The sequence below is a fragment of the Melanotaenia boesemani genome, chromosome 6, assembly GCF_017639745.1.
Source record: "Melanotaenia boesemani isolate fMelBoe1 chromosome 6, fMelBoe1.pri, whole genome shotgun sequence".
NCBI classification, from domain to species: Eukaryota; Metazoa; Chordata; class Actinopteri; order Atheriniformes; family Melanotaeniidae; genus Melanotaenia; species Melanotaenia boesemani.
The window spans coordinates 29,815,094-30,097,144 of record NC_055687.1 but is presented as its reverse complement, the minus strand read 5'-3'; the positions used below and the strand labels follow the sequence as shown (position 1 = coordinate 30,097,144).

Here is a 282,051-nt window from a genome sequence, read left to right as displayed (position 1 = left end):
GTTGAATTGGAAATAATGTGCTCAGTAAGGGCCCAGAAGGGTTGTATGTTAGCCATACCTGACACTTGTGGCTTCTATGAGCAAGGAAATGTTGTTCTGTAGTGGCACTGCCTTGTTCCAGGGGGGCAATTCACTTCAGCCAAATGTTGCATTGTGGGTAAGCAGATTTTAAGTGGGTATGAATACAGCAGGGGGTAAAGCAGGGTTTCATTGTCCAGGAATGTTTATCCTCCACTCTGCTTTCATTCTGGGCCGGATTATGTAGCAGTATGCCTCAGAAACAACCTTTGCCTCTACTTGGAGGGTCTGTGGAAGAAATATTCATTCATACATATACACATGTACAAACAGTTGTTATCCTTGTAATAAGAAGCCAGGTTCATTACTCCCTCAAGGCATGGCGAGTTGGTGGAAGTGGAGCCGCTGCAGGGGGGGTGCTGTGTCTAAGTCTCGCTTGCAGGGCTGGGCTCTCTGAAAGGGCTGGAGCCAGTGATGCTCACAGCGAGTGCAGCACAGTCATCATCCTCAGCACGGCAGTTTTTATTGGGTCGTCTGTGGGATGTAGAAATGTGTTTAATCAACTCAGCAGTAGGGGAGGTCTTGACCTCATGGCAGTGGTTCCCTACCCTGATTGTGCATGTGTGTGTGTGTGTGTGTGTGTGTGTGTGCCTGAATGGTTCCCAGCCTTTGCTGTGGAGTGTGACCTGTGGTGGAGCCTCTTGTTCACACTGCACTTTCCCTTGTTACTGACTTGAATGATTAACTGTAGAGAGTGGTGACTAATCACACATTCTTTTAGGCAGAAGCACTTGCAATTAAATAGATATTAACCCTTTGAAAACGGAGTGGCTGGAAGTTACCCATTAGCATAATCCTGTTAAAACTAAAATAAAGACTATAATAGTTAGAGATGTCTTTTTGTTCTTTTTTTTATTTTTTTTGTTGAAAACTAAGATACTACTCTTTATGCAGTACACAGCGGGCTTATCTGGCGGCCGTTTCATGTGACCATCTTGCTGCGTTGCCATTACTGAGGTGGTGAGTCCTAATTACCTAGTATCAGAGCCGTCGATATACTCAGAGTCACGACACTGTCATTGACTCCCATGTACAAAAAATGGCGACGCAATTCCGGGTTACTGTAGACAATCAATAGTTCAAAAAAGTGTGGTCACGGTCTTATATTATTTATTTCAGTGTTCTGATCAAGCGCATTGCTATTCATAGATTCATAGAATTTGATGTTCAATACAACTTAGGTTAGGGGAAACGTATTATGACTGCGTTCTCATAATGCTGGTTATGTTTAGCCCGGTGCCCAGAGATGACATTTCTGGGTCCTGTGTTGTATTTTAAGGTGAACAGTTTTTTCATGTACTGGGGATTTTAATGTGTAGTAGTAGTGAAAGCTTGGGAGTTTGTAATGCGTTTCATGAATTCTCTATTACATATACTGTAATAGAAAATCACAGAGCAGATGACCTGTTAGGTATTTATCCAGAGCCTACTGACTTTTCTCCATTAAATTTTATTTAAACTGTTTAAATATTTATTAAAACTGCCTTGTCACCCTTTTGTTTTCCATGTTCCATGCACCAATAACTGACTGATAATCACCTGAATTTGATTCCTAATTAACTTATATTCCACCAATTCCCTGTGCGTCTATTCACTCACTATCACTCTTTTATCTTCCCTCTTTACTCCTGCATTATTTTTTCACACATACTTGTTCACTTAACTGGTAACACTCATTGACATTAGCTCATGTTACAGCTGTTCTACATTTATGTTCTGTAGTTGATTTAGTTATTACTGCCATTTTTTTTTTAATATTCTTTATTCAGGAGCAGCATGCAGGAACACTGAAATCCATCAGTTTGTCATTTTTCCTTTTCCCAAAGTTTATTTTTATCATTTCATTATGCACACTGAAACTAGTTTATTTACTTTATTGGCTTGCCCTGTTGTCTTATGTCAATAAAAAGTTTGTTTTTTGAAAGGTTTCCCTTGTTTACTTGTGCCTGTCGGTGCCAGTCCCACCAGTAGGTCAAGTGAGTTTTTAATTAAACCAAGTTGTTCCTCAGTGAGACTTTTCCTTTTACATTCAAAGCAAAGCAAGTTTATTTGTACAGCACAATTTAACAACATGGTGATTCAAAGGGCTTTACAAAGACATTAAAACATAAGAATATATAAATCATAGTTTCAAATAAAAAGACAAAAAGGGAAGAACATAAACTAAGCATGATCAGTTTTTTTTTTTTTTTTAATCCAGCTTAAGAGAGACAGTGCAGATTGGGACTTTTAAATACAAACCATTGAAATACAGCTGAGAGACACAGTCCTGTCTGAAGGGGATCTTCGGTGTTGTATTCATTGTTGACTTTAAGTACTGACATTACATGCTACCACATGGCTGGCTTTAATGAAAGTAAGCCCTGACAACCTAATCATTTAACCTTACAAAGTGAATTGTAAGGGTGGTTAGCAGTAGGAAATACAGAGGCTAATGAGGACCATCATGTCTGATCTTTAATAAATGCTAGCTTGTTGGTTGATATGAATATTTCCCCCCCAAAAAATGTATGAAATTATTGTGCTGGTTACACTTATTTAATCTGTTGTCAAACATGACTTGATCATCACTTAAATTAACATTAACATAATAATACATTTAATGGCAAAAAGGTATGTGCAGAAATAATATGTTTATTTAGTTTTCACCCTCTGATGCTGCTGTCTGTTCCATAGTAGAGTCTAGCAGCGCGGGGTTTGTTTGGAACTATTGGAGGCTCCATGACCCACGTGACCGCTCTGACAGCGAAGTCAATGGATGTCGCAACTCTGAGTATATTGACTGCTCTGCCTAGTATCTGAACATGGACAGCAGCATGGATCACTGGACTGATGACGTCAAACAGTGGTTTAACATTGATTACTTACTCCAGCTGTCATAGGGTCTATTTTGATCAATGAAATCAGGGGTAACATAGCAACCACTTACTTTTGAGTCCACCTTAATCATCTTTTTATCTCACGAAACCAAATTTAATTTAGTCAAGATAACAAGATAAATTATCCCTTTATTAGAAAAGCGTCCTCGTTATCTCAAGATAACAAAAGAATTAACTGTTTATCTTTGTAATGATTAAAAAAATAATAATAACAGTGGAGCATGGCCACTTTCGACTTCCGTAGTTTTTATCTTAGTTTACTTTTCTTTTCTTTTTTTTTTTTACACATCAGAAGTCAAAGACAGAGGAAATACTCAACAGAGCAGGTGAGGGAGCTGTTGTCAACTTGCAGTACATACAGTACATGCACAAATGAAACTGCAATCTGTACATATAAAATAGCCTGCTTCAAAAACAAACCAAAACAAGGTATTTGCGCCTCCTTGTCAGGATGAGGGCAGCGCAGTTCTGGATGTTCTGAAGCTTCTGAAAGCTCCTGCCTGGGATACCGACGAGACGGGCGTTACAGTAATCCAGCCTGGAAGTGAAAAAGGCATGGACCAGCTTTTCAGCATCACTGAGGGAAAGGGAGGGGCAAAGTTTGGAAATGGTTTTGAAATGAAAAAAATATGTTTTACAGAGATATTGAAGGTGGTGGTCAAATGAAAGGTTGGAGTCAAACCTGATCCCAAGGTTTGTCACGGAGGTGGAGAGAGGGATGGGGTGGTTGGAAAATGAAATGGTTGTGATGGAAGAGGATTTGCCATTGAGGATGGCCTCGGTTTTGGTGCTGTTGAGCTGTAGAGAGTTTTCTGCCATCCACGCCTTTATCACTCCTCCAGGCAGGATAAGGTGGTGGTCAGTGAGGTGGGGTCAGTCCACAGGTAGAGCTGAGTATCATCAGCACAACAGTGGAAAGAAATTCCACGCTTGCTGATGATGTGACACAGGGAGAACATATAGATGTTAAACAGAGTTGGGCCCAGGACAGACCTCTGAAGGACCCCACAGGTGACAGCGTGAGGCTTCGACCTGGCATCCCCCAGGGCCACATACTCAGCCCTACCTGTGAGAAAAGACTGGAACCTCTCAAAGACAGTACCAGTCAGACCAATGTATCCTGCAGGTGGCGAAGGAGTACATGGTGGTCCACTGTATCAAAAGCAGCCGTTAGATTGAGGAGGACCAGAAGAGATGGGAACCCTTTGTCAGCTGCCATCAGCAGATCACTTGTGACTCTGACCAGGGCTGTCTCAGTGCTATGTGATGAAAGAAAACCAGACTGAAACTTTTCATAAAGGTCACTGTTCTTCAGGTAGTCCTCAAGTTGGGTAACCACCACCTTTTCCAGGACCTTTGAAATAAAAGGCAAGTTAGAAATGGGCCTGTAATTAGACAAGGTGTTTGGGTCTAGACCAGATTTTTTTAAGTAATGGCCTAACAAGAGCTGCTTTTAGGGTTGATGGAACCAAACCAGATTTGAGGGAAGAGTTTATTGTCACAGTTATAAGAGGGCTTATAGCCATGAGGTGTTGTCTCAACAATGCCATGGAGAGAGGGTCCAGTGGACAGGTGAAGTACCCCATCCCGCAGATCGTGCATTCCACCTGTTCCACAAAGCTGTCCATTGGCTCAGCTGTCTTGGTAGGGGGTGCAGAGATGGGGTGGGCCAGAGAGCTACAGATAGTGTGTACTTTAGTGGCAAAAAATTCACTGAATTTATTGCACTGCTTCTCTGAGGCAGAAGTGCTGGAAGGAACTTTTGACTTCAAAAAGTGATTTATGGTGGAAAATAGCTGTTTGGAGTTGCCAGGAGCACTATTTATTAGATTGGAGTAGTACAGAGAGCGGGCAGTTTTAAGTGATTTTGCTTAATGTTTTTTGTGCTCACGGTGAGCAACTTAATGGACTATTAGGCCAAATGTTTTAAAATGCCGCTCAAGAACACGACCAGCTCTTTTCAGCCTCCACAGTTCCTCTGTGTACCAAGGAGCAGACCGTGTGAACTACACAGTTCTAGTTTTCAATGGGGCATGTTTGTCCAAAATACCCCCAAGTGCACTGTTATAGTATTCAACACAGTCATTAGTGGACCTGAAAACAGTGGGGAGATTTTTTAAATCTTCAGACAATGTAACTGGGTTGATTTGAGCAATGCTTCTGAAGTGGATTTTACGTTTTGGTTTAGAAAATGGAGCAGATGTTATGTCCAGTGAAATGGCCTTATGGTATGACACACCCATGTCATAGACCTGCAGACTGTGAAAGGGAATGGAGTTTGTGATGACCAAGTCCAGTATATGGCCCTTTGTGTGTGTGGGAACCCCAATATGCTGTTGTAGATCAAGACAGTCTAACACTTGCAGGAATTCAACTCCCAAGGGAGAAGAGGGGGAGTCCATGTGTATGTTAGAGTCTCCCAGAACAATAACATTTGTAAAGGTTGAACAAAGGGACGTAAGCATATCATGCATTTCTGTGATGAAAGCAGAGTGGTTATGGCGGTCTATAAACAAGGAGTAGTGTTATTGAGTTTGGGTGCCCACATCTAAGTGCCAAGAACTCAAATGTGGACACTAATGGCAAAGTGACAGGAGTTAATTGGAGGTCAGTGTATGGCCACACCTCCTCTGCGCCCTGAGGTGTGTGTGTTCTTCACATAAGCATGTCCAACAGTACAAACTTCATTTAGAGTTATGTACTCCTCAGGCTTGTGCCAGGTCTCAATAAGACACATAAGATCAGTTCCAGCATCCAAGATGTGGTCATGGACCAGAGCTGTTTTATTTGTAAGTGACTGGGTGTTGAATAATTTCACTTTGACGCTTGTAAGGGGCATAGATTATTGGAGTGCAGGCAGAACGCTAAGATCCACTTCGGTACTGAACTGTTTTTTAAAGTGAGGAGCTGTGCTGCTGAGTACCGGAGCATCTTGCCGGGAGTTGCTACCGATGCTACAGTGTCACTCTTAATCAACTGGACAATCCCGTGAGGCTAGTATGCTAGCAGCAAGATGACAGTCCAACCAGGATCTTGAAATCGTTGTGAGAGGTGCAAAAAGGTCCAGAAGCAACACCGACAGAGAAAGATCACTGGAAACCTCACCCTGACTACTATGGCAACAGCACAGGGCCTCGGTTAAGTGCCAACAGGGTCACCACACACAATGGTTAATTGTCGTTTTTTGACAAATCCTTAGTATTGTCCCTGTTGAAATAGTGCTCTTTCCCTAGTACAGAGTCCTTTACTGCAACATAGAACAGTTTAGGGCTATTAAAACAACAAAAAGGCAGTAGAGAAGCGGTGAACACCAGATACTAGCATCCTCTCCCACACATAGGATGTGCAATACACTGCTCCCCCTGCAGAAAAAGTTTAATCTACACTTAATTTAAAATTGCCATTAGCAGTCTGAACCATTGCTATAAGCACGATGAAGTCATGCTTTTATGTTGTAATGCTAAATTCTGACCATACTGTCTTAATATCACAGCTAAAAGCAAAACTAATCAGAACAGGCAAACTTGTCCCATCTTATTAAATAAGCAGGCTGGCTGGCTGGCTGGCTGGCTGTGTGTCTTCTTTGACAGGCTCAAGGGCCCACGTTAAAAAAAAACAAACAAAAAAAAAAAAAACATTAAAAATTAACAAACAAAAAATTAAGTTTACAAAGAAAATGGTAAGATGAGTTGTGCCTATTTAATATTATTCAGAACGGTTACGGCAGAGGGAATGAAGGATTTCTTGTAGACGTTTTTCTGGGCCAGTGGGACTTTGTAACATCTTCCTGAAGGTAACAACTGAAAGGAGGTGTAAAGTGAGTGGGAGGGGTCCTCTGTGATCATGGTGGCTTTCCTGGTTACAGAGCATCTGTACAGTTCAGACAGAGGTGTTTGGGGTGAGTTGAGTAATTTACTGGCCTGATTGAGTTTTGTTTTATGTTTGATAGTGAGGTGGCTGAACCAGGAGGTAATATTGAAGGTGAGTACAGACTCAATCAGTGACTTGTACACCAAGGAAAGCCCTAAGTTTCCTGAGCAGGTGGAGATGCTGCTGGGCTTTTTTATCGACTGTATCAGCGTGTTGTTTGAAGGACAGACGTGTCAATTTCAGTTCCTAGATATTTAAAACCTATAACCTGCTCCACCTGTTGGCCATGGATGCTGATGGGTGTGAACAGAGGTGATGGAGAGTTGTCTCTGCTCCCACAGCACAGCTCCTTGGTCTTGGCAATATTGGGCACCAGATACATGTCAGAGAAGGTTTGGACCAAACAGCTGTCTGCTGGTACTCAGACAGAGCCTGGGTGTCGGTCAGGGGGGGCCACCAGGGCCATGTCATCTGCATACTTAAAAAGTTGTGTTCCTTCCCTGCTACAGGTGATGTTGTTGGTGTAGGCAGAGAAGAGGACAAGAGACAAAGCGCAGCCCTGGGGCAGTCCTATGCTTAAAACTGATGTTCCAGATTTAAAGCCATTAAAAAGAACCTGTTGAGGCCTGTCCTTTAAAAAGTTCCTAATCCATAAAATCAATGTGGGGTGGACCTGCAGGTCAGAAAAGGCTTAATTCTAGTGTATGGATGTGCAGGATCCAGCTGTTTGGTGACACAAAGTCTGAAAGTGTGAGACTTGCATCCTCTACACCAGGGCTATTCAATTCGGTCCTATGAGGGCCGCAATCCTGCAGGTTTTCCATGTATCCCTGCTTCAACACACCTGACTCAAATTAATTAGTCATTGTTCAGAACTTCATTGGCTGTTAGATCCATTTAAGGACCGAATTCAATAGCCCTGCTCTACACCAAGTTTTTCCCTGTAGGCAAACTGACCTGGATCTTATTTGTCACACGGTGACACACAGCTCTCTCCATGCATTTGCACAAGACAGATGTGAGGGCAACTGGCCGGTAATCCTTCAGGTCCTTCGGGTGGAGCTTTTTAGGCACTGGGATAATGATGGACTTCTTCCACTGGATGGGGACTGAGCCAGAATCCAGATAGTGCTGGAATAGCCTGGTGAGGACTCCACACAGCTGAGTGGAGCAGTCCTTGAGCACCCTGTCTCTCAGCCTGTCAGGGCCAGAGGCCTTGTGTGGGTTCACCTTATGTAGCATGGAGGCCACCAGCTTATCATCAACAATGATGGTATGGTAAGAGGGGCTATGGGTCCACGTGACTGGTGTGTTGTGGCAAAGAAGGCAGGATCTGGGTGGTCAGATAATGTGGGTTTGGGGGCTCTGTCCATCATGATGTTCAACCCCTGCCAAGCCTCTCTCACATTACCAGCCAGTGTGGTCTTCTGCTGCTGTAGCCCATGTGCTTCAAGGTTGGTTGTGTTGTGGGTTCAGAGATGCTATTCTGCATACCTTAGTTGGAACCAGTGCATATTTGACTTCCTCTTGCTATCTTCAACCAGTCTGCCCATTCTTCTCTGACATCAACAAGGCGTTTTCACCCGGACAACTGCTGCTCAGTGGATATTTTTCCTTTTTTCTGAACATTCTCTGTAAACCATGTCTTGTCTTGATCATGTCTACATGCCTATATCCACTGAGCTGCTGGCATGTGATTGGCTGTTTAAGTATTTGTGTTAAGAAGCAATTTAATAGGTGTGCCTGATAAAGTGGCTAGATTAGATTAGATTAGATTAGACTTTATTATCTCACAGTGGAGAAATTCACTTGTTACAGCAGCTCTTGTTATAGAATAAAGTGCAGAAAGACAGAATAAGGTGAACATGCATCACAGCAAGAAGGTGCAATATAAATAATTTACAAGAAAAAGTCTAAGAAAAGCAAAAAATATGTACCATTATAAATATAAAAGATATATATATATATATATATATACTATATATATATATAAAATATAACAACAACTTCACAGACTATATACATATTTACATGGTGATGGTGGGATATGAAGAATATGATGACATTGATAATGGGGGGTATTGCACAGTAAAATATAAATAAATACTACACAGTATTATGACTATACAGATAAGTTGTACAGTCTGACAGCAGTGGGAATGAAGGACCTGCGGTAGTGCTCCTTCCTACACTGAGGGTGTCTCAGTCTGCTGCTGAAGGAGCTACTCAGCCCCTCCACAGTCTGGTGCAGCGGGTGAGAGGTGTTGTCCATGATGGATGTGAGCTTGGCCAACATCCTCCTCTCACCCACCTCCTCCACAGAGTCCAGCGGGCAGCCCAGGACAGAGCTGGCCCTCCTGACCAGCTTGTTCAGTCTCTTCCTGTCCCGGTCAGTGCTGCTCGCTCCCCAGCAGACAACGGCGTAGAGGACAGCAGAGGCTACCACAGAGTCATAAAATGTCCTTAGCAGAGGCCTGCATACTCCAAAGGACCTCAGTCTCCTCAGGAGGTGGAGGCGACTCTGGCCCTTCTTGTACAGGGCGTCTGTGTGGTGTGACCATTCCAGTTTACTGTTGAGGTGAACACCCAGGTACTTGAAACTGTCCACCAGGTCAATGTCCTTCCCCTGGATGTTCACATCAGGTGGGAGGTCAAGGCGACGGGTCTGTAATGGTTCGGTTCCTTCGCATGTGATATCTTAGGAACCGGAACCACACAGGAGGTCTTCCACAGGACAGGGACCTTCTCCAGGCTGAGGCTCAGGTTAAAGATGTACATGAGCACCTCACAGAGCTGGTCTGCACAGGTCCTGAGCAGCCTGGGGCTGATGCCATCTGGTCCTGCAGCTTTCCTGTTCTTCAGCAGCCTCAGTTCTCTCCTCACCTGGGCCGATGTAAGGGAGAGGGGGGAGATGGAGGACAGTGGGGGGCTGGTGGTGTAGTCCATTGGTGTGGAGTGGAGATGGGGGGTAGGTGAAAGTGGAGGTAAAGATGAAGGTGGTTGTGGGAAGGGGATGGTTGACGCTGGACTGGGGATGTGTGAAGAGGAGGGAGGGGGGGCAGAGAGAGTGGGGTTAGAATCAAATCTGTTAAAAAACAGATTTAAATCATTGGCCCAGCGCTGGTCTCCATCAGTTGTCCCTCTGGCACCACTCTGTCCAAATCCAGAGATCTCCTTCAGCCCTCTCCACACGTCCCGCGTGTGATTCTGCTCCAGCCGCTCCTCCAGCTTCTTCCTGTAGCTGTCCTTGGCCCGCCTGATCTTGTACTGGAGTTCATGCTGAACTCTCCTCTGCTCCTCTCTGTCCCTTGAAATGAAAGCCCTCTTCTTCTGGTTCAGCAGGACTTTAAGCTCAGGGGTCACCCAGGGTTTGTTGTTGGAGAAACACCGCACCCTCCGGGTTGGCACAGTGTTCTCCACACAGAAGTTGATGTAGTCCGTGATGCAGTGGGTCAACCCATCAATGTCCTCTCCATGAGAGCTGCAGAGTGTCTCCCAGTCTGTGGTTTGGAAACAGTCTCTCAGTCTCTCATTGGCCTCATCGGTCCACACTTTCACAGACTTCTTCTGTGCCAGCTGTCTTCTCACCCTGGGTGTGTATTCAGGGAGCAGATGTACGAGGTTGTGATCAGAGCGTCCAAGCTCAAACATAGTGACTGTATGTTCTGTCAGCAAATGACTAAAATTACTGTAACACTTTTATTGACGGCTAGTTGGTTTAAAACTATAACAATCATATTTTGAGATTAAATACATTCTTTTTACAATGCAACCACCATTCTAATTAATGCCATTTTAGTCATTCAGTGTCAGGTGATGTAATGGTCGGGATATCTGAGTATTGTAGGTCGAATCGCCATTTTGGGTGGTTGCACAACTGAATATTGTGCATTGTCTGCCTACGGCATTACGGTGGACAAAAAGACGGAAAATCCGGAGAGATCCAAGAGGATACAAGTCTCCAAATCTGCGGCATATCCTAACTGTTTCCGGGGATATATGGAAAGATCCTGTCTATAACAGATCCTATTATAGGATACCCTCCGTATACAAATCTAAAGCAAGTCCTAGTATAGGATATGCCACAGATACACATCTATGACAAATCCTAGCATTGGATACCCTCTGCATACACAACTTTAAGAAATCCTAGTGTATGATATTCTACGTATACACATCTGTCGCAGATCCTGTGTCATATTCTCTGCATTCATATCTGTGACAGATCATATGAGATATCCTCCATACATACTTCTGAAACAAATCCCATAACCCAACTCATACACAACTTAATTTTACCCTCTCTGGTGACCCTCATCCATTTTTTAACCCTTTAAATGACAGTTTGTTAGAATGACTTATTTACTAATTAATGACTATAACCTTGGGAACACAAACTCAAACGCCAGGCTGGAGACAAACCAGATCATGTCTGTGATGCATAGCTGTGAAAGCAGCTTGCACGCTTATTGGGTTTCGTCAGCAGTGGTCAGGGTCCACAAACATTAAATCTCCGTCCTTCCATCGCGACATGCCAGTATCTTTATTAAATGTCACGATCAACGGCAATGTTGCATTTAATTTTAAATAGGTCGTCACCTGTTTTTCTGTCTTGATTACCTTACTTACTTACTTGCTTGATACAGAGTGAATGGTGGATAATATTATAAAAACAGTTTAGGATAGACTTACTTGCTTGATACACATTTGATCAGAGTGAATGGTGGATAATATTTCTTAAAAAAATGATTTAGGAAACTATTTGTGGACTTTGAAATGAAATGTCGAATCATCCTCTGGACACACACAAGCTGTAAGAGCTGCACCAGCCCTCTGAAATGATACTTTGTGTCACGTAACATAACGTTAAGCAATCATCTCCCCTTCCTCCACTGGTCAGGTCTAATACAACAGCTGCAGCTGACCGAGCTGCAGGTTCTGTGTCAGAGCCGGTTAAGAGTTGCCGCTGGAGACAGGACAGATCATGTCTGTGAAAGCAGCCTGCAGGCTTATTAAACGATTTAGGAAACTACCTGTGGACCTTGACTGTTTGAAACAATATGTCGCATCATCCTCTGGACACACAAGCTGTAAGAGCTGCACCTGCCCCCTGAAATGATTCTTTGTGTCACGTAACATAACTGTGGCCGACGGAGCTGCAGGTTCTGTGTCAGAGCCGGTTACCTTGGCAACATGTCACAACGAGAGATATTAAATCCACTCAGTTGCTTCTTGTGAAAAACTTAAGATTTTAAAGGTAAAAAACAAAATTAACGTAATAATAATTGATTTAATATTTATTTCCTTCGTACGTGACCATGGTATAAGCAGGATAATGCCCTTCGAGTTGTCCATTATCATACATTAATGGACTTCGTGAAAGCAACCGTCCGACCGAACGCCTCCATGTGGACATCTCATCCACCTTACGTATAAGTTTTAAAATACATAACAAATCCCATAACCCAACTCGTACACAACTTAATTTTGCCCTCTCTGGTGACCCTTATCTATTTTTAACCCTTTGTTTGAATTACTTATTTACTAATTATTCACTTGTTTTTCTGTAAACAAATATAACAATTGGAGTTTAGGATATGTCAAAGATTAGGAATAAATAAATAAATAAATAAAAATATTGTATTTCAATGTATTTTTACTGTAGTATCAAATGCTTCTTGTCTCACCTCTAAAGATCCTCCCACCCCCACCACATCAACACCTCTCTCTGTCCTGGAGATAGGTAAACAAAATGTCTTCAAGACCCTACTCATACTTGGTGCCATATTCCAGCACTAGGGTAGCAGTTCTATTTGTTCAGGTAAAGGTAATCTTTAAGTGATCAATACTGTTTTAGCCTAAACATAGCCTTGACCAGTGATGACAGTGGAACAACAATGCTTACAGTTTCCTCCCTAATTCTTGAAAACCTAACCTTAGTCTTGACATAGGCACAACAACCAATGATTCTTTTCAGTGGGAGGTATGTTGCACAGGAAAATGGTTCAAAACCTACTCCCCAAACAGAACATAACTGACTGTAATAATATCTATCACCGTGTTGTTTTAACCATTTAACCTCAGCCAAAGTATGCTCAGCTTTAACTGTCCCACCATCTTTTTTCAAAAATACTATGGCCTTAAACATTCTGGAAATCAACACTATGATATATGATTTTAGGTGCAAATGAAGGTGAAAGTTCATGGTACACCACTCTCTTCCATATTTGTGCTCAAAAGCATTACAGGTCTTTTTGAGACATCTGTGTGCATCATCCAGCTGACTTGTTGATACAATCCGAGAACAAAGAGTCCTTGCAGCAGAGACAAAACACTTCCAGATATTATAATCTGCTTCAGGCAGAAGACCTTTGAGGGCATACAAAGAATAAGGGCATACCCAAATCTTCCACTGGGCTGCTGTAAAACCATGAAATAGCTAAATAACTTGATAAATTGGGGTGTTTTAAAACTTTAGACAGTCCTGGATTGTGTACAGCTTTTTGCTCCAAAATGAACGGCTTTTACAGTATTGCCCTACTGTACCATCAACAGCGGTAATTATTAAAATTATTATTATTCATTATTATTATAAAATAAATAAATAATAATAATAATAATAATAATAATAATAATAATAATAATAATAATAATAATAATAATAATAATAATCATAATAATAATAATAATAATAATAATGTTGAATAACTTATTAATCCCAGCTGGAAAGTTTGTTCTCTGTATTTAACCCCATCCTAATGTTTTTTATGTTATGTATTTTTATTTATTTATTTTTTATATTTTATTGTTTTTACACAATGACCCCAAAACAAATTAATTTTACTTGTAAACTTGTTAAGTAATACAGACACATTCTTATTCTGAAACTGTTTATTTAGCTGAGATGCTGAATAAAAATAAGAAAATAACTAGAAGTACCAAGTAATCAGCTTTGTTTGTTAGGAGATAATATTCTCCTGCTTAAAGCTCTCCTCATGAGGCAGATTTATAGGTACATGTACACTAGGTACATAAAATCTAGGAATTTTTAACTTTATTTATGATGTCTGTCATGTTAATCACAACACACACTTATTTTAAGCAACTGCTAACAGCACTCCAGCACTCACTCTCCGGTAGGGTCCTACTCATCAAATGTCGCACATCATGTGACGTCATCAATTAGCGCCACTGTAGTCCTGCACTGCACTGGTCTTTATGTGAATAAATGGAACACTTGCGTGAAAGCCTTCCATGCTAAGTCACACGTCTTTAATGGTAGAAAAGTTGGCCACCTGCTATCCATAGCCTCTTTTTCTCTTAGAGAACTTCCTCAGTTGAGGAACTAAAGAGGCGTCGGATGGCCTGGGCAACGTCAGTGAGAGGGAAGGACATCACTTTGAAAACCATATCTCCCTTCATGCGTGTTTGTGCTCGGAATTTTCATAAAGGCAAGTAGGAGAGGTTTTTTTTTTTTTTTTTTTTTTTGGGGTGCCGTTGTTTTTGTTTGTTTAAGTTATGTTAATGCATATACTTTTTTGCTTTCTAAAGTTGCTATATTCACATTGGCTAACATCACTTGTAAACTACAGGTGAAGGGAAAAAGAAAAGGGTTGATCTGTTTGTGTTTGATCAGTGTTTATTTTCTTTATTCTTCTTATATCAAGACATCACAGGGTGAATGATTTTAAATGTTAGCAACCAGAATGCATATTAACACAAATATATGTCAGTGCATGAGGATGATGGAGGTGGAGGCTGATGATGGAGGTGGATGATGGAGGTGGATGCTGGCTGTGGAAGAAATACATTCTCATACAGTATACATGAAAGACAGAACAATATGAATGTAAACATTATTGAAGAGATAATGACACATCATTTCACCTGAGGCCCTGATTACATTTAATATATATTTTCAGAAAGTGAAAACAGCAGCCGATGCATTCGTCAGGTGGGCCAACAATAAGCTACTTAAAGAGAACGTCCCTTTGGTCACATTATTTTCAGTCTTTTCTAGGGGTACCATTATTTTTGTCCAAGCCTGTTTTATGAGTTTTTTTTTTAATTATGTTGAAGCATGATTGAAAAGCAATGTTCGACTTTCATTGATTAAATTTCATAGAATTTTTATTTATTATTACTTTTGTCAAATTCAAGTGATTTCTGTGACCATTGTGAGTTTTTCTTTCATTAACTGAAGGGTACCAACAATTTTGTCCACGTGTGTATTTATACCATGGTCTGGGTGAATACTTGATTCTGACTGGCTGAAGGGTGTCAATTAAAAAGTGATAATGGTCACCTACTAAATACGTTCCGGTCAAATAGACTTATTGTTGTAAATTATTGTGCTAACTAAGCGGTAGTTGGTAACCGTGGCAACAGAAACTCAGACGCCATGCTGCAGATACGCCAAATCATGTCTGTGACGGCGCATTGCTATGAGAGCAGCTTGCAGGCTTATTGGGCTCCGTCAGTCCAGGACAGACAAAAATGTTCGTCCTGCAATGTCCCAACCAGCAGTGGTCAGGGTCCACAAACATTAAATCTCCATCCTTCAAACTCCACTATGGACATGCCAGTATCTTTATGAAATGTCACGATCAATGGCAATGTTGCATTTAATTTTAAATAGTTTGTTGCCTGTCTTTCTTTCTTGATTACCTTATGTGGCGGGTAGGGCTGCAACGATTAGTCAACATTGTCGACAATAGTTGACAATGAAAATAGCTGACAACGAATTTAGCCATCGACTATTGTCGGAAAAAACAAAAGAAAACAAAAACCTACAGTGAGTGAGACATCGTCTTTTAATACTATCTCTGCTGAGAGTCGCACAATGCACATGCGCAAAGGGGGGGGGTTACTACAGAGTGACACATTTTCTTCTCTTGGCTGGGGCCCTTCCTCCTACACTGCTGGGTGTAGAGGTCCTCAATGGATGGCAGGACCGTCCCGGTGATGTGCTGAGCAGCTTACACCACCCTCTGTAGAGCCTTGCGGTGGAGGGCGGTGCAGCTGCTGTACCAGGCGGTGATGGAGCCAGTCAGGATACTCTCTACGGTGCATCTATAAAAGTTGCAGAGTATCCTTGAGTCCATTTTGAGCCTCCGTAGCCTGCGGAGGAAGAAGAGCCTGACTTTGTAATAAACTCAATGTGATGAGTCCAGGTGAGGTCCTCACTGATGTGAACCTCAAGAAACCTGAAGCTGTTGACTCTTTCCACTGTAGCCCGGTAAATGGAAGGGGGGGGGCAGTCAGTCCCTTAGTTTTGTTGATGTTAAGATGGAGATTGTTGTCCTCGCACCAAGATGTCAGGCCTCTGACCTCCTTTCTGTAGACCGTCTCGTCATTACTGGTGATCAGGCCAATGACAGTAGTATCGTCAGCAAATTTAACTATGATATTGGAACTGTGGGTGGCTACGCAATCATGCATGAACAAGGAGTACAGCAGAGGACTGAGCACACAGCCTTGGGGGGCGCCGGTGTTTAGAGTCAGGGTGGAGGATGTGGTGCTGCCCATCCGCACAGCCTGTGGTCTGCCTGTCAAGAAGTTCAGGATCCAGTCACAGAGGGCACTGTTGAGACCGAGGTCTCTGAGCTTGGTGACAAGTTTGGAGGGCACAAGGGTGTTAAATGCTGAGCTGTAGTCAACAGCATTCTCACATGTGTTCATCTGGTCCAGATGGGAAAGGGCAGTGTGGAGGGTGAAGGCAATGGCATCTTCAGTTGACCTATTGGTGGGTGTAATGAGTCCGGGATGGAGAAAGTGAGGAATGATTTGACTAACTGCTCTAAGCACTTCATGATGGTGGAAGTGAGTGCTACTGGGCGGTAGTCATTCAGGCAAAGAATTTTAGTTCTCTTGGGGACAGGGACAATGATGGTCTTCTTGAAGCATGTGGGGACTACAGACTGGAGCAGTGGCATACTGAAAATGTCTGAAAAGACATCTACCAGCTGGTCTGCACACACCTTGAGAGCTCTGCCGGGGATGTCGTCAGGTCCAGTAGCCTTATGTGTGCTTATCCTTTTTAAAGTTCTGCACACATCTGCCTTGGTTATCACAGGTGGGCAGTGGTCCTCCTGAGCCTTTTGTACCTCTGTATTTGTAGAGGTGCTCTCAAAGCGGGTGTTCAAAGTGTTCAAATCTTCAGGCAGAAATACAGACATCACCTCAGTACTGCTGAGGTTTTTAATCCGGCCCACATGCTCCTGGTGTTGGAGCCCTTGTAATCAGACTCCACTTTGTCCCTGTACTGTCTCTTTGTACTACATATAGTTCTCCAGAGCACATACCTGGACTTCCTGTATTTTTCCAAGTCACCTGAGTTATAGGCGTCTGTACATGCTTTAAGTTTAGCATGGACTTCACCATTAACCCAGGGCTTCTGATTTTGAAATGTCCACACAGTAATCCTCAGTACGATGTCATCAATGCATTTCCTGATGTAACCAATGACTGCGTCTGTGTAAGTGTTCATGTCAGTGTAATGGGGCGGCGCGGTTTCCACAGCTAGTCACACAGTCAGGGACCACGCCTCCCCCTCTCTGTTAAGTTCGTACTGAGAATACCACAGGCCAGAGACGTGTCAACTAAAACAATACAGCTTTATTAAACAATGCAATAATAACTAAAGTTCAAAACAATCCAAAGAAGCGGTAGCACTGTGGAAAAGAAAAGGAATTTACTGTCAGGGCTAACCCAGCCCGCGGCAGCTCCAACCCGCAACAAAAGAGGGGTCCGTGTTCTAAACCACCCGTGTAAACACTCACACTGCACGAAAAGGGATGTGAACCACCACCAGGGATGGGGCGGCTGCCCCGGCCGCAGCACCTGACAAGAAAAAAACAGGGGGAGGAACAATTAGAACACAAAAGCCACAGTGCTACACTTTAACAAAACAAAAACACTCAAAACACAATGAAAGCATGCACACGAATTAAAACCCAAAAAAACCATGCAACATAATTAAACAACAACATAGCATAAACATACAAAAAAATAAACAAGGCTATTAAGATGGCGCGAGCCTGGTCCACCAATGCGTCCAGGCCCCGCAACCAGACAGCATCACGCCGGGTCGCAACACCGTCCGCTCGCTCCACACCGGAGATGATCCGTGCAGACAGACAGACGGACGGAGGAAAACCCGGCAGAGCCAAAACAGCAGCAGAGCTCCCTCAGAGAGTGACGGCGGCGCACAGCCCAAGCCTGCCGCCTCTAAAGGGAGCAACAGAAGTTACCTGGAAGCTCCGAACCACCCATTGAGTTTACAACAGCTGATACGTACCGCTCGGTTGGCATACCCAGGAACCAGGAGAAGCGCCAATGCCTCCGATCCCACGGTTCGGTTATCCAATGATCTAAAACGTGTACGAGAGTCAGCTGGAGGCCGAACGAGCAGACAAGCAGAAAGATAAAAAAAACCTACCGGAGCAGAAATCCAGCCGCGCGCACCACATTCAGCGGAGCAGTCGGCTCTCCACACCCCAGCAGCCACTCACGCTGTGTGGAAGCCCGACCCTAACCAGCACGCTAAGGCTACAGCTCCGCCACGCCAGCCACAACCACCACGGGAGATTGAAGAAAAGGGCCTGTGGAGCAAACCCATCCGCTGTTAAAAAGGGCCGTGGCGCCGCCCCCTAATCACGGTGGTAACCCAGGTGGTTGTAGCCAGACTGGCAATGCCACATAGTGGCCCGGAGGAAAACAACCTCCTGCCACATCAGTATCCTTAAACACACCCCACTCCGTCGTGCTGAAGCAGTAGCGCAGAGCCGATTGATTGGACGGACCACTGCTGAATGGTCCGTGTCACTGCTCTGTGACACTTCAATTTCTGTGTATAGGAAGGCAGGTGCAGAACTGAGATTTCCCAAAAGGAGAGTGAAGGAGGGCCTTATACGTGCATGCGTAGGATATGTACACATGATCAAGTGTGTTCTTGCCACATGTAGAACAGCTGATGTGTTGGTGGTATCTCGGCAGGACTTTCCTCATGTTGGTCCTGTTAAAATCCCCGGCTACAATAAATGCAGCCTCCGGCCATGAAGTCTCTGCCCTGTAGACAACTTCAAACAGTTCTTCCATGGCCACGTTGGTATCAGTGTGAGGTGGAACATACACTGCTGTCATGACAACCGATGTGAACTCACATGGAAGATAATAAGGCCGGCATCTGATTATGAGGTGCTTCAGGTCCAGAGTACAGCCCGTAGAAATAATTCCCACATCTGAGCACCACTTATTGTTCACCATGAAACAGACACCACCTCCCTTGCTTTTTCCTGAATGTATAGTCAGGTCCAGCCGATAAACGGAGAGTCCTTCAAGAACAATAGCGTTCAAGGGGTCGAGCCAAGTTTCTCTTAAAGCAAAAACGTTACAGGTGTTAATCTCCCGTTGAAACGCCATCCTGCTCCGAAGTTCACCCAACTTGTTGTCCAATGACTGAACATTTGCCAGAAGAATACTCGATAGAGGAGGCCGATTCCCCAGTTTCCTCAGCCGGACCAGGACTCCAGCTCGTGACCGTCTTTTCTTCCGCCGCCTCCGCAGCTCAGGTACAACAACAGTTATGCCCAGTCATGGAGATTCCCCGTTGTAAGATGGTGGCGGTGGTGGTGGCAATAAAAAAGTTTTTTCCACCACCGACTTGATGCATAGTAATTTATCTCTATCATATTGTATGATAGGGCTTACTTTAGTAGGTTGCTTAACTAAGAAAAGAATGAATAAAAAGAAGAATAAATAAGGAATAAATATTGTTAGGGGAGAGAGCTTGAGACGTTTTTTTTTTTAAATATATATATTTTGTAATGGTTGGGCAGGTACATAATTCACCAGGCAGAATAGCACCTAACATTAGGTGGTAACAAGAATGTTCACCCTCTCTCGGCACACCGGCGTACCCTTATGGGCTCCCGACGAGCATTGTTACTTTGAATGCAAGGTTTCCCAGGAAAAGGTTTTTCCAGGGCCGCCATGTTGTTTCCCAACAAACTACACATATATTTACACAAACCCAAACCCAAACTACTCAAAAATCATAGTGATAGTTTTTGTGCAAGCTGATGTAGGCTCTGAGTGCGTGATGTCATACTTCAGCCTGGGAAGGATCTGAGGGAAAATTCAGATTTTTAATAAAATTTAACCTGAGATTGTGGTGAAATCATAAAACATAAAAATGCCTTTTAAGACAGTAAATGTTTGATTTTTCCTGTTTAATCTATAAATTAAGTTTCTTTGTAAAAGTATTCCTGAGTTTTAGGGCTCCAAAGTGGGCTTGGTTTTTCAATCATTTAGTCAAAACCCCATTTATTTCAATGGGACAAAAAATCTTTTTATTTTCTTTTTCAAATTTCTTTTTCTCATTTTTTTTTTTTTTTTTGCAATATTTTAATGAAAACCAAGAGATTGAAGAACACTGCTTTGGCTGCATGTGGGCCCAGGGCAAATTGCTGCTGTTGCTAGGCAACACAAATCACGTCTACAATTCTCTGATTACATCATCTGAAGGGTGGGGCCTAAGTTCCTGCCTTGAGGTTTTGTGACATCATTACGACACATCTGTTCTTATAAACCCAGCCAGTACTTTGCAGACTTCAGAGCTAGAGAAACGATCTCAGTGTTCAGTCCCCTCATTAGAGAGCAGTGATCAGTCATAACGTCCGATTAACAGACATTGGAAAATAAGAGTAGAAATACATATTTTCACAATGGCAGGAAGATATCAGACTTACAGCAAACTCACCAAGAAAGGCCAATATTCATCTTTCCAGAGTGACTTAGATGAAAAGATGGACAAAGATTACGATTATGATTCCTTCAAGGATTTTCAACCAGATTTCCAGGATTATGATGAGTATGTCTCTAGCTATTTGTTCAGTGATGAAGACTATCCTGAACAAGATGAAAATCAAAATATGGATGTGTGGGAGAAACCCAAGAAGGTGAGACAATCTTTTACAGTCACGAAGAAAAAGTCTTGTTGGGCTGTCCAGCACTTCGCCAGACTGGGAGAAAACTCAGCCATGGATTTCACTGAAGATACGGCAGAAATTTCAGCAGAAAGCGACGAAACAAACGTTGCAAATTTCTCGTTTCAGCCTGATCCTAGATGTGACATGACGACTCAAATCCCAACAGCAGAGGCTGAAATTAAGAAACTGCCTTGTTTGAAAGTGATGGAACTTTCACGTTTTGAACCTAGCTGGAAGATTAAGCGTGAATCTGTGAAGAAATCGGACCAAGAACAGGCTGGAGAGCCTGCACAAGTCCCTTCACAGCCGGCCGCTGAATTCTTAAAGTTGGAACAGGTTCCTGCAAAATCTGTGATTCCAGACAGCTCATCTGAGGGTGCTGCAGAAATTTTTGCAAAAACCAAGAAAACAGAAGCTGTATCATCTCAATCTCAGCCTGATTCTGCATGTGACATGCCAGCTGAAATTCCAGCAGTAAAGCCACAAATTCAGAGACGGCGTCGTATGAAATCTAAGAAGCTTACATGTATGGAGCCCAGCTGGAAAATTCACCATGAATCAAAAGATAAGAAAACACCAGAGAATCCAGGGACTTTAACACAAAGGGCAGAAACTGTTTTTGGGATCCTAGAGCCTTCAGAGACCTCCAACAATCCTGAAGACACATCAGATAAGGATTTATCTGAAGATACTTCAGAAAGTTCTGCAGAAAGCCAGGAAACAGAGATGAAAACAGCCCCTTTTCATCAGAATCAGAGTATGGAGGTTTGTGAGAAACCTAAGATGGTAAGACCGCCTTTTATAGTCAAAAAGAAAAAGTCTTGTTGGGCAGCCGTATCTATCCAGCCCTTAGTCAGACTGGAAGACACCCCAGCCATGGATTTACTTAAAGATATGACAGAAAGTTCTGCAGAAAGTCAGGAAACTGTGCCTGTAGATTACCTGTCTCAGCCTGATAATGAATGTGACATGCCAGCTGAAATTCAAGCAGCAGAGGCTGAAATTCAGAAATTGCCTTGTTTGAAAGTGGTGAAACTTTCCCGTTTTGAACCTAGCTGGAAGATTCAACGTAAGGTCCAAGAAAGTGCTGGAAAAACGCTTTCTGCAGACGAGAAAGCAGAGCCTTCACCAGCCTCTTCACAACCAACAGCTGAATCTGTAATGTTAGATCAGCTTCCTGTGAGACAACCACAGCCGACACAGACCTCCAACAAAATAAAATCAGAGTCCAGAGTTGATGTTGGTCTTCCTGCAGCAGTGGTTCAAACCACAGCAAAAAGGCTTGAGCCAGGATTGATCCCTTACCACCTATACAACCCCCATGAACAGTCTGCCACAGATCCACATCCAGGTCTGAAAGCTCTGCTCTGCTCTTCAACACCGATGGAACCACACAAAGACCAGATTGAGAACAGAAACCCAGAGTCTGAACTGTTTGAGAAACCAGAAGAACCTGTGAAAACCCAGACTGGAACTCCTGCAGTCACAGTGACCAACACAGTCAGAGTTCATGAACAATCAGCTGTGAAGGGTCAAGAAAGTGCTGGAAAAACGCTTCCTGCAGACCAGAAAGTAGAGCCTGCACCAGCCCCTTCACAGCCAACAGCTGAATCTGTAATGTTAGATCAGCTTCCTGTGAGACAACCACAGCCGACACAGACCTCCAACAAAATAAAATCAGAGTCCAGCGTTGATGTTGGTCTTCCTGCAGCGGTGGTTCAAACCACAGCAAAAAGGCTTGAGCCAGGATTGATCCCTTACCACCTATACGACCCACATGAACGGTCTGCTACAGATCCACATCCAGGTCTGAAAGCTCTGCTCTTCAACCCAGCTACAGAGGAGCGTGCTGACCCAGTCAGAATCAGTCCCACCCAGAGTTTACTCATGATCCCAGAGCAGCAATTCCACCAAATCTTGGATGCTAAGGACCAACAGATCTCAGCTATGGAACAACAGAAAAACGAGCTACTGAACAAAGTGAAGAAGCTGTATAGTGTGGTTAACCTGAACAGCATCAAACAATCAGTGGCTTCCATGAAGAAGAAAAACCTAAAAACAGCCATCACAGAAGAGCAGAGGAGAAGAGACGTAGCTGAGACTTCCTTAGCTCAGCTACAGGAGGAAGCAACCCAGGTCCAGACGAAGCTGACTCAAGCTCGAGTTCAGCTTCAAGACCCACAAAGAGACACTAAAAGTGTTCTAGATACAGAGGTGGAGAAGCTCAGAGAGCAGATGAGACTCCATCAATCTGCAGCTGAGAAGGAGACGGCTGTTCTGTATGCAGAATTACAGAAACAGAATCAGCAACATGCAGACGTCTCTTGTAGAATCAGCCAGCTGGAAGAAGCTCTCAGGGCTGAGAGGACCACGACAGCCATAGCTGAGACCTGCTTGGCTCAGCAAGTGAAGGAAACAGCAAGGCTGAAAGCTTCACTAGAGAGAGTCCAGCAGGACTTTAAAGACCAACAGCACCAGTGGAAACAGGAGGAATCTGATCTCCTCGCTGAGCAAAACAACGCTAAATCCATCATGAAAACAGCTGTGATGGAGAAACGAGGACATCTGGAGAACCAAAGGCAGAAGTGGGAAAAGGAGAAGTCCTCCCTTCTTGCAACTATATCCACTCTGACAGAAACAATCGCAGAGGAGGAAGCAGAGGAAGAACATTTTAAAGACGTCCTGATGGACAGGATAACAAATCTGGAGAAGTTCCTGAAGAAAAAACAACAAAACAGATCTCTTCCAAAGAAAGAATCCTCAAGGTCAGTAGAAGATCCAGAAAGACCTCTGAGAACTAAAACACCAAGTGTGAGAGTTTCTCACTGAAACCTTCACACTCTCATCCTCCTCATCTTTACCCTTCACCTCCTCCCTGACCCCCTTCTTTCATCCCACTGAGCATTACGGTTCGGTTTGGTTGGAAAACATCTTTAATAGACATTTAAATGGACCATTTAAATATATATTCTGAAATATGATTTTGGAGTTTTATATGGAAATGAAAAAGTTCTGCATATGATACTAATATAATTTTATAAAAATATATTTTTCATATATTTATTTTTAAAGATATTCAACTTTAATACCTGAAATCAAACAATCTTCAACCATAAATCAACTTTTAAAGCTCAGTTGGCCTTTTCATTTCTTCCTGTTCTCTTAACCCTTTACCCCCAATCTTACCCCCTTTCATCCTATTCCTTTCCTTTCCCTTACCCCCCTAAAAAAAACAAACTAAAAAAATAAAAATATATATATATATAAATAAAAACAATATAAATGAAAAATATCTGTTTAATGACATTATTTCAATTACAAATTTCTTATAAAAATTAAAGTGTAACTCCACCACCTATTTTTTGCATGACTCCACCCACTGCCGAATTTGAAAAAATGCCAGAAACTGCAAGGGTTGGAGTGGGAAGTGTGGGGGGGATCAGGGGGTGGAGAGTGGGTGGTTTGGGATGTACAGGCAGAGATGATGACAGACAGCAGTTCAGCAGCCACTAGCAAGATGCAAAGCCAGATTCACAAAGCACCTGCACCACAGAGCGGTATCAGAGGTGGAAGACTTTTCCCCTCCTGAATCTCCTTAGATAAACATGAACAAGATGGTCCAGTCTGAGCCGTTAGCGCTGTTACGCTGGCCTGTCAGCAGCTCCAGCAGCTCTGGAAAGCTGTGGAGACTCGCGACAGGTTGTAGCAGCTGCTTTAAGTTGCTGCTGCTACGATTGGAGCTGCTGTCTGTCACCAGATGAGGATCAGCAGGTAAAGAATAAAGTCTGGTGTTATTTTTACACCCCTCAAAACCACAAATCTGCCCCATTGCAGGAATATTTAATCATAAACTCTGAAAGAACAGAAGTGTAAAACTAGCAAACCTACACCATTCATAGGCCTTTCCCCACCTTAGGAGTCCGTTTCACTCTTAGCCACTGGCTGAGCTACTCGACGCTTAACTGAATGCTCTCCTGCTGGTTTATTGGATCCAGTACTGTGGAGTTCGCATGAAACTTATTTCATTCAAACTAACTTGAGGTGAGATCATCGTAGCTTTGTGCGTCCTTGTTTGCTAAGCTACATGTGCCAAACAAGATGGATTCAAACCTGCCCCTCAATATCTCCATTGAACTACAGAGAGCCAACAAGAAAATCCACCACCTCACCGCAGATATCCGCCGGCTATCAACTGAACTAAAAAACAAAGATGACCTTCTCACCCGCTTCAAGGATGTTGCCCACGAACAGTCACAACAGATCATGTCACTTACCTTGGCCCTCCAGGATACAGCAGTTTGGGATCCCGATACGGTTCAAACATCCTCTTCCACACCGAAGCACCAGTGGTCCGAGGTCGTAGTCCGTCGTGGTGGGAAAAAGACCCACAATGACTCCAAAGATCTTCAGCCTCCATTAAGCCTCCATAACCGCTTTGAAGCCCTGGCGCATCCATCTGATCATCCTGCAGCCGGCCCAGGTCTCTTCGAGCTAGCTGCGAGGGGAGATGTGCTGGCTTCCCCCGCGGATGGATCGGTGACCGGGCTGGCCGCGGCACCTGACGTGGAGGCGGTGAGCCGCCACTCGACTGGGCTGTCGTCTGGAGATGTACAGGGCAGGCTGACCGGAGGCTTTGGCGGTCGAGGGTCGGGGCAGGTGCCTTCGACCTCAGCGTCGCGGCGGAGACTCCTCAAAGAGGCAGTTCGCCGACGTTCAGCAAACTATACTGTTGAGGTCCACGGGTCGGCGCAGGACTCGGGGTCGTCCCGGTCTGGTGCCGTTGCTGCTGGCTTCATCCTGAATGAGCGAGAGTTTCCACCACTGGGTGTTCAGCCACCAAATACCCCGCAATCCTTCTCCTCTGCCGCGGGCGAAGGGGTGGCGTCCTCCTCCCTGGATCCCCTTCACCACCGGACGGCCCGGCGTTCATGCCCACCTCCTCTCCTTCCCCCTACGACCCTCATAATCGGGGACTCTGTGGTAAGACATGTCCGTTTCTTTAATGCGACCACAAAATGCATGCCGGGTGCCGGTAATCATGAGTGAGCTCCCCGGTCTGCTGCAGTCTCTTCCAGACTCAGTGAAGCGGGTGGTTGTGCACGTCGGGACCAACGACACCACCCACCGTCAATCGGAGTCAACTAAGAACAATTTTAGGGATCTTTTTAACATTTTAAAAAGCAGCGGCAAGTCTGTTTTTATTAGCGGCCCGCTTCCCACTCTGAATCGCGGCGCAGAGCGTTTTAGCAGACTACTCGGACTGAACACTTGGCTCCAGCATACTTGCAAAGCTTTGAACATTGATTTTATCGACAATTTTAACGTGTTCTGGAACCGCTCCACTTATTACACATCGGACGGTCTGCATCCGAATAGATTAGGTTCCCGTATTCTAGTATTCAATTTACAGTACACATTGCAATCAGATGCACACTGACTGTTTACATCTGACGTCCCCGCTCATTTCTTCCTCTGTACAACCACATCCAGTATCCGATTACCCCGTGCTCACTAGCCCCCCCCATCCGATCCTTACAGCTTGATCCACCATCCAATCAACAACCGCCATCATTAGATCCGGACAAAACAGACAATTGTTACATTCTTTCATCTATCCCAGTCATATCCACGAATAGAAACACATACAGACAGACGAAAAGAACAAACCGCACTCTTAAACCAGTCAACATCACTGTAAACAAACTCAGAAATAAAGCTTGCCCTACATCTCTGAGCATGGCTCTTTTAAACGTAAGATCTTTAGTAAATAAGTCTTTTATTATCAATGATTTAGTTTTAGACTTCAAGCTTGACTGTATGTTTCTAACTGAAACTTGGCTGGGTGCAGATGCGACTGCTGTCCTTGCTGAGGCCTCACCGCCTAATTTTAACTTTGCTTTTTCGACAAGACATGGTAAAAGGGGAGGTGGCACTGCTTCAATAACATCAAAAGCTCTTGCCACCAAACCTGTTTTATTTAATCACTATGACACTTTTGAATACCATGCTATCATTCTTAGCAGTCCTCCCATCCTGATTATAACCATTTATAGACCACCCAAGAAATGCTCAGCTTTTATTAGAGAATTTTCTGATTTTTTATCTATTATCTATAATTCTTATAGTATGATTGTTTTAACTGGTGATTTTAACTTACACATAGACAACCCCTCAGATCCTGTGGCAGCTGAGTTTTTAAGTGTTCTTAGTTACATGGGTTTTATTCAACACGTGGGGCAGCCGAGTCACAACGGCGGGCACGCCCTAGACCTCGTCATCACGTATGGCCTGTCTGCTGGTGTGTCCTCCGTTGTCGACTTGGCTGTTTCTGACCACTACTGTGTGTTTTTTAACATCACCAGTTTTATCCAGCGGGGTGCCTCGGTGAGGACGGTGAGGAAGCGTCATCTGACCCCTGAAGTGGCTGCAAACTTTCTCCAGGTGTTAGAGAAATGTCCTCCTGCTGTTTTAACTGCCTCCTGTGATTTTATTGTTGAAAATTTTAACAGTAGACTTCAGTCAGCCCTCAACATTCTTGCCCCACAAAAAACTACATCCATTTATACTAAACCTATAGCCCCATGGAGGAATGAGGAACTGAAGAAAATTAAGAGGAAATGCAGGATGGCTGAGAGGAGATGGAGAAAAAACAAAATAACAATAAATTATCAAATTTACAAAGATCAACAAAAAATATACAATAACGCCCTTAGGAATGCACGAGATAATTACTTTTCAAAAATAATCAGTAACCATAAAAACAACCCCAAAATCCTCTTTTCAACAATAGATAATATCTTAAATTCAGATTCTATTATATCCAATTTTAACCCAACACATGCTCTATGCGAGGAGTTTGCAGACCACTTCGTGGGTAAGGTAGACACTATAAGACGTGATATTTTATCCTTTCAAAATAACATTATTTTAAATACATCTGAGTGTCTGCCTTTACCGGAGGAAACACTGGACAGTTTTGCCCTGGTTAACGCTGTGACACTTGATAAGGTTTTCTCCTCAGTGAGGCCTACCACATGTCTTTTGGACCCAATCCCAACTTCGTTTTTTAAGTCATTTTATGCATCTTTTAGAGACGAGCTTTTAAACATTATGAACTGCTCTCTTCAGACGGGGGTCTTCCCTGCTGCCTTTAAAGGAGCTGTGGTGAGGCCCCTGCTGAAGAAGGGCGGTTTGGATTTTAATGACCTTAATAACTTTAGACCGGTGTCCAACTTACCATTTTTAAGTAAAATTTTAGAGAAACTAGTTTTTATTCAGCTCGCTGATTTTTTAAACACACAGAATGTCCTTGAGAAATTTCAGTCTGGGTTCAGGGTGAACCACAGCACTGAGACGGCCCTTTCTAAGATTTTAAATGATCTTAGATTAAATTATGACTTAGAGAAGACAACAGTGTTGGTTCTCCTGGATCTAAGTGCTGCTTTTGACACCGTTGACCATACTATTCTTTTATCTGTGTTACAGCCCTTGGCATCAATAAAGGAAGAAGAAAGCTTCTGACGGGTGCAGCATTTATTGGTTTACATCTGGAGCGTGCAGGAAGATTCTGGACGCCACCAGCACCATTCATAAGCACCGTGAAAACTGTAACATGAAATAAGTATATTTACTCACAGCTTCGCAATCTTAAACAGTCTTAACGTGGAGTTCAACTCCCTGCACATGTAAACAATAAAATCAGGTTAACTTATTTAAACTAACACAGAAATCAGTACTGCAACAACTTCATGTGCAACATCTAAACAATATACATAAATACATCCTTAAGTAAACTGCATGAACACTTCATATTTTCATTACTAGCTTTACATTACATTCACATTTATACAGCGTACCTCGCTTCACTTGCCAAGGGTGCAAACTGCAACTTCAAAGTTAGCGTTAGCCCACTGTCACACAAGGCAAAGCTAGCTCGTTTGGCACGTGTTGGCTGAAGTAACAGGAAGCAGCAGGTAAGAAACAGAAACAAAATGGGCCGGTTAAGTCACAAACTAATCCGACTTATGGCATTAATATACATGTAAATAACATTCAAACACAGACTTTTATAACTCACGTGAAACACAGCGATCGCTTTTTGCGCCGTCTGTCTAGACGGAAGGAAGCTTGCATCTACAGTAGTAGCGGTTTAAAAGTTCCCCTGTTTCCATGATGGGTCCTTGACTGGTTCTTGACTGGTCCTTGACTGGTCCTTGACTGATCCTTGGTCGATCCTTCACAGGTCTGTGGGGGTAATGTAATCCCCCGCAATGACGTCGTCAGCGAGGCTCTGCCCCTAAGCAGCCCAAGTAAAAAAACAGCTGCAATCCCTCTTTTGTCCACGGGGAGGAGCAGTGATTTGATCTTGCTGCTCTCTAAACAGTTTATAATGAGCTGTGTCGCTCATTTGTTGCATTTTTGCCAACATTTAAAAAATTATTTGATTTGAAAATGGCGTCAAATAAATGTATCAAAAAAGCCGACATGTGTAGCTAATGGTGTTATGAGGCAAAGCACAACCTCCTCAAGTCGGCTAAGTGGTGAATGTCACTAGCAGCGAGCTTTCTAAACATCCTGAGGAGCGCTGCCAGCGGTCATTTGACTGCAACGTAAGTTATTCACAGTGGGGGTTGATACAGCTGCTGCATAACTGAATATTGACAAAATCATAACGTAATATCGGCAGGTAAAAATAACATAATACTGATAATGTGTAAAGCAGGGATCACAAAAGTCCGGACCCAGCCCAACCTATATTCTGAATTAGGCCTCAAAGTGCTATTATCCTAAGTAGATAAGTAAATAAATGGTTTATACTGTGAAATGAAGTGTCCCTGGATTTTATTCATAGCGATCTAGTGATAAAACGTGATAAAACGTCATACAGCTGTGTCTCAGTGGTGGGACAGCCGCCTGCCCGCTGTCTGAAGCAGGCACATGCGCAAAGGCTGGTAGGAATGACAGGAACCAGCAGCCTATCATCACACAGGGTTTGTGATCTTACAGCCAATCAGAAGCAGAGTAGGGCGGCCATTTATTACAACTCCATAGCCGTGATATACGACAGTTTGGCTGAGAAAGAGTCTCCCTGAGCGGCTCTGTGGAAGTTTAGACGTGCTAAACTGCTCGTAAATATTGATGTGTTTACTTTTCCAAACAAGTAAGCAGGTAAAACTATAGACAACAACTATATGATAAAAGTCCTAAAATACCAGGTTCAGCCGTTTAGTTTTTAATACACTATAAGCATGGTAGCGTGACTGGCGGTCATCAAAAGACCGCTGGCGACGCTTCCAGTGTTTAACACTAGAAAACCCAGAGATTTCTTATCCCTCTACCATGCCCAGAGTACAACCAAAAGGCTGCCCGGTTTGAAATTAACAATTCAATGGCCAACAATTAGCACCTTTACATTTGTAAACACAGCCATTACCTGCCGTTAGCTGTTCAAGCATACTCCTTGGGGGGAGGAGTGTGCTTGAAAAGAGCTAGGGACTGTGCTGTATAGTTTCACTCACCACAAACGGTATATGTGCTTTTGACCATTTCTCACATTTTCATGTACCCTTTATTGAGCATTGGTCATGTGAGTTTTCATCGTCATCACACTATTGTACGCCCAGCTTGCTTTCAAGTGAGAGATTATCACGTTTCTGTTTCCACAAAGGCAAGAAGGAAAGCATAATCAAGTATTTCAAATGAGAGATAATTACATTCCTTTTGACCTGGGAACAGAAAAGCAAAATCAATTTAATGTTCCTCACTTCCTAATATGGTGCAACAAGGTTCACAGTCCTCAATGTTTTTAGTAAAAAAAAAAAAAAATTAAAAAACACCTTACTAACAGGGTGGAATGGAACATAACAGAGTGGAACAGAATATAACAGTGTGGAAAATATTTGTTCCCAATTCCAAATAAAAACGCTTCAATGGCCAGATGATCAGCAATGAATAAAGATATTTCTACAGTGATCCAGATTTTTTGTTTGTTGTTTTTTTTTGTTTTACATTTTAGATTTTGTAAGAGATGGGTGTGTTTTAACAACAGCAGTTTTATCCGTGACTTTAATCGATAATTATTATCATTATCCAGTGTATAAAAATGTTGGTGTAAAAACGCCAAAGATAGATAAGCATGATGCTGAACTTCGTGGTCTTAGCTCCTGGTTTGGTGTGTCTTGTTCTGTTTATTATCATTCTGAAAGGTATACCAAGTTGTGGGCTGCATATATGCAGCCCACAACTTGAACAAAGGCTAAATTCCTCAACATTTGCACTTGCTCCATAAAATTACCATCTCCAAGGCTCCTCCACCACCACTTTGACTATGGATTGATAAGTAAATGAGCCGCAGTTTTGTAATTGTTGCATTGTCAAAACAGTTCTGTTAGTGTTGTCACACAAAATTCAGTAGACTAGTTGGTTCCTATGCAGTGAATTTACATGTTATTACAAAAATACACAATAATAAAATAGGCAAGTGGCAAGATTAGAATAATGTTATAAGTTCTGCGCAAAGACTCCTTTTTCATTTTCCAAAACAAAACTGACATAAACAATCTTGAAAAAAATGTGCACGTAGGCTATGAGGAAAGAATGAATGCAATGAAGTAGGGACTGGTTGAATAAACACGGTTTAACTGGACGCCTAAGCGAGCGCGTTGCAGGATGGCTCCAGATTTTATTGTCAAATGGTTCCAGGTCAACCAAGTCCGAACTGCTTAGAGCAGAGTCCTGCACGGTTCTGTTTTGCTACGCATACCTGCTCTAACCCGTTAGAATGACTCCCGAACCCGACTCGTCACCAATGTATTTATTCCATTTAAATCCGAACCAGACTGATGTTTAACCCGCTACCCGAGCCATTAACGCATCATTGCCATGCTGCACCGCTTCTTTTCCATTATTATAGCCTATTGTTGTTTTATCATTGTGTTAATCTAAAACACATAGATAGCCTATGAATGTTTATTTTAAGCTTGCTCAACATTTTTAAAACAGCTTTATATTCCTCTGACTGAACCATTTCAGAGTGAAGACTAAACCAGACCAGTGTGTTTTATTTTGCCACTGAGAGGGTATTTATAATAGGCAACTCTGAGATTGCTGTGCTTTAACAAAATGTAATCCACCTTTCCTGGCAGCAGCTGTGTTCTCCGTTCCTGGACTACAAATCCGGCGGCAGAAAACTCTGCTGCGCAAATACCAGCGTAAAATAAACTTTCATATATTTTCTCTGTGTTGTTGTAGTATATTCAGATGATAAAACAACAATATAATAAAAAAGAAGACTTGGAAGGAGGAACAGCGGTGCAGTAGGCTATGGCACACGTTAACGTTAAAAAAAGCACACTGCTTGTTGTAAATACTTGGTTTATGCTTTAAGAGGTAAATATTTTGGTTAACATGTTGAAGAAATATCGTTGTTTCTTTTTTCATCTCTTGCTATGCTATTGAATTTGGCAACATTAACATGGAAATTCACTGCATTAGTCCCGACTAGCCTACTGAATTTCTGGTAGCATGACAACACTAACTGGACTTGTTTGACCACTCTTACCCAATGTGCAACAATCACAAAACTGGGTCACTTGTTCAGCTGCCTCATTGCGGCTCATTTACGTATCAATCCACAGTCAAAGTGGTGGTGGAGGAGCCTAAGAGATGGTAATTTTCTGGAGCAAGTGCGAATGTTGAAGAAGGCGCATGTTCAAGTTGGGGGCTGCATACAGTACCTTTTGGAATGGTAATCAGAGCGTGTCGGGGAATAGCCCACCTGGAGGGGTGACGTAATCGGGATTCCCGGCGAGCAGGAAGTCGCAGCACAGCGAGTGTTGGATGTCCCCCCGCGATTAGACACATTGAAGTGGAAGAAATTATCTCCGATCCTGCGTGGGGCTTTTATCTGTCGCCCTGTCTTCTTATGGAGGTGAAATAAATAATATGAGAATAAAATAACCCTTCCTAGCTACCTCAAACAGATTCTGTGTTGCTTGATCCAAATCTGATTTGTCTATGTTAATAATGCTAATATTAAAAGATTAATCAGTATGATAAATACATCCTATTGAGAATAGAGCTAGGGGCTGTGATCCAGTATTTGAAAGGTTTTATTAACCTACTAGCATTCATTTCTGAATAAAACAATTGGCAGCGCACAAGCATGTTACAATTTCACATTCCACTTCAAACGATAATTATGTATTAAGTTTTATGCATTTTTATGAATTGTGACTGGCCATCAGAGGTGCTTTGAGTGGCGCCTCTGCCGGTCAGTGTAAATTCAGATAAAATCTGACAGACTACGGGCGATGAGAAGTCTGTGAGAGAAGCGCCATCTTCTGGGTCTACCCTATATTACAAGGAATGGGTGGAGTTTGATTAAAACATCGACACTCCCAGGAGAAGGAGGGGGCCTCTCTGGCGGCTGGAAGTTGGAAGGCAGCTGGCTGGAACTGGAATGGAACTGGGCTGGAAGCCGGCAGGTATTTGGCTGGCTTTCAGCTTGGATGGGAACTTTTAAACCGCTACTACTGTAAACAACTTCCGGCGCGTCAAGTGACGTCAGCGTCAAATAAACAATAAGGGAGCTAGCGGTCACTTACACTCCCACCAAATCATATTATGACTAAAACTGAAAGGTCATATGGGATTTCTTAGAACATAACAGGACCGCCATAAGATAAGTTTGGCAAAACAATCATAAACATCTTATAACTGTCTACGGTGTTCATATCGGTCTGATGATAGAACTGATGGTTATTTACTCTCTATAAGGACCACTAACTTTTGGATGGGACGCTCAATAATTGAGGGCCTTGATGCGTGGTCTCTTTTCTTCGTATGCTTCCGGTCTCCCACTTGCACCTTAACCCGACGAACAAAGCCATCTTTTCCTTCTGTGGTGTCGACCACACGACCAAGCTGCCACTGGCCTCTTGGGAGCACTTCCTCTTTGATGATGACTATGTCGTTTACTTTTAGGTTGCGGCGGGGGGTGTGCCATTTCTGTCTCATTGAGAGACTCATGAGATATTCCCTTTTCCACCGGCTCCAGAACTGCTCTGCCAAATACTGGACCCTACGCCACCTTTTTGCTCCATACATATCTTCCTTCACAAACTTCCCAGGTGGTGGAAGTGCAACCTTGGATTTCATGAGGATGAGATGGTTTGGCGTCAGAGGTTCAGGCGCCTTAGGATCGTTGATTCCATCAACGGTTAAGGGGCGACTGTTAACAATGGCCATAGCTTCGTAAAACAGCGTTCTAAGGGATGCATCATCCAACCTGCTTGAGCACTGGGCGGTTGTGGCATTCAAGACATTACGAATAGTCCTAATTTGGCGCTCCCAGACCCCGCCGGCATGACTTGCAGAGGGCGCGTTGAAGGTAAGTTCACACTGCTTATTAGCAAGGAATGCTTCCAGAGCCTTGGTGTTACATTGCTTTAGAGCTTCTTTTAGTTCATTTTTAGCTCCTGTGAAATTTGTGCCCTGGTCGCAACGCAGTCGGCAAACAGCTCCCCGTAAGCTGATGAAGCACCTCAAACCATTAATGAAGGCGTCTGTGGATAAATCTTCGAGCATTTCAATATGAACTGCACGCAAATACAGGCATGTGAAGATGAGCCCATATCTCTTGTGCTCTTTGCGTCCCTGCTTGGTGACAAATGGACCAAAGCAGTCCATACCGCAGTGCAAAAACGGAGCTGAGGCTTCTACACGCTCTTCAGGGAGTTCTGACATGCGTTGTTCCTCTGTGGGACGCCTCAGCTTTCGACACAGCACACATTTATGTATCAACCTGGCCACTGCTTTACTCCCACCAAGCACCCAAAAACCATTTGCTCGGAGTTCATTTAGAGTCTGGTTGCGGCCTTGGTGACAGGTGGCTGCATGGTAGTGAGACAGGATTAACTGAATGATATGACCATCTTTTGGCAGGACGACCGGATGCTTAATTTCTTGGCTAAGAGTAGACCTTGACAGTCTTCCACCAACACGTATAAGTCCCTGAACCAGAATGGGGTCCAGGTGACTAAGGGGGCTGGAACTTGGAAGTGTGTCTCCCTTCTGAAGAAGCTTTAACTCATGAGGGAAAGCTTGATGTTGTACTAAACCAGTCACAATCTCTGCAGCTCTCTTACGTTCCTCCGCAGTAACAAGGTCACTGCTGAAATGTGTGTTTGACCCTAGTCTCTTGATTCTTGCAATCACTCTGACAAGCAAGGACCAGCTGGAGAACCGGTTCAGATGGCTCAAAACATCACCTTGGTCACTGACTTGTGTTGCATGAGTTGCCAGGGGTCTAACTTCAGGGTCACCTACAAGCAGTTCTGTTGAAGAGCTTGGGAACGATGGCACTTCAGATTCCCATAGAAAGCTGGGCCCTGATAACCAACTTGAGGAGGAGATGTCTGTCGCCTGGAGACCCCTGGAGGCATGGTCAGCTGGGTTTTGAGCTGTATCGACATAATGCCATTGCGCTGGATCTGTCGTCTCCCTTATGAGCTGAACGCGGTTAGCCACAAATACATGAAATCTCCTAGCCTCGTTGCTAATGTAGGCCAGAACTACTTGGGAGTCTGTCCAGAAGAATTCGCCGTCGATTCGCATCTCCAGTTCTGCCTTTAACATTACGCTCAACTTGGCTGCAGTAACTGCTGCTGATAGCTCCAACCTTGGAATACTCATGAGCTTTGTTGGTGCAACTCTCGCTTTGGCCATGACCAGGCAGCAGTGGACCTCACCTCTTTCATTTTTGTACTTAAGATAAGAACATGCACCATAACCTCTGTTACTAGCGTCGGAAAAGTGGTGCAGCTCCACCCTCACTATGTTACCAAAGTTTGGAGGATGATAACATCTGGGTATCTTGATTTCCTTCAATGTTGGAAGGCCGCTCTTCCAAATCTCCCACTGTGGGCTTAAGCTCTCGGGAAGTGCATCATCCCAACCGATGCCCCTTCGACAAAGTTCCTGGAGGATGCTCTTGCCACTCAGCACAAAGGGGGCCACAAAGCCTAGAGGATCATAAAGGGAAGATACAACTGACAGGATACCACGACGAGTTGGGGGCTGATCTCTTATGCGAACGCTGAAACTAAAGGTGTCGTTTTCGACTGACCACTGGATGCCAATTACTTGTCCATCTGGTGAGGAATCTGGGTGGAGTTTAAGGGGTTCCCTAGTTACTGCTCTTTCCGAAGGCGCAATGCAAGACAGAACTTCCCCTTTGTTGGAGTTGAATTTATGCAGGCGTAGGCCAGCAGTTTTGCACAGCTCCTGTGCTTCAACGACCAGATCTGTAGCATCCTTAACTGTTGATAAGCTTATTAAGCCATCGTCCACGTAGAAGTTGTTCTCAATGAAGGAGGACGCTGAGGGATATTCTTCCCTGTGTTGCCGCGCAAGATACTTGAGGCCAAAGTTGGCACATCCTGGAGAAGAGCTGGCGCCGAAGAGGTGAACTGCCATTCTATACTCCTTTGGCTCCGTGTCCAACTGCCCGTTCTCCCACCACAGAAACCTTAAGTAGTCGCGCATTACTGGTGGGATGTAGAACTGATGGAACATCTTTTCGATGTCGCATATCACGGCAACTGCTTCCTTTCTAAAGCGACAGAGGACTCCTACTAGGGAATTTATTAGGTCAGGGCCAGTCAGTAAGGTGTCATTAAGGGAGATGCCATGGAACTTAGCAGAACAATCAAAGACAACCCTCAGCTTGGTAGGTTTGTTGGGGTGGTACACCCCATGGTGTGGGATGTACCAAACAGTTTCTTGTTCTGATGATGGAGGGACCGGCTCTGCATCGCCTCTCCTGATCGTTTCCTCCATGAATGTTGTATAATGTTCGTGATACTCTTTGTTGGCTTTTAATTTTTTCTTGAGGTGTTGAAGACGAATGCTGGCCAGCTTCTTATTATTTGGTAGTGCAGGTGGATTGTTGTCTTTGAAAGGTAGTGGCATTTCGTAGTGTCCATCTGGCCTTTTCATAATGGTTTCTGAGAGAAACTGTACAAAGTGAACGTCGTCTTGGGACACATACTTGTCTTCATAATTTCTCTCATTAAAGTCCCTTTCTAAGGCCCTTAACACATCAGTGACTGGCGGCAAAGGCATTTCCTTTACTGTAACTCTGTGAACGAAGCTTTGGCTCCCTTGTCGATCAAGATATGGATTTACTGACCCTATAATGCTCCAACCAAGCACAGTTCTTTGAGCAAAGGGTTCATTTTCAGAGCCAGTGATGACCTCTAAAGGAGCCAGTGCTGATGGACAGTCATAACCGATTAACAGTCCCACTTCACAGTCTTGTAATGGCTGTAGCTTGTTTGCTAGTTGCTTCAGGTGAGGCCACTGTAGCGCGGTTTCCTTAGTGGGGATGTGAGACTTGTCCACTGGAATGAAGTCTCTTGTGTAGGCTTGACAGAGTTGTATTTGAGTCCCAGAGCTGAATCCACGTACTTGCAGACCACGAGCAACTTCACTTGCAATGACTGTGTCAACAGCTGCCATTGTGCTGAGCTTTAGTTGGAGTGGTTGAGTGTTCACATTAAGCTGAGACACTAGATCTGCTAGAATGAAAGTGGAATCACTCTGGGTGTCAAGTAGAGCGTAAGTGAGGATTTCTCCTTGGGGCTCAGCTGCAGCTGACAGCAGGACTGGGACAATACACGATGTAGCAGAAGTGTGTCTTGTCAGTGTGTGGGACATAACTCTGGGAATTTCACTATCTGCCTTATTTCCCGAAGCTTCTGAATCGGCACTTGGTGTTTTTACAGGTTCAGCGTTTCTCTGTATGTGCAAACAGGTTGGGTGACGTCTACTACATATGCTACATGTATGTCTCCCCCTGCAGTTCTTGGTGGTGTGGCCCTTTCTTAAACACCCAAAGCAAAGGTGGTTCTCATGAATGAAAGCCTTCTTTTCATCGACACTCTTTCCCGCAAAGGTTGGACATTTAACAACGCCATGTGTTTTATCTTTGCACACCAAGCAAGGTGGCCTTGGTCCCAAGGCTGGTGTCTTTGCTGTGCTTGGAGCAGATGGCTTCATTTGAGTGCTCGTGTTAAACACCTTGGCTCTCTTAGGAAACTTCTCATCAGTGGGTTTGGTGTTCAGCATCAGAGGGGAGGCGATAGGGTTGCAGGCTATTCTGGCTTCCTTTTGCAGGAAGTCTGTGAAGCAAGCAAACGATGGATATTCTTGTGACCTATCCAATTCATCCACCACGATACGACTCCATCTGCGCACAACCCATTCTGGCAGTTTCTTGAGAAGCTTATGGTTTTCCTCACAATCATTTAAAATGGCTAGACCTTTAACATGAGGAATGGCCTCGACACAACCTTGGAGGAAGTCTGCAAACTCTCTCAGCGCTATAGAGTCGTTTGTTGAGATCTTTGGCCATTTCATCAACTTTTCTCTGAAGGCTCTTTGAACAACGAATGAACCTCCATACCTTTCCTGTAGGATTTCCCAGGCACCCTGATAAGCATCCTCTGAATTTCTGTAGAAGAAACCTTCCACTGCCTTACGTGCTTCCCCTCCAAGATAACTCTTTAAGTACAACATTTTTTCACACACAGGGAGTAGTTTCTGATCAATAAGTGCCATAAAAGATATCTTCCAATCTATAAACTTTAGGGGGTCGCCTGTAAATACAGTTGGTTCAGGTGCAGGCAGACGGTTGGAGATTAGCAGGCTTGCCAGCGCTGGAGTTAGGCTAGCTGTTTCCTGGTGTCTCGACACCTCATTGGGCACATTTGGAGGTCGAAAAGGTGCAGCTTGTGGATTTAATGAGGGTTGATTATCACTATTTAGATAGAGACCTTGCACTTGGTGGTTCATTTCTAGATCATTGTTTTCAATACCATCATAGGCATTGTAGACTCTCACTCGTGCTGCTGCTACCTTTACCTCATTTTCTGCTTGTAGTTGTTGCAACTTTGTTTTCTCCTCCTCCAACTTCAGTTTCATTTCTGCTTGCATCTGTGCCTCTTTTAGTTTTAATTCACTCTCCAGTTTGCTTAGCCTTGCTTGTTGTTCACGTATCTGTTGCATTGCCTTTGCCTGCTCTACCTTGGCTGCAAGGTCAGCTTCTGCCTCTGCGCGTTTGCTGGAGGATCTAGAAGTGGCTCTTGAGCTAGAATCAGAGTCTTGTGATGACTCTGAAAGAATGGTTTCTGTTTCTGTGTTTCCAAAGATGGAGCCATGGTCTTTTTTACTTAGTCTCATCCTTACTCTTTCTTTCTCGAGTTGGTTATTAAAGGTCTTGTCGATTTCCTCTAAACGTTTATTAATGAGGTCGCATATTTCAGCTGTTAGATCAACACACGCATCCATTCTGTTAACAATAACTGGAGTAGCGGCGTGACACCGACGAAAAGGCTCATAATGTTGATGCACTGACGCTTCTTGGGCTTTAATATCCTTCAGTTTTGTTTGAAGGTCTTCAGCTGAACAAAGGGTCTTTAGTTTTGTTCTAATTTCCTTTGCTTGCCCCTTCCAGGAGTCATAAGCCTTATTAAAGGTCTTTTCATTTTTCTTTGTTGTTTGTTCATGCATTTCCTGGCCCTTTTCTGTTAAGTTTCGCTCTCTGGAACTGGATCGTGCCTGTTGCATCTCTGTGGGATTGTCTGTTTCTTCAGCAGGTGATAACATTTTGTCTATCTGGTGCGTCTTTGCCTTTCAAGTGTATTTCTGAACTCACTTTGAACAAGTGTTGGCTTAAACTTAATATCAAGCACACAAAATTAGAAATCTACACTTGTAAACTTATCAAAATTAGCTAGGAACACACGCCACGTGACGGAATGTTATAACCAAATGTACTGCTAATACTCTTAAGTCAAGATAATTTATCCCTTAAATAATCACAGCAGTTCAACAGTGGGGATTTCAGGACAATGCATCAATTTCAGCTTGACTTTTGGACCTTACAGCAGTAAGCATTTATATCACAGAGATACAATAAATTCTTCACTGGTTTACTGAAGTATCAGTTCTTGATATTGCTATTGCCCAAGGATGTGGCTTTCATACCACCAATAAATCCACCTGCTCCAGTACAGGTCCATGAGATCAGTCTATGAGATGGGATCTGGATGATACTGAGTCATTAGAGGGTCTTCTACTCACAGTCTAATGCAGATGAAGACGCAGTGGGTGGTGGCTCGTATGCAAACGTCTTTGTTTCACTGATGATCCTTCATAAGTAGCGTCGAGTTTTCACTGTTACAGCCCTTGGCATCAATAAAGGAAGAAGAAAGCTTCTGACAGGTGCAGCATTTATTGGTTTACATCTGGAGCGTGCAGGAAGATTCTGGACGCCACCAGCACCATTCATAAGCACCGTGAAAACTGTAACATGAAATAAGTATATTTACTCACAGCTTCGCAATCTTAAACAGTCTTAACGTGGAGTTCAACTCCCTGCACATGTAAACAATAAAATCAGGTTAACTTATTTAAACTAACACAGAAATCAGTACTGCAACAACTTCATGTGCAACATCTAAACAATATACATAAATACATCCTTAAGTAAACTGCATGAACACTTCATATTTTCATTACTAGCTTTACATTACATTCACATTTATACAGCGTACCTCGCTTCACTTGCCAAGGGTGCAAACTGCAACTTCAAAGTTAGCGTTAGCCCACTGTCACACAAGGCAAAGCTAGCTCGTTTGGCACGTGTTGGCTGAAGTAACAGGAAGCAGCAGGTAAGAAACAGAAACAAAATGGGCCGGTTAAGTCACAAACTAATCCGACTTATGGCATTAATATACATGTAAATAACATTCAAACACAGACTTTTATAACTCACGTGAAACACAGCGATCGCTTTTTGCGCCGTCTGTCTAGACGGAAGGAAGCTTGCATCTAAACAACTTCCGGCGCGTACAGCTCAAGTGACGTCAGCGTCAAATAAACAATAAGGGAGCTAGCGGTCACTTACAATCTGGTTTAAAGCAGCTCGGCCTCTCTGGTACAGTTCACAAGTGGTTCACCTCATACCTCACAGACAGGACATTTATGGTAAGCATGGACACCTACTCCTCTAGGGTCCGGGAGATCACATGTGGTGTGCCCCAGGGTTCGGTTTTGGGCCCAGTGCTTTTTAATCTATACATGCTCCCTCTTGGCGGGGTCATTAGGAGACATGGGGTCAACTTTCATAGCTATGCTGATGACACCTAGCTGTACATCTCCGTGTCTCCTGATGACTCAAGGCCAATGGATGCTCTTTTTAACTGTATTTTGGACATCAAATCCTGGATGGCAGAAAACTTTCTCCAGCTTAACCAGGCCAAAACTGAGTTTTTAGTCATCGGTCCTGGGGCCCAGAGAGAGAAACTTTTACCTAAACTACAATCAATGTCTTTTAATCCATCTTCACAAGTAAAAAACTTGGGCGTGATTTTTGACTCTGAGCTGACTTTTATTCCCCATATTAAGAATATTACCAAAATAGGTTTTTATCATTTAAAAAACATTGCCAGAGTGCGCCCAATTCTCTCCCGGGCTAACACAGAGATGCTTATGCATGCTTTTATCACAAGTCGTATTGACTACTGTAATGCCCTGCTTTCTGGTCTTCCCCAAAAAACCATCTCAGGTTTACAACTTCTTCAGAATTCAGCAGCACGTGTCCTGACAAAGACCAGAAGGCGGGCCCATATTACACCCATTTTACGATCACTGCATTGGCTCCCTGTGTGCTTCAGGATCGATTTTAAGGTCATTTTATTAGTTTTTAAATGTCTTAATGGTCTTGGACCTTCTTATCTCTCAGATTTGCTTTTACCCTATGAACCCTCGCGATCCCTGCGGTCCTCCAGCAGTAGACTTTTAGTCATTCCTAGGGTCAGGACACACACCCACGGGGAGGCGTCGTTCCAGTGGCGCGGCCCTCACCTGTGGAACAGTCTGCCGGAGGACCTCAGGGTTGCAGAGAACATTCAGGTTTTTAAGACTCGGTTGAAGACCCATCTATTCAGCTTAGCTTTTAGTTGATATTCAGTTATTTAAGTCTTAATTAGTTTCGTAATATTTGGTTTTATTACTTCTGACGTTTTATACACTGAGTGCTCTTTTACTGCCTTTTATTGTTTCTGGATCCTTCCAGTGTTTCCTCTACGGGGGTCCGTCTGTACTGGGGGTGGTGTCCGGCTGTGGCTGATCGATGCGGTGGGACGTACGTCTTGGCGGTGGGGGCTGGTGTTTCAGCCAGGTCTCCCCGGGCCGCCGTGCTCCTGTGTCCCTGCAGTTGCAGAAACTTGGCAGAATACTGTCCCACCCTTGGTGCAGATGGATCCCCTTCTGATGAGGTTTCCTCATTTGTCCATCTGCACCTGGCATCATGTACTTTGAATTTGAAGGAGTGTTTGTGCGTGTATGGGGGGTGGGGGGTGAGGGTGATTGGACGGGAATGTTTTTAAATGTAAGGCGCTTTGAGCCACAATCTTGTACGAAAGGCGCTTTATAAATAAAGTTTTGATTGATTGATTGATTGATATGCGTTGGTGGGCGCGGTTTTCTATGCCTGCAAGGTGAGGACTCATCTGTTTGCACCTGGAGGGAGGGGTTTTTAAATTTTCTTGTGAAGTAGATAACCTCTATATAGATGTCACGAAAAACATCACTTGGTTTTACCCTGTAGAGGGCATTATGAGCCATTTTTTACCCACAAAATCCTGTTTTTAAAATGAATAAAAAAAATACAAATTTCATTAACACTACATGTGGTTTTCATCACAATTAACAAATTCTGTGTTGTTTACAGCTCAAAAGAACACATTTCTGGGTGCACTACCCCTTTAATGAAGCAACCCATGAACGTCGCTTCCGTGGAGAATGTGGGTGTTTTAACACACTCTTTTCCCGGTGAGAGGGTTCCACACCCACACTTTTCCTGCATTCTTTTTTAAACTGCGTTTTACACCAACGTGTCTGCTTCAGCAACTCTCCGGTCATCTCCGTTTGTGCAGAGTCTGTTGCGTTTGTTTATGGTTCAGCTGAGATGGAAGAAACTAGCGTTTCATGGTTCACACTGTCACATATTTACCCCAAAGTGTTATTTTTGGCAAGACCTTCTATAACACACTCTGGTAGACCGGGTTTTTGCTTCAGCTATGCAGGGGCGGGTCTAAGTTTTGATGGGGGGCCAGACAGGATCACAGCGAGGCCGAGGAGGGAGATCCAGGAGAAACGAGCCAGAAGGAGGAGCAAAGGGCCCCCCCACCCCGTACGTAACCGAACAAACTGTAGAAATTTACTTTAACATAACTTGATATACAGACCAAAAAATAAACAGTGAAAAGTCATATTAGTGGGATTGTCTAGTTTCAGTACCTTCTGATCAAAGGTGTTTTTAGCCCATTTTTGGGGGGGCTGAAGCACCCCTAAATTGAATCTCAGCACCCCTAAAATCTGGGAGATTTTTATAATGTATGTGCTTTTTTCTTCTTCTTTTTTTATGACAAACTAGAAAAGTGTAAAAACATACTGTGCTTGGTTAAAACATAATAGTTGCACAAGAAAATATGGTTAAAAAATGGTTTGATCCCACCGGCCTTTCCCCGACTCTGGTTCTGAGCCTCTGCACGGTAGTGATGGTATACTCGATTCTGTTTACTGACTCGAGTTTGAATGGGTCACTCACCAAAGTGAATCAAGTTTTTGAGTCATTTGAGTCAGTTGCCTGGTGAATACATTGAAATCTACATGTGCACTTAAACTTCACCCCATTTCTGACTGATTCATACTGCTAAAACGACTGATTGAAAATATTCTATTAATATAATCTATATAATCAATTTGATGATGGACAAAAGTGAAAGGTCAACAGATCTCCAAGGGGAACTTTTTATTATTCTTTATCTAACTCACACATGAAATTAATATAAATGAAACTGAATAAAATTGCAATGTTTAAACAGTGCAACATTAGAAAAAATAACTATGAACAACACACTTATTGCTTTGTGTTTAGATGTCTTCTCATATTGGATGAGCTTTCTTCTCAAACAGACAAAACTATCTTGCAAAACTGGTATTTTGCATGTGTTGGACTTTTTATTTCGAAATGCATCCAAATATAACGTATTCTGCAACTATCCATGTTTCCCCTTTTACTGTGGCTAAATAAATAAATACAGACAGTTGTTTTCATTTTTAATAATTCTGATTTTTTTCTGTCCAAATATAGCAGAAATTTATTTTCCACCTCAATAACAATATAATGAAAGGCTGGAACTCAACAGAAACTTGCACTTCCACCTTTTATTGCATTAATAATTGCAGCAGTAAAAAGTAACAAATCGGACACTGAAGTCATAGTTTATCTTCAAAATAAACAGTGGAGGAACTGGCTAAATATACTTTTTCTTTAGTCTGCTTATTCCTTCATACGGTGACGCTCAGGCTGTCGGAGCAGAGCAGCAGCTTCAGCTCAGTGAGGAAGTGAGTTGCTGAAGCTGAGAGTCGGGAGGGAGGGGGTGAGTCCGTACTGAGCAACTGAGTGATTAGTTCATGCCAGCGGTGGACTCGGGTAAAAAAAAAAAAGTGGCCCTGGAATTTAGTACCTGGCTGGCCCACTAAGAAATACATTCACATACAGTATACATGGAAGACAGAAAAATATGAATGTAAACATTATTGAAGAGATAATGACACATCATGTCACCTGAGGTGTTAGAATGAATATATATTCTCAGAAAGTGAAAACAGCAGCCGACACATTCGTCAGGTGGCCAACAATGAGCTACTTAAAGAGAACAAAGAAACAGAGCTGGAGGTTGAGGTGTAGCAGTACCAGTAGTAGTAGCAGAACTCATAGACAGTAATAGACTTATTACAACTAGACAGCAGCTACAGAAAATTGAGAAACAGCTCATATTTTTCATCTGGCGAAAAATACAACTAAACATTATCAACTTTACCATCATGCCACTGGTGCTGAGCGCTGGCTGTGCAGTATTGTCCTCCTTATTGCTATGATTATCTTCACTCTAGATAAGAGAGAAGCACCTTGTTAGTTACTATTAGTGACACATTAAAGTAGAATTTAACAGCTGTACACAATTATGGTGTTAAGTATCATATACATTTTAATTTTTGTTTTGTTTATATCTTTAGATGATTTTTTCTTATATGTGAATGTATATGCCTTTACCTGGTCAGGTGTGTATAGGCTGCTCTCCTCCCCGACACTTTCCCTTTGATTGGATGGTGACTCAGCCTGGCAGGAGATATGAGTAGAGACATTTGGTTGAAGTTTGGGGGAATTCACATATAAAAAGCTGTATTAAAATATGCAACATAGCTACAGAAATTTGTAGTTTAACAGATAAGCAAACACAGGTAAAAATGTAATGTACTATGTGAGGTTGATTCCCAAGTACACAGAGGTTTCTAAACCAGGTTTAGAACAAGTTAGCTCATATCATCTTAATCACTAATAAGTTGATTTTTTTTGCATGCTGCACATGAGTGGACATATTCTGTAGTCCTATTAACTTTTAACAAAAAGTAAATGCATTTGCATGCATGTGAAAATTTACTTAAATGTATTGAACATTCTCCTACTTAATGTTGTTTGCTCTCTGTTTCAAACAATTATATTCCTTAGAATGTTTAAATTTAAGTTAAATAGAAAAATATAGAAATGTTTAATGTATTGTGACTCAGAAAAGCACAATTACATGTTCTTAATACTGAATAAGTATAGCTTAAGTTTTATAAAACTAGAAATAATGGGACTATAGACTAATATAAACTAGAGAATAATGGACAATGAAACAAACAGTTGTACACATTTCCTCTACACATAGACTGTCTTAATTTATATTATCCAACAAAACCCACACAAAAGAATAAAACTGGCATTCAGTATAATGTTGATAAATTAGCAAAGCGTGCTGCTAGTCCAGATTTCTCCTAGGTCTGACACTGGTAGCATCCTACCAAATAAGCTTATTAAAATCTTACAACTTACAACTCTGGGATTCTGACATCTCTATGTTTGGGACAGACAGTTGTACATGTTAAAACTTGAGCAGCCCTCTGCACAACTGTTCATTTATTCACTATTGTAAACATGCAACCAACATTTTTTCTTTTTCCATGAAATGTGTTAACAGCTGTGCTTGGATTAAAATCCATGTGCCTCTCAAGATGATGAACTTGGTCATCTACTTTTTGGATAAAAATGTAGATGACCACCAGTCTGGTACTGTAGTTTACACTTAAAAAAATAACCGTTTAAAGTATAAAATTACCACCTTGAGCAATTTGAATAGAATGGAGTTTCTGCATTTTCATGCAAATCTCAAACAGTAGTTGCTTCAAATATAACTTTCAGAGTAGCTTGTTTTAATATACTATGGAGTTGGACTGCTAAACGTTTTTGTTTTTGGTTTTCTGCTCAGGGTTTTTGGGGCAAGTCTAAAATCATAAACCCATGACCCAAGGGGTTGTGTATAGAAGATGAGAAAAAGCACCGTCCACCTCAAGTGTTCAAATGTTATTGTGTTAGTTATAGATGCATTTTGGAATAGCAACTAGCTAGTTAATTGTTTTTCCTTAATCTTATCCCAGAACTTGCAGAGCTTGATAGAACAAGGAAAACTGGACTGATGTTGTGAAGTAAAGCTAAAATGTGGTACTCTGTCAGACAAGTTGCCACATGCAGCTCATTTTCCTGATTTTGAGATCGAATTTTATTTTGTTGATATTTTATTGGTTGTTTGGATGTGTGGTTAACAACTTATTTGTCTGTGATGTGTCAAAATGTAGATTAATTTCTCTTTAACTCTGACTTTAAAATCAATCCACACTTAGATGATGGCATACATGGCAAACATCATAAAAATTCTTGTTTATCTGATTTTTTTTATTTATTTAAGATCTTTTTTAAGATGAAAAGCAGCAACATCCTGTAGATATGTTTGCTTACCACAGGAGAATTTTAGTTTGTTTGTTAAAACACTGACTCGAGAATTTATAGAGCTACTGTACAGCAGTGTACCAATGAACAGGCCCCTAATTGCTGCCTGCCTGCTTCATCTTCTACATGTGTATGTGGGAATGACTTAGATAAAATAAACCACATGTGTGTGCATGTGTGAGGAAGCTAACTATAACTGCATTCAGTTATTAACTCCTTGTGTGGTTTGACAGCAGCTCTGTTGTTATGGGGGATGTACAACGGGCATCTGTCTGGACGTGAGGCAGGCCTGGCATGCTGCTCAGCCCCCCTGCAAGGCTGCATGAGAGTGGGATCAGAGCAGGAGTCCACCAGGCTCCAGACTGGTAGTCTGTGCATTTCTGCATATGTATTACTGTCTGCATGGAGGTAATTGAATAAAAATCACACAAATTTAAATAGCAGTCACATGTTGGCCATTGTTCTGCCTGTTGCTGGTTATATATATATATATATATATATATATATAATTTTTCTCATGAATCTAACTCCAGACCACTTATATGACCTTTGTGGTCATTATAATTTCAAGGTGTGATCCAGGAAAGTTGAAAAGTAACACAACAGTTTCTGCATTGCCATGGCCGGGGGCCATACCTCCCTGAGCTCTACTGGATAACAAGTGAACCGCCACAGAGCTTGAGCCTAGTTTGCTCTTGGATGACAAACCAGCAGCTTTTATAGCTGGACGTGTTTGTTGGAAACTAATGAGGGATATTTCCTCTCAAACACCACCAAGTATTAGACTGCTGTGAAGTTACACAGGCTTTAATTTCTCCCTTTCTTATCATCACAGTTAATTGATTCAATACTTATGAGGCTCAGACACACTTGTTGCACATGCTGCACCCTTTTTAGAAGTTACTCTTTTAAGTCATCCACCCTTAAAGTGACGGCAGTGATAATAAAACACTGTCATATCACTGTTAAATAAACTCAGTCATATCAGATTTTTTTTATTATACAAAAAACAATAAAACATAATACATATCAATAATAGCCAAATGAGTAAATTCTCACTTGCAGCACAAACTGCAGACACCAATGTTGCAGCAGTCACAGCAGAACTGGCACCTAATGGGGGCAGCATAACTCTTTTCCCTGATGTCAAATGGCATCTGTGTGAAAGACAAAATAAGTTAAGGACTGTTCCTTCCTGATCCTCACATTCAACACATCAGGGCTTAGTTATTGGAAACATACATTCATTATCAAGTGTATTAATATGATAAATAACTTATTTATATAATAAACAAAAAAATACCATCCATGTTTCCACTGATGTCTCTTCCTGAGATGCAGAGGAGCTGTTGCTGCTCATTGCCTCAAACTCCTGCACCTGTTTGAGTTGTACACATTTAAAAATAATCATATAATTTCTAAATAAATAAACTGAAAAGTACAATAGAAAAATACCCAAACAGCTAACAAGTGGAAAAAAAGGAAAATATCAGGAACTCACTGCAGTGAGTGGTAAGGCAGAGTTCTTTTCAAAGCAAATACATGAGAGAACAAGATAAACAGCAACTTTCACCCCAAATGTTCTCATTTTCTGAGCAGTTTGATTCGTTAAAGAGCTCCTTGTAGAGTAATAGCTGAGAGTTTAAAGCGTGATTGTTTTTATACTCACTCATCTTTGGCAGCTTGCCTCCAGAAACGGCTCCACATCATCCCCTTGGTAAAATTGGGAATGCTGGCTGGGAATTCCCGTGGACTTTTCTGTATTTTCATTTCTTACATGAACAACTGACTTCCCATATTTGTATAGTTTGTGTATTCAAGTTCCATTTATACTTAAAGAGATTTTGTTTTTAATTTAGCTAGATATGAAAAAGCCATTTCATACTTAGTGAAGCATGGCTTTACTTTGTATAGTGTACAGTCGGATTTACTGCAATATGACAACAGCTGATCACCCAATAAAAAGCAGACTCTGTTTAATGTTTTATTGTTCTGTATTGTTAAATATTCCATTTCAATGTTGGAGTGACAATAAAAAGAATAAAACATTAGAGCAAATATTGAGTGGAACACAGAGTTCAGCTGCTGTTTTCTCACAAAGAAACAGCTTCATAAGAGCTTCTCTGCTTTTTAATTAAAACTTTATAAAACTGTCTTTAAAATCACTGGAAATATTGTGTTGATGCACTGAAAAAAGCAGCTTTATTTTCCTTTTCCTGTCATAGACCTGGCTGCCAATCACATACAGTAGACACAGACACACACATAAGCTGCAATGGAGGGAAAAGCAACACTTAATGAGCTAAAGTAGCTGAGCTGACTGGTCCTCAACGACCACTGACCTGCAGGTTTTAGTTTCCTTCCTGCCTTAGTAAGAAGAAAAGAAACTGCTTATAACCCAGACTAAAGTAAGGTAATCAGTCTGGTTGAACAGGACTGAACAGCACATGAGTTAAATTAAACCAGGCTTCCAGTATCATAGATGAAAGTCTGGTATTTCCAACAAACCAAAATTATGTTATGATGCATCCACTGATGCCTCAATAAAGACGCAAGCTGCTGCACGCTGCGATTTAACAGAGTAAATAGATTAAAAGTGGTCTGGTTGTAACTTTAAACATGTTTTATGTTGTCTAAGTAAAGAAGGAAACATATACTTGTTTTACAAGCTGAGACAAGCTTTGGTCAAAATAACAGAAATGCTGCCGCAGTATCTTTTTCTTCCGTTAATTTTCTCCTCCATTCATGTGGATCATTTCGGGGGTGTTGGCTGGGCCTTGACTCCACCGCGCTCATCTCTTCCTCCTGGTCTGTCTGTTCCTCATTCACATACCAGCTCTGTTCATCTGTGTTTCAGCAGTTAACATAACTGCTGCTGATTTTGACAATATTTAATTGATTTTTGTTTTCGTAACAGCTGATGCTGATGGTGCCTTCAGAATAAATGGGAAATCTGAATATTCAACCTCCCAGTGGTGCAAAAAATTAAAGATTGCCAATCAGATGTCCTAGTTGGGATATAAATCTTAAAAGAAATGCCAGAAAAACATTATTATCTTATTTATTACTTAGTTTAAGTGAAAAAGTTTATGGTAAGCATACTGCAGCTACTGTGGTTCTATAATCATAAGCTTGTGCACCTGGTGACATTTTATATGATACTGTGGATTAATATCATATATATAGTGTGTCATATGTATGCTATATAGACATCTTGAGATTGTGTGTCACTATAAAAAGAACTAAACTAATTATGTTTCATGGTAAAAAGAATCCAACTGAAACTAAATACAGAATCAATGACAGCAGTTATTTAATACAGCTGTATGCACTTAACCCCTCTACAAGACTTTAAACTTTATATATGTGTTGTGTAATAGCTAAAAACACTTGCATCATGCTGTTGTCCCTCTGATCTTTGTACGTGATTCATGTCAACAGACAGTACTACAAATATCTACATGTCCACTAGACCATAGACTGCCTGACTTATTTCATTATGTGTAATCACATTTTTCATTTCATGAAGAAAAAATATGACATTTTCCAAATTTGTTAACATCCGTATGGAAAATGTCCACATAACCACTTTTATGCTGTTTGTGTCTGGTGTGTTTTACAATCTCCTCAGTTATATCCATAAAACCTAGTGGTTCCAAATACTTCTTAAATTACATCTTATATGATCTACATGATCATATGGCATCATCTTTCAGTAGCCAGGGGTCAAACCAGGATTTTTTTCTTGTGTGGGGAGTTATGTGATTTCAGAGCTGAACTGCATTCTGCATGCCTACAAGCAGATGAAAATATCTGACGTCAGTGGCCAAACTGATCAATCAATGTGTGCGAAGCAATAATAAAATCTCTGTACGTCTTGTCTCTTATGAATCTGTGATATCTATAGCAATGATTTTACCACTAAAGGAGAAGAAAACAAAAAGAAATCTGAAAAGGTTTTTAATAGTTAATTTAACTGTAAACTAATTAACTGCAATGATGTCTCCCTGAGGACCTGGAAATTCAGACACACTCTGTGATTGAGATTTGAATACAATTTATTTAAACTGGGGAATGGAGGAGAAGAGCAGGGTGCAGTCTGGCAGGTAGTTCTTTAGGTGAAGCAGGGCACAGGATCCTGAAAAGACTCCAGACAAGTGTAGCAATAATGAAACCAAGGGTCATACACAGAGAGACAAGAAGCAGACTACTTAGCAGGGGCAGGCGGATATCTAAAACGGGTCAAAATCCAGGAGAGCACTTGGCTGGAGCAGTCCGACAGGGGATAAGGCACAAGAAGTCTGAGGTAGCTGTAGCAGGGTCGAATACCGGAGTCTGGAAACAATAGAAAACACTGGATATCAACAAGGCAAGAAAAAAACGGGAGAGAGTTTAAGGAGGGCAGAGCACAGGTGCAGGTAGTGTGATAATTGAATTTCCCTAAAAAATTGAATTTCCCTTTGGGATTAATAAAGTATTTTTCATTTCATTTCATTTCATAATCAGGGGTGCCACAGGTGGAGGCCCAGCAGAGCAGCAATCATGACAGTTAACCCCTGCAAACTGTAAATAATTATTTAGCTTCCAATAATACCAAACATAGAGGCTACAAACTGTTTATTTTAAGTTTCAGAGTACTAACTGGGTTTTATAGCATTATGAAATGTGCAACAAATTGTGGATGCAAAAATAAAACATTTGGAATAAGAAACACCTAATGAGGTACACAGAAAACAGTACACATCTCCACAAACTTGAGGTAGTTACCTGTAGAGCAGTCATTACTGCTCCTGAGGAAACTGGATCCACTTGCAGATGAAAACATGTTTAAGAACGCTGTCCATTCACAACTTGCTACCTTGCTATCTTACTGCTAGATATCAGTAACACTGTGCCTTTTTAACATTTACATCTGAGCTGCAGAAAATGGATTCATTCTGGACATATGGTAATCACTTGGGTTAACATTATAAACACATCTATATTAAAGTGGACATGGCGCAATCATCACATCACAAGATCCATTTGTGATCTTCGATAAAAAGTATCAGAACTACATATAGGAGACTATTTTGAGGAGATGTCTCCTGACTGCTTTAGCTGCTGAAAACAGGTGGGTCATGGGTGTAAATGTGCCCTCCAGGTCTGAAAGCTATTGAATATTGTGTAATATCTTTACCTTGAACATGCAAATCCCTAAAATGCAACAATATATGTTCAGATCAAAAATATGAAATGCCACTACAAAGATAACAGAAGGGATTCTGTTTAATTATGCTAGTTTCAAATTTGTCATCTGGGATTTGCAGATCTTCCTGTTACAGTAAGGGATTGTGGGATACAACTGAGCACACACCCTCATTTATCCAGAACAGTTAAATGGTATCCAGCATGCTTAATTTCTGACTGTGAAATAAGATCTCACCCACTCAGGTACTAATTTTCATGTTAATGGGGAATGGTTTCAGTCAACCTGGGCAGGACTAACGCTGATAGTAGCAGAAAATCAGCCTAAACATCTCTGGCAGGTTCTGGTAGGTAAATGCTAGTGCATGTTAATGCAACCTATGATGACCCCAGCAGCTGCTGTAGCCCAGCAGGCATCTACTTGCAGCTTTTGCTAGCTTCTCATTTCATCCTTCCTCACAGCACACAACTACCAGTATAGACCCTTCCTGAAAAAAAGGATTCTTTCCTTGCAGTGCAGAACCTTGTGCCTTTAAACTGACCATAGTGGGTAATGTGCATGCTTTAGCAGGAACACTGCCTGGAGAATTTGACCATACACAGGAAGTCTGGGAAAGGCCAGAGGATAGTGGACAGTCTTTCCAGGAGCTGTAGTCACATAGTTGAGCAAGCATTGTGTGTAAAATACTAAAAAAGCTTACACCATAATAACAGTTGAAGATTCTTTTAAATAAATTTTGAGTAAAATATTGTTTGTTGAAGCAGGAATCTTCAGGATTTGCACAGATACCTGTAGTGCAGCTGCTCCAGCAAAAGTGCCACAATTCTCTCTGTTATACAGCATCTGTGGAGCAGAAACATAAGTATTGATCTCCCGGATTGTCACTCACTATTCATCCAGCACATTTTGGAATAAAACTAGGAAAAAACAAATAGATCTTATATTTGCACTAGTTTAATTAATACAAATCAATTCATACCAAGATTGTAACCCATTTTCCATACGTCCACTGATGGCTCTTCATGTGCTTCATTAGGGTGGTCAAACTCCGGCGGCTTCTCTTTGGATTCTGGAACCTTTCAAAATCAAAATCAAAATCTAAATCAAAATCAATCAATCAATCAATCAATCAATCAATCAATCAATCAATCAGTCAGTCAATCAATCAGTCAATCAATCAATCAATCAATCAATCAATCAATCAATCAATCAATCAATCAATCAATAAATAAATAAATCAGTGGCACTGTATATTGCTATATATAGCACTATACCTCTTAATTTGTTTGTCATGTAATTATCTATTTCATTTATTGATTTAATAATTTCTTATTAATTCAGTCATAGCTTTATATCTGCATCGTCCCTGTATTCAGTTATTTGTTATATTTCCTTTGAGTTTTCTATCTATTTATTTAAATTAGTTTATTATGTTTTTATTATTTTACAGCAAATTTTAATAATTTTTGTACATTTTTAAAATTTATAGACAGATTTAGCAATGCATTATTTCCTATTTGCACTTTTTCTTACCTATAAATTTCAATAAGTGTGTGTGTTCTCTGTTGGATTAATACATTTCTGTGTGGATTTCTGCTTCATTGTTCTCTCTGTAGCACAATTCTGACTGTTCCTGCTAATTAATTACCTTTAAGTATTCAAAGAGCAGCAACCCGTGCAGCTAACAACCCAATTCACTGGTAAAAGTTTGGCAAGTTCTTACTTCAATGATTGAGGCTGCAGAGCTCTCCTGCATCCAGGTAAATGTGAGCAAGATGGTCATTGCAACCGCGACACTGACTGTCTTCATCTTATCAGGGTTTGAGAGGCTGAAGTCTTTAAATCAACGAGGTTTCTGATCTCGACGACTGTTGTTCCTCAGAGTTCTGTGTGGTGCAGCAGTGTGCACAATGAGATATTTATACTGTTCTGCCACTGTTGCCTTATCACCCAGACTGCTGACTCCACGTGCTTCCGAATGCAAACACTCTAGTCCCTCATTGCTATGTGATTCTGGGAAAGGAAAATCAAATAATTCTGGTTTCTGGGGCATACCTTTTTTTAATTTACTCTTAAATGTGTCGGTCTTATCAATAACTAAAGAATATGTTGCAAACAAAGTGTTATCAGTAACAAATGTTAATGCTTTTATTCTTATTTTTGTCCAACATGTCATAATTTTGATTTCTAAACCCGACTAAGTGCTGCAGTTGTCTAAACTCAACCAGGAAGTGTCACAGAGGTCACTTCCTTCTTTTCTTTAGAAAAACAACTCTCTTACTTAATATACTTGCTAACCATATTGTGTCAGGTGGAGACTCTGAACTGGCAGCAGCCAATCAGAGCAACAGAAGGAAATGAGATTGATCGTGTTTACCTGACTGTGGCATGCTGGACTGGTAAATTGTAGCCATCAGATCAGAAAAAAAACAAAACAACAAAAAAACAGAGAGACAGAGAGAAGGCAGCTTCAAAACACTATTTATTGAACTACATAATTTATCTGACTTACAATGAAATTGTGTTGAAACCACAAATGTCTTGACAATGATGACACTTTAAACCAGCTCCTTTTGCAGTTAATTTTTAACTTGAACTCACTAGATGACTCTGTTAAACCCTTAACTGAAAACCTTCCACAAATCTCTATTTAATAAGTATTATTCTATAAAGACTAAACATTATGGGTTTGCATTGTGACATAACACCATATTTTTTCTCCCTACCTCTTCCACGAAATGAAAATCAGGACAGTACTACGTTAAATCAACATTCTGCAGTAATTTGAAACTGAATCACCTTTGCACTCTCAGCTAACATAGAAACTTTGTTGAAATAATAGCTAAAGTTCAACAGGAAATCAATGGTATCTTAATTACAATTATACTATAATTATCATTTAAGAATAATCTATTAATCATATCATCAGTCACTCAACAATTATATAATTTCTTACTGATTGTGAAGGAGTCTTTGAACTTTGAAACTGTCCCAATAATATGCTCCACCACCTGTTAGCTTGTCGGCTTTATTTCATATGGGATTTCATAGCCTATTTACATTTCATTCCTCATTTACTTGGAGTCATTTCTGCAGCTTCTTACTAGTTTTTAAGGGTAAATGGACAAAAAAAAAAATCTTTACAAATTTTTACATTGTGCAATACATTCCACAGTCAAGCATTTTCAGGCTCTGTTTGCTTCAGGCATCAGGAGCACTTTAGACTAAAAGCTAACATTTAGACTGGTCATATAATCGTATGACCAGTCTGTGACCAGTTCACTTAGACATATTAATGTGTGCTGATGGCCTAAGGTGGTGATGGCTGGGCCCTGCCGGTGGAGGTGTCCGCATTTTCTTGTCTGCCTCACTATTGGTAAGCCTATCTACACATACTGTAAGACTTAGTGGTTCTGATTTTTCTTTCTTTCTTTATTTTTTGTTATTTCATCTCTTGCTGTTTAAGTAAGCAAACCTGAGTTCCCAGAGTGGCGTTGTCAGGCTGATTCTATTTTTCTGGTTTAAACTCCTGTCCATGGACATAACAAGACTTAATCCCACATAGAATACTACCAACCACGCCTTCCCTCACCAGACAATGATGCATGTTGACAGCTTTCCATCAGAAGTAAGGCTTGATTGAAAAAGTTTATTTGAACATAACAAAAAAAAAAAAAAAAAATCAAACACAGTGGATAAATGAGATGAAGCTCAAAAAGTACAAAATCCAAGCCCAAATTTGATCTCACACCCTTATGGTAACTTAAATCCTTCAAAAGCGTTTTGTCAGAATTGCAACTCATTCTAAGCCTTTGACTTCATCCCATGGTTTATTCTACAAACTTAATATTGTTAATATTTATGATCTCAACATTATGCAAATTTGTATCTTCATGTATAAAATGCAATTCCATCCAAGTACTATCCGCGAACATTTTATACTTTATTTTAAAACTAATGCAGAGGTTCACAGGTACAATACTTTCATGCACCTAAATATGTCACATCCAGAGCTCAGTTTTCTTTAAGATACAGAGGCTGCATATTATGGAAACAATTTTCACATCTGGCGCAAAGTAATAGATTATTAAAATCTTATAAGAAATTAAATCCCATTGATTTGTGGAACTGTAACTTATATTGTATAAATTGTAAATTAACAAAAATGTAATTCTTCTGTAAAGTAATTTTGAGGTGGAGGCTTTAAAATAAGCCCGTATGGGTTTTCTGCTTCTCCCTGCACTTGTACTGTTTTTATACAAATAATTTTTGTGTTATGGCTTTTAACATGTGCCAAATAAATAAATGAAAATGGAAAATGAATGAAAATGAAGCCACCCAAAAGGCTGCAATAATAGTGTTGTGATCACCTGTACTGCACTGAGCAAATGTTTGTGTGAGTGCGCTAAAGATGCTAAGGTAAAGAAATGCAAATAAAAATTTGGATTTCTATTTCCTGGTTGAACAAAAATGAGGAATATTAGAAAACCAGGGGATCAAAGATTAGGCTGTTTTACAAGGATGCAGCTACCAGATAATCCATTGTTAGAACCTATTGCTTCACTTATTCCAGAAAGCAGCACAGTTTATGACTCAGATGAAGTAAAATCTATTTTTATGCTTACTGGCATTACATCTGCTGTTGCAGCATTTATTATCAGCCAACATTTCAATCACAGTGACTGCAACATACCTCTTGACAGGGAGCCGGCACAAAACGATTCTCAGTAGCCTAAACAGAGCACAGAGGCCACACTAAATGTCCCTAGCCTTCAACTTCCACAGTGCAAAGTAAAATCTAATTTTCCATGTAAAAGTGTCTTGAACAAGAAATGCAAAACAAAGTGAAAAAGAAACAACATTTTGCTAAGATGGTTTTATTCAACTAATGCCATCTGCAGCTGTATTAAACCCAATCTGTCTCTGGGCCATCCACACTTAACCCTTGAAATGTTTTCCCAAAACTACCACACTGTGCCTCTGGGGTCAAAATGACCCCACCTAGTTTACCTCTCATGAACACCATATAGTATATGTTGTCATCAATTCTTTGCAACTTGTAGTCTGACATGAATAAAATGTGATGAAGGCTATAGCATTAAAGAACCAGCAGTATTTTCAGAGTATTAGATGAATGAAAATTATTAGGAAAATCCAAGATTTTATTTGGGGGTTTATTTGGGGTTAATATGACCCCTCAGTCAAAATCACTTATCATTAACCTCATTGCATAATTGCCCAAAGGCTGACTCTCATTACAGGTTTCCTTAAACCTTCACAGATTTAGAGACCACACACTTGATGATAACCAAACACAGATTGCAGAAGATTGTCATGGTTGCTGCTCTGCTGGGCCTCCAGTCCCTCATCATGCTCATCTGCTCCACCTGTGGCAATCCTGATTGCTCACTCTCTTCACCTGCTCCCCTCCCTACTTAAGCTCACTCCAGTCCTTGCTTCCCTGCCAGATGGTCAGCATTGTTTTCCCTTGTTGATGTCCAGCGTTTACTCTTGTTTTCTGATTCCTGTGTTTGACCCAGTTACGGCCCTTGGACTTCTCTTGCCTCATCCCCTGTCGGAATGCTCCTGCCTTGTGCTCTCCTGGATTTTGACCTGTTTTGGAACGACCACGGATATTCGCCTGCCCCAGCTAAGTAGTCTGCCTCCTACCCCTGTTTATGACTCTTGGCTTCTTGAATCTCTGCTCGTTTGGATTGTGGATCATCCTGACTGTTTCTGGAGCCCTTTCAGGATATTATTCCCTGCTTTACCTGAGGAAGGCGCCAACGCTTCCTACCGGACCAAACCCTGCTCATCTCCTCCATTACCCAGACTGAATAAATTACTTTCTTGGAATCTATCACTGTGTGTGTGTGGCTGAATTTCCGGGTCCTCAGGGAGACACCATTACAAAGATATCTCTCTTCTGATCTATAGCGTGTGGTGCACACTGCGAAGCACACCACACACAAACCGATTCTTCAGCAGAGTATCAGGTTCTTCACACTCAATATCTCCTCCCCTCCGCCTCGGTCCCTGTTCTCACCCACAACCATTCTAGTGGGTTACTCCATAATCCGGTACTGTAGATTTTTTAATGCCTCCATTTGCTGTTTAAGTGCTACTGTGTGCACTTAACAGGGTGATTATCCACGTAGGAACTAATGACACTGCACGTCGAAAGTCTGAAATTACAAAGTTAGAGTTTAAGGACCTCTTTGACTTTTTATCAGCTTGTGGCAAGTCTGTTATCTCTGGTCCGATTTCCATGCTGGGTCGTGGAGACAGTCGTTTTAACAGGATTTTATCGCTCCACTCATGGCACCAGCACACCTCCTCTACATACAACTTTGGTTTTATTGACAACTTTAATCTTTTCTGGACTCGTTCAGCCTTTTTCAGGACGGATGGTCTCCACTTCAATTTACTTGGGAACCGGTTTTTAACTTACAACATCATCCATGCTGTTCAGACTCAAACAAAATTGACTTGAAACCCCCTCTGCTCCCACTTCACCCCCTCCCTCCTCATTGGTACCCCCTCAATCAACCCTCCTCACTCCACCGCCCATATTGAAGATAGTCTTCTCTCTAACATCACCCCCTCAGCCAGAAACCTAGGTGTTATATTTGAATCTTAATTTTCATCTTCACATCAAAAAAGTCACCCAGTCCTGTTTCCTTCACCTCCGCACCATCAGTAAAATCAGACCTGTCCTCTCCCAGCCCGATTTAGAAAAGGTTATCAATGCTCTAATTTTCTCCAGACTCGACTACTACAACTCCGTCCTCTCTGGTCTTGACAATAAATCCCTCTCTAGCCTCCAAAACGCAGCAGCTAGGCTTCTCACTGGTTTTAGCAGAAGACAACATATGACCCTGTTTTAGCCTCGCTGCACTGGCTCCCTGTATGTTTTAGAATTGATTTTAAGGTTTTACTGATTACTTTTTTAAAGCTTGGTTAGGTCTGTCACCCAGCTACATTACAGAGTTACTGACACCCTACGAGCCTCCCCGCAGCCTCAGATCCTCAGGCAGGTCCCTTTTAGCTGTGCCAGGGTTGAAACCCAAGACCTGAGGTGACCAAGTTTTTTCGGTCCGAGCCCCTCGACTCTGGAACGACCTGCCTGAGGAGAAAAGGCTGGCACCATCACTTTCATCTTTTAAGTCATTTCTTAAAAAACACTTTTATCGACTGACCTTTTTATAACCTATTTATTTACTTATTTACTTTATTTCTGACTTATTTATTGTCATACATCTATTTGTCTGTCAAAATGTACTCATGTATGTGTCTTTTATTTGTTGACTGTATTACCTTACTTTGCTGTGTGCTGTTCAGCACTTTATAAAACTTGTTTTTAAAAGTGCTATACAAATAAAGATTTATTATTTATTATTAAGTCAAACAGGACTTCAGTGTTAACAAACATGGTTGACTATACTTTCCAAAAAACACACACATATACACACACACACAAAATATGGATAAAGTCATAGAGCTAGAGGAAATATGGGCTGTATGAATTACAGCTCGAGTTGGAGGTGAGTAAAAATTGTTGTAAGTATTACAGATAGCTTGGAGAGCAGAGCTGTGCGCTAGATGCTAGTAACAGTGCTGGCAAGTCAAAAATATTAATAACGTTACTGCAGTGATTACAAACTACCAGTAATGCAAATAACGAGGTTATAAATAACCCTTTGTTCTGTTAGTCTGCTGAGTTAGCTCATGCCTTGATTGGCTTTTGTTCTAGTACACATGGCATTACACACTGCAAACTTGGCTCCTCTCAGAGGTCACCCCAAACACTAGAGCATTTTTAGTTGCAAATATTAAACATGTCCATTTTTACGATCTCTCCTTCCAAGACCTTCTGAACGGATCAAACTGGAGAAAATCAGTGTTAACACACCCACACTACAGGAAAGTCAGACATAATGTTGTTTGCAACTTAGCTGGCTTTGATTGTAAAGGGGAGATCGGGGCAAAAATCGGCCTGATTATCCTGTTGTCTGTACCTGCCTTAAGTCATATTTTGTGGTTGTATAGGCAATGATGCACAATCAGCAATATTAGGAGAGAATAGACAGATATCACAATTTTGCCTAAATATAACTTAGGCAATTATATTTCAGTCAAATTTGTTTTGTAAGTTAAAATAATTTTGTTATGATTTTATTGATATTTACACTTAACAGAACAGAATACACAATCAGTCAACACATTTTAACTTGTTGAACAGAGAATGACAGTTGTTGATGTTTACACATTGTTTCTGAAGTGTTTTATTCTTCACACACTCTTAGGAAACTATTTTAGTTATACAGTGACATCTAACCACATTATGGCCATATCCTATGAGACCCTCCAGATGTTTATGCCATGACTGGAATTCCAGGAAGAAGCATTTCAAGTTAAGCATAGCAGCATCTAGTGCAGTGGCCATTGGTGCAGCAAAGACCACAGGTACCACGCTTTTGTCTCCCATCAACCAGCATCTGTGTGAGACATAACAGATAAAACTTTTCATCTTCTGCATTGGCATTTGTTTACCTTACTTTATAAGGCAGAATTATTTCAACAATCTGATTTATTTATTGAACTTAAATTACCTTCCCAGAGTCTACAGATGTTTCTTCATGTGCAGCGGACTGAATGTCACTGATCACTGGTTCCTCCATATATTGACCCTGTTATTGAGTTTTACGTGTTTAAAACAGAAACCATATATTAGCACTTTGAAAAAAAAGAAAGAAAAAAACATCTGGGCTGATTTAAGTTTAGGACTTACTTCATTAACTGGTGCAGCAGAGTTCTCCTGAAGACAGATAGACGTGAGCATGATGGCTACTGCAACTGCAATGCTGAATAGCTTCATTTTTGAAGGGCTTTAAAGGGTGAAGTTGATTTATTTTAGTCCTGATTTTAGTAACCCAACTTCTTTGACTTCTCCTGGCTGATAGTTTATAGTTAAAATTGAGCCGGTATTTATACTCCCTTGGGCAGTTGTTGCCTCATCGTTGACGGCACGATTTTCCAAGAATAAATTACCACATAAAGGTGGGAAATTTGTGTTTGGGAAATTCCTAAACTATCACAAATTCTAAAAACTTTTAATGTTTCTTCTCCGTGTCAATCATAAAGTTCTGCATGCTTCTATGTTTAGAAGAAAGCAGATTTGTCATTTTATCTGATTTCCCCCACCCAACCTTCAGTTTCTGCAAAAAATCCTTAAAAAACACAATTCACATCAAACAAAATATGAGATGCTCACAAAACAACAAATAAACAAACAAAAAGAAAACTAATTTTCTGCATATGCACATGAATTCTCTATTATTTTTGTACCATATAGCACAACTTCATAGTACTGTCCTTTAGTGGACTATTTCCTGTGTTTTGCCAAGAGAGTGAGACTCATCATCTGGGAATGCAGAAATAAATATATATATATTGGTGATGTACATCTTCTAAGGTAAGCCATGATGCTTTCCTATTGTTGAGAAGTTTGTAATGTGGAATAAAACAAAAGAGCAACAGGAAACATGAAACCAAACACCAAACATTTCAACAGTTTTGACCAGTTTCCCCCCAAAATGTATTTATATATAACATTTCTTCAATCAAGTAGTGTAGTAATAAAGCAGTGATAAACATAAATACCTGAAGATTATATTATCCGTTAGTATAATGACGACACAATCATTTAATAAACTATGAAATACCTGCATCGATCCACAGAAAAGTCTGTGTTTTTTTCATAAAGGCTCAAAAATGGACCTGCAGAGAACATACAATTTGCTTTGCAGTTCTCTGCAGGTCAAAAAGTTCAAAACATTTCCACACATAGTAACATAACAGGTGCCACAAAGTAGAAAAAAAAATACTCATTAGAAAGAATGTTGCAATGGTAGATGGGGATAAAACCCTAGTTTAAAGCAAAACATTTTACTCCTGTCCTTCACAAGCTTTTCCTCAGCCTCATCACTTGTCCACTCTTACATTATTTTCCTTTTATATTAATCTAATAATAGTCATGATTAGGGTGTAGAATTAGTGTGCATGGCCACATTTAGGTGTTAAGAAATACACAGTAAGGGGAAATAAAGTGAAATGTACATTGTCACATGCACTGGTTGCAGTTTCTGTCATATGATGTGTTGTTATGTGTAATAAAAAAAAACAAAAAAAGTAATAATAAAGTAATAAAATAAAATTAAATGTTATCACAAATTATTACTATTAACAAAAATATGGAGACCATTATGCTTGTAAGTTCTGTTTGTTTTAATTGCATCAGAGTAACAACAGTCCCAGCCCTTTACTTTTGCAATAACTGAAATTCTCAACTTCACTGTCATTTACTGAAAAGCCTTTTGACCCGAGATAATACAACAAAAACACTGTCATTATTGACTGTGTTTAAATTCATGTGATGAAACACAGGATTTTTCTTTTTCTTTTTGGGGAGAGCATTAACTGATCTTTGAATCTCTTTCTCACCAAAACTGCCACTTATTTTTCCAGAATTAAGACTTAAACTCCTGAAATATAAAACTTATCTAACTTATTTATATTTATATATAAGCAATAAGAAAAGACCACTGATACCTCATGCACTAACTAATTTTGTTTTAACATAGTGTTTTTTGTCTTTATTTTACCAGATTCTTTGTTTGTTAGAACATAAAATTCAGCAGCTATGACCCACTGTTTCATGACTAGATGTTTCTGATGTGAAGAGTTTTGATGTCAGAGACAGTGTTTGGAGAGTAAACGCTTTCATTTTTATTTAACATTTGGGATTCTTTTATATAAAGGAAACACTTTTATTCTGAAACTTAATTTTGGATCAGATATTTAGCATAAATCATATGAAGATAATTCAGTCCCATCACTGTTTACATATTAAATACATCGTCATCATCTTGAGTAACATCCTTAGTATTTTTCACAATGTGAGATTAATTAATCTTTAATAAAAATAAAAGTACTATATTTAAATATTTACATATTTCTACATGGAGTGATTCCACATGACTGGTGTATTTAGAATCTTAAGTTTTGAGTTATTTCTAATATGAATGGTGGAAACTGTTTTTTACGCTGAAAGTGTCTTTTGTTGTTGTTGTAGATTTGAAAACACAAATAAGGTGTATTAAGATTCCTGAAATTACTTAAAATAACAGTGGATTATCAGAAACTAAATTCGGCCAAACTGATAAAATTGATGCGTTAAATAAAGTGAAAAGGATAAAAAAAAGAAGGGAATCTGGGTTAAAAATGAACTCATATTACGATTAGGCACCTTTGTTTTGTTTTCACATTCACTTTACTCAAGCGGACCAAACCACCTCGACCATGTCATGCAGTCATGACAGCTGTTCACTAGGGGGCGATACTCCCCAAAACGCAACCACTGGCCAAGAAGAAGAAAATCTGGCTCAGTGATTGGTGAGGACTGGAAACAGTTTGTTCACAATGGAGCAAAAAAAAACATCAGCCATTTTGAACCGATGTTTCAGCAATGAAAGACAAGGGGACGTTATCTGAGGAAGAGAGGAAAAGAAAGAGAGATAAAACAAAAGGAGCAGGAGCCATATGGGAGATGGAAGAGACATTCATTTCAAAGGGAGTCAGATTTTTTAAAACATCCTTTCCCCCGATCACTGTGACAGATAAAGAAAATCACTACATTTCCCCTGAACACTTTTCCATTACTTTAGTGTGAGTGTTGTTCACCAGCTACTGCCTTGACATAGTGCAGATGAATTAGGAGGGACTTTAAATGATGTAGAACAAAATTGTGATGGTGGTTGGATGGATTTTAGTAACGATGGTTAGTAAGTTACCACTGGAAAAGAAAACGTTATTATGTTTTTAGCCTTTTCATGAGAAAACATTTGCACTTACCATCTTGATTTGTTTTCATTGAAAAAAAAAAAGGCTTTCTGTTTGGCTTGTAAATTTATGACTATACTAGCCACATTGGCTAGTATAAAATAAGTTAATTTAGAGCCCTGAATATGAGTATAACTATGGCTCCCTATATTATACATACAGTACCAGTCAAAAGTTTGGACACGCATTCTCATTCAAAGTCAATAACTGGAAAAATCATTATTATGATCCAAGACCATGATGTGACTATTTGCTATAAACAACAAAAAAAAAGCTAAAAAAAAAAAGCTTGCTGTAGTGCTTGTTATTCGGTTCCCGGGGGCGGGGCGAAGCAGGTTCCAGGAAGCCCAGGGCGAATTCTAGTCAGCTAAAAAATTATTTTGGCTCTTCAGTGAATGATAAATTCAATGGGTTATCAACAGGAGAAATGTGATTAATGTCCTTCAAACAATGAGAGATAAATGTTTTACCATAAACAAAGAAGAGAACTGCATATAATTCTAAAACACAATTTATTTACAGTATTTACAGTTTGTTATTTAAGTTGACGTTCCCTAAAGTGCAAGATTACCTATATACATGAATGCAGTAAAAAAAAAAGAGTAAATGAATGCATACATATTAAATTCCTCAAGTCTGCACAGAAATATGTATTTTCAGGTTATTTTTACAGCTTGGCTAATCAGTAGTTGAAATTACATAGTGCACTCATTAAACAATGATCTATAGAGAACAAGGAGACTAATAGCAAAAAGACAGATAACAGATAAATAAGTTCAACGTTTTACAATTTGTTATTGCTCAAGAAGAAACTTTTTACTGTAACAGAAGCAGAATTATGGTTTGTCACATAAATGCTAAACATAAAAAGGATGTTAAGGTTAAATCCAGTTAAAATGCAAAAGATATAAAATGGCCAGATTTACACCAGATGAGTTTTTGAAGCTTTTATTTATTTTTTTATTGTGTTAAAACTTTAAAGTGAAAGATGCCTAGTGCTCCCACCACAACATGGCACAAAATCAGTAGTTAGACCCTTTTCCTCAGTTGTCCCCTGGTGGTGGAATGATCCATCTTACTCAGTCCGATCCGCAGAATCCTTTTCCACTTTTAGGAGCAAGCAGAATGAGTTAGAAAGATTTGTCCAGCTCTTTGGCTCAACTAATTACCAAATAACCTGTGTGCACTTATGCACAACATGATATTGTTAGATGAAATTGTGATCTTGTATTTAAACAAAATTACTTACAAAAAACAATGTTGATGTTCAGATTTGTTCTTGGTGGTCCAATTGTTTTCTTGCCAATTTATCAGTAAGTCTGATTCGTAAAGGAAATTCTTTCAAAGACACGATGGCATAGCATCAGCAATTAGCCATCTTTGAATGCAGCTAGCTCTGCCCACACAACTGGCCAGGCTGGATGATACATATGACGAAAGCATGCAAGTATATGCCCTCCCAGAATCCGTAGACATTGCATTGTAGTGCCTACTAAAAAAAACACTTTTACATTACAGATAATGAGAGCAGTCAGGGCGATTTTTAACCTAACTAAAATTGCCTTTAAAGAGGTGGTACTCAAGTAGTACAGCTTTATGCTGATTGGTCAATGACATACAAGCTAGCTAAGGCCGAAGTATTCAGAAAGGTTACAGTAGGTAGTTTTTTGTTTTTTATTTTTCTCCTCTGGTGGCGCATCGCCCTATTGCCCTTATGGACCAACCACCCATGCTTCTTACTATTCACTAGCCACATGTTGCTGCTGTATCCACCTACCCACAGCCAGCCACCTCCCCCCTCTACTTGGACTTTCACCTGAGGCCTGCACTACAAAGCTGGATTTTCTCTTATGGAGGTAACTTTGTAGTCAGCCCGGGGTTTTCTGTACTAAGATGCTGGTTCACTCCTTAACAGAGTACCTCACCATGGCATCTTATACTGAATGGCTAACCTGCTCTGGAGCAGGTTATGTTCTGGATAAGAGATCAACTAGTATAAAAGCACGACCTCCTGACCAAACAGTTCTCTTGGGAAATGGCCTGCCCATTTTAAGAACATCCTGTCCACTTTGGTTCGCAAATCATGAGAGGAGCGTTAAGGACACAAAGAGGTTCTAGAGATAGATGCAATCCTTTTGATGAATAAATAAAGCCTTGTCACTAACTGCCTTGAAATATGGTTTTATACTCTTTCTTGACTTGTTCCCACAGTAGCATGTGGTCAGGGGAGGCAGGTGAGGCAGAACCTCTGCTGTCATGCACAAAAAAAAAAAAGAAAGAAAAAAAAAGTAACAATTATCACATGATATAATTTTAATATTTATATACTGATCTGTTATTAATGTATTTTCTATATGACACCAATCATTTTTACCATTTTCTCAAGTTAAATTCCTGAATTTGTGCATTACCTGATCAAATACAGGGCAGAAACCCGAGATGAGGTTGAGCCGAACCTCAGAATGCACGATCCCATACACACTGGGTTTTATGGTGCGCACCAGTTTCTGTTTCTCAGTATGTCGCCAATATAAGAGTTATTATACACCATGACTTTCTACAGTCCGTGCAATGTCTTTAGTGTAAGTGATGACCGCTGATTGGACAATAAACTGCCGAGCAAAGTTTTAAGGTGAGGCAGACAGAACTCTGCCAAACCGTGAGGTGGCGCTCGTGAGTTGGCAGGTGCTTGTTGCTGCTGTGCTAAAGTGTTAGCTAAAATCAGCAGGTCATGCAGTGGTTTGTTTATTTTATGCTCTACTTCATTCAACTGCCCAGATGAAGGATTATATCTAAACTAAAATGAAATGTCTGAAAACAAACATCCAGTTGAATAAGACACATTAAGAAAGACTTTCTTTGGTCATTAACTCTAGAGGCTGAGAGACTTTTAAAACTACAAGAAAATAAGGACTTTTACAACCAAGTCACAGAACTTTTTGTGGAGGTGGCGAATGGAATTCAAATGCAAATAAAAATAAAAGCACAAATGAATGTAAGTTGTCTTTTTAAAAGATAGATGAGACTTAAAAAAAAAGACAAAAAAAAATTGATCTTAATGAATAATTTTACTTTTTTTTGTTATCCTCTCGATAAACACACTGTTTTAAAATGGATTAAATCACCAGAAATTTAAGTTTTTAAAACAACTGAAAATTTAACTGCAGATCCGAACTGAATTTGTGTTTACACCTCTACATGTGAAATTGTTTAGAATGAGGATGGATTGTTTGAAACACATAAAGGAAAGGTTCTTTCTAGACCAAATATGTTCCTGTGTGTGTGTGTGTTTGTGATGCTGATGAGATATGAAACATTATCAGGTCAATATGCTGCCTGTTGAATAGATATTGAGTTTTTATCATTATGAATCTGATTGGCAAAGGTGTCTAAGCAGCTATGAACCTCATCCCATGTCATTATGTTCCCAAGTCTGTTTAGGTCCTTTAAGGCTGCATTTGAAATAATTAGGTTAATAATAATGGTCACACATGGCATACCTGCAGAACCATTAATGTAATGCACAATTTCTCATGCCATCATTGTGAGGAATTAATATCCCAACACAAAACGTGCTCACACGGGGGCCTGAAAAGAACTCAATGGAAAATACAAAAGAAAGGAAAGGAACTGAGGAAGCGCCCTGTGCCGTAATAAAATGAAATTGAGTGATCAGAGTGCTGTCCGCTTGTATTGTCTGATAAATTAACATCCTATAATCTCACAAATTTATGCTACTGTCAGCATGCCACTGCCCTATAAAAAAAAACAACAAAAAAAATGTTTACCTACATACTACTAGGATCTACCATTACCTCTAAAAAACTATGGTTGTTGGCAAAGAAGTTATCAAATAGAGAAAGAGAAATAACCCAGATTAACATTGGTGTGGTATTTCCAAAGTGGAGAGCAATGCAAATGCTAAAGAAGCTACAATTTGACCCGAAGCTTTGATTCGGAGCTAGCTCTTCTCCTGGACAGTAAGTAACAACATAAATAAGTTAATTCGACATGTTCCACAAAATGGTGATATTGTTTTGCTCAGTGTGTTTGTACTTTGCACATTTGATCGCAGAAGATGGGAGTTAGAGGAAGAGGTGGAGTAAGGTGTGACTGATGACACTGTTTGTTTTGGTCTACAGGCAGTGCAGCAAACCTCGAGATGAAATGATTTCACTTTTTGCCTCTTTACCAGAGTCTTCTATTTTTTGCCAGCATGACTTCCTGGCTGTTGCAACAGTGTTGCTTTTAGCCTGAAAGATGTGTTTGAATTTCTTGTATTTTTGAAGAATAATTGTCTGCTCCGTCATGGTAAAGTAGGCAGCTCTGCAGGATTTCTCCATGTCTGTAAACACCACCCATTTTATATGAGCGTGCACAAAACATCTTCCTCTCTTTTCCACAGATTCTCCTGTTATTTTTAGTAGCCCTTGTCTTTAGTTGACCTCTGTTCTTGCAGCATCTGCTATTGGGTCCTTTTTGTCAGACAGCTAGGTCCCTGAGTTACATGTGTGTGTTAATAAAATAAACCTCTGTTCCAGTGAACATAACACTTTATTGTTAAGTCAAGGCAAGGCAAGTTTATTTGTTTGGCACATTTCATGTACATAACATTCCAAAGTGCTTTATATAAAACAATACAAGCAATATAGTGGGGCACAGAAGAATCATTAAAACAAACTTTAAAAAGAAATATGATTTAAGTTTATTGTGACATCACACTGTCATACTTGCAGATGGTAAAAATAAGCGAACATGAGCATCCTCAGATACTTCCAACCACAACTGCTACAAATATAGACAAATGGCATGGGGAAAGCTTTTTCAACAATTAAAGGTGGTTTTATTGTTGAATGGATCCAGGCTGGTCCAGAACTCTTCAGAACCGGCAGCAGATACCACAACCGCTCATGTTGGGGCAGCAGTTACAGCAAAATCTGCATTTAGCAGCAGCGTGGCGCTTCTGTCTGACTTCATACGGTATCTGTGTGAGACATAAGGAAGGTTTTTAATCTCCAGATTGATCACTGTCCTTCTCTTTTTTAGTTACTCAGACAGCACCTGGACGCTTTGCAGTAAAAACCCATTCATTTCACAAAACAATTTTACTTATTTCATCTAGTTGACTAATACCTTCCATGATTCCATTGGCATCTCTTGACCTGCAGCGACTAAACTCTCCTGAGCTACTGGCTCTATTGGACTCCACCACTCATCTGACTGTTGAAGAATATAGCAAATTTTTAAGTAATGTTGTAAAATTAAAAACAAAATAGTAATAAAAAGAGTTCAAATGCAGTTCTTACCCCAACGCTTCGGTCAGCAGAGCTCTTCTGAACACAGATGAATGTGAGCATGACGGCCACTGCAACTGCAACGCTGAATGTCTTCATCTTAGGAGGGTTTGAGATCCTGGAGGATTTAACTGAATTATCTTGATGACTTGTCTGATGGTTGAATCTGTGAAGTGTGCTGGTATTTATACTCACTTGAGAAGCTGTTGCCTCATTATGGGAAGTATATATTGATGCAACCAGATAAATCTGGTTTGCAAGCTTGGAAACTCCTGCTAAAGGAGAGCTGTAACAGCTGTAATCAGCTGATACCAACGTTAGAACTGATTTGATCAATGTGAGTGTAATAAGGTTGATTCTTTAGTTTAATTTTCTCTCCATTCTATGCAGTATGTGCTGCTGCATTTCATCAAGGAAGCAACAGAGTGCTGCTCCCATCACATGTTGCTCCCTCTGCTCCCTTTTGTGTTTTGATGTTGTACACTCATGTGATTCAGCTGCACAGGTAAACGTGCAATCGGGTACCGGCCAGCAGGACAATACATTCATGCAGTGTACAACGGAGCAGAAAAGTGGCAGAGAGGAAGAGGAGCAGTGCAGATATATTTTTTTAGGTTGAAAAATGAAACAACAGCAAGCTATATAATCTTACAGCGATAACAGAACAAATTTATAAAAATAAATTAAATATAATTTGAAATAGAAATAGGATTTAGGGCTCTTGAGGAGCAGTTCCTTTCAAAGAGCCATTCAAACAACTGGCTCATTCTTCATAATATTATTATTATTTTAGAATTCAATCAGGGGTAACTAATATTTATCTAGGAAATAATCACTGGTAGCAATTAAATGGTAAGATTTGGATTATAATAATTCAAACTATACCACCATAATATGCTCTGTTGGTGGGAATTATTCAGAAATTTTGGTTTCAATGCTTTTACAGTGGATTAACCATTTTGGATTTTTTCTCCTTGGTCTTCCTGGACGTAGTGCAGGCCATCTGCCTCCAGGCTCTTGGGGCCCAGGGCCTTCGCTCCGGCCACCCTGGATGGCCAGTGCCTGGCAGGGTTGGTGGTGGGGTCGGGATCTTGGCTCGCTGGGGTCTGTACTCCGTGCTTTGGCTGGGGCCTTCCTCTGCCACCCTCTGGGTGGGTCCGGGGTGGTCTTTGTGGTGGGTTGACTTGGGTTTGTGCTCCAGGATTGCTGCTGATGACCCGGGTCTCTGGGCTGCCCTAGTTTCTCTCTGGCGTGATCGCATTTGCACACTCACACTCATCTCTGATCACTCATTCCTCATACTCTGCACAGTCACTGAGTTATCCAGTGGATTTATTTTGTTTAAGTTTTGTCTTTGTGTGCGTTTCTGTTTCTTTGGTTGTTGTTGTGATACATGTTGTTGCTGTCTTGGCTATTTATTTTCTTTAGGAACTCCTGATTGCCAGCTTTATTTACCTGTAAAAGCTGTAGGAAATTCTCTGTTGTGTTTCTGTACAGGTGTAAAGGTTGTCTGGTGTTAGGTTGGATTTATTCTACTGTATCTTTGTCCCCTTTTCCTTTTTTCTACTGTCCTTTTTACTTCTCTTCATTGTTCTTGTCAAGAATGGCGGACGTCGGAGGAGGTGAGGACCCAATTGCAGGCAGTCAGAGGCAGGAGGCGGAATTGGTGCGGGTGACCAGTTTATTTCCAGAACTCAAGACAGGGATAAATCCAACAAACTAAACCACACATGACCAAATGAGAGGATCTGACAAGGAGTGACTGAAAACCAGGGACATATATACACGGAAGGAGTAATGGGGAACAGGTGAAGTGGATGAGCAATCAGTCCAGGTGATCTAATGAGGCAGAACAGAAATCACAGGAACACAAGAGGGAAAACCAAACATGACAAAACTGAAACCTAAAGCATGAACATAACAAGAACTATAAACCAAGAACAAGACCGATCTAAACATGACAAAAACCAAAATCCTAAACCATGATCATAACACCCACCAAAACCCAGAAACCGTGACAGTTCTCTTTTTTTGTCCTGCCCCATCCGGTCAATGTGTTGCATTGAGGAAGGAGTGAAAGTGCTTAGCCCATCGCTCAAGTATTTATTGTTTGAGCCTGAACATTGTAGAGCCATCTGCTGATCTTACAGGGCAATGATTTGCATTTGGGGGCCATACAGAGATTTAACTTCTTCACAGAAGGCATGGATGTTATTGTCATCTGCATGCTACTGGGTATCCAGGGGCTCTCTAATCCACCATTCATTCTCCATGACCCTGAGTTTTTTTCTGGGTCTCCCCACAAATGTTTTTATAGTGAGAGGAATGATGGAGAGCATTTGAGAGCAGGGTAGCATGGGCTTTCCATTTGGTTTCCAGCCGCCCCCTTATTTTAGTGGAACTGTTGTCAAACCAATCCTGGTGATGTTTTTGGATGAAGCTGATAGTATCAGAGATAGCTTGATATATAGTTGACCTCAGTTTTGCCCATTCCCTCTCTAAGAGGGAAAGAGCATTGTTATCCTCCAGGTTGGCAAGCCCCTCGGCCAGCCTGCCACGATAGATGAATTCACAATCAGGAGATTTCAGGGCCCAGCAGTTTCAACGCGTACTAGGTGGCTGTTTCCTGGACTGGGGATGCATCCAAGAAGGTACATGTTTCTTTTTTAACTGAAAGGTGGTGTTGGTAATGACCAGTTGATACTCAGAGCACAAGGTGAGGAGTCGGTAGCCATTTGCATTTTTCTTGCCTGACCCATGTCTCCCAATTACTTTCTTCTAGAGGTTGGCATCAGTGCCTACTCGGGCATTGAAGTCACCCATGAGGAATCTTTCTCAGTACTGCGATGTTTATGTTATACCTCTTGAACTAGTGTGCAGTGAGGGCAGTCCGTCTATGAAGTCTCCCTGTCCCACCTTATGCATCAAGGAGAGTGCAGACATTCCAGCAAGCCAGATTCATTGTCATAGTTTTCATTTTATTGTGTTTACTACCGCAGACTGGGGATGCCTTGGCAGCTGTGGTAGACCACCCAAGTGTATGTGGACCAAACAATTTTTTGGTCACTTTTTCCAGACCCTTTCCCTACTAGGGGTAAGCAGTGTGCTCCCTAATAGGGCTGCTTAGTCACACAGGCCGCTGCCAAGGGAAGATTTCATTCCAGGATTCACCTGCACAACAACCATCATATCCATGCCACCTTTAAGCAGGCCTTGAGCTAAGAGCTCCCAGTTACATACTTAACCTGCCCCCATCACTCTATCCTGTTGCCAGAGGACTTCTATGACTTCACACATGCATTTGGGTTGTTATGATATTTTATCCAGCCTATAAAAGATGACCAAGACCCAAATTTGTTTAATGTTGCAAATAAAAATTTCCAATTCACTTGGTTAAATGATTTTTCTGCATTTAAAGAAATAACTGTGGATTCCAGATTATGCATGTTTCTGAGATGAATGAGGACAGATGTGGACCTGTGCACAGACCAAGCAGCCAAAGTATCGAAATATCTACCTGTCAGTTTAACACAAAACATATTATCTAATATTAAACAGTGCTGCAACAAACCACAGCAACAGTAAAATAAAGTTTTGACAGTAAGTAGTACCAGGGTCATTATTACAGCTACATAAAAAAGGTCAAGAAGAATCTCAACTAGTGATGATTTAAATCTGCAGCTTGTCACCAGCTGTCTCACCTATAGTATCACAGATTTACTACCAGTGTGTTGCTACAGACAGTGGTGACTGAAAATATCAGAACGTTCCCTCATCCTGAAGTGCCTCTATATTTTTTTTTACTAAGGCCCCTATCAGGTCTCCTATTGCTTGTGTTCATTAATTTAAACAAAGTCTCGATCTAGCTACTCACCAGTCGGCATTAGCTCGATGTTGACAACTGACAAGTCCAAATCATTTAGTCTGTGGGTGGATGCCAGTAGCAGCTAGGCCACTATGTAGACTGATGTAGACATTTTTATTTATTCTTTACAAGCAGACCAGTCAGGCCACTTAAGGCCCAGGCCACTGGGAATTGTCACAGTCCTCCCATGGGCCAGTCCAGAACTGTATATATGTCCCTATATAAATTCTACTACACAAGACACAAAAAAACAGGAAAAATATGAATAAAATACAATTAACCTTTGTGACATCACTGCAGATTTTAGTAAACATCTTGAATAATACTCAGTATTTGTTTCCAAACAATACTTTCCGCCCATAAATGGATTCAGGTGAATGAAGCATGCTGGACATCACACTCCCATGAAGACACACACGTGTCACGTGAAGGCAGCGGGGATAATTTGTATATTTAAAAAAACTAAAAAACTAACTAATGGCTCACAACTGCAACTCAGTTCGCACTGTTCATTTAAAAGAACCATGCAAAAGAACTGACTTGTTCAAGAATGTCACATCTCTAAGTTGAAAGAAAACACCCAGAAACCGAGAGGAGTGAAATCCCCAACCCCCGGTCCCCAACAGATCCAGACCCCCAACCCAAAGACAGAGAAAACTGGTAGAAACTTATGAGGCCAGATCAGTCTCAATAAGAATGAACTCACGCCAGGTGTTTCACAAATGCACACGCTCTGGTTTGCATTCGTATTTCAGAATCGGAAATGCACACAATCTGTTTCACAAATGCACACGCTCTGGTTTGCATTTGTATTTCAGAATCGGAAATGCACACAATCTGTTTCACAAATGCACACGCTGTGGTTCACAAATATAATTTTGAGGCACACTTGTAAGATTATACGAATTGCTGAACGTGCATTTACGAACTGCTTCTCATTTGTGAACATCTCTGCATTCGTGAGAGAATTCTCTGCGGTGGATTTTGAGACTCCCCTGACGCCGCAGTGTAACGAATCTCACCATTGGTCGACTAATCTGTCAATCAAATTTCCGAGTGTGATTGACAGATTCATCAGTCAATCAGTTAATTCGATAACATTACATGATCTACAACGAGGGAATGTAAGATAAATGTGTTACTTACAGGTTGTGATTGTTGCGTCTCCTCCATGTCTGCCCGCTAGTTGGACTTTAACTACCATGCTCAAATAGCAGTATTAGCTCTGCGACAGGTCTAAAAGTGTGGAGAAAATGTAAGTAGCAGTATGATTGGCTGAATGCAAACACACCCATCAGACAGGAGAACTCAAAGGAGCTGACGACAGTCATCAAGATCAGAGAAAATCTGCTTGAGTTAAATCCTCCAGGATCTCAAACCTCCTAAGATGAAGACATTCAGCATTGCAGTTGCAGTGGCCGTCATGCTCACATTCATCTGTGTTCAGAAGAGCTCTGCTGCCCCAAACTCTGAAGTAAGAACTGGATTGTAACGCTTGTTTTGCTGATTTATTTTTTCTCCAAAATGGTAAGATGCTAGTTTTAATTGTGAAAAGCTTCTTCAACAGGGACATGATATGATGGAGGAAGTAGCTGAGGACAGTTCAGTTGCTGTAAATCAAAAGTGGATACCAGTGGAATCATGGAAGGTATGTTTAGTTAATTAAATGGATGAAGTGAAATCATTTTTGTCTTCTGTGATGTAAATGAATGGGTTTTTACTGCAAAGAGTCCTGGTGCTCTGTGAGTATTTACAGAAGAGAAGGAGAGAGATCAAACTGGAGATGAAAACCTTCCTCATGTCTCACACAGATACCGTATGAAGTCAGACAGAAGCGCCACGCTGCTGCTAAATGCAGATTTTGCTGTAACTGCTGTGATGTGAGCGGTTGTGGTGTCTGCTGTACGTTCTGAGGAGTTCTGGACCAGCCTGGATCCATTCAACAATAACAAGACCTTCACTTGTTGAACAAGTTTATATCAAGCTTTTTGATCATATTTATTGTAGATTCTATCTGATGTTACTGGATTTGGTCCCTTTCATTTGACTGAATGATGAAACATTTGTGTTAATATCTACAGATACTACAGTGTTTTTCCTCAATAAACTTCAGTCTTATGAAAAAAACATGTGTTTGAATGTTATTTGGTATTTACGTTCAGTGGACCAGAGGTATATTTTAGTGAGACAGACACACACAGGTAAGTCTTTACTCTTATTCTTTGTTGTCCCAGTAATATTTTTGGTTTCTCCTGCTCTGCTCTTTTCCTCTCTGCTCTTCTATGACATTTTGGTGTCTGATCACAATCACATCAAGAAAGGGAAGAACAAGATAAACTAAGTTGTGAATGCAACTATATTTTTTGTTCTAGGGAGAAAATAGTCTAAGTTGACCTGGAAATGGAAATTTCTGGATGGACTTGCAAATGGTGATTCCACCAAATTGCTGCCCGGCCCTGGATCCAGCCCCAGCAGAAATCCCACCAGTTTAGTGGAGCTTGTAATGCTGGTAGCCTGCTGGGTCCATATCTGGCCAGTTCATTCGTCAGGGTTGCAGCATGGAGATGAGGATCCAAGTGCAGTCTGATACAAAAAAAATACACAAGGGGAAAAACTACAAAAAATGACAAGACAACTCAAGGGAAGACAAGGGAACTTAAAATGACAAGACAAAAAGAACTTCAACCCCAAATCCACAGATCATGACATTCCTATTTAATTGTGCCAAACTGAGTTTTCACATTTAGGTGTCCCTGGACTTTAACCACTTTCAGTTATTTTAATGCTCATAGAAGTCATAGAAGATGGTAATTTACAGCAAAGCAAATTAGTGAGACAATTAGGAGCTTGGTCACCTTTTAAATGTGAGAATTAGTATAACCATATCTTATTCCCATTTGTTTCCCCTCCTTCCTGGCTTGGCTGTTGGTAACTCAGTCAGGAGCAGGGAGACATTTTGACACAATACTGGGAACTACGCCAAACATATGTAACACAGGAAGAAAATCCAATGCGAGAGCAATGTAATTAGTCCTGTAAATGTTTTCACTTGGATGTATTAAAAACAAAGCCGGTCTTATTACAGCATGCACAGGTTTTATTGTGAGAGCTTGTAAGCGGATGATGTCTTCTGCACAGAGTCAAAGGCCACTGCTTTGCTGTGGCAATTAAACCATTTAACAGGAGCTCCTGCACCAACAAAACCTGTGTTCTGCTTCTGTAGACGTACAAAAGAAAAATAATTAAACCACTTCTGTTTCCTTGTATGAGGATGTAATAAACTCATCTATGAATTTTTTTTAATTCAAATTCCTTTATCCCTTTTCTTGAACCTTTATAAAACACCTAACAGAAAGCATTGCAATTGCATGCATATTTGATTTACTTTAATTATGTGGTTAAAATCGCTACATGAAGCTGTTTAAACCAAATTAGAGATCTCCTGAATCTGTTTCAAGTGTTTCATACAGTATTACAGACTGCCTTGCTTGTTACAAAGGACAGGCCCAGAAAACATTTGTAGCCTGTAATATCTAGCTTCTTAGATGCACGCACACAGTTCTGTTGGATCTACAGGCTTTAATAGGCTGAAGTTCCTAGTCCCTAGAACCTGAAAACCCCAGCAATAGATGTGGCTTTCCAGAGGGTGTTAGGAGGGGACCTGAGGGGGCAGAAAGTAGGTCAGGAGCATTCGCGAGTCAAATTACTGCCACTTGTCCACTTGTGATTAAGAAAAAAGAGGGATGAGGATGTAGCAGAAGTCATCTGGGTAGGTGGGAGCATCAAGCTATGGGGGAAAAAACAGTAAACAACTGGATGAAGTGAGGTAACAGGGTGCACAATATAGATGAGGGAAATGATATGAGGCCGTTTGCACTGTGTTTGTAGTGCGGTTGTGCCTACAAAGCGCCCAATCAAAGCGCTTCCACCAGCCTCTAATTTGCTTCAGCTGCGTCCTGTGTTTGCTAATGAAGCCACAAGATAGCCAGTCGGACTCAAAGGTTGCCCTGCTTCTTCCTGGGAGGTGATATATTTAGCTGTCTCTTGTGGGCCTTCGGGGTGGTTGTTTTGAGGTGACTGAGCTGTCTGTTGCGGCCTGCTCGGTTGCAGCCTGTCACGCCTGTAAAAATGTTTTCTAAAGTGAAAAACCCAGAAAACTGTGGTCTCGTGCCAAAAAAAGGGTCTTCAGTCACTCTCAGCATATAATGACAGAGCAGCACAGGTTGCTCTCGGCAACAGTCTTGTTACTATTGACTACAACGAAGTCACTATGTAGTAAACAGACTTCTTGGCATTCTTTATTAGGCAGATATTAAACATCAGTGAGACTGTGAACTTATTTGTGAATTACCCATCTTCCGTGCAGATCTCAATAAAATTACCAAGATTGTAATTAGCATGGAATCTTAATTTGCCTGGAAAGTTAATTAATCCATATAACTTTCAAGGGAGGCTCGTAAAGACTTCCACTCATATGGCTGTAATGCGTTATTGGAGGCATTTGCAATGGAAATGCTTAGTCTTCCAGCCACCCAGGAGTATTTAGTAAGCAAAAAGGCTTTTTCAACACCACGTCTTGTCCCTTTTTTTTCAAATTCTTAACGCCCATACTTATTCCAAGCAGGCGGTCAAAATGAGGCATACTGGAAATTGCTCCTGTTTTATCCATGTCGCTTTACACCCAGCTTTTATAACGTAACGTGGCAAGCATTACACGATGAGGGACTAATGATATATTTTCTCAGCTGGAACGTGGGAATTGCACCGCGGACCCAAAACAGTGTTGAGTCTCAGTAAATTAGTGTGTGCCATTAAGTGAAAACTGAACAGCTTGCCAGAGTTGTGCTGGCATGGACCCCATAAGGAACCCGTTATACAGTAAAGACGGAGGGAGAGTGGCAGGAGATAGTGAATGTATGGGGCAAAGGAAGCCCACTGTCAGCGAGAACTCAGCAAGAGTCTTTGCAAACCCAGACTTAACCAACTGACAGCTCGGAAATATCCTTTTTAATAAGGGGGAAAAGTGGATTTGGCCAGACATCTTAATTCCTCCCATGGAAACTGTTCTGTCCTAGTATGTTGTGACACCCTCAGCAACTTTTAACCAAAGAGTTGAGCATTGCCATCTTCTGCAGTCCATTAGGCCCCATAATAAATAAAAAAATAAATAAATATGCATATGTGTATATATATATATATATATATATATATATATATGCAATTTTGTCCTCTGGTTTCTTACAAAGTAAATTAATTTCAAGACAAACGTTGTATGAACTTTGATGATACAATATAAAGATGCTGTTAATTAAGATAACTACATTGACAACTGTGTTATAACTGACAAACTCTGAGTATTTCATCTGCTGATTTTGCAGCTATAAATGAATGTTTGCACATAATTTACCCGTTAAGAGTCTGCAGTGGTGCAGAGGGATGGGAAGCTATCTGCTCTCTGATTGGATAGTTTGGTTTGTCACCATCCAATCAGATGGAAATAAAAAGATATGGACAAAGTTTGCAACCGCAACTTTAGTCTTGCATGCAGTTTTGTGCTTTGCATCTGTGAACAGGGTTTTTGCAAAATAACTTTTGTTTTTTCAACAAATACAAATCCTTTTTACAACCAATCAAACCCCTTTCTGCAAATTTGCAAATTTGAATTTCTCAAGCAGATTGTTTGTATAGAATGACAAGCTTGATTTACAGTATGGGCGCAGATGGCACTAGGGATGGGGGGGTTGTGCCCTACTCCCAGATTCAGAGTGGCAGCAAACATCGCTGGTAAAACAGAGGATTAATGTCTTTGCAGCGCACATTGACAGCCCGGCGTTTGTGAACTTCGCTAATGGTGCGTTTCAGTTGTACAGAAATGTGGGAATTTCCAAACTCCAAGTCAAAATTTTAATCAGAATCAGTCACATCTCCAATTCAGAAAGTCAAATTAATCTCACTAACCCAACATAGAATTCATGCTTCTTACATAAAAATATTTCCATGTTTTGTTGTATGTCTGTAAGGTGTTCAAACTTGGGATTATGTTGGCCTGAGGTCCCACTTCCGACACACCATGCTCAATTGAACACACCATAAGGGAAATTCTAACTCCCCTGGGTCCTAAAGAGATTTCTATCTGCGTCTGTGTCTGTTGCAGCCATAATATGTCTACTATACATGGTGTCCTAGACACAGTAGAGGAGATAAACACATTACTGAGAGATTTATGCAACCAGGCATTCAAACATTAAAAGAACTGGAAAACTCACTCTTGACTCACATTGCTAATGATGCAGCAGTTTGCAAATATTCTGAACTGAAAAAGGAGTTGAGAGTCCGACTGGCCATGTTTAAAAACAAGTACAAGGTCAACACAAACTGTGCATGATTTAAAAGAAATTATTCCTGAAGTCTGTTTGATCAAAAATATCTTATTGGGCCAGTTGTTCAAATGTAATACGATCGGATTTCGGTTATCGGATAGAATCAAATCTTGGAATGGGTTGTTGAAAAGGGAAATCCAGATTCCAAAATTGGCTTGGATCATGTTATTCAATCCTGGTTGTTATCCGGATAAAACCCTCAGTTTGGGTTGTTCATAACTTTAGAGTAGGATCTGGATAACTTTGATCCAAAAAAAAACAGTGTTATTCTGATCCCAACAGAGGGATTTCCGGAAGAAACACTCTAACAGCTGATCAAATAATAGAACTTTTTTATTAGGTGCATATGCTTATATTTGTATTTTGCCCCTGACTTGTTTAACTGTTACCATGATAAAGTGGTTAACGGAGCAATAGGCTACCTATTTACCTTTGCAGCATAGTAAAGCAAAAAAATGTGACATTATCATGTCCCCACAAAATAACACCCACTCAAAATAAAAAAAAAAAGTCCAGTAACAAACACAAATAAAATATTCATTTTTCCTGTTATTCATCACTTCATAATCAGAAAAGAACTTGTCAAAAAATGAAAATTCTAACGACTGCAGTGCTTACTACACGTCCCGTCCATCCCTCATTCTTACAGAATGCCAGAGGTTTTGAACCTCCACCTGGGACTCAGGTATGTCATCAATATTGTCACACAGGGACAGTCCGCCTGGTCACAATGTTATGCAGGACAATACATGCACGTATTATGTTACATGCTCCCAGTGGTTCTACCTGCAAGTAGTTAAGGCATGCAGACCGTCTCATCTACCTGTTGTTCTTCACATGGCCGGCAGTGCACATTGATGTACATGTTGGAAATCCAGATTTGGAAAAACGGGATTTTGGATCAGGGTGATCCAATCCTATTTTTCTTTGAACAGCCAAGGTAAAAGTAAGCCGGGTTACGTGATCCACCATCCCAAAAAATGGGATTCCTAAATTCAGGTAGCCTTTATCTGGCTTAAATTTTTTGAACATCTGGCCCATTGGGTTTAAATCATTTGCTGACAGCTTCGTCCCCCCCAGTTAAAAAATCCCATCTGCGCCCCTGATTTTCAAATGCACACTCTGAAATTATGTGCAAACATTCATTTACAACTGCAAAATCTTAATGACTTAATATTGAGCCCATATGAATGTTTTGCTACCAGCTTTAGCAATAAACACCACAAAGCTTTGCTAGTTCTAGCAGAGCCCGTGTCTGCTTTACCACTGCTGGGTTAAGTGAAAGTTTACCAGCTGTTTCTGTCAGAGTTTTCCCTGATAGTGGAAGCAACAGTCCAGAACACAAAACTGTCAAAGAAATATTGCTTCAGGAGAAAAAAGACCAGACATAAAGACAGGGAAAATAACTGTTGTTGCTATGGGCGCGGTCTTAGCTCACCTGACAAAGAAACCGCCCAATAAGCACAGGTTCAAACTCCACGTCTCCCTGATCAATTTTTTTTTTATCTCCTTTCTGAACAATGAAGGACACTAGAGTCCACATAATGTTAAATATATAAGAAAGTAAAAACCACTCGTGTATGGAACACACACAGACACACACATACCATACCATATCATATCATGATAATGATTTCTGCCGTATTTGTGCAGCCCAGTTGCATCCAGTTTGATGACTGGATGACCACTACAAAAAAAAAAAAAAAAAAAATCAGTAAGAAAAATCTATAAAAAAAATCTAGATAATGTTTACCATTTCATTGTTTATTTGTAAAGAATTTTGTAATGTTTTAAAATATTATTTGAACTGATGCATAAGCAACAACACAGTACTTGATGACATAAATGTCCATATTTTTTTCTCTGCGGTACTTGAAGTTTTCTAAAGAAATAATTGACCGTTACCAGGTTTAACTTCTGTTCTTTATCAAATTTATAAATATCAGGAAGTAAAAATATAGTTGAAGACGTTAGGGTGTATTAAGAGATCATTTAGATATTATTAATGTCCAAAGGCTTTTTCAATGGACATTTAATATTATAATAATAGTAAAAGCTATTCATAAAAAACATTAATTATGGGGCACCACAGGGATATCACCGAAACTAACAGAGCAGACAATAAAGGTTTATAAATCTGAGCATCATCTTCCTAATCAGCAGCTATTATTATAGAGATCACTAGATGGCAGCTGTTGCTGTGGGAACAGTGAGGCCACAGAGGAGCCTCATAAGTATGGTAAGGTCACAAGGTAGCCATTGTTACCATGGAAACAAAACAGCTGCTGATGCCATGTTAACGAAAGGGTCACAAGATTGCTGTTGTTGCAATGGGTACAGTGAGATCATTGAGATCTGATACCATTGGAATATATGGACTATCTAGTGTTTATTGTAGCTAAATAGACAGTTTAGCTAATGCTACACTGATTTCCTTTTAATATTTTGGTTGTGGTCATTTTACCTAGGGGATGTTTACAGTGGCCAATTTTTTCCCCCATTTGGAAACTTTTTTTTATCATTCAGATGTGGACAAAGCTTCAATAAACACTTAATGATTGATTAGGGTGTAGGATTATTTTGGGCTTGAATTTCACATAGAAAATGTCAAATAGTTACTAAACTTACAGCATACACTTATCAACTAACATGAAACAAGATTAATTAATTTTTAAAAGGTATTTACATTTTTTTAATCAATTATTTGAGGGGGAACACTTCGAAAAAAAAAAATCGTATAATGCCAAAGTAATAAAAGAGACCACTGGATGTCAACTGATATTAATTTATTGTATCGCACATCGACAGCTTAATAACGAGCGCACAGCGGGTCATTCTGGCATCGATGCAGCTCCAGTAGAGGATCCATGCATTCAGTGCAGTGATATCCAGAACGTTATAAAACACTGCAACAGACCATCTTCTAGTTGCAGCTTGAGATAAATGCTGTCTCAGCATCTTGTCAAGGATGTCTATATTCCTAACTTGGTCCTATTGTAGTAAGAGGAGCTGATCATTTCTCCCCCACCTGAGTCTTCCTCATTCATTTGTTGGAGCAAAGCCAAAGCTTGTTCTGCATTCATTCTTCTGCATTCTGTTTATTTTCTTTATTATGTTTTTCATTTGCGTAGGTTTGTCTGTCTGTCTGTCTGTTAGCAACATAACTCAAAAGCTTATGGACAGATTTTAAATGATATTTTCAATAAATGTTAGAAATTGAATTAAGGAACAGGTAAATAAATTTTGGGGTGATCCAGATCACCATCTGGATCCAATTTTTCTTAAAGATTCTTACTCTTGGGAGGTAGAAGAAATTTTTCCATTGCAGCTCGTCATCAGATAATGCCCACAATCACTGGCATAAATAAATGACATTGTTTGACCTGGATCATGTTGACATTCTGGATCTGGTGATCCAGAATGTCTAAAATAAAGGGGGTACTGGGTGGGCTGCTGGGCCTTTTGGGGTTTACATCAGGTGGGTGACCCCATGGCTTGGTGGAGGTCTGCATTCTGGGTGCTTCTTGCTCATATTACTATAGAAATTCCTACAGAAACATATTTGTTGGTTAATGGTTGTTTAATCTGTTTCAAAGATTTGTTTGACAAAACAAAACAAAAAAAAAAAAACACAAAAAGAAAAAAAGAAAAGAAAAGAAAAGGAAAAAACCTCCAGATCTACAACTCACAGAGGTTTTAATTCTACATTGGTTAACTTACATTTAAATGTTTAAGAGAACCACATTAGCTTTTTTATGATTTTGATTATAATGAGGTCTTATTTAAAACACATGGATGCTATAATATTCAGCAGCTGCACAGCTCTGCCTCTGGGGCATTCTTTGTTCAGCTAGGAGGAAAGGGGGGGAGAGGAAAAGGAAAACTTCCACATGCTAACATTTACACAGTGATTTCTTTTAATTGCACTCCACTTTTTAATTTGCCCTGGACTAATGCTTTTAAAAGTTGGACTGGAGGTATTTTATTGAAGTCATGCCTTGTGCCGTACCAAGTTTTCTTGATTGCTGAATCCTTGCAGCCTGGCTCTTTCCTACCTGACAACCTGTGTTATTCCTTATATTTGCTATGTCAAACATGCCACAGAGCATTTAGACTTGGAAAGGAAAAGGGAACATACTGGCTGGGTCAGCTCCCTCCAGGTCCTCTCTTCAAAGGATTACGATAAATTAAGGTTTCTTGCACAAGGCGAGGTGTACAGTCTAAAAGAATCTGCTTTAAAATTGGGGTTGAACTGGAAATGCAGATGACCCAATATATAGATGTTGCTTTTTGAAGGGGAAGAAAAGAATGTAAAACTGATCCTAACCTAAACAGCCAGAGGGCAGGCCTAATATTTATTTAAACACTTCCAGTCATAATAAAACATCTGTCAAACCAGTGAGAATACACCTCGAGTTGACGAGCTGCTTATACATATGCTTTGGGCTCTGCCATGTGTTGCGTCCTCCAATGCAGCAGAGGGAGGACACGTCTCATTAAAAAGACAGATCAGCCACAACCACCTGACACTTGATCCAAACATGTCCGAGTTTAATGTCCTAACACAACACCCTATGTCTTTTCCTCCACTGGCAAAAAAACACCCTTACCCTGATGAGAAAAGCAACAGTGAATTTTCCCTTCTGAATTTTACGATTATGAGCTGTCAGTTGCTTTGGTTTTATATCTCTGCTGTCTGGCTCCCTGCACTCCAGCAGCCACAGCCAGGGTGTGTGGACAGCCTGGCAGACCAGAGTGCAGCCGTAAAACAAGCCTGTGTCTGGACTCTGTGACAGCTCCCTCATCCAGTGCAATGTGTTCCCATACAGGGGAGACTGAATGCATTAACTTTTGTAAGATTAACTGCAGCAAAATGATTGAGAAATTATTGGTTATCCATGAATTAGATTAAGATCCTTTCCTGACCTCTGGAACTTCAGATTTGCTTCTGCCAATTGTAGCTGGTGAAAATTACTCAGGCTTAAAGAAAAATAAATGTACTACATCGTATTAAAAGGTTGCAGGCATTTTTTAGGGTTCGTGTGAGGCTGAAACATGAATATCGGCAGATAGTTAAAGTTTATAGGTCATTGTGTGACTTATCTTTGTTTTGTTCATTTAAACAGCTCCAGCAGTCACATCCATCTATTTAGTAGATCCATCCATCTGAACAAATCATCTTCCCTTAATAAGGGTACAACACCTCATTTTGGTGTGTTTTTGTTCTTTGTATTTAATGCTTACGAGATGGAAATATTCTAATGTAAAACAGTTTTAAGTTGGGAAAAGTGGGGCAAGATGAGTCAGTGGATAAGTTGATCTGTTATTATTTTAATTTTGGAAGCACCCAGCATTTTTTTTTCTTTCTGTAAAAATGAAAAGAAGATGAGTGGAAAAAGCAAGAATTTTCTTTAAAAATGTAAAGTTTTAGCATACAAGATGTAAAAGCTGCTACTTCTTTGCTGATGGATTTGCCAGTGTGTCAAAGCATGCCAGGCTTTATCTTAATTTTAGCCTGAATTAATGAGCCAAATATTTTAGCCAAACAGCAGCTGTGGGATAAAGGGGGCAAATGCTCAACATGTTCAACCTGTTTGGAGGAACAACAGGGATAGAACAACAAATTAAGCTCCAATTCAACCTTTATTAATTGACTAGTCATTTGCATTGGTCTTCACTCCTTTACTTCATTTTCCAAGTTCTCAAAAGAAAATAAGATTATGCCCATAAGAATTTGGCTACAGTTTATTATATATGCACTAATTTGTTGCTTAAATCACAATTCCTTTATTGATTCCACATCTTCCTCTCACTGTCTTTCACCATTGATTTACCATACTCTCTGTTTGGTCGTTTTTTGTTAAGGTTACCACATAGTCATTTTGCAAATTGTTTTATAAATGCAAAAACATAGATAATAATTGAAATTCTAACTTAATTTGTTTAGGTTTATGTGAGTTAAGTTATCTTAAAGTAAAGAAAAATACCCTTTGCAGCAGAAAAATAATATCAAATCAATTTTTTTCTTTAAAAAAAAGTCAGTCACGTTTATTTTTCTCACCACCTTCATTCAGATTCATTTAGACGGTTGGTTTACTCCAAGATGGTGCAAATCCCCCACTGACTTAGATCCATTTAGCTTTATCTAAAAGGACCACACACAATTAATAAATTAACAGCTTTAGAAGAGTAAACTATTTGTTATCTAAGTTTGCTGCAGTGGTCAACAGAGTATTTTTGTAGCTAAGCTACCAAAAGAAGTATTTAAAATAATAATGCCATAAATTTTTTGTGTTTAAAACCCTTCCCAGATGGACAACAACAATGATACTGAGGAAACAACAGCACTTGTCAAACAACCTGGAAAGATAAGATGAAGTTTAACATTTTCAGGGGTCAAAATGTGGTAATTCCAGTAAATATATGCTAATGTTCACTCGTGTGTTTTCTCAAATCTTCCACATGAAGATGATGGGACTTGAGAACTGGTTCCATTTGAGGAACAATTTTTCCAAAACACCCGAGTCATTAGTTTCTAGCTTATCAATTCCTCTACTGATGCTGGCAAACTCATTTATAATCAACAACATTACATGCAGGGTTATCAAGGTTCAAAATGAAATAGTTAGTGTCACACCTCAGATTCATTTTCTCTCACAGTGAAAAGCAAAAATAAAATTTATGACATTGCAGTATTGCCAACTTTGGTTTGTTCTGATCTCCTCTGCTGCTCGGTGAAAGGTTGCGGTTCAATCATTGCTGTAGTTGTGCATATGTAAAGTAACAAAAGTCATTGCATTGCATTAACTTGTTTGGATGGTGATCTCTGGATGGAGTCTTGAAATGTTCTGAGTGACCTCAAGTTTGCAGATTTTTAGGTTTTTAATTTCAGATCCAGCCATGAGACAAAAGAAGAGAAAAATACCCGTTTTTGTAATTAGTTGAGTAGTTTGGGATTAAACATTGGAAGCTGTTGTCTTGATGTTAAAAAAAACGGTTTTGTATGTGTATGTAAAATTTCACTTAAAAAAGGAAAAATTTTTATCATTTAAGGCCAACAAATGTAAATAAACTAGACCTACAAGGGGGTGCACGTGACTCTAACCAACTTTAAAAAAGCCAGAGTTGTGAAATATGGGGAAGCAAGAGCATACTGAAACTTAAACAGGGGGGTTGTTAGATTTCTTAGAATGATGAAACCTGTAAGAGTACAATGCTACTGTCCACTCCTGCCTTAATAATCACAGGTCAAGATAATAGTTATGAATTAATATAACATTTGTTATCTGATTTTAAACACCCCATATTCCAGGAGAAACACCAGAATAAAGCTCAATGCTGAGCTTGAAAGTTACAGCAAATGCTGTTGTATGTGGTCATTAGCAAAAAGGTTTACTGGGTTTTTCTGCATTTGTCATTTAACAAGTACTTACCTGGAGGGACAAAATGCCTCCAGCTGCTTGTCATTATGCTCTCAACTCCTAATCATATGAGAAGAAAGCATATGCTAATTTGCATTTTCCCGTTTGTGATTGTTTAAAATTTGTGACAAGTTTGTTTAACATTTGACTGGAAACCTGGATTAATTCAGATAAAAAAAGTAAATGTTCTGTGACTTTGTGCTCGTTTATCCTACACAATGAGCACACATACATCTGTTGACATCTTTCGTCAAAATAATCCAAACAGATATGAAGGATGCTAAACACTGAGGCGGGCTCAGAGTGAATGCTGCTCCTCTGATGGATGTGATGCTCAGAATAAACAGGAACGCTTCATTAAAGGGGTAAATGGAAAAGTGAGTGTTTATGATCCCAATTACCACCTTTGCTGTAGTGCCTGCTTTAATCATAGCCATATCCTTCTTCCTCTCTCAACACTCGAAAGCCTCCACTACAACACACAAATTTACAAACAAATAAAACGGAGCTTAACAAAAGCAGCAACGTTAAAGACTTTTACAGATCTTGTGTCTGAGTTACTGCTGTTCCAAACCGTCAGATCAATTGATTCAAGTTTATTTGCTGAATGTGTGTAATCTCTGTGTGATATTCCCTCCAAAAAGTAGATGGCTTTCTTTTATAGAGGTACTCTATGTTGAGGGTTCACATAGTCAAATAACCTGTGGCACAAAACCTTTTACCATGATGATCATCATTATAGTTAATCACCATTCATTTCCAGTTTCACAAGAGCCCACAAGATCAAACATGGAGTATTTTGAGCATGTTCTTATGGCATGGCCTGGAACAACAGTTTGGAGTAATTGAAACAATATGCAGCTTAACAACACTCCCAGTTACTGAACCATCACCCCAGTCTGCAGTTATTGTGAAAATGATTTGAGCTTGTTTTCTCTCGGTTGCTGCCACAATAACTGGCGCTGCCGCTCCACAAGTTATACCATACACCAGCAACACCATCTTGTGGACGCAGCACGTAAACTCACTCAGTAGCAGTTATCAGTCTTGCAGGGGTGAGTCCTGGAACTCTGACAACTCCTATAAACAATGATATTAGCTTAAAACCGATAAAAATAAATCAGCATTTAACTACTGTCTTGGATAAAGCATTGGCTGGGATTTGATGCTGAAGTTGCATCGATCTGTCATGAAGACTTTTGAGTCAGAGAGCAGAGCTGCATCAGACTCTTAAAAACCCCTGTCTACAGTTACTCCCAGCATTTGATCTGTGGTCTTTGTCTCAGAGGTGGCACTTCCTGGATTTGATACATCTTCGGTTTTAGTGTGTTTCTTATTTCACTGCGTCTTGCTTTTCATGTTGCGCACGCCAGCAACAAACGGTAGACCTCTTGCATGGTGAGATGCGACAGTTCAAACACGCTGTGGTTCATTAAAGACATCCTGTTGGCTTCAAGGGGGAAAAAAGATCCCAAACCAGCTTACTACTGCTGCTCTGGTCTGCCCTCTAAAACCCACACTGGCCAGACCACATCAGCAGTGAATCTGGAAATCACTAGACAAGCGTGGTCAACCATACACACAATATCATTTCCATTTTGTCATTTTTTTCCTAATAATTGGCGCAGTGTAGAGTTTTGCTCCAGGATGCCGGTAAGCTGTGCAGATGGCGTTCTGTGATGTTTAATGTCACTTTGTAGTGGCACAGTTGTCACAGCAGACTCTAGTAGAGAGGAATTAAACATTAACTTTAGTCTACTTCACACAATGCTGTACTTTTATTTAATGGGACAGATTGTGTTCAAAGTCAGAGTAATAATAGGGAGCAACCACCGGCTGTAACTAATGGCATTCAGACAGAGAAACATGCATCTCGGGGAATAAAAAGAGGGTTTGGGTTGTTGTAATGAGCTGAGCGAGTCACCGACTCAGTTGACTCATAGGAAGAAAGCTGATAGCTGAGGTTGGATCAGAAATTGCTGGGTTTATTCGGAAAACACAAACAAAAGCTAAAGGAAAGAAAGACAGGAAGAATCATCATCTGCATCTGCTGTCCTCACTGTGGACGGTTAAGTTGACGTCTGTTTAGGAAAACATTGGTCACAATTGCTGGGAAAAGAAACTAAATTCATCATTTTATGTCCTTGTGCACACATATTTAAGTCTTACCTTCAGTTCACCAGGAAGTTAGATTTTAAATAAAATCTAAGGCTTTGAAATTTTAGCAGTAACTGAAGGAATTTACGCATTTTGTTTAGCTTTTAGTACAAAGGAAATAGTAAATGGTAAATCTTTTTTTTTTCTTTCCTCTGTTGAATTGATTTTAGTTTTATTTCCTTAGGCTAAACCAAACCAAGAAATCAGAGTTGTGAGTGTGAAATCTTATCCTGATGCATCACCAAGGCGACCTCCAACACAGCATGTTCTAAAGTGATATTAATGTTAAGCTAATCACTTTAACATTATGTTTAAGCAGAAACAGCTTGCTCTCATGAAAATGTGGACGTTATTGCAGTGCAAGTCATGCTGTGTGCAAGTAAAAGTATCTTTGTTTTTGTTTGTGTAACATTTCAAATTATGTACTACGGGACTAATCTACCCTAATCACAACCATTATTTTAATGCAAAACCACAGATCAAAAGCTTAAAATGTGTAAAAAATTACATGTGAAAAGTGTCCAAAATCACTGCCTGTATTGCCATGAGGCCATTTTGTAGTTTTGATTCCTAAACCTAAAGCAGAGTTTTAGTGTCCACACATATCCGTGGTGATTTCAAAGGTTAAATCTAAAAAAGGAATGAGTGAAATATGGGGGAAAAAATCTGCTTAGACTTTTATCTTATTATTACCTCTGCCAAGGCAGAGGTCATGTATTCGCTAGCATTGGTTGGTTGGTTGGCTTGTTTGTCTGTTTGCAACATATATCAAAAGCTATAAAAAAGTTTTTGATTAAATTTTCAGGAAATATCAGAAATGAAATAACGAACAAGTAATTAGATTTTGGGGGTGATCCAAATCATTGCCTCGGTCCAGGAATTTTTCTAAAACATTCTTCAGTATAGGGAGATTGGGATAATTTTGCCATTAGAGCTTATAATGCCTACAATTGTTGGCAAAAAAAGAAATGCAATGGCTTGGTGGTGGTCTGTGCTCTCTGAGTGCTTCTAGTTTTTAGTCTGTGACTCTCCTTTACTTCTCCCTCCTGCAGGGAACCAGATAAAAACTATGTAAGACATGAGGAACTCATAAAAACAAAATAAATAAATACAATTTAAAAAAAATCCTTTAGTAATGTTTTTATTTTATTTCATTGTCCTATTCAGCATCAAGGCAACCAGAATGATGATCTCACTGCCAAACAAATTTTTTCTTAACTGAAAAAACATCCTATAACCTCTGTATGAAAACAAAGCAGAGAATCATCAGGAGCAACAATAGGAAGACAAACTGAGAAAAACATGACCAACAACAAGCTCAACACCATCTACAGGTATATGAAAACATAACTGTTTTTAATGAGCAATTATGCAAATGTAACTGCACCTCCTCCAAGGAATAAAAGCAGACAACGATGGGCCAAGACCCTGGCAACTAGCATGCATTGTGGATCATGGAATCCTGGGAGATTACCATAGCGATGACAACATACTGGCAGAGAAAGGCCAGCTGGGCCTTGCTAGATGAAGACCGAACAAACATATATCAAACACAGGGTTCTGCAAGGCTGAAAACCATCCACCTCCTCTGGCAGAAGCCCCGATAAATGACTAAGAAGCTACTGTGTATGTTGCTTGAGCAGCAGCAATTCAAAGCAAACAAATCTCAGGGTTATGCATAAAACAGAAAGATGCAGCTTCTCACCTTGGAGGAAATGTTTGAAGTCTAATTTTATTCCTCTCATTGATAAAAAAAAAAAAAATTTAACATAAGAATGTGGCTTGTCCAGTGATTGAAAAAGAAGAATGTCCCTTCTTTTTTAAGCATACTGTGACTGGATATTAATTGCTCTTTTTTTTCATCTTTTCTTCAGGAAAAGAAACACAAATACTACCAGCCAAAAGTTTGGACACATTTTCCTATTAGATCGAATGGGAAATTGTGAACAGTGAATTTGGCAGAGGACCTGCTTAATGGCAGGAAGTCTCACTTTTCAGTGTAAATGGAGTGTAGACTTTTGAATTGTTTAACAGCAAAAACAAACCATTACTTGTAAACGCTGTGTGAGTAAATACTAGAAACTATAAGGAGGCTGCAGTTAAACAACTTGAATGAGTTTAAGTGTTCATGCATGTGTCTGAGAGATTGTGTGGGTGTGTGCGTGTGTGTGTGTGTGAGTGTGTGTGTGGTGCAATACAGTAGCTGTGTACCCGGGGCTCTCATCCAAACAGCTGGTACCCATCTGTTTCTTCTTCTACTCCTGCGGCCTGTGGCTCAGAGAGCGAGGTGCGCTGGCATGCGGTGTCTGGGTCCTGACCAGTGGGGAGGTATGCACTGCAGGAGTGGGCGCGTGCATCTCGATGTGGTTTGTGCAGAGTGTGTGCTCCCGCGTGCATGTGTGGTTTCACACACAACTTCTGTATGTGTGCATGGGCCATATGTGTGTATATATTAGGGATGGGCATTGTTGGTGATTTTCAAAGTTGACTAGTCAGGCCTTTCCAAAACAATTAGTCATGATGTCATCAATTATGAAATAAAAAAAAACTTTATTTCCAAATGTAAAATGTAAAACATGTATGAGATGTTATTTTTACATTGTGTGTTACATGAACACGTGTTTTTTACATGTTTATATTTTTAACATTGTGTGAGCTCTAGGGTCATTTACTGTCCAGCAGGTAGATGAGAAAGTGGTTCAGGGAGACTGGGCTGGCTTAAAGGGTCGACTGCTATGCTACGTGAGCTAAACATCACACCCACAGGAGAATTCAACAACAAAACCAGTTATTTTCCTTGTCTTTCCATTTGGGCTTTTTGCTCCTGAAGCAACATTTCTAAGGGTTTAGTAACCATGTTTCTCTGTTGCCTCCACTATCCTTTCACAACAATTCTTGCCCCAAAAGCAACATTTTTTTAATTTAAATGGATTTTAGTGAACGACTGAATCAAATAATAAACACAAACATTAATATTGTAAACTCAAGCTCTAGTAATGTCTGGAAAATGCATTTAATTGCATTTCAATTCAAAATAGTAGAAAATGACAGAAAATATCCCTGGCCCAAAATGAAAACACCTAAAGTTAAAGTGCTATTTTAAGTACTTTAAGTAGCAGCTCTGGCTGTCCAACATGTTACAGTACTTTTAACTTTTAAAAAGTTTTTGCCCACACTCATTTTTTAATAGGAATCAGCCAGTGTCAGCTTTACACATTTGATTTTCAGTCTGGTCATGGAGCAGAGGTAAATGCCTCCTGCTCTGACTGCAACACCACACTCTGCATATTTGAGGTGTGACTATATGTGTGGTGCAACTGTGTTGGTGGTTAGTGATAATCACATTATATATCCACTTTAATATTGCTGACATACAGTAAAACTAAGCAGAGAACATATCTCAAAGCTCTCTGCTGCTCTGTTATTGCATGAATACTCTCCATGATGCAATCTGCTCCAGAAGTAACTCATTGTGGACAAGAGTTCAGTCTTTCCATTTGTTCTTTATGTAAATCATTTAGACTGAACCTCACATTCGCCATAATGTTAGAAGTTTCCCTCATTATTTAATGACCTTGTTGGCTTAATCGCTCACTGAAAGTATGTACTTCCCATAACACAAAAACATAAAAAAAAATCCTATGATGCTTTAAACAGAAAAAGGCTCAAAGTGGTTAAGGCGGTATTTCCGTTGGCTAAGTAAAACCCTTGAGAATGTTCAGTGCTTGAGGAATAAGGTGATGTGTATTTATGTGGCAAATGTCATGTCTGAGGCTTAAAACTAAATTTCTTCCAATTGGTTTAATAAGCGTGTTCTCACAAGGAACTGATCAAATAATCCATGACTTGTCTTGAAGGCAGTCCCTGTTTTAAAACAGTTTAATGATTTTTCTCCTAGACTTCCACTGGAGGGCAGTGTTGAACTGCTAAAGCTCAATTCATCACTGCTGCTGGTGAATGTGTTTTAACCATGTTAAAGTCTGACAGATGCTTCTAAATTGCAATTTATCATCTCGATATTTCCTTCTAGCACCAAGAATAACCAGATATTGGTTTGCCTCGTTTGTTGCTGGGGATATTTTTAGCTTATGTGACAGACTGTGCCAGATATCAGGATGTTTAATGTAGAAAATTAAACCAAACCCATCTCAAGTGGCCTCAAGCATCATTCCAGTAATTGAATTATACCTTCATGATAGGTGAAAAGCGCACACTGTTTGTTTAGTTTTTTTTTTCCACGGTAGGAGAACCTGGGTCTGTTTAATGCTTGGTGCTTTTTTATTTGCATATAATAGTTACTGCTTGTAAATCTGCTCCTGTTTTGTTTTGTTTTTTGTTTTATAATTGTTTTTTACAAATACATAGATACATACAGTATGTAAAAAACTTCACTTATGTTAAGTAAAATCCATTTTTCAAATTACCACATCAAAATACATCAGTGGCTCACAACCTATTTCGCTTGAAGACCCCCTTTAATGCAACTACCACAAGCCATGGACCCCACCCCACCCGGTGCTGAAACCGTGCTTCACTTTATATTTTCATAGCTTTTTGCCACAAGTGATACATCCTGGCTGTGTCTGGTCCTGTCCTGGGATAAAACTGAACAAATCATCTGCACTGTGATGTTTCTCAGACATGTTTAATGAAATGGTGCAGGGAAAATCACAGTTACCAGGATAGACATGACCTACTGCACTACTTTAACTCCACTAGCTAACTGATCTCACTAAACCACACAGCATATGGAGGACAACTGATTGGATGCAGAAGATCTGGCCTATCAATTCCCTTTTTTTTTGTTTGATCTTTTTTTGTGACTAAAATACACATTTTATAATATTGCTATAGAGCAGATTCCAAATTATTAAAAAAAAGAAAGTCAAGTGGACACACCTTAACCCGTCTCCATGTAGACATGGCATCAGTTTTAATAATCACACATGCTCTGTACAGTCAAAACCTTGCAAACCCGTTGTGCTCTTTGGAGATAAGTTTACTGGACATTTAATAGTGGTCCACTGGAAGCTTGGAGCCAAAGGCAGTTGCTGATCTTTGTGTATTGGTAAAATCCCCCTCAGATAAGATTTTCTATGTCAATATTCTGCACCTGTGTAGCGGGCCATTACGATTCTGCTGTTTCATAGAGGACAAAGACTCTGAATGCATTGGTAAGGGTGAGGCTTGTTCTGGAGAGACCTTGTCCTGTGTTGTCTGACGGAAGTGGCATCTATCTGATTCCAGGGAGCCTTGTTCAGCACTAAACTAAATAGTGACTCAGCTTTGAATGCTCAGAGGAACACCTGAACTATTTAGAGTTTGGTTAATTTGGAGACCGGCTGTCACAATTTTCCCTAAAGAACTGTTTAGCCGCCCCCCAAATAAAAAAAAATAAAATCATTTTTGGCCACTAAATTGCAAGTAAAGCATACAATCCTCTTATAAAATTAGGTAAATAATATTTGGATCCATAATGGCACTTCGTCAACTTATCATATAAACATATCAGTATTTAATATTCAGACTGTAACATATGGTCACAATTGCATTCACATAAATACAGATTTAAAGCATCTATAAAGTTGTGTACACTACATCTTATCTGTTCTTTTAGCTGGTGCCATTTAAGGCTACAGCACCTGTGCTTTTTCCAGTTCACTGACGGTCTGGTTCATGGACAGCAGTTCTGCAGTTAGCTGTGCACCTATGGCTCTAAGGGAGAGTGAGACATTTGTCACTGACAAGGTAATTGAGTTCTCTTGACATGCAGAGGTGAGTATGCTTGCTGACACCTTGTCCACACAGCAGGGATCCCTGGATGCAACAGACTTTAAGAATTTCAGGTATGGACCACTTCCTTTAAAATCAATCAGGCAGGGAAAGTGCTTGCTTCAAGTTGTAGTACCAGACAGTCTTTACAACAAAAAATGTAATTTCTTTGCATTGTAACTGTAACAAGAAACTGAAGACCTGGAAATTCAAACACACACAGAGACAGAAAGAGACAGAGACAGAGACAGAGACAGAGAGAGAGAGAGAGTGAGAGAGAGAGAGTTTAAAGGGAAACAGGTTTATTGCCAAGGAGGAAGATGGTGAGTTGAGGGCTTGAAGTAGCAGCCTGATCATGGGGGAAGAAGAGAGCTGAAAAAGACTCCAGAATCCAGTGACGAGGTCAAGAGACAGGCAAATGGTCAAAACACAGGCAGGCAGGTGAGAGGTACTTAACACTGATGATAGGTGAGGCTCGGTGGTCTAAAAACAAAGTGTGAGTCCATATCCAGATATACAAAGCAGTAAGAGAGATCAGATGTGGGCAAGGCAAGAAGAATAATCCAGGAACATGAACAGGTGGGCAACTTAAGACATCAATAAACAGAATGCTGGACTTCTACTTGGCAAGAGGCTGCTGATAATCTGGCAGAGAGGGAGGGATGGAGAGTGTTTAAGTAGTGCAGTGAATAATGAGAAACAAAGTAACAATTGGGAAAACCCAGGTAGACTGAATCAGACTGATGAGCATGACAGAGTAGGGACCATGGCAGAGGCAATTAGGAAACTTCAGGTGGGCTGAATCCCACTGATGAGCACTGGCAAGGCAGAGCAGGAAACATGGCAGTTACAACTATACATATATACAGTCAAGGCCAAAATTATTCATACCTTTGGCAAATTCTGATTTAAATTTACTTTTATTCAACCAGCAATTTTTTTCTTGATTGGAGATGACACAGGCATCTCCCAGAAGATTAGAAGATGATGTACAAGAGGCATCATTGTGGGAAAAAAAAATATTTCTCAGTTTTTATTTTCATTTGAACAAAAAGTGGCATGTCCAAAATTATTAATACCTTTCTCAATAATCAATAGAAAAGCCATTATTGGCTATTACAGCAATCAAACGCTTCCTATAATTTATAACCAGCTTTTTACATGTCTCTATTCATCTTGCCCTGCCATTCATCTTTAGCAATGAGCTCCAACTCTTTCAGGTTGGAGGGTCTCCTTGCCATCACCCTGATCTTTAGCTCCCTGTTACGTATTCATGTTTTTGTCAATAAAATGTGTTGTGTTAAACTTTTACACCTGTCACAGCGTAATTTTGTGTTGCGCCCAGTCATGCCCCTGATGTGGGTCGTAACACTCCCTCAACAGATTCTCAATTGGATTCAAGCCAGGATGCTGGCTGGGCCACTGCAAAACGTTAATGTTTCTGTCCACTAACCATTTCTTCACCACTTTTGCTGTGTGTTTTGGGTTGTTGTTGTGCTGAAATGTCCACTGGCGCCCAAGGCCAAGTTTCTCCGCAGACTGCCTAATGTTATTGTTAATCTTGACGTATTGCTCTTTTTTCATGGTGCTGTTTACTGCGATTAGATTCCCTGGTCCATTGGCTGAAAAACACCCCAAAAGCATCAGGTTTACAACACCATGTTTGACAGTGGGGTTGGTGTACTTAGGGTTGAAGGCTTCTCCTTTCTGACGCCAAATGAAGGACACACCATTGTGGCCAAACAATTCCATTTTTGTTTCATCTGACCATAAAACAGAAGACCAGAAGTCTTCTTCTTTGTCCACATGAGCACTTGCAAAGGCCAAGCAGGCTTTTGTGTGCCTTATCTGGAGAAGTGGCATCCTCTTTGGTCTGCGTCCATGGAACCCAGCGGTGTGCAGTGTTCGTTGGACTGTCTGCCTTGAGATGTTGCCACCAGCAGAGCCCAGATTCACCAGGATGGCCTTGGCGGTGATCATCAGATTCTTTTTCAGCTCTCTCACTATCCTCCTGGCCAGCACAGGTGTCACTTTTGGCTTCTGACCACATCCTCTGAGAGTTTCCACAGTGCGAAACGTCTTGTATTTCTTAATAATACTTTGCACTGTAGCCACTGGAACTTGAAAACATTTAGATATGGCCTTATAGCCCTTTCCTGACTTGTGAGCAGCCACAATGCACAGCCGCGGGTCCTCAGCGAGCTCCTCTGTCTTAGCCATGACTGTCCACAAACCAACTGCAGGGAGCTGCTGTTTTTCACCTGTTGAGTTAATTAAAACAACTGTTCCCAATTTATCTATTCTATAAACAGCCACTGCTATCACAGTTAGAGATTGAAGAGATACAACACGCTAATTTACGCTAATTACTGCGCTGACTAAATGGTAGTTGGTAACCGGGGCGAAAGAAACTCAGCCGCTGGGCAGCAGACACGCAAGATCAGAGCAGCCCGCAGGCTTATTGAAAGATGTATGAAACTATCTGTGGACTTTTACTGTTTGAAACAAAATGTTGCATCATCCTCTGGATACACAAAAGCTATAAGAGCTGCACCTGCCCTCTGAAATGACACTTTGTGTCACGTAACATAACGTTTAGCAATCATCTCCCTTCCCTCCACTGATCAGGTCTAATACAACAGCTGCGACTGACCGAGCTGCAGGTTCTGTGTTAGAGCCGGTTAAGAGTCGCTGCTGGAGACACGCCAGATCACGTCTGTGACGGGGCGTCGCTATGAAAGCAGTCTGCAGACTTATTTAACGATGTAGGAAACTATCTGTGGACTTTGACTGAAAACGACGTTAACGCACTAATAATTTAATTTTTTTTCTTTCTTAATGGACCATGGTATAAGTGGGATAATGCCCTCCGAGGTGGGCATTATCATAATTTAATGGACGACGCGGAGAGGTGAACCATCCGATGCGAAGCGGAGGGGCATTATCTCTCGGGCATTATCCCTTACACACACACACACACACACACACACACACACACACACACACACACACATATATATATATATATATATATATATATAATATATATAGCAATGATGCTATATTCCTATGCCAAGAGAGCAAAATAAAAAGTACTTTATGGATTAGAATCATAAGGTACTATGATGATTCATCATATTTTATCTTAGCAATTCCTTTTTTGGCTGAACAAATTTCATAAAGCAGCTGCTAATTAATTTATTAAGACTGTGCCAGAAATCAGATGTACTACTTGACCCCTGCTATGAAGTTTTGGATCTGTCTGGGCTTCTTCTTCATTAAGCAGCTCTAATGGGCCTCATATTCCAATGTGATGTTTAAATCTATTAGCTGAGGATGGTGGTGTGATTAAAGCATTATGATAACTGAGGTGATTCACAGTTTATGTACACTGGGTAGAAATCAATAAAATATAAAGCTGCATATGTAAAGAGTCTCAGTATTGGATTTGCATCATATTTTTTCCCTAATTGGGTTTTCACCCAGCTGTTATTAAGGTGTAACTTTGATGTATATTCAGAAAATGAAATAATTTTTTTTTTTATTACTACTATACTTTAATAAACAATGTCACAAAACAGAGAGAATTAAAACACAGAGAAATGATTTAAGATAACAACAGCATAAAACAATAAAATTCTAGGGCAGAATAATTTCAATAAGTAAAATCAGAAAGCTGAAGGTGAGAGATGTTATGTGCCTGAGTGGTGCAGGCAAAGAGTCCCATAAGGTGGGTTCTCTGCTGGAAAAAAGCCCAACCTCCCTTTGTCACAAACTGAACTGGAGATATTTAGAAGAGAATAATCTGTGGATCTGAGTGCCCATACCAGGTCAGTAATTCTGAGATGTATGTTGGGGGCATTTTAAGGATTTCTAGGTGAGCAGTAAGATTTTGAAATCAATACAAAATCTAAAAGGAGGCAATAAAGTAGTACAAGTACAGGAGAGACATGCTCTTACATTGCTGTAACGGTAACACTGCAGCATTTTGAATTAACTGGCTGGGGATGACCCTGAAACACAAATAACACATTGGCCGACAGAATACAGTGCACCCGTGGGATTTAAGTAATGCAGCAACATCTGAACCTTATGGATTAATTCTTTGGATAAGTACAATAAAAAACTTGACTTTTGCAAATAGCTGGATTAACAAGTATATAAAAAGAAAATAGCATGTGCAGGTAAGTGTAATACTACATCCAATATCAATGGTGCAATTATAAATCACAGATACCCCACAAGTATTTGAAGTGCACCTTCCAACGTTAGGTAGTACTGCATGTTCTTCCTGAAATCCGCCTTGTAATCCTACCCTCTGTTGGGATCAGGATAATCCTGTTCTTTTTTTTTGTTTTTTTTTAATCAAAGTTATTTGGATTCTACTCAGATGTTTTGAACAACCCAAACTGAGGGTTTTATCCAGATAATAACCAGGATTGGATTACATGATCCAAGCCCATTTTGGAATCCTTATTTCCCTTTTGAACAACCCATTTTCAAGAGTTGATCCTATCCGATAATCAAAATCTGATCTCTGGCCCTCAGAGATAATATGTTTAATATTTTAAATGCACTTTTTAAAGTATGTCAGTTCAGTGCAAAAACCTGATGAAGGGCCAAACACTGACTCCTATGTTGTTGCTGCTGGAATTTCAGGTTAAAAAAAAACTAGGTGTGCTACGTGTTTGTGGAGTCAGTTGAGCTTCATCTAGGGCTATGCATTACCTTCGACGAGCTTGGGTGCGTCCTATCATGTTCTCTCCAAGCTTGCGGGGAACAATGATTTTTCTCCCCTTTTGAACATGATACCGCTGACATCTGAGATCTCATCTACATGATTCCAAAACTCTTGAATGATAGGTAGGCACTGAGACCTTGTGTTGGGCCAGCTATCTAGTGTAACTTTTCTCAGGGCTGTGAGTTGAGGATCCTGGCTCATTGTGTCCCTAATCTCTGCCAGTCTCTGGTCACTAACAAGGCAAGGCAAGTTTATTTGTATAGCACAATTTAACGACAGGGTGATTCAAAGTGCTTTACAGAATACAATAAGCATAATTTAACATTTAAAACTAAATAAAAAGGAAAAAGATAGGACAGTGTATAGAAAGAGTATTAAAACATGATCAAGTTAAAAAAAATTTAAACTTAAAAGAAACAGATGCAGATTTGGACTTCTAAATAAAAACTTTTGAACTGCACCAGAGAACAGAAGGGCCTTTAATTTGGATTTAAATAAACTGAGTGTTTCAGCTGATTTGAGACTTTCTTGGAGTTTGTTCCAGACATGTGGAGCATAGAAGCTGAATGTAGCTTCTCCATGTCTGGTTCTGACTCTGGGAACTGATAAGAAACTGGATCCAGATGACCTGAGGGTTCTGGTAGATTCATACTGGCTCAAGAGGTCATTGATGTATTTTGGTCTTAAACCATTCAGAGCTTTATTGACCAGCAGCAGAACCTTAAAGTCTATTCTCTGATGTACAGGCAGCCAGTGTCCGTCAGAGAACAGATGGACCCTGGCTGCCTATCAGGCACATTGCTAATGATTGTATGCACCTGGGCCTCCATCCCTTCACACAGAGCTTTGTCGTGGTACTCTATAGACTTTGTGTGACAACGTGTCAGCCACTGGGATGTCTTTCCTGGGCTGGTGGATGGTGCCAATATTGTACCTTTGTAGCTGTAATATCATCAGTGCTTTGCTAGCACTGCTTTGCTAGCTCATTGCTACTATCTATAGCTTTGTCTAATGTGAGCTCCGTACCCTGGCTGAGTTGTTTCTCACGAACATGAGGTAATTAGTGGCAAATATAATGCTGTCTCTGACCATTTTGTCACCATTTCGGTTGCCACAATCCTTATCAAGCAGTTTCAGCTCAGTAACGAACTGTTCCAAAGGTTCATGCTCACCCTGTATCTTCTCATGAAACTTGTATCTAGCGTTTACGGGGTTTGCTTTGGGTGTAATGCAATCTGTGTACTTATCATAGTATGTCTGAAGCACCATCTGTCATGACCTTCCAGGTGTTGTACACACCACGTCCCTTCTCCTTGATCCACAAAAGAAGGTAGCTATACTTATCTGCCTCTTCCTTTTCTCACAGGGGACCAGTGAATGTTAGCTTGGCGTGCTGCTCGGAGCATCACCATGCTTTGGGAAGGTTCGTGGAGTCCCAGTCCATCCGTGGAGGAGGAACACCATAGGCATCCATTTGTTCTGATGGTGGGTTGGCTTGATATCTCTTACTCTGACACCATGTATTATTTTACCCTTCGGTATTTGGCAAATTCACGCCATAATATAATAACGTCGTCTGTCTCAGCACTAAGTTTTTTTTCATCAGCCTGGTACACGTGCTTTTTCCATGAATTCTCGTCTTCCACTCTCACAGGATTTTGCAGTGTAACAGTGTAGTGCACCATCTAGTGGAACATGTTCATTTAAGACAGTGTGTTACACATTGCCACGCCCACCACCAGACGTGTAGCGCACACAGCAGTTTAGTCATTCATATATAACCTTTCCCGTTTTCCTCTTCTGACCGTGGTTGGAAGACACGGGGGAGATCCTTCTTCTCCAGGGCCGAAGCAGCATCGGCTTCGGGGTGAACTCTCTACGCTCCTCTCTATACTTGTTAACCAGGTGAAACACAAGGAAAGGAAGGCAGAGGTTGCGCTGAGACCTTTTTACATCACTTCTCCGCTCTCTTCACTCCCGATGCGCGTTTCCCTCCGCGTGCACGTTCACTCACACTCACACTGTGTGGCTGAACCACACACACAGCAGTTAGACACATCCGATAACACATAGATGAATCATCACAGCAGCGTCGACAAAGGGGTTTGATGGAAGCGACGAAACGATATATGAACATATTTTAACTATAATCCATCATAATTTCCCTGACAGATCAGGTTAAGTTGAGCATACAGTATGTGTTCTTCATCCCTTGCTCATATTTGGGCATGTGTATGTTCAAGGTGTAGTATTGCACTTCAGAAAATGATCAGAAATAAAGCCACAGTTACCAAAGTAAGGATGTTGTTTCTCTTTGCTTTTTAGGAGTAATTGATTACAGTATTTGCTGTTGGCTGGGAAACCTTTTAAGTCTAAAACCATTCCTTTTAATTTTGTAATTATTGATGAAAAAAAACAAACAAGCTCACAATGTGTTGAACTTGTAGATCAGCTATTTTCTTGTGTGACATTTTTGTATGATGAAGTAGGGCATCAATTCATGAAAAAGCTGAAATATAGAAATAAAAGGTTTCTGCCCAACAGCAAATAAGTCTAGCACGGCAGCATTGCATCCCTGTTGATGGGAAAGTCTCGGCTAAAGCTATTGTAACGCAGACTCCACTGAGACGTAGGCAGTTTACCCCTCTTTATTGAAAAGCATGTATAAACAGAAAGGTCTGGGTATAGACAGACCTTGAGAGTCGGTTTGGAGATGAGAAGCGTGGATCAGAGAAGGGGTGAGTCCATAGTGTGCGTTGGTTAAGATCCGACAAGGAATAAGGGCAGGAAGGCTCCTTATATACCTTGTGGATCAGGTGAATCCAATAGGTCCTGATGAAGATGAACTGATCAGGACCAGCTGTGGCAGATCAGGGAACTGCAGGAGACTGCAGGAGGCTGAGCTCCCTGACAGCTATCAGTCTGGTAAAGGATCTGGTTATTATGCAAAAGCATTAAGGTTAACTTGTTTTATGAATTGCAATACTTGTTATAACCTGTTAACCTTGATACGACTCTTTAATATGTATTATTGAAATTAATTTGTTAAAAACTAATACGTTTTTTATTTGACTAAAACTAGACTAAAACCTTTTTGAGTTTTTTTCAACTAAAACTTAGACATGACTAAAACTAATAAGCATTTTCATCATGATGACTAAAACTAAGACTAAAACTGGGATGCCTGCCACAAACAACACCGCACTGTACCATACCTTTATGGGGTTAAAGAACTTGTCAGGAAAAAGATAATCACCCAACAGGAGGCTCGTACCTATTTGCTTAGTTAAAAAGGGGCTCCCAAAACTCTGACTAAAGGGCTAAATAACTACTGTTCCTTAAATCTCACAAAGAGGTTTCTCATCCTTATAGTAAAATGAAGTGAGGGAATTGGGATTGAGCCTCAAATCCTACTTTATTAAATTCCTCATTATGAAAGACCCCTTTCTTTGCACGTTTTGACCTGCAGTAGTTATCAGACCTTTATATATATATATATATATATATATATATATATATACCTTTGTAACATGTATATACATATAGTTGTTTTTGTCCATCAGAATTAAATTGCCTTTTTCCCCTCTTGTGAACTTTGTTTATTTTTAATTTATTTTATATTTTGGGAAATTTTACACTGGTTTCAGGTTTTCAGTTTATATATTAATCTCCATATATATTCTGATTAAATGTCAGAGGTTATCAAACTTTTAAAAACAAAGTTTTTATGAAGCAATCTCTGTCTTATTATAATTTCAGCCATAAATTTCTTGTTTGTTTTGCCAAAAAATTAGGGTGGTTTTTGGGAACCACTGGTGCCTTTATATTTTCCTGGCTTTATTAATATTTAGAGCGTTTTCGTATTGTGACCAGAATGGGTACTTATCACACACCAATGGTTTAGACCCTGGAGATGTAAATTTAAATCAGTTATCTCCTCAACAGACGTGGTTCCTTTGTTGATTCAGACTTCTTTGAAGCTCAGTGAATAGATATGTAACATGACTGGTTTCTTTCACGTGACATCTAGAAAAAACTTAGGCTATTCTCATTAATCCAAACATTAAAAAAAAAGTCTGCAGCCTGTTCAAGTTTGCCTCTGCAGGCCCGCAGACACAACAACGGGACAGGCAGGCGAACTAATCGAACAGTGAGTCATGCAGCTTTTCACCGCAGCACCAGACCCTGCTGGTGGAGACACACCGTCACAGAAGCCCCTCCACAGCAGGTCCGCGCTGTGGTATCGATTGCCCACGAAAGAACGCCCGCTTTCCCATTTTTCTGCAGCAATTTAAAATTTTGAGGTGTCACTAAACGAATTTACACATAGCGACCTTTGAATCCAGACGCGTCGCCATGCGGCGAGGAGGACGGATGCTGGATGGGAAAGATCGAGCAAGGCGAGAGAAACATCACAGATGACTGCGGATTCTGCATGGCAGGTCGTCTCCACAGCCTCCTCCAGCAATCCTGCATTCCATAAAAGGTGTGGCTACTTTAACGGACACACACAGCAATGCACTGTCACACACGCGCGTCCTCAGATACTTTATTTGTTTTAGTTGGTGAAATCGTGCAGGACACAGACTGAAGCACCGGCGTCCATGGCTGTCTGACAGGCTTTTACGCACTGATCCAGCTCCGCAGAAAGGTAAGGTGAAGCAGTCTCACCGGTCCTGAATAAGGAAAGAGATAAACAATGCAGGAAAACCCGGCAGGTCACAGTGACAGCAGAGTGGTCTAGCGTTGACGGGTACAGAACCATCTTTACAATGTGCGTTTTGGTTTGGTTCAGGTTGGTGCAAGCGTATATGGCCAATGAAATGTCACAAAAAAGAAAATAACTTTTGCTAAATGTCACTTACAAAATACTTAGACTTATCAACATTAGAAATTTGTGTCAGAATGTTATCTCAGGCAGATGAGATCCATACCTAATGAGACTGGCATGCGACTGATTTTGTGGATTAAATGTAAGTGCAGGTACTTTCCCCTTTATTACTGTCCCATATCCATAAATAAAACTAATGGGACACTTTTTACATTATAAAATGATTTTCATTAAAATAAAAACAAGTTTTACAGGCTAAACTGAATTAGGCTAAAACACATTTCTGTTATTTTGCAACTACTAACATCTCAGTTCCTGAGGATCATTTTTTTTTATCAGTAGATATAAAAGAAAAAGTCAGTAACTTCTGCTCCAGAGGCATGATTAACTGTGTTTACTCAGAAACAAACTGATTAATTAACACATTTATAATGAAATGATTTGCAGTTCATTTCTCTCTGACAGCCTGGTTGCTACGGCGTGGTTTGTGATGACAATGTCATGATCAGAAAGCCAACAGGACTTTTAGAAATGTACATTTACACAATAATAACTTAACTGAGGAGTGAACTCTGGACTCAGATCAGTGTGACAAGAATGAGGCATGTAACTGTCTCCTTCTGGCTGGCTGCAGGTCTTAGCTCATGGTTATCTCTTGCAGTGGGTGTGTCTCTGGCATAACATCAGCCACAGAAGTATCACTTTACTCTGATCGTTCAGTTATAAACACGCAGCATGTGCCAAGTTGATTTTCAGTAATGTAAAGCCTGCTTCCGCATAGATTCATGAATCGCTGACAGAAAATGAAGTTATACATGTTGTGATGTGACAGGAAGAGACAGGATGCATCGCCTCAGGAAACTTCATTTTTGTTTAGAGTTTATAAAGACAGTGTTTAGGACGGCAGATGATGAACCTCTGTGCAATGACTGAAGTCTCTTTCAGCTGTGTATCTTGTATGTTCCTTAAGAAACCGTAAACATGGTGTCTTTATTACCCTGTCATAGCTCATCTTCCGCTTCAGTGCTTTTTCTTTATTGTAACAAGTTGCATTCATACTATATTGAAGATCAGGTGCTTTCTTTGATTATTTATTTGCCCTCTGCACTTTCACTTCTTAAAAAATGTAGAAGGAAATTAGGATGGATTCAGGTATTATAACAGATTATTTTACATTCTTTTGCTGCTTAGAACTGATGCTGCACTTCACAGGTAAATATTTAACTCTAAGTCAAAGGTCTGAGTCTGAGCAAATAGGCCAAAATAAACCCACAGCAAAGAGTTGAATGAAAAGCTTAAACCTTTCTAGTTAAGGACGTTGGTATATATATATACATTTTTAAATAACAGTTTTAACACTTCTTAATTATAATATGATATGTCCATATGGGGTTGTAGAGCTGACATCAACTTAAATGTCTTTTTTGCATGAGCCAGGGAAGGTGCATAATGCTTCTGTTATCATGGTCATGTAGCTTCAGCCTGCATTCATCTCCACACATCACTGATAATATTTCACACAGCGTGTTATGTGTCTAATCCTGCATTTTTGCATTTTATTGCACTCTAATGTAAAGTGTTTTGAATTTTATCTTGACGTGCATCTTAACGGGAGTTACAAATTTGAAGACTGTGGTCACTTGCAGCACACTGAAGAAAAATGTTTACCTTGGATGGGACTTTTTAAACTGTTAGTGGTTTAATGATTAGCTAGATACATGGGTGGAAAAGTTAAAGTTGTTGATTGTCTGTCTAGTGTCTGAAGAGCAGAAAAGGGAAAGTTTCTCTTATTTTTACTTATGTGACCTTTAGATCTAATGCCCTTAAATCTTTCACGGATGGCATTACAAAAAGTAAACTTAAATACAGCCTACCAGAATACACGTCATTAAGACTCAACTTGTTGAAAATTAATGGGAAGTTTGTGATGTAAAAGATGGACTCAGCTGTTTCTATGAGACACAAGTTTGCTGCAGCTGTGATAAGATTTTGTTCCATCTTTTAGTGCAGCATTTCAGAGCAGAGTACTGAGACTCTTCTCTGACTCTTCTGAAGCACACCGACTGGTGTTTGCTTCAAACTGAAACGTTGCTTAGAGTTGCCAGTGGGAACACAAGGATTAGCCTCCCAATGAACAATCAAGCCAATGCAGAAGTGCTTTAAATCAGCATTTTATGCGATGACCTGCAGGGGATGGATTGCAAAAAAAAACCAACAACAACAAAAAAAAAAAGACCCTGAATGTAAACACGTCCACAAAAAAGTGATCTTACTTACTTACTAATAAGTCTACTGCAGCCATTTCTTTGACGCTGTCTTGAACAGAGCATGATTATGTTACCATTTAGAGAAATATAAATAATAAAGCAGGAAGTGCCATGTAACAAGTGTGTCATTAACAAGCTGCAGCCTAATAGTTTCTTTGGTTTTCAACCAGATCCACTGCTATCTAGTAACATCTAGTATAGTTTTTAAGACAGTAACAGCCAAAATGCTGAACAGGAGACTTGAAAATGGCAATACAGTGATTGCTGTATCCATTTTTATATACATAATTATGCCCATCATTAAATTTAAAGGGATGGTTATTAATGTCAAATATAAAATTCTTCTTTATGGTGTTTTTCACATGCACGAAAAGCACAGGTGTAATAAATGATAACGATGGCTATGTTCCTATTAGGGTGGCAGTAAACCTTAATAGTGAACTAACATGTGAAACAGTCATACCTATTCTCTACTGGATGCAACCATCGTTAATACACCTGAGCTTTTTCTGCTATGACACAGGACAGTTTAATATGTGTGCATGAAGTGCTATTTGTGTTATTAGTCTTAAGCTAGTCTTTTTATCTCTCCCTTCAGTTGGCAATGACGTCCCGGAAAGACAAACGCAGAGAGCGAACCCCTTTGGAGGAAAGCTGTGAAGAGAAGAGCGGCGCCCCCTGTCCTGGAGACACCCTGCCCTGGAACCTGTCCAAACACCAGAGGGTTAAACGCTCTAAATCAGCTTCAGGGGAGGTTCTGGATCCAGCAGAGAGGGCTGTAATTCGCATTGCAGGTAGGATGAAAAACAATTGCATGGCACATAACAAAATACATTAAAAAGGAATAATTCACACAAATAGCTCAAGATACTGTTGCTAGTGAGCTAACAGCTAGCTTGCTAGTTATGTCTCTTTACTATTTATTTTGTTTAGCTTTTTGTTGTTTGTACTTTTGTTGTTTACTACTTCTGAAAGTAGTTTTCCTCATGACTGTTTTACTATAACATTCAGAATTATTAAAGAGATAAAACACAGCTGAGCTAGCTAGCCTACAAATAGTTGTATAGCAAGCTCGCTAGCTAAATTATAAGAGACCCTAAAATAAGGAAAATTCTGGTTATAATTTCACAGACTGTTAAAGATTTTTATGATAATACACATTTGATTAAAAAAACCAATAATTTTATTCTGGTTTTGCCTCTAAAGCTTCGATGGCTTAGTTTAACCATTGTTACATGTGTTAGTCTTTTTTTCAGACATGGACAAGTACATCTTGTGTGCTGCTGCAGAAACTCTCATGTCTAGCAAAGAATGAAAAAAGAACTATTCATTATGGTACATTTTTTATTTATAAAAGAAACCGAAATATAATTTATTTTGTCAGAGCCACAGGCATTTTTCACAGCAACAGTTTTAAAATGAAGTGACCAAAGATGTTATTAATGACATAAATGAAGGTTCTGCTCTCAGTAGGTTAATGTGAATGTAACGTGTGCTTTCTGGCTATTTCATGGCAAATGAAATAATTAAATGTTGTCAGGTAGAGCGTAGCTTTATATGTTTTATAGGTTCAGATATTGGCTACTTGATTTAAGTGTCAGTGAACATTAATATCAGTACTGTGAAATTGTGAAATACTAAAATGTATACAGAGCTGTGACCCTGAACTTGAACCCTGCGGTAGTTTAGATGGGAAGACTTTTAGTCATTGTTCTTGCGTCGGTGGGATGTGATGCTGTTCTTGTTGCTGTATTACGTTTTCGTCTCCAGTTTTAAATGTCAGGTCAATGAGGAACAATTAACCTTGTAGACTGTAATGCAACATACAAGGACACCAGATAGCTTTCCCCCCTATGGACTAATAATGTTTTTTTTTGTCTTAGCTGAACAGGATATACACACTATCCATAATGGAAAGACAATAGTTTTCCAGATATGATGTTTTTCTTTTTCTTTTCCTTTTTTTTCTTTTTTTTCTTTTTTGCTGAAACATTTGGCTGGGATCATGTCCAAATCATTTGTGGGATAGTAGAAATGCATAATTTATTTAGACTGTTGGGAAGCAGCACCAACTCTGAGATGTGTTTATTGCTTGAGGCTGATGTGAGAGCTTTATAGTACACAGTCAGAGAAGACCTCATCTAATACAGACTGCAACAGTAAATCAAAGACATTGCTGGACCATGATATCATGCCATGATTCTTATATGCAATTACCAGTGCCACTTCAAATACTTTAAAAGTAAATATACATATTTATTTTACATATACATAAATACATGGCTTGTATTCAGGACTGAGTGATATGGCAAAAATTTTTTTATTAAAATATTATTTTCTATGTTGATTAATCTTGATCTAGATTTTTTATGTCAATTTCAAAAGTACTTATAATGACCGCTTAAAGCATCATGTCTTTTGCTATGAAATATGAAACAGCTGTGGTTATAAGATGATGTTTTTCTGTTTGACGTTGAACCAATGGCAACGTTTGCACGTCGTATTACTCTATTATTTCCATTTATACTGAATAAAAACTTCTTCTATATTACTGATCTAGTGGGGCCTTGTTTGTCAATTACTTTAACAGTTTAGGAAGATAACGTGAGTTCAGTTTCAGTCTCAGCCCTGCTTTCATGGCTCTCTTACATTTTACTAATTCACTCCTTTGTTTCATTCTTTTATTTTTTCTTTTATTTTTCCTCTTTTTGAGTTTTCTTGGTGGTAAGCAACCAGCTTAGAGGTTAGTTACGGCCACCTTGTGGCCTGGAGTGTGCTGAGTGCTCGCTGGCTCTGTTGATGGATAAACTGGAAATGTGTTGTGCTTATCAACGAGATCAACATAAATTTAATTCAAACCTAAATTTGAGATTGTTTTATCTCATTTTATTGTATTAGTCTCATTATTGGAGAGAAGTTCCATAGATAAAAAAAAATAACATTGAGTTCATTGTTATTGAGGCAGATTGTAAAACATGCCTGAATTGTGTTTTTGTAGCACAGAAATGTAGTGTATCATACTTTTTATAATGTCTCTTTGTTGAAAAAAATGTCTGTTTTCAGCAGTGTGTCTGTTTTAGCACATCTCCTTTGATTGAGTTTGTTTTGGAACACTTTGCTCCTGGTTAGGAGGAAGTTTTGATAACTTTAGCGTCTACAGAAGGCTTGCATCTACATCCTGTTCTTTTCTTTCTCTGTCCGTCAGAGGGCCAGGTCCAGCTGTATCAGCACTCGTGGGTGAGGTTGAGCTTTTGTTGTGGCCTCTGCTGACTGACAATCTAGCTACTGCAGAATCCCCGAGTGTATGTAGATTAGTTTGCTAGAGGGGTATTAGAAGTGGCCTATGTTCACCTTTTCCAGTTGGTACTCTTCAGTCTGGCTGAACGAGCTCTGTAGTAATCGATGGATTGCAAATAAAGTCAGACAAACTTCGGATCCATTAAATGTTCTCTAAATGTTGATATGGAAACAAAAATAAATTAATGCTGCAGATTTTCAAATTATTCCTTGTCTAAAAATCTGCTGCCGTTGTATTGTCATCGCTCTGATTTCTGATGCGCTTGCCTAAATTTGCCTTTTGTTAGATCTAACTTTCGAATACTGGTGAGGTAAAATGGCAAATAATATCGTTGGAAGAGAAACATTATCTTAGCTAATCAGTACAAATGTAAACTTTATTATACTTTTAGAATTCAGATTTATTTATTTATTTTTTAATTTTGTTAACCCTGTCCTGTCCAGCATCCTAACATACAGAACGGTGGTCTGTATGCCATATTTTGCTTGGCAGATTTGCTCTACCAAGGGAGACATATTATATACATGGCTGCCCTTGATATTTTTATTATTTTTATTGTAATCTTATTTTCTTTAGTCTTTATATGTCAGTGCCGAACCTGACAGGGAGATAGAGGAAGAGGGAAAAAAAGGGCAAAAAGGACAGGATTAAAATGTGGAAATAACAGTTGTCTAGGCTGCCTAAAACACACCACAAAAAAACAATATAAACTACCGCAGTACTACATGATACATAAAGAAAAATAGGATAATGATGATATGAAAAAAGTACAGTAGTCATCAAACGTACCTGCAGAGAAACGTACCAACACACAAACATCAGCAACATCTAGTCAGAAGTGAGCACGTTTGTGAGCATGCACGTGTGAATGTGCGTGTGTGGCCAAAAACAAGGAAGAAATGTGTGCTTGCAAGGGGGCCGTGATCACGCTGCACCCCAAAGCATCAGCAGGGGATGGAGGGAGCCCGAAGCCCCAAAGGCCCAGCAGGTCCACAGAGCACCAAGCCCAGAACGGCCAAAGCAGACAGAGTGGTGGTCCACTCAGACCAGAACAGAGGGGCCCCCAGACCGGAGCCCCCCGGCGCGACGAGGCAGGGGCACCGGGCAGCACAAGGCGATGGTGAGCAGGTCCAGCGGTGCTGGCTGCACGGAGGGCAGGCACCCCACAGGCCCAAAGGCTACCCATTCCCCCAGCAGAGCCCCACCCAGGAACCCGACGGGGCCCAACCGCCCTAGGCAAAACCACATGTAGACTGATGTGATCCAACAGGGGATTTCTGTACTGGTTAATATTTAGATTGTTTTTAGACTTTCAGTTCGCTAAAATAGTTTTCTTTGTGATACATAAGGCTGTGAGGACCATGTGTGCTTTGTTAGTGTCTATATTGATATCACTTAGGTCACCCAGTAAACAATGTTTTGGACATGCAGGAATGTTACATCTAACCCATGTTGATAAATCCTCACAAACCTTGTTCCAGAACTTTTGGACAGGTGCACAAAGCCATAAAGCATGTAGGTAATCATCTGCTGTGTTACATGTGCACTGTGTGCAGATATATCAGTGATTAAGACCCATCTTGAACATCCTTTGTCCTGTGTAATGCGTTCTATGGAGGACTTTGTATTGTATGAGTTTGAGTAAATTTGGGCTGTCTGTCATATTAAAAGCATGAAGACATATTTGTAGCCAAAATGGTTGACAAGGATTGATGGATAAATGTATCTCCCATTTTGAAGTAGGTAGGGAATTTGAATCATCTATCTTTAACATTAATCTGTGTATTTTTAAAGTAATTTTGGGGTACAGAGGTTCATAAAATCTGCTACCATTGGAGGAAGTTCCAGGTCTGTTCGGTGAAGGGGGAATTTTGTGTGTATTATGGTTCTGAGTTGTTGATATTCTAAAAATCTGTTGCTGTTAATCCCATATTGTGATGAGAGTTTATTAAAAGATAAAATGTTTCTGTTATGGATAATATGTTAAAAGTATTTAATTCCTTTGTTAATCCATTGATTAAAGTTTGTTTAGTAGAATATCAGGATTGTTCCAGATGGATGTGAGTTTACATGGTATTATTAAGGAGTTGGTTTTTTTGAGAAGTTCCCACCAGGCTGTAAGAGAAGTGCTGATGTGGACAGCACTTTAGCTTTTTTATACTTAAGCTGAAAAAAGGAAGATTAGAAATTTCTAAATTGCCACATAATTTTTGTTCTTCATCTATCCACAGGTAATCTAGTGAACTAGATTTGAGCCATTTTAGAACATATTGCAACCTATTGTCTAGGAAGTAATGTTCAAAGTTAGGCAGGTCTAATCCGCCCCTATCTTTTGGCTTCTGTAAAGTTTTTAAACTGATCCAGGGAGGATTATTTTTCCAGAGAAATTGGGAGATGTGTGATTCTAGTGATTTAAACCAGGTGAAGGGGGGGGGGTTCGTAGGAATCATAGAAAACAAATAGTTAATTTTGGGTAGAACCATCATTTTTATAGTGGCAACTCTCCCCATGAGTGAAATGGGTAGAGATTTCTAGCGAGCAAGATCATCTTCTGTAGTCTTAAGAAGGTGAATGTGATTAAGTTTTGTTAGTTCTGAGAGCCTGAAGGGAATTTACACCCAGGTAACTAATGCTACCTGATTGTAAGGTGATGTTGGGTAGATTCTGAAAGCTACAGTTGATGGGTAGAACTGTACTCTTAAACCAGTTAACAGAGTAATCCGAGAGTGATGAGAATTTATTAATTAGTGAGATTGTTTCAGATAGAGGGGTTTGTGAGTTCTGGAGGAATAGTAAAACGTCATCAGCATAAAGACTGAAATATATTTTTGGACTGAATGCCTTTAATAACTTGATTTTGTCTAATTGCAGCAGCTAACGGTTCAATAAATATAGCAAAAAGTGAGGGGGATAGTGGACAACCTTGTCTGGTGTCCCTTTGTAAATTAAAACTTGGAGAGGTTTGATCATTTGTTCTAACACTCGCATTAGGAGAACTGTATAAGATTTTAATCCAGTTAATGAAAGCTGGTCCAAAGCCAAATCTTCCAGTTAACACAATCAAAAGCTTTCTCTGCATCTAAAGAAACTATTATTGTTTCCAGATTATTGATGGTAGAATAATCTATTATATTAATTAGTCACCGCATGTTAACAGAGGAATATCTGCCCTTTATAAAGCCTGTTTGATAATGAGAGGAGTTACTTTCTCTAACTTTCCAGCTAATGCTTTGCAGATTATTTTAAGGTCTGCATTTATCAGTGATATGGGTCTGTAGCTAGATGGTATCGTGGGGTCTTTACCTGGTTTTAATAGTACAGTAATGGTGGCAGAGTTTATGTTTGGGTCTAAGTATCCATTTTCTTTTATTTGTGTCACCATTTTGAAAAATGTAGGGGCCATTGTTGACCAGAATTCTTTATAGAACTCTGCTGGGAAGCCATCCGGACCTAGATTTTTTTACAGGGCATATGTTTAAGGGTTTCATGTAGCTCCTGCACTGTGAGGGGGGAATCTAAGGCCGTGACTTGTTCCTGCTGTAAACCTGGAAGATATATATTGTTAAGAAAATTATGGATATTGTTGTCTGATGTATTGCGTGTATACAGAGTTTTATAGAAATCTCTAAAGATGTTGTTTATTGCATCTGGCTCATGCGTAATATTACCTACTGAATCGTTAACAGCTGATATGGTTTTTTTCTTCTTTATTTTTAACTGATTAGCTAAAATCTTCCAGATTTATTACTGTGTTCAAATGTCTCCAAGCGTAATTTTAGCACCAGAAATTCTGTTCTCTTGTTAATTATTTAATTTAATTCAAGTCTAGCCATCCTTATTTGGTTCATCGTTGGTTAATCTGGTGAAGCACTGTAGGCATCCTCTAATGATTTAATTCTTTGTTCTAATTCTAATATTTTTTTACTTTTCTTTCTTTTTTATGTGACGCAAAAGAGATAATTTTGCCTCGCATTACCGCCTTCCCTGCTTCCCACAGAACACATGCTGAGACTCCTGGTTTGTCATTGTTTTCTAAGTATATAGCCCATTCTTTTGTGAAGTAGCTGATAAAGCTGGGATCTTTAAGCAATGCTGTATTAAATCTCCAGCTTTTTGCCAATGGTGTGATTCTCGTGTTCCTCAAAAGTGAAGGAAACTGGTGCATGGTCGCTGATAGTGATGGGGTGAATCTGGGTCTCTGAAATCTCACTCACCAAAGAGCTGCTAACCAGAAAATAATCTAGCCCAGAGTATGAATGTTGAACTGAGGAAAAGAAGGTGTACTCTCTGATATTAGGGTGATAAGACCGCCATATATCGCAAAGTCCAAAATCCTCCATATATTGTTTAATAGTGTTTGTGGATTGCCAGTTTCGATGGTTTACAGTGTTATTAAATCAGCTGAGCCCAGAACCATGTTAAAATCCCCTCTTGTGATTAGTGTGCACTGTGTTCAGAAAGTGATGTAAAGAAGGAGGGATCATCAACATTTGGGCCATATAAGTTAACTAAGCATAACTTCATATTTTGAATAGATAATTTAACTATGATGAATCTCCCTTCTGGATCTGTGATTACGTGGATTACTGTGAATGTTACTTTTTTATTTATCAAATGGCTACCCCTCTCTGTCTGGAGTTATAACAGGCTGAGTAAACATGAGGAAACTGTGTTGTAGAGAGGGCATTCACTGATGTTTTTGTCATATGAATCTCCTGTAAGAACACAATGTCTGCCTGCAGATCATTTAATCTATTAAAAACTTTTAGTCTCTTCTCTCTGGTCCCAGCTCCGTGCACATTCCACGTGATAAATCTAAGTATGGTCATGCTTGTGGTGAAAAGGTGAGTGTTGGATGCTTCTTGTTGATGTATGTGTGTGTGTGTGTGTATGAATATGTATGCGTAATGTGTGCCTCTGTTGAATGTTATTAAATGTACTTGAATTAATAAATGTGAGTGTTGGGTTATATATGCAGGTATTACTAAATGTACTGTGCAGCTTAGTATTAGTGTTACGTGGTTTTTGTGAGCTGGCAGCTAGAAAAAATGCATATCTGAGGTCAGTAGAGCCAGGGAATGGCTGTGTTATGGTCACGAAATCCTCTTTTTCTTTATGGAGAATGAATTTAGCTACTATCGGCCTGGGTCTGCCCTCTGTTTTTTTTCCCCTAGTTGGTGAACTCTATGAAAGGGGATGGCTTTTACCATTTCCTCTGGAGATTTCAGGTTGGTTCTGATATATTTTCAGATTTATTTTCAGATATTTAAGAAAAAGAAAAAAAAAAAAAGAGAAAACTAGTGATTTTTAATCTACACTTAGTGGCTGAAAACATAATTAAACTGGGACAATATTTGACAGAAGCAGAGACAAAAATCTAAATCTAAACTTCAGACAGATGACACGATAAGATAGATTTATTAAAGGATAGCAATCACCAGATTAATAACCAGATATTCTGATGAATCCCTAGTCTGGCTGTTGATTCAGTTCTATATGTAATTAAAAGCTGCTAAAAAGCAGTCAAGCTAAGCATGAACACTATCCATTCAGTATGGTTACCGTCAGCTAGGATTAGAGGGGTGCTCGACCAGGCACTGGCTGAGACACAAGCTGCATTTCATCAAAGCGCTAATATAGGAACAGACAACATGCTCCTTTACAATTACATCTACAGCCAATTTAGATCCACTTATTATACTAACTTAAGTTTAAACTTGTTTAAACTAATGTTTTGGACTGTGGGAAGAAGCCCACACAAACAAGGGGAGAACATGCAAACTCCACAGAGAAAGATCCTGGTCAAGGTTCAGGTCAGAAGCCTTCTTGTTGTGAGACTTCAGCTGGCAGATGGGTACTAGTTGGCAGCTGTGGTTATATACTTGAGGGGAGCTAAGATCATATGGGATTGGTGTATACTTTTGTGTCTTGTCCATTGTCTCTAAAGGAAGCTACAGTCAATGATGAAGCTCTTAAATGATTTTGTAATTACATATAGAAGCAGCTTAGATACTTATCTGATTTCCTGTGGGAATAAGCCTCAAGAACTTTACACAGGGCCTTTAACTACCTTTAGATCAGAAAACTTAGTAGGGAAATAAGGATGCTGTGATAAGGAATGAAGAAACTCTTTTGGGAAACATAAAAGATATATACTTATCACATATCCTGTGTTTTTTTTATTTTTATGTTTTATTTTTTTATATAGAAATTCATTGTAAACTGGAACTATTAAATTCAGCATTCATGCTTTATATTATTTTAACATTTAGTTTTCTGTATTGCTATTATTTACTGGTAAGTGAATTGTTTTCTTGTGTTGCTTCAACATATTTATTGCTGTTGACTGACATATTTAAAAGTTTTATGTCAGTCAGTTGTCTGGTGGGACATAGAGAGGATTTACTGTTCACGCTATGGCATTAGAGTCAGTACAGGATGACAAGAAGAAGCCAAAAGGTCATCTTTGATGCAAGGCTGAAGAATGTATAGCATCTTTTATGCGTGCAAGAAACTCTTTCTCAGTGCCTGGTTCTTTGTTCGGACTAACTTAAGGTCAGACTCTGCGCTGCCACCTTTGACATGCAGTACAATAAAAGTGACAAAGAGTAACTTAAGAAAAACATTTTCACAGCAGTGACAACTAAAGTGTCAGAGTCCATTGATGATGTTTTCTGTAAAATTCCTATGTGTCTCAGGATGTGAGAATTTATGATTGCATCCATTGTGAGGTCATTAAAATATCAAGCACATGTGACATCTATTAATATTTTCATTCAGACTGATACAAACATAGCGGTATATTTGCTTTACTGCTTGACTTAACGTGTCCTAGATGTGAGTTTCTGTATCAATAAATCAAAATAATAACTGCATGTCTTCCAGGCTTTGTTCAGCTTAGACTGTTGGGAAGAAGAAAGACTATTCTCTTTGAATATTAATGTTACTCATTTTTGCCATTATTACATTTAGAAAATAGGGTGTGTTTATGTTAAAGTCAGTATAGTTAGATTATGATTGCTTCATGTGCCAACTTCATAGTTCATTTAATAGAAGTACACTTTACTATCCGGTCATACCACACAGTACCTTTACAGTATTATTGATTCATGATAAACAGTTGATTGAAGCTGTGTTCTCCAGTAAAACAGAAATAAAAATAATCAACATTACCCACAATCAATGTATCCAAATTTATATGAATATTTTAAATACTGCTGTAAAAGATTGTGAAATGTTATTCGTTGTTATTTTAAGCTGATCAGTTTTGTTGATACAAATGGAAATGCATTTGCTAAAGGTGACATTTTCTGGCTTTCCAAGTCCTAGCTGTACTTACACCTCAGCCAGCCCCACTGAGTCCCTGCTCTATAATTCATGATGGAAAGCCTATGATCTGATACTGAGATAAAGCTGCACACACCCTCTTCCTCTCACACTGTGTTGCTGATGAACATGTCTACCTCATCAGTACTATGTACATCTTACATAACATGTAAAGGGAATGATCACATAGCATCACAGAAAGGACAAGCCTTTAAACATATACATCATCGTCATCATCATCATCATCATCATCATCATCATCATCATCATCATCATCATCATCATAAAGACCAGTAATCTCCCACATCTGCAGCAGTTGGAATCGTACACTAAAACATATTTATTGGGGGAATTAAAGCTGATTAACATTTTTAATGTGCTTTGCTGTTGTGCATTGTTGATAAAGTCTGTGTTTCTAATCATGTGCCTCAGGTTTGAGAATTATGATTGTAATGTGAGTTACACAGGACAGTGCTTATTTTATCCATCAGCTGCAATTTCACAAGCACTATAATAGCTTATTAAAAGTCATCTTTCATCCTGCTGATGAGCAAACACATTTCTGCTGCCATAGATGCAGTAATTACCCATTTGCCCAGCAGGTGGCACTTTCTGGTAAAAGGGTTGTTTCATCCTGAGAAGTCATCACTGTTTCTGGAAAATGTGTCTCATTTCCCACGCCCGTCTCAAATAGCATTGACTACATACTGTATGCATTGTGTTCCTGATGTTACAGGAATCTGTCTTATTTATATGTTTTATGCCAATTTAGGAGGCCTTTCAGACAGAGCAGCTTCATTTCTTCAGTTTTACAGTCTTGACCTTTGCATCTTTCCTCATTTCCTCATGACACCCATCATCAATTTTAAGTTCTGCAAATGAGCTGTAGAAAATAGTGTGATGGGACTGCAAAGATCCAAACAAGCAGGAGCAGTAGCAGAAAAGCTGGCCAGTGTGGTGCATCCTCAATATTGATCTCCACCAGAAGAGGGAGCCTGGCCTTTTTTTGTCTAACTTTGTTTTACTTTCATCACAGCAATATTGCAACCTGATTGCACTTTATGAGAAATGTGTCTATCATCCTTACTAGTGGTGTTCAGCTGAACACACAGACATGGTGCCAGTTAGAGGAAAAAAGAAGAAAGGTCACTGACTGATTGCTTGTAACAATAAGAGCCTGCAGAGAAGACTAGATGCTTCCTACTGGTTAAAATAGGACCAGTACCTTTGTATACATACTTGAGAATATTACCTTTATGCTTAAGGAACTTCAGCATATTTGCATTAGCACATACAACAACAACAACAACAATAATAATAATAACAACAACAACAACAATAATAATAATAATAATAGTGAATATCTAATGCCTTTGTATTGCTATAAAGCATATATAAATTAAAGCTAAAACATTGGAAGGAATATACTAAATGAATATATAAAGAAAGACTAACAAAATAATTAGGATATTTTGACATATAACAGAGGATAAGCTCTGTAGGAGCAGAAGTTTAATATGAGCTTTCACTCTATCAGTTTAGCTGTTGGTCAGAATTCAGACCTGCTTGTGTGTGATCTGGTGCATGTAATCTTCTGGTTCAGTTATTTTTTTATTTATACATCTGCTGCTTTGAGCTGTGCTCCAGTACTTGCCTCGATAATAGAGCAGGGAAGATGTGCAGTGACTGGTGAAGACCGGACATATATTTGCTGAACCAAATATGGTGTTAACAGTGTATCTTTAAACTTTACTGGGCAGGTGTGGAGCTTCTTTCACTTCTGGAAAATGTAGAAAATAGTTTTATTGTTGCTAAATAAACCTGTTTATTGCTAATAAATTGTATTTATTGTAAATAAATAATTGACAGTCACTTGTAGAATATAGTTTAGATAAATTACAGATTCATAGATGACAACTTAAAATGTTATATTATATGCTGTATTTTAGGCCCAATGTGCAAGGAAGAAAACACTATAAAAACCATTCTGGGATGTTAATACAAAGTCATTACATTATTAACCTTATAGGGGCAGATACATCCTAGATCCTACATCTGTATTGTACAGGAATAAGATAACATTTTCTTATTTGAAGTTAGTGCTGAATTTAACTTTTAATTAGACTTTGTTGCCTGGGACAAAACATGAAATACAGTCTGAATGTACACATAAACAATTTGTGTGACACCAATGTGCACATGCACATGTTAAGCGGTTCACACATTGAAGCATGCAGACACACTTTTAGATTCTCTAATGTGGAAAGCTTTGGTGTTAGCTGAAAAACGTGAGAGTCAGAGACCCCTGCACACACCTGTTGAGTATTCTTAAATGAGCCATACACTTGCCTTTATTACATCCTTCATCATCAGATTTTATTTAACTCATTATGATCAGGTTTGGCTATTAAATGTTGCAGCCTAACTAAATAAAGCCTGTGTCAAGGATCCTGATTTTGTATCTCAGCTTTATTTATATAGCAATTTGTCAAGCACAGAAGAGCAACTCATCATGCTTTAAAAAATAAAAACAATTCAAGAACACAACAATAAAATACAATAATAAGATCTGAGATGTGATATTTCCTGTTTGATGTGAGAGGTGAGAAGGCCAGAATGGCCCAGCAAGTTCCCAGTGGGACATTTTAGTATCTTCTAAGCGTCACCACAAAGTGCGTGCGTGAAAATGAGTTAGCAGGTTCCAGTGTCAGGGACTGTTTATAGAGAGTGATGTGTTAAGGGTTTCCTTTGAAACCCTCCATACAGTTGGCACTCATTTCCCACTTTCAAGCAGTGAAGTATTGATGTCACACACATAACTTGGTTACTGGCTTCTTCTCTGTGCCAAGTACATTATGTCAGTGGCCACTCTCTGGAGAATGAACATTATACCTAATGCTGTCATAGATTTGATGCTACATTTCCAAAAAAGTTTGATATCTGTGCAAATGATAAATAAAAACACATTGCAATGGCTTGCACATGAATTAAACCCTATAATTAATGGAAATACTACAAAATGACCAAAATGCATCACCTCGTCTTTAACACCCTTTAAGCGGGATGGAGCTGAAGCTGCGGCTTTGAAACAAAATGTTTGCCTACTTGTGTTTGATGTCACGGATCAGGACCTCTTTAGGTGTGTTATCTCTTTCATAGTCCTCCAAATGTCTTCGGTGGGTGACAGGTTGGGTGTTTCATGTTTCTGAGCCTATGCAGTAATTTCCACTACAGATTCCTGTCTACTTTTTTAAATGTTGCGAGAAGATGAAAAACATTCAGTGTTTGGTTTTCAGCCTTGCCCTGTAAGTGCAACGATTTCTCAAGACTTTCTGAATTGATTCACGCGTATGGTCCACATCTTTAAACCAATTTTAATTTTACTAATCATATAAAGAGATGGGTAGAGTGGAAAATACAATTAATGTGGGCAAGATGGGCATCTAAAGAAGTGTCTTACAAAATTGTAATATAATCATTAACTTTCATAGAACTTAATAGGCAAACAATATGTAGAAAACTGTCTCTTATGTTCCTCCGTCAGACTCTGAATTAAACTTAAAGATATAGATGCACACACATTTCTGCAGCAGCCACAGTAACTGCAGGGATTTGGACTGGACTTATCGTGTTTCCTCTTAGGAAAGTCTCCTGGCTGATGTCACTTTGGCTTTGGCCAAAGAAATGTCTGATGGTTGGGCTGCAGGGATTTTCCTTTTCCTACATCAAATTCTTTCTATTGTGCTACAACAGACTCCTACGCAAAACAGTTTGGAAAGAGTGCAGGGGTGATCTCGTCCTCACTTTCCTCATTATTTTTAAGAGGCATTCTGTTATAAATCATCTCAACAAGTTGTCTTTCAAGCTTCCAGTAGGACCATTTATTCTCTGGATGTCTCTGTTAGTTGACTTCATGTTGTCACTACCATCATTGCTTTTATTAATTATCTTTAATGCTACTAACTCAATTGGTATTAATCAAAGCCCTGGTCAATCAGCAGCTAAATTTAATTAAAGTGCCCTGTGAAGTCTCAACATTTAGCTGATTGGTAGATTTTCTTTTTAAACTGTGATTTATTTTTGTTTGGACTGTCACTGCAACGGCCGATCAGGACATTTGTTGAATATTCAGCGGCTGCCACAACCGCCGAGGTCCCCGGTCGATGTCAAGGGCATGTCTGCTCTGCGACTTCCTTTGAATGTATTCATTGCATTGCAGGCGTCAACTTTCTCAGAGACTGAACAGCTACCAGCTGGACGGTTTCTGCAGCACAAATAGGGGGACATACTCTTTGTCATAAGATTATTCCCTGTAGTTATTTCTGTCTTTTCAGATGTGACTAAGGTAAGGAAAAATTACATGTAATGTCTCACATTATTAATATGAATAATGAAAGATGCATGCTGGGGCAGCAGGCTGAGGGTTACAGATACAAACAAACTGAACAAACTGATCCGCAAAGCTGGTAACGTTGTGGGGATGAAGCTGGACTCTCGGACGGGGGTGTTGGAGAGGAGAATGTTGTCCATAATAAAGAAAATACTGAACAATACCTCCCACCCACTTCACAACCTGCTGATCAGTCACAGGAGCACATTCAGTGAGAGACTGATGACACCTACTGTAAAAGCTCCACTGATCGACACAGGAAATCATTCCTGCCTGTGGCCATCAAACCGTACAACTCCTCCATATAGCAACAACATCCACTGTTATACATTTGCACTTTGCACTACATTTTTTCTTATTGAGATTTTTATCTTTATCTTATCCTTTCTTTATTTGGTATGGGGCAACTGTGTGCACACAATTTCCTCTGGGATCAATAAAGTGTTCTGATTCTGATTTGGAAAGATGGAGGATTAGGCCTTTTCTCATTTAAAGAAATTAATAAATGTAAACTAGTCCAGCCTCATCGGTTTCTGGGCAAAACATGCCATTATGTTATTTTAAGTACGTGGCTGTGACTGAACTACTGGATTTTAATATGATTGAATGATATAGCTGATATAACTATAGTTAGTGGTTTCTTTTCTAGAATTTTCTATATATAACTTCCAAAAGTGCATAAGAACAACCTAATTAAACTAATGAGGCAAAGATATTTTACTGGGTCATTTATTCCTTGGGGAAATGATCCATAATTACATATCAGTATTTGTGCATGTTGAAGTGTGTGAGCGTCAACTTTGGGATGTTGGATGGTTTTTCCAGCTGCTCGCCTCAAATCCTCTCGCAACCTGTGTGTAGGATTATCTCATGATTTTGACTTTATCATTCATTCCTGTGTAAGCGTGTTTTGGTAGACAGTTATGTGCTCTGGGTCTTTGTCTCTCTGACATGACCTACCTTGTCAAATTTCTTTATTTTTTACTTCAAAATTTGATTCCTTCATTTAGATTTCGTTGACCTGTTGTTTGTTGTCCGGGGAATAGTAGAGCAAAAAGTAAAAGGTTTCAGCGAGTCTGACTTAAGCCATTTACTTAATAGTTTCCAGCAGCTTTCTGTCCATGTTGGAAAAGTGTAGATGGGTAGCAATGTTTTTTTTGTCCTTGTTTCTTGCCATGCACCTCATTGATATTCAGTGTTCTCCTAATTGATGAGACATTAACGTTGCCCAGATTGAAAAAAGACCTTTAATTGCGTAGAAATGACTCTGGTTTCCTTTTGTTACCTTTCAGACCATTAAGCACTTGTCATTTCAATAATCTTTATTAAAGGGGCCTTATTATGCTATTTAGACTTCTCTGAACTTTCTAATAGAATAGAATAGAATAGAATAGAAGTACTTTATTCATCCCAAGCTGGGAAATTTAGGTGTTGCAGCGGTACAGTCATTTAGCAGTTGTGCTTCTTAAGGTAGCAAAAAAAAAAAAAAAAAAAATGAAAAACAGTATAAAAATTTCAATATTTACAAGATTTATACAATTAGGTATTTAGCTATACACAGTAAGAGTGAGAATAGCCAGCGAATAATATAGTCCAGTGCAATGATTAGTAGTGAAGATGAGGAGTTTAACTGTGCAAGGTTGATCCAGTCAGTGCAAAGATTCACCAGTTACAACAGTCACTCATATTGTTATCTCTGAGACCATGATGATGAGTTAAACAGTTATAGTAGTAATGTTATAGTGTTGAATACTCTTCAAACAAGTGAGCAACAAGTAAACAAATGTTTGAGTTTTCCAGATTGTCTCTACACTCAGTTTCCACGAGTGAGTATTTATGTTACTTTGGTTTGTTTATGAGTTCTGCCGGTATGACGAAATCAGTGCGCCAAGGACTACTCCTAGCAATTGACCAATCAGAGGCAGCCTGCATCAGGGGGAGGCGGGGCTCAGTGTGGAAGAGTCTCATCTTCTTGTTTCTGACAGAGCCTGATCTGAGGGGATCGGTATAAAATATATAAAAGGGGTTTGTGAAAAATGCTGGATTTATTCCTGTCCTTGTGGACTCACATATTAAAATAAATTAGCCTGAAATTAGCATAGTCAAGCCACTTTAACTACTGGGTTCTTAACTTTCCTCTTTTTGTAAGGAGAGATTATGTTACTGTAAATTAATGGGGTCTCAGCTCTATAGATGGCAGCTTTATATCTTTTTTCTAACCTGATGAACACAAATACATCTTTTGCATGGCAACTAATGATTTTGTAAGATTTAGCCAGTATTGATCTCTACCAGACTAATCTAGTCGAAGTCACCAGACAGCCTGCTGCTTTGCTTTCCTTGCTGCTGTATTTGTGCTTGGCCGGCAGTATGCTGTGAGTGTCTGTCTGCTTCTCCAGCCTGTATATCTTTAAAAGGAGGGGCCTCACATTTATATGTGTATTTCTAAGCCAGGCTATGGGAGGGTATGGAAGAGAAGGGTGGTGGGGGTGTGGCGCTGGGCTGTGGAATGAAGTTGGGAGCTGTGGAGGGTTCACACACAGCTGAGAGAGCAGAGGACAGCACAGGCTGTCTCACACACATCCAAACACACAGAAGAAACAGCTCACCTAAGGAGGAGAAGAGGAAGGAGGAAGAAGGGGGTGAGAAGTACCAGCATGGCCATGTATGAACCCGCATACCTGCCTCCAAACGCAGAAGAGCAGGACTTCATTCAAGCCTATGAAAACGTCCGAGAGAAGTACAAAGGTGGGAGCCTGCACTTGCATTGAAGTGATGACAGCTGCAGCATGACTGCATCTTATGATGCAAAAGATGTGTTTACATTAGTGGTTTTGTAGGGGAGGGTCTAATCCATATGTCTATTTTTGGTGTTGTTGACTTTGCACAGGTGCAAACATGTGATTGTTTGCAAATGTACCTTGCTGTGCTTTTGACTGCCGGCTGCTGTGTGGATGTGCATTTGTCAGTGGAACAGAGCAGCAGTCACGCTTGCTGCATCTCTCGACCACTGAGTGCTTTATTGATTGGTGCACATGTTTGCTGTCACTCTTCCACGCTGCCTCTCTGACTGTGCGTTGCCAAGTCCAGTGGATTTACAGGAATGCATCACTTTGATATGTGACCGTAACAACTGGGCCGCTGTGCTGACCTCTGACCTCAATGAGAGAGGGGTTTATCTGAAGTCTGAGCGCTCTGCTGATTGTTATCCTCCATCCAGCCACAATAGAGACATTAACAGGTGCTGCTGAGCAACAGTGAAATTCATTAATACAGGGAGCTTGTGCTTTTCTTTTCAGTTTCATCTTGTTTTGTCCCTTTATCTCCCCAGGTTTGCAGCACAGTAATTTTGAACTGAGTTGTCTTATATACTTTCCTTTAAATGGGAATTTTCATAGTGTGGGGGAGCCAAAGAAAGATGGAGAAGTTAAGGACACCTGAGTAATTCTGGCAAGTGAACATAGCGTCTGTATCCATAGAAAAGTCATGCATCAACACACCCCTAGATTCACCTTTGCTATTCACTTTCTTGTTATCAGATGATGTCAGCAGCATCTTCCTCCATGTACTTTCATTTTGAAGTTTGGCCTTGCCTTATGTCCTAATATTTCTTAACTTTTTTATTTCACTTGATGTTTTTCTTGCCACACTTTCAGTCTGTTTCACTTCAACGGATCTTCAAGAAGGGGGAAAGCTTCTCTATAAATATTGCCCCAGTTATCGTTTTTCCCCTCCCTCTCTCACTGTGAAAATCTAGCGTCTGGACTATTGCTGAATCACCCTCACTTATTTTCTGTACATCAGCAGGTTTTTTTTTTTCGTCAGTGGGTCTGTCTGTGTGAACCCTGCCTATATTTTGTAAATGCTGCGCAGTGTGACATTTCTAACATCTGCAATTCTCCAAATTGATCTTTGACGCCTGTAAGCAAACAGCCGTTACAAAATTCCATTGCAATGGCTTCTTCTACAGGTCTTTTTATTGGCTATTCCTGGGTTGTTATCAGTTGGAAATTGACAGCCAAGTTGGTCTTTAACACGTGGTGTTTCCTTTTGACTGTTATCAAGGCAAAAGGAGAGGAGAGTTTTTATGGGTTTTGGCAGGGGCGTTGTTTAAACAAGTGATTGATATTTCAACATGTGTTAAACATGAACAGCTCATCTATTTTACATCAGGACCAACATTAAAAGTCTTAACGTTGCTGCTTGTGTTTGTATATGTCTGTAAACTCTTTGTGATTTTAGTGCTGTTTGTGTGCCAGAGGGTAATAGGAAGCAGGAGCTGACTCTGTGGCAGGTGTTTATGCTCCACGTTCCTTCTTGTTCCTTCCTTGACAACGTCTGTGCTTCACTAAGGTCCTGCTCTCCTTATTAAGGCACACATATGACATCCAGGCAGAGAGAGAGCTGTGTCACTCCTTCATAATCTCCTATTTTATGTTTCTTATGAATATATCTGAAACATTTTGTAGCTTTTTTTTTACCTTCTTCTTACTGTAGGTGCTGTGGTGGAATGAAATATAGGTCATTATGGCGACGTAAAGTGTGACTGAATAGGTTGTGTTAATATACACTCATGCTTGATATCAAGTATTTGGTTTGCAAACATTCTCAAGGTACCCAGTGGAAATAATGTGTCCAGGTTGCCTGGATACTCATCTTTATCTTTGCAGTCTGTATCCACTTCGTCCTAAATACCTGTCCTTGTCCACAGTGTCCACAAAGTGACCTGGTTTTATCTTGAAACACAGATGGAGGCCACCCACTTCACTTTTTTCAGCTAACACATTTATGTCTTGTAAGACCTATATAGGGGGTAAAAAAAGTCATGTTGCAGTGAATGTAGCTTCCAGTGTGGGAGATGACGTGATGTGGTTTAAAAAGAACTAAGTGAGGGTGCAGCACATTTAAAATATTTAGACAATGGGTTTCTCAACAGGCTCCAACTCAAAGCTGGACACTGGAAAGCTGTCTCATGGTATCTTCAACTTACAGTCATGCAAAGACATGATTTGCTTATGTAACTGCTGAGGCCCTCTAGATACAACACATAGCTCCCAGGTGTGTATGTATGCCAGCCTGAGAGCTGTGGGACTATCTTTTGTTATAGGTAAATTGACCAGTCCCTGCATTGGCATAATTGACAAAAAGAGGACTTATTATTCTCTGAAATATCACAGCTGAGCAATAAGGAAGGAAGATTTTACTACTTATCTGACGCGCTGTCTTTGGTGCCACTGTGTGTGTGGTTATCTCATTTTACATAGTGAAATATAAAGTGGTTTTTTTTTTCTTCACAGTTGGACCGATGGTCATCTAGCTTAGCTATCTTTTGTTAACAAGCTACTGCATTACTTTTCAGCTGTGGCATGACTACCAGAGACAAGTAGCTGTCATTCCAGCTTGTCCACATGTCTTCATTAGATCAATATGTTGATTTTTACATGCTGGGTCTTTTTTTATTTTGATAGCTCTTTATTACAGAATTTTTTCAATGGACATATATGAGTTGGTCTTACTAAGTTCTGAGGACTTTAGTTGTACCTGAAAGCAAAGTTTTATCTGATAGACCATTAGCAGTAAAACACAGAACATCAGTATCATTCTGGGTTTGATATCAAGCATATTTTCCACATGGGTTCAAATACAATTATAGTCAATCAGTTGGTCTTCTCTTTCTAAGGTTACTCACTGCTGTCTCACTGCCTGCTCCGAATCGCAGCCGCCTGGTCGGTAAAGGCTTGGCTGTCTTCCCACTGTCCTCTAACACAATTTGTACTAGCAGCTGATACAGATCTCACTGGACCGCCTGAGTGGGGGATTGCCCTGTTCATATTGCGGGGACTTTTGAAGGTGCACAGTCATGGCCTGCCTTCATTTTACTCCCACAGTGACTTGTCTTATGCTCTGTAGGGCTTTGACTAACCCTAAATATAGCTGCAGCAATGTTCATTCCACCAATTAAAGAGTTATGTTTGGCAGCATTGATTGTCTGCTGTGGGTAATTAAAGTTTCAGTTTCTCCTTGACTGAAGAAATCAAACATGTGTGAATTATTAAGAAAAGTCTGGTTGTTATGCACATAAACGTAACCAGAGTCTGCTAAGTAAAAAAAAAAACATAAAGATTTATTTTTATTTTTACCATCACCATGCCATAGCACATTACAAACATACAGGGGAGCTATCTTTATAAATGAACATGTCATTTCTATTTCCAGTATATGGGAGACTACGTGAGGTGAGAAGTGGTTGGTGACACACATTTGTGATGAATGAACTCTTAAAAAAGATGGCTGCCACCTAAACACACATGTATGCATATGCAACAGAGTTTGGTGTGTGTCTGTTTAAAAGGTGCGAAATCTGATTGATTTTATCATCAAATACACACACTTACTTGTGATTTGTCAGTCAGGTCTTTTGCATTTCCTGAGCTGCCACCACAGGAAGCAATAACAGAAAACTTCTCTTAGCTTCCCAAGAGGTGACGAATATCTTAAGCACTGAGAAATCTGTTTTTCTTCTGCTTGCAGCTTTTTTCCCATGCACTTCTTGTCTTTGGCTGGCTGACTGCCAGAGCTTGAGATGGATTAGGAGGTGAGAGTGAACAATATTGGTGTTGGAGTGCCCTTGAAAAAAGCACTTAGGCTGCAGCAAAACCTTTAGCTGCCTTAAGGCCACAATTCATTTGCACTTGAGTTTCAGTTTCGGTAGGTTTCCAAACAATCATGGTGCCTGTCATGTCTTTGTACACATGGAGAGGATTTTTTGTTTGGTTGGATTAGGACTGTGTGTTTTCAAAAGTTAAAAATCATCTCATCATTTAGTTTGTCACAACCTAAAGTTTTTGTTCTTTCTTCGTCTGTAAATCTGTCACTAATATTCTAGATTTTTTTTCAGACATTTTTAACTTAAAAAGCACATTTATGACATATTGAGAATACAAAAAGGTCATAGTTACACTTATTCAACCTGTTTTGTGGCTACACATATTTTTCTCAGCTCTCTTTATCTCAAGTGTTAAAAAAATGCTATTTATACTCTCACCAGCCACTTTATCAGGTCCACCTGTTCCGTTGCTTCCTAACACAAATGGCTAATCAGCCAATCACATGGCAGCAGCTCAGTACATTTGGTCAAGTAGAGATGGCCAAGACAACTTGCTGAAATTTAAACTGAGTATCAAAGGGGGAAGAAAGGTACAATTATGTACCAGTATGTCAGAAATTGCTGATGGGATTTCCACTCATAAACATCTCTAGGGTTTCCAGAGAATGGTCTGAAGAAGAGAAAATATCCAGCGAGCAGCAGTTGTCTGGACCAAAATATCATGTTGATGTCAGAGGTCAGTGGAGAATGGGCAGACTGGTTGGAGATGATAGAGGCAACAGTAACTCAAACAACCACTGGTTACAACTAAGGTATGCAGAATAGCATCTCTGAATGTCCAACCTTGAAGCAGATGAGCTACCGAAGACCACACCGGGAGCCACTCAGCTAAGAACAGGAAACTGAGGCTAAAGTTCACACAGGCTCTCTAAAGAGTCTCCATTTCAACTTCAACATTCAGATATAAATTGCATGAAAACATGGATCCATCCTGCCTTGTATCAACAGTTCAGGCTACTGGTGATGGTGTAATGGTGTGTGGGGTATTTTCTTGGAACACTTTGGGCCCCATAGTACCAACTGAGCATAATTTAAACACCACAGCATTCCTTCGTATTGCTGCTGACCATGTCCATTTCTTTATGACCACAGTGTAGAATCTTCTGATGGCTACTTCCAGCAGGGTAATGCACCATGTCACAAAACTCAGATCATCTACAACTGGTTTCTTGAACCTGACAATGAGTTTACTGTACTCCAATGGCCTCCAAAGTCACCAGCTCCCAATCCAACAGAGCATCTTTGGGATGTGGTGGAATGGGAGATTCTCATCATGGATCTACAGCAACTATGTGATGCTATCATGCCAATATGAAGCAAAATCTCTGAGAAATGTTTCCAGCATCTTGTTGAATCTGTGAGACCAAGAATTACAGCAGTTTTGAAGGCAGAAGGGAGTCCAACCCGATTTAGCAAGGTGTACCTAATGAAAAGACAGATGAGTGTATATGTGGCCTGTCAGTATAATTAGTAAAATACATATTATTTGTTTCCCTTCCCTTTCTACAGTAAGCTGCCATTTTTCTGGGCCGTTGAATTAATGTCAGTGCTTGGTGAAATTCATGGAAAACAGGCCGTTGATAGAAACACTGTGGCTTTGGCAAGTGTGTACGCTCATATGGAGTCTTTTGGACCTTTTTTCCTGCTAAAGTACAACCAAATTTTTGGAGTTTTTAATGCTGCCAGTTACATCTAGGTAATGGAACTTTCCTGTTGCTGTATTTCTGTCATATATATGTTGTGATAAAGTACCACACACTTAAATCAGGCTGGGTGTGTCTCTGTAATGAGTAGGTGAGGCTGTGTGTTCATAGCATAGCCAGAAGACAGTAGCTTGTGCCTCTTCTTTTTTGGATATTTTCTTTCTTACTTTTTCATGTGTGTCAGCATCCTGCTGCCTGGGATAGATCAGCAGTAACACGCAGCTCAGGGCAGAGGTTACACTGGGGCAGGGCTTGATAAGCTGGACTCTACTGGGATTCAATCAGAGCCTTTTAAGGCAGAGAGAGAGGAGCTCTGGAGGGATGTTCAACCATGTTCTGTTGAGCTTCCTGTCAAATGCTCAACAGTTACAGAACAGAAGCTGCTGTTCTTTTATGCCTGAATGTCTGGTGCTTTATGACTGTTATTTTGTGAGTGTAGGAATGTGAAAGGAGAAAGACCAGAGCATGTTGGAAAAGAAGCTGGATGCTGAGCTGTTCCCTACTCAGTACACATATACTGAAAAATCCTTCACACATGATATTTTATCTTTTACTTTTATTAAAACTAATGACTTACAAAGGATAATTAACGTGGTTAATTTCTAAGAGCATAGAAAACAGACTTGGGGAAATACAAGAGCAGGAAGATAATCATGCTGGATTTACATTCATCATGTTATTTGTGAAAATAACTGAAAGAGGAAAGGAGGGATAAACCTGTCACTAGTAAAATAGATTTCCTGCTTCATTCAACGTTATTATTCATTTTATACATTTTTTTTAGTTTGTCAGTTTTTCAGCTGTGCTTCCAAATAAAGAAGCTACCTGCTTGGTTTCAGGCAGATTGTCTAAGCAGGATGGAAAGAGGAAGAGAGAAATCAGTGACAGTGACCTTGCAGGATGAATTGTTGCGTCAGTTGAAATGTTAAAGGTTAGAAATGGCTGCACATTGTTTCCCTTCCTAGGCAGTTTGTTGTCCTGCAGGGGGTCCAACCCCAATTTGAGCAAGACAAGCTTCCTTTTCTTTGCTTTTATTTTTCCTACTGTAGAACTGCGTTTTGTACAGACTCACTCACTGAGATCTATTTTTATCATCAACCTTTACAAGCTAAAATGCTGCCGTTATGTTAGTATGTTGGCACCCATTAAACTCCACATTTTGCTCTTCTGTCGTCTAAACACTGCTGAGTCGCACAGTATCTGCCTCAAACTGATCCTATTTAATCTGACAGCTTGTTTGCTTTCATACTACATGAAATCTGCCTAACCAGCAGTTTGAGTGGCAGCTGTCATCTTGTAATTTTTAGTTTACCAGGGTTGGACAGCACAACAGCTTTACTGCGGCTCTTTTTATACAGGCAAGGAGCCCTGCGGTATTTAAGCATTTTAGCTTCTCCCTGATTTTTACAAGGCCTGAAACACATGGCTTTGTGGTTTGAGCGGGAAGAAAGAGGGTGGAAAACGTATTGGTGTGGAAAGTATGAAGGTTGTAACACCTGGGTTTGTCTGAACAGACTCCTTGTGTCTGCACTTCTTTGTACTGCAGGGTGAGGCTGTGCCACTTTATTAAGTCCAGTATTAGTCTGGGATTTTGGCTTTAAGGCTCCACTGCGTTGTAAAAAAAAAAAAAAGCTATTGTGGAAAACAAAAACATCCTCAAGCAGAGTACTAAAAAATTACTACACATCTGTGTGCGCTAATGCTGCAGCAAACTACTGTACATGGAAAAATCTTTCCAAAAGCACCACCTCCAAAGCAAACAAGCTCCATCCCTCCCCTCATATCCCATCCATCCCAGCTGGCATGACCTTCAGATCTAGACTGTGTGTAAACATGCTTACAGAAAGACAGATACTCTTTATGTAAAAGAAAAGAAACTGCTGAAACATTTTGAAAGGATGTGCTTGATGTTTGGGAAACTGCCTCAATCGGAATAAGAATCTAGTGCCAGGAGCTGATGGAAGTAGGTTAGCGTAGAAACTGGAAGCAGGGATAAACAGCCTGATTCTGTCTGTGAAAAAACATGCCAACCAGCTCACTGAAGTCATATTAACATATGTTTAACATGTTTATTATTTTTCCTTTTGCATTGATTAGCCTGATCTATTTCTGGTGTCTTTCTAAATGTAAATATCAGACTGTTTTGCTGTAAAGTTATGGAGTTATTAATTAAAAATGTTAATTTGATATTAGACATTTGATATTGACTGTGAGCCCTACTGTATATCCACTTAGCTACTGTAAACATGGACCAATCTTTACATGAAGATAAGGTAAAACATGTGAATAAAGGTCAAACTAAGGAGAAACTTGACAGCACTTTCACTGTTAATATGTGTCTGGAATTATTAGATATGTTTGCGTCTTCTGTAAAAGAGGATTCTGGAAAAAAAAAGAACTTTCTTATTTCCTGGATAATTGTATTTATATTGAGCATCGTCCAGATTGTTCTGGAAGCTGAAGCTGGGCTGGAGAACACTACTGTGCTTCATCATTTCCAGATTGTTACATTCAAGGGGTTTATTATTAGAAATGCCCCTAAGCATGATGTGATGCGTGGTAATGACGTGTACAAGCTTTCATGAGTTTGTCCATCATTTTTTTCTTTTTTTTTTGTTAGCCCTGTCATTTCCCAACACTGAAAAGGATCCGAGTTTATTGCTGGGCCCTGGCATTCAGAGCAACTGGAGCCAATTGGTATGATGGCCACCACACAGGCCAGGAATGTCACAGCAGGTCACCCCACACAGCTGACAGCGGGGGGTAGTGGCCCCACGTGTGTGCACGCTGTCATGACATTGCATGCTAAGTTTCTTACTGCTTTTTCCACATGCACACATATGCACATGGGGCTGCAAACATGTCACAAGGAATAACTTGTTACATTCTGCTCTGTTAGCAGACCACTTAATCTCTTTTGCTCTGAGATACCAATGATGAGGGAGGAGAGCTTGTTAGCATTGTTGAAAGAGATGCAGTTCATTAAAAATGACCCTACATGGTGAGGTAGACTCCATCCCTTTAATCAAACTGAACTACACAAACCAGTGTTACATGAAAAGGATGATTTGTTTCATAGATAAAGATGCTTCTCACATGACAGACTGTGGCAAAAGTAAACCGGGCCTCTCATGCTTTTTGTGTGCTGGTTAATCACTGAGTCTCTGAAGGGTGTTTCCGCTAACCCACGTACCACAGGTCAAACGACAACGCTGGAACAAAAAACTGCCTGTTGTTTATTTTTGCTATCTCAAAGTTCAAATCACTGGTAATTCTGGCCTTCCTGTAGTACTGCAGCTGCACTTTGACACACATGAACTCCGTTGTGTTTGAATCTGTTGCTTTCAAGCAACCTCTGATGTGGATTGCGAGGAACAGTTCTTGTGGAATGAACTATGTGTGCAGTGTTTTACCTTAACTTCCAAAGTTGTTGCAGCTGTTAAAGGGTAAAGGTGGGAGTGCAGTTAATGTGTAGCAGAGCTGTGAAAGCTCATGTAAAGACCTCCAATATGTATGTTTATCTCTGTCCTTCAGATTCATAGCATGAATTCACAGTTGAAGAGACAGTCATGGAAATAATATGACAGTTAATGTACCTTGTCAGTTGAAGTTTAAACTGAATTTAAAGTTTTTCCACTGATACCATTACACCAGAGAGCTTCTGCTTTTCCTCTGTGGGGCAGGAAAGGTGCAGCTGAGTCGAAGCTGCTTATACACTATATACTGCAATAATATTTTTATTCTTTACAGATATTGCAATGGCACGTTTCTGGCATGTCTTCTGGCATATTTGTGAAATGAAGTCTGATTTTGTGACAGTGCTTGAAAAGACTTGTTCATGGTAGTTGATGCATTTTGAAGAAGAAGAAAAAGAAGAAAACCTTTCAATATTTTAAAAATATAGCAGCACTTAAAAAAATTGCTGTTTTCACTGCAAAGAGTCATCTTTGGTGTGTAAAGTTTTGTGGGTCTGGATTTATTATACAAGCTCAGGTATCTAAATATATGTGTAAAGACACAAGTTTTTTTTTTTTTTTTTGGAGTTCATCATGTACTGCTTCTGGGCCACTGTGGCCATGACTAAACTTCCTTCACAGCCTAGTAACAGATCTGTGATCTTTCTCTAGAAGAACTTCCAGGTTTAATAGAAAATTAAACTTCTTTTTCCTAATTAAATTTAGGTAAAAGAAATAGATAAATAAAAAAAAGAGAAAGTACTGCCTTCGCCTCTACTCGTACTCATGAGACAAGTGTATTTAGATCAAGGCCGGCTTTACGCAGGGGCAAGAGGGGGCAGTGCCCCCTCAAACAAACATTCTGCCCCCTCAATCAAATGCGCCGAAATGGGCAAATCTCTCCAAACGCTCTCTCCCCTCTGTACTGAACTCTGTGTGTCGGAGCTTCACAGGATCCATTGTACTGTCTTCAACAAGTCCTTCCCACCACCACAGAAAACAACCAATCAGTGTTTAGTATGCAAATGAGTTGACATACAGCCTGATCTTGCGGTGTCATATTTCTCCCCCTCGTAGAGAGAGCGGCTGCTGAGCTCCAGCGGTAAAACTTATAGAGTAAAGCTCTGTTAAATGTGTTGTAGCGATACTGAATAAATACTTATAATAACAGACGTATTTATTGCATCTATTCTGTCAACTGGGGTTTGTTTCTGTTCTATTTAAACGTGTCTACGCCTGTTAGTAGGAGCAGTGATCAATCACGCACGGGCCATAGATGTGACTGCCTCCTCGGTACTAGACTGAGGGAAAACGAGCTGCGCGTATGAGACCCCTCAAGCTCCGCCCAGCCTTTAGTTCAGCATGCTAGTTTGAAGAAAAAAATAACAGAAAGTTTCACTCTACATTCCCGCTGCTTTCAGCAGTTCAGCTCAGAGCTTCATGTATGCCTTGTTGGTTCTTAAAATTTTGATGAAGGATCATTTAGTTTTTACTCATTTTCATTTATTATTATCATTATTTCCCCCTGAAGGTTCACTGCCTTATTTTGGTAGGGGGTTTAATTTTTTGCTCTGTTATTGTTGTGCTTGATAGTTATGATTCTTTAATCATTATGGTCTATATACAGACAGAAACAAACACACAGATAGTTGAGTTTATTGTTATTAGTTTCAAATTTATTCAAAATGCTTAGACATCTAATGGCTGTCCAATAGGGCAATTGTTATTTTGTTGGTTGTTAAAGCTTTGATAATGGATCATTCTTTTCTTTTTTCTTACTTCATTTTGTTATTGATATTTTCTGTTCCCCCCCTGAGGGATTGCCACCTTATTGTGGTCAGGGGGTTTGCGTGCCTCAGTGACTCTAAGAGCTATACCAGCAGGAGCTTTGGTTTCAGGTGGGACACCCAAGCTGGACAGGTCTTAGAGTAGAGGCCTGACAAAGTGCAATCCATTTCTTTGAAGTTGGACTCCACTAACAGCACAGTTCCGTTAAAGAAACACTTAAAAAACAACAACAAGAAAATGCTGAAGTATGTACTCATAATGCCCCCTTCAAATTTATGCCTGCCCCCTCATGTATGCATTCCTAGAACCGGCCCTGATTTAGATGGTTCTTAAAATAGTGTAAGATATCAGAGATGCAGTTTGTGACTAAACTACATGGATTTCCAGTGACTTCCACTAGGAGACAGTAGGCTGCCAGTACCAGTCACAGAATAGAGGCAGAGTAATTTCTGGGAAAGCAGAAAGGTCTCAGGAAGAATTGATGTAAGTCTATCAGACACATTCTGTCTGACAAGTCCCATCAGCCTTCCTGGGAGCAGAGCTTTACAGCCACTAGCCAGAGTGGCGCCTCAAGCAGAAACTCCCTGTCATGCATAGACAGAAAAAGATGATGAGGCAGTCAGGGAGTGTGGGAGAGTGGGAAGACAGGAAGCGGACAGACACATTGAAAAGTGAAAGAGAATATAAGCAGAATTTATGGGGAGAAAAAAGTAGAGTGATGTGGAGATGGCAGGTACAGTCTCTGCTTCTCTGCGGTTGATTTTATGGTCAGCAGCAGTTTGTTTAGATGAGGAGACGTGTGTAAGCTGAGATGCAGGCATGTTGTCACGGTGGCCTCAGGACTTCTACAGGACAGGTTTTATGACTGGCCTTCAAAAACTGCTGCTTCTGCCAGTTCAGTGACACGATACCAGGACAACATAAACCAATTTTAAACCTACATTTTACAGTATGTACACACTAGAGCTGAAACATTTCGTTCATTTTAAGTCTGGTAGTAATTTTTATGTGTTAGAAAACTGGATTATCTTTGCAACTAACAATTATTATTATGTACTGGTTATATTAAGATGGCCTGTTTGTGATTATTTAAACTGACCATGTTCATTTTGTATAAATTGTTAAATTTGTATGAAAACATATTTGGAGAAGCGTATTTCCATCACTATATCAACACTTGTTTTCCCACTTCATGATGACTAAGGCCTTTTTTTAATCATCTGCTGTGGTTAAACAGACCTAGACTTTTTAATTTAAAGACCTAGACATCATTTAACATATTAAATGAGGAGAAAATGTGATGAAATTCCCAAAATATTCACCTTAAAGCTCCATGAATCTCCCTGTAGAGTCAGACACATTTCTAATTACTGAATCTGATAAAAGGGGGTGCAGTCCCTTTGTCATTTATAATTAACAAAACTGAATTTATAGATTACCATAATTTGAAAAGGTCAGAACTTAATCGTTTTCATACATTGTTTAAGATCATTTTCGTCTTTGAGGACAAATGATTTTGATTGCTTCACTGATTTTACATCTTGTTCTGTCTGACTTTACTTGGACCTGACAGTGTAAGCACAGCCCCTAGTGGATCATTGTCCTCACAACAGAAGGCCTAACCATCCAAAAACAGCAGACAAATAGACTTATGGAAATCCCAGCGGGATAAAAAGCTTTGACTTAGCTTCCACAACAGCAAGAACAGTAGCCAGTGATTACATTTTCAGACAAGTTTAGTTGATATCAGTGTTTAGATTTCACAATAATAAAAGCAGGATTAGGCTCTTCTTTCTCAGTATAGCTGATGGTTGAGTCTAAATAAGGCTGAGATGACACCATCGCTCCAGTGATGGTCTTGGTCCAGTTCCAGCTTAGTGAGTCAAAGTTAAAGCCCGTAAATCAGAGTGTGGGTGTGGGACCTTCTGGGATTGGAACATTATACTCTATGTCCACTGCTAGGAGTTTATTTAATTTAACCTTCCTTTTCCCCCTTCTTCAGATATGTTACTCAGAGAGGAACCATCCCGTGTTCTGCTTGCCATTGTCACATTTCCAAAAACTGGAGATCTTATTAAGGAGGAACCTCTTGCTATTTGAAGGGCCACATGGGACTTGGTTATTGGTTTTCCAGGGTGGAGCATGGGAGGAAATCTACATAGGTCACTTGCTTTATGCCTTGCTTCTCCTCTGTCTCAATGTAAAGAATTTCTCACCAGTCTTGGATACAGCAAAATGGGCAGATAATCAGTCTTCTACAACATCTGCTTGCTGGTTATCTGTCAGCATGTGGAGCAGAATAAATCTCTACTCAGCTTTGTTTACACACACAACACATGGAACTGCAAAACCCAACCTTAAACTGATTGTTGTATAAACTTTGAGATGCTTTAAGAAATTCTAAGTAACACTAAACTTCAAACAAACTGTAAAGCTGCCAACATCACAGAAGATCCACAACCTCCCTAGTTGAAAAGCTGTTCAGGCTGCTGGCTTAAATTGCTTTATCACAGACTTTCTCTCTTGATGGGGAGCTGCTCTCCTGCTGACTGCTGCTCTGGGCTCTAAGCCGGTACATTGGGCTGGAGATTTGACTGGCTGGGTGACCTCAGACAGAAGGAATGTTTTGTCTGGATGACCACAGCAGGGCTACCAGTCCGATGTAGACAGAGCATAGAAGCTGTAAACTGTTGAGCTGGCAGGCAGCAAAACTATGAAACACTATGAAACACTTAGGTTGAGTGTATCAACATCAGGTTTAGGTCAGTAGGTGTGCATAGAACATTATTTATTTTGAATGAAAATAGCTAAATAACATCACTGAAAATGTAGCATTACTGGTTCAGAATAGCCATTAGCTCCTTTGTATCTACATGGTTTTTGTTGCTATGAAACCGTTGGTCTACAATGTTTTCCATGATCAGCGCAGTAAATTTAACTGCATTGCTACAGGACAGGAAAAATGTAGTTGTACAAAAATCTTAGAAAAAATATTTTTTTATAATGTAGTTTCTTTCCTTTTTTATTTTTTTGGGTTTAACACCTTTTTGGCAGATAAACTGAAGTGTGACGGTTTTTGGACAGATATTTTACACCAGATACAATGGTGCATTGTGTGATGGCAACAATTTTTACTTGTCCTAGATTTTTCCTAAATCTCCATCCCTATTTCCATGTCAAACACAACCTGTATGTTTTTAAACAAGTAATATACCGTGCCTTAGTTTCTCAAAATATCATCCCAAAAGGTGGCATGGAAGTCATGTGGAGAAGAGATACATGCATCTAAAATTACATTAGGCCAAAGCAACCACGGGCTTTAATATTAAACTTGCAGCCCTCTGATATCACAACAAGAAGTAGGTCCAGCTGTTCAAACACAGAGTTGAGGGTAAATATGGATTTATGGGCACGTTAGAACACCATGTTACAATATTTCATCCTACCCATCGAGTTGTGCTACTTTTGCCTCCTGCACATGTGGACAAAGCAAAAACATCATGTGGGTTGAGGACACGCCCATAAATACATGCTAGCCTGAACTCCCTGTTTGAACAGCTGGACCTACTTGTTGTTGTGATACTTTTGTCAGCTGTAGCTGTGCATACTTTGATGAGGTAATTTATACCATAGAGACATCCTATCTTTATTAATGTATTTCTTAAGACCACACCTATATGGTAATTAAGTTAGTTTAAATATTAATCCACAAATATGCAGATTATTGGTCTTGAAACTCACTAACTTTTTTTGATCACACAAAACTGTGAATTGTATAAAAATGTGTGTGGCATTCTGTTCTGATAGGGACTGACTGATAAACCTATAAATTCAGCCGGCAGTAGCACATTTCAACAGAACAGGGTAATGTTACAAGTTTTAGGCTAACTGGCTCAGAATATATCTGTGGCTTGAACATAGCAATGATGACATAAGCTACTCAGGTACACTCTGGTGTACCATGGTCTTCATGTCATCAGGAAACACACACAGCTGAACAATCACTCTCCTCGTCATTGCCATTTCTAAGAGATCTTAAAATAAACGCCCGGTATTGAGCTTCCATCTCTAAACTCTTGTAAACTAGCTTGAAAGCTAGCTAGCTGCATAATCCATGTCTCCATGTCTCTATCGTCTCTCCTGAAGCAACAGCATGTATGTGGAGAGTTTTCTCGGGAGTGAGCTGTTTGTCTTCTGTGAGTATGAGAAGCCAAACTACAAAGAAAATCACATGTAGAAAAATTGCTTAAAACGCTGCTGTGGCAGTTTGTACTCCATGTTCAGGATATAGCAATTTTTAGCGCATGTAAAACTTTTCGAGATACATTGGATATTTTTAATATATTGCCCAGCCCAAAGATGGAGCGTCCTTCTTTCAAACAGATTAACAGAAACACTAAACTGTGGTGGCTACATGAATGACAAAGTCAGAAATGCACCAAGCTATCACAAGTACACCTGTGAAAGATATTGACAAAGCTATGCTAAAAGTCCTGTGTTTTCCTTAATAATGAATGAATCCACCACAGGCAATGCCAAATGTCTTATTAAGATGCACACATGAAACGATATTAAAACAACAGCGTTAGAGAACTCTGAAATCATATGAACGTGGGTTCAGTATACAACGGAGGATCACAACACAATTCAGACATTCACTGAATAACAAAAACCCCACCAGCCTGATGCTTGTTTCAGAGCTTGTCCCTCCTCAAGAGCTGTTTGATTTTAACAGAACGCTTCTTAAATGGAAAGAGGTGACATAGAAAAGAGACAGAGAGGACACAGGATAGAACAGATCGTGGAAAAAAGAACAACTAAAACGACTTATTACACTGATGCAGCTCAAAGAGTCAACATACTGCAGAACTGAATATTTTATTCAATTTCATTTGTTTATTTGATGAGGAAAATGCACATTGATGAACACTTTGTACATTTTCATGACATTGTGTAAATATGACAGATTTAGCTAGAAGCTGCTTTCTAATCGTAGTCCTAAACATTTAAAAACAACAACATGACAAACAAGAACAAACAGCATTTACAATTCACAATAATAGACTTACGATAAACTATATACATTAAACCTCACCTATGTTGACACATTTGGTTGGCTTTGAGCCATTTTTTAGCGCTTTTCCAGAAGCAATAACTGTACTCTTGTACAGTGTACTCTTGTACAGTTATTGGAACATTATTCTACTTAATGCAACCTGTAACAGAAATAATGTTTTGTCCTGTAGTTTTGTCCTTGTAGTTTTTCATTTATACTAACTCCACAAAAACTGATGATCTGTGAGAGCATGAAGACGAGATGAGAGTCAACAAATTAAATATGCATATTAATCTGAGCTATGAGTAGATAAAACTCTGTAAGACCTGTAGTTAGGCTCGCCAGTAATACCCCTCCTCCAAAGTGTATAAATTCCCCCCTTTGTGAGGCACGTAAGGAGAAAATTCCTCCCCTCATTTTGAAAAATAAATTTTCGGCCCTGATCTACTTAGTCAGGTAAACAGTTTTGTCATCCAACACACAAACACACCATATTACCCAGTTAGTATGTTTGTTTGTAATCATTATCATCTTAAAGGTTAGTAGAAATGATGGACAAGCTGAACTGTCGGTGCCTAAAAGTTACATTTCTCCTGACGAGGATGGGTTGTGTTTTCAGCTGTTTTTTATTTATTTATTTTTATCATAATTTAACTTTAAAGAGGACCTGAAAGCAGCACAGCAAGCAGAAAAAAAAACTAAACTAAAACTTAAAATACTTAAATAAAAAACTGTGGAGGAAAAAAAACAGGAAAACAAACAAGTTATGTCCAAATACAGTTCAATAAAAGAAGTCCAAAGAGACACGAGGAAAGAAACCGAACAAGATATTAAAACAACAACAAAACTGCTTATTCATGAGGAAGCCTCAGTTATTTTGAATGAATCATTACATGAATGAGATGCAATAGTGATAGTAGTTTAGTTTTATTTACATAATAATAACCTGAGCCGACCTGTCACTCTTAAACTTTATAAGCTAGATGGAAATACTGATAAGCAGTCAGATATGTATGAGGAGGACATGAAGGAGTTTCGCATGCTGGTGTTATCTTAATAATCACACTTGACTCATCTGAAATGAATTTCTTTGTTTAGTAGCCTGTTAGTTTGAGATCAGATCCAAAAACTGCAGCTGCCTTGATGTTGCAAGAATTTCTGTGTCTATGTTCATCTGATGTTTAAGCAAACTGGGATAGAGGTAGACAGGAATTTAACTGTGATGTTGTCAGAACGGTTACCTCCAAAATAAACAAGCCATCTTGAAACGGATGAAATGGAGTAAAAAGTGGATTAAATTAGCTGCTAATCCAGAATACTTCATTAGAAACTGAGATGTAGGCCTTATTGTGGAGGATGCATTCTCTGTGTTTTTAATCTTCCTGTAACATGTTTAAAGGTTTTCATGATAAATATACATCACATCAGATAATTCACGTATATATCTATTTCCTTCACTACTAAATAAGGAAATAATATGAAAGACAGGCAGGGTTTTAGCAGGATAAACATTCAACCACTCACAGAGGGTTAATTTTAACTCATAATAAAAAGGCTAAGCAAAGATTCCCTCAGAAGGTTTTAACAAATAAATGTTAATAATTTACAGGCCGTTTGGTGACTAATGAACCCTTGTGTAGATCAGCAGGATCTTGCTGTTGGAGTTGCAAACTGCACAGGAGAAAATAACCTCAGCTTGGCCTGAACTTGCGTGACAAAAGCCTATTCCTCATAACCCCCTTTCCTCCTAAGACCCAGTTACAAAACACTGCTGGTAGCTAAAATACTCCTGCTTAACTTTAAGCAGAGGAGCTAGTGTTTGAACTTGTTGGCTGTCATTGTTGTAGTATGTAACTATATGAGCAGCTGCAGACCTAAAACTTGTTTTATATCTCCGTAAAACACTGGAGAGGGATGCCAAGAGGAAAGTATCTTGACAACCCAAATGTCAGGCACAGTGTAAAAGTGTAAGAGGGATGAATGACCATGTTGTGAATCAGCATGTGAAAGCCAAAACAGGTATTTACTGAGCTGTGACTGTAAGAATCTGCACCCCATGCAATATTAGTGGTCCCTCCATCTGTCTGCATGAAGATGACATGCCTGTCTGGTGATTAAATTCCTTAAAGAAATTATTATAGAATAACAGAATCAGTCAGTCACTTAGAAAATAAACATGAGTCACTAAAAATAAACAAACAAAAGATCAATTTTCCCCATTCCCTTTGCTTTATATTCTGACATATTTATACTGAGACAAACTTTTAACCAGACTGTTATTTTATGGAAATGCAGAAATTTTATTTAAAGAAGGGTTTGTATTCTGGGCTATGCTTTTCTGTTTTAATGCTGAAAATAAGAAGACAAGGTTGCTAGATTAGTACAACAATTATGAAGGTATTAGCTGCAGCTGGTTGGCTTACTTTACTGAACAGCACAAGGATGTAAATAGGAAAAACAACTTGCCTGTCTCTATCCACTGCCTGCCTGGCAACCTCACAGCTGACAAGACTTTGGGCCAGCAAATAGTCTGGATGCATATCATCATCTCACTTTAACAGCAACATGTAATCGTAGTTCTGGCAAGCTGCTTTTCATTGTTTACCCATCAGCATACTGTAGAATAAGAGATCAAGGACATCATTTTAAAGTAGGGGCGGCCAGGTCCAGTCCTCTAAGGCCAACATCCTGCAGCTTTTAGATATTTTCCTGCTCCAACACATGTGATTCAAACTAAATCAATCTATTGAAAGCTTGTCAAGCCTGTAAATGATCCATTAATTTCAATCAGGTGTTTTAAAACAGAGAAGCGTCTAAAACCTGCCGGACAGTGGTCCTTGAAGACCAGATTTGGACATCTCTGGTTGAAAGCATTCCACAATGTAGCATTAAGTTCACCTCACTCATAACTAAAACTTGTCCTGAAACTTAACAAAACTTCACAGCTTTTAAATGCTGCTTCCACTGTATTCACACCGGACACATGGTGACACCTGGTCTGAACAGGCCTTAAATTAGATTGGGTTAAGGTTTTTGCTCATGCATATTCCTACATAAAATCATGGTGGTAAATACATACAAAATCTGTGATTGTTACTAGGTGTTTCATTAGCTTTTTATTTACTGGTCTTTTGATCTAATGGAAATTGACATTACTTGAAAAAAAAACCTTAAATTGTTCTGAGTAGTGTAAAAAATACATGTATCCAATGAGGAATATGTAAAATGAGGTTCCACAGAGTAATACAATAACAATGTATTATTTATTTGCCCATAACCTGTGTAATGGAAAAGTGGATTAGCACTGTTAATTATTAGTTTTCATTCAATGATCATAATATATTAATACTTTTTTGCTAAGTGATTTAAACTGTTTCCACACGGTGTATTTATTTGCAATGTCTGCTTCCACAGGCAACAAGAAATGTGCCCCCCATTTCCTCTGGATGCTTTCCGAGGCTGCCAGCGGTCCGAGCTGAGGCAGAGACTAGCTGATTGTTACTGGATAGTTTTATCTGCCATAAATTATTTTTCTAGGTGTCAATTTGGCACACTTTGACTTATTTCTTATGGTTTTAACCAGAGCCTGTGCAAATTCAGGGCTTCCTTATTCATAACGGATTAGAATCATCCCAACGTGGCAAGTTTGTCAGTTTTTAGTCATCAAACGGTTCTCTGCAGCTTTTAAAGAGAAATTAATGCCTGTAGGTTGATGATGACATGATCTGTGATTCTAAACACAGACCCATTCAGTGATTTTTCCTGGAAATTGCCAACTTTGCAAATATTTTTCTGACTCTTGCAGTTTGGCATGTTCTGTTTCAGGGGAATAAATATGAAAAACTAGCAGATATGATGGATGTTATTTTTTTCTTGAGATTAGTGGCCCCAGTGGCCTCTTAAAGTGGAAATGCTATGCTCTTTATTGCATTTTCAGCATTCCTTCAGATATGAATTTGCCCAAAGGTCCAAGTTTGGATCACAGTGGACAAATAACTTGAGTTTAAATGGATTTGTTACTTGGAAATGTTTCTTTGGTCTCTATTGAAAGAGCTGTCAAAAGTACCTGTGAAGGTAGCCTTGATGTTGAGTTATATTTAACCATATTCTCATTTCCCATTTAAAAAAAAAAATCTGCTTTGAAAATTAAAAATAAAAGAATGAATATAAAATCCACAAATACATCTGTCTTTGCTAGCCCTATTTTTCTCCCTTGTGGCAAGTTAGTGTGCAAAACAATCATGTCAACTTGTCTGTTGGACAGTGGTCAGAAAGCAACGGTTAGGCCATAGACTGTATATAAGAGATGGACGGAGCCTCCGTGACGTCACCTGTAGGTTTCTGAAGAGCAAAAGTGAAGCTCGTTGGGCGGTTCTCACTGTTGCCATCTTGGTGGCGTCACACCTGCCGTCGCTTCTGTAAATACAAAAATGGGCAAAGTGGCAGAGCTGAGAGGGGGACTGTGAGCGTGGGGGTGGATGATTGACACCCATCAAACACCGAGCTGCCTGAAGCTAAGAGCTAACTGAGCCAACTCGGATCTAACGTGAGCTAACCGGCTAATGAAGGTAGGAGGGCGGAAGCTAAGGTGCACTGTTAGCCGCTAAAAACCATGGTTGTGCTGCACTCTCCCTTCTTTCCGCAGTTATTGGATACATGTCAGTCAAAAGGTCACGCCCCTAATTATACCGAGTTTCAAGATTAAATAACATCCAAACGGATGAGTTAGAAAAAAAATTCACCCCCCTCACAGCTTTCATGACCTATTAATCCTAAAATGGATTTTTGTACCAGGTTTTAAACATGTTTATTTCTGCTGTGAAGTTGGTCTTTTTAACATGGGAGTCTATGGGGATTTGCTCCGTTTTGGAGCCAGCCCCTAGTGGATGAGGGGTGAACTGCAATTTTTTGCACTTCTGCGTAGGCTTCGCATTTCACGCCGGAGGTTGCTGCTTGGGTTAGGCTCATCGCAGAGAGCACAGATGATACCAAAGCAGTAAAGTTAGCTAACATAAGCAGGCCTGGAAATGAAAGGCCATCACCATTTTGATTTTATTCTAATGGACTGGTTGCTTGGTTAACAACAGAAATAATAAAGGTATAAATACACATATCAGGTTTTATGCAGCGCTTCAGTAGTACACACACACAGACACACGTTATTTTGCCGAGGTGAAGTTGGCCTGACAAAACTTAGGAGTTTTTTTTAAATATTTGGCATCATACATGCAAAAAGGGTTTTTAAAGAACAAACGTCATAATATTTACAAATGCGTAGTAACTTTTATTAAAAATAAGTCTAGCAAAAAAATGTTGGAGGGCATTTTTGATTATAGAATCATTTTGGATATTGTTTTCATTTTTGTATTTAATTTTAGTGGTTTTTATTTCCTTATTGTTTTTTATTGGTGATTTATTACACCAAACATATATGTTTGGTGTATGTGAGTGTATTTTATTATTTGTTGTTCCAGTGCGTTCTTGAGAACCTGTCTGTAAACAAAGTTTCCCATTAGGAAGGATAAAATGAGTAGAACCTTAACTTGAACTAGAACTATTAACTTGTTGAGAATAACCAGCTGGAAATTGGTGCCCTTCAGGTTTGTGTGTTTCCTGCCTAAGTTTGGGTTCAGGTCCATGTTCAGAGTTTGTATCCTCTGTCTTTGTTTAAAAGTTTATATTACTGGCAGGATTGTTTCAGTCACATATTGGATCATTTTGGCTTTTGGAGATTAAGTTTTTTTATTTATTATTTGTTTTTTGTTTGTTTGTTTGTTTTTTTACACCCAAAAAGCTGTTTTGTTTTTTTTTTGTTTTTTTTTTTGTCTTTAACACTTAAAAAAAGTAAATCAGTTCTTCTTTTTCACTTTTTGATAAATTTGTTTAGTTTTTGTTTAGTTTTCTTCTTTAATTAATATGTTGTATTACATGTTTGCTTTTATTTATTTTCTCTGTTTTCAGTCCTTTTAAATGGCCATGGCTGTATTTATGACACTTTAAGTGTGTCCAGACATTTGACTGGTTCTGTGAATGTAGCCCTTTCTCTGAAATATGTTATTGTTATCTGCCATGATAGAAGAGCCGTGGTTTAATGCAACTATTTGAAGCTGACTCACTAATTAGTGTTTAGAAGCTTTGTGTAGGAAATATAGCTTGTCTTTGTGTGTTGTCGTTGTGGCAGGTTCATTCTGAGAATTACTGCAGAGATCTGGGTGTGGTGCTGGGCATTGTTTCTCTGCATGGGCACACCACACACACGTGCGCACACACACACACACATACACACACAAACCAACCCACACACAGGTCTGGTTTAAATAGCCTGTGGGGACTCGTCATTGATACAGTGCATTCTTTAGTCCCTTCACAACCCTTTCCCTAACCTTTATTAAAAATGTAAACATGGCCTAATTCTGACCCTGAGCTTCAAATTAAGTCTTAACTTTCAAGAAATCACTTTGTACAAAATTCCTTTCCCCATATTTGCAGGAAGTCCCCATAAGTTTTTCTGTAGTCAGATTCTTGTGCCCATCATGTAGAAAAATATTCTGTTTCCACGTTGAGCTCTGTTTGTCTACAACCCCTTCCCTCCCAAACTAAGCATGGTGATTGGTAGGTAGATCCACTCGGTGTCCTGATGGACTGGTCTGTGTCAAAGCACATAATTAACTCACTGAATGGTTGAATTGGCTGTGCAGTGTCTGACTGAAAAGCCGGTTTTATTTGAAAAAGACGGCAGAGAGAGAAAATGAGGGCTGTGGGAGGAGCTTTATACTGCACACATAGAGTGCTGGTCTGTGTGAAACTACACATGGTGTATCACAGGAACCTAAACAGAGGAGACTCCCGGTCAGCAGACCTGCAGTGGAGGGCAGGGCAGGAAAGTGGCCAAAGCCAGATAGAAAAGACGCTGCACTTGCTTGAACTTCAGACACAGGAATCTACTCAGACAAGGCAGCTCGTCTGTTTTCTTTTGAGGAAAAAGACTCAAGACTTTTGAAAGATTCACAGCACTGATTATTATTCTTCAAGAAGAGGCCAGAAGGCACCAATGGACAACCCCAGGTCTATCCAAAATGAAATCACTTCTCTGAAAGGTATATATTTTCTGCTTTTGGTTTAAAAGGAGAAACTTAACTATCTGTGCCATGGGACTGGCTTGATATATATATTGTGTTATTCTTATTGTTTAGGAAGGGAGGGGTGCCTGACAACTATTGTTTGAAAAGCAGTAAAACTTCAGAGCATCCTCCAGCTCAGACACTTTTAACTTCATGCATGAGTTTGACCGGTGTTGTAGGTCTCTGTGGGAAACATTTGAACACTGAAAAGTATGTCACTGCATGTCAGGCTGTGTAAACACACAAATACTGGAAAGCTGCATGCTGGTATTTTAATGACCTACTCTTTGACTTCAAATTTGCCATGCAAAGCAACCATGCAAAACTGGAACATCATCTTACTTGACCTAAAATTAATTATGAAATTGTGCTTAATGAACATGCAGCACATAGTCTGAAACTGGACCGACTAACAATGACACCTAACTAGCTGTAACAATGATACCTGCATCTTGTTTAAAAGACATATTTTATCTTGCATCGTTTTGTCAATCAGTTTATCTTTCTTCATCACCCTGAGAGTTCTTGTAGATATGTCTCTTCAACATGCTACCTTTCAGGTTTTTATCTTTCAGAATCAGTTGCAGTATGTGCATGTGCGTCTTCTAGTTTCTGTTGTCATTCTTGTTTAAAATGTGTAACATAGCCCTAACAGGATGAATAAACTAGGCTTGCCCCTGCACAGTTTGTAGATGTCCTGCTCCTGTTTAAAATTTTTAGTTAGACGTTGCAATTGGACTTGAAATAAGCATTGTATTAATAGCTATTATAATCGAACGAAAAGAGGACAAAACAAGTCCTGTTGATTTGTTTGGAACAGATCACAGCAGCTCAAATCTTTAGCCTCACCAATATTGTGATTTTTCAGCGTTTATTAATGCTTAAGATTACTCTATTATCCCTCTCTTCTCCCATTAATCTAACAGTTAATTAGGGAATAGAGAAAACAAGACTGATATTATGATGTGGTAGTTAGCACCATCAGTTAGACCTCTGTGGAGCCTTTTTCTGTGCAGCTTGCATGTTCTCCCCGTGCACATGCATATGTTGGGTTCTCTCTGGGTACTCCACAATTTAAGAACATGCTCCTTAGATTAACTGGTGTCTTTAAATTTTCCCTAGTAGTTATTATGAGTGGTTTTTTTCCTTTGTTTTGCATTGGCCCTGTAATGGACTGGTGACCTGTCCAGGCTGTACCCTGCCTCTTGCCCGAAAGCAGCAGGGATAGCCTCCAGCCCACCTGTGAGCCTGTATCGGAATAAGCAGGTTTAGAAAAATGATGGCTGGTAGACTGATGCTATTCTGAATTTTTGTTCCAAGCCAAATATTAACAGGGCCCAAACCACTTCCCTTCTGTCAGAGACAAGACGATAATGATAGCAGCTGCATGGCACTGATGCAGTGACAAGGATTTTATTTGTTTAGAACTTAGTAAAAGAAAATAAAGAAGACTTCATTATTCACTTGGTAACATGTTTTTTTTTTGTTTTTCTGTTTCTCTGTTTTTTTCTCTCTTTTTTATGTCTGTGTTAGAAGTCTGGTCATGCATTACTACTAAATCACATACAGAATTCATGATCAAAGCATGAGCGATGACTCGATGATGTAAACTTCTCAGCTCTCAGGATTGTCAGTGTCCCAGAATAAATCTCTGTGTAATTACACCAAAGCATCTGTCTGACACTGTCTTTGTGTAGATGGGGTGTGTGAGTTTCACCACAGTCACACTAGTAGGACACCATTTATTGAATCTCACTATAGTGCCAAAGTTACACATGGACATGGAGAGTACCAGTGTGTGTGAGGCTCATTCATCAGACTTTTTTCATCTGCAGCATCCAGCTGCTTGAAACATTGATGTCTTGGCATTGTACAGAAAAAAATACCTGCTCATGTGCAGCATCTGAAGATGTAAGCGCAAGATGAGACTGTGTTTTGTGGTGGATGTGTGATCAATGGGATTGATGCTATAGTCTCTCCGATTCACCATTTAACCCCTGGATTCCTTTCCTTCTTCCTATCTCGTGTTTTTCCTCCTGACATATAATCACACTGTGCACTGTGTGCATAAAGAGGTGATTTATCTTGTACACAGGAAGACAGGACATTTTCTGCATACATTTACATCTTAATGTGTATAATTTGTTCTGGAAAAGTTAACATTTTTCCAGTATTCTATTTATGTGTAAGTATTTGACCTCAAAAGTTACAGTAAACTCAGCATTAATAGACTACATTTCACCCAGTTTATTTAACATATAAACTGTAGAGCACAAGAACTGCTGGCCATGCTTTCTCTTACAATTTTACACCGTCTGAGGAAATTATTGAGTATAACAGGGTTTACTTTGCAATCTTTTAAAGTAGGGTTAACCACCTCCTCTGATGCAAGATGATCAAACTGTTAATTAGAAACTGCGTCAGCTGTGTCAGCAGAGTAAGAAACAAAAGATATTTCTCATGCTATCACCCTTCCAGTCTGTTGTCTGGAGGAAATAGCTTTTATCTCCAGGAAATGTTCTCGGTTGCAGACATGTTTGTATTTCATTCCATCTCGGAAAAAGGAAATTAAGTCAGTTTTCAGATTTATATTTAAACCTTACTTAAACATCGTATTTTCCTGCTGAGCTGAAAGGAGACCATTTCTGTCATCATGTTTGTTGGAGTTAACAGTCTATAAATGATTCCGCTCTCTGGATGTTTTTCACACAAGCATTCGTCATACTTTACACAGACTAATCTGAGTTAGAGGGATTTCACTCCCATGTCTTCATGTATACTGAAAAAAACACCACTTACAGAGTCATCCTTTCATTTTTTGTTTCTGTGCATCTGCATCAACCTTTATGACTTGCAGAGTGCCTTAAACACTCAGCTTCCTTCTACTTCACTATGCTGCACCTCTGTTTCCTGAGCAAAAATGCCAGAGGAAAAGGAGACATTGTGCATTCTTCACTTTGTCTGGTGTGGATCCAGACAGAGATGCAGTGCGTAAATGGCAATCAAAGTTAGAGGTCCTCCAGAATTCTGAGAAGTCTTTGTTCCTGTGTAACTGTTACACCATCCTGACATTTCTACCAACATGACTCATTTTGTAGGGGGAACAGGGTGGCATCAGTGGTGTTTACAGACACCCCTATAATGACAAGCTATAGGGTTAGTGTTTACAGATCTGGGGGAAGATGCTTTGAAATGTTCATGTGAATGGTGAACGGTGCCAGTGAGAATCAGCTGGTCACTTTATCAGCGGTTTGTTGGAGACAGAGAACAAAGTTTGCATTCAGGAAGGTTCCAGGCCTGTTTGCTGCCTGACATGAGGAGGTGGCACAGCATGGGATGGTGATGAATGACTTCTCATTTTACAGCAGAGTGAGAGGTAGAACAAACTCTGTCACACAATGCAGCACTTTAGGGTAACATGGAAAGTGTGTGTGAATGTGTGAGGAAGAGAGATGCACTGCTGTGGCTGAGCTGTCCTGTTTATACACACCTGTGTGTAAGCGTGTTTGCCATGACACTCATGCCCTTAAATTTGAGAAGTTCGTCAGTGTAACTTTCCATCTAGTCATCACCAGTACTGTGTTTGACTTGTAGCCTCATGAGATTCACTGTGACATCTTTAAACTGAGATCTCACTGGTTCAAATGAATCCTTAAGGTTTTTATGTTTTGTAATGCAACTGAAACATAAATGACTCAGTAACAACAGTATCAGTTACCAACAGTTTTGTCTCTTTTCTTATCATTTAGTCATTGTTAGCATACCACTTACGCTGTTCTTTCAACATCATGATTCTCATAGTCTTGGGAACTTGTGTTACTCTCCCTTGTTGCAATTCTTTTGCTTTTGTTTTGGACCCATGCCTCACATTTTTGACTCCTGCTGACAGAACAGAAAGCACAAAGACGGGAAGGGAAATTTGCAGGAGGTTTTTGAAGTTTCAGGAAGTCGTAACTCCTTGAATAGAAACTTGTGACGTGACAGAGAACATGTTATTTCACTGTGTTACTGAGCTGCTGTTCAGCAATATTCCTTAGTGTTGTAATAGTTATGTTTGCTCAGCTTTACAGAAGCTTGGATAAAATCAGCTTTAATCTATCATGGCTGCAGCTCCAAAGTCAGGCGTGATGCTCCTTTGGCCACAAACATTTAGGCTTTAGACTGCTTCACAAAAAAATGCCAAAAAAGGCAGCACAGTGCAAAGCCACATGTCAGAGGAATGGAATGAGACTCTGACTAATTAAAGCTTTGATGAGAATAAACTAAAAAAAAAATTGCTAGACCACATGAACTTCCACAAGCTGACAAAGAATTTGAGCCTTTGGACTTGAAATTAGTCATTAAACGTTATGTGTGAAGATGAGTCAGTACATTACAGCTTGAGTGTGTTCTTTGCCCCATCTGCATTCACACATGAGGAAAAATAAACCAATGTTTATTTATTTTACAGCAGTCAAATACTTAAGATTCAGATGACCGAGATTTGTTAACTAGATTATATGCAGACAGGAAGTGACTCACTCACTTTTTTTGTCAGTGTGCATTTTTTTTGTCAAAGGGACTAAAACATCTTTTGCTGCATATCTGACAACAAACAAATGACTCATCTGCTGGGACGACATGCTAACTGGCAGCTAAGTCAACTGTCCTTATGAAACCTCTTCATTTAATAGCAAACCTCCTCTGACATCATGATCAGCACTGACAGCTTTGTCCACATACGTACAGGTATAGTTGTTTATAATGTTTCAGGAACAGTGATAAACTTGTAATGTGTCAGTTTGTACAGCATGTATACAAGCTTCTATCTGTGGATGTACACTTGAAAGTACAATGACCATCAACCAGATAAAAAGGGAATATTATGTCTTCATAGTGACAAAGAATAAATGAGTGGTCTGGAAAAGTGACAACCTGGAAAAGGAATACTAGAATGAAATTTGCAGGAATTTTCCATTAAAAGCACAACAGCCTCTTTGTAACCTTAACAAACCAAAATTAAATTAATGATTCACATTTTCACAGTTCTGCTGTAAATCAGGGATGACAACTTGAAGCAGATCCAGGTCCACAGTTAGTGCTGCATTCAGATTGGTCAGTAAATTTCTATCAACCATTTTTCATCTCTTTCCACATGCACATTTTCACATCCACTGTGTATGAAGAACCAACCACAGGAATGTAGAAAACATTTAGTGTCACCTCCGTCTTACTGAAATGGGAGGAATCAGTTGCTTGACCTTCAGTGTTTGTAATGTTTCTATCAGAGGCACACAACTCTGGCTGACATGGGAGGATATAGTCTGATTATAACTGTGGGGGCGTTGGCCTCTGTAATGTGTTTTAGAAGATGGGACAGGACAATGGACCTTGAGACTCTTACTATTGTTTCGGCCTTTCATCCTTTCCTCCCATTTTTCCCTGTTTTTCACATGGGAATAGTCAAATTCCTCGACTGGTATTGTTTGTCAGGCTCTTCATAGTAAGTTACCACTGCTAATAGTACAACAGCACAGAATTCACAGTCCTTCTCTTCGGTGACTATTTATTCCTGCAGTTTTTTACAAAACCTTCACATTTTCAGTATTACTTTAACAATCATGTAGATCAGCACTCTGTTATTAGAGCTTCCTGTATCTGGTTTCACACCCATCCCCATGATGCCCTGTGGCAATTTGCAAGTAATTCGAAGCATTCCTGTCACATAGTTTTCCCTGTATCCCTGCTTGGAAATGCATCAGGCATAGTTTCCTCCTTCTGTTGTTGAGCTGTTGGGAAATGGTGAGACCCAGAGGAAAGACCTCAGGGTAGAGAAGAGAAGTAAAATGGGGGTTGTGGATTATTTTTATGGATGTTGGGTTCAGAGTCAGTGACCCAAGTGCTATTGGCTAGAAGTAAGTACAGTTCTAAATATCATGAATTAATTAGTTTGAGAACATAAAGCTGTGAACACAACACAAAAATATCACATATAAAGTTTATAGCAAATACACGCATACACATTTATGAACACGCCTGGCAGAAACAGAGCTTCCTTCACTTTTCATTGTGTTGCTATTTCTGGTCACCTCCATCTTTACCTTGATAACATGGCCCCTTCCACATAATGTCCTGCTCAAATACATGTTGACTATAGTGAAATATACCATGGACCATTATGACTCTGCTGAAATTAGCTGAAAATTGAAACTGTGTGAAGTTGTGGAACTTTTTGGAGTAAATCTTTTGGATCCAAATCCTTTCAAAAATGATAATTCTATTCTTTCTAAGAGAAAGTGGTTCAGCAGTGACAATTACTTACAGATGTTTTTATGCAGATATAAGTAGTGGTATTGGAAGGTGGCTGGGAAGTGCAATGCAATATTACAGTAAACCTTTTTACATTTTCACGATTCATATTTCCATCACAGAAACCATATTTACATTAAACAAAAGTACAATGTGGAAACATTTTTATCAAGGGCTAAACAACTTTACATTTCTGAAAAAAACAACTGTACAAAAAGTGAAACACTTTTACAATCCTTGGTGCAAACTCAGCGATCCTGGCTATACATGAGGGTCACATTATGTTAGAAGAGTCCAGACTATAAGAGGGTTAACAGAGGTCACCATTTCTGACAGCCATCAGAACCTTAACATAATTTTAATCACTGAGCTGTCAACAGAAGCTTTGCTTTGCACAGCTTGCCTGGAGCAAGCTGGGGATAACATCAACAACAAAAAATGTTCCATTATTTTATGTTATTTGACAACAGTCATTAAAATCATTTATACATGGCTCATTGTGGAGGAAGATCAGGCACTTCCCTTCATTAAGGACTCTCTTAGTTATTGTAACCTTTTAACAAGACATCAGTGTTTCTAGTGGCTTGAGTCAGGTATCAAATAAAAGCCAGGATGTTGGCCTCATTTTTATTGTTGTACTAACTGAATGGTTCACTTCAAACAAGGGTTATCAGAAAATATACAGTACATTTGTTTGTGTCCACGTCTTCCTTGAGTCCACCTGATATCTCGGACCTGAGTTAATGTGTGTCAGGCCGTGCAGCTATTTAAGAATAGATGTTAATCATTAACTTTTGCCAACACCTGCCTTGTACTGCAGTTACTATAACAGCTACAGCTAGTATTTACTCTGCTTACAGGATATAACTCGTGGAGCATGTTGGGATTTTAGTGAGTTTAAAGCATTCACATTCACTGGCTTAATCATGGGATTTTCATTGGCAAATTATGCCACTGTATTATTATGCCTGTCAGACTTTCATCTACAAAACACCTCTTCAACTTCAAATACTAACGCCTCGGAGATCACAGTAGATGGCACTGGTCCAGGATATTTCCATAGTCACAGAGTTCCCTGCTTCTGTGTATTCTGTTTTCTTTTTTTTTAATAGTTTTGCCACAGCAAGCATCCTTATTCTGATAAAACAATGCATAAGACCTGCATAAATATGTAAGGGGACAAAAATTATTATCAAAGAAAATGTTTAATCTGCTAATCCAGCAGGGACATTTGTGTCAGATTTATTTTTATATTGTCACTCTTATTCTTTGTCTCTTATCTTACTGTCACTCACATTCTTTGTCTCTTATCTTTAGGACTTTGTAGACCTTTGTAGCCGCTCTGAAATTTTAGCTCTCTCTCAAACAATTCAGCTCTATATACACTCACACATTCACACAAACAGAGGTATTATTATGGAGGGCGGCTCTGACCTGTGAAGGAGGAGGGAGACTCCTCTGTTGATCTACACAGCGTGACGTGTTTGACAGCGAGAGCAGAGAAAGAACATACATAGCGAGAGAAAATCAAAGATCTAACGTGACACTGAGATAAAAAGAAGAAGAGTGAGCTGTTAAAGAAAGCTGTCCGGGAAAGTTGCTGTGACTTTTGAAGTTTCAAAGATCGCTGGACCATAAATTCCCAACATGGAGTCCTTTTATTCGAGCAAAGGTAAGCCTGGAATGAAGAAGAATGCAACTGAAATGAGAGAAAGGAAGCAGGTAACAAAAGCAAGAGGTAAACTGATCCAGGTGGACAGCAGATGGAGAGAGAGCCTCGGGATGTGATTGCACGTGTTAAACTGATGTCTCTGCATCTGCTGCTACCGTGATCCAGGAATCTCAGGAATTCAGTTAAATGAGCTAATCGTTGACACATCATTTTCATTCAAGTTATTTCAGTTTGAATTCTTCATATGGACTACTGGGGGTTCACTAAAATTAGCAAATTAAGTTTGTAAAAACATCCCTACAAATCCTAAACATATTAACAAGCTCATTTCCCACAATGCATTTCCAAAACTCTGCAGAAACCTGCAGAGGTCTGTAGTTTGAGTTAAAAAAAAAGGTGTTTCATGACCTGTTAATTGGTATCTAAGATTTACAACATCATGGTCATGGTGAACTAATCAGTGAGCACTATGTTTTATCCTACATTAGATTTACATTTACATGCATAATTTACTGAATTAACTTAACCCTTTAACAACTGATAATGGCCAGTTAATTTGTTTTAATCTGAAGATATTTGGCTCCTTAACAAAATGTCAACAAAATAAACTAATTTGCACACATACACAATTTATTACCTCACAATATGTCAGAATTGTCGTAGTACAAAATGTATCCACCAGGGAGCAGAAAATAAGTATCAGATTGTATAAGCCAGGGTTCTTCAGTCTGGTCCTACAGGAACGCAATCCAGCAGGTTTTCCATGTATCCCTGCTCCAATACACCTGACTCAAATTAATGCCTGTTAGATCCATGTAATTTGATTCAGGTATGTTGAAGCAGGAATGCATCGAAAACCTGCTGGATTGCAGCTCTGGTAGGACCAGATTACGTAGCTCTGGTATAGGATAATCCAGGCCAACACCAGAAGCAGACCCTCCGCCATAGCTGAGGTGGCATTTCTGTGCATGTCAGAGCACAACAGATAAGACTCTGACTATTTTCTTAACAATGGTGCATGTCTTGGCTGCTCAAAAAGTAGTGGAAAACTTGAAATGATAAAATTCTGTCACCTCTCTCACTTGCTCACTTTTTAGCAAATGTGTGCTCAAACAGGGCATGTCATCTGTCATGCAGTTTTGTGAGACATGTATGCAGAGTGCTGTAGAGAAGAATGGCCATGAAATAATGCCGTTTATGTCAGAAAGTATGGCTGAAAACTGTAATATTGTTTACTTTTTGTATATCTTATGGCACAAGCCCATGAGATGTGTCACTAGTATTATGGAGCCTATTTGCTATTTTTTATCTGTGATTGCAGGAAACAGACAAAGATGCTTTAAAACCTCTAATTATTGTGTGTATGTGGCATCATGCAGATCTGTTTTCCTATGTGCAATAATACTAAGGCAGCAGAGAAGTATCATCCAGTCGGGTTTCATAATGCTGCATCAACTCTCTGCTGAATGAGCATCGACTGTTTCCATGTGGCCCTGTTCAGATTTACTGCTGCCTTGTCTTCAGCAGCTGCCTAATTTTCCAGTTTATGTCCCAGTTTCAGCAGTGTGAGCAGTATATTATACTCTGTGTGCTCTGCTGAGTGCTGCTGACTCTCAGTCCAAAATCTACAGAGGACAGGTTTTTCTCTCACTGAAAGGCCTTTTTACAGTCACACACTCAGAGATTACCATGGAAAAACCTTCCCACTGAGCTTCCATCAGGCTGCTGCTCGATTCAAAGACCTCCCACAGAGCGAGGAGAAGTGCTGTACAGTTAGTGCTTGGCTGGCAGAGCAGCCAGTGTTCACAACATTGGTGAGAAGAGTAAAAGCACAATGCTGTACATCAGGCTGGCAGGTTTCTCTGGATGCTTTTGAGTAAAGTTGTAGGACAGAGATGTTTATGGAGGACTGTTGCAGTTGTGGAAAAGGAGCGATTGATGAAAAATGTGAAGATTATTTCATGTTTTGTTTGTTTATTCCCTTCACTCAGCTTTTGTTTTTGTGATTATTAGGTTAGTTCCAGTTATATTAACATTTGCCCATTCCACCTAATTATAATATATATTTTTATATAATAATAATAATAATAATACATTTTATTTGTTGGCGCCTTTCTAGACACTCAAGGTCACCTTACAGGATAAAACACAAGAGTAAAACAAATCAATAAATACACTCATAAATTAACGAATACATAAAACAATAATAAAAGCAGTGTGAAATATTACAGTGAGTATGCCAGTTTGAACAGATATGTTTTGAGTTTGGATTTGAACAGTTGTATTGAATCAGAGTTACGGAGGTCTGGGGGGAGGGAGTTCCAGAGATGAGGAGCAGAGCAGCTGAAAGCTCTGCTCCCCATGGTAACAAGGCGGGCTGGGGGGACGATGAGGTGGATGGAGGAGGAGGATCTGAGGGAACGGACTGGTATGGAGACATGGAGGAGATCAAAAAGGTAGGGAGGAGCGAGGTTATGGATGGCCTTGTAGTTGAACAGCAGGATTTTGTAGTGGATGCGGTAGGTGACGGGGAGCCAGTGGAGCTGCTGCAGAACAGGGGTAATGTGATGGGTGGAGGTGGTTCTTGTGATGACCCGGGCTGCTGCATTCTGAACCAGTTGAAGTCTATGAAGTGTTTTTTGGGGAAGACCGAACAGAAGGGAGTTACAGTAGTCGAGACGGGAGGTGACAAGACTGTGAACGAGTATGGCGGCGGTGTGAGGGGTGAGGGAGGGGAGGAGGCGGTTGATATTACGAAGGTGAAAATATGCTGACCGGGTTATGTTATTGATATGTGATGTGAAAGACAGAGTGCTGTCAAGGATGACACCCAGACTCTTTACCTGAGGGGAGGGGGAAATGGAAGAATCATCAATGGGAATGCAGAAACTGTCAGATTTGGAGAGAGTGGATTTGGTGCCTATTAGTAAAATTTCTGTTTTGCTGCTGTTTAGTTTAAGAAAATTTGAGGTGAACCAGGACTTAATCTCTTGAAGACAATCTGTGAGGGAAGATGGTGGGAGGGCAGAGTTAGGCTTGGTGGAGAGGTAGAGCTGGGTGTCATCCGCATAGCAATGAAAATGTATGTGGTGTTTTTTAAAAATATAACCGAGGGGGAGGAGGTAGATGAGGAGGTATATATAATATATAATTTTATATATATATAATATATAATTTTATATATAATATATTAATAACCAAGTTTCCAGCTAATTCAGTGAAGGCAGGTTATATACCTCTGACCCAAACTGCCTTGTATCTTCAGCAAGGACAGTTTCCAGAGTTTTTTAATTTTCTGCAATTCTGTCCCAATGATATTTTTTTAAATTTCCCTGTTTAAATTCTTGTGTAGTAAGAGATGTTTAGCTTTTCTCACTATTCTTTCTTTTGAATTTTCCTTCAAATAAAAACATGTTTGATTATTTTGAATTTCTTTTCTAATAATTTAATTACCCCTCTCAATCCATGGTGTGATTCCACTGCAATTTTACAACAAATGTTTATTACACTAAAAAAAAAAAAAAAAAAAAAAAAAAAGCAAATTTTCCATAAATAATCGACTGGGAGAAGAACAACCTGGAGCCTGGACCTGGAGAGAGTATTTTTTGTTATTAAAGAAACATCTCCTTGGTCTGCAATGTTACTCTTGAAATACTGTTTTTAATATGTCTGTCTGCAGAGCAGGAAATACAGCATGAGATGCCCAGAGGAAAGTCTGAGCCTTCCTCACATCCTGTTGTTCTCTGTTTGAAGTTTTTCTCCTTTTTTCTCTTTCTCTTTGGTTTGTTACATCTTCTGCTTTTCTTTCTCAAATATGAAAACTAGCTGTGACCTCCTCTGCCATGTTTGAAGTGATATATGTTTAGGTTTAAACCTATAACCTTAATGCCGTAATGCAACATTTATTTATTATGGTCAATTAATTATTATTTATTTAAATTATTTTATTATTATTTTCATTCCTGCTTTGTACCATCTTCATTTACCCACCCTCTTTTACATATACTGATGTTTACACATCTTACATTTCACAACTGCTTCCTTTACTATGTCTCTAAAAGTATTTGAATATACTGCGTCATTGCAGAAGTATACTAATTTCATAATGGACGTGCAGTTTTCAAGCAGAGGCCTAAAAGATAGGCAGGCTTAAGCAGTCAAATTAAAACTCTAAGAGTACCTCGTTGGTCTTTAAACATTTGCTTTAGATGTCTTTCCCTGTTTTTCCAGATTCTCTGTGTTTAGATAGATAAATGACTTCATAGAAACATGACTGAGACAAGTAAACTGGAAATAAATGTTTATTTAATCCAGAATTTGTGATGTTTTTTACATCTATCCCAGATGTACAGCACTTTGTTTCAGCCATGGCTGGTTTTAAAATAATTTATAAATAAACTGATTATGGTGATGATGATGATGATGATGATGATGTAACATCCAGTGAAAAATGTGGTGGATTTTTAAAACATGGATAATGTTTGATTATTTGTTCTTTTCATGTAACGTGATGTATCTATAATCTTTACAGACATTTCAGTGTTACTATCTTAACCCTAATGTTATAATTAATCCACATTATGTGAAATATTATATATATATATATATATATATATATATATATATATATATATATATATATATATATATATATATATATATATATATAAATATTGACCATAAACACTTCCTGTAGACAGTCAGCTGTTGAACCACATTTTAGACGGGTCCTATTTTCGAGTGCGATGCTTCCCAGATCACCAGTGTCATTAGGTGATGATTTAACACAGTGTTGGCTTCACATGAGAAACTCTAGCAGGGTCGGTGGTTGCTACCCACTGCTTGATGCTGTTTGTATACACAGGAAACTGTTTTGATTCCTCTGAGGGGGATGCCATGCATGGTGGTTGGTCGATGTGGGTGGTAAAGGGGATGACCTCAGTATCAGGGACAACTGGGAGACCTTCAGAAATGGGCACGTTACTGAGGAGGTCAAAGAAGAAGGACCCTGGTTAATGTTGTCTTGTTTGACTGTACTAAAAGCAAGAGATTTACAAGATTTAAAGGTGAAAGAAGAAAAGTGGCACTACTCTGAAAGTTTTGCATGAATAAAAAACTTTTTTCTTTTTTCACCTTTAAATCTGGAAAATCTCTTTTAGTACAGTCAATCAAAAAATACCACATTAACCACGGTCCTTCTCCTTGGACGTCTTCAGTAATGTGCCCTTTTATTATTTATAAAACAAAGTATGGTATCATCTACTATATCATATATTACTTAAAGCATTTGATTGTTTTCTTGTTATTACTGGTAATCATGTAAGTGTTGTAGCTGGTTGAGTTGAACCCAACTGCTGTAGATATTTTGTCATTTAATTAGTAAAATGCTTTGTAAATTTAATAAAATATCTTATACATTTACATATAATAGATCTGAATGGCTACGGTCAAATATATTAAATATTTTTCCAACTTGCTTTAGATCCTTCTCTCCAGCAGATGGTGATATTAGTCAGTAAACCCCAGCTTTCCCCTCCACATGCCTCTCTGAACACTGAACACCCAACAATAAATGGTTCATATTTACTTTCTTTTGCTTAAAAATCAAAGAATGATGTTTGATCTGTTTCTCACATTAAGTATTAAAAGTATAATTTTTTTTCCGCAACGGGGAGAAAAATTCAGCCCATTTGTTTGGAGGCAATATTCACCCTTGGGACAGACTTTTTTTCTTAACTCTGTTCATGTATTGTTTAGAAGTGGAGCATAAATGTACCTGTAACCACTGTTAGTTAATATTTTATTTGCCTAAATCTTTGTTTTTCTCTTTGTTTTCCAGGTGAGTGCCTTCCACATTGATGTGCCTTTTCGTTTGTTGTGTGAGGATGGTCGGGAACATCTGAAGCTCTCAGACCTTAAGTATTTTGATCAGATTAACTGAACAGTATAGTAGGAATTCAACAACACACAGGCCACACACACAGCTGAATATGATGACTGATATGATACATGCACAGATATAACACAGATAGGTGATGCATATTTTGTGACACAGATTCATTAGTACCTCAGTGAGAGATTCTACTCTCTGTTATTCAATGACTTTAGGACAGGTAATCTGTTGTAATGAAAGAGTCTGAAGAAACAGATGGACTGGGTCAAGATCTGCTCTTGTAGGCCATCATTCTCCTCTGAAGGACATCTGGAATGTTTTACACCCAGTCTTATGAACCAATGAAAGGGCTGTAACTCCAGGGTGTAGCCTGGCCCCTCATGTTTAGGAAAGGTCATTTTACCACTTTGCTTTGTTGCTTAAAGGGAGCACCTTAAGGTGTGTCATGGAAAGAATGATCTGCTTCCAGTGTTTTGCAGAAAAATAATACCTGTGTTCTCAAAGTTCACAGTGTGCTTCGGTGCTTTTGTTGAATAAATGTTTAAAAAGGTGTTGGAGCTGCTAAACAGTGAATGTAACGTGTTTGTTACGATACCATCAGCGGTTGCTGGAATGAGTGAGTGAATGTGTGATTGGAGGCTTGGGTGGCAAACAATGCTTGTTCAGTTACTGTGAACTTTACGCATAAAGCAAAAATTCCAAGAACGTGTGTGTGTGTATGTGTGTGTGTGTATCTGTTTAGGCATTGTTAAGACAGTAGAAATCTTGTCCTTCCACACTTTAGAGTAATTTTATGTCTGATGACATTTTGAACACTGTAATAGTACAGATGTGCTTCTTTAGTAGCCTCTGAGTATGTACAAATGCAAAGTGGGTCATATTTCTTCACCTGAGGGTGAACAGTTACCCTGGACATACCTCACACAAAACTAGTAAGCTTACAAAGAGAGATAGATGATTGTTGAAGGTGATCCAACTGGTTTGCATTTTGGTTTGCTTTTCAAAGTTCTTGGTATTGGGTTCCTAAAATAGCCATTTATATGTAATTCCTCTACAGTTTGTGAAGTTCAGGATGGCAGCATTTACCTTCAACCATCGACAAGAGTATCTTCATAAAGTTAAATGCCATACAGCAGTATTAATTTCCAAGATACACTAATACACACATTTAGCAGCGTGGTATTGTTTACCCACTGCACACCCTTTTAAATCTCATCTTGTAGTTTTGCTACAAGATGAGCTGTACCATAAGTGGTATGGCTATAGCATTAAGCTGCTCTAAGATTTGTCAGGGGGGAGTAACCTGATAGTCTGTTGGCTGGAGTTATTTTCCCCACATGGGGCACACACTCTCAAGGACAAACCATTACCATGTTTTTAGTTTGTTTCAGGACTTCTACTTCACTGTTCTGTTTTTTTAACACTTTTATGCTCCATTGATGGTGATTGAGTTCATTTCATTGTTGTTGCTGGAGCAGCTCTCCTCACCGGTGTGTCTTACAGCTTAGGAAGGGGAAACTGGCCATTGTTTGGATTGCTATTGTGCATTTACAGCTTGGGGTTTTTGATTGTAGGCAACAGAGTGGAAAAACAGGATATAAAGTCATGTAGTGAGAAAAGCAAAATGCCATCGCCTGCAGGAGTGAAGACACCTAAATTAGGGGTGGGGTGACCTGGCCCACTAGTGGGTCATATAAAATAAGACTGGCTGGTTGCTATAAAGTCATAACTGTGAGGCTTAATGTTTATTATTCTACTAATGTATTGAACTTTAGACATTCATCTCAAGATATGATCACATGCTTGATCTAGCTGCAGTATAGGTCTTATTTATATGTTAGTTGTCTTCCTTACATACAGTACTGTAAGAAAAAAGAATTTACAGTGTAAATATGGAAATTTCAAGCTGAATATTTTGTATCTTTGATAAGTTGTGTTGCTGCATATTTAATTATTTATTACATCATCTGTAATGTGTTAGTACCACGACTTTGATATACAGGTGTCATGTTAAGAGTTGTTTTGTTTCTTCACGAGGAGACATGTTTTCAGATGACACTCAGTAATACTGTTCTGCTGTAATGCTAGGCTGCTACAGCATTCCTGAACTGTCTGCAAAAGCAACAGAAATACTTAGACAAGTTGTTACATCTCCATCACTTATTCATGCAGGTAGATGTCTGTCACATTCATTTCACTCACCACATAATGCCCCAGTTCAAAGCTGTCTGACATGCTGCCCTGTCCTCACCCTCAGCACTGGAATCACAGAATTTCACGGAGTAAGGTCTCCAGAATATTTTGAGTCTTCAGAAATACATTTAAAGGAGCAGCAACACAGATTCAAAGGTCAGCTGTCCCCTACTGACACTGCTGAATCTTTCCTACATTTGTTAAAAGAGCCGTCTCATAGGTGGCTCAGCTGAGTGAAAGCTCATTAATGAAAGTTATAAAGATGGCGAAGATAGTGAGTCACCACGGCTTGTAGCGGGAGCAGAATGGACCTTTTCTTTGCTCAAGTATTGAGTAAGTTTACTGCAAGTCTCTGTGTTTTAAAAGGAAGAGTTCATGCTGGCAGCTTTTGTCTTTGCTTTGAGGAGAGAGAGAAAGAATACAACTGATTCATACTCCCCAGACTGAAGGGAGAGGGAGGGGGGAGAGTAATGACAGTGAGGATAATAAATCACATTTCAGTGTGTGGTGTGCATGTGTCAGACCATACCTAATGAAGAGGGCCTGTGTATCTGCGCGCTGTGCTTGACTGCTTGTTATTAGATGCTGATCTTCAATGTGCCTGTCTAAAAATACAGCTCTGCCTCTTCAGGTTACAATGCAAATGTGCACATTGTGGCACAGACTCAGAGGCCAGAGTCTGGATCCTGTATCAGCTTTTGTTGTTTGATAGCTTGTTGCCCCTGGCAACATCAGCAGAAGGCCCGTGCTTCCTGGGACCTCAGCCGTGGACAGCACATGGTATTTGCCTAACCTGTGGGCTGTTGCTACAGCAACCAAAGCACTGCATGGCCACTCCCATGTGTGGTTTGCAGACACTTAGTCATTGCACAGCTTTACTTTCTTTTTTCTTTTTAATCATCTTATTTCAGAAATGTGACCACGCTGCATTGCTTTGGCCATGTTTTCATAATTACAACTTTTTGTTTTTTAGCCTCGCATCTTATGAACGACTGCCCTCAATAAAACGTTCTAACATCAGTGTGTCTGCTCAAACTGAGTGCTCCCTGCTGAGCAGCAGTGCCAGACCTGACACTCCCTAGCTACCATTATACCCATCTCCTCACTTACCAGACTGAAGCTCCATTTTGTGAGGGTCACACTTCATTTTAAAATGATTTACTAGTAATGTATCGTATTTAGTCAGTACATTACTGATACTGTATGTATGAGCCTTAGTGTGCTAGATTGACACATAGAAATATTCTCCTCACAGCTACTGAATGCAGATTTAATCTTAAGTAAGATATAATATCTGACAAGTTATCTGTTATTAAAAATTAATGGATGACAGAAGTGAAAACATATTCATGGCTTTATTACCTGTAGATTAGGCTACTGCAAGTCTTTATATTTAGGCCTTGAAAGCTCATCTCTCCATGGCCTGCAGTTAGTTCAGAAGGCTTGATCACATCACTCCAGTTATTTCAGATTTACACTGACTACTTGTCCTTTGTCACATAGATTTTAAGATTCTGTTACTCATTTTTAAAGTTTTAAGCTGTATAGCACCCAGTTATTTGTCCAATCTGCTCAATTACACTGAGCTCATTCAGCCAGTTCTTGGTTCAGCTAAGGTCTCATTTGAAATAAAGAGATGACCGGGTATTTGTGGTGGCAGCCTCTAGACTGTAGAATAACCTGCCACTTAATATTTGTACAGCAGAGTCTTTCTGGGTCTTCAAATCATGTTTAAAAGACCACCCTTTTACTCGAGCCTCAACTACTTCATTATAGTTGTTTGCTTCTATGTTTCATTTTGTTGAGTCTGGTCTTTTTGTTTTTTGATTTGGAAAGCCTTTTTGTTTTAAATGTGATGTATAAAATAAATTGGACACTGATGATAGTGTCACAATGTCTGAACTGCTTTACATAGGACACAAAATTAACTCATTTTCAGCACCTTGACGGGCGTTTTCTTTCTCATGTCGCTGATGTGAAACAGAGCATTCAGTTGGGCTTACAACATGTATTTTCATGTTTTATGATTTATCTACACTATCAAAATAATGTATTATTAGTTGAACATCATCCAAAGCTAAACACACACACACACAAAAGAAAAAATAAGTATTGTTCTGTGCCCTCAAAGTCTCACTTGTGAGGCTTTCTTTTGTAACCTGACCACTATCACATCATGCTTTCTGGATTTTCCCGTATAGTCTAATTCCCCAGGCAGTGTTCCTCAGCTAGAGCGTGCATAATATCCACTGCAGCCATGTCAGTAAGGAGAGGTCAAATGATATGTGATGCAGATTTATTGTTGTACAATAACTAGAATCACAACAAAATGTGGTGTACAAATAAATAGAATAAAGATTGAATATCAAATGTATGGAAATATATTTCATTGCACTTTATCTGATTGAGGATTGGAGGTGGGCTTGGTCATATCACATTTCCCATTTGGTGAGAAACATGTGAGACAGATACACTCTGGACAGGTCACTAGTCCATCAATACAAGCCAAATACAAACCATAGTACACCACAGCATAAATCCAAGGCCCAGAATTACTAAGCCAATCAGATTAGCATATGGCTGCAAATCATACATAGTGCTTTTTAGAGATACTATGTCATCTTATATTTGCCCAGTCAGTGTGTCATGGCAGTCAGGCTGACAGCATCGTCTTGTGGCATTTCAATTAAATTTGTGTGAGTGGAGGATGGCCTTCTCTTGTCTTAGCTGCAACTACCCCAGTCATGTCAAGTGCAAAATTTAAGGCATGCTTTATTCTTAGAGGTTTACATTATTTATTTAAATAAAACCTTTTTCTAAATTTGGGTCCAAAGATCATCATGTCCATGCCTCCCAGACACTAATTTACCACCACGCCCCAGTCGTAACTGCCAACTGTAAATCTTCAATGCCAAAACATGGGTTGTGTCTAGCAGTAGTGAATGTGTGACCAAATTTCCAAACTTAATTACAATATCTTAAAGTATCACAAATCTTCTTCACTCAAAACCAAAGGGAGCAGCCATGGTGTCTTTGCCATCCATCAAAATGCATTACAAGTTCAACACACCACAAATTAGTCTTAGTGAAGTGTTGCAGTGTTTTTCTTCCAGTTCAGTATTAACTTTATGTCTTTGTTATATCCTTCAGGGGCAATGACAGACTCTGGATTTAAGCCAGGACTGTGAAAGCCTTCACTTGTCAGCTTTTGTCTGTGAGTTTCTGTTTCTTGAAATATGGCCACACTGGGTGGCTCTCTGACGGGCAGCACAGTTTTTCTTTTAGCTTCGTTATTGGATTGTTTATTATTTAGTTTGCTGATATCTGATTCCAGTTCTAAGATTAACTCACTGGTTTTTAGCAACTTCCAAAATGCTTCACTGCTCACCATAAACCCAAAGAAGAAGAATGCAACAAACAAACCCAGAGTTGTTGATGCATGTATCTTGGGTGCCCTGGCAGTACTTTTAGTTCTTTGTGTCCTCTCTTTCTGTCTAGTTTCCTCATCCTATCTTTCCTTCAGTGTCCACCCTTCGTCTTAATCTGTGGGACTGTAATTTTCTCAGTTTCTAGAACAAAGAGTCCAGTGTGTATCTCTCTGCTAACTGATGCCAGAATAAAGCGTGGGTGCCTTCAGATGTATGGGACGTGGAGCAGGGTATCCGGGGCAGCAGAAAGGATGTGTCCAGCTTGGCATGGGCCTCAGATTTATGGTGTAGATGTTTTTCTGCATTTATGGGACAGAGATGAAAAGATTCCCTTGTTCTCTCTTTCTCACAAACACTCTCTCCACCCTGAAAGAACCCCTCCACTCCTATTCCTTCTTTTTCTATCCCCATCTTGTGTACCATGTTGGTTTGCTGGCGAGGCAGTGGGACTCACAAGGGTAAAAACAAGTAGTAGTAGCTGTGTGGTGGTTGACTGTGTGGCGAAAGCAGAGAGAAGGTATTGCGTTTTGTTGGAGCCACTAAGGCCTTTGCATAATATGTCAGATCAAAGCAGCAGGGAGGGTGGAGATCCCCTCGGAGATCGCTTCTGGCTCAGCCCAAAAAAAGGTAAGTTCATATAATACTGTGATGGAAGCCGAGAACAGAGAATGTATGTAAGTGATTCTTGGCTTTGGGCGAATTATAGGTTATTTCACAAAGAGATGTGGAGTTTTTCATGGATTCATCTTGTGCAACAAGGGTTTGAAAAGTGTGATTCATCTCCTGCATGCAGAGTCTGATCCCTGGCTGCCATTTAGCTGAACTGGCATTCAGCTCTTGCAGGAGAAGAGAATGGAGGGCTGTTTTAGATTTTCTGTCCAGATCTTACTGCTGGAACTTGTTTACAGCACAAAGTGTTTTTTCTATTCTTTGGCTGTTTGTGGAATTTATCACCACCAGCTGATTTCTATAACTTTTTCTTTCTTTTTCTTTTCTAAATGGCAGGGAATGTATTTTGCTTTTTGTTAAATATTCTGGATGAAACCATATCTCTTTCATGAAGAGTGAGAAAATGGGTTCAAAATGTCAAAGAGATTAATATGTCCTCTGCAGCAGTTAAAGGGAACAGTGCAGTTAGTTGCATGACTATCAATCTGCCCACATTTACGTCCTCTTGGGTGGGCTGCTGTCCAAGTGTGAGGGGCTGCAGAGGGTGCTACATGGCTCACTGCATCCACAAACACGTCAGACAGCTTGTTAGAGACACTAGAATGAGGACTTAGCAAACTTTTTGGCTGCTCTGGCTTATTATTGGTCAGTAATGAAGGTGATGGAAGTCATAATCTGTGACTTCATTTCTTTCCACTCTGGAAAAGGAGAAGTCAGTGTGACTTGTGGATCTAAAAATGCAGGAGAGGCTTGTCATTTTAACCTAAAGTTCATATTCGTTTACAAGTTTTCCACTGGCATTTATATTGGCAAGACAAAGCCAAGAGGTGCTTTTCATACAGTAACTGATTCTACTTTAGATGTCAGCAAAGCTGCATATTAAAAAGACAAATTACTTAAATATTAACTTTACCTAAAACTGAACATTTTCTACAGTGAAGTTACTCTAGAAAATATTTAAATGAATTCAAAAATGTTTATGACACAAGAAAGCTTAGTTTGGCAACGCAACAAGAGCAGTTCCCAGAATGCTTTACATCAGAGCAGACCTTTTCTGTTTCTCCCATAATTTGCTTCTTGGTTTTCAACTCAGTTTTGCAGGAGTTGATTATTTATTTTTGCAGCAGAGTGAGGAATGCCCACGATACCTCTCTCACCGCCTCCTAACACACAGTCCTTCTTTGTTTGTAGCCATTCTGTGTCTTAGCCAAATCTGTGGCTTTGTGATGTGCATTTATAAAGCTTTGTTTTTCCCCTCCATCCACTCTTTTCAGGTACACACAGTTCTCTTAAAGCCCCTGACAGTTAATTCTGCTGCTCATCCATATTACACTCAATTTGCTTAGTCACAAGCAGGGATTAATCTTTCACTCTTCTTCTGTTATAAAGACTGCATCCTGTCTTGTTATTGTGAGGGTTTTATGACAGTCTGAATTAAGGCCTCATATGCAGTTAGATCCCTTCAATAGTTAGGGAGCGGTTTTATACAGCTCCAAAGTCACAAACTTTCTTTAGAGGGATTTACAAACTCCACAATGAACGACGGCCTCTCTGTAATCTGTGTTTACACAGATCAGGATAAATCAGGAGCATTTCTCAAGACGCAATGTTGGGCTTTGAGAAGGGGTTAGTTAAAAACTGACAAGCATTTTTTCTTCAAATACCAGCTAAGACCTGATGGACACAGAGCTTATGTCTTCAAAAATGTCAACTTATTGGTGGCACTGCAAAAAAAATCCTCTTGACACATTAATGGTTTTTAAACGTTCATGCAAATCATTTAATTCAAAAGAATTTACTTCAAAGCAAATGTGTCCAAGCTGAAATGTGTATAGAGCACCCAGCAGACTCTATGTTGGCACCAAGAGAAAAAGCTGAATTTATCTGTAAGGCATTCAATTCAAACTTTCTCATGTTGGAAGTTCAAAATGCACATTATCTCTGTAATTTAAAAATTAAGTCACAGCAGTTAAAATTTAATAAATTAATTCAAATTTCTGTTAACAATCAGTTCATTACTAATTTACACTAATTGCTGGGAAAGTATATAAATGGCTCAGTGACCATGATATGTTCCAAATAAAGCTGCTTCCAACAATCTAACTTTAGCATATGCCTGGGTGTAGGTGTGTCTGGGGGCGCAGCTGTGCCCGACTGTGGGGTCAAGCACCTAAACATAACCAGCCAGGTGTCAAGTCCCTCGAATTAGAATTAACTTATCATCCAGATAGAAAGGGTGCTAGTGCATCGCAGACTAATGTCTCACAGCTAAAAAAGTGCGAGTCTGTGGTTAGACTAAAGGCCGGACTTCATTTTGTGCTTACTGTTATACTTTTAGCTTTCTTAGCTTCTAGCATAGTTTAGACATTCTCTTACCTAAGGACTTAAAAGTAGTAGTTGTAGTGGTTGTTTTGCATTTTTTACATCATGTTGCCAAAGACTCTGCACACAATTAAAAATAAAAAAACTCTTAAGTAGTCGATTGCGCAGATAATAAAGTAAACTGTAAGTAGACATAAAAAATAACCAAACATATGATAACATCTATAAAGAGTAAGCATTTATTCTACAGCTGAGGGGTTGAAACAGAAAAGTCAACTTCAGTTTTAAAGTTGAAGCGAGTCTTAGCCAGTCGGGACCTGCAGCAGTAGTAGGTCTCAAGTTGCGTTTAGGCTCATCAAGGGTCAGCTATGTATTCTGAGGTGTAGCCTCTTACCTGCTGTAAGTACTTAAACTGCCAGGATCTTAGTTTCCGTGAGGGTTTGGACAGCGCTTTTGAGACATCATTTTATGTTCATGTGTGGGTGTGTGCGCGTGTTCATGTGTGTTATGTCAGGTGTATGTGTGACTTGGGGGTTTGTGGTCTGGAGGACATGATGGATAAAGGTGGGGTTAAGGTTGTTCGTTACTTTTTAAATGTAAAGCACTTTGCGTTGCATTTCTTTTTCTGAAAACGTGTTCTGTAAATAAAGACTGATTGATCTTGTTAGTCCCAGTTATAGGTTTTGTTGCATATTAACTCAGATGAAGTTTATTAAAGTTGAATGGAATGTAGTATTCCACTTCGGTGGAATGAATGTTTGAATAACTGTTTCTAAGTTGTTAGCAGATAAATTTGACCTGCTTTTACCCTTTTAAGACCAGGACTGGGATGACTGGGATAGCATTTTACGTCGCTAGAGATGGACTGGATGCAAGAGGGCTGAGGAGGTTTTCTGAGGTAGAAAAGATTATCAGATATGGGTGTACACAGAGACCCTGCTGACCTTTGCTTTCATAAGAGGAGGCTGAAGTAGTTTTTAAGGGGAAGTAGATTAAGGGCACGTGTGAAGCTCAATTAAACCCCCAGCAGCGGGCCATTACATTGGGCCAGTCGCCAGCGACCATCAGCTGGTGGTGACAAGTCTATTCTTGGACTTTGGGAGGTCTGAAACATAGCCGCAAAAGCAGACACCTAAGCAGGAAACAGCTCAGATACTCCTCTCCTCATATGTAATTTAGTCCATCATATTATTTTTTTTAGTTTTTTTATAGTTGAAATATAATTATATTGTATTAAAATATTTAGTGCACACCCATCCTCTCTAGATAGTTTGCTTTAGATGATTGAAAAAGTTAACAAGTTATTTTACATAACTTGTTAACTGCCAAGTAGACTAAGGGGACCACAAAATACAAAAATGTGCTGTATTATAAAATAAGTAGCAGTAAATAAATAGTACCAGGCTACTTTGACTTAAATACCCACTTTTCCTCAGGTTTAGGTTCACATGTGCACATGGATAATTTAGCCTCATTTCTCAGCAATAATGTACCTTCATCACTGCCAGGTGAACTGCAACATGACAATCATGAAGCACTTATTTTGTAACACAGAGGAATGCATTTCTTGCACAATAAACCTGAGAGCTCCTCTGAACATCTACTCCTCCCAGCCCTCTGCAGCACTGCCTTTACATGCAGTACTAAAGGTATCAGAGCTTTTCTGCTGTAGGTATGCACATGGCCCAGGGCATCGCCTCTAAGTCTAACCTGAAAGATGTCAGACAGCTCAATCAACTGATTGTGTCAGAAGAATTCTTTTTAAGACGAGATTAGAAAGGGCATTTGTTAAGTTGTGAGCAAGAAACATTAAAGGTATTAAACTCTTCCCTTATTCAAAGTTAAAAAATTTTCTCAGTTTTTGATCATTTTGCATGTCAAACATATAACTTTGAATAAAAAAATACCTTTGCTTCACTTTGTTTCACTTAACAGTGTCTTGACAACTACTGCTCTGATAAATGACCATACAGACCAGCTGTCCAGTTTCTCCACTGCAGCCTTACGAGCGGAAATGTAGCTCACTCTGCTTACTTCATTTGACTGTTGCCATGGCAAATCCAAGCAAAACAGTTTTCCGCCTGCATTTGGATGTGTAATGGTGTGGTTTAAAACAGCAGGGGGAATGCATCATTTCATCGCTCCCCTTTCACAGCCACTATAATTTTTGAACCAAGCTACTGTGTTTTGGGGGCAGCACTGTCTGCTTACTCTGCTCTTCAGTAAATCCTTGTCTCGTCAGTGAAATGAATGAACATGTGCTCCTCTCCCCCGACCAGCAGTTGTCAGCTTTCCTTCCAGTTTCCCTGGCCATGAGAGGACACTTTCTCTGACACTGAGAGATGAACAGGGGACAGATGTACAGAAGAGAGAAGTGATCTAGGGATAGAAATCTGATATCATGTTTCAGGGAGTGCAGAAAAGGTTAGCTATAATGTTCTTTATATAGTTGTGCAAGTCAGGTTCTTGGTTCCCAGCTACAAGCTCTAATGTTAGCTTTGTGGAGCAGCAATACAACTTTAGGGTGCTTTACAGCCTGTTGCATCACTTTAATGAGCTAGGTAGGGAAATACTGATTAGCCTATGTAGCTGCCTCGATGTGGTGACTTAGATACCTTCCAAACAAACACACATATGAATAGTATTCATCCTAATGTTAGCACTGTGAGCTAAAATTGACATGTGATATGTAAGACTGCTAATGTGGGTTTTAAGTCCTTTTTTTATAATCTTGTCTGTGTAGAAATGCATTTGTTATTTATTCCCACATTTCACCACCCTTCATGTTTTAAAGAGTATGTCATTAGATCTTAAAGCCACAACTGGTGTGTAGAGTAAAAGCTCCTCAGTGATACCTGATCAGGAAACGTGTAAAACTGGACACCTTCTCCTCCGATGTATGTCCAACTAGACGCCTAAGGAGAGGACAAGAATGCCAACTGGCTGTCTCATTTATAACTATTCTCATTGTAGCCCATTCATTGAAAGAGTGACACACCAATGGGTGTGTGTCAGCCAGTGGTACTGAGCATTAAGAGGTGTGTTTGTGTGTACTGAACTGGGGGCGTGTGCTTGTGTGTGTGGGTGGGTGTCTCAGTAAAAGTCACAGAGCAGCAGAACATGTGCTTGTGCACACTTCATGCGTGTTTCTGCACTCTTTTGACTTTGCTCTTCGGTTTATTGCAGATACTTTTTTCTCTTCTTACTTCCTCATCTACTGTTTACCTTAGTGAGAATTTTTTTCCATGCCCGTTTTTTCCTAAGAATAAAAGAGAGAAGGTAGGTGGAGCCGGCCTGAGAAGTGTGCTTCACTCCCTCTCTCACTCTCTCACACACGCTGCCTGTCTTCCATTCTGTCATTGCCATCTCGGCAGAACAGAGCGTGGTCATTCTCTGCCACTAAATGTAGTAGGGCAGCTTTCGTGAAGAGGAATTTTCTTTTTCTTCACTGCACCTGAAGGATCAGCAAGTAAACAAGGAAGAAACAGTAAGAAAATTAAGGCTTTGCTCTTTTCAAATTGAATTTAGAAGCACATGACAGCCGGTTTTGCCACTTGATTCTTTTACACAATAAGAACCAAGAAATTTTAATTTCACTTTGTTTGATGTTGGACTTTTTTTTTATTATTTACTTTGAGAGTTAACTGACTTAAAGCACAATGGTTGCTGGCATGCTGATGCCCAAACGGGATCTAAGAGCCATCTATGAGATCTTGTTTCGCGATGGCGTTATGGTGGCCAAGAAGGACAAAAGGCCTGAGTTCAAGCACCCTGAAGTGCAAGATGTGAGTAATCTACAAGTAATCCGTGCTATGGGCTCCCTTAAATCTCGTGGCTATGTCAAAGAAACATTTGCTTGGAGACATTATTACTGGTACCTGACCAATGATGGCATTGTTTACCTGCGCGACTACCTCAACCTGCCCACAGAGATTATTCCAGCCTCTCTGCAGAGGATTAGAAAGCCAGCTGCCACTTTGGCCATTGCCCACCGTGCTGCCCGGGTCCAATCTGTACAAGGTCCTACATCTTATGTTCCCAAGCCGGGACGCAGGGGTGAAATGGAGAGCCAGGAAGCATTGGCCGAGCGTCAAGGTTACCGCCATAAGATGATGGGTCCTGGGGATCGAGAGAATTTCTCAGAAAGAACTCCCAGGTTCAGGGGCCGTTCACTGAATGTAGAACCAGTTGGGCCAAAAGTACCACGAAATGTTGAGGACCAACATCAGTCTCTTTATAGGAGAGGAACCAGCTTCAACAATGAATTAATGATGATGGAGGAGAACAAGGTAAAAAAAGTCCCTCGTCCGGAGCCTAATGTGAGAGCGTCAGGTGAGAAGAAAATGGAGGTCCAAAAGGAAAGGATGCCAAGTTCTTCTGTTCAGACATTAGCTCTGAAGCAGGATGTGTCACAGACCACTCTGACATCAGCCCTACCATTATCTGTGGCTGCTGTTGGTGCAACTGCAGGTGCTGCAACATCAAAGAACACTAAATCCTTCTCTACCGGAACAAGCAAAGAAATAATGAATAATGAGGAGATTCCTATCGATCCAGCTGTCACATTGCTATCTGGTATGCAAATCAAAGAAGAGAAAGCCAAATTGGATAACATCAATGTCAAAACTAAAACAGAATGTGGTACAGTAAAGCCCAAACCAGTTATGATGGAATCTACTCAAGAAACCTCTACAGATCTTACAAGCACTGTCAACACTAAACCTGTTGCTAAAGATGTCAGAAATGGAAACCCTACAAAAGAAAATATGTATGAGGAATCACCTAAACCCACAGAGGCAAAGACAAAAGTCTCAGTGTCATCAAAAACTGCCAAAGTAATTCAGGAGAGCACCAAACCCAAACAAGACAGCCATACCAAGACACTGGCAGGGTCCACTACTGCAGCAGAGGGAATCGCCGAAATTAAAATGACTCAAGAAACAATTAAAGCTGAAGTAAAATCCGAGAATCTCACAGAGAAGGCTAAAACTGTTCAAGTGCCTTTGATGAAATCAGCAGTAAATGAATATTCAACACTTGAAGTTAAAACTGTCAACGGGACTACGACTGCCTCAGCACCACCAGTCAAGGCTGAGGATGCACAACCTGACACAGTGAAAGTGGCAGTGATAGAGGTGACTGAACAGCAGGATGAAACTGGTGTAAATTTTCCTCATATCCAAAAAGATAAAGCGGTGCTGCCAGAAGAGGTCTCTAAAGTCTCAGTACAGGGACATAAAAAAGTGCAAGAAGACTTCCAGTCATCTCTGTCTGTTCAAACTACTGCCACCACAGGAGAGGTTAAAGAAGCCAAACCAGTAGTTGAAGGTAGCTCAAAATCCAAAAAAAAGAAAAAGAAATCTCCAGGTGAAATATCAAAGAACATCAGTCCTGAGGAACCCTCTCACTCAAAAATGGAGAAGGTTCAAACCTCTAAAGTCAAGTCCACACAGGGTGTGGAAGCAAATAACGAGCAACCTACACCAGCTACTTCCTCAGAGACTTTAACCGAGTCCATTAAGGTTGAGGGTAAATTACACAGTAAGAGGGAACAGATAAAAGAAGTCACTAACAAACCTGAAGGGCAGCTAAATGTGGAGGGACATAAACAAACTAAGACTATATCAGAAAAAGCATCACTACAATTAGGTGATATCCCTGCAGTGTCCCTAGTGGATGTCCAAGTAGAAGATAAAATAGAGTTGAGCAATGTCAGCAAGATCACACAGGGACCAATCTACCCCAAGGTCGAGTTAAAGGCTGCGTTGCCCCAAATGGAGCCAGTGAAATCTGAGGAAATGACTGTCCCCAGAGTGGAAACAGTGACAGTGCAGAAAATAAGTCAAGTGGAGCTCATGCAAGAAAACACTAAATCCGAAGAGAAAATCCTGGAGTCAGTGCCAGAATCTCAGAAAGCCACTGTTGAGACTAAATCCTTAATAAATGCAGCAGAAACTGCAAAAGAGCCATCAAAGGGAAAGAAAAAAGGAAAAGGGAAAAAGCAGGCTAAGCAGTCACCAGAATCAGAAACTATAAACACAAAGCCTGTTTTTTTGCCTGAAGCAGAAACATTGCCAATCCATGACATAACAACACCGCCCGAGACCACAGGTCGAAACACCCCTGTTATGGCCTCTGAACTGACAGGAACTAAAGTTCCTCCAAAGATGACTCCTGAAAGAATGTGCAGTGAGGAAATCAGCCAGGCAGCAGCTGTGCTCTCAGCAGACAAAGGGGAGGTGGAGCCAGCACCACTCTTTGCAGGAAAAATAAAGCGGGAGGTTCCGAAACCAGAGACATCTTCAACTTTGAGGGAAGCACCAGCAGCCAGAGAATCAGCGTCAGCAGCACCAGCACAGGCAGCTGAGGCTCAGGCCAGCCCTCTCGTCAAGCAAGAGGAGCCTCCCAGGGTTGCACAGCATTCGGCCAGTCAGGCAGCAGAGTGCAGCACAGAGGAAAGACTCTCTGTTTCTGAGGCCTTACAGCAGAAAGAAGAGAAGAAGAAGGACTCGGAAAAGGACACACCCTCTGTCACTGACACACCTGTAGCCCAGCCTGACCTATCTCAGCTAAGGGGCACCTGTAACTCCACAAGACCTGACATAGACGAGGCCACCATGAAGAGAAAAATAGTAGTGGTTGAAGAGATTGTTGAAGTGAAGCAGGTCCTTAGTCCTCAGGTTGCTGGGGAGCAGTCACCTCCTCCACCTGTACAGCCTGAGGGGGAGGAAGAAGAACTGGACCTGGATGTTCTGGAAGCTATAGCTATAGAGCGAGCTCTGTTGTCAGGGACAGCGGGGGTCAAGCTGCAAGGAGCCTCTCCTGAGACTGACTGGAGCCACTCGCTGGAGGAACCAGAGGAGAAGACATGGCCTAACTTTGCTGAAGGTTTGTTTGAATACACACTAACTGACATCCTGTCCTAATCTCTCCGTGCACATGATACAGTTGTTGTATTTACGTTCCCATTTTTTAGAGATGTGAGAGGTCTAAGGTGTGGTACTTGATGACAGCTCTGTTGTTGCTTCAGACTATCTTTTATTTACAGTATTTGATATAGTAAATGACATTTCCATTCTGTAATAGTCTTTAATGTCTCTTTTAAAGTGTTTTTTTGGAATGATTTGATTACTGTTAATTCCTGGAGTTGCCCACTACAGAGGCTGTTTTCTGTGATGTGGAGACAGTCTCTCTTTAGGAATAGTTTCACTATGAGGGTGAGAAAAGACCATCGGCACGTGGCTGTGATTTAATCATGTGTGTGTTAGAAGAGATAATATATCAGTAACACTATTGTATCAGTGACAATATCAGATTTTACATGATTAAATTTGAGACTTCCCTGAATATGTTAATATGTAAGGAAGGGATGGGATAACATGATAATTATGCTTAAAAAATTTAATTAGATTTTTTTGCAGGATTGATAACAGATTAATGTGTAAGCTGTTATTGTCCCCTTTTTTTTAACATCAGACTTGCTACAAATTGAACTCCTTTAATATTTGCACTTTGGGTGGAGATTATTATTTCTGTTGGGTAATGAATTAAGCTCTAGGAATTGTTGGGAAAAAAGGTATGTCTGAAGCAATCTCTGAGCATTTGCCAGTGGGATTGCAGACCTACTGTCAGTCCAACAAGGTGGGGCTGTTTACTGAGATTCAGCCTTGCCTGTTCCCTGAAGAGGTAGTTGCGTATGAGTTAAAGCAACTCTAACTAAGTGAGGGGGGTGTGGTGCTTCTGGGAGCTTTTCGACACTTTGCTCTAGTAATACTGTGTTCTTGGCTCTAGTTTATACTATGTGGTTGTTGTTTTTCCCCCCCTCCTCAGTCTGTCTTGCATTAGAGATAAGCATACCAACCTGCAAACCATTATGTAACGGTATGCATAGGATATGGGAGTTTTGGAGGCAATATGATTGCACTACTGTATGCTGTCCTCCTTTCCCAGATTGGAGAAGTACAAGTTAGAGTCTAGAACAGCATGCCACACAGTGCTGTGGTTAGCTTTGCTGAAGTGAAACTTTTATTACTCATATGAAAAAGATGATAAAGGATCATATGACTCTCACATTTTAGATTGTCACAACTTTAAAAAATGAGAAAAGTTGTTTTGAGTATATGAAAATGAGTGTGCATGGGCGTTGCCTACTGTGGGTGTGAGCAGTGGACAAAGAGTCAGGAAGTTGGAATAGGTTACTCACAGCTCTATGGGTGTGTTTGTTTGGATTCACACGTGACAGCAGTTCTGGATTCAATTAGCAGCCTTACTTCTTGATTCAATCTGCGGTTTTCATCAAGAAAATAAGTCTCCTTTGCATTGAAAGAAAAACTTTATAAGTCACACACACAAAAACATAAAGCTCATCATACACTGAACAGAGCTCAGTTCACTGCTGGATTTCACTATCTATGAGACGTTGTGCTTTGGAGTGGTAGTTAAAATGATGAATTTTAACCAGTATTAAATATGATCTCTGACTGGAGAAGTTTGTCGGGTGTGTGATGTTTTCAGATTTGGGCACAGCAGTGCACTGCTGACATCTGCTGTCCATTAACAACAATCATTTTCAGCTATTACAATGACCATGTGCCTCAACTGCAGTCAGGGATGTATAAAAAACACTCCATGCAATGTGTATTTCACACCATGAAAATGTAAGGGACACTTTTATTTTTTATTTCATTGTTAAGACACTTTCCAGTTTTTACCACACATATGATACATGATGATGGGTGAAGATGAGGTTTCCACAGGTAGCAGTTTTAGTGTTATTATCCTTTGCCTGTGGTATTCATGGCATGTTTGCTAAATAAGTGTCTGTCAGCCATCTCAGTTACACCCTGCCAGATAATTGCAGTTAGGTGTGTCAGATTTTTGTCATGCTGCAGTTTTTGTGTCTGTCTGATTGGGATCTGTGATTCAGAAACAGGAAAGCGAAAAGCATTTAGGAAAAATATGGCTTCTGCCACAAAAATGTTTCTTTCAACTCGGAGGCTCTTAAATCTGGGTTTTTATTTTAACATTGCATGTGACACTTCTGACATTCTGCTGCATGGAAGCTGCAGGACGAGACTAAACAGCAGCTTTGCAGTTTTGGACGGACTGATGTGCTTGTTTAAACTTTGCCCACACATGGCACCAGAGGCAGTTAATCTAATCGCATCCCAGACATGTCATTGATGTACCCCATGTTTTCGTCTCTGAAATTATGCCCAGTGCATACTCGTGTGATTGTTAAAGGAGCAGCTACAGCGTACTGCAGCTCTGTGCCTGTCATTATAGTGGGATGTCATTTTTATGTTATGACTCACACTGGTCATTCTCAAAGCCTGGAGAGTTATTCAGGAATTTAACCTTTGGTTTAAAACGGATAAAAACTTAGGGACAAAACAGCCTGAACTCATTTATCACTAAACAATGTCGGGTCTTGCAGCTCAAGTAGAACCCATTGCTGCCCTTTCTGCTACTGGCCATCTATCATGTTTTTCTCAAAACAGAGTTGGTTACCTTGGCTGCTGTGCCATATCTTTTCCTGCTGAAGGTTGTGAAATCCCTTCCAGTATTTTATTTACGATCAACGGAACACCAACGTCTGGATTTTAGAAGCTGGGGCACAAGCACACTAGGTAAACACTTTGCCAATGAAGCACTGACGTGTGCGTGTTAGTTCTAAAAACTCCAAATGAAACTTAACATTACAGCATCTGCTGCTTTATGACTCAAATATAGAAAATCCATCTATTTAAAGCTGATAACTGTCTGCTGATTAAACCATTTTGAACCGTGACTGGATAAAGAGGGAAGTATAAAGTTTTAGATTTGAACTGCTGTGCTTGCACAACTTGTTTGGTCACAAATTTAATGTCAGTCTTTTGCAATACAACTAACAAGCCTGGAGAGTGTTGCAGGCACACAAATATGAAGCAAGACTTGACTCACTATAGACCAAACCCACGGTAACAGAAGGATCGATAACATGTGGAACATATTGAGGGTTTGGTCAGAATAGTTATGACATTAGTCATTTCCCAGCATGCATGTTGAGCCATATTAAAGAGGCTGACTAACGTGTTCAGTTCTGGGAGAAAATTGGAGTGATGGTGGTTCATTTCCCTAAACTTTAAAAGCTTATAAGTCAGTAGGTCCATCCAAGTGTTTGACCAGCACTTTGTTTTATTTTTTCCAGACGTCTTGCCTCCTACTTGGAGGCAGAGCTCTGTTTACAGATCTGAACTTCTACCAGTCTGCTTGGGTAAAATGAGACAAGACATATACCCCTCTTTGATGGAAGAATAGCTTTGAAGTATTTGCTCTAACATGAATGAAAGCATGTATGTGTGAAGTGTCTGAGTTTAGAAGTTTGTGAAAGCCCAACAAGTATATTAATGGAGGTATTTCCTGCCATCCTCTTTAAATCTCCCTCAAAGTATTCTTGGTATGGATGCTTTTCATTTCACTTTAGGACATTCATCAGTGGGAGTATTGTTTCAGTCAGAGAGGCACTTCAGACACTTTTATCATTCCAGAGAAATTTAGCAAATTGTCAACACTGCAATTTGCAAAGCCACATGTATATTAGTATGTTCTATATTTAGAGATTACTGAGTATTACTGTGATCCCAAAGCAGCAGGGGATAAACTTTGGGTGCCCCAGTTATGCTTTTAATGTTTCTATCTCTGAACTCTTTGTGAGAGGGTCTGATTTACTAAATATCCCGTCAGTGTTCGCTCTCAGTTTTCATATTTACTATTTTTGTCCAGCTGTTTCTGCTGGTGCTTTTCCCCTCAGTGACTCTGAACATATCCAGTTTCATTTATGCTATTTAGATTTAGACAACCAGTAATAAGCTTATTGATATTTATTTCATCTACAGAAGTGGATGATTAGTATGTCTGCACCAGAATGAATGCTAACAGATTAGTAATGGTGTTGTGCTTTCTTCGTGAGGAGATACGTGGCGCGTCAGAGCTTCTGTCATGATGAGTCTACATGTGTTATGCTGACATTATGGCAACAGGACGACTCTGACATTTATTAATCATATTATACTTCAGAGAGCTCTGGTTACTGGCTGTGACTTGTATCAGGGAATTAATCTGTGACCATCTTCATCAAAGAGCAAAGTAGCAAGATGGATGGGGGGGGGGGGGGATGACTGTGTGTAGCCAAGTGACCGGTTAGAGCACTTCCATCATTTTCTAACTGTGACACTGTGTGATCATCTGGCTCTGCTGGATATTTTTAGCCCTCAGACAGCTCCAACCCTCCTGGCTGCCCACCACTCTCAGCCCTCACTCTTGCCCCATTCCCCAGGCTCGGTGTGTTGTCCCTCCTCCCCTGACCAAAGGAGAGCTGGCTGACGGATCCAAGCAGCAGGCACAGCCTGTCAAAATTTAAGACAAGGGGGAAACAGGGCAGTTGAGAGCAAACAAACTGGAGCCTCCCCTGTCCTCCTCATTCCTCCTCTTCTAGCTCTCTTTTCCTTCGTCTTCGTCCTCCTCTTCTTCTCTGTACCTCTTCTTAGATGAAGATCATACCTGGTAGGTCATTGGAGTGGAGTTGATGTGTCGTGTCCGTCTGTGTTTGACTGCCTGGCTGCTGACTGTCGGAGTGTTTTTGGCAAACACATTGTGTGAAGTCTTGTTGTGATCCCAGACTGCACACACTCACAACAACAGGACAGACACACACATTCACATTCAGCAAACGGCAACCTTCAGCTACTGCACCGCAGCGTTTTCCATATTTAAACCTGTCCACAGTGTTACTGACTGGAATTATTTGTACATCTGGTTTCTTTCTATTTTTTGTTTTATTTGTTGGTATGTCGATGGAACTGGGGGGACAGCAGGATTGGGGTGGTGATAACCTCATGTTACTTCTTCTGATATCAGATGGTTGGGAGTCAGCAATGATTTATGATTGCATTTTATTCAAATATTTTTATTGTTCTGTATATATGTGTGTGTGTGTGTTTGAGAGAGAGAGAGAGAGAGAGAGAACTGTGTGTGTGTGTCTGGGCTATTTCAGGTCGCCATTAAATTGCAACCAGCTGTTATCATCCAGAACAATCCAAACAGTTCATTATTTCATTTGTTGTTTCTTTTTAAAATATTAATGTCTATTAATTACACTGTTTTACTGTATCATATTTCATGTCCTTTTTTTTTGTACAGTTAAATTTTTACACACTAATTGTTGGTTGTTTCCCAGACTTTGTTTTAAATATCAGATTCAGAAACTCCAAGAAAACTACCACTGTGACTGCTTAATGAGACTTGATTGTATTCCCCAGAAATTGCTTATTGGCCAGGGGTTCAGGTATTAACATGAATTATTTGATGAATTTAAACTGAATAAGTTATTATTATTTTTTAATCAAACAGATAATTGTTTGTTTGATTTAAATGGGAACATCCTGTGGTAGGATCCGCCCAGCTGAGACGTCCTCCAAAGTTACTTTCAGTGGCATCCAGTAATCCTCATTAAAATGTCTCCACTGACAAACAGATGTTCATAGAAACGGCTGCCAAAGTATTCAAAACCACCTTTGTAGTTGTTCTCTCTAATACCGATGCCTCCAGGACCATAATTTGTCATGATGACACCTGTAGGTTAAAGCAGTCACACCCACGCTCTCTACGTAGTTTAAAGGAAAGAACAAACCCTTTAGGGTGTAAAAAAAAACAGAAATTCCTATTATAATTTTTTTTTTTAAATGTCCCTGCCACGCCTGTCTCATTCCCCTCGCCCCACTCCCAGTGAGGCCCACCTGTCACGACAGCCTGTACTCAACCCCTCATCCCCTCTTACCTTATAGCTCCTTCCAGCCATATAAATGCCTGCAGCCCCCCTCCCCCCCTTCCTAAAAAACCCATTCTTCCTGCCCTGGTGTTCACTAAATCACTCTGATTTGATTCTTTTGGTATAAAACACAAAAAGAAATCTGAAGATATTAGGATATTAAAGGAAGATTAGAAATGTTACATAAGCAGTAAAGATAACTTCTTGGATGCTACGAAGGTGCTTTCCATTATCTTCCTCTAACAGCTCAGTAAATGCAGAATTATGCTTTTACGCTTTGGCTCAGAAATGTTTCCATATTAATCAGGTTGTCTGTGTGGATTTAGTGCATTCATGTTAGTTTTATTACCTTTCATTGCTCTTAGTTCTGATCTGCAGAGGTCACATTATTAACTCTGCAAACCAGCACACAGCTTTGCATGTGGCATGTTTACCTTCTGCATTAGTCATGTGCAACCTTGAAAGATTTCAGTCACTCTCCACTGTGACCAGTCAAATGAGCCAACGGACCTTAACGTGCCAGTGTCTCTCTGCCATATTGCTGCATGCTGATTGAAGTGTTTGTTCTTTCGTGCAGCCATAAAGAGATTAGTTCCCATTACTCTTAAACACTTGGCTCATGTTGCTGTTTCTCTTATGGCCTCTTTATTGTGTCAGTTTGATAAGTAAGAGTTCATAGAGATAAATCAGTCCAGGTTTCAACTTCCTGCACTTCTTACTGATTTTCTTTTATTCTAATACACAGAAGGCTGATATAACAATGCTTTTGTTAGGGTTCCACATAGTTTGGTTGTACATCAAAGGTCCCTCTGTGTTTGTGTGTGTGGGTGGGTGAGTGTGTGTGTGTTCATGTGGGGCAGCTTCCCTTTAGTAAGTTCCTTAATGGGTTTGAACACCTGCTTGGTTGGAGGCACAGCAAGTCCCTTACCAGGCTGCCAGCCCTTGAACCAACAAAAAAGATTTTGTTCAGCGGTAACACACTAATTCATCTCTATTTGTTTAACCCTGAATTACAAAAATAATAAAAAAAACTGTGTAAACGGAGCTCTCTGCAGATGGTGCATTCTACTACTTAATAATAATGTGTTTCATCCTATTACTTTAGTCTTGGTTGGCACAATTGTCCATTATTTAGGAAATTGTTATAAAATACAAGCACAATGGGGTATTTTCTCTTAAAAAAAAGAAAAAAAAATATATTTGAATATCTAAATATTTGACTTTTCATTTAGATGATTTAGTGTTATTTTCTGTAACATTCAGTCTCTCATCTGTTCTGCTACTGTTTTATTGTCTGACATACGGAAGAGTTAATGCAGCCGCTGTCTCTGTAGTCCAGGCTGCTCATGGAGACTTAGCTGTCCCCTTCTCACTGGCCACCATCCTGCATGATGACAGCTCTTCCCTTTATGCACTCACTAAGCTGTCACTTATTACAACAGTGAGAGCAGACATTACACTAATAGAACCCCACCTACTTCATGTTCAGTTTGTGGTCGGATGCAGCAGACCATGCTGAGCTGAGTGTGCAGAGTGGGAAACGTGGATGCTAATGTTCCCCTCTAACCATGTTTGAATGGTGTCATCTGAAAGGTCATGACAAAGGGGCGTAGCTGAGTGAAACTGTAAATACTCTGTGTCACACACAAGGTGCATCCCTCTGCGTTCTCCTGCTAAGTTTTGACCTTTTGGTTGTGTGTTTTCTCTTCTTCAGACTGCCCGAATCGGCACGTCTAACCCACGGGGCCCCTCAGCATTTACTGTAGGCTTTCCTCACGTTAAAACTTTACGTGCTTCAGCATCATGATATCTGACTTTACACTCACACTGAGTGACGGGTGTTTTAGAACAAGGCTGTTAATGAGATGATGAACTGCTTTGCATAACTGGTCAGTCAAAGTATTTCAGCATCCTCATGTATAACAGGTGGCTCGAAGCTAAAGAAAGCTCTCACTACAGCTGTCTTAAACAGGAGCTGGAATCTGTCAAGACATTTTTTACAGTGTAAATAAAGTATAAAGTCCTGTTTGACATACTAAGGGCAGGGTTTTTATATTTTGTACAAGTAGAGGTAAATGTTGGTCACCCAGCGCTGAGTGGATCATGTTGGTTGATTCCTGGCTCTGGGTGTTTCTCTGGCCTGGTCTGTGGAAAAGCCAGCATTCTTTACTGGAAACAGAACCAGAAGTCCCACTCTGGAACAATCCAGCTACTGCTTACTGTACTCTCTGTGTGTCTGTTTTTCCAGGACTGTGAAAAAACCTAGATGGGTTACACCACTATGGTCCCTGCAGAGGAACAAGCGGGCATTATTTATTACATAAACAATGAACCCATGCCTTTGGGGCTTTTACAAACCTCTAAAGTGGGTTTTGGATACAGTTCCCATGTCTTTCGAGACTAGAGAACAGCTCCAATGAGACAGAAAGCCACATGGGACTCTACGGGAATGTTCATGTAAAGCTGACTTATTTGAGCCACAGTGGGATCATTGAAACACATCTGGTTCTGAGCTGGGAGATTTTGCATAATCCCTGTGACCTCCTTTACAATATTTGTCAACACTCTTTGCTTACAGCAAGTGTTTTCTTCTACATATTCTGTGGAATTGTTACTTTAAGCATAAGAACGCATTAACTTTTATTCATTCACAATTCAGAGAAAATATCAAATCAAAACAAAATGAGTTTTTTTGTATTTGTTTGATGATTTTAGCACATGTACCGGACGTCTTTACAGGGCCAAAAACATAAACCCATTACAGAAAAGACACAATTATATAAATATTAGAAAGTTAAGTCCGTTTACCACATATACACATGAGACAGACTAGTTATGTTTTCCACTCTGCCTGCATGTAACACATGTTTGTCAATGATTATACTACACAGTACATCCAGTTTATCTGTAGTGATGATTTAAACAATTCACTTTCAGTCATGCTAATGGTTGACAAACATAACTCCTTAATAATACAAGTTAGCCTTGTTCATTTATTGTCAAGAATCTCAACTCTGCTTTTTCTCTTTTTATATCATTAAGTCCTGATAACTAATACCATTAAAAGCAACTTTTTTCACACTGATCTTTAGAAAATATGCTCATTTGTTGTGTTATTATGAGTCTGATAAGAAAATCACTTGTGTTTTTAGACTAAAGGATTGATGTTTTCTGTAAAAAGAAACATTTCTTCCATTAATGATCTTGTTTAGTGCAGCACAAGGCTCCCTGTGTGGCCCAGGATCATAGATGTTTTGTAAAATGAGCCGGCATCATATTTAGCGTACTTTCCCTTTTAAATGTGACTTAAGAATAGCTCAGCTGTTCTGTCGTAAACCTCCACATCATATGGATCAAATGTCAACCAGAGTGTGTAGACTTAGAATTGAACACAGTCAAGTTTTACTGTTTTTGTAATTAAATATATCATTATGTCAGCTTTTGGACAACCTTCTGCACAAAAGAAAAAAAAATCATTATTTTCTAGAAACTGATCTTTGTTGCTTTAGGGCCATATTAAACCTGCCAAGAAGTGTAACAAGAGTCAGACACACCCACGGGCTCTCCCGGATCACCCTTTGTAACGTGCATAGGCATAAAAGAAAAAAAACTGGCAGATTTTTAATGAATACTTTAAAGGACACACAGTTCTGGCAAAGAGTCATTTTAAATAAGAGTGTAAAGTGTCACACGGCTGTCTCCAGTTTTAGATTTTATAATGGTTAATGTTGAACAGGAATGTATCCGTGGACTTGATGGCTGAGCTTCAACCTTTGCTCTGGCTGGAAAATGTAGCAGATCAAAGTTTGTGAATATGCAACATTTTTCCTGTGTAATGTTTATTTTAGGCCCTCAATTGGCTGTAACATTAAGCTGCTACGGTTGTTGAATCGAAACACAAGCAATATAATCAAACAAAGTGAATTATGTTGAATTACCTGTCTGCTATCTTTCGTTTTGTGTATAAGGGGCAGGGCACACTATCTGCCTGTCATCTATTAGAAAGTTGTTTGTCTTTATTCTCCTCGCACCAGCTGGCTCGGGCAGCCTCTAACACAAAGGGTACTGTGGGATCTTGTCACGTTTCTATCAGAGTTGTAATGGAGGATGTTGGGGACTTTGAGCAACTGATTAATTTAGCTGTGATGAGCGCATACGGAGAGCGACTGAGGTACTTGCACACTAAGATGTGCTGTGCAGGTGAGTAGCAAGACTGTAGGGAGGAGTGTCTGTACTGGGCCTTTGTCTTCAAGTATTGTCTTACCACATGATTTCACTAGAGTCAAACTAGTAGCGACTGAAGTAAGGTAACAATATATTTTAGACTCACCTGTAGTTTCTTAAAAAGGCAATTTTGATTTAAAGTGTTATATAGATTTTTGGTTTCATAGAGTTTAATTGATTCTACTGTTGTTAAAATATATTTAAAAATTTTATGCTGCATATTACCATTTCATTGATACAGATATATTTAATCTCTGCTAAACAGGGCTCTAAATGAACTTTTTTTGATCATTAGATAGTATGGTTGGTAGAGCCCTGAAGGTACCATGCAATCAGAATTTCCACTAGACAGTTTTTTTTAACAGAAATTAAGCCAGACTTTAAGTGTAACTGCATGTGATTGTAGAAGTTTCTTCAAATAGTTTTTAATGATTTTTTATGAAAATGTTAACAACATAATCTCAATAAATTTAGCTTTTAACACATTTGAAATGATACTTCAAACTTCAGCTTAATAGATTTTTTACATTACTTAAATCATCTCACCTTCTCTTTTGTCATTAGCGTTCACCCCTACATCCTGTTCTTGAAACCAGCCTTGTTCTTTTATACCATCCAACTACACAATTATTTTTTATCCTTCTGCATCTCACGTTTTATTCGTTTAAATTTCCTCCCTCGTTTAACTGCCCTTTCTTCAGGAAGTGATGCAAAGCAACATCACACATGCTTACAAAAAGCACCCTGTCAATGGATGGATGAGACATTGTGGAATAGTGTTCATGGGAAATGTAGTGATAGCACTGTAAGGATACATGACCAGTATGATTAGCTTTATTCATTACCTGCCAAACTGGCTAGTAACTCTTCATTTAAACCCAGTTAGGATGAGGTGCAGCCCATTGCAGAAGCTATGAGGCCTCAACTTTAGATTCAGTCTGCAGTGTGTCAACAGGAGGAAACATGGCAAACCAAAAGAGACTTTAACTGGTTTAATATAGGGAACAATAATATGGTCAACTAACCTGTACACCTGGTACTCCAGCAGCGTTGTCCTGGTAACAGTTGACGTCCAAGGTGGTGAGTCTAGTACTTTGTTAGTAAACTAGTTTTTGTAGAGTCATGTGAAATAATTTGTCAGGATCTGGCAGCATATCCCAGACAGCAAACAGCAGACTCATTAAATGAACGGAAGATGCATCGTCTCCCAGGACGCCTCACGGAAGATGTGTTTGAAGCTTCAGGATATCACAATGATCTCTCAGTATATGTACACCACACAATGGCTCTTCATGAAACCAATTTGTAAAAAGGAAATTACAGCCTTCCATTGTTCCTAACACCCTCCAAAATGAATTTTAACCCACATGTGGATGGTTGGTGGGTGTTAATTTAGAGCCCTGCTACTAAATAATGTTCTGGGATTATATTTAATTTTCGAATGGAGGATTTAGAAACAAGTTTTGCTTCTCTAAACACATTTAATCATAGGCTCTCAGAAATGTTCCACTAAGCTGTTGTTGTGGTGACAGTGAGTACAAACTGAGATTACAATTGTCTTTAACAGTACATATTTTCTGACTATCACCCAAAACTTTGGTACAACTGTATTTGGATGGGGATATGGGCACCATAACTGTGGGAATGTACACAAAAGTCAAGCAGTTAAGTGCAGTAACATGCTGAAGGATAGTAAAAGAAAACTGTTTGACTAGCTGGAGGTTATTGATAGTTATATACAGCTGATAGCTTAAAGCACAGCGACTTAGTAATGCCTCACTTTGGTTAAAGTGATCACTTTTAATGCATTATTGTCGTTACTTGGCTGTACTGAGGGTGGTTGTAAATTGTAGAAATGAGAACAATTTCTTGATTAATACAAATCCAACAAGTATGAACAAGTAGGGCTGATCATTCTATGAAGAATTAAAATAGCTTTTTTATCTACGATAGCATCAGTCTGATGTTCCTTCCAATACATGGCTGGTCTTGTCCATCACATGAATCACAATTCTCTCCGGCAATTATATCATTTATGCATGGGCCTTTGTTACCGTGGAATACATTTGTGTTTATCCACAAGCTTCTATTCTTCGTCGGGCTGTCATCTGATTACGACATAAATTACTCTGTGAAGTTGCATGCATCCAATAGACATCATCTTAAATGTATTTATGTTTTTAGTTAGTTCATGTAAAGAAAGTAAGTTTTGACAGCATTGTATTTAATCATTTAATGGTCAAAATGCAGTCTGACTTTTAACATGATCAATTAAGCCTAATTTCATATCTGGAGATTTAACTATTAAAGATGATCACAGATCTTTGAGGAGGTGGTTAGGTGGGGTTGCAATCTGGCGCCATCTTGTGCTAAAAAAGCTTTCCTGCCTCCTGCCAGTGGGAGAGAATGTGCCGAGCACGGTGTTTTCCTTTCTATGTAAAATTGGTCAGCTATGGGAGACTCCTCCATCTCTGTGGCTAAAAATACAGCCATGAGTAAGAGTCAGTAACAGTTACCGCTGAAGCACATGCAGCTTTTTGTTTATGGATGTTGTCATAGAAACGTCTCTCAAGTTCCCATATTTTTCCACATTTGCATGGCTGTTGGCAAGTGTTAAATGAGAAACAGCATATGGAAATACCACATGTCATGAAGATGAATCAGTAGATCACATGGAAAATGAGAAACAAGGACAAATAATCTATTTATTTTAAAATCTTTTTTTTTCCAGTGAATTAGTCACCATGTTTAATTTTACCAAGCAGAGACTGCTCCACATTATTCCTGATGACTGATAAACTACTTTAAGGACAGGTATTCTGTTTTAAACCTTGAGTAGGTTTTTAAGGAAAATGCCTGCCACTCTGTTAGGATAATCTGTTCTCATTATTACTAGATTTTGCTTGCATTAAATCTCAGCAGCTTTGTTAAGTCAAGGAGTTACATGGGTCTTCAGCTTACCAGGAAAATCTTGTGAAGCACTGCAGAACCACTGAGTTAATAAGAGTGCAATAACCATGCTTATTCAAATCATATCTAAACATAGTCCTCCAATCTTTACATTTACAGTTTGAAAGGGACATTTTTAAATGATCTTTTAACACTATCAGGCGACAGAGCATTACAAACCTAAATGTTCTAGTTTACATCTTAAGCCTGTATTTGAAGTGCTCTTTCTTTTGTCCAGTGTTGCTGAAACTCTGCACCATGATATTTCGTTGTTTTCACCTGCAGAGGGAGACACATGCTGTCTCACCCAGCTCCATCCCCATCACCCTGCTACATCTCAACCCCCCTCAAATCAAACAAAGCAACCGACACAAGCTTAGATGTGGGACTTTCCACAGAGTCCTCCAAAGCTCAGCGCTGATCTATTTTAGAACTCAGCTGCTATGGCTAATCCAAGTGTCTGTTGAGTCAAAGTTAAACTTGGTTTTCAGCTTAATTGCTGGATCTAATTCTAACAGCATCATCTGAAGTCAGCCGTCCGGCTGCAGATGCATGTGAACTGGCACAGCTATGACAAACATCTCTGTGTTCAGAATTAATATTAAGACATCCTTTTGTGTCAGTATTTACCTAATCCCTGTTCTGAGGCACAAGCTTGACCATATCGTTTGAATATGATGGCATTTTATCAAATCACATGAAGAAATTAATAACCACTTGGTGGATCAGCTTGGATTTCAGCCGATGTCTAAATGAGTAATCAATTTCTCAAGAGAATATGGCATTTCATACCTGATGTGTAACCGTGTGGAACAGGGCTCTTATTATCTTTGCTTGACTGAAAAATCGGCAGCACTTAATGTTGTGTTTCCAAAACGTCTGTGATTTCTTTTCAGAACAGTCTTCTTCTGTTTTTGTCTTTTGAGTCTTAACAGATGTTTTTTCTATAATCTTTTTAAAAAGTCTTAAGTTGTCAGGAGTTTTAACTTTCAGAGTTAAAACTGCTCTTGATCTTTATGTATCTCAACCTTCAGAGGGAAAGTCACGCTTCCTTCTGAAGGATCTCCACACGGTAACTCACAAGTGGCTGAAAAGAAATATGCCGTAACGTGTGCTGTGATTTAGATAGCAGCTACTTCATCTGTCCTTATCTCTTTATCTTTATAGGAAGAACTGATAAGACAATCCTGGGTGTGTTTGGGCTGTTCCCATTTTATCAACATTATTCACTGCCACACCCTAGCTCTCAGACTTGCTTCATCCTAACTTTCCCTCATGGTCTCTGATGTCAGCTGATCAGCTGCTGGTTGTTCCAAGGACGTGAGTAAAGCTCAGAGGGAATCAGGCTTTTTCTGCTAACGATTAACATAGGCTCACCTCTACATGTTATCCCCAACTCTTTGTCACTCTCTTCTGTTAAATCTTACTGAAAGACCAGTCTTTTCTCCTTGGCATTTAACACATCATGATTTTTAGTGCATGTGAGTGATTGTGATTTGTGCCAGTTTGTCTCTTTTATTCGTCATGTACAGCACTTTGGCCAACCATCGTTGTTTTTAAACATGATTAATAGATTAATTTAGAATTTGAATATAAGGTGTGGTTAAGCCTTAGTCCAGCAAACATTTGCACTGAGAAAAAATGGAGAGAGGATGCAGTAAGAGCAGGAAACCGTATATGGGAGGGCAAATCCTCTCTCCAGCTTTTTCATGCTTTACAAAGAAAGGTGTTTCCCACCCTCCTTTCTAAACCCTTGTATTTTATGTGCTGTTCAGCACTTTTAGAAACCATAATGACACATTCTTAGAATTCTTTTGTCCTCTAATTTGTTTGCTTCTTTCCTCCTAAGTGCTTAAATATGTGATGTTTTAGGTCTTAAGTGGCTGCAGCTTAACCGTGTTTATACAGATATGCGGACAAACTTTTGCTCATGTTGTCTTTGTGTAGATTTGTCTTCTTATAAGAATAAAGGACCAGTTTTAAAGTCACTTAGGTGTAGATTTGTTACTCCTACCTCCATATTCTCCAATTACCGTGCAGCGGGATGTTTCATCTATAATCTCACTGCGGTTTATCAAGAAACAGGCACCACTGAGTGATTATAACACAGATGGTGCAACATGTTTGTGTAACGAGGCTGATTTGTTTTGTTTTATTTTTTCTTATTGGTGCAAAGCAACTATAAAAAGATGCTTTATAGCACTGTGGTTTTCCATCCATGATGTTAGTGGTTCCCCCTGTTTATAGTAATTATATCTCATAATGTTACAGTGTATTGTATGGTTACAAGACTGAGGGTCTACTTCCATCTCAGTGGTTCTGTATGGCTGAATTTAGGTACAGTAGTCGTGCCAACATCCAGTCAGAATGAATGGGCATCTTCCTCTTCGACTGACTCTGCACTTACAGTAAAACAGTCACATGTTAGGTCACCGTACTAGCATAGCTTGTTAGTGTTTTGCTTATTTGCACTAAATATATGAATATTTTTGAAAGCATTTTTATCTCTATAATAATATTTGGCAAAAAGAAAAAATAAAATAAAACGTGATTAATGCCAATCTCTCATATGGTCTCAGGCTTACAAATGTCGGTACAAAATTGTCATTTTACGCTAAACCTAAACCTAAACCTACTCTAAATATATAACTATTAAACATGTGGACATTAAAAGTAATTTAGTTTAATATAAGAGGACTGTGAGAAAAGGAAGACTGGCATTCCTGCCCCTTGCATCTAAAAGAAAAAATAAACTTAAAAGTTGCCATTTAAAAAGAAAACACTTTCTCCCCTAATTTTCTCTACGCTCTCTCAGCTCTCATAAAAAGCCGGAGCGTTCCATCTGGTTTTGATGAAGCCATGATGAGGGAGCAGGGTAATAAGCATGTTGAGAACTTAATGATATGTCTTCTTTTTGGAGGATGGATCTCATGACTAAGATGTTCCACACTCTCTGTACCATTGCCCATTTCCATTTTTGTCTCCTTCCAGTGTTTTCTCATAAGGTTTAGAAAGTAAAGCCGAAGTAGGTGTTGGTACATGATCCAAAGCCAGAATGTCACAGAGGTCTCACTGCTGTTGCCTTTTTTATTTAACATTCACAAATCAGGAGACTTTCTGCTACTTTTATTCATTAAAACCCAAAGTTGAACCAATATTCAACTGGAATTATTGAATATGAAATGCTTCCTTTAGTTAATTGTATGTTTTTATAATTTTGTATTTGGTACAATTTCTTTTCTCGTTCAAATTTAATTACTTTACACTCATACCACACCTTAATTCCACAGCTTGCCTGGGCATTTTTAGATTGCAAAGGTGTGCCTCCAAATTTGCAAAGGTAGCACAAAATGAGTCAACACACAACACTCTTGCACACACACACACACACACACACACACACACACATTTGCAAGTCTTCACAAACTCTGACTGACAAATTATGTGTCATCATGTTCACACAGGTTATGTCCAAATTAACATGCTCAGGAAGAAGTGAAATGTTTTTTGAAGCCTGTTAAGGTGAGGTGAGATCGGGTGGAGTTATGGGATGTGTAGCCATCTCAAGGCCGGAGGGGTAGGCTGTATCAGAAGATATGCTCAGGCTTCCAGCACATGCAGTCACTGTGAAGGGACGGGCTCTGTGAAAGTTAACCCCAAAGTCAATGATAAACTTTTTTTCATGTCAGGAGTTGCAGAGATCTGCTGGAACACACCTATAAAGTGACGACATCTTGTCTATTTTTCTTTAAAAAATTTAACACTGAACGCATCATTATCTCATGACTTTGCTGTGTGCTTATGCTTGGCCATTTTTTTTATAAATATCAGTATGAGAGGCATTATATGATCATTTTCACAGATTATATATGTGTCTTTGATTTAAAGCAGAATTTGGCTGCATCGTATTTATGACACATTTACTACTATAATTACTCAAAGCCGAGTGTATTTGCAGCATTAGTAACATGGAGGGACTTTAACAACAACCGGCACATTTGTGTTTCATAGAAGATGACATGACATTTAAGTGACTGTCTGATCCTGGACATATTTTGTCAAAAATAAATATAAAAAATAAATATTACACTCACAAGCACACTATATGTTTAGGGTGTCATTGTCTGAGAAACTTTGCAGCCCCTCCCAACACTGCCAGCCCCCATCATTTCCCTGGTGATTCATTTTAATGTGAAATGCTGAAGGAATGCTGTGACTAAGTGATTATTGACCAGGCATGCAAGTCTGTATGTGACATTTTAGAATATCCTTCACTCCTGGTTGCATTCTACTGTCATTTAATGCATTTTATTGGATACAATCATCAGCACTAACTTTTATGAGTTTTTATGGTGCCGTGCAACTGAGCTTGAGCTTGTATTTTCTTGCACAAGCTATTAAGAGATACTCACAGGCTGCCACACCTTGTCCTCCCTCGCCACTCCTTCTCATACTGCAAGAGGAAGGGGTGGGCCCTCCACACACTATTGCCACTAAATACACAGTTACACATTGCACACAAGGACAAGCCCAGATTTCATAGCCAATAGGCATCATTTGCTGTGAAAGGAACTGAGTGAGTGGTAAAAAAGAAAAAAGAGAGAAAAAAAGGGAGGAAAAAGAAGGGCAGAGCCGAAGCCCAATGAGGGAGTGAGGAGGTTAAGAGAAGACAGAAAGAGAGAGAAATCATAGGTTTGTGAAGAACTTTGTGGATTGCCACCACATGACTGCATACTCTGGGACAAACTGAGGGTCAAAGACACATACAGACAAGTTCCTATCAAGAAGAAAACCACCAAGGATTTTTTACCAGCCAGGACTATCATTCAGTGAACTGATAAACAGTAACAATGACCTCTCAGCAGCAGAGGTACAGGAACTTCTCCACTGACAGCCTGGGCAGAGAGAGGATGCCCTCAGATGAAGCTTATTACCAAGGGATGCTAAAGGCTACGGATGGCAGGAAAGGTACCAGTATGGCTGCAGTTAATGGAAAATACCTTAGTTTCAAGCCTTGATCTTCATCTGGTTGTTACCACACAGTGAGAAGCCACTGGGCAAGAATTGAGTGTTTCCAGAGAGAAGTCAGAGAAGTGTTCTAGTCCATGTGAGATTATTAAAATGCTTAATTTAAGGCTTGATTGTTAAACATGATAAACAGAAAGAAATCTCTGTATCTTAGAGAGGCATATGTTGGTACCAATAGCTACACTTACGCTGACAGCTGCCACCACAGATGGACCTGAGAGGATACTCCTTAATGCATCAGCAGCTTCCGCTCTTTGTTGGTCAGCAACGTTAATTCACACTTCTTCTTTTAAAACAGTGAAGTGTTTTGGGGTGAGTGAGTCATTGTAGCTACAGTCTGCTTCTGTTGCTACCAGGATGAGTGATGCATTACATTTTCCTTTTTCATTCAAGCTGTTCCTCTTTTTTACTCCATGAAACTTTTCAGATATATTTTTACATTTACTTGAAATCTTGAGTCACTTTCCCTAAAACTGGACTAATGTGCATTATTATGAATTTGATGCAATTGTGTCTTTATAACTGTCTTGAGATGACTTTTCTTATATAATTGGTGTTGTATTAATAACCTGAATTAAACTAAATTTACATTGGAGTTTTATTTAAGTTAGATGTTTGGTAAGTAATTGTAAAATTGTAAAATGAATTGTTTTTTGCATATATATTATCCTTAATGTAACAGTACCTTGAGGATTAGACTTCATCTTGAGCCCTTCTTCGTTATAGTACTTTGATTGTGTGAGTGAAATTATTCAAGACTGATGTTGACTTTTGTTGAGATCTGGACCATAAACTCAGAAACAAGCTGAAGCCTGTATGTGGATGCTGACATAAGATACCTGAAGTTTACTTAGCCCCTATCCTCTTTTATTTGGAAAAAAACAAAATACGCACTGGAAAATACAACATAGTGGAAAGCAAGTGTTGTGTCCATAGGTCACTAAAGCATGAGTAACTGAAAAAGTTGAGTGAATTAGTGAAAATAGCTTCCTCAATATGACAGAATATCAAGTTGCACTGAATGAAGCCGTCCGCTGCCATACTGCTGCCCTTTATTGGTTAAGTTATTCTGTTGTTATATTGGAAAGCTGGAAGCAGACAGAACTATCCACAGCTAGCCACTGTGTCCACAACAAATGTTCCAAGACACACCTTGTGGTTTTTGCCCAGCCACACAACACTAAGTGGTAATATGCTGTTTGGTTATCTTAGTGAGGGTAATCCACACCTAGACCTTGTTCTATCTTGTTGGGGAATTGCACCATCTTATAGTTTTACCTTGTGCTTTAATCTTCACACTTACATAAGCATTTCACCTTAGATACAATCCTTTAATCTTTACTTCCCTCTCAGAACCCAGCTGGTAGTGGTGTCATACAGTGAGGTGTAAACACAACATTTTCTAGACAACGCTGCTGATGAATGTTCTCTGGTGCAGCTTGAGTCAGATGCAGGCATGCTCAGAGGTGTGAGAGAAGTTTTTCCACATGGTGATACAATATTTTTATCTTATATAAACCAAATCTTGAACATATTCTTTTTACTTTTATATGAAATCAGTGAAACTTCCAGCCAACTTTTCTCCTAAGAATGCTCCAGTCATACACCTGGAACAGCTTATGTGATTTATTTTCTACTTTCATATTGTTCATATCTCATATTTAACTCTGGTGTCTCTGTTGCAGATGAACGAGACAGAGTGCAGAAGAAAACCTTCACAAAATGGGTTAACAAGCATTTGATTAAGGTAAGAGTCAGGTCGTTTTCATTGTTTTTGTCATTGTCTCTGTCTTTCTTTTTTTCCCATTTATTTCAGCTAATCATATTCTGTAGATGATATTACTTATCAGCAACTAAACTTGAGATCACTGCAGAGTCAGATGTCATATGGATTGTTTTCAAAGACAGACCGTCTTGTCTTTGCAATCCGTCTCTCACCTGCTCATTGTAAACATCTCTGCAGATATTATTTCCAACCCGCCTTCCACATGCATATACACACATTGGCTCTCCAGTATTTACTTCACACTTGGTCACTAGCAGTTCACCGTGATGTGGGGGCTGACCAGAAGTCCAGACTGTCATCAGCTGACAGGCTGTGTAAACCACCCATCAGCACTCATCCACCCTCACTCCCCTCATACTACTCCCAAGCCCCGGTCTAAAAGCCCACCAGTGCATCACTCATTCAGGTCAGGAGGGGAGTCATGGGAGAGTCTGCTTCTCACTCATTAGAGTTACCTATCATTGTTAAAAAATTAGCCCCTGTAGCATAACGCCCCTCCCTCAGAGCTGTAAAAATATATCCTGCTTGTACCACTTTTTCCAGGGAACTCCCGTTGGCGACGATATATTCACAGACTTGTGACGTTAAGTTCCTTCCCGTTATTTCTATATTTGGCGCACAGACATAGGGTCATTCATTTATTTGAAAATGGAACCAGAGGGAAAAATAAGCAGAGTGAGTGTTATCCTTTCCGTGAATGTGCAGTGCGAAATGTATTCTGCTTCAGATGTATGGGAACAGACTGCAGAGACTCCCCCTTGTTTCTCTGCAGTGTTCACAGCGAATGTTGACCTGTGTGTCACAGACATCTGGACTCACTTAAAAACCCTCTGAGAAGGCAAATTCTGGTCTGGGCCCTAAGCCCACAGTGGTTTAAGCCAACAGTAGCACATGTGCTGCACAGACTCCGAGGTCTGGGTGGCTACCTGCTCTTGTGCCCACTCAGACTCAAAGGACTGCATGAACACTGACATCAGTGTTTACATTACTTTGATTATTACCAAAAATATCGTCTAAGATACAGCTGTCACTCCCTGATTACAATTCTAGATTTTAGGATAACAATTAATATTTTGTCTGTGACATGACATTTAAATTCACCCATTAAAGGCAACACTCCTGTGACATAAACCTTGCTCTATAAAGACTGTACAGAAAACTTCATGGGTTGAGCTTTTTGTTATTATTTTAATAGAGAATATCTCTACTATGCAGTGCAGGGAAAATAAACAGAACATTGTCGCCATCTATAGTCAACTGTAGAGAATCTCACCAAGTAAAAAGGCACGTCTGGAAGGGAAAGTGTTAATTTTTAGTCCCTACCCGAGACTGGGTTCTGGGAAACTGCTTTGCTGGGGTTACACTGGTGTAAAACTGATTTAGTACTTAATGGTTGGCTTGACAGGGGAAGCAGACTATAGGTAGGGTGCTGCCATGAAGAGCTGTAAACGGCCAGTGAGTGTTGTCCACTGCTCAGTAAATCTCTCCATATTAAACAAAGTGGAATGTCGTCCAGCTGCAGAATATAAATCTGTTCTCCTGTAGTGCCCTGCAAACTAAATTTCATAAGATTTGAAAACTAAACTAATTGCAGATGGAGATGTTATACATCTACTAGTGAGAGGAAGAGCAAAAGATGACAAAAACATCCTCTCAAAGCATGTAAATGGTGTCCGATCACAGAGAACCGAAGAAACCACAATGAAGGAGTGCTAGCCACGTAAAATTTACAGAGCAGTTTGCTTGAACTCTGACAGCACAGCTTGTAGGGAAACATCTACCTTTCAGCACTATTGTTGATAACCATGTAATTGAGGGCTGGTGGTAGATTGTTGTTTACTGAGTAGAGTACTAGATGCTATACTGGGTGATTGGCTGTGAAAACTATAAACAGCTATGTCAGTAGATTCTAACTTAATAAAAGTCAGAATTCTGTGAAACAGATGTTTCTTCAAAAGAAGTTCAAAATTTGTTAAAAAGGTGCAAATAAGTAACACTAAAGAATATTTATAAGCAGTGAACCCTGCTGGTCACAGTAAATGCAGCTCTGCAGGATAACTTCATTTCAGCGTCTCTCTGCAGGCAGGGGGAACATATCTCAGACTGGCTAAAGGGATGTTCGTATGATTCCTGCCAAGAAAAATCCACCACTGTTGTAACTTGCAGGGGAAATGAATATGCATTCATTCCTTTTCAGGGCATTCCTTCTCAGTATTCCTCAAAACACACCTTAGCTCACTTCTGTCAGGAAAACAGACTACTTTAATGATTCTGTTTAATCTTTCTGCTTCAGATACAGTCATCAGAGTTCTAAATTCCCACTTTAATTTAATTTTATTCTGTCATTCCTCTTCACCCAGCCCTGGAAGGTAGAGGTAGGTACTGGTGAAGTTGTGATGGAATTGCATGGAGACATTCCACACCCTCAAATGTTTTTGCCCCAGCTCTCTCTCTCTCTCTCTCTCTCTCTCTCTCTCTCTCTCTCTCTTTCTCTCCCTCTCTCTCTCTCTTTCTCTCTCTCTCTCCTTGGATCCAGGCCTAGATTTTCTGGCACCATCACAGCAGGCCACCCCCACCCCCTCCACTCCTTTCACTTGCTTCATTGTCTGGTTGCAGTTACACCTCACGTCTGCTTTATGAACTGTGAATGTAGTTGTGCCTGTTGAGTGCTGTCCAGAAGATTAAGGATACAAATTAATCTTTTAGTCAGTTTTATATTTACCTTTTTTTACCTTAGTGTCCAACTGTTTTATATTATTTGGAGTCCCATCTATCACTTGTCAGGATTTGACAGCTGCTGTTTGACATCTGGAGCAGAAGTCAGGCTTGCCTCCTTGCAGCTATGCATTCCTGACCTGTGTAATGTTGTGCTATTTCAGTGAGTGCTCTTGGCGCTGTAGAAAACTTACATCACACTGATGTGGTTGAAAATGTATTTACTCTAAAGTTTTAGCAAAAAAATCTTGCAATTTCACACAAACTTTGATGAAGACTGATTGTTCAGTCTGCATTTTTGTTTCCATTTGTACACAAGAACTCCAGTTTATTGTAAATGCTCTAAAAGAAGATGTAAATTTAAAAATTTAGCAACTGAGGAAACATGATTATAAATAAATGTCATCATGTCACAAATATGTGACTCTATTTCAGTGTTTGCATGTTTTGTGACATGTCCTATCCTTTGTCCTGCTTTTTCTATCACAGTCGCAGCGTCACGTCACAGATCTGTATGAAGACCTTCGAGATGGACATAACCTGATCTCATTGTTGGAGGTCCTCTCTGGAGAGACACTGGTAAGTTAAAACCTGACCTCCAGTTTTTGTTAGAGGGACGAATGTGCCCAAGCGCAAGCTCTGCATCTTTTTTTTTTTTTATCTCAGCCACCTCATCCTTACTAATTACAAAATAAGTGCTTATCTTAAATACACATGAATTGCCTATGACTCAAAGCTAAAATGAATCAAAATCAAGTTATCAGAGGCTCTCAGGATTGCAATTGGTCTCTCTAACTCACTCACCATCTTTTTTCTTTATCTAATTGTCCTTCAATTGATACTAATGCTTGACTCTACCACATTGATCTTAAAGCCAGCGACTGGTGGCTGATATTGAACATGCTGGAGTTCAGATCTGCACAGATCCTGCTGCTGCTGCTCTTCTTCATTGCTCCTTCCACCAGCAACAGCTCTGCTTATATTCTGAACGCCTCCATAACTATAACATTAACGCTAGTATGGTCTGTGTGTGTGTCTTTGAATCATACTCCTATCTTATCCTTCTTTTCTATTCCTCTTCCTCCTGCCCCTTTTCTCCTGTTTGCATTCCTTTAACCTGTGCGCTGATCTTTGCCGTCTGGCCTTCGCCTACTCTCCTTCGCACTAGCCGAGGGAGAGAGACGTGGTCAGGAGCGTACGGTTGGTGAGTGGCTTTGAAACTTACCGTTGTCACCATGTAATGTTTTCTCTAGTTCACCTGCACGATGACTTGGCCATGCATGGCATCAGTGGACTTCCATCATAGCGGTTTATCTTTCCAGGCTTGTTTTAGGCATGTAGCTGCTGAAGAGAAAGAAACAAATATGAGTTTAGTTTGTTTTTCTTTTGTTCTGTATTATGTTATTGTCCTATATTGCACATTAATTTTGGATTATATAAAAAAAATTACATAAGCAGATCTCCGCTTGCTATAGTGCCAAGCCAAAAAAAAAAAAAACAACAACAAAAAAATGTCTTTTTAATTTCTCTTATGTGGAATATTAATGAAAAACAGGATTAAGTAAGAGAATATGAATCAGGAATTTAACTTATATCTATTAGATTTACTATCATTCTGCATTTCTTCTTTGCACTCAGTGTCCCTTCATTTTATTCAGTTTTTCGTCTCTTCATATTTATCGTATTATTTTCTACCAGTACATCCAAAACACCATTTTGGACTAAAGTTGTTTTACTGCAACTAAACACCTCTTTAACTCTTCTTCATCCTCTACAGCCTAGAGAGAAAGGACGCATGCGATTCCACAAACTGCAGAATGTACAAATAGCACTGGACTTCCTCAAACACCGGCAGGTATGATGCCTGAAATGATATTTACATAAATCTGACAGTAAAATTGCAGTACTTCATCATTAAAGGAACATGTCTTCTAATGACTAATGATGCAGTCATGATCAGAGGGATATCTTTCTTTCCTCAGGTCAAGCTGGTTAACATCAGAAATGACGACATAGCAGACGGGAACCCTAAGCTGACTCTGGGGTTAATATGGACCATCATCCTCCACTTCCAGGTCTCCTCCTCTGTCAGTGTTGTGTTACATTATATTATCCCTCCTGTCCTCTGCCTCTGGGATCTCAGCTTTCTCCTTGGAACCAATCAGAATGGGCTCTTCTTTTTTTCCCCCCCAAAAAAGACATGTACTGATCAAAACATTGTTACTCTAACTATATTCTTAGAAGTAACACATTAACACTGTAGTTAGATTATAGGACAAACAAAAAAAAACCATCAGGGTGTGTTGCTATGAGTCACTTTCTCCCTCAGTCCTAAGGGAAGGGTGTGTCACATGGAGTGTACAACTTGTCAGCATGCTACTCTCCCAGAACATCCCATACCCACTGCCTTTTGTTGTTTTTCTTGTGTATGCCAGGAGCTGCCAGGCAGACATATCTGGCCTGATAGTCATGGTCTCGCCTCCTATTCTGTTATAATGAATGGTTTGACTTTAAATTGCAAAAAGCTGAATCTAAGTATGAGACATTCTGATGAGAAAATGTGATAAAGATACAGTTATGCCCTGTAGACACAGTCTTTATACTTTTATTCAATAGAAAAAAAGAAGATGGCAAGCTGGGAGTTGGTTGCTGATGAGTCATAGATTCACTATTAAGGGCTAGTGCCAGGAAATTTCAGGCAGGCTGAGTTTTCTTAAAGAAAAATTAGTGATTTCTCTGAGGTTGTGGTAATACATCTAGGCTATTGCAGCTGATAAAATAAAATAGTTTGGGTGGATTTTTATTTATTTTGAATAATATGTGAAGATTTGAAGAGGATAATTTGATAAGAGGAGAAAAACAAAAAGAAAGAAACTAGTGAAGTAAGAAGCACGCTCAAGCTAGAGGAGATAAAACAAGATAAAACAAGTTAGGTGGAGAAGACAGTAATGCGAAGACGAGGGGGAAGAAGTGGCTTTTAGCCCACATCCAACAAGTCAAGATACCCAACAGTTAGGCCGAACCAACCAGAAAGTGGTGCATTTCTAATTTTAAATGAGGAATTGTATTCAGTCTTGATTAATTTAGCTTCCTATTCATGAAACATATTTTAAACGTTGGAGGAAAGCGGGCAGAGTGTCACCTGATGGCACGCTAATAGGTGGGTGTGGCCTGATTAGCATATTCATAAATCCTCTATTCACTGCATGAATGAGTCCATTTTAAAGGTTGCAAGTTTTTTTTTTTTTTTACTTGCAAAAAACCTTCAGATGTTTAATTTTGAGGAACACAGAAGAGTTTTTTGGGATTGATAACTACCAGAGGGGAACCTTATAAAAAACAACCTTTGTGGTGTTGAGTAATTCCATTTAATTGCACCTTTGGGTTTCCATTGATGACTAAATTTTCTACAAATGCTCCATCTCCCACTGTGTTAATGTTCTGCATGTATGGTCTCAGATCTCAGATATTCAGATCAATGGCCAATCAGAGGACATGACAGCCAAAGAGAAGCTGCTGCTCTGGTCCCAGAGGCTGACAAACGGCTACCAGGGCATCCGCTGCGACAACTTCACCACCAGCTGGCGGGACGGCAAACTCTTCAACGCTGTCATACACAAGCACTAGTGAGTGTGGAAGCTAATACCTTTGAAATGAAATGTGATACAGGCACAGACAAAAAAGTCTGCAGCAATTCACTGTATGTTCGCTTTTTTTCATAGTTATTGTATACTCTATGACACACCCACTTAAACAAAGTAACAGGCCTTTATTGCTACATTTTTGCAAGGTCTTGTCATTACACACCAGCACCTTTAAGTTTAATTCAGTGTTGAGTGCAGTGAAGCAGGAGTGAGTTTGGATTGCTTTCAAATGCCACATTACACTTCATAATACCAGTTAAAACCTGCTCTGAAATTAAATCCCATCTTCACTCTTGACAAGGAGAGTCTAGGCCTTAAATAATTTCAGACAGGACGACCGTGATGTGGCTGTGTTGAGGTTCTACAGCTGATGCATTTGAAAGGAGAAACCTTTCAGTGTCATAAAGCTTTGTCGTTGCAAGGTAACTGTACACTGTGTATTGTTGGGCTGACTTTGCTATGATTTACCTAGCCAAACTTTACATTTTCTACATTTTACATTCGGATAAATTTCCAAGTTTTTAAACCTGGAGGTATTCATGCTCATACTTCATTAATTAAATTTGTTTTCATGTGTCTCTTCAAAGATTTCAAGCCTTGAGACTTGAAATGCCATAGATGACTCCGATCACTAATTCTCCACTGCCTTTGATATTTTGTTAAGATTTCTGATTTTAAAAAGATTATTAAATTGTTGGGAACTTTGCACTGAACAGTACAATCCCTGATGTTGTTACCTAAATATTTTGATTCCTCAAAGCTGTTGTTTGTGTTTTAAACAGACTTACTGTTTAGAGACTGCTTTGTGTGGTATGACCTGGGAGGTGAATGTGCAGGTATTTCTCAGGGGGATTTAGCAATGAAGATTACCACTGGTTTGTTTAAGAACAATGGCATTCATGCAAAGTCCAGGAAGCAAAGACAAGAAACAATAAGATTAAATAAGAAAAAAATCTATCTTTCTTTCCAAGGACTAGTTTAAAAGAAAAATATACCTGCAGGGGCAAGTTTCCTTTAAACTGTTCCAGCTAAGTTTTTTTCCCCCTCTTTTTGGAGTCTCCTGAGGCTGGCTTATTGCTGCTTTTCATAAAGGTCAGGGGTGTGGTGTGTGGGCGTAACTGCAGAACTGTCTGCTAAATGAAAACTGTGGTGCTACTTTGTTCTGAGGCATAAATCTGGGAAACTGGTGCAGAATAAGCACTCATCCAGAGCATTCAAGATCCCCCAGGATTTATGCATTTGTCTGTACATTTCCAAGCTGGTTTTGAAAATGAATACTTGGAAGTTGAGTGTTGAATAGACAAGCAGGGAAGAGCAGTGACTTGGCTGCACCACTAGGAGGCTTTTCCATCTCACTATTCGTTGAGAAACTTCAAGAGGAGCTTCAGAAGATGATGGGGAACTGAGACAGTTGCAGGATAGATTTACATGTCGCCATCAAGCTTTGTATTGTTCTTCATGAATGCATGCAACTGAAACTACAACCGCTAGTCTTCGTATGTGACACCAGATGAGGACCATCCTGCCGCTAACAACATGTTCAGTACAAAGAAAAAGTCTAAACAGAGGAAGGGAAGCCTGGGCTTCATTCGTAGTGTGTCAGGATCTGTCAGCGATGTGGATAAACGGGTGGTGATGTTGTGTGAGGACATCCCATCAGAGGGATCCTCCTGGGACTCTGGACGAGGTTCTGGCAGCTCAGGGGCCCGCTCCAGCAGCGAAGAGCTAGGCCACGGATGGAGATCTCGCAGCTTTCATGGAAGTGAAGCACAAAGCATGAGGAGCTTCCCTAGGCCAACAAAACAGTACTCTGTTCAAGAAGTCCGCCCCATGGAGTCTTCTTCTGTGTATGGACAAAATGCTGGCCGTTCAACGCTGCGCATCAGAGATCTGTATGAGTCTGCACACTGTTTTTACTCACTAAATTTTATGATAGTTGAGATGTTTGCTGCAGGTTTGCATTTGTGGACTCGCTAAATGCATTTATAATTGCTATGGGTTTTGTCATTTTGAAGAGAGCTGTTGTGTATCTGAAGTCTGAATACATGATGTATGAGGTGATGTGATACATTCGGTCAAGCTTTACTCTCTGTTAGCCTGAACTTTCGTCTCTTGTTGAAATGAAGCTGCGGCTGGTCGCTGACTTAAAATGTGTCAGGATTTGTTTCTTTTTTTTTTTTTTTCTTTTTTTTTTTTGGATTAGCTGCTTAGTAAATTACATTCCACCTATAGATGCCCTGACATCTGCCAGTAAGAGTCAAACACCCGGAGGACAAAAAGGCAGGTGTTCATGTGGGTTTGTCAGAAAGTGAACAGGTGGGCTTTTTTTATAGCATTTAGCCATTGGCAGAAGGTCTTAAAAAGCTCTACTGACAGTATATTTGGTTTAAACTATTAAAACACGCAGGTTTACATAAGCTTAATTAATTTTGCCAATGTGTTCATGTGTGGCCTCTTCAGACATCTATCATGTTCCTTCGATTGACATTCGTGGCGATAGTTTGTTGGTTAACTATTAATTCTCATCTTTATTTATTAAGCAGATTTAAAGTATTTGCCTCCCAGTGCTGTACAAATATACAAAGGATAAAAGCAAAGGAAGAAAAAACTTTGCTATTTCACATTTTGCAGTTGCTTTAAGCCACTATGGTCCTACTCAGATAAAATTGTCAAGAGGCTAATGGTAATTGGCGGAAAATGTACTGTATTTGTTTTTTATAAGTCTGAGGATTATTTTCTTCTGTGTTTACTAGTCCCAGACTCATCGACATGGGTCAAGTGTACCGACAGACCAACCAGGAGAACCTTGAACAGGCGTTCAGTGTGGCTGAGAAAGACCTGGGTGTGACTCGTCTTCTGGACCCTGAGGGTAGGAATGGCCAAAGTCTATTTAGTCATAAGACAAGTTGGTAAAGGAAGTGCCAAATATCATGATTTTATCTTTCCCTTCCAGATGTTGATGTCCCACACCCTGACGAGAAATCCATCATCACCTACGTGTCATCCCTGTATGATGTCATGCCTCGTGTTGACGTTCATGATGGCATCAGAGCTAATGTAAGCAAAAGATGAACTGGTCAAAATTTATTAAAGTCTTGTGTACCAGAGAGACACAAAAAATGAGCTACCTGTGGTGTTTACACTGCTAAGATACAGGGAAGAGCTCAGCAGATGTACTTTACGTAACTTAATTAGTTTTAATGTTAAAAATGACCTAAAATTAGGAATGAATTCCTTACTTTATACACTTCTGTCCTTACAAGTAAGAGTGCAGAAATTTGTAATCTGAAAAAGATTGAAAAATATGTTCTCTGTCTGCATCCATTGTCTACTCATTCACTAGTTCCCTTCTTTAAAAACAAAACATAGCTTGTTGCTACGTAATTGAATTCAGAGTGGTGTGTGAGTGAACCAAAATGGAGACGACAGAAAATAAGAGCCCTCCTGTTTGTTGCTGTCAAACTCTCATGAATCTTTCTGCTGCGCTGGTTGCAGGAGCTGGAGCTGCGCTGGCAGGAATACTATGAGCTGGTGACACTTCTGCTCCAGTGGATCCGCCACCATGTTATGATCTTCGAACAGAGGAAGTTCCCTGCCAGCTATGAGGAGATAGAGGTGAGCTAATATGCAAATCAAATGTTGCTGTTGTGTTTACAGTTAAGCTACTTTGAAGAAATCTAACAAAAGCAATTTTCCATGTAAAAGTTCTCATGTTTTTAAGTAACTTATAGGAATACAATGCATGTATGAGGAAAAGCGTGGTAATAATAAAGAGCTGGTTTTGGCTGCTGTCCACCATGGGATCAAAGAACATACTGACTAATAACTGGATGTGGGCAGATAGAGGCAGCTGTGTTCACAGGCATTGTTGAACTGTAGGTGGGGCAGCGTCAGAGCTGAGAAAAACTAAAAGGCAGATAATGATTAACTCGATCCTCAGGAGATTCAGCTATTCGCCACTCCTTATATTGAAAAAAGAAGAGCATGGTGGTACTAAATATTTTTCATTATGTCTACATAGAGCTAAATTATTAGAAGAGCAATATTATTAGAAGATGTGGGTTTTGTTGTGTCTTTAAAAACACTGGACAAATTTAGATCAGGAACATTTTTGCTCCGATAAGACATGCAGTGAAATTATGTGATTCTATTATGGAGCTAATTTAATTTACACTGGTCATGGGAGCATGTGCAAAAGGCTTTCAGATCACCTCACTGTTTGCTAGCCAAGAGCTGCCTTCTGATATTTTACTTTGATGTACCCTTCCCTTTCCCATCATATATCATTCCAATCTACTGGAATGATATATGATTTCTGAATGTATTTAAAAATAAATACAGGGAGCAAGATTACATATATATATATATATATATATATGTGTGTGTGTGTGTGTGTGTGTATGTGTGTGTGCTTTTGATAAAATTTGAAGTTAATTAAATATTGAAGTTATTGATCTATACAATATGTATATAAAATCTGATTAAATTTTAGATACATATTGTATAGATCAATAACATCAATGTAACAATGCTTATAATTTTTCCAAGTATAATTAAATCTTTGCTCTTACAATTCAAATAATTTGGGACCTCATGTGATATGCAAATACTTTTTTGGGGTATAAAAATTTATTACAAAAAAAACAAAACAAAAAAAAAAAACTAATTGCCCAGGTTAATGCTTGTTTGCTTGTTATGACCCCAGCTTCTTTGGCGCCAGTTTTTGAAGTTTAAAGAGACGGAGCTACCAGTGAAGGAGTCTGACAAGAACCAATCTAAACAGATCTACCAGTCCTTTGAGGCAAGTTGAACCAATATATTGTATTTTGCACTACTCTTATTTCTATGAACATTGACTTATCCATGAGCCATAACTAAGTCATCGTACTTTCACCTCTCCACAGAGTGCAGTGCATGCTGGTCAGGTGAAGGTCCCCCCAGGATACCATCCCCTTGACGTGGAAAAAGAGTGGGGTCGACTCCACGTGGCCATCCTTGAAAGAGAACGACTGCTCAGGATAGAGTTTGAGAGGTTAGAAAAGTGCTAACATATAATTGTTTATGTTTTAAAATCATTTAAATCCTGTCTTCCCAAGGTGTGCAGCAAGAACAGGCTGAAGCTGTGTAGAAATAAATCAGTCAAATCAATATTAAATAGATTTTATATAAATAACCACAGTTAACGAAAGGACTGTACACATCATAACATACAAAAAAAAAATATAAATATATATATATATATATGCAGCGACACAGACAGAACTCAAATAAATCAGATTAAAGATAATAAAACTTAGAAAAAGGCATAGAAATTGTGAAATACTTAAAGTAATAAATTGCAGTTGAAGCCCAGGAAAATAGTTAGGCCTGTTTTAAAGCTGTTAAGAGAGGCCCATTATTTCACTGGCACCACATAAGGTGAATAAACTGGAGATAACTCTAAACCTGGGTTTCCATAAATACAGTACATAGCATGATATAAAGAATAAAGAAGAGAGAATAATCACATACTTCTGAATTAAAATGAATAATTTACATATTCATTATGTTTTGTCAATGGAAAAGCTAGCAAAGTTAGCTGGCTAAGCTAACATCAGCTACTAATGTTAGAGGGTAAGACAAAGCTGATTTAACACAAGTAGGAGAAAAATCTTTCTATTCCTTCATCATGATAATGAGAAACCAGGAAAAAAAGAAGTTTGTAATGTTGTTAGAAACGCTTCAAAACACAAAAATTCCAGCTAGATTTTAGCTTCAACATAACTGAATTAGCATACTTACTGAAGTTGGTCTGACAAACTAAATTATGTCATTGAAAATTTGATTATTATTTACTCACTATATTCAAATGTTTTAGTAAAACACAGATTTTAACATATGTGTTAGTTTGAAACTAAATGAGATAAGAGTGTTCCCACTGCTACACAAATAGATATAATTAAATCTAATGAAAATGGACAAGACACTGTACATTATTTTAGTATTTAGAGTAATGATACGTCACGCCTGCAAAGGGGTGGGTTTCCTGTCATGAGACTTGCTCATCTTGCAGTCTGACAGCCTTCTCTATGGTTTTCAGTTGGGAAATGACTAAATGAGCAGACTAGACGTATCTGTCAGAAGATTGGAAGATTTTTGCTTCACTCTTAGCTTACACATGACGGAGATATGGGACAATGAAAGGAGCCAACTTTGCTTTAGCTTGAATGATATTCCGATGACGAGGTGGAACATGGCATTTGTGAGTGACCCTCATAAACTGGAATATTTGCTGCAATGCAGATGGCCGTAAGTGGTGTGAATGGCATGTTGTTAGCATTGGCTTGTGTTGTATAAAAGCCATTTCAGTCCTGGATATATCACAGGCTGCTGATGATTGAGTGATTGTCACAATATTATTTTGTTGTGTTGATCTTGATTATCGTCCATCTCGTGCAGACTTGAGAGACTTCAGAGGATTTTCAGTAAAGTCCAGATGGAGTCCGGGTTGTGTGATAAGCAGCTGAGTCACCTGGAGAGCCTGCTCCAGACGGTAAGTTCACCTTTGTCCTAACAGTGTAAATACCAAATATCTGTGTACTTTTCTAGTGTGTGCTCACAAATGACAGACAATCCAGATTATGATCACAAACAATTAGGCCATGTGACTGCTGTGACAACATGCTACTTTTTCTTCCATCACTTTAAATTTTAAATTCACCTATTAAATTTCTTAAAAGCCCTTAATTCAGCTGTAGCAGGAGACAAATGCTGGATATGGGTGCTGTGTTCACATGTCTGATAATATTATTGCATTTATAAAATCAGACATGTTACTGTGATAATTCTGATAATCTGTTATGTCTTTCAAGCAAAGAAAGTTTGTTTGTCAGTCATTTAAAGTAGTCTTTTAATTTTTTTTCCAAATTTGCTGGAAATTACTCTTTCTGTTTCCTGTCTTTCTTTCAGGACATTCGTCTGTTGAACGCAGGCAAACCAGCTCAGCACACAGCCGAGGTGGAACGGGAGCTGGATAATGCAGACAACATGATTCGCCTGCTCTTCAATGATGTGCAGATGCTTAAAGATGGGCGCCACCCTCAGGCTGAACAGATGTATCGCAGGTGGGTGCTTCGTATGCTGCATTCAAATCACTTAATAATAACACGGTCCCTTCCACCGAAAACAATGAAAACATCAGTAAAGAGCTTTAGGGAGATTTAATCAAATAGTAATATGTGCTAAAAAGTGAGGTGATTGACATCTAAAAGCTGGCCTTTCGTTTTGATCTCCACAGAGTTTACCGCCTCCACGAGCGCTTGGTGAACCTGCGCAGTGATTACAACCTTCGTCTGAAGGCTGCTGCTTTAACTACTGCCCAGGTTCCCCTCTCCCAGACTCCTCAGCAGACCACCATGAAGGTGCGACCGGAAGTAGATGATGTGACCTTGCGCTATGTCCAAGACCTGCTGGCCTGGGTGGAAGAGAACCAGCGGCGTATTGATGAGGCAGAGTGGGGATCTGATCTGCCCTCAGTGGAGTCCCAGCTGGGCAGCCACAGGGGACTGCATCAGACTGTGGAAGATTTTAAATCCAAGATTGAACGGGCCAAGTCTGACGAGGTACAATAGGGATGGAATCAAACCTCTAGAATGAACTCCAGAATGTCTGACAATAACTTAATAACTGTATGCTGTTCTCTGCCTTTTATGCTGCAGACCCAGTTATCTCCTGTCAGTAAAGGCACATACAGAGAATACCTGGGAAAGCTGGACCTTCAGTATGGCAAACTACTGGTAAATGATTTATATTATTTCAAACATGTTTTTTTATTGATGATATTCTGATATTTGTGTAAGTTCTTTTTATTCGCTTCTCTTTCAGAACTCTTCCAAGTCTCGCCTCAGGAACTTGGAATCACTGCATGCCTTTGTCACTGCTGCCTTTAAGGAACTGATGTGGCTGAATGACAAACAAGAAGAAGAGGTCAACTTTGACTGGAGTGACCAGAACTCCAACATGACAGCTAAGAAAGACAATTACTCAGTGCGTTTTATATGAAGAACTTCTGCAGTGATTCATTTATATTTATAATTTCAGCCCTTCCCTTTCCCAGACAAAGGTTTATTAAATAAATATGACCATGAGTTCTGTCCTGTGTGCTCTTCAGGGTCTCATGAGAGAGCTGGAACTAAGGGAGAAGAAGGTAAATGATATCAAGGCAATGGGAGACAAACTTGTCAAAGATGGACATCCCGGCAAGAAAACAATTGAGGTGATTACTACAGTAATGTGGGCAGCATGCAGGGAAAAATTCAATTCACTGAGGCCCAAACTAACCTACAGTTATCATGCCCCATTGGTCTTTGCTAGACCTTCACAGGTGCCCTGCAAACTCAGTGGAGCTGGATCCTCCAGCTGTGCTGCTGTATAGAGGCTCATCTAAAGGAAAACACAGCCTACTACCAGGTGTGGGACATAATAAGCTAATTCTAGTGATTCTTTCATAAAGATTCATACATATTTGTTGAACAGAGTTTCATAAAGGTGACTGTTACCTGTCTCCTGTCTTTGCAGTTCTTTACAGATGTGAAAGAGGCTGAGGACAAGATGAAGAAAATGCAAGAGAACATGAAAAAGAAATACAGCTGTGATCGCTCTACAACAGCCACACGCCTGGAGGATCTGCTGCAGGATGCTGTGGTGGGCAGATGTGCTTGCTGACAGTTTGAATTTAAAACACGACACATCAAAATAGTAGCATAGCTTTTATTTAAGCTAGTTCTTCTATTTAACAGGAGGAGAAGGAACAGCTGAATGAATACAAGACTCTGGTCACCAGTCTGAACAAGAGAGCCAGGTCCATCATCCAGCTGAAACCACGCAGCCCCACAACCTCCATCAAAGGCAAACTGCCCATCCAAGCTGTCTGTGACTTCAAGCAGCAGGAGGTTAGAATAGTCAGCCAATACAGATAATGGTTTTCTAGCTTTATCACTATTGCAGCAGAGCCTGAATATGCCTTCTGCAATGTGTTTCAGATCACTGTCCATAAAGGAGATGAGTGTGCACTCCTAAACAACTCTCAGCCCTTCAAGTGGAAGGTCTTGAACCGCTCCGGACACGAGGCAGTGGTTCCTTCTGTCTGCTTCATTGTACCTCCAGTCAACAAGGAGGCTGTGGACAGTGTGTCCAGGTGAGAATACGGAATCACTTGTGACAGCAGAAATTGACCTGCTTATTTCCATGTTTGTCTTTTTTGAATTGGACATTATTTTTACATTATGCTTATGCCTTTTGCCCTTCAGTCTGGATGCAGGTCATCAGCAGATGGTGTCCATGTGGCAGATACTGCATATAAACATGAAGAGTCTGTTGTCATGGCAATACCTGATGAAAGACTATACACAGATACGCTCCTGGAACATCACCATGGTTGGCATTAATATGAATAAAGTAACATCATTAGAGTTTAAAAGAAAATAAAAAATCTGTACCAAAAGTTATCAAGTATATATGTGAAATCTATATAGCAGGCTATGTTAAGGATGGGATTCATTTAGCTTCATTGTGTTTAAAATCAAATTCAGTTACTGGTATTAAAAAAGGATTAAGTGGCTTTGGAGTCAGCCTTTGTGAAATAAACCACAAGGGACTATTTCATGCTTTATTGTTTGGCATGTTAGAGATCATGAAATGGATCTGACTCCATCTAAAATACAACTTTAGGTGATATTAAATTACAACATTGAACACTTAAAGTAGGATTATAGTTGAGGAGTTCTGCCTTTTAATCAGCCCGCTGTTCTTTTCTACCTTGCGCAGTTAAAAACCATGAAACCAGAGGAATACCGGCTCATCATGAGAAACCTGGAGCTCCACTACCAGGACTTCATGCGCGACAGCCAGGACTCGCAGCTCTTTGGGCCTGATGACCGCATGCAGGTTGAGGATGAATACACCAAGTCCACCCAGCATTTTGACAACCTGCTTCGCTCCATGGAGAAAGGTAAAAGTTCTCCTACAATGTGACCAGCTGATTAATTTTTACTATTCATGGTAGGAAAAAGGGAATATATCTGAAGTGTATCAGGACTTTTACAGTATATAATTGTCAATTCACCTTTCAGGACTAATGGTTGTTAAGCTTAAAGGTGAGTGATATAAAGCAAACCAAAGCTATGGCTCAGCAAGCTGATGTAGATAAAAGCTTTTTAAGCCTTGGATGAGTTGTTCAAACATAAGTGTCTAAATAAGTGTCTTGTGTGACTGCATGTTGTTCTGGCTCCGTAGTTGCGTTTACTGGCTGCCTCAAACAGAACCCATGTGTTGGTGACAGTATATATTATGTTTTCTGTCAAGCAGCCATACATAGTTTTTAAACATGCTAAATGTGTGCGAAATAGCAGTAATTTACATTACAATTTACAACAGTTGTGTGTTTTAGACCAGAAATATGAAGAACTGCATGGACGGCCTTTTAAATGCACTGCAGTCGAGTCATGGTTTGAGAATGTGAAAAATGACTCAAACATACCCAAGTTAAATAACAATATCTGTTCATGAAATGAAATGTCATACTGCTTCATACAATAAAAACAAACCTATGTTAACTGAACTTATAATCTTTTCTCTTTACTTCTAAGCCAAATTAATTGTCTTAATTCCTGCTGTTTTGATTTAACACAAATGCTGTCATGCAGGTCAGCAGGATGAGACTCTGTGTAAGAACTACATCTCTGAGGTCAAGGACCTGCGTCTGCGTATAGAGGACTGTGAGGCTCAGACTGTGAGTCGCATCCGCAAACCAGTGGAAAAAGAGCCTCTGAAAGAATGCGCTCAGAAAACAACACAGCAGAAGGTACTAAACTTAAATTACAGCAAATTTGTTGAGTATGTTGAAACAAACAACCAAATATATGCTGGGGAAATAGTTGACTAATTATGTAACTGATTAGGGATGAAAAGCAGCACTGTCTGTAACTGAATGTCCTTCCCTGCAAAGTGTAGAGAAAAGGAAAAAATAACTCCAGTACAGAAAGTTACAGAATCAAACTGTTATAATGTTAAAATTTAGATGTAGTATGAGATTACAGGGATTACAGGGATACTTGCTGCAGAAGCGCTGTTTTATACTCATGTGAAAACATTGAAAATAAAACTGAGCTTGTGGCTTATCCAGAGCACAGAGTCCCAGCACAGATTTATTTTACAACATCCTCACAGTTATTTTCTGGTAAATATCCTCTACTTTGTAGTCTGGTTTAAATTTAATTTCCTTTTATCCTGTTTCATGTTAGTAACTTTAATCTTTTTTGTTCCACAGAAAGTCCAGGGAGAGCTTGACAGCCTTAAGATGGACCTTGATAAGGTAACTGTGAAGACGCAACCGCTCTTAGCTTCCCCTCAACAGTCTGCCTCAACTCCTGTGCTGCGGTCAGAGCTTGAACTCACTGTGCAGAAGATGGACCATGTCCACATGCTGTCCTCTGTTTATCTGGAGAAGTAAGTCCCCAATCACGTCCACTGAACAAAAAAGTTTCCAAAAGCCCTTTGTTTTCATTAATTTATTTATGCTTCTTGTCCCAGGCTGAAGACTGTGGAGATGGTCATCCGTAACACACAGGGGGCTGAGGGAGTCCTAAAGCAGTATGAGGATTGTCTGCGTGAGGTTCACACCGTCCCCAGTGATATCAAGGAAGTAGAAACTTACAGAACTAAGCTGAAGGTAATAAAATAAATTAATTTTACATTGTTTTAATAAAATGAATCTTAAGATATTGTTCATGAAGTCAGTCTGCATTACATGAAGTGTACAGTACCAGTCAGAAATTTGTGCCCTTGGACAAGAAACTTCCCCCTCCTTGCCTCCATTGTCGGCATCACTGGTGTATGAATGTGTGTGAATGTTTCGGTGCTGGTTGGAGAGGCTGTTAGTGCACACTGCCTGCCACGTTTCCGTCAGTGTGTCCCAGGGCAGCTGTGGCCACACATGTGGATCTCCATCACAGAGTATGAGTGAGGAGTGGGTGAATAATGGATCCAGTGTAAACACTTTGAGCACGGTCATCAGTAAAGCGCAATATAAATCTTATCCATTCTTATTAATATTTTCACATTTGTTTAGCCTCATGCTTATAAATGCTAACACGTGCTCACAGTTGATGGACTTTTTTTTTGTATGACAACTCCAGAAAATGCGAGCTGAAGCTGAAGGTGAACAGCCTGTGTTTGACTCCCTGGAGGAGGAGCTAAAGAAAGCCTCTGCTGTGAGTGAAAAGATGTCCCGTGTGCACAGCGAGCGTGATGCTGAACTGGACCACTACCGCCAGCTGATGTCTAGTCTCCAGGACCGCTGGAAGGCAGTGTTCACCCAGATCGACCTCCGCCAGAGAGAGCTGGAGCAACTTGGTCGGCAGCTTGGTTACTACCGTGAGAGCTATGATTGGCTAATCCGTTGGATTAGTGACGCCAAGCAAAGGCAGGAGAAGATCCAGGCAGTGCCTATTACTGACAGCAAAACTCTGAAAGATCAGCTTGCCCAGGAGAAGGTGTGTGCTAATTACATTACCACATCTTATTTTCTATCTTATTGTATATATCTATATCTTATTTTTTTTTTTTTTTTTACTTTTTCAAAACAGAAACTCCTGGAGGAGATTGAACAGAACAAAGACAAAGTTGATGAGTGTCAAAAGTATGCCAAAGCGTATATTGATTCTATCAAGGTAAGACTTAAACAAAAAAACATTTTCATGCATTTTGTATGTCCTGTAAAATAATTGTAGAATAACTAATCTTCTTTGTACAAATAGGACTACGAACTCCAGCTGGTTGCCTACAAAGCTCAAGTGGAACCTCTTGCTTCTCCCCTGAAGAAAACCAAGCTGGATTCTGCTTCTGACAACATCATTCAAGAGGTGCGTTACAATAGTTTACAATAAGTGAATATTATTATCACTGTGAAGGAATTACAGGAGGCAGGGAGGGGCTGGAGAGGTCGTTTACCAGTCGGAGGATTGGTGGAACAGTCTCCAGCCCCTCCACATTGCCCTTGACATGCTCACTGGTGTGTGACTGTTGGGGAAAAGGACAGTATATAGCAGGGGTGTAACAGTACAGTGAAAACAGTGATAATTGATAAAATAGTCATTTTTGTACAATGTGCTCAAGAAAGAAGATGTAGAATTTTTCACATTTGTTTTATCACCAAAAATGACTTATTCTTGTTTTTAGAAAATGCTGACATCCAACAGTGTGGTGTGTAACTATGATGAAGCCAGAGTGTGCTACCCCAGCTATTATACCAGTTCCATTAACACTTGAGACGTGACATAGGAGTAAAACTTACACTATATCTTGCTGTGATGTATAGAAATGTACTTAAGTTTTCATTTCCATTATGTGGAAATATTAAAACTTGATATACAAAATGTGGTACTTCATAGTCTATTCTGTAACAAGAACAGATTTTTTTTATTTAAGCATAAGACTGAGCTCAGAGATTAAAAAGATTAATTTATATGTGTATGGAAGTCAGCACATGTAGTGATCCCTGACTTCTGAAGTGAATTAAAATAGTATAATGGCAGACTCTGTAAAATTGGCAAACATCAATAATTCAATATAATATTGTATCATAACCAAACTTGTATTTACACCCCTGATATATATAGAGCACATACATGAGTAGGGGGTGCTGTATTTTGTTGTTGTACTAAATAAGTGTAGCCCATGTTCCATGTACCTTAAGTTGACCTGTTTGTAAATGTTTGTTTCTACCTGCATTAGTATGTAACACTGAGGACCCGGTACAGTGAACTGATGACTCTGACAAGTCAGTACATCAAGTTTATCACCGACAGGCAGCAACACTTGGAGGACGAGGAGGTGCGTGAAAACTGTCTGAGGGTCCCAAACAGTGAAAATTCTAACATTAACCTTATCAACAAACCAACCAACCTACAACCAACAAACAAACCACATATTTTCCACTGGTCACCACAATGCATGCATGCACGCATACAAGCACTTGTGTCTCTCATACACGTTATATTTAATGTACGGGTGACAAATAGTTCCTTTGCCCTGGCTATGCATGAAACATAGGCATGCTGTAGCTGACTATTAGCTGAAGAAAGAAGTTTTTAAGCTTCCAGTAGGGATCATTTTCTTATTTTCAGTGTGCTTAAATAGGAACCAACTCAAAGTAATAATTAAAAAATACAGTTTATTGATTTATTTAGACTTATCTTCATATGAAAAGTGCATCAACATGTATTATTCACTTAAAGGCTTTACAGAGGCAATAACTCAGTGGCTAAAACTTGAATGATCAGATTTGTGTGTTCATACACATTAATTATTACATTTCCATCCATTCAGTGTGTTGTGCTGTTGTAGACTGAGAATAAGGGGTTCTTTCTTTCACTTCTCTCAGCTTTCTTTTGCTCCCTTATCCCACTGGCCACTTTTTTCCCCTGAGGTTAAATTTAAAAGTTATTACTCAGTGGTTCACTTTGGTTATCATGGTCTTCAGTTCTCTTTTTTTATCTAACGTAACACAAATTTAAAGATTTTACATTCTTTCCTAACCTGATGTTTTGTTTGTGTCCTTGCTTCTTTTTAACTGCTTGCCCGTGCTTTGCAACTTGTTTGAGCATTAAAAAGGTAAATTATTCAGTGTTTCAGGTACCTACTTACTGTGCAATACCTGTTTCCTGTCAGCCCAACATCTGTGTTTCTCTCAAACTGCATTTTGACTTTCCATTGCATATTTATTTTCAGTTTTCATTAAAGTCTCCTGTAGAAATACCACGCTGACATCTTTACTGACAGTATTTAATAGAATTCAAAGTGCTTCCTATTCTTGCTTTCAAAAATGACTCCATTTGAACTTCTCATCTTTGACATGGCCTTCCCTTCTCTCTATTTATTCACAAACGGTGATTTAAAGAACCCCCAGTGCATGGGACGAGATAAAAACCAGTCTGAGAGAATGGTGTGAACAGTACTCTGACTTAACACATAAGTATTTATAGATCCAACACTTTGCAAACAGAATAATGGGGCACAAAAGATGCTTTTAAAAAAGAAGCGTAGCTCAGCTTTACAAAGTTAGTGCTACAGCTACAGTTGCATGCCATGATTTTCTTGCTGTGATGTGAATTGATATTTTGTTTCCATACATTAATTGACAAATCAGCATCTTCCATTTTTTCTTAACCTCCTTGTCATGTTTTTGTTTGATTGCATTGTGAATTTAACATCACGTGAATGATTGTGCACCTAATTTGCATCTAGTGATTGATCTCTTCTTTGAGCTAATTTAAACCATAACATTGCAGAGGTAATGCATTACATTAACTTGCTCTTAAACAAGTGTGTTTTGGGCATGATCACAAAAGTAATAACAAATTCACACTGTTTAGAGCTGGTTGATGTAAACTATTACCTTTAACCTGTCATGCTTGATTATAATCCTTTCTTTACATTTGCCTCCACTAATACAGAAAGCTGCACAGAAACTCAAAGCGGAAGAGCAGAAAAAGATGGCGGAGATGCAGGCTGAGTTAGACAAACAGAAGCAGTTAGCTGAAGCTCACGCAAAGGCCATTGCTAAAGCTGAGAAAGAAGCTCAAGAGCTGAAGCTCAGAATGCAGGAAGAAGTGAGCAAGAGAGAAACAGCTGCTGTAGACGCAGAGAAGCAAAAGCACAACATCCAGCTGGAGCTGCATGAGCTCAAAAACCTCTCAGAGCAGCAGATCAAAGACAAAAGCCATCAAGTGGAAGAAGCACTAAGAAGCCGATCCAAGATTGAGGAGGAAATCCGGCTCATCAGGATCCAACTTGAGATGACTGTAAAACAAAAGTCTACTGCAGAATCTGAGCTTCAACAGCTTCGCGACAGAGCAGCTGAAGCAGAAAAGCTTCGAAAAGTTGCTCAAGAAGAGGCTGAGAAGCTCCGTAAACAAGTTAATGAAGAAACACAGAAAAAGCGCCTGGCAGAGGAGGAACTCAAGCGCAAATCAGAGGCAGAGAAAGAAGCTGCTCGGCAAAAACAAAAAGCTCTTGAAGACCTTGAAAACCTCCAAAGGCAGGCCGAAGAGGCTGAGAGGCAGGTCAAACAAGCAGAGATTGAAAAGGAAAGACAAATTAAGGTGGCTCATGTGGCAGCACAGAAGACTGCCGCTGCTGAGCTCCAGAGCAAACACATTTCTTTTGTAGAAAAGACCTCCAAGTTGGAGGAATCACTCAAGCAAGAGCATGGTGCTGTCCTTCAGCTGCAACAAGAAGCAGCCCGTCTCAAAAAACAACAAGAGGATGCTGAAAATGCCAGAGAAGAGGCTGAAAGAGAGCTTGAAAAATGGAGGCAGAAAGCTAATGAAGCCCTTCGTCTAAGACTTCAAGCCGAAGAAGAAGCTCACAAAAAGAGCCTTGCTCAAGAGGAAGCTGAGAAACAAAAGGAGGAGGCAGAGCGTGAGGCTAAGAAGAGAGCCAAAGCTGAAGATTCGGCGCTGAAGCAGAAAGATATGGCCGAGAAGGAGCTCGAGAGGCAGAGGAAGGTAGCTGAGAGCACAGCTCAGCAGAAGCTCACTGCAGAACAAGAGCTCATCCGACTCAGAGCAGACTTTGACAATGCCGAGCAACAGAGATCTCTCCTCGAGGATGAACTTTATCGCCTGAAGAATGAAGTTGCTGCAGCTCAGCAGCAAAGGAAACAGCTGGAAGATGAATTGGCCACAGTTAGGAGTGAAATGGATTTATTAATCCAGATGAAGTCTAAGGCAGAAAAGGAGTCCATGTCCAATACAGAGAAGAGCAAACAACTTCTTGAAGCAGAAGCCATCAAGATGAGGGACCTGGCTGAAGAGGCAAGCAAGCTTAGAGCCATTGCAGAAGAGGCCAAGCATCAGCGGCAAATAGCAGAGGATGAAGCAGCTCGTCAGAGAGCCGAGGCTGAGAGGATTCTCAAAGAGAAACTTGCTGCTATCAGTGAAGCCACAAGATTAAAAACAGAGGCTGAAATTGCCCTGAAAGAAAAGGAGGCAGAGAACGAGCGGCTCCGACGACAAGCTGAGGATGAGGCTTACCAGAGAAAAGCTCTTGAGGACCAGGCCAACCAGCACAAGCAAGAAATTGAGGAAAAGATAATCCAACTGAAAAAGTCTTCTGAGGCTGAAATGGAAAGACAAAGAGCATTAGTGGATGACACACTAAAACAGAGACGGGCTGTTGAAGAAGAAATCCGAATCCTTAAGCTAAACTTTGAAAAGGCTTCATCTGGAAAACTTGATCTGGAGCTAGAACTGAATAAGCTTAAAAACATAGCAGAGGAAACTCAACAAAGCAAGCTCAGAGCAGAGGAAGAAGCAGAGAAACTGAGGAAGCTTGCCCTCGAGGAGGAGAACAGGAGGAGAGAGGCAGAGGAAAAGGTCAAAAAGATTGCTGCTGCTGAAGAAGAGGCAGCCAGACAACGTAAGGCAGCCCAAGAAGAGCTTGAACGTCTAAAAAAGAGAGCAGAGGAAGCCAGAATGCAAAAAGATGAGGCTGACAAAGAGGCAGAAAAACAAATTGTTGCAGCCCAGCAAGCGGCTATGAAATGCAGTGCAGCTGAGCACCAGGTGCAAAGTGTTCTTGCACAACAAAAGGAGGATAGTCTCATGCAAAAGAACCTTAAGGAAGAGTATGAGAAAGCCAAGAAGCTTGCTAAAGAGGCAGAGGCTGCCAAGGAGAAGGCAGAAAGGGAGGCAGCTCTCCTCCGTCAACAAGCAGAAGATGCAGAACGACAAAAAGCTGCTGCAGAACAAGAAGCTGCAAACCAAGCCAAAGCTCAGGAAGATGCTGAGAGGTTGAGGAAGGAAGCTGAGTTTGAAGCTGCAAAGCGAGCACAAACGGAAGCTGCCGCACTCAAGCAGAAACAACAAGCTGATGATGAAATGGCAAAGCACAAAAAACTAGCCGAGCAAACATTAAAACAAAAGTTCCAGGTGGAGCAAGAGCTCACAAAGGTTAAGCTTAAGCTTGACGAAACAGACAAACAGAAGTCTGTCCTCGATGAAGAGCTGCAGCGCCTGAAAGATGAGGTTGATGATGCTGTTAAACAGAGGGGCCAGGTGGAGGAGGAGCTTTTCAAGGTTAAGGTTCAAATGGAGGAACTACTCAAACTTAAAACCAGAATTGAGGAGGAAAACCAACGTCTCATCAAAAAAGACAAAGATAACACTCAAAAATTCCTTGCCGAGGAGGCTGAAAATATGAAAAAGCTTGCAGAGGATGCTGCAAGGCTCAGTGTCGAGGCCCAGGAAGCTGCCCGCTTGAGGCAGATCGCAGAGGAAGACCTTAATCAGCAACGAGCTCTTGCAGAAAAAATGCTCAAAGAGAAAATGCAGGCCATACAAGAAGCATCTAGACTCAAAGCTGAAGCAGAGATGCTCCAAAAGCAGAAAGACTTAGCTCAGGAACAGGCCCAAAAGCTTCTGGAGGACAAACAACTAATGCAGCAGCGTCTAGAGGAAGAAACAGAGGAATACCAGCGCTCACTTGAAGCAGAGAGAAAAAGGCAGTTGGAGATCATCGCTGAAGCAGAAAGACTTAAACTTCAGGTTTCTCAGCTCAGTGAAGCACAGGCCAAAGCTGAAGAAGAGGCTAAAAAATTCAAGAAACAGGCAGATACAATTGCTACTCGCCTTCATGAGACTGAAATTGCCACCAAAGAAAAAATGACGGCAGTTGAAAGACTGGAATACGAGAGACTAAATACCAGCAAAGAGGCTGATGATTTTCGCAAAGCTATCGCAGACCTAGAGAACGAGAAGGCTAGACTGAAAAAGGAGGCTGAAGAACGTCAAAATAAGTCTAAAGAGGTATTGTGTCAAAAATGGCATAGCAGAGCAGCTTATGTCATTGTTAACTGTCAAAAGACTAACTCACCTCCTTCTTTAAATTTTCTATATTCCTCTCTGATCACACTAACCACAAATCTGTATTCTTGATTTTGAACATGTCTATAATTTGATTTTTTTTTACAGTGCACTGTGCTCATGCAAATCATTTCCTGAATGCATCCCTGTGTCCTGGAATGTTTCGTCATTTAAAGACATGCAACATATTGCTTTCAATCCAAAACTCACTCAAACATCATCCCTCAGTGGGAAAGTGCAAAGTTTTTGAATGTATATAAATATATATTTTTTTTAAATCAATCTCATATCGACAATCCATGTTGTTTTGAATTATGAGCATTGTCATTGTTATTATAAACAGACATAGTTAAAAAAAACACAAAAAAAGATGGTGAAGTTTCACTTAGTTTGTACAGTCCATGTGAATTAGGTTTGCTTTTCTAAATTATTTTCTGAATACACCCACTGGAGTATATTTAACCCAAAAAATAAAGGAATTAAAAGTTAACGATATCCAATAGTTAGGACTCAACTGAATACAAAATGCTTCACTGAAGTGTCTAAACAAATGTAAGCTATAGTCTGATTTTGTTGTTTATGCAGAAAATGCAGACTTTTCCTGTGACTTACTGATTGTATCACTTCAAATTAAATGAGCATGACTTTCATTTGTTCTGGGCCCTACAAGAGTGCTTGAAGTGTTTAAGAACCCTTTAAATTTTCTTATGTATTTATGTATTACAAAGCTACCATCACCAGTTTTACAAGACTAAAATATTACATATGCTACTAGTATATTGAGGAAAATAAGCCAATATTGCATATCAGTGAGAGGCATAATTATGTTGTGCTTTTAAGTATGTTGTGTGAACTTTTTTTTCAGCAATAACTGCAGAAACATCTTTAGGTAATTGCTAATCAGTCGTGAATCAGCTTTGAGGAATTTTAACCCATTCCTTTGACTTAAACATTGTTTTGTTTATAGATGTGGCCCACTGTCTCATGAGGTTCAATTTATAGACAGTGGTCCTGATATTTCCTTAAGAATTTATTAGTATTTTTCAAAATATATTCTTCCATTTAGAATAGATTGTTTATCATGGATGATGATAAACCATCCTGGCCCATTTAAGGTGTACAGGCCCAAATCATGATACTACCACCATGTTTCATAGATGGAATAAGGTTCTTATGCTGAATAGCAGCTTTTAAAGAATTCTGTTTTTCTTATCCATCCATAAAATGAAAATTACAGCAAGCTTCTGGGTGGTCCACAGACATCTACGTAAATGGACTTATGAACATTAATATCAGTTATTGAAAGACAGGCCCTTAGTTACTTAAGTAACACCCTAGATTCCTTATACCTGGAAAACTACTACTACTACTGTTCATCAGCTTCCATTGACTTCAGTTCAGATTGTGATAGATGCATATTCTTCACAAGAAAAGAGGGTCTCACCCAAATGAAACACCCCACTTACCATTTAGCCTTAAAAATGACTACTTTTAATTCAGATTCAAATACTTTTACCAATCACTGAAATGTATATTGGTCTATTTCCTTAATGTATAAATATGATTATATATTTTTGTCTTGTTTTATTTTCTCTGCATAATTTTAGGACTTGTGTGAAAAAATGGTGATGTTTTACACATTTTGTATGTAGAAATACATAGAAAATTTTAAAGGATTCAGAAAGTTTCAAGCACCACTCTGTTTCAGTCCACAGAGACTTCCACTTTTAGTTTCCCCAGATCTCAAATGAAAGAACTCTTCAGTTAGTTCCAATCGATCTGAAAATACCAGTAAGATCATAATTACCTGAGGAAAAAACAGTTCAGATATGGTAAATGTTAGTTTAGTTGTTATTGTACCCCTATATGCATAAGCAGAGTGCATTGTATAAATTATTTTAATTTTATATTGAATAACCGAAATAACAAAAACAAAAAGTTTTAAAGTGTTCCAGCTATAAACCTATCGTAACTAATATTTTCTTTTCTTTTTGTCAGATGGCTGATGCACAGCAGAAACAAATGGAGCATGAAAAGACAGTGCTTCAACAGACATTCCTGACAGAGAAGGAGATGCTGTTAAAGAAAGAGAAGCTAATTGAAGATGAGAAAAAGAGGCTGGAGAGCCAGTTTGAAGAGGAAGTCAAAAAAGCAAAGGCTCTCAAAGATGAACAGGACCGCCAAAGACAGCAGATGGAGGAGGAGAAGAAGAAACTTAAGGCTACCATGGATGCGGCTCTTAGTAAACAAAAAGAAGCAGAACAAGAAATGCTTAACAAGCAAAAACAAATGCAAGAATTAGAAAAGAAGAGACTAGAACAGGAAAAAATTCTTGCAGAGGAGAACCAGAAGTTACGTGACAAACTACAGCAACTCGAAGAAGCCCAGAAAGACCAGCACACAAGAGAAATTGACATTCAAACTGATAAAGTCCCAGACAAAGAGAGCATCCATGTAACAATAGTTGGGACAACAAAGAATGTTTACAATGGTCAAAGTGCAGGTGACATGGTGGATGGGGTAGACAAGAGACCAGATCCATTAGCTTTTGATGGCATCCGCGAAAAGGTACCTGCAAGCAGACTTCATGACTTAGGCCTTTTACCCAAGAAGGAGTTTGAACAGCTGAAAAATGGCAAAATCACTGTTCGTGAGCTTGGTGAAACTGATAATATAAAAAGAATTCTCAAAGGAAAGAATGCCATTGCTGGTGTCTTGACACCAAGTAATCAAAAGATGTCAATCTATCAAGCATCAAAAGAAAAGAAGATTACTCCTGGCACAGCCATGATCCTCCTTGAAGCACAAGCAGCCACTGGTTACATGTTGGACCCCATCAAGAATCAGAAACTTCCTGTTAATGAGGCTGTCAAGGAAGGCTTGATTGGACCTGAACTACACAATAAAATGCTTTCAGCTGAGAGGGCTGTTGTTGGCTACAAGGATCCATACACTGGTGGAAAGATCTCCGTTTTTGAAGCCATGAAAAAGGGGCTGTTAGAACACGATCATGCCATCAGAGTCCTTGAGGCTCAGATTGCTACTGGTGGCATTATTGACCCCATCAACAGTCACCGTGTACCCAATGAAATAGCCTATAAGCAAGGACAGTATGATCCAGAAATGAATACAATTATTCAGAAACCTTCAGATGATTCTAAGGGATACTTTGACCCCAGCACTCAGGAACCTTTGACTTATTCTGAGCTGATAGCAAGATGCCACTCTGACCCAGAGACTGGTCTGTTACTCCTGCCAATCACAGACAAAGCTGCTCAATGCTCCAGTATTTACACAGAAGAGGAGACCAAAGATGTATTCAGTAAAACAACTGTGTCTGTGCCATTTGGAAGATTCAAGGGAAAAACTGTCACCATTTGGGAAATAATCAACTCTGAGTACTTCACTGAAGATCAGAAGAAGGACCTTCTTCGTCAGTACAAAACTGGCAAAATTACAATTGAAAAGATCATTAAGATTGTGATTACTGTGGCCGAGGAAAAAGAAAAGAAGAATGAAATTACCTTTGATGGTCTGAGGGCACCTGTCCCTGCCAGTGAGCTCCTGGAATCCAAAATCATTGATAAAGATCTGTACAACAAGTTGCACAAAGGAAATATTACAACCAAAGAGGTCTCTGAAATGGAGCCAGTTCACAAAGCACTGAAGGGTACAAACTGCATTGCAGGTGTAATCATTGATTCATCTAAGGAGACAATGTCCTTTTATCAAGCTATGAAGAAGAACATGATGAGGGCTGGGCTTGCATTGAATATGCTCGAAGCCCAAGCAGGCAGTGGGTATGTGATTGACCCTGTTCACAAGCAGATGTACACTGTTGATGAAGCTGTGAAAGCAGGTGTTGTTGGTCCTGAGCTTCATGAAAAGCTCTTGTCTGCAGAGAGAGCTGTTACGGGTTACAAGGATCCCTACACTGGAAAGACTGTATCTCTTTTCCAGGCAATGAAAAAAGATCTCATTCCCAAAGAGCAAGGTATCCGATTGCTCGATGCCCAGATGACCACTGGAGGTATCATTGATCCTGTTAAGAGTCATCACATTTCTCATGAGGTGGCTTGCAAGAGAAATTATTTTGATGATGAAATGAAACAGTCTCTGAGCAGCCCAACTGATGAAACTAAATGTTTCTTTGATCCAAACACAAAAGAATGTGTCACATACTCACAGCTTTTCAAGAGATGTGTAACTGACAAGAAAACTGGTCTCCAGCTTCTCCCTCTGTCTAATGAAGCAATCAATGACAAGGAGGAGACAATGTACACTGAAGCTCAGATGAAAGAGGCTATGACTCAGGCAACTCTGGAGCTTGATTCTGGACCATTTAAGGGCAGGAAGATGACCCTCTGGGAAATTATCAACTCTGAATATCTCACTGAGGAACAGAGGCTTGACCTGCTCAGACAGTATCGGTCAGGAAAGATTACAATTGAAAGGATAATTAAGATTATTATCACAATTGTAGATGAGAAAGAGGCCAAAAAAAGGGAACAGTCTTCCTTCAAAGGACTAAGAGCTCCTGTCGCAGCAGGCTCTCTGTATGACTCCAAAATCCTTGACAAGATAACCTTTGAAAATCTTCAACAAGGCAAAACAACACCCAAACTAGTCCATGAGAATCCCAGTGTTAGAAAATACCTTCAGGGCACTGAAAGCATTGCTGGCATTTACCTGGTACCTACAAAGGAGAAGATGAGCATTTATGAAGCAATGAAGAAAAAGCTCCTTAGACACAACACTGGCCTTTCACTTCTTGAGGCTCAAGCTGCAACTGGGTTCATTGTAGATCCAGTGAGTAACCAACACCTTACGGTAGATGAAGCTGTGAAATCAGGTCTTGTTGGTCCAGAACTTCACGAGAAACTCCTCTCTGCAGAAAAAGCTGTCACTGGCTATAAGGATCCTTTCACAGGCAAGACAATCTCCCTCTTTGAAGCAATGCAAAAAGATCTCATCTTGAAAGAACATGCCATGCCACTTCTGGAAGCACAGATGGTCAGTGGAGGAATCATTGACCCTGTAAATAGCCACCGTGTACCAATGGATGTTGCATATCAGAGGAACATTTTCAGTAAAGAAATTGCCGAAACCCTATCTGAACCATCAGATAATAACAAGGCCTTCTCTGATCCAGCAACTGATGAGAATATAACCTATAAGCAGCTTAAAGACAAATGCCAAAGAGATGCAGACACAGGCTTGTATGTCCTCCCCCTCTCCAAGCCTCAGTCCCCAACTGTTGTGGAGAAGACGTACCTCTATACAGAAGAACAAACCCAGAGTGATCTGACCAGCACCCAAATTGACATTCCAATTGAGGGCCTTGCTGATAAACCAATGAGTCTCTGGGATGTCATGAATTCAAATTTGCTTCCAGAGCAGGAGAGACAGAAACTCATGGATGAATATCGCTCTGGTAAAATCACTAAGGAGAGGATGATCATCATTATTATTGAGATCATGGAACAAAGAGAGATCATCAGGAATGATAGTCCATTGTCATATATGACCATAAGGAGAAGGATAACAATTGAGGAACTTTACAATGCCCGAATCATCGACTTGGAGACATACAACCTTCTCAAACAGGGCAAGAGGAATATCCGTGACATAATGGAGTTGACCAGTGTGAAACAGTATCTCTATGGCACAGGCTGCGTTGCTGGTGTCACAACAGACTCAAGCTCCAAGATAAGCATATACCAAGCAATGAAAAGAGGTTTCCTTAAACCAGAAATAGGCCTCAGCCTCCTGGAAGCACAGGCTGCAACAGGATTCATTGTTGACCCAGTGAAGAATGAGACCCTTACTGTTGATGAGGCTGTTCGTAAGGGTGTTGTTGGACCTGAGATCCATGATAAACTTCTTTCTGCTGAAAGAGCTGTCACTGGATACAAAGATCCATACAGTGGGAAAATCATATCTCTTTTCCAGGCAATGAAAAAAGATCTTGTTCCAGAGGACTATGCCCTGAAAATGTTGGAGGCACAAACTGCCACTGGTGGCATTATTGATCCAGAATTCCAGTTCCACCTGCCTGCAGACATTGCTTTGCAAAGAGGTTATATCAATAAAGAGACCAACGAGAGACTGACTGATAATGTTAAGGGGTTCATTGACCCAGTCAATGATGAGAAGCTGTCATATGCACAGCTTCTCAAGAGATGCAAGCTGGAGGGCGGATTGCGCCTACTCTCTCTGGGAGACAAGAGATTGACATTCAAGGGTCTGAGAAAACAGATTACAATGGAGGAGCTGGTTCGTTCCCAAATTATAGACCAACAGACTGTCACTGAATTAAATGAAGGCCTTCTTTCAGTGGAAGAGGTTAGCAATAGACTGTCAAGGTATCTTGAGGGCACAGGCTGCATTGCTGGTGTATTTTTGGAGTCCTCAAAAGAACGTCTATCAATATACCAGGCCATGAAGAAGAACATGATTAGGCCAGGTACTGCATTTGAACTCCTTGAGGCCCAGGCAGCCACAGGATATGTCATTGATCCAATCAAGAACCTAAAACTGACTGTCAGTGAAGCAGTAAAAATGGGAATCGTAGGTCCAGAATTTAAAGACAAGTTGCTATCTGCTGAGCGTGCAGTGACTGGATATAGAGATCCTTATTCAGGCAAAACAATCTCCCTGTTCCAGGCCATGAAAAAGGGCCTCATCCTGAAAGATCATGGTATTCGTCTCCTGGAAGCCCAAATTGCCACAGGTGGAATTATTGACCCAGAGGAAAGTCACCGTGTGCCAGTCGAAGTGGCCTACAATCGTGGCTTCTTTGACGAAGAAATGAATGAGATCCTGACAGATCCATCTGATGACACCAAAGGATTCTTTGATCCTAATACTGAAGAAAACCTAACCTACCTCCAGCTGATGGAGAAGTGTATCACTGATCCTGACACTGGTCTGGTGCTCCTCCTACTGAAAGAAAAGAAGCGGGAAAGGAAGACTTCCTCTAAATCCTCAGTTCGTAAACGCAGAGTTGTCATTGTAGACCCAGAGACAGGCAAAGAAATGACTGTATACGAGGCCTACAGGAAAGGACTCATTGACCACCAAACCTACCTGGAGCTTGCTGAGCAGGAGTGTGAATGGGAGGAGATCACAATGACCTCCTCTGATGGCACTGTAAAATCCATCATCATTGACAGGAGGTCAGGCAGACAGTATGACATCGATGATGCTATCTCACGTGGACTTATTGACAACAATGCTCTTGATACATACAGAGCCGGAAATCTGTCTATCACAGAATTTGCTGACATGCTTTCTGGAAGCATGGGAGGCTTCCGTTCACGAACATCTTCATTTGGTTCCACCACCGGTTCCACTTACTCCTCTTCCATGAGCCCCATTCCATCTGTTAAACCACCTGCAGTCATGTGGAATGACCCAACAGAGGAGACAGGACCTATAGCAGGAATATTGGACACAGACACATTGGAGAAAGTGTCTATCACTGAAGCAATGCACAGAAACCTGGTGGACAACATCACAGGACAAAGACTGCTGGAGGCCCAAGCCTGCACAGGAGGAATAATTGACCCCACAAGTGGAGAAAGATTCTCAGTCACTGAAGCCACAGAGAAAGGCTTGGTGGATAAAGTCATGGTTGATCGCCTCAACCTGGCACAAAAAGCCTTCAATGGATTTGAAGACCCCAGAACTAAAGTAAAGATGTCTGCCTCCCAGGCTCTAAAGAAGGGCTGGCTGTATTATGAGGCTGGCCAGCGTTTCCTTGAGGTCCAGTATCTGACCGGTGGACTTATTGAGCCTGAAGTCGAGGGCAGAGTGTCCATAGATGAATCTATTAGGAAAGGAACAATTGATGCTCGCACTGCCCAGAAATTGAGAGATGTCAGTGCCTATTCAAAATATCTAACATGTCCAAAAACCAAACTGAAAATCTCCTTCAAAGATGCCATGGACAGATGCATGGTTGAAGAAGGATCTAGCCTGAGGCTTCTGGAGGCCTCTTCACAATCTAGCAAAGGCCTTTACAGCCCCTACAATGCCAGTGGTTCTGGATCTGCATATGGTTCTCGAACTGGCTCAAGAACCGGATCCCGATCAGGCTCCCGGAGGGGCAGCTTTGATGCTGGCTTTAGTGTGAACTTCTCAACATCCTCCTTCACATCCTCATCTACCCACACCCGCAGATTCTGATTAGCTAGCTCAGTTCTTAATAACTAGTGCTTAAGAACCAACAATACTAATGCACTTTACAGCTGCATTTCTAACAGGAAAAAATAGTTAAAGTAACAAAGGAAATATAATTTATTTATTCTTCATTACATGCATCAACAACAAGATCTGTCAAGTCTATTGATTAATTTTACATATACATAGCATCAGTGTAAACTCAAGCTTCATATATAAGGACATAAGCAAGAATTAATAATATAGAAAATATTCATTTCCTCTAGTAGAGATTATCAAGTTGGTTAATATTTTTCAAAGCAAAGCATGATATTTTTGCAGTTTTTAAGCAACAATAGAATTTGTCATTTTTACACCTGTTCAAAAGATGGATTCTAGTGATTTTTAAAACTAATATATTCTGTATTTCAAACATATATTTTCCTGTATTTCTTGTTTCTTTTGAAAATTATTTGTCTATTTTCTAACTTTTTTGACAGCAGTAGTAATGACATACTGAATGTCCACATAAGTCTAATGTTTTTAACTAAAACATAGATGCCTTCAAAACTTCTGAATGTTTGTAGAGTTTGAACAGAAGATGTGTTTACCCAGTAAATAGCAGCACAAATTACACAAGTAAAACACTACAAAATGAAACACTACAATAACATAAAATTGAAAAGAAGTGCCAAAATGACAAATATGCAGACTTTTCTAAAACTACTTTCACGTCTGTCATCACATAAAAGCATTTACATTCAGTGCACAGATTTATTGCTTCATTATTCACTCCAAATGTTGGATTGCCCATATTCACCATCACTCAAGTGTTCCTGCCACATCCCAAGATGAAGTCAGACTTGATCCTGCCCCCCTTCTCAGACCTGCTGCCTGTTGTTTTCATTCTTGTAAGTTCAAATCATTGTTTTTAGATTTCTCTTTTGTCATTTCCTGTTTGTTTGTTTTCCTCAGTTGATTTTGACCACGTCTTAGTTTCGATTCAAGCCTCGTCTCACATGTTACTGTGGTGTCATGTCACCAGTAAACATAATTTGTTCAAAACTCATTACCTCTGGTTTTTCTTCCTTATCCTCTTGTTTTTTCCTAGCTGCATCAGTTACTCAGATTCCAACATATGAGCACAGGATCTCTGTTGGCCGAAGCAAACAACCCCCCCACATTGGATGGATTTGCAGGTCCATGTCGTCCTTGTGCAGTAACACAGGTACAGTGCACAGCTGTTTGAGTGGACATTTTTAGTTCATTCAGCAACAACTGAAGCAATTTTATCTTTATTTGTTTTTACAATTTTCACTTGATTTTTCATTTCCTTCGCTGCACGGTTACTCCTGTTTAAGTTGTATTTCATTTCCATTTTTTTTTGTTTGTAGATCTACCTTTGAGTATGTGCTTTCATCCATTGTTCATCACACTTGAGGAAAGCTGAGACTGAGTCAACTTCATCTTGGGATGCCTTTATAGGAACACCCTTCACTCATTATATTGTCATGTGTTTATGATTTGAATGATAACAGTGACATATATGTGCTAAGATTTTCTTGATATTTACACTGAATTTACACAACTATGCAATAACATTCTTTCATTCAAATCGGGACATTTAGTAAAATAACAGCTTGTATTCAGTTAGCTGTCCCACTGAGTATATTTTTCTGTTATCTCTGATTTTTAATTCAGGACAATCAAAGTGCCTTCAATATAATTTGGATTACATGAATGTTAGCAGTATATCAAATGCACTCCTGTGCAAATGCACAGCTCAGTTTTATTTAGCTTTTTCTCATATCAGACATTTCTGTTCTGCATCTCTGTTTAAGTTGTTTTCATCATTTTTTTTATATTATAAATTTGTTTTGCATGTTTTCCTAACTTTTCAAATGAAATTGGGGGGGGGGGGGGGGGGGGGGGGGGGTCATTCATGTAAAATAAAGATCATTTCATTTTGGCTTCATGGATTGGTTGGTTTTGCTTTTGGGACAAATGTTACTTTAAATGGGGGAGGATTCTGCTGTATGTGAACATAACACTATGTTGTAAATAAATATGCTCTGAACAGGCAGTCTTGTCATTCATGCATGCATTTTACAGATACTAATATGAATAAATGTGCATACATTAAATTTTTGGCTTGAAACGATGAGTCACAACCTGTAGAAGCTTGACAGAGAAGAGTATTTTAACATTTGAATGATCCAAATACACTGCAAAAAAAAAAATTCTGTTTTTTTTTGGGGGGGGGGGGCGAACGGAAAACTATGAACTTGGCAAATATGCTTCTTGTACATCTAACGGGAAACCTCTGGAGATCTTCAGACAGAAATGGAGCAGCACAGCTCCTCCAGCAAAAGCAGTAAAAAAAACATTGCTTCTGAAAAGAAAAAAAAGGTGGGGCAGCTCTGTAACATGGGTGTCTTTATATCCATGAGTCTGTAATCAAAGATAAGTGTAGCAAAAAAAAAAAAAAAAAATAATCAAAGTGATGAAAGGTATACCAGCCGTTTCAGTGTGTGTGCTTTGGACTTTGTATTTTAAATAGAAAATATCAAACATTTTTCAAAATATTTTACTTAATAGCAAACAGCCTATTGTTTAACTCTGAATTTTTCCAAGCACAGTAAGATGATACAATATTGTTTCCACTCATATTTAAGTGACACAACAGTTCTGGTATGTAAACTATGTAAACTATAATCCCATGTGTATAGTGACACTGTGAGCTGCCCACTAACAGATTTCACTTCATGAACGTGTTAACTAGTGGTTATAAGAGAATAAACTACTTCTTTGACATAAAACATCTAGACCAGGGCTACTCAATTTGGTCCTACGGCCCTGCACCAACACACCTGAGTCAAATTAATGAGTCATTGTGTAGAACCTGATTGGCTATTAGAGCCACCTAATTTGACTCAGGTGTGTTGGTGCAGGGATACATGGAAAACCTGCTGGAATGCGGCCCTCGTAGGACCAAATTGAGTAGCCCTGATCTAGACAAATGCCTGTTAGCCAGTAGTCATGCAGCAACTGACCACAAGAGGGCAGTGTTAGGCCAAATTAAAGTAATTTGGAAGAATGCATGTAAACTCAGAGAAACAGCAGCTTACTACATCTGCTTTACAATTGTTATGCTTATAAACCCATGAAGGCTTATATGCACATACAATGATAAGGTATAGTGAGTTTAACAATAAAACTTATGACAGCTTCTCTATAGAAACACTGTTATTTTTCCTCTCTCATCATGATGTATTCATTTATTTTACTCTTGGACTGTGCTTAATCAGGATTTTTTTTTTAATTAAAAAAAAAAACAGAAAAATTATTTAGAATCAGCTCACATGTTGATTTACACAAGGTTGATTTAAATTAGATGCATACTTATTTTTCTACGGTATGTATGATACTAAGGTATGCTCTGTGTGCCAACATTAGCCACTGGGTTTGATGGAGGACTGTGCCCCCAGAAGCAACGGGACTCTCATTTCCCTGAATTCTTCACTTAGCTCCCTTGACTACACCGATCTCACGCTTTCCTTCCCAGGTGGTGGCAGGGAGGTAAGAGCATAAAGAGCAGTAATATCATTCACAGTTGCATGTACTGTAAACCATACAGCCTAGTGTAGTATGGCTGAATGAGTAGGGCAAGGGACTAAGGTATAAATTTGTGCAAGTTTCTTGCAGGATAAAGGAACAGCTTTGGTTGGATCACCAACACCTACTTCACTGGATCAGATACATGGGTATGATGCTGTAAGATTGTTATTCTCTCTGCATGACACCACTTAAAACCAAAAAAATAACTTGAGACTATAAAAAAGTGGTGCATTTGTGTAAATCTATTCTTCTTCAGGCATGCTTTCAGAAAGCAGCTCTTTAACAGAATGAATCTCTAAAAGTGGCCACCAACAGTCATATTTAACAAAACACAGCCTGTTGTGACAGTTAATTGTATCAGCTTTGTAGACCGTTGCATCTGCATTTTCCAAGAATACAAACAAAGAGCTGTGAACTGCAGTCAGCACAGCATTAAACAAATAACTGAAACATAGTCAAACAAAAAACATGAGGTTCCAGCCCAGAAGACAGAGAGAACAGATGCCTCCCTAATGAGGTATTGCAGCCGAGGAAACTTGGTTATATTTCTTTGAAAGAAATGTTAGATTGTATTATCTGTCCTTTACCGTTTACATCCTTCTGTTACAAGGGATCACTTATTTATAAAGTGTTTTTCATGCTGACGGCAACACAAAGTGCTTTACATGATTAAAAAATTCAAGCATATTTCAATTCATGCATATTAAAAATAAATCAAGCTTTTACACATAAAAATGGAATTACATAACAATAAAAAAACACTCATTCAAATCTTTAATATAGTCGCATGCACACACCTGTATATACGCACACACAAGGCAGCCATAGGGCTGCAGTGCAGGGCCCCATCCACCCAGACAAGGGTGATCACCGTGGCAACAACCCCCAGACCGAGTAGGCAAAACCCCCGGCGTGGAGGATCCCCATGAGGAAAACATTGGAGTTAAAATGAAGATTAAATAAACTTGAACAATAGGAACAGCTAAGAATAAATGAATGCATAAGTAAATAAATGAAATGAAAATAAAATAGCGTGAAATAAAATGATATAAAATTAATTAAGATTACAAAAAATTTAGTTAAAAGCTAAGCTAAAATGGCATGTCTTAAGCCTCTTTTTTAATATACATGGGTATGATGCTGTAAGATTGTTATTCTCTCTGCATGACACCACTTAAAACCAATAAAATAACTTGAGACTATAAAAAAAGTGATGCATTTGTGTAAATTTATTCTTCTTCAGGCATGCTTTCAGAAAGCAGCTCTTTAACAGAATGAATCTCTAAAAGTGGCCACCAACAGTCATATTCAACAAAACACAGCCTGTTGTGACGGTTAATTGTATCAGCTTTGTAGACCGTTGCATCTGCATTTTCCAAGAATACAAAGAGCTGTGAACTGCAGTCAGCACAGCATTAAACCATTAACTGAAACATAGTCAAACAAAAAACATGAGGTTCCAGCCCAGAAGACAGAGAGAACAGATGCCTCCCTAATGAGGTATTGCAGCCAAGGAAACTTGGTTATATTTCTTTGAAAGAAATGTTAGATTGTATTATCTGTCCTTTACCGTTTACATCCTTCTGTTACAAGGGATCACTTATTTATAAAGTGCTTTTCATGCTGACGGCAACACAAAGTGCTTTACATGATTAAAAAATTCAAGCATATTTCAATTCATGCATATTAAAAATAAATCAAGCTTTTACACATAAAATAGAATTACATAACAATAAAAAAACACTCATTCAAATCTTTAATATAGTCGCATGCACACACCTGTACACACACACACAAGGCAGCCCCAGACCGAGTAGGCATTAAGACATTTATAAACTTCTAAAAGGACCTTAAAATCAATCCAGAATCGCACGAGAAGTAAATGCAGCGATTTTAAAACTGGTGTGATGTGTTCCCGCCCTCTGGTCCTCGTCAGAACGCCTTCCGCTGTGTTCTGAAGTAGCTGTAGGCTTGAAATAGACTTTTTGGGAAAATCAGAGAGCAGGGCATTACAATGATCTATTCTCCAGAAATAAAAGCAGCAGCACCTCCATGCTGGAAAGAGAGAGAGAGAAATGGTTGGATTCTGGTGATGTTTTTAAGATAATAAAATCCAGTTTTTTGTTATATTTCTGATGCTAGAATATAAGCTCTCTCTCTCTCTTGCTCTCTCTTGCTCTCTCTCTCTCTCTCTCTCTCTCTCTCTGTGTGTGTGTGTGTGTGTGTGTGTGTGTATCTTTATAGATGAAGCCATTGATTTTCCAATATTTAATTAGTTCATGTGTTCTTTTTCTGTGAACGTAAGGATAATTTGAACATTTTAAAACAATGAATTAAACTTTGTTTTCTGTATTTTGCGTTGCTCTTCTCTGTTTTCAGGAGTGATGGGGAGGACATGAGCCAGTGGCAGTGTGAGTTCAGGGGTCAAATCAGAGCACTGAGACAGTGGCTCAGAAGTATGGAGATGAGGCTTCCTCTGGACCCCAGGGTCAGTTAGGTCTACTGTCTGTCAACCTGCTGTTGGTTCCCTCACTCCCTGTTTCATTACATATCTTGTTCAAGTTGTGGGAAATACACTTTTGCATTGTTTTGCATTTAATCCTCAGATACAGTGACTCTTTTTTTGTGGTTTTGTTTTTTTGTTCCTCACAAATATCAAGTTGTCAGACATTCTACACTCAGACATACTTTCTTTTTTTCCAGTGTTTAATTCTACAGTATATTTTATTACTGTATTGTCATTAATCCATCCCTTGATGCGCAAAGAAACGGAAACTGAACCAATGACTCATGTGAGCCAGCACACAACCACTTTCAAATGTCTTTCAGAAAGAGCAAAGAGATTGTAGAGTCTTCTCAAATCATCAGGCAAGCGCTGAGGTGGCCCTCTTACCCCTGCAGGGAGACTTCTTTAGGCCACAGGGGGACTGGAGGGGTTGGGGAATCAGGCTTCATTGTGCCTGGCCTGGACAACCAGAGTAGAGAAGTGCTTGGCACAGGAGGCCCTCTGCACACATGATCGAACACACTGAAAAGACATCAGACCCAGATGGGAGGAAGGGGCAAGGGGGCAGAAAAAAAGGGGGATCTTTGTTGCAAGAGTGCTCAGATCTGACTATGTAGGTATTAATTGAACACAGATTTTATCACATCACTATTTAAACTAATATTTATAGAACGATTTATCACAGCTGGCAACAGTCACTGTGCTTCTGTTGGGTCTAAAAATGTCTGCAGTTCTAGACAGGAAACAATAAAAAAAACTACTAAATTATATTAAATTGTACCACAGTACCAACTGTAGCAAGCTTGTTTGGAAATGTAATTTATGAACATACGTTTCTTTTTCTTTTTTTTTTTTTTATAAAATGTGAAAATGTGTTTTAATTGACTATTCAATTTGTCGTTTTTTTTTTCATCAAGTCATATTATTTTGGTCTGCATTTCTGTCTGAGAGAGAAATATTGTTTGGCTAACACACAAGCTTCTAATTTACAGTGGCTGCTGTTGTAGGACAGGAAAATTTGACAGTAAAATGTTATAGTTGGGGATTTGGGCTTTATTAAGACTGACAGAATATATTTAAGGTCTGATAAGGAGCATTGTCATGGGGGGTAAATCTATATGTGAGGGCTGCCAACCTCTGCTCAATACATTAGCACAATATCACTCAGTTGTACTGCAAGGAGTGAGGTGGATGACTTTAAGGGTGATTGCATCGTTTTTTCAATAAATCAGTTGTAGTAAAGATGAAGAGAATTTGATGTTTTCGTCACTGAGAAAGATTCTGTTTTGGCTCTGATTATGGTTCACTGAGGTGAGTGTGTTTAGTTGTTCTGACTCTTTGAACCATTAACTGAACGGAAAAAGTCAAGAAACTCTGTGAGAAGCACCAGATGATTTGTATTTGAACTTGTATGATCTTTACAAACATTTAACCATCATAGGAAGATTTTTGTCAAAAACATTTTATCTGCAGATCTTCTCTTTTATATGTTGCATTTTAAAAAGTCAGTGTTTCCATAGGACCCGACATGTAAAGTGCTCAGGCATGCCTTATCACATAGTGAAAGCTTGAATGCTTTGGAGAGCTTTGGTCTGACCCCCAGTGAGTGTGTGTGAATTAAGGGGGCGTCTTTTTATCTCCGCCATGCCTTAATCATACTGCATCTGACCACAGACCTTTGTCATGGTAATGCTATTAGTCTGCTGCACTGCTGGCTGCAGCCTGAGCTGGAGGGACTCGTTAGTTAGCAGCATGAATGAGAACATCCCTTTGCAGCCCCTGACCCAAAGTCCCTTCCACAATACACAGGAGAGTCACACACCTGCTCCTTTACACAAGGCATGTCCTGGCACATCTTAAACCGCTTTGACAAAACGCTACAACACATCTGAGCCGCAAATTGGAGGCTTTCAAGCATGAACATAGAGATGCCATGTAATATGAGAAACTGAATTTTTGAATTTTTGAATGAATGAATTTATTATAAACGAACAAATGAAAGAGAAACTATACACCAAAAGAAAATAATAAAAAAGAAAAAAGATGTATGGATGGATGCATGCGTACTTGACATCTTCTCACAGGGAAAGCAGTCTTGTCAGACATTTTGGAAACTCTTTGATTCTGAAGGATGTCAGAGTCAGTGACACAGTAGCAGAGAATGATGTTACAGACTAGTCAAAAAGGCTCTTCACTTTGAAAGTCGGGCTGAGGTCAGATTCTTCTCTGTGTCTCCCTGCCCCCCCCCCCCCCCCCGCTGATGAGATTAAAGGTGTCTGGTTTCTCTGAGCCTGCAGCAGATGCTGCATCCTAAATAAGCCCCATACACACAACTTACAAACAGGCCCTGGAAGAGGGGTGAGAGATCACCGTCTATTGTCCTCTCCTCTCTGTCTCTGACAGCCAGCAAACAGTATCTCTGCTCTTTGACACTGCTTTCCTAACCTTTAGGAAGAAAGGAGCTTGTTTTTATTGCCATGAATCAACAAGACAAATGACTAATGGATAAAGCTCAGATCAAACGTAAACTTGCTTATCCTAAACCAGGTTGGGATTACATCTAAATGACTGTTTTTTCCTTACTCGGTGTGGTAAATTGATTTTGACTTTAGTGTTTTAATTAAAGTCTCCCCTAAGATTTTTTTTTTTATTCACCCACTTTAATCAGGGTTAATAACAATATGGACCCTCTTCTTTTATCAGCCGTAACTTCCTGTTCTGGGGAGAAAATGTGGACTTATGGCTGTAAATCCTCTTTTCTTTGAAGCAGTTGAATCAAATGCAGAGCTGGTGATGTGGGTGAACTCTTCTGTGTCTCTTCAGGTTGCTAAATCCTCCTGCTCATCCATGACAGTGATTTCCAGTATCCTAGCAGCCCAACGGGGCCCAAGCAACTCGGCAGGGAAGCCCATCAGCTTTTCATCCACTGTTTTGGAAGCAACCCTGTTTGCTGATAAATGACAGTGTGCAAGCTGAATGGTGCTTCTGGTTTGACCCTAAAAAGAGACCCCCCTTCTTTTTTCATTTTCTCCTGAAGAGGGCTAATTACCATGTTCTGTAGAGGAGCCACTGAGGTCTTATTTAATTTGAAGGCAGCAGAGAGCTTGAGATAGTGGAGAAGGGGGAAAATAAGCAAGTAAAATTAATCTTTTTTTTTTCTCATTTTCTTTTTCCCCTCCACCCTTTGGCTCATGGGATCTGTGATCAAATTTAGTCTCCCATTGGGCTCTAATTTAGAATCACATTAATTTAGGAGCTCAATTTCCATTTATAAACCTTTGTCCATTTAATTATAGACTGGATTAACAAATGTACTTTGGAAGTTTAAAGAGTTCTTCTGTAGCAGGAAAAGGGCCTGTATCACTGGCTATCAATCTTGCCACAACAACAGCTTTTGCATCACTGCATAGCTCAGCATGCCAGGTGCTCTTCAACCACATCAGCTAACCCTTTGAGAAGGATCTTTGTGCGCCTACTGTTAAATGGAGAGAATTTTGGCAGTGCATACAGTTAGCACACAGGGGGCTACAGGATGCTTAAAGCAAGGATCAGGTGGTTTTTACAACATTGTCTTCCTGGCAAAGTGGTGTCTCACCATTGCCAGCTCCTTTCAGATAAACAATAGGTAGATGGGAAATGTGGCCCTTTTTTTGCTCATTAAACAGTTGAAGACACAAGCCTCCAAGTGACCCAGAGAAACAGCTATTGTGGGTTTGCACAGCTTGACTAAGGTTACATTTTCATCATTCCCTATTTGAACCAGCTTCATGGAGCAGCATGAAACTGGTAGAAAAATGTAATTAAACTGATACTGACTCATGTGCAAAGATGCAGTTTTCTCTTTTTCATGCTAATAGATATAGAAATAACAGCGGTAGATGCAAGTTGGACTTCTGTCACAAATAGCAATGCTCTTAATTACTTTTTAGGTTACTTTGAAAGCTCCTATTAAAGGAATTAGGACCGACATAGATTTTATTAGGCATGAAAAATATAAATAGTTAAGATTTAAGATAAAACAATATGGCTTCTGTTTAAACTGACACTAATAGCACAGCCTGCTGCATCAAATCGCTTTCTGATAATAAGACTGATAATTCTTTCATAACCACTGAAGTACGAAGGCGTTAAATAACTTGACCCTTCTGGGGTCATTGCATTCAGTTTACTCACTCCTCTGCTCGTGTCCGTTCTCTTCATACTTTTAAACCAAAGCTGCAGAGTGTGGGGGTTCTGAAACAGAGCAGCGAAAACCTGCAGAATCTGCAAAGTAAATTTAACAATTTATTTTTATGAACAAACTAATATTTCGGACTCTAAAGTAGAGAGAGCTTTAGAATGGTACTGTGTGCAAAAACACCATGAAACACGACCTTTTTTAATAAGATTTTAAGTAAGTGAAGTTGCAACAAAGCTTGTCTAGTTAACTGACACTCCATAAATAAAGCTTTCCTTACAACTTTATTGTATGTTATTTACCATAAATGTTAACTAAAGGCTAAACTAAGATGGCAATATTTTTAGTTTAGAGTATCAAACTCTCAGTAAAGTGTCAGAATGATCTCTTTTGGTGGAACTTGTTTCATTGTTGGAAGCAAACTGTTGAAGCTCTTGAAGCTTATAGTTAACACTTTGTTAATGGCGTTACACCGTGATCATGTGACCCAGACTGAGTAAATCAGGACTCTACACACATCTCAAACTGAATAAATCAAGTTTGCATTGACAAGCTCAAAAACATTTCCATTCACATGTAACATAAAAGGCACTTTACATTAGAGCGAGTGGTATTGATTATTTATTTCATGAGGGGATATGTACGATAGAGTGCACATGCAAGATGTATTTTCTAGTAGTTGTAGTTGGAAAATAGTAGGAGAAATGATTTATTCTTCCTCTAAATTGATTTGGAAACTTAAACTTCATGCAGAATAAAATAAAAATCTTTGTGCATCATAGCAGTATCTGCCTGCATGTGTTCAATGTTTATTGGTTAGAGAGCTGAACGAACTATGCGAGGGTGTGTTCTAGACATGCATGCATGCACTCTTTGGATCATTCGATAGGTTGATTATTTGGTTGGCTGGAGAAAAACAGAAGGACAGAATAAAGAAGTCAGGATTGGCGCCACAGAAGACAATCACCTGTGTGAATGCTTCTTTTGGTTTACTGATCACCTGCAAACAATTAAACTTCCAAAGAGATTTCTAGTGTTATTCTTGTCACAATAATTATAGTTCATGTCTTTAATTAAATGCCTGAATTATATTAAACTAAATCAATGTAATTTTGTTTTGTTTTTTAAAGAAAGAAAACAATGTTTTTTAAACAGTGTTGCAATGCAATATTCTTTGTATGTGACATTTCTAAGGCAAATATTGTGACTTTTTAAAAATGGGTCATGATAGAATTTCTATATAGGGGTCCTTCCTTTGGTTTCCCATGCCAAAAGCACAGAAAAGGACCTGAATTATCATCCTATTGTTCTCTATTTTGTGTTTGCTTCCAGCCTCTTTGTTTAAAGGCTTTGGTTGCAATGACTGGAAGTGAGTTGAAAAGTAATCTGAGATGTTTTACAGTAATTAGGCGTCTTTGTTGCTGCTGTGGAGCCCAGTGCACTAACTCTGAATGGGGAATCAGGGACTGCAAGGGGGTAGGGGGTGAATGTGGGAGTGGGTGGATAGCGGGGTGGGTGTGGGTCTCTTCTTTTGTAGCCTACATTTCTCCTCCTCACCATCCAGAGAGGGAATGGGCTGAGGCAGCTGTCACTTAACATGTGAATGTTTCGAGGGCAGCCCAGGGGTCTTTAGAAAACATCCCATTTTTCAAGCAGAAGCAGCATGGAGTTGCTGGGTCCCAGTCAGACACAGAGGAGGGGCTTTGTAGGATGAGAAGGGGGAGAGAGTGAGGGAAACAAGCTCGAGGAAGGTAAAGAGGGCACTTTGCCGCCTAGCTGCCTGGTACGGGAACAACCTGAGCAGCAGCAGCAGCAGCAGTGCGGGTGAGAATGCCAACGCCGTGGCGTTACATGGAGCGGGTACAATCTGACCTCCTTGTGGAAACCGCACTTGGCTGAGAACTGTGGGAGTTCAGCTGAGCCGTTGGAATACATTGTCTTCATCTGGGTGCACTATCCCATCGACGGCGTTAACAAGGAAAGAATTCCTCTATCACAGCTCCCACAACAAAGAAGAAAGGGAGAGGAGCAGAGCTGGTGGGAGGAGAAGTGAAGTGAAGGGAGGGGAGGGGTGCACTGTGAGGGGAGAGGAGGACATTGTTTGCTTGTGACTGTGGGCAACGGAAAAGCATGAGTTATCAGGGCATGTGTGAGTGTGTTTAGAAAGTGTGTTTGTATGTAAGCATGTGTGAATAAGTGGACTTGATTGAGTGTGTGTTGGCTGGAGTATGCATGTGTGTGAGGAGTCTTCAGTTTGGGATGTTGGAGCTGGGAGGCCGTTCAAAGGATGCTCAAACAAAGCTGGATTTTTTTTCCCCCTTTCTCTTGCTTTTGAATGGTGATTAAGGGCTTGCTGGATTCCTTTACTCATGCTGCTTCCTTTCCTCAACTCTGCTTCAGGGTAAGTGTAATTCATGTAAGCCTCTAACCGCCAAAACTGCCATTAACTCAGGATTGGCCCAGAGAGAGTTTGGTTTTGGACTTTGCTGGACAGTGATCAGACCAGAGAACCATTTGATAGAGAATATGTTCTGAATAAGGTATTTTCTCTTCAATTTGTTTTGTTTGTAAATATAGTAGTTCAGCTCAGCAGAGGATGACATATTCCAGTAGTAACAGCATCAGTGTGAAAGGACCTTTCTAATGTGAGTATATTACAGTTAGCTCAACAGTTTGTTCTTTGTAAACAGTCTCAGTTTATTTTATTGAGCTAGGGTGGTACTTTCATTTTTCTTTTCATTTTTTTTTTTCCAAAACTCTGATTGCATTTTTTTCTTTAGTAGCTTTGTGGTGCATATTTACAGAACGGTTTGAAAGGAACGTCTGAACTTGTACTCTACCCACCCTTAAATGTTATGAGTCTCATGGGTAAATGCACAGCTGCCATCTTTGATTAGGGACCACTACAATGATTACTACTCCAGGACCTCCATTAAGACAGACCAACAGAAAGCAACGAGGTAACATTATGGGGCTCTTCTGTTGTGATTGATGATTATTGTTCTGCTACTAATTAAAAATCCACCTATACAGAACTTCTTAAATCATCTGCTTTGATAAATAAGGTGACCATGATTATTACTACATGTTGTTTGAAATGTTGCACACATGCATATGTCTTTAATACTGACAATTAGATAACAGCTGAAAATGGAATACCACATTGAAGTATGCATTTGCTCCAGAAAATTACATTAGGTTCTTTAATTTCATATTTCTCTTGCCATACTATGGTTAGGCCCCTGTACCATGGTCCTAATCCACTTATTCCCAGAATGGACTATAGACATGTATCATAAATCACAGTTGAGAGCAGAGGGAGGGTTGGGCTGAATTGCGGGTAATTTCACAATAGGTTAAGTGATGGAATGGTGAGGTCATTTGCTTTATGAATTAAATAGTGTAGGGGGATCTCTGGTTTCCTGGTTCTCTTCTTTATATCATTAAATTAGAAAGCAAGAGGCATATGTTCAATACAGACTAGAGGATTACTGAGACAGCCTGGTTTGATTTCATTTCAGAAATACTGTATATTGGGTGCTTGCTACTGTATTTTCCTTCATGTGATGTCCAAAAGCCATCTCTAAAATGACTAAGTGCCCCTCTTTTTCCTTTTTTTTAATTACCATCTGTGTGGCCCTTATTATTCCACAACTTGAGAAAGAAATTGTCAGCACATTTAGGTAAAACATCATCCCACTGTTAGTGTATCATATGATGAAACTACTTAGCACATCGGCATACATATATAACTGTGAGATCACTGTTGAGGAAACCATCATTTAACAGATGACCACACATGGTGCAGCAACCAGACACGGCAAACCCTCTCTCTCTCGCTCTGTATTGTTAACCCATGTGGACATGGCCACAGACACTCTGCTCTCCTCAGGAGACTGCTGGGCAGTGATCTGAGCTAACTGGGTAATCATTGATCTTGAGGCTGGGGCTTTGTCTGGGCACCACTTTCTGATCTGACTGTGTACTCCCCCTGTGGACCCCTCTACTGCATCATCTGCTCACCAGAGACATGTATGATGTATGTAATTACTAGCCTAATGCACATGGAGTCATTATGTTCAAGCAGGTCATATTATAAATCCTGTTTTTTACACCAAAATGATATTTGCCTAATATTTGAGGAAGATTCTGACAGTAGCAAAGTGGGAAGCTCTTTCTGGCTGCATACTGTCTTTGTCTAACCTCAGTCAAAGATGAAAGAGCTGCATATTCAGCATAATTTTGTCATCCAGGGTTAGGCTGTTTCCATGCAACACTGTACATCTGCCTCATCTGCATCTTCAAAACCTGGAAAAAAAATCCTTAGGGGCCAACATCCCTATTTCCTCTTTGCTGACCCATATTGCCCCCACCACCACTAGATCATTAGTCACCAAGCATGACCCGAACTGACCTGTAAATTTCTGAATGGACCAGTCCAGCCCTGACTCAGAGGGAGGATCTGGCTTCAACAGGAACCCTCCCTGTGATCTCCTGATGGGCTCACCTCAGCTCCTCCATGCCAACATAATTACATTCACCTTTAACCCCTCTGTCAGAACAGAAAAGACACTGAGTGAGGGGAAAGCAGACAGGCTGACACAGTTTGAATCTGTCAGTGTCAAAGAGTATTTGCAGTAACATACTAATTTTGGCTAAATAAGATGCCGACTGTGCCATTGTTTAATTTCAAAATTTGTAATATTAGGTGTTTTTCACAAGCTTACTCTGTGACCTTTAAGGGCAAGCAGTCACTTGTCAACAAGCATCTTACAGTACTCTGTAAGGTATAGTGTTTACTGTCAACCCACTTTGTCTTCCTGCCCCTTCCTTTGTTGACACCCCAGAAAAATGAGGCGATGTCTGGATTTTTATGGCTATCATATTTGATCAGATCTTAAAAGAGTTTCCCAGGACTGGTCCAGGCTGAGTTACAGAAAGTGCTGGATGGTTGCCATGACGTTTTCTGTGCCAGGCTCAACAGTGGGATCCTCGACAAGCTTGTCACACTGATTTCCAAGTCCTGAATATTTCAGCTGATAATGTGTGATAGAGGAGAGAATGTGTGTTTGTGGTTAAAAGACAAACAAAGGGATGAGGAATATGCTAGCCAAGTGTGTCATTTCAAGCACCCTTTGGACTGTTGGGACAGAGATCAAGCATGTTAAGGATGCCAGAGAGAGTATATGTTTTGTTTTACAACTTTTCTGGATATATAAAATGTGGCAAGGAATTGCATTTAAAGAAAGAACAGTTGTATACTTTTATTTACTTACTAACTGAGCAATTTCTAAGAGCTTGAATAAAATGCAGTGAGACTTATTTAGTCTCTTTTTGTTCAAGAAACAAAAAGAGGTCCAGTTGCCTATGATTCAAACTCTTAGCATTACCATAACCTGAAAGATTGAGAATCTACACCGGTATATTCATTGCATGACCCCCTTGTTTTATTTTAGGTAGCTGAGGGATCTTCCGCATGCATGGCCAAGGGGCCTTACCTCACCCGTTATCTCACTAGCCTCTGGGCTGAAGGATTATGGGTAACCTCATCAGCCGGCCCAGCTGCCTGGGCCAGAAATCCAAGCATGTGAGGACAGATGATGGCTTTTTGAAGGAGTGCTACCATCGACGAAAAGAGTGGCAACCCCCAGAGCAACATGGTGAGGCAAGAACAGAAGAGGATTTTAAAGATAAAACCAGGGAAGATTCAAACAAGGAAAGAGAGGTGGAGAGACACAAGGAGATACAAGAAATTGAACACAAGAGGGAGGAAGGTGCTCAGACTCCAGTTTCAGAGAAACCCCTTCACAGTTCTCCTGCCTCTACCATCAGGAGTACCAGTACACTGGAAAATGCTTGGCACAGCAGCCCTTCTCCAATAAAAACATCCCGAAATGGAACACTGACAAGGAGGACAGTTCCTCCGGAGTTTGCCAGGTCTCCCCTGGCTCACCCGGACATGGGCGCTGCAGACAGAAGGGCAAGTTTCCAGAGAAGAGACTCTCGAGAAGGAAGCCCGTGGTCCTGGAAGACTATGGCTTCACGTGAGGTCACAGAAGTGACTGAGGTGACAGAGACAACTGTAACAGAAATCCTGGAAGTGACAGAGTATCCGCCGGGTGATAAAGGAGGCAACCCAATAGTCACCAGAACCGTTAGAGTCCTTAATGGTGTGGCAGAGGAACTTGCTGAGGTTAAAACACTGACTTTCAGACTTGACAAATTTCATCTATCTTCCATTCCAATCTATCCTTTTTTGTCTGAACTTACCATTTTCACCTCCATCTTTAACTTTTTTCCATCTTCAATGCAATAATATGGCTGTTACATGGTGGTGTGTCTTCTGACAGCAAAATTTCATTAAAAATGACACATTACATGACCTGTTTTATTTTGCAGCTTCAAAGCGATGGACACTCAGGTTCAGACCAAGATTCCAGTATGGGTAGGTGGAAGGTATGTTTTACTCCACCCGAGTTGTAACTGTCAAGCTGATTTCTTCCTGAATCCTCTGCTCATTGTGATTTTTTCCACACATAAACAAGTATTTTACGATTTCCTCAGGGAACAAAATCTCCCTTGGCACTGAGGGATGTCGCCACAGATTCAGACACATTGCTTCAAAACCTGGACACTTTGGTCACATGGGTCAGTGAGATAGAGGAACTCACAACTAATCAGAAACCCCCATCATCAGAGGTCAAAGTGGTGAAAGCACAGCTCCAAGAGCAAAAGGTTTGTTTTCTAGAACTTATATTATCTCATTATCTGTCCCAAAGACCAGATGGGATTCCAGTGTAGGGAGAATGTATCTGAAAGATTAACCTATGGAAAGGTGTTCCGACGTGATGGAAAATGCTCAAATGCTTCCTTTATGAGATCACTTCTGCTTTATTCTGTGGTGAAGGAGTGGCAGTTAAAGCCACAATAAGCTTCAATAAGTCTTTGTTAAAGGGTATGAGAAAAACAGTTCGCCTTTCAGCTGCAACATCACCAACAGTGAACTCTTTTGATGAGGTGAAACCTGCCTGGTTGCTGACAATGTAAGCTTGATAAATGAGACATAGCTTCCTGTACCTGACACAAAGGCAGGCAAGAGACTAGAATAGGGATTTGATGAATGTTAACTCTTGCTGCAAAGAAGGTCTCGTCTTCAAAGTTAAATCATATATATAACATGTAAATATATTTTCTACATTGTACCGGAGCGGTTCTGTTTTATAGCTCTTGCAGCGCCTCCTAACAGACCGAAGGCGTAGCATGGACTCTATGATATTGAAGGGCCCTCGATTAGTGGAGGCCCACCCAGGAGAGGAGGGCGAGCAGGCAAAGGTCAAGCTCTCCACTCTCAAACAGAAGTGGGAGGCCTTACAGATGCAGGCAGAGAAAAGGTCAGCTACTTTTAGGGGCAATGCCACACTTTCTTTTGGCAAGGCTTGATGTATTTTTGTGCAAACTTCTCTCAACAAATATAACAATTCTGGCAGGAGAGAAACTTTGGAACTTATTCTGCCCAAAGCCCAGCTGTTCCAGGAAGGAGTGGACAACTTGCAACAATGGCTCATGTCTGTGGAACAGACACTAGCTGAACTACGAAATGCAGAGAGAGTGATGCTGCATCTCCCAGAAGCCACAGACAGGGCCAAGGTTAGAAAATGACAATATATGATTAAATTAATGTTGTAAATTAATATTGTTGTTTCAATTGAGAAATCTAACCCTGCTTCCTCCAATTCTCTCTTCTAGGCTATTGTTGATGAAATCCAAGTGAAAATTGCTGAACTGGGGAAAATACAAAGCTCAGGTTGCGATTTAATGGAAGCAGTTTCAGGTAATGTGCACCTGAGAGCTATAACATGCTTAGTTAACTTAGTTATTGGAAGTTTTTAATTGTGAGTCAGACTATTTGTAATCCTGCAAGTGTCAGCAGCAACTTCTACAGTGCTTATACAAAGTAATTCATTTTTATCTAACAGTTTAAGTCCCATCACCTAACCAGCAGTCTTACCCTATGAATTATGATTTATCCTTCATTTTAGAGGAGGAGGCCCAGCAGGTACAAGAGAAGATGGATGGTCTGCGTATCCGTTGCTCTGTGCTGAGTCTGAGCAGCCTGGATGTGTTGCAGAGGTTGGAGCAAGCCCTTGAAGCCTCTAGCCGATGCACCTCTAGCCAAGAGGACCTCCATCTGTGGCTGGGCCGCATCGAGAGGGAGCTCTTAGGGGCAGCAGGAGCACAGACACATGCTGGTGATGCAGTTCTATGTACAGCAGAGAGACAAAGGGTAATGTTACCATGAAAAATACATGAAAGTTAACTAGTGTTTGTTAGAAAACACTTCACCTAATGGCCACATGTTTTTGGAGTATCAAAGCAAATAAATGTATAATTTGAATATAATGAAGTCCAACGTTATGTAGTACAGTAGAAGTAGCATAAAAAAGAACATTTATTCATCCATGCATAACTATTTGCTCTATTCAGTCAGTATTCTGTATGCAACCCTTTACAGCTACCTGTGCAAGCTGACAGCAAGATGTGGGGAGTATTCTGGACAGGTTGCCAGTTAATCACATGGTGTTTTCAATTTTTTTAAACACCACCCCCTTTCACAGTGGTCACAATGTCTGAGTAATTCATTTCCCCAAACAGTCAGCACAGAACTTTCTTTCTTGACCACCGGTCCATGAAATACGTTAATTGGGTCTTTTCTTAACCCCCCATTATCCTCAAATATTAGTAATACATTTCACCCTTGGGGTCAATCTGACCCTAGGGACATTTGCCTGCAGAAAACTATTTACAGAAAACTGTTGACTGAGTTTTTGTGACAGGCACTTTATTTGTTGAATACATAACTAACCTCTCCATAATGCAGCCTTGACCTGTCCTCTAGGGCCACCATAATGTCAGACTTTTGAACTAGAAGTAATTTATCTTGAGAAGTTTGAACCCAGATCTTCTCAAATTTATGGATAACATTAATGACCACAAGAGTATGAACCCTTCTGATTTTGGTGATGATATGATCTGTCCTGCAGCGCCACTATCATCAAACTTAATTTTTTCAACATAGCTGACTGCATAGCTGGTGGGGTCTGGAAGTGGGGAAAGGAACCATTTCATCTTTCCATTTTTGGAAGGGATTTTGTCTGCAGGTGGTTGAATGACAACAGTGCCTCACTCAGTTGAGTGCCTCAAGATCGGGGTCCTCCTCAACACAATTCTCTGTCTCAGACACATTTTTCTCTATCTCAATTTCACTGTCAAAGAGCTGTTTCAAAACACCTTTTCTCAAAGGACATTTTCGAGAGAGAGAGAAAGAGAGAGAGAGAGAGAGAGAGAGAGAGAGAGAGAGAGAGAGAGAGAGAGAGAGAAGATTGCAGCATACACTGAGTAGTATACACCAAGCACAATGGGGAATGATTTGGATAGAGGGCTGCTGTACAAACTTATATGGTTGCTCCTCCCTTATTTTGCATGAACCACCAATGTCCGTGCAGGAATACCCCACCCACCGCAATGCGGGAAATATCATGTCTACTTCAGTAGGTGCAAGTAGTAGGCCACATATACACACATGGTCATGTCCGTAGTGCAGGATTGTCAAGTATCAGCTCAAAGATATCAACTCTGCACTTGCAGGTGTGGGTATGGTAGGTCACACATGGGTCACACAGCTAAAACAGCTTCGGGTCAAATTGGCCCCAGAGGAACACCAATGCATGCAATATATGTTCAGCACATAGAAAAATTATCATCATAATAATTTTATGCCTAATCAATTGTACCAATCAAATTAGGAAATACCATGAACTATGAAGCAAAAACACAAAAGTCAACTATTATTTTTTTTAAAAGATAAACATTAAATGGGGTCAAACTGACCCTAATGATAATAGAAGGGTTAACAAATCAGATAATTTAAACCCTTTTTGGTTCTGTGCCAGTTAATGAAATTACATGTAAAAACCAAGAAGAGACGAGTTGTCAAAAGGTTTTGCTCTCCCTATTCTAAAAAATTACTGTATGGCTGTCCAACTCAGGCCATTAATGGGCTGATGTACTCCCAGTTATATAGCCAGATGGAAAGACATTGAACAATGATGGGAAATAGAATAGAAGACAGAAAATTCCAAACAGTAGAAAACAACAAATTCTCCACCTTGGAGGATAATTAACATACAAAAAATCACATCCATTATTTCTGAATTCCATGTCAAAAGAAATCATGTTCAGATCAGATAGGCTGCTGGAGATGTTGTGGAAGTAAAGAGGCAAATTACTTTAATATATTTTGGATTTGCCTTGTTGTGATCCCACTTTGGTTAAAAATATACCACATCCTACAGACTGTGTTATCAATAAAAATTACATGAAGTTTAAATCTGTTTTATCTCGATATAAAGGAACTCGAATGGCGGATGAAGATAAATGGTGGAAAAAAGAAACACCCAGTGAAAATGAATAAATTGATATTGTCAATGATATATTTGTGATGGAAACTATTTTTTAATCTAAGAATGCAAAAGGATATATTTGTTGGAAATTGTCAAAAATTAGATGACACAAGTCTCTACCATTCGATCAGACTTTAGATAATCTTTGGTTATTGTTCTTTGCATAACTGTCTGTTTCTGATGGTCATTTTACCAGTGTAGGAATGTTTAGCAGACGGCTCTATGGGACCACCTTGATTTATCCACTGGATATATATTTAATATTGGAAGCACACACTTGATACAAGAAGCGCACGGAAGACACAGGTGTAGTTAATTTAGTTATGGCTAGCTCCCTCTTTTAATGGAATTAGCTCCAGCTGTGTCTCTCCTGCCTGTCAATCGTTTAGATTGTTTTAGAATTGCTGATACAAATATAGGGTTTCAGAAGCTTTACTGCATTCATAACATGTAACGCTATATTTATAAAATGTTGTAACTGTGTTGCGTATGTTTGAGAAACACACGGATTGTCCCAAATATTCCTGCAAAAATTTGGCCCATAGAAGTTTTGTCTGTTTTTAGTATATTTTTTCATAGTGTCATCATCTTTTGCCCTATATCGTATGACTTAAAGTTGACAAATATTATTGTGGATTGGTTGAACTGGCGACCGGTCCAGGGTGTACCCTGCCTCTCAGCTGGTAGTAGCCAGAATAAGCTCTAGTCCCCATGACCCTGTATTGGAGTAAGTAGATAAAGCCAATGAATGGATGGATAGTTGACCAAAGTTTGTGTTAGATTTCAGAAATGTTAGCATCATACTTAAATGTTGTTGTTTATAAACTAACATACTGTACACAATTGTCAGCTGGAACAAGCGGTGGTAAAGGAGATGGCTTGGTTCAAAGATACGGCACTCAGTCTTGAAAAGCTGAAAACCATTAATCTGGATCCAGAGCTCATAGCAGAGCAGCTTTATGAACAGAAGGTCAGGACAATATTACATTAAAATAACTAATTAAATATACAGTTTTGTCCCTTTTATTATACTTAACTTATATTTAAATTGTGGATTTAATTTGATACATTTTTCTTAGATTTTAGCTGTAGAGATTCTACAACACAGGTTCAACATCGAGAAGATGGTGAAGATTGCTGAAATCTTGATGACCTATAGTGATGAAGGAGAAACTGGAGATTTCCGGGTAAACTCATAACTTTATTTCATGTTACCATTTCATAGCTCAAGCAAACAGATGCGTTATTGTCAGTTCAAATGTCCATTTTCATGGTTATGTTATCATGCAGACTCCAGTGGAGGCTTTACAGGAACAATGCAACACCACCTCAGCCACCAATGCCCATGTGGTCCTGCAACTTGAGCATGCACAATCGCTTCTTGTCCAGTTCTCTGAGGGCTTTGCTGAGGTGTCACCTTGGTTAGATGAAACCCAGACACTTATTGGCCAACTCTCCCTGAGCACAATAAGCTATGAAGCATTTCGGGAACAACAAGACCTCTTACAGGTGGGAGATACTTGCCTCTTCAAATTGGAGTTCCAGTTTTTCACATTTTTTTTTTTTTTTTCATTTTCCCTTTTTTGTTCTGGTCAACAAAGAAGTCCTTTTATTCTTCCACCAGTGCACTATGATGGCAGTTCTGTTTTAGCCGGGTTTGCCATTGAAAGGTACACTTATCTCCTTCTTTCTTTCTTCTTCCAAGGGTCTCAGAGAGTCTATAGCAGAGCACCGTCCATTGATAGCACGCTTATGCTCCCTAGCAAAACGCTTGTCAGAATTAAACCCCATTCAGGGTGACCAGTTCTGTCGTAAGGCAACAGAGGCTGAGGAGCAGCACAGAGCCATCAGAGATCGAGTCAAAGAGACTGCCAATCTACTCGAGGAGTCCTTACCACGATTTACACAAGTATAAATATCTTTTATAAAATCCAGTAAATACATATTATTGTAATTTCATGCAAGCACACAAATAACTTCATGTTTGTTTTTGATCTTGTAGTTAAACGAGAGAATGACTCTTATCAGAGAGAGTCTCGACCGCCTGCACAGTCGCATACAGACACCCACCTCCCTTCAAGGTCTCACCCCAAGGATCCAGGAGCAGCTGCAAGACAACAAACAAACTCTTGCTGAGCTGTGCAAGCTGGAACTGGGTCTAAGCAGCATCAAAACACAGGCAGATGAACTTCTGGCCAACACTCAGGCAGCAGGAGATGAAACCATTGGCACAGGTGATGATCTTCTCAGACACGGACTGAGTACATTGAGATCGACAAGTAGCAACACAAAAGCTCTAATAACTTCTTTTTTTTTTTGTTTTCAGCAATTCAGGGACGAGTGTCCAGCCTGTTACTGCAGTGGGATGAGATACATAATCAGGCCCAGGAGAGGGAGAGCTGGTTGCTTAAGGTTTTGGATTTTGCTATAAAGTTTTGGAGCGATGTAAGCGAAGTCACGACTGTACTTAGTGATGCTCAGCAGGCGGTTTTGGATCTCAATGCTTGTCAGACAGACTCTGAAACAATCCACCAAAGCCTTGAAACTATGCAGGTTTGTCTGGCTTTGACATGAAGGCCATGCATATGGAAGTCATTGTTAAGATAAAATGACATAACTTTCATCCCTTCAATTTGTAGTCTCTCAGAGAGGACATAGACAGTTTCCAGGGAGATCTGGACATCCTTGGTGTCCTGGGAATGGACCTGATGTCAGCATGTGGGGATACAGACAAACCAGATGTCACAAAGAGCCTGGATGAAGTAAGTTTATTTAAACAGAATCCTTATCAACTCCTGATGTGGTTTTCACCCATACAAAACTCTATTTTTCCTCTCTTAAAGCTTTATTGCACATGGAACAACTTAAACAAACTGTGGAATGAATGTCACAAAAAGCTAGAGGAGTCTTTGCAGATGGCCCTGAATTATCAAGATACCATGCAGGTAAGTGATGCAGTGCAGGACATGTAATAATTTATATGTGCATGCATTGTTACAAACAGACATTCCATCATCATAGCTACATCAAACAGGAATCTCTGGCCAAACTGTTACGGACCCCTGCCATGGCCTTTTCTTCTGCCACACTGGCAAACTTCAGATTTCCTGCAGCTTTCTTCATTGTATAAATGAATAACATGTTGTGTGGTCCTCTTATGAATGTAAATAAGCTAAATTGTAGAGACTGTGTTAGACATCAGTATATTATTTTAATATTTTACACAAACTCTGACACTGCTTTATTAATAGGGTCTATTTGAGTGGTTGAAGTCAGCCGAGCTGAGGTCCACAGAGGAGTTCATGGTAGGAACTGACCTGGAATCAGTGAAAGAGCAGCTATGCGATCTCAAGGTGAGTTTATATGCCAATGTACCCCCTATAACCTGCAATGAAGTTAATTGAAAATTCCTAATGAGATATGATCATGACAGAATAGTGAATAAATTATTATAACACTGACTTTGCATTTTTTGCCGTAGGAATTTAAACGGGAACTCTACCAAAAGAAAATAGAGATAGAAAGCCTGAACCATCGCTTTGTGTGTCGGCTGTCTCCAGGATCAGAGCGTCCAGGCTCTGTCTCACCTCTGTGTGACTTCAGACAGCGCTGGGACAGCCTAGAGTCGGAGACTGTGAACAGACAGGTGAGAAAATGCAAACGAGTGCAATAATGTAATATTAACGCTAATATTCCACTTTTATCTAGTATATGAACATTACTGTAATTTAAACAACTGCAGAAAAGATTTTACAAGAATAGCTAACTGGCACTCCTCCAAAGCACAAAGTAAATGTTCATCAACAGTACTAATAACCTGAACACGTTTTTTCCTATCATCATGTTTGCAGCATCAGTTGGAGTGTGCTCTGCTGGGTCTGGGTCAGTTCCAAAATACGCTGGACGAGCTGCACACATGGCTTGCTAGGACTGCTGAACAACTGCAGGGCAGCCAGCCAATCAGCATTGATCTGCAGGCCTGTGAAATAGAGCTAGCCAAACACAAGGTTGCTGATGACCTAACGTATCCAAACAAAACATATGAATTAAAAACACTCATCAAGTTAAACCTCTGACGTCTGATGCCTCTTTCCTCTCAAAGGTGCTTCGGAATGATGTCATGTCCCATGTTCGCACAATTGAGTCGCTCAACCGGGCAGGCAGGGGGCTGCTGGAGGTTGGATCTGGGGAAAGCCCACATGGTTTGCAGTCTCGGCTGGAGCATCTGAATGAAAGTTGGGAGTTTGTCCGCTGTGAGACTGAACGCAGGCAGCTGGAATTAGAGAACAGACTGAGTCAGGTGAAGAAACATTTAGTTATGTACTAAACCAAAAGCCATATGACAGTGTATACTAGTAGTGTCTTGTATATGCACATTATATAAAACTTTAAATGGATGCAATTATTTCCTGAGTCTGTTGCATATCTCGTCTGCATATTGATTGTGACCCCTTGTGGCAACTACCTGAATTACAGCAAAGTGTGTTAAAGCAAAGTCCCATTTAGGATTAAACAAGAACTAAGAATGCTTTATTACAAATAATGTTATGCGATGCAGCTTTTGCATTAAACTTGTGATCTCTTAATAGTAAATATATTGTTTTATCCAGGTGCAAGATGTTACAATGGAGATCCAGGATCTTTTACAGTGGCTGGAGAACACAGACTTAAGACTGTCCTCTTCCAAAACCATGTGGGGCATGCCGGATTCTACAAGTGAAAGACTTAATGCACATTTAGTAAGTCTGAATAAAATTTTAATAATTAAAAACTGAAAGCAACTCATTAAAATGATCACTTATTTTTCAACTAAAGAAATTTACTATTTTTCATGACTTTCCTAATTCATAACAGGAGTTGTGCAATGAGATGGAGTCTAAACTCCACACCTACACAGATGTGAAGAATGCTATTCACAGGATGTTGGAGAGCAGCAACGTTGTGCGGGGGTCGAGTACGGAACACAGCTTATCTATTCTTGAGCAGAAATGGGCTTCTGTTTACAGCAAAGTCCAGGAGAGGAAGGTGATTTAACTCAATGATTTACTAGGATATTTGTGCTGCCCATCAATCTGCAAAGGGTTGTAAGACCATTTCCAAACAATGTTGAGCCCATCATCCCTTCATTGAGAAAGATTAATTTACAAAGTCTTTTCAGACATGGATGCCACAGCAAGTTCAACCTGACATCAGACCTGCAGTTCTCAGAGAAACTGTAAAAAACCCAGTAGATGCATCTCAGACTTCATGGACCCAGCTCATGAGACTTATGAAGACTGAATAAATATGGCTTGTGTTCAGAGCTTGCCAGGAGAACGCCTCTCTTCTCTCTGAAACGAACATGGCAGCATGACTTAGGTTTGCATAGTTGCTTCTGAACAAACCAAAAATGTCCTTTGGACAGACATGACCAAAGCGGAGATGTTGAGCCATAATGTATAGAATCACATTGGCAGAATACTAAATACAGCATAGCAGCATAAATACCTTAAAACCAGTTGTGAATTTTTTAGAATGACCCAGTCAAAGTCCAGAACTTAACCAGCTGAAATGTAAGCTGTGCATGAACAAATACACACAAACTTCAATGAGCTAAAGCAGCACAGTAAAGAAGTGGGGGATAAAAATTTTTCATGACAGTGTGACAGACTGATAAAGTCATGCAGACAGAATTTGCTTTAAGTCATTACAACTAAAGGTGGCTCTATAAGCTATTGCATTGTGTATACTTGATAAAGACCTGATTATTTTTATGTCTGTATTATGTAAATAAAACCCTAGAGCTGAAAAAGAATTGATTTTTTTTCATGTGAATGTATGTGCATGATTAAATCTTGCTTTTATGCCTTTCTCACAGGCTAAACTCACAGAGGGAGTTAATTTGGCCAAGGAGTTTCACAGCTATGTGCAGGAAATCCTTACAAAGATGAGCAAGTGTGAAGAGTCGATCCAGCTTCTTCCTGCTCCCAGCTTTGTTCTGGATAAAGTTTGCACGCAACTGCAAGATCACAGAGTATGTGTTTTTTTCTATTTGACCTGATGTTGTCGTGCTTTTTCAGTTACAGTTGTCTTTTATTCATAACTTGCCTCTCTTTGCACAGACTTTGGTGAATGAGTTGAATGGTTACAATGAGAGAAAGACCTTAGTAGAGAATATGGGCCAAAGGCTAGCAGAGCTGAGCAGGAAGGAAGACTGTGACGTCATTCATAATCTAATCATGACCGTCCAGGATCGATACAAGAAGCTACAGCAGCGAACCTCAGAAAGAGGCAGGATGCTGGAGGATGTTAAAAAGAACGCCAAACAGGTATAAGAACATTTCACTCCAGAATAAATGAAATAGCTTCATATTTTTCAAACCAAAGCTTCGCCTAAAATGTGACATTTGTAACATTTCTTTTCATTTCTTGTGTTTCAGTTTAATGAATCTTGGCGCCTCCTTGTGGACTGGATGACGGAGGTAGAACAGACATTAGATACACATAAAGAAATTGCAGTGTCCCATGAAGAGATTAAGCAACAACTTACTGAACAGAAGGTGTAGTAGTCCATCCAATCAGGACAACCTTATGGCATGTTGCATGTTTATGGATATTTTTACCTTTTGCTTATTTATTGACTACTTGTGTAATTAGGAGTTTCAGAAGCTGCTGAGATCAAAGAGGCCCATGTACGATGCCACACTGAAGAGCGGCCGCAGCCTTCATGAAAGAGCTCAAAATGGCCACGACAGACAGCACCTGGAGAACCTTCTGGCTGAACTCAAAGACACATGGGACACTATCAGTGGCAAGTCTATGGAGAGGTACAGAGCTGCTAAAATGAGATGGATAAGTCATAGTTTAAAACATACCCATGATGCTGTAAAATGTGCGTGTTTCTGACTGTTAGGCAGCATAAGCTGGAGGAAGCACTGTTGTTCTCTGGGAGGTTCACCGATGCTCTGCAGGCTTTGAACGACTGGCTGTACAGAGCAGAGCCCCAGCTGGCAGAGGATGTCCCTGTCGGTGGAGACAAAGACATGGTCAACAATCTCATAGACAAACACAAGGTGCAGAAATAACACGTTAAGAGATGCACTAATAATTTGGTAAAGACTGGAGTAAATTTAATATTTTATGTTCCACTAAAAACTGCACGGCACATCTGCAACAGATCTCCACTTTTGGGAAATTAAGATGGACATCACTGGCATTTAATAATTAATTAATTTTTACATTTTTTTCAGGCCTTTCAGAAGGAGCTGGGGAAACGAGCTGGATGCATTAGGACCCTGAAGCGCTCTGTGAGGGATCTGACAAGGAGCAGTACGGCAGATGCTCACTGGCTGCAGGAGCAGATGGATGAACTTGAGGGCCGCTGGGAGTCTGTGTGCAAACTATCAGTCAGCAAGCAGGACAGGCTGGAGGCTGCACTTCAGCAGGTACTGCTCTCAAACAGCAAATTATAGATATAGATGAGAATTTCTAATAAAAAATAGTAACTTTTCTTTAAAGTTTGCAATCATCAATGATTGCAAAGCAGTTGAAAGTGGCCTGATGTTGCCAGACAAAACTCCTAGTCTCTTATCTGGGTCATTTTTTCTGATCTCCTCAGGCTGAGAAGTTTAACGGCCTTGTTCACTCTTTCATGGAGAGGCTAACTGAGGCAGAGAGGATCCTGAAATATGGGGTCATACCAGAGGAGGAGGACACTTTGCTTACCTTCCGCAAACAGTATGAGGTCAGTATAACAAGATACTTTGCCACATATGTGAGGGAAGTTCATTTCTCCCAACTTATCTGCCTCTGGGGAGATCAGAGGAGCTGCCACAGAACAAGAAGGTGCTGATAAAGATTCAGTGTTTGACTCAAGGACAATCAAACAAGGCAGGGCTTGAACCCAGGTGTGAGGAGGAGGATTCTGACCATCAAACATTTCTCTTTGTGGCAGAGTCTTTGGCTGTGTTCACATGAACACATTTTCCTTTTATTTGTTTAAACATTTTTACCTTGACATTTGTTTTCTTGAAAATTGGCTTTCAGTGCCCCAAAACTGCATTTACAAGGCGAGAGAAGATGCAAAAGCAGAAAAAAGTCTAATCTGTGTGTGTGTGTGTGTGTGTGAACATGGCCTATGTCAGAACAAGTAGTTATTTTGACCTAAAAGCTCATGTTTTTTGATTAAAAAAAGTAAATCTTTTCTGTGATCCTCTGTAGGAGTCACTGGATGCCTTGAAGGCTCAGGCAGGTGAATTAGAGAACATCCAGAATCTGGGTGAGGAGATTCTGGCTTCATGTCACCCAGACTCCATAATCACCCTAAAATCTTGGATGAGTGTTACAAAGACCCGCTATGAGGAGGTGAGTGCTTCCCATGCCAAAATTTAACCTAAAATACCTCTAACATTTAGTACTTGATTAAATTAAACTCCTTTTCCTGTTTGTCTGAGTCAGGTTCAGACCTGGGCCCAGCAGCAGGGCCAGAGGATCCAGGCCAGCTTAGCAACACTTGATGCAGAAAGAGAAGAAGTCCAGAGACTGCTGGACTGGATCTCCTCAGCAGAGGAAGCTCTCACCCTGCGAGATCAAGAACCTCCGGCTGAGACCACAGAGCAGAACCAAGAACTCATTGACCAGCACACAGTACGGATTCCCTCTTCTCTGCATGATGAGCTGAGTTCAAATGACCCTGTATCAAGAATCAGGGATTTATAAGTACTTTTAGCTTTATAATGCCATTTAATCACTTATTCCCATCTCTCAGGTATTCATGGAGGAATTGAATAAAAAATTTCCAGAGGTTGAACATGCCACAAAGTCCTGTAAACACAAGAGCCTTCCTAAACAGCAGGTTTCTCCAAGCAAGCGGCCTCTTACAAGTAAGATTTTAATTTAAAGGCTATTAGAATATCTGTTCAAAAGTCAAAGGTATTGGCTGCTTTGATGACCAGCTGGAGACACATGGAGTAGATATTCTCTTTGGGCTGTTTTCTGGACTCCCATGTGATTATGTGTCCATCCAGAGAGAAGGAGTGCTATGAGGCTGCCACCTCCCGTACCAGTCCCCCTGGAGAACCTTGACCCGCAGACCCCACAGCTCAGTCAGCTGGTCAGTCAGTGGCAGAAACTTTGGCAGCTGGCTGTGGCGAGACAAAACCGCTTGGAACAACACCAGCAAACGCTCCGAGAGGTTACTGAGCCTTTTAAAAGATCTCTGTGATATATAAATAGGTTTGAGTGGCAAATAGAACAGAAAAATTTGGGGGATTTTTTTTTCTCTTAGTTTATGGTTACAAACTTGTGCCACAAGACTATAATGTTATAACCAACATGCCACCGAGGATGTACCGCTCTGCTTTTCTCTGCAGATGGAAGAATTCGCCAACTTTGACTTCAATATTTGGCGAAAGCGCTACATACAGTGGATTAGTCACTTGAAATCTCGAATTTTAGACGTTTTCCGAAGCATTGACCGGGACCAGGATGGGCGGATCAGCCAGAAAGAGTTCATTGATTATGTCCTCACCTCTAGTAAGACTCTCATGCTAATTATTAGCATGCTAAAGGTTTTATTTCTCAGTTTAAAATGAATCACCTTTTATCTTAAATGTGTATATTCTGGGGGCGTTTGTAGCAAAATTGTTCCCCCATATTTATTTACCCATCTTTTGAAAAGAAATCATCATGTAACATCTTTGTAGTTAAGTTGAAGTCTCCTTTATTTTCCACTCCTCCACTGTAGAATTTCCAACCAACTCTCTGGAGATGAATGCAGTGGCTAACATTTTTGATATGAATAGCGACGGCTTCATTGACTACTATGAGTTTGTGAGTGCACTTCATCCCAGCAGAGACCCATACAGGAAAACACTGGATGCAGATCAGATTAATGAAGAGGTACAAACAGCGGGTGCAAAAATAATAATAATAATAAAAAAAACAACTACATAAAGTTAAGTTGCATATTTACTCCCATCACACTTGTCATTATTATGTCCTCTGCAGGTGAGCCGACAGGTATCACAGTGTAACTGTCCCAAGAGATTCCAGGTGGAGCAAATAAGTGCCAACAGATACAGAGTGAGTCTTTTTTTTTCTTTTTTTTTAATAGGCACTGCTTATGAGGGAGTTAAAGCATTTCTTCATCTTCTATTTGAAAAACCTGAATCTTCACAAAAGAGGTTCATGGTTGACATTTATGTTTAAAATAGACTTAAACCATTAACTGTAGAAAATGTGAGAGAAGAATTTGAAATAAAACCACCTTGCATGCTTTTACCTGTGTAGCTGTAAACATTGTAAGGATTGATATCTTTACCGCCTGTTTGCTGCAGTTCGGAGACTCTCAGCAGCTACGAATGGTTCGAATCCTGCGCAGCACGTTGATGGTCAGGGTCGGAGGGGGGTGGACTGCTCTGGATGAATTCCTGGTCAAGAATGACCCCTGCAGAGGTCCGTTAGACCCAATTCTTGACAAAACAAAGCATCTGTCTTTCAAAAAAAACTTTTACTAACCGAATATTAGATCATAAGTCAGAAGAATGTGGCATGGTGGTAGTTTTAAAATGATTTTCAGCTGCATTACCACACAGGTAGATTTATTTATGTAGTTTGCAGATGTCAAATGAACCTTTTTCTGATGCCAGATAGTCATAGACAACAAGAAAGTGTTTAATTTAGAAAAAGACTACTTGTTTTGAAGAAAAAATATGTCCCCATGAAACAGCTATAAAGCTATTTACCTTTTCATATTTGTACAATTATTCAGTAAAGGTAAATCATGGAGGTTGTCTATTACAACAAAAGTCCAGTGTGCTCTTATTGGTTGACTCTTGTCCAATCACTGCTGACATTTTACATTGAGGCAAAAAATACATTTAATTGGATCCAAATTTAGTACAAGCCTCCTTGTTCAATGTAAACTTTTTGAGGCTGTTTTCCATGAAAGATATGAAATAATAAACAATGTGCATCTGTTTCTTTACTGATGGACAAGATACAAGATCACTGAAAAACATTTAAACTTGCTTTTACTGGGACTTTAATGATTATTTCACGACAAACAGCATGTTATAAAATAATCTGTTTCAAAAAATAAAAAAGAAAGAAAATGCTCATGAAACAATCAATATTACTCTGGTTACTTTTTAAAATCTCAGCACTTTAATAAATGCCGAACTGTACCAACATGTTTATCTGACTGCTGGTTTGGATATTTTGTTTAATTTTTCTTTATGTTACTGGCAGTAAAAGGTCGAACCAACCTCAAGATCAAAGAGAAGTACTTGTCACCAGCAGGAAGCACCACTAAGGGTTTGACTGTGAGCAGGTCCAACTCAAGCCTCAGCCTTTACAGCAGTGCCTCTGCCCCCACCAGCCCCATGACACGCAAGGCAAGCAGCAGTAAAAACAACAGACACGTCAAAAAATATCTTTTTAGTGTAGTGGATCAAAAAATGCAGGAGCTGCATGCAGCATATTAAAATCGTAATGTTCATTGTTTCCTGTTAATGGGAAGTTTATGTTTCTAGATTATTTTCTTGACTTCACATTTTCAACTTCATGGCTGATTGCAACGTGAAATGTTATCCCGTGCACTGATTACCTGAAAAACATTTCTGAAAAAAACTCTTTATGCAAAAAACTAAAGGAAGCAGCTCACCAGCAACACTAACTCATGCATCATGTCTGCTTTTAGGCATTACTCCGTAGGAGTTTCTCAGGTGACCGGTGTATCCGCCCCAGGAGCTCCATAGCTGCTCTGGATTCTGATCTGCAGTTTGGCACAGCAGGAGAGGACAGCTCCCTCTCACCTTCAGGTCAGAAAATCTGCTCTGTCATGCATCCTGCAGAGATCCACTGTTCACGCTTGTTTAATGATGGTGAAGTTAACTAAACTCTGCTGCTTTCAGACGAAGCTGAGAGGTTGCCCACATGATTACTGCTGCTTCGGAGCACCGCATGAAGGCGGCAGCGCTTAACCTCAAACATGGCCTCGAGGCACCGAAACAGGGTGACAAGCAGAAGAAAAGTCTGGAAAACAACACAGTCGGTTACCTCTGATCTACTGAAACCGAAGGAAAAGTACAGATCGGGCTCCCTGAGGTGATGGTGAAGGGTCTGAAGCTCTGAGAAATCTCAATGAAGATCATTTCTTTGTGTGGACAATGAACGGTCATTTCAGCACAAAGACAAAAAGTCTTTTTATGCCTCCTGTTGCTTTTCATACATTTATATGTGATCATCTAGAAAGTAAGAAGTTCTGCATGGATGCTTATTGCATGGCAGCTGGAGCATTGCTGAAATCCCACTTAATTTTGTTCATATTGTTACTTCTTTTAAGGTTGTTGAAATTAGCTAAAGGAGACATTACCTGGTCATGGTTTAACTCCTTGACATGCAGCTAAAACTCACATACATGTACAGATATCATGTGAAGGGGTTGTGCTGTCTGACTGTCCCTCTGAGTGTCCAAATAAAACCCCTCACATACCAAAATCATGACTGTGGAGGCTACAGCATGCTGTCCTTCATCTTCGAGATGCTTTTGTTTTGATTTTATTCATTGAGGATGATATTGTTGGCAGGGCCAAACTGTTTTTGACTTTTACCGTTTTTGACACTGTTTTTTCCAATAGTTATGTATTTTTATTTTTCACCATGAGGACATTTTAAACACTGGAGATTGTGTAATAAACAGTGCACTGAAATGTGACAGGCCATTGTTGATTTGTAGAGATTATTTTCTCAGGACTGGTTTTGCCTTTTGGATGTATGTATTTCTTATGGAGCATTACTGTGAACGTGTCGATGTCTGGTTTCCATTATAACATTAAACCTTCTAGAAAAAGTTTTGATTAGCACATTTTTTTTATATAAAAATGCACTTTTCTGTGACCAGCTATTGTATATAAATTGTTTTGCTGGGATTATTTACCAACTATAATCTTAACTGGTGTCAAATAAAAAGGAAGACTTTTTAAAATGGTCAGTTACAAGAATGCGATGGAGGTGATTTGAATTTATTTCTCAAACTTGGAATGAGTTCTGAAATTTTCATCATTCCTCTATGTATAGGCTGTTATTTCACCTTTATATCTGTATATCTAGTTTCTTTTAAAATCATTCCTGCATTATTTGAGCTGAAAACAATTAAATGTATTTTGGCTGACAAGCAGCTCCACACTCATTGGTTTACGTATCAACTGTGTAACTGCGGTATTTGTAAGCATCCTTTTTTACTACTATGTGCCTGCCTGAGGTTGCTTGTTTCATTTGGCCTATGCAGTTGTCAAAGGGATTTTTAGTGATTTTTTACATGATAAAATACACTGTCCTCTTCAGATCATGTTTGGAAAATGTTGATGATTTGCTGTATTGTATAAAATACAAAAGCCAGATTTCACTCCTATTGCTATGCACACTAATCTTTCTGTACTGTAAATGTTTCTATACCCAGCTTTCATTCTGATGTCTAATATAGAGGAAACTGTAGATGAATGTCACTACTAATTTTGAGTCCACTTGTATAGAAAAATGTTTTTGTAATAAAATGACAAGTGTTTGCAATGATTATTGTAACTATGTGCTACTTTTATTTATTTATTTGAGTTTAAAACACAAACACAAATGAGAAATCATGGATTTAATGGCCGTCCTGCTCAATGACAGTTGTTTCAAATGTTCTTTTTAAATAGTGAAAAAATCATGCTCATGAAGACTCAGCACTCAATAGCTTTCAGTATTTTAACTTCCAACTGTATGAACTAGGAGTTCTCTGTGTTTTATCATAGTTATTAAACCAATTAAACCATTATCTTAAAATTATTATATAATTATTCCATTATCCCAAAAAAGAATTCCTCATCTTTCAATAATATCTTGCACCACCCTTGACTTTACTTGACTTTATTCTCTATTACATTCACCCGCGACTTGTTCACGTTTCAGGGTTTTTACTGGTAGACAGCTACATGGTGACTTTGTCATGGCATTTTTGGTTGAACACAGCTGCTTGCTGCTGTTGGAAACTATGCTTGGAGAAAGTCAAAACACTAAAGTCGTTAAAGCAGCAAAATCAAAACAATGAGCCAACAGAGACCACAGCTTTCTGAATAACTGCAGAATCAGATGATACCCTGTTCTAGATTCCCTTTCACCCAACTCACAATTTAAAGTGTTATTTAATTTCTTATGATGTTAAATCAATATTATTTCAGCTTTATTCACTAACAGATGAAAGCCAACGGTTAAATTTTGTTAGATATGTTGTTCTCTGTATGATAAATAAACCTCCAAATGCTGAGCTGAATGAACACATGACCAACCTGAAGGTCAGGTGTGTAATGTCTCGTCTTATCCAAGGTTAAATTCTCAATGGAAGAAACTTCATCTGTGGATTCCCCTCTCAAGCAGCCCTCCTGTTGATGTGTAACAAGTGACTCTTTCAGCTGCACCTGAACACAAAGCAACAAAAACACAGACATATTTGCTTAAACACAGAGCTCAGCAGTACTGAGAAAGATAGCAGAGTATTGTACTTCTGTACAAATATTTGCCCTGACTAGGTCGCAGCAGAGCCTCATCTATTCAGTGCTGAGATTTTTTTTCAGTGCAACTCTAACGTCGTCTAACTGGACATCAAAGTCTTCAGCTCACAATACAAACAACCATTTATCATGTAGGGATATTTTTCAGGTTAGCAAAACAGCAGACATTCCATCAGCAGACATAACTTCTGCAAATAATAATAGATGCTTCATAAATCTCTATATTGATAATGTCACTATTTATTATGAAAGCATGCAAACTAAACAGAATGGAAGTAAAAGTTGTTTTCTGGTTGATATTAATTTTTAAAGACAATTCACAACAAAAAATGCCTCAATATGACATCATAACAAACAATTTCTTGTGTAATTTGATTAGTGGCATTATCATGAGATAAAGGAACATGTAGTTCCAGTTATTTCAGATGTGGGTGCTAAAGTGTACCAATGAAATGCCATCCAGTGAAGTAAGTGCTCCACAGGGGTCAATCATTTAAGCTGGAATTTATACTGAACAAAAGCCAGCTTGAGCCCAACCAAACCCAGACTCAAAACACATTGAAAGCTGTCCAAAGTCAATTTCTGCATGGTTAGGCTGCCCACAAACAACCAAACGTTGAGTAACTTCACATCCTTGCATGATTTCACTCATTTCTACTACTGGTACTTTTACCCCAACAGTCAATCCTTCCTCTGTTCTCCATCCTTCTCTCTTTACCCCCACCTGACCTTTCCGCTCCCTTCATCCACCTACTTTCCCAGCATGCTTGGGACTTTGGTTCCTAAACTGAACCCCTGGCTCAGCCTTCAGCAGTCACATGACAGAGACTCAGAGGTACAGACGAGTACAGCTCAAAGCCAACAACGCTATGCAGACTCTACCGACAGCACCACCAGAAGACCCCTGCCCTGTTTCGCATCGCAGCACTTGTGCAACCTTTCACTAAAACAGACAGCGCGCCTCTGTTCCCAGACAGGTAAAAGGGCTCTTAATTTAGAATGATTAATGGATTTAATTTGCTAAACAGAAATCAGTTCTGATATTTTAGTGTTTTATATCACATTGGCAAATCTTAATGTGACCAATTTTGCTCCTGGTTTGGCTTAGTTAGAATTTAAAAAAACAGCTGTTTCATTTTAAACAAACAAGCTATTAGCAACACTTAAGCGAAGTGTGCTGACTCATTTGTCTAAGACATTTTTTTATCTATAAAACCTGCAATGTGCTACATGTATTCATTGTATTCATTCAACTTCTTCAAATCGAATAATTACATTTGATATTATTATAGGGAAAACTACAAGATTTTCATTGATTGAAAATGTAGAATTACACATTAGATGTCATCAACCTAAGGTTGATTACATATTAAATATATATACAATATAATAAGGATTTTGAATAAGCCAGTAAACATTAAGAACTTTGGAAATGTCTGCTATAACATCCTTCTTAGATTCAGAACCTGGTCCTTGTAGATCCAAACATCCTTGTGGCTGACAACCTTGAAACAAGCTACAACAAGCTGAAACAGGGGACATCCAGTTTGTTCGTGCAGCTTATGATACCTATAAAGCTAATGCTATCACTGTACTTAAAAACATTAAGTTAAATCTTTCTTAACAAACTAAAAATAAAACATATGTTGGGAACATTGCCGTCTAACTTGCCTCGTCACATTTTCACTGAACTAACTAAACCTGAAAAACCAGTTGTCTCAGTTGTGTAAATGTATTCACATCATCGTGATACCTGAGACACGAGCCACATGCAGTCTGTGTGTCTGGCTCAAGGGAACTGCTGGCACACCATGAAAAATAAAGTGAGGAGTAGAAGGACACTCTAGCTAAATATACAGTTTAGCTTCTGTGAGTGTGAAGCCAAATACAACTGAGTCCTCTCTCACATACACACATACACCCACACACACTCTGCTGCCTGTGCGTTTAAAGGAGGGCAGATCACAAGGTTTGTCTGCCGGTTGGGGGGAAGGAGGAGTGAGAGGGAGGAGTTCTTCTCCATCCTATCGCTGAGCTTCCTGAAACAGAGGCAGAGCACATGGCTGCCGGTTTTGAAACCACCCTCTAACAGTGAGATGATGCAAGTGTCATGGTGGTGGAGGACATGTGCGCCTGTGCAGTCCCTCCCCCCATCGAGTACAGACAAGGAAGCAGAATGTAAGCCTGTGAGTGTGTGAAAGAGTGTGTGTGGGGGTAAAGGAAGGAGGGAGGAAGGCACACACACTCACTCACACACACACACACACACACACATATATTTGCGACAGATGTAACTGAAAAAGCTGTAATCACAATGGAGAGAAGGTTTTAGAAAGGAGAGCGATCAGAAGGAAGCTGTTCTTGGGTTCTGGACAAGGTAAGAGAACAGAAAAAAGAAATTCTGCTACCTGAAAGCAGCACGAAGCTGATCTAAGAAGGAAGTAAAGGTTATTAGATTGTGGGGTTGTCTAAAGCCTTGTGTTGTTCCGACCATCTGCTCCTTTTAATATCTGACTGGATGAAGAATTAACAAGATACTAAGTTTTAATTGAAGATTTTGATCCAAAGGTTCAGGAATTTCTTTGATTCACATGACTGATTTTAAAATCATTCATACGTTTCCCTTTTTACAACTTCTACTTTATTTAACCGTGTTGTGGTAAAATACTTAAAGCCTTAATTTTTTGCCACTTCTTTGTTCTTTCCTTAAGCCATTTTAAAACAAGGTCCCTCTGATGCTGACCTAGTGAAACACTAACTGGCTTCAAGAACACAAAGACTGTATCTTTTTAATAAACATGGATTTTCCAGTTTCTATTTCCAAGTGGAGCTAATCCTTCACTGTTTGCAGATGCACTTTATTACACAGCTTTACAATCACTGCCCTTTAATGTGTGTTTATCCTGCAGCACATGGTGCTTTTTATGGGACCACTGTGTCAGTGTGTGAAAGGTCAGGCATCCATTGCTGGACAGTGCATGTTAAAAATGGTGGTGGAGGCAGAGCGAGACGCACACTGGGAAAGTTGTTCACACTGACAAGGTCATGTGCTTTCACACTAATGAAAAAGTTAAGTTATGCTTATTTAGTGATATTCAGATTCTTTTTCTGCTCTGTACAGTACCCACCAAATATCATCCCCAAGTTTTGTAGAGAAGTTAAAATTTCTATGACATTATTCAAATAGTGAATAAAGATGTAGTGAAACACAAAAAAGTAATTAAAAGTTAAGACACTTAAAAGTAATTTTTGGCAGAGTTACAAGATTACATTAAATCATATCAACATATTTAAAAATCTAAATCTATAACTTACAATCACAGGCTCTAGATGATATCCCAACTTTTAACTTTTAGGATGTCAGTGGTAATAATAAGCACAATGTGCATTCTTAAACCTCTCATGCATACTGTGATACCTGCTGTTCTCTTTGCTACTGAAATATGCTGAGTCATTGCATGACTATTAAGGAAAAGAATTAAAAAAAACAAGCTCCAAGATTATTTATGCAAATTTCTAAAGTTAACTTCAGCCGGGAAATGTCGTCAGCAGCTGATTTCCTCACAGATGACAGGAAAGAAGAAAAACCAGGAAATTATAAAAGTAAATCTTTGTCTAATATAACTTTAACAGAGACAACCTAGAGCAGCCCACTCTCACAGAAAAGTGGAACAGAATCATGTTCAAGTCCTTAACCTAAAAAGAGATTTTAAATCTTATCAATAATTTAACTTTAAATAAATGAATAAGCAAGTTGTGTAGATTAATGTCAAACAGCTCAGTATGTTCAACCTAATAATGCTTTTAGATGGAATAAAAAGTTTCCAGCAATCACTAAAATCCATCACAAGATCTCAAAGTAGGTAATTGTTCATTAATTGGGATAAAAACTGTACGACTGTGACACATGTGCGATTACAGAGTGTAAGATTTCAAGTTTTCCGGATCAGAACCCGCTGAACGCGTACTGGTCTTCTCATGGATCATAGTGTGTTTCCAACTGTGAACCATGACATGGAGGTTACCTTCCAGTGTTTGCCTTATGAAAATGACTGATAACCAAAGATCTTCACATTTGTCTAGTTGAACATAAAAATAATAAATCTACAAGTGTGTAACTCAGTAAATATAAGTGCTATAAATCACATAGTTGCATAAAGATTTAAAGGGTGTAATCCTCTATATTCCACTAATCAACCTTGTCTGTTTTCTTGATCTGTTTCAGATTTTACATATCTACTTTTCTTACTTTACCTCATTCCTACCTCCATCATGTCTCTGTTGACTCATGTGCTGGCGTGTCTGTTTGGCATGGGCTCCTGGGTGGCCATCAATGGGATGTGGGTGGAGCTCCCTCTACTTGTATCAGAGAAGATCCCAGAGGGCTGGTACCTGCCCTCTTACCTTACTGTCCTCATTCAAATGGCCAACATAGGTCCTCTCTTCATCACCTTGATGCACCGCTTCCGCCCAGGAGCCCTGGATGAGCGGCCTGTCATCTACTGTATCGTAGGCTTGGGAATCATTGCTACATTCCTGCTGGCTTTCTTCTGGAGGCACACAGTGACCATAGCAGGCTCTCCGCACAGTGTGCCCCTGCTGATTTTAAGCTTCCTGCTGTCTGTGGTGGACTGCACATCATCTGTCACCTTCCTGCCTTTCATGATGCGTCTGCATCCACAATATCTCACAACCTATTTTGCAGGTGAAGGCCTGAGTGGTCTGGTGCCTGCACTGGTGGCCCTGATTCAGGGTGTTGGTGTGGTCCACTGTGAAAATGCCACTTTGGCTTTAAACAATTCAGCTGATAATTCCAGCGTGGAGCACAGCGGTGAACTAAAAGCCATCTACCAGCCGGCCAAATTCTCCATCCAGGTCTTCTTTGTGTTTCTCAGTGCCATGATGGTTGTATGCCTAGTGGCCTTCATTCTACTCAACCACCACCCAGCTGTGGCTCAAGAGAGGAAGAGTGACCGATACTTCAATGGAGATCTGGAATGTGAGAAAAGGGAGCAAGGTTTGGCTTTGCATGCCCAGACACCAGAGCAGAAGCCAATGATTAGTCCTCTAGATGCCATCAGGAAAGAACCTCGGAGCTCTTTTGGGAGAGGAACATACAGCAACTTCGAGGTGGCCTTCATCTTTATGGTACTAGCTTGGGTCAATGCTCTGACCAATGCCGTGCTTCCCTCAGTGCAGTCCTACTCCTGCCTGCCTTATGGGAACAAGGCCTACCATCTAGCCGCCACCATGGCTGCTGTTGCAAACCCTGTAGCCTGCTTCATCGCCATGTTAGTTCCATTCAGGTGAGAAATTAACATCTTAACAAGGCTCTTTTGGATTAATACAAATATCAGTGACAACAGGATGCTTTAGATAAAGAAATGTTTATTTGTAAGTAGTTTGTAGAGATAATCAGAGGAAGTGAATGCAATCTCACGGTAACCTAAATATTTATTTATTCCTCACAATTTTGTTTTAGGTCTCTTATCTTCATGGGGTTTTTGACCGTGTTTGGGACTGGATTTGGAGCGTACATCATGGCCATGGCTGCTCTTAGCCCCTGCCCTTTGCTCGTATACAGTACCTCTGGAACTGTAATCATAGTAAGACTATTTTTTTAGTCAATCGTTAAACACATGCAGAGATTTCAGATTGTTTGTCACATTCTGCTTTGCAAAATGTGCCGCACAAATACCACCCACACATCATACTCATTAAGGTTTTGTAAGATTTCTAATGAAGTGGGGCAGCAACGGCATCAGCTTGTGTTGCAATCATGGCAGCTCAATCCTGCCTGAGTTATCTTCACAATGTTTAACCCTCATAAAGAATCAGATTACAACAGACTTTCTTTCAAATAAGGGCTCAGCTCTTTAATGCCAACCACGAAAAAATTTAATCAGACAGAATAATTTAATAAAATTAAATATTTTGTTTTCTATGGCAAACTCAAAACGTTGTGATTTTAAACTTTTTTTATGCTATTGTGCAAAATACATGGAAATACTAAGCAATTTTTACACATGAACTGATTTAAAAATTCCTAGAGACACAAATATTCATCATGCCCTGTTTTCTATGTGTTCTACAATGATGCTGCCCTGCACCTTCTCTTTACGTATTTCTAACACAGAATCTCCTGCTGTGAAGTGCATGACGTGAATAGCAACTCCGGGAAATGTCCAGATCAAATTGTTTGCATATTTCCTGAAAATCTCCGGTGTTCTTATGTGAAAACAGTTCTAGTTTACACCCCAGTGGATTTTGTTCAAGTACTGGACAGTGCAATAGAGAAATTTCTAACATTTCCCATGAGGTGAAGCATATTTTATAAACTACTGCAAACCTAAATCCAGTTTATTAAGTCAGTGTGGTAAACTTAGATAAAGCATCTGCTGTGTCAGATCTGGAAAACTCACCAACCAGGCAAAACTTTGCCATCCCGTAGGTGAAGGCCAGGATAAGCCATAAGGCGAGACTTTTAGTGGTGTTGTTGGTTTATAAGCAATGCGTGCTCGTTAAAGATCATTCATTTTTTTCATGACATGAGATTAACAAATTGCAGCTACAGTCAGCAAAGGCTAGACTCTGATCTTTGCTCTCCTCCTGCTGGACATCCCTTCAGCATCACTCTGACCACACAGCTCTCTCCTGATTGAAAGTTTCATACATGCATGATACTTCTTTATCTGTTTGGTTATTTCTTCCAAACAAGATTTTCCTTCCTGGAAGATTTTTTTTAATGCACATTTAGGCACCACATGCTGGCAGTTTAGTTAAAGAGTGATTGAACTGTTACATCAAGGTAATTTATTTAATAGTCATTTTACCCCTGCAGACAAAGGTAAAACTAACTGGACACAGGCTTGAAAACAAGCAGAATAAAAATAATCAACAATAAAACTAACAGAATAAAAACAAAATCAAGCTCAACCAAATCCACAGCCCCTAAAAGGTTTATTTTAATGTGCACCTGCGTTAGCCTACATGTGTAAAAGGCTGACAGAGCGATGAGAGCGATGGCTGGACAATCATCTCAAACCCCAAAGTTGTAAAAGGTGGAAAAGAAGAATGAGAAATTTTAATCTCATTTTCTGTTTTTCCATTTGTTCTTTAGTAATTATAAGAAAACTGGTGACTGTTAAACAAACCAAAACAATTCTAATGGCAACGATTAAGGTTTTGATAGCTTAAATATCTCCAATATCAGACTGTTTTTCATGTGGGTGTTTTATTTATTTATTTTTTTTACTTGTCTAATCATAAAGTAATAATCATGACTTTAGTGATTCACCTTTTAAACACAAGTTACAAAGTAATTAAGAGTGAAGTGGCATTTAAAGCACAAAACAGACTATATATTTTAAAGAAAATGATGGACTAAAACATTAGTTAACAGGTACAGGTTAAATAAGTTTTTAAGTGACAACAGCATCTAGAAAAAAGGAAATACTAAGTGAAATTTCAGATTCAGCAAAGAAGATGTAATTTCATGCACAATATTGACTTCCTCTCTGCTGCAGGTGTTGGCCTGGATCCTGTTTGTCCTGTTACTTTCCTACGTGAAGGTCATCATCGGGGTGATTCTCAGGGACGAGGGCCACAGCGCCCTCGTGTGGTGCGGCTCTGTAGTGCAGCTGGGATCAATGCTCGGCGCTCTGTCCATGTTCCCACTTGTCAGTGTCTATCGACTTTTCAGGTCAGGTGATGCTTGCAACACCAAGTGTCCATCGTAAAAAATGAATTTGTTTTAAAGATAGACACTGCAGTTCAAACTTTAGCCTATGATGCACTTATTTTAGTTGCACTGAACTCCATGCAGTCATGAGTTTTACATATTCCAACTTGTTTTAGGAGAGCTGAGAGGTCGCAGGCGATCATTACACCACAGTTTCATATCACTCCTGTTTGTTTGCTATTTTTCTATAAGATTTATTTATATTTATAGAGCTATGGAGTGAACACTACAAAAGCCTGAAGTTACATCCACATGTTCAGTTCTTTAAACCATAAAAGACCAAATTTGAAGGGATTTTACATGTTTAACAATTCCTTATAAATTCAGAGAACATTTTACTTGAACTTTTAAAATGACATGAAAGTATAATTGATGGATTTTATGTCTGTTATAACTTATGGTACCATTTAGCTGTAAAATGTGCCTTAATTGTAGATGATGAGAGATTTGTGCTTTTTCTTCTGTTGATAACAATGATGGTAGCTGAATAAATTGTTTGTTTCTGTTACTGAAGTGGAGTAAATGTTCAACAACCAAATAAACCAAATAAAATCTGTTTTGTTGACAACTGTCATGCCATGTGTTCAATAATTTAACATGAAGTATAATTATTTCCTGTCTCAGCTGCTGGAAAAAAACAAAAAAACTAAAAAGGATTTTACATTTCACAGCCAGAACCCAAATGAAACATGGTTTTACTATAACGTGAAAGTCACCAAGACAAGGTTCATTTATTCATGTTTATGTGTGACAATTCAATTTTTTTTTTAAACTTCCCCCTCCAAAATCACAGAAGGAGGCAAGAACAGCTAGGCTTAAAAAGTATGGCCACAGTCTGCTGGGGATGGATGGATGGATGGATGGATGGATAGATGGATGGATAGAAAAAGATTGTAAAATATCATTATAGGGACACACAAATGTCTACAAGACACCAGAGTGTAAAATGTTTTATCTTAATTATACTTTAACTAATTTAGGATACATATGTTAGTCATTGTGTTTTATTACCCTTGAATAAATGCAGAGAAGTTCAAAACTCTTGTTAGATTTTCTTGAAATATTAGTTAATTTCTTTTTTTAAAGATGAGATTTATTATTTCTTTCTGCCACTGAACATATGAACAATGTTCTGTACAATAAAAAGGGCCACAGAGGTACAAAAAAGAAAGTCCAACAAAACTTGTGAGTTCGGTATGAAAGCAGCATTGATCTGAAAACATTTTTTTGAATAAATCCAACTCTTTTCTACTGAGAACTGCTGTTTGTGGGAATCATTTCAACTAGTATTGTAGAGAACATGAAAACTTCCTAGTTGAAATATTTTCTCACATATGCATGTTCAAACCATAAGAGGGCTCCACAAGTCCACTTTTTTCTTTTATTCTCTTTTTTTTTAAAAATCTGGGTGACTAAAAGTATGTCAAAGACACTTCTTAATACAAGTAATAAGGCAAACGTTCCTACTTTTTAAGAAAAGGAGAAAACTGAGCCTGCGACACATTAAACAGGTCCACAGAAAGACCTCACCAGCACGGCAGACTGAAGAGGAGCGATGAAGAACTACATTGTGACACTGAGCATAACCAGCAGCATGTCAGCTGCTTGCAGAAAAATAATCCCAACATACCCAGAATCAAGCCACAAATGATTGTGCAGAAATATGAGCTGTCTGATGATGACCACACATCTGACAGTGACAGCACCTTCCTTTTTCTCCAGCTGCATAGAGGGTTACAACCTTGAGATAATAAAAGAAGCAAAGCACAAAAGAGTTCATAACTGCAAGAAATTACTGACAAAGTGAAACCGCTGATCTGATGTTGTGAAATGTGATGATGTGATGACAACTCTGCAGCAGTGTCTGCCTGATAAAACAATGTCCTGAAGTCTGCCAAGACCAGACTGAAAACTGCACCCAGTGGCCAGTGGTGTCATCAAATCCAATAAGTGAGCTAACATATTTACCTCCAGAAATGGCCTCATCATTAGCTCACACTGCGTCATTGTTACATTTATTCAGACACTGTCCTTTGGAACTCATGCTGAATTATTTGGCCATGTTCAACAAAAACAAGTGTGTCCTCATTGGTTAAGCTACCAAGATATTCTGGGACCACAAGGGAATTTGGTCATCCATTGTGGTTTTTTGCTTCCCAAAAACCAGTTTGATTCATTTTTCATATGAATCAAGCTCAGGTGAACCATATAAAACCACAGACAAGCTTAAATATAAGAGTTGCATCAGCATACAGACAATTCAACATCAACACCATGACATCAATTATTTATCAGATAAAAATGATATGACACTGTTATGAATTATTCATGGTGTCATTTTTAAACTGAAGCAAAGGTCCTGATGAACAGAATGTGCTGTTTATATAATACTGGCATATGACCTCCACTTCAGTGGACATTTACATTTTCACTCTTTAGTTTAAAAAGAAATAAATGAAAAGAAAATCTGTTTGGAAATATGAAATACTATGATCAAAGTATAACCCAAACCATAATTTATTGGATAATTTAAATAAAAATAGAAGAAGTTTCATCGTTACTTAATTTGGAGTCAACCTTGATATAATTTTAGTTTTATGTTTTTGAATAATTTTCTATTGGTGGATAACATGCATGAAAAGGCCAGAGCTGAGCTAATTTGAACTTTTGAACTGTCACCTGTATATAGTAGCTACGTTTAAAAAACACATAAAGTCAAGTAAACTTTAAAATGTAAGGCAACCGGGTGCAAAGATTTTTTTTTTTTAAATAAACTCAAAAAAAAAAAAAAAAAATGTACAAAATTTTACACCATGAGTTGTTTCTCAAAGACATAAGTAAACCTGAATATTTATTTATTTAAATTTAAGATGAATAAACTCAAGACAATGAGTTGCACTTTTAATTTAGGTTCACACAACACAAGAAGTTGAGTTTACTCCCCTTCACTTGCTTTGTAGACTTAACTCAAAATACTTTTGCAGCTGGTCTTCTTCTTTAAGTTCACTCAACATTTTCAGCACCTTTTTCTTTTACAGCAAAGAGCTTCCCGACACTGTGTAAGAGGATTTTTTTAATTACATCCTGTTCAAAGACACTGCTTAGGTTTTATTCTATCAAGTCCTTTTCATTTTAAATCGGTGGGAAAAGTAATATATTTGAATATGAAATATTATTTAGCTTTCTTTTCACAAAGAGGCTAAAATATAAGGTAAAAGTTTGTAAGTTTACATCTTTTTAAAGTAACATGCAGATTCTAGTCTACTCCAAATCTTTGTACAGCTGCATGTCTATAAACCTACCACTAGATGTCGCCCTATGATAAGAAGCTCATTAATGGCCACTGAGGACGTCTCAAAACTGCAAACTAACATCAAGATGCTGCTGCAGTGATTATGAGTTATAAAGACAATGCAGAACTTTATTAATTTAGCTAAAATTTCTGAATCTCCCAATAAGATTCAATGACTTAATAAAACTGGATCTTGGATGTCCTTCATGTTGAAACAGGTAGAAACATTGAGCCTACATGTTCTCATTGAACCAGTCTTTATTTTGGAACTCATAAATGCATGTAAAAATTGCTTATAGCTCTACTTAATACAAAAGAGAGACTAATCTCTTTTGTGGCGTTCACCCAGGTAACTGGAATCATGTATGCATCATGTCCTCCACACTAGATCAGAGACTGTGGTAGGAGTGTGAGAGCATGTGTTTATCCTTCCTCCAGTCCGTGGAGACAAACAGGAATGAGGAATTCATGGCCAGTCAGAGTCTGATTCAGATCCCAGTGGCTCCTTGGAGAACATCTGGGGTCATCATTGACTGGTGTCTCATACTTGACCCATCCTCTTTATCGCCTCTTGTAGTTCCAGTGACTTATGGTGTGTTGATTTTAAAAGTAGTTTACCTGTTTGGAAAGACTTTACCACTGTCTGAATATGACGAAACATAGAAAAATAAGCCAAATTTGAATGTTTGTGTGCTTAATGTATAAAAAAATGCCCTAATGTTAGAGACTTCCTAGTCTGTGGGTGCAGGGGTCACTTTAGTAACAGAAGGAAAGAATTGAGGAGAGCGTTGTCATCTTTGTCTTTCTGGGTTAGTCTCTCCCTTCCTCTCCTGCAACTAGTGTGGCATCTCCTTCTCCCCATGCTCCTTGTCTTCCTGTCTTCGTACATTCGGCAGACTTTGTGACCGTAATTTCAATTTAAAACACATGAGGGGAAATCCTAGCCCGTGCTGCTCTTTAATGGGCCATCATGGGATTGGAGTATGCAGAGAATGATTGAATTTTGTGAGAAGGCCAGAAACAATCAAGTCTCGCCTGCCGTTATGCAATCGACCATTCCCCTTTCACAACGCGATGTCTGGTAAAACCTTATGGAAGAGGAGGAGGCAGCGGAGGACCCAGGCTTGGAAACCTCAACGTCTGGACCCAAAGAGAGAAAATATTTTTTTCTTCTAAATGACTCAAGCTCTTATAAAAGAGAAAGTCAGCTGTCGTATGTAAAAAGATCCAATGAGATCTGATCCACCACATCAAACACAGAGATGTTCAACCAGATTGTTTTAACTGGTTGCAAATGAGTCTTTTTACACCGACATGCATGACATCTTATATTTCCTCACAGACGGAAACATATGGATCATATACAAAGCCAGCCATACTGTTATATTTATGTGATTGTGTCATGTCTATTTTCTCCTGTTGCTCTCAACTTGCTCGGCTTCACGATGACAATGTGAAGATAAGAGTTTAGTTTATTACCACTTTATGTAAACTTTCACACCCGTTGTGTCAAATTCCACCTCCGTGACACACGCTATCCTGTCAGTGAAGCAAAACAGATTACTTTTCCTGTTAAGTCCATTATATTCAAATGGACTGAGCCTTTTTATTTTTTCATTTCTTTCCTTCTTTGCAACAGGACACAAAGTAATCAAAAGGTAAAAGCAAACACTCAAGGAGGCACTTAGCAAAAAAGAAAAGCTTTTATGATAAAACATTCATATACTGTTTGGTGTAGGAGACAGGTAATCTTTGAGGATGATAGGGCTGTCTTGTAGTCAGTTTTTTGTAGTATTGCTTGGGGAGCCTTGAAGATGAATCCTCCTAATAACACCACCGCCCACCCTTCATCCATCAGACAATTCATTCAGAATGACTAATACCTGAGTGTACTTCTTCAGTGGTGTGAAATGTGTCTTAAAGAGCTGTTAGATGTCTGGTTCATTACTCTGATAGGCTGACGACAGCAGAGGTTGGCTGCAGGTGTTCATAGTCACATAGCCAGTAAAATAAAGGCCACATAAAGCTGTACAAGAAATCCTTGTATTATTATGTGTACATACTAGCAGGAAAACAGCAAACCTGACCTGCAGTCAAAGAAGTCAGAGCTCCAGAAAAACATCAAAACTATAAAAGATACAACTTTTGAAACTGTTAGCAAACCTTAAAACACTACTTAAAAGTAATAATCTAAGACTATGTGATTATCATATATTTTAGTAAAAAAAATTACTTCTTGTACTATTCCTTGCATTGCTTTAGTACCAAGGTTCAGAAAAAGTACATAAAAAGTTTGAGAAGTGTAGCATTAGTGTAATTTTGTCAGTAGCAGCACCTACTGTTTAGGTTGGTGACTGGAGCACACCTCAAGCACTGGTACAAATGGTTATAGTGCATTGCTGGTGTCACAGCTCACTTTGAGCATTGTGTTAGGCACAATTTAGGTTTAACAGCAAAGAATTAAGGCTGCTAAGAGGCTGGTGGAGAATATAGCCATCCTAAAGTCAGCTATTGGTCTGGTCAGTTATAAACTGGCACTGGTGAGTGATAGGCTAGCTGTTGAACATTATAGAGCAATTATTCATGTATAACCCAACAACTCATTAGATCAAGTATTACATTTGTTGGGCTTTAGCGTGTTGAGGATTAAAACCTACCAAAATCATAAAACACCCCTCTTTCTTTCTTCCGAAAAATACTGACTTGCTGTTTTTACAGGCAACATAATTGTTGACAATAGTAGTTCAAGTTTTCTGTGTACTTAATTTTATAAATCTTTCAATCTTTTGTGGCCTTGTCCCAACTTCTCTGAAACATAAATTTATTAACATAAAGTCAAAATTATTTCTGTTTTATTTAAAATTTCACACTGTTCCTTTTTTATTGGAAAATTAAGTTGTACATTAACAGCACTAAGCTAGCTGTTTCCTGTCTTTGTGCAAAGCTAGGCTAACAGTTTCCTGGCTGTTTCAATGCTAACATACAAGAAAATAGTGAGATCATTTCTTCATACGTGGCACAAACTTGTCTTGTTTTACCTTCAAAAGTATAGTGAAACTACCAAGAAGTAGTCTGCTACCAAGTAACACATCCAAACAATAGCATAATGTTGACTCATTTTTACAAAACATTTTCAAGTGTCTACTTTAGAGTTGTCTAAGCAGATTTTGATATCTTTTGACTGGTCACTTACCTTTCTGGGGTTTTTTTTCTTTATTTTTCTGTCTTTTTGTGTGTCCAGGCTAAACTAATCCAATAGTAGCATCAGGTTTGGCGCTGATGTCTAAATTTTCATTTAATTTGCTTTTTTTATCATTATTTTTTACAGACCAGACAGAATTTCTGACATCCGTGATCACTATTTGGACAATATCAATAACTAGCATAATTTGAAACAAAAGGAAATAACTAACAGCAAACTCTTTAATATCAGGAAGTGTCTTCACAGGGGTTGCAATGAGGGGTCAGCTTTTGGTCACGCTGGGCATCCATTAGTGGCCTTATTTAGAGACTTATTCCTTTAAGAGGAGTGATTGGCCAGCAAAGACAGAGAATCATTACCTTTGCCCGCCCCCTCCCTGCCAGCAGTCAATAATGAGGGATCATTAAAATGAATAGATGGACATTCCCCTTTTCTCCGGATCCTTATTGCAAAATCAGTGTCAGGGGAAATGAAGATTGAGCTTGGAGAAGGCGTCTAAAAGCCTCAGTGATTGTCGTGAACTCATCTCCAGTGCCAGGCTCCTTTATCTACTGTAAGAGTCTGCACCTGCCTGAACTCCAGACTAGCAAGGGCTTTTACTGCAGCCCATTAAGAGCATCCCTAATGCGTGCTACCTTCAACATAAACATTCTGCATATGTACCGAAACATTTACAGCAAACAATGGAAGAATGATTGCTTTGAATGTCTTGAGTTTTTTTCTCTTCCTTCTTGAAGACCCAGAGCTCTCAGACTGGACTAGCAAGGGATGTTGAATGTTATTACTTTGATGTGAAGAATAAAGAACTCATGTGTTGGGATCACATAAACAGACACTTAAAGATAATTCTCACTTTTCACATTACTTAAGCTCAACCATCTGTCCCACTGCAGAATTTTATAAATCCTTGCACAACATTTCACGCATCACAAAAGAAAGAGCAAATCAAGCTGAATGATTGCAGATGGAGAATAAAAGACAGCACAAGATTTTCCAGACCCCATCTGGTTGCCTTTCTGAGTGTCTCTTAAAGTGTCTTTTAAAAAGGTGATTTGTTTGTGGGTCTGCAACGATGTGACCATGTCAGCATGTCATCTGCTGAACCTGTCACACGTGAAACGATCCTATAAAAGGAGCTTGTGTACACCTGCAGAGCTTGACAGTCCCACCCCAAACATGTGTAAACACAGACTCAAATCCACACATGCACACACACATGGTCCTCATCTACTTTCCAAAGGTAACTGATAAGAGGGTCTGTTTATAATCATCTAACATATGTTTCTGAAGAATAAAGAAATCTCAAAAACTGACTTAAGGGACCAAAAGAGATCAAATGCAGTCCTGGCTTATGGGGCAGAACTATCACAGGTCCCTGAGTATGGTCAAGTAATTATCTCTTAAAGCGTCTCTTAAAGCCACCCCCATGGTTCTCTCAACATGCCCTTCATAACAGAGGTATATTGAGGATTTACTGCCTGCAGATGGCTGATGAGAGACAAGGGCAGCAGCTAGCACGGTGCCTATGCATTGGCTTTATAAAAGTCCAAATCAAGAGCTCTTTGGGAATACAATAGAGAGGAAGTGGGGCAATAAAGACACTATAAATCTGTACAGTGAAACTTCTAAGTCATGCCATAGACCTCAGAGAGGAAAGGCACGCGCTGCAATCGTTATGATCAGAGGGCTTCTTTTGCTCACCTGTTTTGTCTCCGCTGAAGGGATGCTGTTGGACTATCTGTCAACCCGCCAGTACAAACAGACAACTGAATCATTTGACAAGAATCTTCATCTGAGTTCTGTATGTATGACAGTATTTATCTGTGGCATTTTAATTCTAATACATTTATGAAAATTTTGAGAAAGTTTGACTTTATATTTCCAGCAAATTACTGCATTTTGTCTGCACATCTTCCACACTGACAAGAAATTATTTGGGAACCAGATCAATAGCTAAAGCAAAACAGGACATTTAACAAATTTAATTGTGACTTTTGAACACACACTACTCATGAGCCATGGTATTCCTTAAATAAGGGAAAACTTTGACAAAAAAGCTGTTTTAGTCGGATCCAGAATAAGAAGATGAGCAAGTCAAACAAAGAATACATCATTATGTTGGTTTGGTTAATATGCTCATTAACTCCAACTGTCCAACATTATTGATTGTCCCATCTTCCAGTTGGTCAACAAACTGAAATGACAAATACTTTATTATCCAGAGAGAAATTGCATATATATATTTTTGTAACTGAAACAATATTAATAGTAATAATTAGAAAATGCCTTATTGCAGAGGGGTGACGACTGCTGGCAGGATTGATCGATAGCTTTTGTCTTGCAGGAAGCTTTGCAAAGTCTCTCAGTAAACACGTTCAGTTGTTTCTTCACTGTGTTTTTGTAAAGAATGTGAAGAATTGTCCATTATTTTCAGCAGC

The 282,051-nt window shown here is 39.7% G+C and overlaps 8 protein-coding genes and 2 long non-coding RNA genes across 27 annotated transcripts; 5 read left to right on the top strand and 5 right to left on the bottom strand.

Annotated features, from left to right (window-relative positions):
- Nucleotides 1–17,571: 17,571 nt before the first annotated feature.
- Nucleotides 17,572–18,529, bottom strand: LOC121642476. Of its 2 annotated transcripts, none has more exons than XR_006010898.1 (3): nt 18,268–18,529; nt 18,127–18,199; nt 17,572–17,669 (listed from the first exon to the last, which is right to left on the bottom strand). It is a non-coding gene; the product is annotated as an uncharacterized LOC121642476 (long non-coding RNA). The 2 variants fall into 2 exon arrangements; XR_006010897.1 differs by lacking the exon at nt 17,572–17,669 and adding an exon at nt 17,960–18,056.
- Nucleotides 18,530–22,124: 3,595 nt separating this feature from the next.
- On the top strand, nt 22,125–24,027 carry LOC121642471 (nuclease SbcCD subunit C-like). The gene is made up of 2 exons (XM_041989232.1): nt 22,125–22,226; nt 22,518–24,027. Exons 1-2 carry the CDS (start codon nt 22,202–22,204, stop codon nt 23,645–23,647), a joined length of 1,155 nt encoding a protein of 384 aa, XP_041845166.1. The 5' UTR covers nt 22,125–22,201; the 3' UTR covers nt 23,648–24,027.
- A 9,353-nt stretch (nt 24,028–33,380) lies between these two features.
- On the bottom strand, nt 33,381–40,477 carry LOC121642470. Its single transcript, XM_041989231.1, has 2 exons — nt 40,438–40,477; nt 33,381–40,186 (listed from the first exon to the last, which is right to left on the bottom strand). Exon 2 carries the CDS (start codon nt 39,485–39,487, stop codon nt 33,578–33,580), a length of 5,910 nt encoding a protein of 1,969 aa, XP_041845165.1. The 5' UTR covers nt 39,488–40,186; nt 40,438–40,477; the 3' UTR covers nt 33,381–33,577.
- A 7,283-nt stretch (nt 40,478–47,760) lies between these two features.
- LOC121642474 (hepcidin-like) lies at nt 47,761–60,916 on the bottom strand. 2 transcript variants are annotated; one of them, XM_041989235.1, is made up of 3 exons: nt 60,761–60,916; nt 48,085–48,159; nt 47,761–47,938 (listed from the first exon to the last, which is right to left on the bottom strand). In XM_041989235.1, the coding sequence occupies exons 1-3, from the start codon at nt 60,845–60,847 to the stop codon at nt 47,837–47,839; spliced, it is 264 nt and encodes an 87-aa protein (XP_041845169.1). In that variant the 5' UTR covers nt 60,848–60,916; the 3' UTR covers nt 47,761–47,836. The 2 variants fall into 2 exon arrangements, with proteins under 2 accessions (XP_041845169.1, XP_041845168.1); XM_041989234.1 differs by lacking the exons at nt 47,761–47,938; nt 48,085–48,159 and adding exons at nt 60,239–60,467; nt 60,582–60,659.
- Nucleotides 50,822–53,880, bottom strand: LOC121642475. Of its 7 annotated transcripts, none has more exons than XR_006010892.1 (5): nt 53,693–53,880; nt 52,949–53,045; nt 52,759–52,812; nt 52,511–52,616; nt 50,822–51,116 (listed from the first exon to the last, which is right to left on the bottom strand). It is a non-coding gene; the product is annotated as an uncharacterized LOC121642475 (long non-coding RNA). The 7 variants fall into 7 exon arrangements; XR_006010893.1 differs by lacking the exon at nt 50,822–51,116 and adding an exon at nt 51,305–51,344; XR_006010894.1 differs by lacking the exon at nt 50,822–51,116 and adding an exon at nt 51,306–51,337.
- Nucleotides 60,917–68,430: 7,514 nt separating the features above from the next.
- Nucleotides 68,431–69,334, bottom strand: LOC121642473 (hepcidin-like). The gene is made up of 3 exons (XM_041989233.1): nt 69,177–69,334; nt 69,004–69,090; nt 68,431–68,854 (listed from the first exon to the last, which is right to left on the bottom strand). Exons 1-3 carry the CDS (start codon nt 69,261–69,263, stop codon nt 68,750–68,752), a joined length of 279 nt encoding a protein of 92 aa, XP_041845167.1. The 5' UTR covers nt 69,264–69,334; the 3' UTR covers nt 68,431–68,749.
- Nucleotides 69,335–74,323: 4,989 nt separating this feature from the next.
- On the top strand, nt 74,324–74,998 carry LOC121641806 (hepcidin-like). The gene is made up of 3 exons (XM_041988110.1): nt 74,324–74,503; nt 74,597–74,677; nt 74,841–74,998. The coding sequence occupies exons 1-3, from the start codon at nt 74,417–74,419 to the stop codon at nt 74,940–74,942; spliced, it is 270 nt and encodes an 89-aa protein (XP_041844044.1). The 5' UTR covers nt 74,324–74,416; the 3' UTR covers nt 74,943–74,998.
- Nucleotides 74,999–103,737: 28,739 nt separating this feature from the next.
- plecb (plectin b) lies at nt 103,738–232,169 on the top strand. Of its 9 annotated transcripts, none has more exons than XM_041988555.1 (36): nt 103,738–103,986; nt 104,063–104,151; nt 107,197–107,392; nt 196,562–196,623; nt 199,867–199,956; nt 201,155–201,232; nt 201,360–201,452; nt 202,837–203,003; nt 205,775–205,890; nt 205,975–206,078; nt 206,517–206,636; nt 207,727–207,822; nt 207,926–208,053; nt 209,460–209,553; nt 209,970–210,124; nt 210,298–210,622; nt 210,719–210,796; nt 210,885–211,046; nt 211,171–211,275; nt 211,374–211,469; nt 211,578–211,703; nt 211,799–211,951; nt 212,042–212,196; nt 212,309–212,435; nt 212,826–213,009; nt 213,704–213,861; nt 214,327–214,505; nt 214,590–214,728; nt 215,195–215,551; nt 215,645–215,728; nt 215,816–215,920; nt 216,792–216,890; nt 218,513–221,866; nt 223,922–230,997; nt 231,198–231,314; nt 231,481–232,169. In XM_041988555.1, exons 3-34 carry the CDS (start codon nt 107,203–107,205, stop codon nt 230,111–230,113), a joined length of 13,671 nt encoding a protein of 4,556 aa, XP_041844489.1. In that variant the 5' UTR covers nt 103,738–103,986; nt 104,063–104,151; nt 107,197–107,202; the 3' UTR covers nt 230,114–230,997; nt 231,198–231,314; nt 231,481–232,169. The 9 variants fall into 9 exon arrangements, with proteins under 9 accessions (XP_041844489.1, XP_041844488.1, XP_041844492.1 ...); XM_041988554.1 differs by having other exon boundaries at nt 201,360–201,464; XM_041988558.1 differs by lacking the exons at nt 103,738–103,986; nt 104,063–104,151; nt 107,197–107,392 and adding an exon at nt 147,247–147,378 and having other exon boundaries at nt 201,360–201,464.
- Nucleotides 232,170–233,554: 1,385 nt separating this feature from the next.
- On the top strand, nt 233,555–264,401 carry macf1b (microtubule actin crosslinking factor 1b). The gene is made up of 41 exons (XM_041988603.1): nt 233,555–233,665; nt 233,792–233,850; nt 236,084–236,192; nt 246,787–246,843; nt 246,952–247,122; nt 247,612–247,778; nt 247,875–248,034; nt 248,134–248,218; nt 248,427–248,671; nt 251,698–251,817; nt 251,927–252,034; nt 252,138–252,356; nt 252,553–252,756; nt 252,850–253,081; nt 253,174–253,400; nt 253,487–253,609; nt 253,691–253,792; nt 254,099–254,200; nt 254,329–254,493; nt 254,699–254,854; nt 254,950–255,147; nt 255,458–255,586; nt 255,702–255,872; nt 256,705–256,860; nt 256,949–257,155; nt 257,267–257,386; nt 257,484–257,653; nt 257,740–257,899; nt 258,077–258,271; nt 258,445–258,570; nt 259,047–259,190; nt 259,284–259,472; nt 259,594–259,708; nt 259,853–260,019; nt 260,198–260,360; nt 260,572–260,726; nt 260,835–260,909; nt 261,164–261,281; nt 262,077–262,222; nt 262,528–262,648; nt 262,742–264,401. The coding sequence occupies exons 1-41, from the start codon at nt 233,555–233,557 to the stop codon at nt 262,765–262,767; spliced, it is 5,973 nt and encodes a 1,990-aa protein (XP_041844537.1). The 3' UTR covers nt 262,768–264,401.
- A 1,711-nt stretch (nt 264,402–266,112) lies between these two features.
- Nucleotides 266,113–273,675, top strand: LOC121641972 (riboflavin transporter 2-like). 2 transcript variants are annotated; one of them, XM_041988399.1, is made up of 4 exons: nt 266,113–266,355; nt 269,604–270,684; nt 270,861–270,984; nt 272,905–273,675. In XM_041988399.1, exons 1-4 carry the CDS (start codon nt 266,142–266,144, stop codon nt 273,115–273,117), a joined length of 1,632 nt encoding a protein of 543 aa, XP_041844333.1. In that variant the 5' UTR covers nt 266,113–266,141; the 3' UTR covers nt 273,118–273,675. The 2 variants fall into 2 exon arrangements, with proteins under 2 accessions (XP_041844333.1, XP_041844334.1); XM_041988400.1 differs by lacking the exon at nt 266,113–266,355 and adding an exon at nt 266,809–267,755.
- The last annotated feature ends 8,376 nt before the right edge of the window (nt 273,676–282,051 follow it).

What these genes read in the sequence shown, in the direction of transcription:
- LOC121642471 (XM_041989232.1), top strand. Translation starts at nt 22,202, where the DNA reads ATGGAACCACACAAAGACCAGATTG. An exon ending in ACCACACAAAGACCAGATTG is followed by an intron (nt 22,227 to 22,517) that starts AGAACAGAAACC and finishes GCGTTGATGTTG; the next exon opens with GTCTTCCTGCAGCGGTGGTT.
- LOC121642470 (XM_041989231.1), bottom strand. Translation starts at nt 39,487, where the DNA reads ATGTTATCACCTGCTGAAGAAACAGACAATCCCACAGAGATGCAACAG.
- LOC121642474 (XM_041989235.1), bottom strand. Translation starts at nt 60,847, where the DNA reads ATGAAGCTATTCAGCATTGCAGTTGCAGTAGCCATCATGCTCACGTCT. An exon ending in CTGCTGCACCAGTTAATGAA is followed by an intron (nt 48,160 to 60,760) that starts GTAAGTCCTAAA and finishes CAACTCAAACAG; the next exon opens with GTGCAGGAGTTTGAGGCAAT. An exon ending in CATCAGTGGAAACATGGATG is followed by an intron (nt 47,939 to 48,084) that starts GTATTTTTTTGT and finishes TCTTTCACACAG; the next exon opens with ATGCCATTTGACATCAGGGA.
- LOC121642473 (XM_041989233.1), bottom strand. Translation starts at nt 69,263, where the DNA reads ATGAAGACATTCAGCGTTGCAGTTGCAGTGGCCGTCATGCTCACATTC. An exon ending in CTGCTGACCGAAGCGTTGGG is followed by an intron (nt 69,091 to 69,176) that starts GTAAGAACTGCA and finishes ATTCTTCAACAG; the next exon opens with TCAGATGAGTGGTGGAGTCC. An exon ending in TGCCAATGGAATCATGGAAG is followed by an intron (nt 68,855 to 69,003) that starts GTATTAGTCAAC and finishes TGTCTCACACAG; the next exon opens with ATACCGTATGAAGTCAGACA.
- LOC121641806 (XM_041988110.1), top strand. Translation starts at nt 74,417, where the DNA reads ATGAAGACATTCAGCATTGCAGTTGCAGTGGCCGTCATGCTCACATTC. An exon ending in CTGCTGCCCCAAACTCTGAA is followed by an intron (nt 74,504 to 74,596) that starts GTAAGAACTGGA and finishes CTTCTTCAACAG; the next exon opens with GGACATGATATGATGGAGGA. An exon ending in TACCAGTGGAATCATGGAAG is followed by an intron (nt 74,678 to 74,840) that starts GTATGTTTAGTT and finishes TGTCTCACACAG; the next exon opens with ATACCGTATGAAGTCAGACA.
- plecb (XM_041988552.1), top strand. Translation starts at nt 173,527, where the DNA reads ATGGTTGCTGGCATGCTGATGCCCAAACGGGATCTAAGAGCCATCTAT. An exon ending in AGAAAACAACACAGCAGAAG is followed by an intron (nt 213,862 to 214,326) that starts GTACTAAACTTA and finishes TTTGTTCCACAG; the next exon opens with AAAGTCCAGGGAGAGCTTGA. An exon ending in ATCAGCTTGCCCAGGAGAAG is followed by an intron (nt 215,552 to 215,644) that starts GTGTGTGCTAAT and finishes TTTTCAAAACAG; the next exon opens with AAACTCCTGGAGGAGATTGA.
- macf1b (XM_041988603.1), top strand. Translation starts at nt 233,555, where the DNA reads ATGGAGGACTGTGCCCCCAGAAGCAACGGGACTCTCATTTCCCTGAAT. An exon ending in AGCAGCTTTATGAACAGAAG is followed by an intron (nt 251,818 to 251,926) that starts GTCAGGACAATA and finishes CATTTTTCTTAG; the next exon opens with ATTTTAGCTGTAGAGATTCT. An exon ending in TAGAGAACAGACTGAGTCAG is followed by an intron (nt 255,148 to 255,457) that starts GTGAAGAAACAT and finishes TGTTTTATCCAG; the next exon opens with GTGCAAGATGTTACAATGGA.
- LOC121641972 (XM_041988399.1), top strand. Translation starts at nt 266,142, where the DNA reads ATGCTTGGGACTTTGGTTCCTAAACTGAACCCCTGGCTCAGCCTTCAG. An exon ending in GCCATGTTAGTTCCATTCAG is followed by an intron (nt 270,685 to 270,860) that starts GTGAGAAATTAA and finishes ATTTTGTTTTAG; the next exon opens with GTCTCTTATCTTCATGGGGT. An exon ending in CCTCTGGAACTGTAATCATA is followed by an intron (nt 270,985 to 272,904) that starts GTAAGACTATTT and finishes TCTCTGCTGCAG; the next exon opens with GTGTTGGCCTGGATCCTGTT.